This window comes from Hyperolius riggenbachi, chromosome 2, assembly GCF_040937935.1.
Source record: "Hyperolius riggenbachi isolate aHypRig1 chromosome 2, aHypRig1.pri, whole genome shotgun sequence".
Classification (NCBI taxonomy): domain Eukaryota; kingdom Metazoa; phylum Chordata; class Amphibia; order Anura; family Hyperoliidae; genus Hyperolius; species Hyperolius riggenbachi.
The window spans coordinates 274,755,823-274,978,733 of record NC_090647.1 but is presented as its reverse complement, the minus strand read 5'-3'; the positions used below and the strand labels follow the sequence as shown (position 1 = coordinate 274,978,733).

At 44.6% G+C, this 222,911-nt stretch overlaps 1 protein-coding gene across 1 annotated transcript; it reads right to left on the bottom strand.

Moving 5' to 3' along the window:
• Positions 1 to 14,503: 14,503 nt before the first annotated feature.
• CA4 (carbonic anhydrase 4) lies at positions 14,504 to 156,337 on the bottom strand. Its single transcript, XM_068268722.1, has 8 exons — positions 156,209 to 156,337; positions 89,615 to 89,662; positions 85,018 to 85,179; positions 78,292 to 78,443; positions 56,991 to 57,083; positions 43,407 to 43,473; positions 24,436 to 24,596; positions 14,504 to 19,680 (listed from the first exon to the last, which is right to left on the bottom strand). Exons 1-8 carry the CDS (start codon positions 156,270 to 156,272, stop codon positions 19,501 to 19,503), a joined length of 927 nt encoding a protein of 308 aa, XP_068124823.1. The 5' UTR covers positions 156,273 to 156,337; the 3' UTR covers positions 14,504 to 19,500.
• Between the last annotated feature and the right edge of the window lie 66,574 nt (positions 156,338 to 222,911).

The following is a 222,911-nucleotide window of genomic DNA, read 5'->3' as shown; positions in this document are numbered from 1 at the left end:
GATAGGGGTCTAATCTGATGGGTAGCAGTGACAGGGGTGATTGATGGGTAATTAGTGGGTGTTTGGAGGAGAGAACAGATGTAAACACTGCACTTGGGAGGTGATCTGATGTCGGATCTGCGGGCGATCTATTGGTGTGGGTGGGTGATCAGATTGCCCGCAAGGGGCAGGTTAGGGGCTGATTGATGGGTGGCAGTGACAGGGCGTGATTGATGGGTGGCAGTGACAGGGGGTGATTGATGGGTGATCAGTGGTTTATTACAGGGAAGGACAGATGTAAATAATGCCCTGGCGAATTGATAAGGGGGGGTCTGAGGGCAATCTGAGCGTGTAGGCGGGTGATTGGGTGCCCGTAAAGGGGCAGATTAGGGTCTGATCTGATGGGTAACAGTGACAGGTGGTGATAGGGGGTGATTGATGGGTAATTAGTGGGTGTTTAGAGGAGACAATAGATGTAAACACTGCGCTTGGGTGGTGATCTGATGTCGGATCTGCGGGCAATCTATTGGTTTGGGTGGGTGATAAGATTGCCCGCAAGGGGCAGGTTAGAGGCTGATTGATGGGTGGCAGTGACAGGGGGTGATTGATGGGTGGCAGTGACAGGGGGTGATTGATGGGTGATTGACAGGTGATTGACAGGTGATCAGTGGGTTATTACAGGGAAGCACAGATGTAAATATTGCACTGGCGAATTGATAAGGGGGGGGGGGGGGGGTCTGAGGGCAATCTGAGCATGTAGGCGGGTGATTGGGTGGCCACAAGGGGCAGATTAGGGTCTGATCTGATGGGTAACAGTGACAGGTGGTGATAGGGGGTGATTGATGGGTGATTGATGGGTAATTAGTGGGTGTTTAGAGGAGAGAATAGATGTAAACACTGCGCTTGGGTGGTGATCTGATGTCGGATCTGCGGGCGATCTATCGGTGTGGGTGGGTGATCAGATTGCACGCAAGGGGCAGGTTAGGGGCTGATTGATGGGTGGCAGTGACAGGGGGTGATTGATGGGTGATTGACAGGTGATTGACAGGTGATCAGGGGGGGATAGATGCATACAGTACACAGGGGGGGGGGGTCTGGGGAGAATCTGAGGGGTGGGGGGGGGTGATCAGGAGGGGGCAGGAAGCAGGGGGGGTAAAAAAAAAAAGATAGTGACACGGAGTGATTGATGGGTGATTAGGGGGGTGATTGGGTGCAAACAGGGGTCTGGGGGGTGGGCAGGTGGGGGGTCTGAGGGGTGCTGTGGGCGATCTGGGGCAGGGGGGGGGAGAAATCAGTGTGCTTGGTGCAGACTAGGGTGGCTGAAGCCTGCCCTGGTGGTCCCTCGGACACTGGGACCACCAGGGCAGGAGGCAGCCTGTATAATACACTTTGTAAACATTACAAAGTGTATTATACACTTTGTATGCGGCGATCGTCGGGTTAACATCCCGCCGGCGCTTCCGTATGGCCGGCGGGATGCTGCGGCGGGTGAGCGGAGACAGGCGCCGGCGGAGGATCGCGTCACGGATGACGCGATCGCTCCGCCCATGCCCCTACAAGGACCGCCGCCATTTGTCTATACGGCGGTCCTTGCGGGGTCCACTTCCCGGCCGCCATTTGTCAATACGGCGGTCGGGAAGTGGTTAAGCAATACCAGTTACCTGGCTATCCTGCTGATCCTCTGCCTCTAATACTTTTAGCCATAGCCCCTGAACAAGCATGCAGCAGATCAGGTGTTTCTGGCATTATTGTCAGATCTGACAAGTTTAGCTGCATGCTTGTTTCTGGTGTGATTCAGACACTCCTTCAGCCAAACAGATCAGCAGGGAAACCCAATGACAAGTGAATCTCTTGGAGATTAGAGATGGCCCAAACAGTTCGCCGGCGAACTTGTTCACGTGAATTTCACGTGTTTGCGTTCACGGCGAAATGCAAACTTTTAGCGAGTTTGACCCGCCCCCTATACCACATCATTGGGCTAAACTTTGACCCTCTACATCACAGTCAGCAGACACATGGCAGCCAATCAGGCTGCACTCCCTCCTGAAGCCTTATAAAAGGCAGCAGGGTCAGCCATGTTCTCACTCTGTGTGCTGCTGTTTTAGTGAGAGAAGGGAGAGGTTGCTGCAGAGAGACAGGGAAAGCTTAGTTAGGCCTTATTAGCTTGCTCCTTGCTGATATTTGTTGCTGAAAGTGAAAAGCACCACCAAAACAAGTCTTTTGAGAGCTAATGTTCTTGTGATGTATTTTTTTTGTGTGGCCCACCGACACTGCATTATACAGGCCTGTTTGTCGCAGCTGACCCTTGCTAATTGCTATACTGTGCCAGGCCCAGCACATTCAGTGCATACCTTTTCACTGCACCTGTGTGACTGCACATTGTATCATACCACCAGCAGTCAATGCATACCTTTTCACTGCACCTGTGTGACTGCACATTGTATAATAGCAGCAGTCACTGCATACCTTTTCACTGCACCTGTGTGACTGCACATTGTATTATAGCAGCAGTCACTGCATACCTTTTCACTGCACCTGTGTGACTGCACATTGTATTATAGCAGCAGTCACTGCATACCTTTTCACTGCACCTGTGTGACTGCACATTGTATTATACCTTTGCAGTCACTGCATACCTTTTTACTGCAACTCTGTGACTGCACATTGTATTATACCACCAGCAGTCACGGCATACCTTTTCACTGCACCTGTGTGACTGCACATTGTATTATACCAGCAGTCAATGTATACTTTTCACTGCATCTGTGTGCCTGCACATTGTATTATACCAGCAGTCAGTACCTTTTACTGCATCTCTGTGACTGCACATTGTATTAGTCAAGTCAGTGCATACCTTTCACTTCATCCCCCACGATATGGACAAAGCAACAGGCAGAGGCAGGCCACCTGGCAGGTCTGTTCGATGTCGTGCTGACGTGATTTTGTGGTGCTTTGGACCAAAGCACAGTGTTCAGAAGGCACGTGCCATCAACTCCCAAGATTGTCAGGACATAGTTGACTATTTAACACAGAACACCTCATCTTCTTCAGCTTCCGCACGGAACCGTGACATATCTTCCTCCTCCTGCTCTGATTCTGGCACCCCACTTAACTCTCAGCTGCGGCCGCTAACAAAAAGAATAATTTTTCTGGTGCGTGTACATGCCTAATTTTTCTGGCTGCACTACGGCTGCAACAACAAAACAAAACATGTACAGGTCCTTCTCAAAAAATTAGCATATTGTGATAAAGATCTTTATTTTCTGTAATGTACTGATAAACATTAGACTTTCATATATTTTAGATTCATTACACAGAACTGAAGTAGTTCAAGCCTTTTATTGTTTTATTATTGATGATTTTGGCATACAGCTCATGAAAACCCAAAATTCCTATCTCAAAAAAATTAGCATATTTCATCCGACCAATAAGAGAAAAGTGTTTTTAAAACAAAAAAAGTCAACCTTCAAATAATTATGTTCAGTTATGCACTCAATACTTGGTCAGGAATCCTTTTGCAGAAATGACTGCTTCAATGCGACATGGCATGGAGGCAATCAGCCTGTGGCACTGCTCAGGTGTTATGGAGGCCCAGGATGCTTCGATAGCGGCCTTAAGCTCATCCAGAGTGTTGGGTCTTGCATCTCTCAACTTTCTCTTCACAATATCCCACAGATTCTCCATGGGGTTCAGGTCAGGAGAGTTGGCAGGCCAATTGAGCACAATAATACCATGGTCAGTAAACCATTTACCAGTGGTTTTGGCACTGTGAGCAGGTGCCAGGTCATGCTGAAAAATGAAATCTTCATCTCCATAAAGCTTTTCAGCAGATGGAAGCATGAAGTGCTCCAAAATCTCAGATAGCTAGCTGCATTGACCCTGCCCTTGATAAAACACAGTGGACCAACACCAGTAGCTGACATGACACCCCAGACCATCACTGACTGTGGGTACTTGACACTGGACTTCAGGCATTTTGACATTTCCCTCTCCCCAGTCTTCCTCCAGACTCCTCCAGAGTCTTCCTCCAGACTCTGCACCTTGATTTCCGAATGACATGCAAAAGTTGCTTTCATCCGAAAAAAGTACTTTGGACTACTGAGCAACAGTCCAGTGCTGCTTCTCTGTAGCCCAGGTTAGGCGCTTCTGCCGCTGTTTCTGGTTCAAAAGTAGCTTGACCTGGGGAATGCGGCACCTGTAGCCCATTTCCTGTACACGCCTGTACACAATGGCTCTGGATGTTTCTACTCCAGACTCAGTCCACTGCTTCCGCAGGTCCCACAAGGTCTGGAATTGGTCCTTCTCCCCAATCTTTCTCAGGGTCTGGTCACCTCTTCTCATTGTGCAGCGTTTTCTGCTACACGTTTTCCTTCCCACAGACTTCCCACTGAGGTGCCTTGATACAGCACTCTGGGAACAGCCTATTCGTTCAGAAATTTCTTTCTGTGTCTTACCCTCTTGCATGAGGGTGTCAATGATGGCCTTCTGGACAGCAGTCAGGTCCGCAGTCTTACCCATGATTGCGGTTTTCAGTAATGAACCAGGCTGGGAGTTTTTAAAAGCCTCAGGAATCTTTTGCAGGTGTTTAGAGTTAATTAGTTAATTCAGATGATTAGGTTAATAGCCCGTTTAGAGAACGTTTTCATGATATGCTAATTTTTTGAGATAGGAATTTTGTGTTTTCCTGAGCTGTATGCCAAAATCATCAATATTAAAACAATAAAAGGCTTGAACTACTTCAGTTCTGTGTAATGAATCTAAAATATATGAAAGTCTAATGTTTATCAGTACATTACAGAAAATAATGAACTTTATCACAATATGTTATTTTTTTGAGAAGGACCTGTACATGTTTCAATCCCCTTCGTGATCGTTACCTTTCTGCGGTGAAGGGGCTTGCGTATCACAGTGAAGCAATGACCTATATGAGTGTGCTGAGTGGCACACCCAAGAAAATAAGGTCGTTGCTTCATTGTGAACAGACCAAATTCAATCAGCTGGACAGTCACTGTTGTTCTGTCATTGAGCTACCTCAGCCCGACCATATGGGCTGGAAAGCCGCCATCACCTGCACTCTCGCCAACCTGCGCACCAGCACGGCCATCTGTTTGCAGTGCGTTACACAGTGAGTTTGGTCTGTCAGTGTGAAGCAGTACACTACTTACACTACCTGATCCACGTAGACACACGCAAGATGTTTTCAAGCACTTTAGACCTCTTTCAATTTAGGAAAGCAATGTGATTTCTGCCTTTTAGGGATTATAACCCTGCTGTACATCAAATCCGTAATCCCCAGGACATTTGGTGTGTATCCCACTCCGCCATGCCCCCCTCCAGGTGTTAGACCCCTTGAAACATCTTTTCCATTTCCTTTGTGGCCAGAAACAGTGTTTGTAATTTTTCAAGTACGCCTGCCCATTGAAGTCTATTGCGGTTCGCGATGTTCACCGGTTCGCAAACTTTTTGTGAGTTCGCAGTTCGCGAACCGAAAATCGCTGGTTTGCGCCATCTCTATTGGAGATGGGCTCTAAGTCTTGTGGGCAGTAGCAGAAGCAGTAGCACCATCTCCTAAACAGCAAAGGTGGTATTGAGACTGAAACATAACAGGATGAATAGGGCAATATTTGTTTGTTCTTTTTTCATGGATTAAGATCTAATGGGGCTCTAGGCAAGGTAGTAGATTTGGGGCCCCCTTGTGGTCCTTTTGGGCAATAGGTCAAAGATCAAAAAAGGTGGCAGGTGGGCCCCTTGACACCCAATAGGCCCCAAGCACCTGCCTAGGTTGCCTGGTGGATGATCCTGCTCTGCTTAGAACAATGGCACCCAATGAAAAGTACTCACTACCACCACTCCCTCTGGGAAAAGTGCAATTCTAACCAAAACAGGTGAATTTGGTGTTATCTATCAGTGCTGAGCCCACAAAGATATCAGCTGCAGGTATAAGGTCTGAGCATTATAATGGCTTGGTGGTGCTGTTAGCGCAGAAGCTGGGACTTCACTTTAACCTCCTTGGCGTTATAAAAAATTAGGCAAGGAGGCAGCGCTGCACTTTTTTTTTATTTATTTATTTTTTAAATCATGTAGCGAGCCCTACATGATAGCCGCTGAGCGGCGGCATCCCCCCACCCACTCCGATCGCCTTCGGCGATCAGAGTATGCAGGAAATCCCGTTGAGAACGGGATTTCCTGCAGGGCTTCCCCGGTCGCCATGGCGACCGGGCGGGATGACGTCACCGACGTCATGGACGTCGTGACGTTAGAGGGAATCCCGATCCGCCCCATAGCGCTGCCTGGCACCGATTGGCCAGGCTGCGCAGGGGTCTGGGGCGGGGGGGGGGGGGGGGCGGCTCGGCGCGGCGGGTAGCGGCGAATCGGCGGCGAGTGGCGGCGATCGCATACTACACGCAGCTAGCAAAGTGCTAGCTGCGTGTAGGAAAAAAAAAATTATGCAAATCGGCCCAGCGGGGCCTGAGAAATCCTCCTGCGCAGGTTACCCCGAACTGTGTTCGGGATAACCGGCAAGGAGGTTAAAAGAAAGTGAGAATTAAAGTAGGGTTAATGCCAGAATATAGTGGGCATGTCTGGCCAGGTAGGTGGGCAATATTTTTGTTTTAACTTGTGCAAAATAAAGCTGATATAAAGGCAAAATACCAGTAATATAATAGATGGGGTAAGTTTTATGTAATATACTCGTGGTAAAATAAGCCAGAGTTATTAGTTTGCCCCTGCGAGGATGGTCGATTTTACCACTCAGCTTGCAAAAATTGTGTAATTTATTTTAGAAGTTAAAGGGAACCAGTGCCACTTCTTTTTCCTGATTTCTAATAGCTATAGGAGCTGCCATGTCCCCCGCCCCTCTCCTTCTAGCTGCCCATTAGTTATCCAGGGGAAGATGTGAAGATAGCATCTGTGCTATCTTCATTGCTCCTATTGCTTCTCTAAACTCTTTTAAGCATAGTGTCCTATCTACCCAGCTCATGAAAGCTTTTGTTTTCTGTATACTAATGTGTGCAATAAAATAATTACATCAGTCCTTATCTTCCTGAAACTTATTAGGTTGGGCAGGCCTCGGAGGTAGGGTAATAAAACCTCTGCGAAAAATCTAAATGTAAAAAGACGAGGTACATTTTTTTGTATTGATGAGCCACATTGTTGGCATACATATTTAATGCGCTATTGAGCTGCCATGGGTGCTAATAATAGTGCTTGGTTCACATTAAAGCTTCATATTGCTGTGATAGCTTCCCCTTCGACATTTTGTGATATGGCAAGTAGTGAAGCTTTTGTAAAAAGAAAACTCATGGGGAAGCATGTGATCAGTTTGATCAGGTGATAGATTTGTAAACCTTTGATTTGCTGCTAATGATTACGTGCTAAGCCAGGAAGAGATTACAGCAAATCAGAGCTTTCCAGACCTATTAGTTGTCCAAACTGTTAACATGTTTCTCATTGCACTTTCATAGACACTAGCATGCCTAGTAGCAAGGTCTAGTCCATCTCCGATGAAAGAGTTCCACAGTGGCCACAAATACGGTGAGACATTTCCCTTCTGGACCCAAAACTCAAACACAAAACAGCATAATATATATTTATTTTAAATATTATTTGACACCATATTTTTAAAAATTTAATTTCCTGTGAATATGTGTGGGTAACAGTATTTCAAGATAAATGTATTGTAACAACTGTTTAATAAAATAACACTAGGTTTTCTAATTATGAATTATATTATTATATTATACTAGTCGTCACCACCGCGCAGGCGCACCGTCCAACCCAATCCCCCCCCCCCCCCCCCCCCGCTGTCCTGCTCCGTCCGAAGGGTGTCCCTGCAGCACATGCGCAGTAGAGCAATTGCTGGGACACACACACATGGACACACATGGACGCAGAGACAAAGGGGTTTTATTATGTAGGATAATATTATTACATATATTATATATATATATATATATATATATATATATTATTGTAATTAAACAAAACATATTTTCAGAGTTCTATATTTGAATTTTGGTTTGTTAGCTGTTCTCTCCCTGTTCTTTTCATCCAAGTCTTACCTGCTTGCCTTCATTTGGCAATAAGGAACATTCACAAAGTCAGTATAAATGCCATGGTAAGAGGATGACCTTTTCAGCAGTACAATAAACACTACTCCCTGACTTTAAGAAGTGTATCAGTGGCTTCCTATAGTCGCAGTAGAACGGCAGATCCTTTTACATATAAATGCCAGAGATCTCTTCTTCCAGGCCCTTCTAGTGATCCACATGCACATTACTGGCGTGTCTTAAACTAGATAGATAGATAGATAGATAGATAGATAGATAGATAGATAGATAGATAGATCTGTGTAAAAGTCTTCCTCTCTGTACTCAGGCTTCATACACAGATTGAATAAGGGCCCGTTCTCACCTGAGCGGGAATCGCGCGATTCCTGCTCACGGCAAACCGCTAGTGGTTCTGCAAGAACCGCTACACAATGTAGCGAGTGGCAGTGTTCTCACTGCCGCGGTTGCGGTTAGCGATAACCGCAACCGCGCTGCATGCAGCGGTTTGCCGGCGACGAGCGTTCCGCGATTTGCGATCGTGATTAGCGCAATCGCTCCAAAACCGCCGCCGTGTCCAGTGATTTTTCCGCGCTAATCGAGGGAAAATCACTCCCGCAAAACGCCGGCGGTAATCGCTGGCGTTCTGCGATTTTAAGTGTGAACGGGCCCTAAACATAGTAATAAAACAGCTGTTTTGCAAAGAAGAATGGGCAAGGATTTCATTCTCTAGATGTGCAAAGCTGGTAGAGACATACCCTAAAAGACTGGCAGCTGTAATTGCAGCAAAAGGTGGTTCTACAAAGTATTGACTCAGGTGGCTGAATAATTACACACACTCCACTTGGCCATTATTTATTTGTAAAAAATGTTTGGAATCATGTATGATTTTCGATCCACTTCTCACGTGTACAGCACTTTGTGTTGGTCTTTCACGTGGAATTCCAATAAAATTGATTCATGTTTGTGGCAGTAATATGACAAAATGGGGAAAACTTCTAGGGGGCAGAATACTTTTGCAAGCCACTGTATGTCAGCATTCATGTCTGTCTCAGTGCAGGTGTGCTTTAAGTGTGGTTAAAATGACTAAAATGGGGCTCTGATAATTAATTACTGTGAGCCGAGCCAGCGCGGCTGTTTCCACGCAGCAACGCATGTTTGGGTCGGCTGGGATCTCTAGTGCACCTGGATGGAGAGCTACGCACACGCGCGCCAGAAGACAGGACCTTTATGCCAGCAGGAGATGTGTCAGCTGATCAGGACAATCAGCTGATTCCTGCTAAGACTTCTGATTGGCTGAGTGGCTCGGGCGGGGCGGCAGAGTCTTGCAACTATATATACAGCTTGCTTGTCAGTTGCTGGTTGTCTGCCGTTGCGAACACTATGTGGAAGCACTCAGACCTTAGTCAGATCCAACAGTGTGTTTGAACCAGGAGGACCTGGGAATTCACACTGAGCCAGTTAACTTGTATTATTGCTCTGTTATATGTTAGACTAGTTCCAGGGTGTAGAGACCACGGACCTCACACCCAGACTAGGGAACTTGTGTTATCATTCTGTTATACATCAGACTAGTTCCAGGGTGTAGAGACCACGGACCTCACACCCAGACTAGGGAACTTGTGTTATCATTCTGTTATACATCAGACTAGTTCCAGGGTGTAGAGACCACGGACCTCACACCCAGACTAGGGAACTTGTGTTATCATTCTGTTATACATCAGACTAGTTACAGGGTGGAGAGACCACGGACCTCCCACCCAGATTAGGGAACTTGTTATACATCAGACTAGTTCCAAGGTGTAGAGACCATGGACCTCACACCCAGACTAGGCATTGTTTGATATCTGTTATGACTTATTGCTTTCCTGATTATTCCTCTGATCACTGATTCGGTACCTTGCATATCTGATATTCCGTTGCCAAACCCTGCTTGCCTTGGATACCGAATCAGCTTTCTGTCTTTGTACTTTGTCTGTCCGTGTGTTGCCGACCTGGCTTGCCCGACCTCGAGAGCTATCTCTCCCTTTAAGAGATAGTCTCCAGATCAGATAGTGACATCCACCTTCTGGTGTCACTCACCCTCAGGTCCTTCCTACCTCCAGCCTGACTCCACCCCTTGGAGAGTCTCAGGCTGCTGGAAGGTTCCTGTACTCTCTAAAGTAGTATTTCCTATACTGCCTAAGATCACCTGCTCATCAGGTGTGTTTCTCAAAGTATTACTGTTACACCAAACACTCTTATATACATAGGTGTCCAGAGGTTAGTAATATATCAATAATCAGGTATATATCTGTATTCTTGGTGATACTGCAGATCACCAATAATCAGATTCTCCCTGCGTGCTGACACCGATCGTTACAATTACATTACTGATTTTAACATTGTTTTAAGAAATTAGCAAGTCAATGTCATTGTTTACAGTGAAGGAAGGAAGTAATGGGAATTTTCTATGCAAGAACAGAGAAGATTTGAATTCCTGCAGAGTCCCCAGTATCCTACACCGGTGGGGATCGCCTGATGCCGGATGCACGTGCTTGCCGGTTGCTTAAGCAACTGGCCAAAAAAGCACAAACCTCCCCCCTAAATACTTACAGACACTCCAGCAACGTCTGGCAACCTGAGGGCCCATACCCACTGGGGCGATTAGCGGGATTTTACCACGTATCGCTGAATCACCGGCATTCGCTAGCGCTTTTAAAAGCACTAGCGTAATTAATATTATGGCACTGCCGCAATCACTAGCAATTCGTGGTAAACACAAACACGGTGTAAGCAGTATTTTTTCTGTGATTATTAGTGTGATTGTGATTGCAATGTTAAAAAAGTGAATCACGATCACTCGAAAATTGTGAAAATGTACAATGAAAAATACGTGCAAATCATGAAAAAAACGCTGCCGCATTGCGTCAGGTGGCAAACTGAATTCCATAATGGACGCCGAAAGCCGCTAGGACCCCTCTAAGAGGTACTCACACTTTTCGTACGTTGGGAACTCCCTGCATTTGGACTATAAGATGCAGTGACTTTTTTACCCACTTTTGGGGTAAAAAAAGTGAGTCTTATAGTCCAAAAAATACAGTAAGTTTAAAGATTGTAAGTTCATTTTGGAATGTTAATAAAGCCTAATATGGAAAATTTGGGGTTGGTACTAGGTGAGGCTTTTCATGGGACCACTTTCATTGTAAGTCACAGAACTAACAGCATCGAACATAACTTTCAGGAAGATAGTCTAAACTGTTGGTATGTATGAGCTAGCATCCATATATATCTTAGCTTGCTACACATGTATCTCAGTGGTGCATTACTTAGAGAAATAGAGGGTTTGCACATGCACTCTGAATCCATCTATAATTTCATATTTTAAAGATTGTCAAGGAGAATCCCCTCAGTGAGAGGAACCTGGTTGCTGCCATCTTCATTCCCTAATAAACAATGCCAGTTATCTGGCTGTCATGCTGAACTTTTGGTTTTAGATATTTTTGAGTCACACACTTGCAACAAGCATGCAGCCAGTAGAGTCAGTCAAAGCATCTGATCTGCATGCTTATTCTGGGCCAGTGACTTAAAGTATTAAAGGCAGTCATCAGTACAGAAGTCAGACAACTGTTTATTTGAAAATAAAAATGGCAGCCTTCATATTCCTCTCACTTCAGGTTAACTGTAATAACACAAGCGACTGCCGTACTTTTCGAACTATAAGATGCAAAAGGTGGGAAGAAAAAGTCACTGCATCTTATTGTCCATATACAGGGAGTTCCCGAATTATGAACACCCGGCAATACAAACAAGCAGCCCGCTGCAATGTCAGGTCTCCCTTGTATTGTCCCCTTATTATTCTCTGTACCCCCATGTACTCCTTTGTCTCCCGTATTCTCCCTGCTCCCACCCACACTGAGTGAACAGAGCAGTGAAAGCCCCTAGTTCCCCTAATGCCAACTTCTGCTGATCATGTCATAACACACGACCGGCACTAGAGGAACAGTGAGAGAAAGGAGAAGCCACTAATCGCCACGGATGCCTTCATGTCAGATGAGAGACGAGATTGGCTTCCGTTGCACTGTACACTCTTCAACGAGCAGAGGAGGACACAGGAGACGAAGGAGAACACGGGGGCATGGAGGAGGACATGGGGACAAACAGGACACAAAGGGGAAGAAGGAGGACACAACACAAAGGGGAAAAAGGAGGACATGTGACAAATTGGACACAAAGGGGAATAAAGGAGGACATGAGGGGTACAAAAAGGGATGAAGGAGGATACAGAGGACAAACAAGGACATAGGGGAACACAAAGGGGGATAAAGGAGAACACAGAAAACAAATGAGGACAAAGGGAGACACAAAGGTGCACAGTAGAGGACACAAGGGGGAAAATAGAGGACAAAAGGGCATGGAAAAAAGGGGAACAATAGAGGACACAAAAGGGTACCGAGGAAGACACAAGGGGGATAAAGGAGGACACAAGGGGGCAGAGTAGGATGCAAGGGGGACACAGGCAGACACATGGGGGACACGGGAGGACACAAGGGGGACAGAGGAGGACACAGCGGGACACAAGAGGTACAAGGTGGACACAGTAATTGGGGGAGAACATCCACAAGATGCCCCTGCACCATGGACCAGATTTAGTTTACATTTTTCCCACTGGTTTTTGTTCTCTAAACCTAGGTGCATCTTCTAGTCAGGATCGTCTTATAGTCCAAAAAATAAAGTATATCTGTACCATTGAACCAAGCTGGACATGACCTGCTAAGTGTAATATGAGAACTGACATAAGAAAGTCTTTTGTCATTTGGGGACTGATTTATAGAAACTCAAACAAACAATAAGCCAAAGTTCGGCAGTTTTCCATATTTTCTCTCACTCGTTATGTAAAAAGAACAGGGAATCTGTTGTCTGCAATGTGCAATGGGAACAGGTGCAGCATGCACATTAGTTCCAGTTTTCTGGCTTCATTCACAAAGCAGCACCTCAGTGTGATTTCATGCTCTTTTAATTATTATAACTGATCAAGACAACAGCATTTTTATACCCATAGAGCCAAACCATGTTGTGCCTTTAGATTATTTAAAGGCATAGGTGATTAATAACAAATGTTTTTCAGAATATTGGGGGTAAAAATAATGGTTGCCATTGGATTTCTGATTTTATCTCATCCAGTAAGGTGGTTGGGGAACAATTACAAACGGAAGTGGATTAAACAGAAAAAAAAGCTCATTCTGTGTATTTTATTCTTAAAGAGTAGTGCAGATAATAATAGTATGCTTTCATAATCAAAATACCTGCAGCTGAATAAATCCTCTTTAAATGACAGATGATTCACTCAGCTGCTGTTAGGTGTTATGTATGTACCCAATTGGCACAGTTAGTTTGCATGTCTTTACTGAGAAATCTTCAGATTCTGTTCCTGGAGCCCCATCCATGGCTGGAGATTTGACCCACCACTGCACTGCTATTATAGGCATCCAAACCACTACTATATTGTGGAAAATGACACTGAAGCCGATGGCTGGCACTTCAACTACTGTGTTGAATTCATCTAATCCTTAGGTGTTCTATTTTGATAGCCATCTAACGAAATATTTTGGACTAGCCCATCTCCTCATGGGGGGATTCTCAGGGTTTTTGTTATTTTCAAAAGCATTAGTGAATAGCAGTTGCTCAGTCCTACTGCCCAAAAGAATGTACAGCTAGCAGGGAGGCTGGCCAGGATCTTTGTAGAAATCCCTTTCAGGTAGTGACTTTATAAAGAATAAAGACCATGCTGGGAATACCCCATGAAGAGATGGACCAGCCCAAAACCTGTCGGTTCTGTACGATTTCTCCTACCTACTGTAAGGGACAGCAAGATAGGAGAAAAGTAATTTATGGCTCATTTTACTCTGGAAGAAACATACTTCTTATTTGTATGTGTTTACATGCATTTTACATTTTAAATTGTTCACGATAGTGGTCTCATTCTTAAACCATTTTCATGCTACACACACACACACACACACACACACACACACACACACACACACACACACACACACACACACACACACACACACACACACACACACACACACACACACACACACACACACACACACACACACACACACACACACACACACACACACACACACACACACACACACACACACACACACACACACACACACACACACACACACACACACACACCTTGCTCCAGGGGTGTGATGTGACATGATTGAAACCACAAAAAAATTTTAGACATTAGAAAAATATGTACGAATTGCAAGAGGACAAATTGATTACACTGTTTTAATGTTTCAAGTATTTTTAATTTGTTAATTAATATGATATGACAGTAAGTATACAGTATATCATCAGACAATTAGTCATGTGACAGAATTATGTACAACATAAAGTTACGGAAACTTAAAGTATAAAAAATATATTACTGTTAATATAGTTAAAATGATAATATAATTACAGAATTTTGTTGATTTTATATTCTACCTGAATCTACAACCATTGTTTGTAGATTGAAAAATAACTTACAGTAGCTGTGACATATTATACATAAACATATATTTATAGCTGTCTGTGAGTTTTGCTATTATACTACTTACAGAAATGCACTTCTATATGGTCTGATTATTGCTTTAAAAGAGAGAATCTCTATATATTGTAATTTCATTCGACCCCTGAGATAATTTTTCTTAAACAAAAGCTGATCTTCAGGCAAAATTATTATTTTTGCTATTCAAGTGTGGCTGTCATCCATACTATCTCACCTCCAGAATTGTAGCATGTTGTAAAATAAAGTTGGAATGTTCTGTCAGCTGTATTTTTGTGTGTCTCCAGACTGCTGTTGTTTGCAGGGCTGTTGTGCCCCACAAGTCAGCGCTCAGATGTCTGTGTTTTATACTGACACTAGTCCTCTGTCATTAACTTCTGCTATCCTGGTAATGGCCTATCCTGACTCTCCTTCACTACCCCTATCCCCTCTGTATACCCTAGCACTGACCTTTCCCAAACCATAACCTTCCTTTTGTCTAATACCTAACACTAACCTAACTCCCTTAGTAACAGTAGCCCAAAACGTTTACCTAGCCTTTACCCTTATCCTAATAATAAAATCCTAACACTAACCTTGGCCTTTGGCTTCAGCTTAGCTCTAATTTCTTTTTGTGAAATCATTTGTAATTAGAATATATCGAACAAATTATAATTGCTTCTAACTTAAACTGTGAATTTAATCTAACCCTAACTGAAAACCCTGGACTCCTCCTAACTGTCATAGCGTCTCTCACACTGATCTCCCCTAACAATCCCTAACCTGCCGAACACCTAAGCTAACAATACTTATCAGAATGGAGTGTTCCAATGGCACAGGACTGAAATCATCAGGTGCCTAAACCAACTAGTTCATTTTGAACTATCATTTGTAGGCCTGAGGAAGTGAACAAAGTGTGATGATTGTGATGATGTCACCATAGCACCTCCCTCAATGACCTATTGAAGCAGCACTCTCATTCAGTTACACTGCATCATGGAAGACTCACTTTTACAACATTTTGGAAGCAGTGGAATTATGTCCCTATATTTTATACAGATGATATCTAAATGGGAATGGACGTGTAGCATCATCCTTTAACCAGTATACTTGCTTTAATATGTGAAGCAACCCATGTTACTCTCAATTAATATTTTTCAAATGCTCTGTATAGTGGAAAGCATTTTGTAGAACAGCAGAGCGGTTATTATAAAAAGAGGTAGTTGTTTATTATATCACTTTGTAGTTTGTTTCCTTTTTCTGTTTGCTCCACTGCAGCTTAAAGGATCAAAGCAAAAACTGACTTACTCATTAAAACAAGTGGCAATATGCACAGTGCAACAGCCCAGATAAGGGAAGCAGGACTATTTGGGGAAAATGTTGTATTGCCTAATAGTTTGATATTTGTATTTTTAATAACAGTTTGGCCTTGATTTAGGACATCTCCAGTTAGGGCTATAAATAAATGATTAAGCAAACCTGGGCTGGATTAATTAACAGTTGTCTTTTATTATGTGGTTAGCATTTCCCACCCTCACATAGGTAATATCAGATCATTGTCGAGAGTTGTTGAGAAGTGTGTCTGTAAGTGGTTGTGTAATTCCAGTTGCATGTGCAAGCCATTGCACAAGTTGTTTCTTGTTTATTTAAGGACCACCTGAGTTTATTAAACAAAACATTCTCACTGTGGGTGGCTGCCTGAGACTGCAATCACACAGCTGCTAACGTCCTTACCTCTCAGCAATTCCAACGCCCATTCCCGATATCAATGGTAAGAGCTGCAATCTTTTACTACATGATAGCAGACATTTTATCCAGACCAGGTTTAGGGATGGTCAATGGGATGCATATAATTCATCATAATCTAATGCAGGATTATGCAAATGTATGCAGCTTGAGAATGGACCAATCAAATTCAGCCAAGGTGGAGTTTGATTGGTCCATTTTCAATTTGCATAAATTAGCATAATCCTGCATCATCTCGGAATTATTTGCATCTCATTAACTATCCCTTTGTATCACTTATGATCTCTCCTCTGGAAATGCTTGAAGTTCTCTGGATGTACCTTATTAAATCAGTCTCATTGTGCAAAAATCTCTAGTTATGCTTAGAGTGGCAATCTTATTTTACAGGGAATCATTTAAAATAAAGTTGATAAAAAATACAAAATACTTGCATTATTTACTTCACACACTTTTTTTTAGACAAGGCTCGTCAGCACAATACGTACAATATGAATGTATACACTGTGCTTATACTCATAGTGAGCATACTTAATGCCTTGTACACACAATGCAATTGTGTGTACAAAGATTGACGGTCAAATCAATAATTTCTGATAGGTCCAATCTGATCTCTTGTCGTTATGTGATCGATTTTCCAAACACTTCTATACAAAATTGATCAGAAAAATGATCGGAAATCAGATCGGACCTGTCGGAAATTATTTGATTGTACCGTCATTCTGATGGGAAATTGCATGGTGTGTACTGCTGTAATGCTGGGAATACACAATGAGATTTTCCGATTGTTTTTCTTATCAATTTCCATTCGCTTTTATGAGAAATCAATCAGAAAAAAAGATTGAAAATAAGATCGGACCGGTCGGAATTTATTTAGCGACCCATAAATATCTCATGGTGTATTCCCAGCATAAAGGCTCCATACACACGCTCACGTTTTGATAGGCTAACCAGATTGCTGTGGGTCTGCAGTGTGTATGGCTGGATGCGTGGGCTGGCCACGTATGTTTTTAATGTATTGACAGATCTGTCAAACTTTTAATATGGATCACAGTCTTAGTATGCACTAACATATTTTTTAATACATAATAAAGAGATAATACAGTGGGTTTTTTTTGGACATACACGCGTTGTCGTCCTCAATCCTTGATTCCTTATTGTGTCATACACACGCTCAACAAAATCTTTTAAATGCACGATTACCAAACAACTTGAAGAAGTTGGAAGTTTTTTGTCAAATAAAAGACATGCAGACGACAAGGCGTTATCACTGATAAGAGGCGTCCAACGACTGATAAGATGCAGCTCAAGTCAATCCAACTGTTATGCTGGATACACACCATGAGTTTCCGCGTCGAATGCGTCCGTCGATATGCGTCAATTCGATTATTTCCGGGCATTTCTGAACGAATTTCGATGATTTTTAGGTTGATTGCCATGTAAAGTATGGCAAATCGACCTAACGATCCATCGAAGCTTGAATCGGACATGTCGGAAATAATCGAATCGACGCTTATCGACGGCCGCATCGAACGCGGAAACGCATGGTGTGTATCCAGCATTAGATTGACAAATGACTGAGAAAAGTTGTGCCCAACATGGCAATGTGTACAGAAGTCTGCTACAACTACTTCCATTACTAACTATAACATATTAGTCGTTTGCCAGTTGAGTAAGGAGAAGTAAATTTGTAGTTGTTCGTCAAGTCATCCGTCAAGTTGTTCTATGTGTATAATAGTCATTTGCATGCTAAGATGTATCTTTCCAACTTTTTTAATCGTAGTTGTTTGTAAAGTTGTTAATAGTTAAAATACTTTTGTTGAGCGTGTGTATGTGGCTTAAGGTGGCTTAAGTCAGTACTGTTCTCATTTTGAGAAATCTGTCTCAGTCGTTCCCCATTGCCTCTACAGGATGGAACTGCCTCTGTACACAAATAGCTATCACTACTGAAGTGCTGATGCCAGTGGCGTAGCTAAAGAGCTGTGGGCCCCGGTGCAAGTTTTACATGGGGCCCCCCCCAAGCACTCTATACATAACAATTGATACGGCACACCAAAACCTGACAAGGACAACCCCAGTGTCAGAGGTGCAAGAAGGGGTTGGGGAACAGTGTGTTAAGGATTACTACTATTCAAAGCATCTATAGAAGTGATTATTACCAGCACAGGACCAATAGAGAGCTAATACTGTGATAGAGGGTGGACCCTTCGGGGCCCCTCTGGACCAAGGGCCCCGATGCGGTCGCTACCTCTGCACCCCCTATTGCTACACCCCTGGCTGATGCCATCTGTAAACACTGAGAATGGACTTGATAATGAGTTATTTCTGCAAGGTCATCAGAAATAGGAGATTATGTGTGTGTTGGAGTACAAGCAAAATCAGGAGTAGAAGTATATTGAATAATTGATCACTTTATATTATTGTGAGCACACTCTGTTATAAGTACATTACACTTAATCTCCGAGCAATACATAGTGGAGAAAATGTGATTGGACTAAACCCCCACTAATTACCCTGTTGACAAAATAACCTGCAACTGAACTCCAGTCCACATAGTGGGTAACTTGACTGTTCATTGAGCTATTCATGATAGCTCAGTTGTTGGGTTCAGACATAGGGCCCTCCTCCATAAACTGTACTAGCTTTGGTAATGATCACCTGTATACAGTATGTACACAGAAAAGTGGTAATCATCATTTACAATGTATTCACCACCCCTGTTTCTGCCTCTCTGACACTGCGGCTGTCATTGACTATTTTTTTGTGTTCCATATCGATTGTACTGTATAGATCGACTAAAGGGGTCCCATGTAAATATCTCACTGGGGCCCACAGCTCCCTAGCTACATCTCAGCATATAAGCATTTAATCTAATGAGAATCTGTTTAAAGCAAGGACATTCCTTATCAATACTTGTTAATAATATTAATCAAAGTTGGCAGGAGTAAGGGGGTTGGGTTAGGGGGCACAGGCTGCAGCAGTATGTGAACAACATTCCTATATCATTTCTAATATCTAATGGTGCAAATTGGTAGAACAGGTAATGGATTGATACCAGGAAGCTATGGATCATTTACCTGATCTACTATCAGCTTGATGTATTGTCAGGCTTTAAACACAGGTTCATTTTAATATACAAATTGATGTTTATCGTTTCTAAACCAGTTTCATTTAAGGACCTGAACATCCATTATGTTTTCATTAAGGTGCAGATACGAAATAAGCAACAACTAATGAGAAAAATACAAAAGTGCTGTGAGACAATATTGCTTCTACACCAGATCTATAGACTGTCCTGCTTCCAATCTCCTGTACTGGCCTGAAGTTATCAGTCATTATGGCATCACTTGAGTAATAGACCCTTGTATAGAATTCTTTTAACTGTAGATCAAAACAGAAATAAATTATTAATACAGATGTGAGAAATGCATAGGACTGCTAGTTTAATTGAAACTGAGAATTGCAACAATAAGTTTTTTCAATAAAGCCTAGCTAACGACAAAAAAACCACAACCAAAACAAACAAAAACAAGATAACGGCTAGTATTGACTAGTTCAACACATCTTACCTACTATTTTCCATAGTGTAGGATATCTGCATTTCCTCTTTTCCAGGATGACATCTTACATGTTAGAGCTAGCACTACAGCTGTTCCTTTGCTTCTGCTGGTCCTAGCTTCTCATGGATTAACTCTAGGTGGTCTATGTGATGTCCATTTGTGCTTATGCCATCTGGCACTAGTTAATGTAAGCTAGGAAGCAGATTGAGGAAAAAGAAGAGCTGCAGTCTTATTTATGATGTAAAACAGAGATGCCTTGGTGGGAAGAAGCTCTCAGGGACCTTACACCACAGAAGAAAGGGTAGAAAGGTTTGCAGGGCAGTGCTAAAATAGAAAGTACTACTCCTGTTATCTATGGCAGTTTGCACCTGCCTGCCCTAGCTTTCTAGGCCACTTGTAACTGTCCACAACTGCCTCTATGCCACCCTCACCTTCTCACAGCCTGTAGCAGCCTTTGAGACACCTATAGCAGCCCTACTTGTCCTATATCTCACTGCCTATAATTGAAACTAGTTTAGACAGGTATACTATGTAAAGTTTAAGTTACTCTTGGGTCCTTCCGAATTTGCCATATATAGGACACTATCTCATAGCATATACTGTTATTATATTCAGTACTTATCCGTTAGCCGGGCGCATCCGGCAGGTGGCGCTGTTGTAGCTAATTTCATTCATACTAAGTTAATGTAGTACTGTGTGAATGGAAGCGCCGCAGGTGGTGCTAATTACATTGATACGGCACGCAACAATACAGTGTTAATGGGAACTAATACATTGTATTTCAAGTGGCCGGAACTGTCACTTAATGGAATTAAAATGAAGGCGGTGGCAATGTAACAGATGAAGCCGCCGCCTTCGTCTGTTGTTCTTCTTCTTATCCCCCTTTGCCCTCCTCTCGCTTCTATACAATGCTGGCAGCCTGCGGGGACATGCGTGTCCCCCCAGAGTCGTTCGTCAGGGCAGGGAATCCTGCTTGTTTTCTTGCGACGAACGACTGTGGGGGGACACGCGTGTCCCCCCCAGCTGCCAGCATTGTATAGAAGCGAGAGGAGGGCAAAGGGGGAGGAGAAGAAGAAGAACAGACGAAGGCGGCGGCTTCATCTGTTACATTGCCGCCACCTTCATTTTAATTGCATTAAGTGACGGTTCCGGCCACTTGAAATACATATTAGTTCCCATTAACACTGTTATTGTTACGTGCCGTATCAATGTAATTAGCGCCACCTGCGGCGCTTCCATTCACACAGTACCACGTTAACTAAGTATGAATGAAATTCGCTACAACCACGCATCGAAATTAGCTACAACAGCGCCACCTGCCGGATGCGCCCGGCTAACGGATAAGTACCTTATATTCTGTTTACGCACATGAGGAGGCTACCCTATATGATGTAACTTTTTATATGTTATGCATTGTGCAACACAGCACTATTTTAATGTAAACTGTTGGTACCTCATACAACATTAAGCCTCTTTATGGCAAATTGATGATAATTTTTGTTATGTCACTTTGCTTTTTATGTTTTTATATTTTATATTATATTTTGTATAATGTTTTATTAACCCTATTAAATATTAACTGATCCTGAGCGCCATTGTTTATTTGGTTTTAACAACAACAACAACAACAACAAATAACATTTGTAAAGCGCTTTTCTCCCGTGGGACTCAAAGCGCATAAGCATGGCTCCGACCATCGTGGTACAGGGGAAGAATTTTATAAATCTGGAAATGCCAGGCTAAACAGGTGGCTTTTCAGTCTGGATTTGAATAGCTCCAGGGATGGTGCTGTCTTTACTGGGTGTGGTAGGGAGTTCCAAAGAGTAGGGGCAGCATGACAGAAGGCTCTGTCTCCAGATTTTTTGAGGTGCACTCTGGGAGTGACCAAGATTATAGAACTTGCTGATCTGAGGTTGTGAGAGGTGTGGTGCAGTCCTTCATGTATCCAGGGCCCAGATTGTGCAGGGATTTGAATGTCAGCAGTCCAATCTTGAAGAGTATTCTCCATTCTACTGGTAGCCAGTGCAGTGAGCGAAGGATCGGTGTAATGTGACAGTGGCGAGGCTGGTTTGTTAGCAATCTGGCAGCAGCATTCTGCACTAATTGCAGGCGACGCAGGTCTTTTTTGGGGAGACCAGCATAAAGGGCATTGCAGTAGTCCAGCCGTGATGTGATGAAGGCGTGGACTAGGGTTTGAAGATCCTCTGGGGGAATCAGATGTTTAATCTTTGCAATGTTCTTCAGATGAAAGAAGGAAGATTTAACTACAGATGAAATTTGGTTTCTGAAACTCAATTCCCCATCGATTAGTACGCCAAGGCTGCGCACAAGGTTGGAGCTGTTTATGTCTGAATTCCCAATCCTGATTGGTGTTGCTTTAGGATAGAGCTGTTTTGATGGCGAGCACTGGCTTTGGACAAACAGGACCTCAGTTTTGTCAGCATTCAGTTTCAACCAGTTATCATTCATCCATGCCTGAAGCTCAGCTAAGCAAGAGTTTATTTTTGGGGTAGGGTCTGTTCCACCAGGTTTGAAAGACAGGTATAGCTGTGTGTCATCGGCGTAGCAGTGGTACGTCAGGCCATGTCGTTGGATAAGTGTGCCGAGTGGCAACATGTAGATTGCAAACAGCAGAGGGGATAGGATTGATCCTTGTGGCACTCCGAATTGTAGAGGTGCAGGTTTGGACATTATAGGTCGTAGGGATACTCTCTGTGTTCTGTCAGTCAGGAATGATCTGAACCACTGGAGGACTGATCCACTGATGCCACAGTACTCCTGCAGTCTGTTAAGCAGGATTTCATGGTCAACTGTATCAAAAGCAGCTGAGAGATCCAACAGGATTAGGATGGAGCATTCCCCTCTGTCCCTTGCCATGAGCAGATCGTTGCAGACTTGGATGAGGGCTGTTTCACAGCTGTGGTGTTTCTTAAAGCCAGATTGTAGAGGGTCCAGGATGTTGTTTACTGACAGCCTGGTTTCAAGTTGCAGATAGACAGCCTTTTCAATAACTTTACCTAAGAAGGGGAGGTTGGAGACAGGTCTGTAGCTGCTCATAGCATCTGGATCCATGGAAGGTTTTTTAAGAAGGGGCTTGATGATTCCTTCTTTTAGAGAGGTAGGAAACCTCCCTGCTTGCAGAGAACAATTTACTATTTTGTGAAATGCTGGACCAAGCAGATCAGGGCATTTCAGCATATGTTTAGTTGGTCCAGGGTCCAGGTCGCAGGTTGTCTGGCGGAGACGACAGAGGATGTCTGAGATCTCTTCCTCACTAATAGTTTTGAAATCAGTCCAGGGTGTTAGGTTGTTTTTGCAGCTATTTCCATTAGTTGCATGAGTCTTGGGTGCTGTGGACTGAATGAGAGACCGAATAGAAGATACTTTGTCAGCAAAGTAGCAGGCAAATTTCTCACATAGCTCCTTTGAGGGAGTTATAGTGGGTTTTAGACAGGATGGATTACATAGTCTATCAACTGTGCGGAATAGTTGGGCTGGTCTGTTGGCGGCCTTTGCGATCTCCTGTGATAGGTAGGAGGATTTTTTCTTGGTGATCGCATTTTGGTAGCTTTCCCGGTGAGAGACAAGGGTGTGTTTATCTTTTGAATTCTGAGATTTTCGCCACTTCCTTTCTAGTCTGCGCACTTCTTTCTTTAGGTCCTTTAGTAAGCTGTCAAACCACCGTGCATGGTGAAGTGGTGTAGATCGTTTGATGCGAACTGGAGCGAGGGCGTCATAGGCAGATGACACTGCATGGTTGTATATCAGGACCATGGAGTCTGGGTCTGCGCAATGATTGGTTAATGCGTCGAAGTTGAGGATATTCTGAACGTGCTGGGGTGAGACATCTTTCAGTGAACGGTATTTTATGAGTTCTTTCCCTCTGTGTTTTATCGCTGGTGCTGTCAGAGAGAAGTGGATGGTGTGGTGGTCTGACCATACCACTGGGTTTATATCCATGTGTGATATTAAAAGTCCGGAATGAAATATAAGATCCAGGGTGTGCCCTTTCGTATGGGTGGGGAGGTTGATAGCCTGAGAGAAACCCGTTTTAAGGCATGCTAATTGACCTGAGGAAGCGGCTTTTGTCGTGAAACCCATTGTTCTATGTGCTGCATAACAGTCTATACCTTTTTATCATAATTTTTTCCAGAGCCTCCTTATTAAGGTAGGAGCAGTCCTTTTTTATGCACTTTTATGATTTATTACTTCACACTTCCACACTGAGCTTTGCAGTACTTTCCATTTTGGGGCGCCCGCGGCTAGTCTATCCAGTTTTCTCCCGTTGTCATCTGTTTTTCTTTTAATTGGGCCTCAAAATTTCTAAAGCATTATACAAACATTTAGTTGGCACAATCTTGGCCAAGAATCTAGCAAGTGTATAGCTGCCCTCAATATTGCTGTTTTTATTTATGTTTTATTTATTTTTTTCATTCAAAGCTCTACTGTAAATATTGTTTAGCCATTGTTTATAATTAGTGTTTTACCTAAGATGTTTCAAGCAGTCAGTTATTTGTGGAGAAGAACATAAAATATTTAGATAGATAGATAGATAGATAGATAGATAGATAGATACCTGAGATTCCCCTATCTTTATTGGGTCAGGAAACACAGTCCAGGTAACAACTTCACTGCAGGGCGGTGTAGTGAGAGACCCTTCGTATCTGTAGTAATTATCTGTTTTCACATCTTTAATCAAGTTCTGTAGTATGATGTCATTTAGAGTTACAGTGCTGTCTAATATTAAAAACAAAAAAAGAACATTTCATTACATGATCTAAGAAAGGATTTTCATTTCCATAGAATAAGTAAGTTAGTTAATTGTCTTTTCTAAACAACTTAAATTGTATACTGTAGATAGTTTCATGATTATTTGCACTTCTGCTTGGTTATCATCATTATCTACGGTCTTAAAGCAACCAGAGCTGTCCGGTCCACAAAAGGTTAAGGACTAAGGAGTGTTTTTTTTTCTTGCAACCTTCCAACAGACATGCCACATGTGCTGAATCCTGTATGTATTGTCACATGCACATGACTCCAAGTTCTTCCTCACTCTTCCATCCAGTTTGGATGGACGATCTGATTTGGGAAGTGCCTTAATAGCAGCCAGCAAACACTCATAAGGCCCATACACACGTCGGATTTTTGCGAACGACCCGTCGTTTGAACGTTCCGTCGTTCAGTCGTTTGCACGTCAAATCCGACGTGTGTACAGACTATCGTTCGGGTGATAAGACTGGTTGATCGCTGGAAACCAGTCTTATCACGCGAACGATAGTCCGTACAGACGTCTGATTCCGCGTGCGAACGACTGAACGACGGGACGTTAAAACGACCCGTCGTTCAGAAAAATCCGACGTGTGTATGGGCCTTTAGCCATACACTTTACATTTTCCTAAGTATTATGAGATTATTAGAATCTAAAAAAAAAATTGTTGTTATCCTCCTGATTTGTTCCTATTTATAACTTTATTCCTGAGATCATTAGACAATTCCTTGCCCCCATAGTTGATTGTTTTTTCAGTTTTTTTAGTCTGAACTAATCAAGATTATTACAGATGGTTAGTGTTGGAAGTCAATTAGCTTGGTGGTCAATGGAAGAGATTAGTTGTTTGATGTTGTTTTTAGGGAATGGGTAGTCTTTTTATCCATCTTAAAGATTCTGTTCTTTTTTTTCCTAAATTGATTCTATTGTATCTTTTACTTGGCCATTTTAAGCTGTATTGAATTAATGCAGTCAGACAATTGTTTCTGGGTGTGTCTCTATTTCAGACTGTAAAAAATAAAATGTGAAGGGGGGACATTTTTTTCAATACTTACAGCAAGCCTTTTGTTTTTAATTGTATGTTTCTATTGTTTTTTTTTTTTTTTTTTTACAATTTGTGATGAGTAAAGTTGATTCATGATCATTTTTTATCCTCTGCAATATCTATGAGATTAGTTATCTATGGAAATATTATTGACTCTTTTAAATACCATTTCACAGAAATTGTGCTAGGTCTCAACTTTTCTGTTACCTCCACTTTGTGTTGCTACTTATTTCTGCAGATGTGAATTAAACCTTGAATATCATCTTCGGTTATGAGTGTCTAAGTTAGGTTTGACTTTTGGAAATTATACTTCCTTCCCAGTGTTCTAAATCCCCTGCTATATGTGTAATTTGTGTATTTATTGATATTGCAATATATTTGAAATGAAAAAGGGCTGTGCAGAAACCATAAAGTACTTCTTTCTTATCAGGAACTCTAACCTGGGAAAACCGTTCACTTCACCATTGATGAAATAAGAGTGTGAAGTGTTTATTCTGGAGCATTTGTACCTTGTCAGTATCCCTTGGCAACTTACTGAATGGTGCGGTAACAAAGTGAGAGCCAAACTTTTACCTTGAGGGCATTTTTTTGCCTTCTTGTTTAGCTATAGTAGAATCCCTTTATACAGCAGAGTCCCCAGTATCTGGCACCAGTGGGGAACTCCTGATTCTGGATACATGTTCCTGCCGGTTGCTTAAGCAACTGGCTTAAAAAAGCACAACCCTCCCCCCCCCCCCCCCCCAGATACTCACTGAGCCTCCAATAATGCCTAGCAGCCTTCCTGAGCACCTAGCGGGCTACTAGCGGCTTTCTATCCCCCCCTCATGCATGCAAGCTGGCGTGTGACTTGCTTGCATGGTTGCCGGAAGCTGCTAGGAGCCTACTAGGTGCTGCAGGAAGGCTGCTAAACGTACCTGAAGGCTCAGTAAGTATTTTAAAAACCTCAAAACCCACCAAAAACAATGCCCACATTATCACTGAGGCATTGAAGTTGAGACTTCTGGTTGTCTGAGTTCTGGATAATGGGGACTGTGCTGTAGTAAATTCCCAGGGACCGGGTGTAACATTCCTAGAAGAGGCAGCGGCAGGCAGTCAGGGTGACTACGCAGCTGCCTCGGTTTCCTTGGCAGGTCTTTCACCCGTTCCTCTGGCGTCTAACACGCCGAGGACGGGATTATCAGTGGCTCATAGGGTTGCTGTAGCGCGCGGGCACGCGCTCAGACAGGACCTTTATACTGGGAGGAGGCGCGTCAGCTGACCTGCTGCCAGTTGGCTGACATCATGGGAGACTCGCGGCGCTTCTGATTTGTTGATGGGAGTGGGCGCGGCTGTAGGGTCTCCTCTGCTTCTTAAGCCCTTGGTGTTCACTTGCAAACTGTCTGCTGTCGTGAATACTTTGTGTTAGCGCTTAGACCTTAGTCAGTAATCCGGTGTGATTTGATCCGGGAGGAAACCGGGCATTTCACACAAGACTAGGATTGTTATATATTGTTATTACTTGATATTCTGTGTATGACTCTGGCTTACTTTTGACTTTGCTCTTGCTTATCGGTTCTGTACTTCTGCCCATCTGATTCTGTTGCTGACTCTGCCTGAATTATCTCTACCCTCTTGCCTGCCGTATTTGTACCTTACCTGCCTGTCTGTTACCGAACCTAGCCTGTCTGACCATTCCACTCACCAGTGAGCCCTTGTCACTGGTGAGGTTCTCACAGGGCCGATTTTCAGAATTTTAAGAATCGGTGCCTTTCATACTTTGACTTATGTCCTACCTCATCGGGGACTGAGAGTCAGAAGGTCATTTTGATAAAAACTTTATTATCTGGTGAATCGCAGTCTTGGGCCTACAGTCTCCCTGATACTCACGAGGCGCTGGCATCTGTTCAGGAATTTTTTAAAGCGATGGCAGTTATATATGATGATCCTGATTTAGCTATGACATCAGAGAGGAAACTCAAAACCCTCAGACAGGGGCATAACACTGTAGAAACTTACGCAGCTGAGTTTAGAAGGTGGGCAGGGTCATCCAGATGGGGCAGTATGCTCTATCAGATTGTTTTTTTTCAGGATTATCCGATTCTGTTGCTAATTTGATGCTGGGTCATCCAGAACCCAAGTCTTTGGATAAGGCAATCTCTCTTGCTGTCAAGTTTGATTGCCAATGCCAACTCCGATATCAAAGGCAGACTAGGGAGGTTGAGGGAAACAGGAGATATTCGGAGAGACTCTGTCTGTTTTGCACAGAGACAGGGCATATGGTCCAGAATTGCCCCAGTGTTCTCCCCAGGGCCATTTACCAGGGCGCGCCGCCCGGCTGATCTCCTCCGAGCGCCCGGCTGATCTCCTCTGAGCGCCGGGGTGAAATTGTCCCGTTCTGTGTCGCTCATTAGTGAGCAGCGGCGGCTGTATCATTGCAGCCAGCCGCTGTCACTCAGGGACGCTGCCTCCGCCCTCCTCCTCAGCTCCCGGCAGTTGTATGGAGGGGCGGGGAATGCAGCGACGTCACACGCAGCTTAGCTGAGCAGGAGATCGGAGAGGAAGCGCGGCTCAGTACTCTGTGGAATGTTTAGCCAGACGCTCTCCTCCTCCTCTCGCTGTATTCATCCTTCTGCCAGCCGCTGTGTGTTGTGTTAGTGAGTTTCACTATCTAATGCAGACCCTCCCGCCAGCTAGAACTTCAAGATGCTTAACCCTTTCACCCCCTGATTATCCTGTCCTGTGACTGTGTCCCCTGGTCTCTGATTCTTGCCAGACTAGACTGGTCTGAGGGGGGAGAGTGAGACGCTGTACTGACAGCCACGGACAAAGGCAGGCAGACACAAAGTGATTAGTGAGGCACCCTGGCCCCTTGACAGCCACATAGCCAGCAATATCCCTTGTAACTGAGACTTGTTACAACCAGCAACCAGGTTTGAAAATGAAACTACTACGATTTTTTTCCCATGTTTCCTATATACATGGGTGGTATAAGAGGGGATATCTGGTGCCATAGCATGCTATGGATAAGCTGCCTGCTTATCAACATCATGCTATGGCCCAGAAATCCTCTTTCCTATACTGGGACCACCCATGTATATAGGAAAAGCTGCTAGTTGCATTGTCAAATCAGCAGAAGGGTAGTTAGAACTTTAAAGACACTTTACCTGTTAAAAGAAAATGACCAGCTACTTACCTGGGGCTTCTTCCAGCCTCTTAAATTGTTCTAATGCCTTGCAGTCATTCGCGCTGCTGCTTTGTACCTCTGTGATTCCCCTTTGAATGCTGCATGCATGGCCACCACGTGTCATTCGCCTCCTCCATCATCACATTCCCGTGACCGGCAGCGTTCTGCACTTCGGGGTAACGAAAAATTGCTACTGTGCATAGGCAAAGTGCTCCTGGCCACGGCAGCATGATCGCGTTGGTGCGAGACTAAGGAAGAGAGGAGCGTGGAATAGCGATGAGGGCAGCAGGAGGACTTTAAGGGGCTAGAAGAAGCCCCAGGTAAATAACTAGCCTAATTTTTCTTCAATTAAGTATCCCTTTAAGAGATTCCAGTACAGAACCTAGCCTGTCAATTTTATGGGGGGGGGGGGGGGGGGGCGCGTTGTCAATAACCCACCTAGTGGCAATCAGCATGACCATCCCCACCCGGCTGATTTTTCATGCCACCCGGCTGGAAAAAAATTCTGGGGAGAACACTGTTGCCCCAAGAAGGCTGAAAAGCTGGTACTTGGTGGTACTATTCTAGGCGATCCTATCTTGCCTTTAAAGAATAATCGTGTACTCCTCCCGTGTTCTATTACCTGGGAGGATAAGGTACAGGCTACCCAGGGCTTTATGGACTCGGGCTCCACAGCCAATTTCATGGATTATGATTTTGCTGTTTGGTTTTCCCTTCCGTTCTTTGGAACGTCAGCTTGTTGTTACTGCCGTGGATGATTCTCCACTGCAGGGAAAACAATCTCTCTTTCAGACTCCTGTATTGTAATGTCAGGTGGGGGCTCTACATAAAGTACAAATACAATTTCTTGTTCTCAAAATGGCTACCTCCACTGTGATTCTTGGTATGCCGTGGCTTCAATAACACTCCCCTCAGATTGACTGGAGTACTGGACAATTGTTGAGCTGGTCCTCCTATTGCCATCATCACTGTATGGAGAAGGTCACGGTATGTGCCACCAAGGTCCAAGTGGAGGGGTTGCCTACTCAGTATTCTGACTTTGCGGATGTTTTCTGTCCCCGGGCCGCAGACAAACTTCCACCCCATCGAAATTTTGACTGTCCCATTGAGTTGAGATCAGGTTGTATGCCCCCTAGGGGCCATTTGTATAATCTTTCTGGGCCTGAGAAACTTGCCATGCAGGAGTATATCAAAAAAAATTTGGCCAAAGGGTTCATCCGTCCATCTAGGTCCCCGGCCAGGGCAGGCTTCTTTTTTTGTACAGAAAAAGGACGGAGGCGTTTGGCCATGTATCGATTACAGAGGGTTGAACAAGATTACTGTAAAAAATCGTTATTCTCTCCCTCTGATTGATGATCTATTCTCTCAGATTACACATGCAAGTGTCTTCACTAAAGTTGATCTCAGAGGGGCATACAACCTGATTCGCATAAGAGAAGGTGACGAGTGGAAGATGGCGTTCAACATGTCCGACGGGCACTACGAGTACCTTGTTATGCCCTTCGGGTTGTGCAACGCACCCGCCGTCTTCCAAGAGTTAATTAATGAGGTTTTTAGAGAAGTCCTGGGGCGATTCATACTCGTCTATTTAGATGACATACTCATTTTTTCATCCAATTTAGCTGAACACAGGGAACACGTGAAGTATGTTTTAGGGAAACTTCGGCAGAATTCCCTGTATGCTAAAATTGAGAAGTAAAGTGTAGAGAAACCGAGAGCCCAATATAGTGTAGTATGTTAAGCATAAATTAGGTAAAGGTTATCGTGAGAAAATTATACTCACAAACGTGGGTTACCACAGAGGCAACCACTGTATAGGCAGGTGAGGAGATTAGACCTGTCCTCACTCAGGGATAAGAAGTCGCTCTCTGTAGATGCGAAAGGGGGTAGATCACCCCTCCACCATTTCAGCAATAGCAAGTGTCACTGAGACGCTACACTTGCTATTGCTGAAATTCTGTCTTGTCCCCATGTTTATTGCCTGATGAAGCGGGCTGGGCCTGCAAAACGCGTTGCACTGTTTTGGGGTACTAATTAATAAATGTGACTACTATTCAGACAGTCTTTCGTGTCTGCTTTATGGAGGTAAGTCCACTGCTTCCTCCCAGCAAATTTTAAAGTTTTTATCCACTTTTATCCTGCTGGCGCCTCTGTTCTCCTACTGCTAAAATTGTGAAGTGTCTTTTTGAAGTTCCTGAGGTTCCCTTTTTGGGGTACGTAATCTCTACTGCAGGATTGTCAATGGACCCCAGGAAGGTATCTGCTGTCCTGGAGTGGCCGCAACCCTTGGGGTTGAAGGCACTCCAGCGATTCCTTGGCTTTGCCAACTACTACAGGAGGTTCATAAAGGGATTTTCTTCTGTGGTATCACCTCTTACTGAGCTTACCAAGAAGGGGCAGATACCTACAAATGGTCATCAGAAGCTCAGTCTGCCTTTTAATCACTTAAACATTTGTTTTGCTCCGCTCCCATTTTGAGACATGGGAACGTTGCTCTCCCTTTCATTGTTGAGGTGGATGCTTCTGAAATCGGGGTTGGGGCTGTGCTGTCTCAACACTCCAGTCTACAGGGCAGGTTGCACCCCTGTGCATATTTCACTCTGAAGTTTTCTCCCGCTGAGAGAAATTATGATATTGGGAATCGCGAGCTATTAGCTATCAAGCTTGCTTTTGAGGAATGGCGACATTGGCTTGAGGGAGCTGAACATACCATAACGGTCTATACCGATCACAAGAATTTAGAGTATATTGAAGGGGCTAAACGCCTCAGTCCCAGGCAGACTCGTTGGTCCCTGTTTTTTTGCAAGATTCAGGTTCATTATTACCTACAGACCAGGTAGTAAAAACATAAAGGCAGACGCCTTGTCTAGATGTTTGGAGCCCGAGACAGTGCAGCCCTCTACCCCGGTAGACATCCTTCCCGAGAAAGTGGTTCTTGCTGCTACTGGAATTTGGGAGGATGCGGCTTCTACTTTGGACTCGTTTCAACAGGCGGATGAGAGACGGTCTGAGGAGTGGGAGTTTGCACCAGGTGACATAGTGTGGGCACTGCCTTCCAGAATAAGGGGGGTTAGATCTTCCCATGTGTCCCTGTTAAATCCTGCTATTCAGGTAGATTCCTCTCCCTCCCTCCCTTTGGTGATTGATGCGGAGGAACTTAGGGAAGAGGTTCAGGTGAGACCAGGTGGACCGTGTCCGGAGTCCAGGCCTCAAGGGGGGGGGGGGGGGGTACTGTAACATTCCTAGAAGAGGCAGCGGTGGGCAGTCAGGCTGAATACGCAGCTGCCTCCGTTTCCTTGGCGGGTCTTTCACCCGTTCCTCTGGCATCTAACACGCTGAGGACGGGATTATCAGTGGCTCATAGGGTTGCTGTAGCGTGCGGGCGCACGCTCAGACAGGACCTTTATACTGTGAGGAGGCGCATCAGCTGACCTGCCGTTCGGCTGACGTCAGGGGAGACTCGCGGCGCTTCTGATTGGTTGATGGGAGTGGGCGCGGCTGTAGGGTCTCCTCTGCTTCTTAAGCCCTCGGTGTTCACTTGCAAACTGTCTGCTTTCGTGAATACTTTGTGTTAGCGCTCAGACCTTAGTCAGTATCCGGTGTGCTTTGATCCGTGAGGAAACCGGGGATTTCACACAAGACTAGGATTGTCATATATTGTTATTACTTAATATTCTGTGTATGACTCTGGCTCACTTCTGACTTTGCTCTTGCTTATCGATTCTGTACTTCTGCCCAGGGGCGCCTTAACCTACTGACCACCCAGGCAGTGGCTTGGAGCGGCTTTGATGGGGAAGGCGCAATAAATTACTGTCAGTCCAAGGGGAAATAAAAATTCCTGTCCTGAAAGACCGTTGTAAGGGACTGGAGAGAAATAGATTTCCTTCTGTTTTAAGAAGGCAAATTACACCAAGCTTTGCTTTTTTAGTAGGAGGGCATTTTGGTTCCTTTTATCCCCCTATACATTCCTAGTAGCTTGGGTCACCCTGAGCTGCTTGGTTACTCTGCTCTTTTCACAAATAGCCTTCTGCTAAGTCACTGATAAAGAATCATTCAGAGTTCAGATTTATAGATACTCCCTAAGAAGAAGGTGTCTGGTTTATAGCTGTTCTCTGCCCCTCCATGAGTCCACCCTGAGCCTGACTGACTGACTGACATTTAAGAGTATGTAGTGAAAGTTTTCTACTCTCACAAGTGTTTTTAGGAATGCATCTAATAAGGATTCATAGAAAGATTTGAGACAGTCCCTCACTATTCAGTGTACAGAGGTGACAGCGCCCTACCGCCAAATGTTACTGAGTCTGCAGAGCGAGTGAGACAAACAAACAAACAAACAGTAAACTCTGCAGACAACACTGTGCTCTGCTAGAATGTCTGCCATGTCTAGATGTCAGGACGATCGCCATGACTAGCTATGGAGCGGTAGGATCATCTGATCCTCTCCCCTCTGGGACACACAGCCTGCACTTCTCCCTGAATTCACCAGGACAGTGTTTGACGTGTGTAATGGACACAGTGGGGGTTGCAGGTTTTGTTTTTCATTGTGAGCGAGTGAATAGGAGGGCAGCATCTAAAGCTCAAACAATGATAATGGACATGTAAGCAATGTGTGTAATTACATCCATCACTACTTATAATTGAAGCTGGCATAATAATGTATTTCCATTAATGCTGTCTGTTTGCCCTCTCTCTAATGCTGTGTACCACCTCACGATTTTTCCAACGATTTTCCCGATGTCCATCAATTTTTTTTTTTTGAGCGACAAGTAGTCATTTACACGATGTCGTGACATCGCTTAGCGTTGTGTGGTGAAAAATGACCGTCACTGAGGATCGGATCTTTAAGATCCTTGACGACACCCCGTAAAGTACTGCGGTCTCTTGACTTCTCGTTCGCGCCCGTCCTGTAATGTCACGTGACATCTTGCATACCCGCTGGCAGGAAGATGAATCGCTGGACGCTTGTCATAAGGGACACCTCGCTGGATCCATCTTCCTGTGTTGTTGCAGTCACTGTGGTGAGTGTGGAGCTTAACTTTGCTCGCCCACACCCTCTGCTCATGCTCCCTCTCCCACTGTCTCTCTGACCACTGCTACTTGGGGAACAATGTGCACAACTATGTACACTAGTCTGAGCACTCTTCAGGGGAGCCAGTAGCATTTGGAACTATTATTGTGTATTTATGTAGCACTGTCATCTTCAGCACTTTACAGAGTACATAGTCATGTCACTGACTGCTCACTGACTCATCCCTACCATAGTCAAACTGTAATGTCCGACCATATTATTATCATATATTTATATAGCACTGACATCTTCTGCAGTACTTTACAGAGTACATAGTCATGTGTCACTGACTGTCCCCAGAGGAGCTCACAATCTAATCCAACCATAGTCATAGTCCAATGTCCTACCATATTATTATTATTATGCATTCATATAGCACCGACATATTCTGCAGCACTTTACAGAGTACATAGTCATGTCACTGACTGTCCTCAGGGGAGCTCACAATCTAACCCTACCGTAGTTATAGTATAATGTCCTACCATATTATTATTATGTATTTATATAGCACTGACATCTCCTGCAGCACTTTACAGAGTACGTAATCATGTCACTGACTGTCCTCAGAGGAGCTCACAATCTAACCCTACCATAGTCATAGTATAATGTCCTACCATATTATTATTATTTATTTATATAGCACTGAAATCTCCTGAAGCACTTTACAGAGTACATAGTCATGTCACTGACTGTCCTCAGAGGAGCTCACAATCTAATCCCTACCACAGTTATAGTCTAATATTTTCAATATAGGATTGTTTTGGGGTAAACCAGTTGACTTATTAGTATGTTTTTTAGGATGCAGGAAATGTCTGAAGTGTCTGAAGACAGAAACTCCATGCAGATTTTGCCCTGGCCAATGTTCAAGCCTAGGAGCACTAAAATGCAGTAGTGCTACCCACTGAGCCTCTATTCTACTCATAGATATCTGCTCATCCATGTCATCAATTTTGACCCTCTACTACCCTTCCTCCCTCCATTCTACTTCTCTTCTCTTGTATCACTTACACTACAAACACACTGTGCTTATCTCCAGAATGGATTATGAATCAAACTATTAGGCCCAGTGCACACCAAAACCGCTAGCAGATCCTCAAAACGCTAGCGGTTTTTGGAGCAGATTTCAGAGCGATTCTAGGCATGTTTAGAGACATTTTTTAAACATGCCGAGCGTTTTTGTGAAGCAGATTACAAATACTGTTACAGTAAAAGCTGTTACTGAACAGCTTCTGTAACAAAAACGCCTGGAAAACCGCTCTGATTTAGCGTTTTTCAGAGCGGTTTGCATTTTTCCTATACTTTATATTGAGGCAGAATCGCTTCTGCAAACCGCAAATGTGCAGCAGGAGGCACGCTTGCAGTTTGCTAAAAACCTCAAACCGCTGGTATGCACCATCCCATTGCAATACATTAGCCAAGCGTTTTCACAGACAGATGCGGTTGGCGGATCGCTGCTAAAACCGCTCGGTGTGCACTGGGCCTTAAACCACCTTACCATATCAGTCCTTCAATGTCATGATATACCCACTCTAGTCCTACCCTAACAGGTGGTAACATATTTGCATATCTCATAATGTTTGTGAAAAATTATTTTGAAAGTAAGAATGTCTTGCTTGATAATCCAATCTTGCAATGTGACTGCCATTGGAACTTGTAGTGTGGATGCTGTATTTATTTGAGGTGCATACTGGCAGCATGTGCTGTATGGCATACAATGCTGATCATCCACAAAGCAAACTTAGGCAGCTGCCTAGGGTCTAGAGAGAGTTTAGGGGCCTGGTGGTTGCTAGCCCCCACCAAATCTAACTAAATAAGCCAGGTGACCATCAGTGGAGGGCAAAGTGTTATCTTGCCTAGGGCCCCATTTCATAGTTATCCCTCTCTGATGGCTTATATCATGTGAAGTGTTCTATAATGTATATGATTTTTGTTTTACTTTTTATGGGGGGGAGGGGGGCGCCACAGGATTCCTTGCCTGGAGTGACAAGAAGGCTAGAGGCGCCCCTGCTTCTGCCCATCTGACTCTGTTGCTGACTCTGCCTGAATTATCTCTACCCTCTTGCCTGCCGTGTTTGTACCTTACCTGCCTGTCTGTTACCGAACCTAGCCTGTCTGACCACTCCACTCACCAGTGAGCCCTTGTCACTGGTGAGGTTCTACTGATAGTACCCACCAGCTCCTCTGGTGAGGTCTAGCTAAACTAATCAGTTACATAGTTGCACCAAGCACTATACACTTCAGTTACCTGTTAGCTATACTTGTATTATTGGTGATTCTGCAGATCACCACATAATCAGGTATAGTGTCTGGATTATTGGTGATACTGCAGATCACACAATAACCAGACGTCTGTATTGCTACACCAATCGTTACACCGGGCAAAGAAGCTTGCTATATCAGAAATTGTCATTCTCGAACACATAAAGTATACTGTAGTACTCTATCTTAATTCAGTCAATAATTGAGCATCATTTTCTTTTCAATGCTTCAGCAAGGGAGCACAGACAGTGTTTAACCACTTGAGGACCACAGTGCTAAACCCCCCTAAAGAGCAGGCCATTTGGCGTTGGGTGGTCCTGGGGCTGCCGCCAATGGTTGTCACGACCATTGGTGTGACCGCGGTCGTTAGGTAGTTAAGCTAGATCAAACCGAACAGTGCTCAATATGCATGGATTTGCATGCAATAATCAAGCAGCAGTTCACACAGGAAGCATCAATCTCATCAGTTAATGCAGGCGCAATACTGATAGTGGTCTAGTGGTCTCCTCTGTCTACATTGCTGTGCAGCCTGGATGATACTGCAATGTTGCAGCCATGCACAAGCAAGTCACAGATGACAGGCAAATCTCTCAGTAATCAGGCAGCAGCTTACACAGAAAGCATACCGTATTTTCCGCTGTATAAAACGCACCGGAATATAAGACGCACCTAGGTTTAGAGGGCAAAAACAAGAGGAAAAAAAAACTAAACCTGGTGTGTCCATATTCCAGGAGCGCCTTGTACATGTTATTCCTCAAATTGTATCCTCCTGTGTCCCCCATGTGTCCTCATGTCTCTCCATGTCTCCCCCATGTCCCCATGTCTCCCCCATATGTCCTCCTGTATCCCCCATGTCTGCCTCACGTGTCCTCCTGTGTCCCCATGTTGCCCCATGTGTCCTCCTGTGTCTGCATGTCGCCCCATGTTCCCTGTATCCCCCATGTATTCTCCTGTCTCCCTCAGTGTCCTCCTGTCTTCCTCATGCATCCTCCTGTCACTCCCACCATATCTCCTCATGTCTATTCGGGATCCTCCATGGTCCTCCTGTCACCCCCATGCATCCTCCTGTCTCCCAAACCATGTCTCCTCCTGTCTCTTCTGTCTCCCCCATGGTCCTCCTGTTTCCCCCACCATGTCTCCTCCTGTCACTTCTGTCCCCCCATGGACCTCCTGTCACCCCCATGTCTCCACCTATCTCCCCATGGTCCTCCTGTCGCCCCCATGTCTCCCCCATGGTCCTCCTGCCACCCCCTCCATGTCTCCTCCTGTCTCTTTTGTCTCCCCAATGATACTCCTGTCTCCCGCATGTGTCCGCGGCTTCCCCCGTCCCCTCCCCTTGTGTTGTCTGCCCCCCCAAGTGATTAGTGGCAGCTGCTTACCTCATCCGTCATGCCCGCGGGGACTGCAGACCTCCATCTTCTGTGTGCAGCTTCCTCTAGTTCCGGGCTTCTAATGATGCATCATCAATGATGTGTCATTAAAAGCCGGCACTAGAGGAAGCCGCACACAGAAGACGGAGGTCTGCAGTCCCTGCCGGCATGACGGATGAGGTACACAGCTGCTGCTAAACACCCGGGGGGTTGCCAGACAACACAAGGATGGGGGCGGAAGACACATGCGTTAGACAGGAGGACCATGGGGGGGGGGGGGGGGCAGAAGAGACAGGAGTAGGCACACAGGCAGGGAATCCCCTACGTGGCAGCCGATTGTATCGGCAGGCATTCAGAAGTCGGGTATTTCCTGCCTTTGCCGTGTAAAACGCAGGGACCTTTTCTCCCCATTTTTTGGAGAGAAAAAGTGCGTCTTATACTGTGGAAAGTACGGTAGGTCTCACCAGTCAATGCAGGTACAGTACTTTTAGTGTGCTCCTCTGTCCACATTTCTGTGCAGCCTGGATGATACTGTAGCATTACAACCATGCACAAGTAAGTCACAGATGACAGGCAATTCCCTCAGTAATCAGGCAGCAGCTTACACAGTAAGCATAGGTCTCACCAGCTGGTACTCTTGAGGTGACCAACGCAGACCCAGTGTAGTGTGCAGATAGCAAGAAGGCTACAATTTTCTGCACACCAACCATGGCCTGTGGGTCTCTGACTATTGTCTACCGCATGCGGCCACCCAATTTCCACTATAGCTGGATACAGAACACAGCAGGAGCCAAAAGCAGACGTTCTATTATATCAGAGTTCACTATGAAGTTTCATTGTAACACAATTTTTTATGGCACTGTAAACCTGGGAGTTGTTTGTTGTGTTTCCATGACTATGGAAAGGACATTTAAACAGAAATATATTGCTTCACCTCTATATCAAATAAAAAAAAATTTGTTTAGGGATATAGATGGCCCGAACTGATCGCCTACAGTTTCCGGGCAAACGTCGGCTGTTCGCGAACATATGGTGTGTTTGAGTCGCCCCCTATACATTATAATGGAGCCAAAAATTGAACCCTCACCCCAGCAGACACATGGCAGCAGACACATGGCAGCCAATCAGCTAGCCCTCCCACCTGGACTGCAACCTGCAGAAAGCCAGCACAGCAGCCATTTTGCAGTCTGTGTTTGGCTTCTGTGCTAGGCAGATCAGGGAGAATGTGCTTCTGACAGTGATAGTGTTAGTTAGGCCTGTGTTCTGTGTCCTCAGTGCCGATTCTTGATGCTGCCACAGTGCCCTGAACAGATAATAGCCCTTAGGGTTTGTACATTGTTTTTATTGCTATTGCATTTCTGTTCTGTGTGTCCAGTGCACAAGTTAGCTGTTGGAGACAGGTCTGTTGGTCCTAGAAGTGCACTGACTAGATAACCCAATAATCCTTCACCACCACTACTGGCAACTTATAGCCACTACTTCCCTGCATAAGGCCTCACTGGCAGGACCTACAGTATATTTTGAGGTACCGTATTTCGCGCCGTATAAGACGCTCCGGAATATAAGACGCACCTAGGTTTAGAGGGCAAAAACCAGGGGGAAAAATATAAACTTAACCTGGTGCGTCCATATTTCAGGAGCGTCTTGTACATGACCTCCCCCAAATGGTGCTCTCCTGTGTCCCCATGTCTCCCCCAAGTGTCCTCCTGTCACCCCCAGGTGTCAGTGCTGTACCCCCAGGTGTCCTGCTTTCTCCCCATGTGTCCTTCTGTCATGTCCATGTGTCCTCCTATCCCCCTGTGACCCCCAGGTGTCCTGCTTTCTCCCCATGTGTCATCTTTTCATATCCATGTGTCCTCCTGTCCCCCTCTAAGTGTCCTCCTTTCCCCCTCTAAGTGTCCCCCTGTCACCCCCAGGTGTCCTGCTTTCTCCCCATGTGTCATCCTGTCATGTCCATGTGTCCTCCAGTCCCCCTCTAAGTGTCCTCTTGTCCCCCCCAAGTGTCCCCCTCTCAGCCCTATGTGTCCTCCTCTTCCTCCAAGTGCCTCCTCTGTGTCCCACTGTGAGTCCCCCCCAACACCCCCCGCGCTTGTATGTACCCCCTAACCCGCCCCGCTTGTCTGTGCGTCATCAATTAAGCGTCATTAGAAGCCAGCACTAGAGGAAGCCGCCCACAGGAGCCGGATGTCTTCAATCGCCGCGGGCAAGATGGAGGTAAGTTGCTGCCCACTGCCGCTTCGTACACGGGGGGGGGGGACCTGGCGACACAGGAGGGGGGTACAGACAAGCGCGGGGGGTGTTGGGGGGGACTCACAGCGCTGCCCGCTGCCGCTTATTACATGGGGGGGACCCGGCGACACAGGAGGGAGGGGGGTACAGACAAGCGGGGGCAAGGGGGAACGCAGCCACAGAGGAACACAGGCAAGGCAGGGAATCCCCGATGACGGCGGGTCGGCGGTTCGTAGCGGCGGGCGTCCGTAAGTCGGGGATTCCCTGCCTTTGCCGTATAAGACGCAGGGACTTTTTGTCCCCATTTTTTGGGGGAGAAAAACTGCGTCTTATACGGCGAAAAGTACGGTAATTGTTGCACATACCATAAACCTGTCACCTGATTTATGTGAAGTGATAATGATAATCAGCTCCTCCCTGGCAGAGTTGCACATAGCATAAACCTGTCACCTGACTTACGTGAACCAAGATTGCGCCGTAACAGGACGCCGCGGCCACAGGGCTCCGGTCCTTTTCTCCTTTCTCCCCCTCAATCCCTCACCTGCTCTCTCTCCCCCTCTGGGGAAGATGCGGGGGAAGATGCGGGAATAGCGGAGGTCACGGGTGTGAGCCGGTGGGCCGCAGAGTTTGAGCAGGCCGAGGGATGCCAGCTGATCGGCCACGTTTTGCGGGGACTCTGCCATCCTCAGCAGTCCAGCCAGCAACCCGAAACGCCACCACACAGCCTGGGGAACCTACCGCTGATCGGGCGCTCGGCGGATCGCGCCCACGCCCTGGGATTGCCACATGTGTTGGCTGCGGGCAGCGCTGGCTTCTCCGACACCACTGGCCCTGGCCCACTGCTGGCTGCCGCTGGATCAGCTGACCGGGATGCGCCCGGCAGTCAGCTGATCATCGCTGTGCCATGTGCTCCGAGCTGGGAAGGGAGCCTGCCAGCCACAACGCTGCTGCCACAGCATGAAGGGGAGAAGCGGGCTCTTCTGCTCCTCAGTGCAGGGCTGCCGCTGCTGGATACACCAGCACGCCACTGCCGGATCCATCCATCTGCCCTCTGCAGCTGCACCGGCCCACCGCTGCTGTTGCTGGATCCACCAGACCACCCACGGACACACCATCGTCTCTCAAGGTCTGTGCTGCTGACCTCCTGGCCACCAACATCCTACCTGCACTAGGCCACAAGCCGGGGGCTAAATTTCCCACTTGCTGCCAGGTCCACTACCTTTGCCTACTGCCCCATCGCATCCACAGAGGAGGTGATGCTGCCCCCCTCCCAGTGGAGCTTGCTGCTGCATCTGATGTCCTGCCACCACCAAGGTAAACCCCCCTGGCCTGTCCACCACTGCTGCCCCCGGCCCCACGTCCACCACCACTGCGGCCCAGCAAAGGTGACTCCTGGCCCCACAGGGCTCCCACTGCATCTGCACCCTCATTACCAACTGTGCAGACATGACATTAGGAGTGCTACCCCTTGGGCAACCTGGTCCGAGTGAACTCTGCTGTCCGCCTCCATCATGATGCCCCTCAGTTTTCTCAGCCTTCTCTCTACTTTCGTGGACAATCGGTAGAACATGTCTTGTTGGGAGTGTGTCACTGTGTAGCGTCCAGTGCCGAAAATGGCAGCGCTCATATCAGCTCTCAGGCTGCTCCTCCAGTCCCACTCTTTTCTGTTCCTGCTATCAGTGTATGTTTTGCTATGTTTGTATTATGTTAACTGTCTGTGTATGCTGTAATGCTCTCTGTTTTGCTTTTTGTTTTTGCTTTTTATTGTTTATATGTATGTACCATGCTTAACTGTATGCAATGCTGTACTCTGCTTAATTGTACGCACAAGCTGTAATGTTGTCCTATGTATGCTTGTCCCCTGTCTATGTATGTACCATGCTTGTATGTATGCTGTTTCTTGTCTTTTTCATCGACGACCCTGTTTGCGCCAAAACCAAATCCGGGTACAACCCACCGTTGTACTTGGCGATAATAAATTCTGATTCTGATTCTGATTCTGAAGTGACAATCAGCACCTCTTGTCAGAGTTGCACATAGCATAAACCTGTCACCTGTCCTGCGTGAACTGACAATCAGTTCCTCCTTGACAAAGTTTTTTCCTTTTTTTTTGATATTGTAATATTGCTTACAAATTCAATTTGCTTACAAATTTATCTATGTGCATAATTAGGTGAAAAATGAATAAAAAGATCTTGGTACTTTAAAGAGAAACTTTTGCGAAAAGGGGAAATAATCATTACAATGTAAAGTGAAACGTTAAACAATAGAAGAGAGATCAAGAAATGATTGATATTCGCCATGTAATTTGTTCACATTGTTTGATCCACAATTAGCCTGCACGTAATCATCTTTACTACTGGCAGACATGAAAAAAACAGACAGTACCCACTGCTATTATTTCTAACCACACCCCCTAATAATGCAACAGGCTAAAAGGTTATTTATTTATAGATAGACATATGCACAAGGAGATACTAATCACTTGGCAGTTGGAAACAACCATTGTCTCCCACAATGCAACAAGGCTCCCACAGTGTGATGTCAGGACCTAGGTCCTGACATCACACTGTGGGAGGGGTTTCACCAAAATATTAGCCATACAGATGTCCCTGAAGAAAATGTAATGATGTTTCCTTCAAGAAAATGTAAAGATTTCTCATGGGCAAAGGGGTATCCGCTAATGACTGGGACGAAGCTCAATCCCTGTTCACAGTTCCTCTTTAAGGCTCCATTTACTCTATGTCAATTGTGTAATCACATTGAAAGGAAATGCAATTATATTTTAATGTGGTGTGACACTTTCCTTGAACGTTACCAGATGATGCTGTGCAAGCATATTTTAAAGCAACGTGAAAACATATTAGACCTGACAGCCCACTTTAATTAACTACTTTAGGACCATGTCACACCATTGGGTGTGACCGAGGCAGCGGCCCCAGGACCTCCTAACGCCAATCGGCGTAAAGTCCTAGGGCTGGCTTTTGCAGGAGATCACGCACACGCTGCACGCGCATCTACTCTTGGTAGGTGGAGCTCAGCTCCACCTCCAGTCTCCCAGCTGTTAGATGGCGAAACCGCCATCTAATTACCCTGTACAGCGTTGCGGTCCAAGGCAGCACTGTACTGGGGACAGCCGTGTGACACGGCTGTCCCCTCTGTTGCTGCGGAAGTGATCCGCTGTCATAGGCTGAAGCCTATGACAGCCATTCACGCTGATTGGCTGGAGGGGGAAGGGAGAGAGAGTTATAAAATTATAAAAAAAAATAGGGAAAAATATTAACAAAATAAAGAAATAAATATGTATTTAAAAAAACAAAAACCTGGGGTGTGATCAGACCCCACCAACAGAGAGCTCTGTTGGTGGGGAAAAAAAGGAAGGGGGAATTACATGTGTGCTTAGTTGTGCGGCCCTGCAGCGAGCCCTTAAAGCTGCAGTGGCCATTTTTGTGAAAAATGGCCTGGTCGTAAAGCCTGTCGTCCTGAAGTGGTTAAGGTGCTTGTTTTTTGAGGCCACATGCATTTTAATCACACAGTTTTAACCACAGTTATGTGTAGGTACACAAATTATATAACCACATGATAAAGTATAGTCAGCAAAAATCTAAAAATATATGATAAATGAATCAACCCATAGTCATACAATACCTTTTGCCTGGATCTTAGGTAGCTCCTTAATTATGGGATCAAAGTTGATATTGTTATTGGTTTGCACCTGTGAAGAAAATGTATCATAATTATAAAGTGTTTCTTAGTACAAAAAAAGAGTGTGTTTTTAGCATATGTAGATAAATATATGTAAAGTTCAACTAGCATTGAAAAAAAGCATTGTTCTGCACTCCAAAAATCTTAATTGAGCTATAAGAAGGCCTGTTTTCATATGGTGCTAGGATGCATCTGAATACCTGAATAGGGATTTGCATGCATGATGCAGAAATCTGCATGATTTGCATTTTTTCCCCACATGCGATTCAGACGGCAGCCTATTGATTTCAATAGGCTGGGTTTCCCCTTCTGAATTTGCAGCAATGGAAACGGTCCCTAAGGGTGATCTACTATAGCATTGTAATGATACACAGTATCTGGGGATGTGCTTTAAACATAATTATCTGGGAAAATATTTAAAATACATCCCCACAATGGTTAATTTTCCTGGCTATACTAAACCACTTGGGGCAATCAGCAAAAAGGGAGATGCTTGATTCTTTACAAATTACCCTTTAGGGGTGGCTCGTCGCCCAGTTGCTAGAGGATGAGATGTTAACCCACATTAATAACAAAGGTCCTAAATAAAAATACAATTATTAGATTTATTATCTAACTAATTGCTGTGCAAATAAAGCAGAGAAAGTTTTATCCCTTCTCCCCCTTCCCAAACACAGCAGGAACTTTTTGGCACTGTTTACTGAATTCACTACACTTCAACATAATCTGATAATTTTTGCATTTTTGAAGCTTTGCATTCCTTGGTCATACCAGCTTGTGGGGGGGGGGGGGGGGGGGTATGGGGTTAAAGAAGCTTAAGGGGGTCTGCATATTTAATATATATATATATATATATATATATATATATATATATATATATATATATATATATATATATATATATATATATGCAGTGGGATGCGAAAGTTTGGGCAACTTTGTTAATCATCATGATCTTCCTGTATAACTCATTGGTTGTTACGATAAAAAATGTCAGTTAAATATATCATACGTGAGAAACACACAGTGATATTTGAGAAGTGAAATGAAGGTTATTGGATTTACAAAAAGTGTGCAATAATTGTTTAAATAAAATTAGGCAGGTGCATACATTTTGGCACTGTTGTCATTTTATTGATTCCAAAACCTTTATAACTAATTATTGGAACTCAAATTGGCTTGATAAGCTCAGTGACCCCTGACCTACATACACATGTGAATCCAATTATGAGAAAGAGTATTTAAGGGGACCAATTGTAAGTTTCCCTCTTCTGTTAAATTTCTCTGAAGAGTAGCAACATGGGGGTCTCAAAACAACTCTCAAATGACCTGAAGAAAAAGATTGTTCACCATCATGGTTTAGGGGAAGGATACAGAAAGCTGTCTCAGAGATTTCAGCTGTCTGTTTCCACAGTTAGGAACATATTGAGGAAATGGAAGATCACAGGCTCAGTTCAAGTTAAGGCTCGAAGTGGAAGACCAAGAAAAATCTCGGATAAACAAAAGCAATGAATGGTGAGAACAGTCAGTCAACCCACAGTCCAGCACCAAAGACCTACAACATCATCTTGCTGCAGATGGAGTCACTGTGCATCGTTTAACCATTCGGCACACTTTACACAAGGAGATGCTGTATGCAGAGGAAGCCTTTTCTCCGCCCACAGCATAAACAGAGCCGCTTGAGGTATGCTAAAGCACATTTGGACAAGCCAGCTTCACTTTGGAATAAGGTGCTGTGGACTGCTGAAACTAAAATTTAGTTATTTGGGCATAGCAAGGGACATAATGCATGGAGGAAAAACAACACAGCATTCCAAGAAAAACACCTGCTACCTACAGTAAAATAAGGTGGTGGTTCCATCATGCTGTGGGGGGCTGTGTGGCCAGTGCAGGGACTGGGAATCTTGTCAAAGTTGAGGGATGCATGGATTCCACTCAGTATCAGCAGTATTAGCAGATTCCAGGAATCAGTGACAAAGCTGAAACTGTGCCGGGGCTGGATCTTTCAATAAGACAACGACCCTAAACACTGCTCAAAATCCACTAAGGCATTCACGCAGAGTAACAAGTACAATATTCAGGAATGGCCATCTCAGTCCCCAGGCTCGAATATAATTTAATTTCTGTGGCGTGAGTTAAAGAGAGCTGTCAGAGCTCGGAAGCCTTCAAACCTGAATGAACTAGAGATATTCTGTAAAGAGGAATGGTCCAAAATACCTTCAACCAGAATCCAGACTCTCATTGGAACTTACAGAAAGCGCTTAGAGGCTGTAATTGTTGCAAAAGGTGGATCTACTAAATATTGATTTCATTTATTTTTTGTGGTGCCCAACTTTATGCACCTGCCTAATTTTGTTTAAACAATTATTGCGCACTTTCTGTAAAGCCAATAAACTTCATTTCACTTCTCAAATATCACTGTGTGTGTCTCCTATATGATATGTTTAACTGACATTTCTTATCGTAACAACCAATGATTTATACAGGAAAATCATGACGATTAACAACGTTGCCCAAACTTTCGCATCCTACTGTATATACAGTGGCTTGCAAAAGTATTCGGCCTCCTTGGCTTGCAAAAGTATTTGGCCCCCCTCAAACATGAATCAATTTTATTGGAATTCCACACAGTGCTGCTCAAATACCCCTTTTTAAAATTCGAGTTTGGTCGAATTCGAATAGTAAATTATTCGAGGTCAGTCGAATATTCGAGTCGAATAAATTTTACTATTCGATTCGACCTCGGACTTCGAGCTCACTATTCGAGTCGGTATTCGAGCTCATTATTCGAGCTGACTATTCGAATTGGCCTTAAATAGCTTCCCAACACTTGTTTTGAGGGTTAATGATGCAAGAAACATATTTTTTTCCAAGTGACAACAGCAAGTGATTATGTGGGGATGTTCCTTTAAAAAAAAAAAAAGGTGAAAAGAGAAGTTGTGTCCAGAATTTTGTTCAGTACTGTATATACTTCTTCTTCTTCTTCTTTATCTTCTATATCTTCTTCTTCTTCTTCTATATCTTCTTCTTCTTCTTCATCTTCTTCTTCTTCTTCTTCATCTTCTTCATCTTCATCTTCTTCATCTTTATCTTCTTCATCTTCTTCATCTTCATCTTCTTCATCTTCTTCTTCATCTTCTTCATCTTCTTCATCTTCATCTTCTTCATCTTCTTCTTCATCTTCTTCATCTTCATCTTCTTCATCTTCTTCTTCTTCTTCTTCTTCTTCTTCTTCATCTTCTTCTTCATCTTCTTCATCTTCTTCTTCATCTTCTTCATCTTCATCTTCTTCATCTTCTTCTTCATCTTCTTCTTCTTCTTATTCATCTTCTTCATCTTCTTCTTCTTCTTCTTCATCTTCTTCATCTTCATCTTCTTCTATATCGTCTTCTTCGTCCCTTCTTTCTCTTTTCATTTTTTTTTTTTTTAAAGAAATGCAGCTATTTTTGAGCGTAACAACAAATAGCTGGTGGCGCACGCATGTTGGAAGTGCCATTGTATGTGCTCCCTGGCAGTGGAAACACACAGACAGCAGGAGGTAAATTTAGCAGCAGGAGGAGGAGGATGAGTGTGTGGCAGCATGCAGTCAATGAGGCAGGCAGCGTGACATAATAGCCCTGGTACCTAGCGGTGATACCATGGCTGTAAATAAACACAACAGGAGGTCCCAGACAGCGGTCGTGCAGCCCACATTGTGTCCAATACACAACTGGGACAACACAGTTTTCAACCCGGGCACCTCAGAAAAATTAAACCTTTTTTTGTAATGGTTTTGTAGTTTTGGTTTTACAACCAATTACACAGATATATAGCTATTTTTTGACGTAATAGCTGGTGGCAGAGTGGCAGCAGAAGGTAAATCTGTGTACCCTGGCGGTGGGAAACACAGACAGACAGCAGCAGCAGCAGGAGGAGGAATGGAGGAGAGTAATTATGTGAGCAGCTATTGTTTGACGTAATAGCTGGTGGCAGTGTGGCAGCAGAAGGTAATTCTGTGTACCCTGGCAGTGGGAAACACAGACAGACAGCAGCAGCAGGAGGAATGGAGGAGTAGTGTGAGTGTGGCAGCAGGTAGGCAGCGTGACATAATAGCCCTGGTACCTAGCGGTGATACCAGGGCCGTAAATAAACACAACAGGAGGTCCCAGACAGCGGTCGTGCAGCCCACATTGTGTCCAATACACAACTGGGACAACACAGTTTTCAACCCGGGCACCTCAGAAAAATTAAACCTTTTTTTTTTTTAATGGTTTTTTGGTTTTTGGTTTTACAACCAATTTAGCTATTTTTGGACGTAATAGCTGGTGGCAGAGTGGCAGCAGAAGAAGGTAATTCTGTGTACCCTGGCAGTGGGAAACACAGACAGACAGCAGCAGCAGGAGGAGGAATGGAGGAGTAGGCGAGCAGCTATTGTTTGACGTAATAGCTGGTGGCAGAGTGGCAGCAGAAGGTAAATCATCTGTGTACCCTGGCAGTGGGAAACACAGACAGACAGCAGCAGCAGCAGCAGGAGGAGGTATGGAGGAGCAGTGTGAGTGTGGCAGCAGGTAGGCAGCGTGACATAATAGCCCTGGTACCTAGCGGTGATACCAGGGCCGTAAATAAACACAACAGGAGGTCCCAGACAGCGGTCGTGCAGCCCACATTGTGTCCAATACACAACTGGAACAACACAGTTTTCAACCCGGGCACCTCAGAAAAATTAAACCTTTTTTTTTTTTAATGGTTTGTTTGGTTTCGGTTTTGCAACCAATATAGCTATTGTTTGACGTAATAGCTGGTGGCAGAGTGGCAGCAGAAGAAGGTCATTCTGTGTACCCTGGCAGTGGGAAACACAGACAGACAGCAGAAGGGCAGTACACAGCAGCCCACTGTAGGTGTAAAATGTGTGGCTGCAGGCGACGTAATAGTCAAAGTGAACCAGGCTGGCTTAGTGAGCAGGAGCCAGGAGGTGGTAAAGGGTGGTAAGGCACATTAACGATGGTTCCGGCAGCCAGTTCATGTCCCCCTCTCGCCGACAACAGGGGCCAGGAACTCGCCTTCCACCCACGCCTGGTTCATCTTGAGAAACGTCAGTCTGTCCACAGACTTGTGAGACAGACGTGAGCGTTTCTCGGTGACCACGCCACCAGCTGCACTGAAGCAGCGCTCGGACAGCACGCTGGAAGGGGGGCAGGACAGCACTTCCAGGGCGTACTGCGCTAGCTCGCTCCAGATCTCCATGCGCTTGACCCAATACTCCATGGGATCAACAGGGGCATCGCTGTCAAGCCCGCTGTACGACCCCATGTAGTCAGCCACCATGCGGGTCAGGCGCTGGCTGTGACCGGAGGAGGATGCTGCTGCATGCATCTCCTCTCTAGTCACTGCTGCCGGAGCCTCTACAGTCCTGTAGAGCTCGTGGCTGAGAGACAGCAGGTCTGTGGGGCGCTTGCTGCTGCTGGATGCAGGCACCTGCTGCTGCCTCTGTGCTGGCTGCTGGACAGTGGGGGTGGAAGGCTGGGGGAAGGCTTCCTCCAAGCGCTCAACAAGGGCCTGCTGCAAGCTCCTTATTTGTTGCGCTGGGTCTCCTCCTGCAGGCGGCAGGAACTGGCTCAACTTCCCCTTGAGGCGTGGGTCCAACATCATGCTGATCCAGATGTCCTCCCTCTGCTTCATCTGGATCACCCTGGGGTCCCTGCGCAGGCACGCCAGCATGTGCGCTGCCATTGGGAAGAGGCGGGCCACGTCTGCTGGCACATCGACGTCAGTGCTGTCCTCATCCTCCTCCTCTGCCGCCTCATCCTCTCTCCACCCCCGCACCAACTCAGCTGCGCTGTGCTGATCCCCCTCATCAGCAGCCAGGTCAGGGACCTCCACCAAGTCCTCCTCCTCCTCCCCCTCAGAGGTGGACTGCGCAGCTGGTTGCCGCTCCTGCTGGTCCAAGGCTGCCGCTCCCTGTTCCAGCAAACCATCGAGGGCCCTGTTCAGCAGAGAAACCAGGGGCACCCACTCGCAGACCATAGCATGGTCCCTGCTCACCATGTTTGTGGCCTGCAGGAAGGGAGCCAGCACAAAGCACACCTGCTGCATGTGCCTCCAGTCATCATCGGGGACGATGGACGGGATGTTGCTGGTCTTGTCCCTTCTCCGAGCTGCGGAAACAGTGGCCAGGGCAAGGTACTGGTTGACAGCGTGCCTCTGTTCAACCAGACGCTCCAACATCGCCAGGGTGGAGTTCCAGCGAGTCGGAACGTCAATGATCAGCCGATGGCGTGGCAGATCCAGCTCCTTTTGCACGTCTTCCAGGCTCGCACAGGCTGCAGCCGAGCGCCGGAAGTGACGCACAACATTCCTTGCCGTTTCCAGCAGTTCGCCCATCCCCTGGTAGGTGCGCAGGAACTTCTGCACCACCAGGTTCAGCACGTGGGCAAGACAGGGGATGTGGGTCAGGTTTCCCCTGTCTATGGCAGCAACCAGATTGGCCCCATTGTCGGACACCACCTCTCCGACTCTGAGGCCTCTGGGGGTCAGCCAAATCCTCTCCTGCTCCTGGAGTTTGGCCAACACGTGGGCTGCCGTCAGCTTGGTCTTGCCAAGGCTGACCAAGTGCAGCAGCGCTTGGCAGTGGCGGGCCTTCACGCTGCTGCTGAGGCGGGGGGTTTGGCCAGGTGTGGCGGAGGATGGCAGAGGATCGGAGGAACCCGCTGCAGTTCCCCTGACCCTGCGGGGTGGCACCACCCACTGTGTTGCTGCTGCTGCTGCTGCTGTGCCCGCTGCTGCTCTCCCATCCTCACCCCCTTCCACCAAGCTGACCCAGTGGACAGTGAAGGACAGGTAGCGGCCTGTCCCGAAGCGGCTGCTCCAGGAGTCCATGGTGACGTGGACCCTTTCACCAACCGCGTGCTCCAGCCCTCGCTCCACATTGGCCATCACAAAGCGGTGCAGTGCTGGAATGGCCTTGCGGGAGAAAAAGTGTCTGCTGGGGAGCTGCCAGTCTGGGGCTGCACAAGCAAGCAGCGCCCGCATGTCGCTCCCCTCCTGCACGAGCGTGTACGGCAGGAGTTGGGAGCACATGGCCCGTGCCAGCAAGCCGTTCAGCTGCCGCACGCGACGGCTGCTGGGAGGCAGAGCCCTAACCACCCCCTGGAAGGACTCGCTCAAAAGGCTCTGGCGTGGCCTTTTGCTGACACGGGAATCACCAGACACAGCGGAGGAGGCCACTGAGGACTGGCTGCCAGAACAGGCCTCAGTGTCGGCGGCAGGAGTTGCAGAGGGGGGAGGAGCAGTGCGTTTCCGCACTCCTGCTGGTGCTGCTGGAGGAGCAGGAGGGCGGGTGGCTGCTGTTGCTGCTGCTGAAGGCTGTGCAGTGATGGGTGTGGTGCCACTGCCAGCACCAGATGCCTTCAGCCTCTGGAACTCCTCATGCTGGTGGAAATGTTTAGCCGCAAGGTGGTTGATCAGCGAGCTGGTGCTGAACTTTAAGGGGTCTGCACCTCTGCTCAACTTCCGCTGACAGTGGTTGCAAGTGGCGTACTTGCTGTACACAGTGGGCATGGTGAAAAAGCGCCAGATTGGTGACAGAAACATCCCCCTACGGCATGGAAGCGCTGCTGCCTGTCTCCCTGTGGTGGTTGGGGGGGGGGGCTTGGGTGCGGCTGGTGGTGGTACTGGCTGATGCTGCTGCTGCTGCTGCTGAGCCTGAGACACCAGCAGGCTGTGGGTCGCTGCCAATGCTTGCAATGATGCGCCTCCTTGCAAGGCCCACAAGCGCATCCTCCTCCTCCTCCGAGCTGCTGAGGACGACATCCCCTGGAGGTGGTGGCACCCAGTCTCTGTCTGTCACCGGGTCATCAACATCATCCTCCCCCTCCTCAAACATGTCCTGCTGGGATGATGACCCCCCAAACTCCTCTCCTGATGCATGGATGGGCTGCTTGACTGTCGCCACAGTCTTGCTGTCCAATCCCTCATCCCCCAAAGTGCCCATCAGCATCTCCTCCTCAAAATCGCCAACAACAGCAGACAATTGACTCATCATGCCTGGGGTCAAAAGAGTGCTGAATGAGAGGTCGGCGACTGACGGTGAACTGGCCTCCTCCCCAGACCCTGCTGGGCGGCTGCTGCGAACAGGGGTGGTGGTGGTGGTGGTGGTGAGGGTGGAGGCCTCGGATGCAGAGCTGATGGCGGGCTGCTCATCCTCCGTCATGAGTTGCACCACAGTGTCTGCATCCTTTTCCTCAATGGGACGTTTCCGACCCGGCTGGAGGAAAATCGGAGCAGGTGCTACACGCTGCTGCTGCTGTGTCTCTGCAGCGTGAGTTGCAGATGCTCCTGCTGGGCGGCGCCCAAGGCGTCCACGGCCAGTGGCTATGGGAGGAATGTTAGCCACTGACGCTGCTGCTGCTGCTGCGGAACTGTGCATGGTGGCGCGCCCGCGGCCGCGGCTTGCCACAATGCTGCTCCCTCTCCTCCTGATTCCCTTGCTGCCCTTCCCCTTGCCCAAACCGCGCTGGCTGCCACTTCCAGACATCTTCAATGTTTTGGGCGTATAGACAAAAGTTTTTTAAAAGGGCGGGTGAAAAGTGGGGTACTTTAATGGAGTGGGTTGGTTGGTGAGGTGACTGAGTGAGTGTCCCCTAGTACAGTAAGTAAGTAGTAACAGTCAGGAAGTACAACTAGCAGTTACAATAATCAGTAGTAATCACAAGTAAATTTAGTGTGTGTACACTCAGACAGTGAGTGCACGCAGGCAGGAGCTAGTAGCCTATGAACACAGTGACTGAGTGTCCTAGACTCCTAGTACAGTAAGAGTAAGTAGTAGCAGTAAGAAGAACTAACTAATTACAATAATCAATCAGCGATCAGAAGGAAATGGAGTGTGGGTGTGTGTACACTCAGACACTGAGTGCACGCACGCAGGAGCTAGTAGCCTATGAACACAGTGACTGAGTGTCCTAGACTCCTAGTACAGTAAGAGTAAGTAATAACAGTAAGTAGAACTAACTAATTACAATAATCAATCAGCGATCAGAAGGAAATGGAGTGTGGGTGTGTGTACACTCAGACAGTGAGTGCACGCACGCAGGAGCTAGTAGCCTATGAACACAGTGACTGAGTGTCCTAGACTCCTAGTACAGTAAGAGTAAGTAATAACAGTAAGTAGAACTAACTAATTAAAATAATCAATCAGCGATCAGAAGGAAATGGAGTGTGGGTGTGTGTACACTCAGACAGTGAGTGCACGCACGCAGGAGCTAGTAGCCTATGAACACAGTGACTGAGTGTCCTAGACTCCTAGTACAGTAAGAGTAAGCAATAACAGTAAGTAGAACTAAATAATTACAATAATCAATCAGCGATCAGAAGGAAATGGAGTGTGGGTGTGTGTACACTCAGACAGTGAGTGCACGCACGCAGGAGCTAGTAGCCTATGAACACAGTGACTGAGTGTCCTAGACTCCTAGTACAGTAAGAGTAAGTAGTAACAGTAAGAAGAACTAACTAATTACAATAATCAATTAGCGATCAGAAGGAAATGGAGTGTGGGTGTGTGTACACTCAGACAGTGAGTGCACGCACGCAGCAGCTAGTAGCCTATGAACACAGTGACTGAGTGTCCTAGACTCCTAGTACAGTAAGAGTAAGTAATAACAGTAAGTAGAACTAACTAATTACAATAATCAATCAGCGATCAGAAGGAAATGGAGTGTGGGTGTGTGTACACTCAGACAGTGAGTGCACGCACGCAGGAGCTAGTAGCCTATGAACACAGTGACTGAGTGTCCTAGACTCCTAGTACAGTAAGAGTAAGTAGTAACAGTAAGAAGAACTAACTAATTACAATAATCAATCAGCGATCACAAGGAAATGGAGTGTGGGTGTGTGAACACTCAGACAGTGAGTGCACGCAGGCAGGAGCTAGTAGCCTATGAACACAGTGACTGAGTGTCCTAGACTCCTAGTACAGTAAGAGTAAGTAGTAACACCAGTAAGTAGAACTAACTAATTACAATAATCAATCAGCGATCAGAAGGAAATGGAGTGTGGGTGTGTGTACACTCAGACAGTGAGTGCACGCAGGCAGGAGCTAGTAGCCTATGAACACAGTGACTCAGTGTCCTAGACTCCTAGTACAGTAAGAGTGAGTAAGTACAAGTAGTAACAGTAAGTAGAACTAACTAATTACAATAATCAATCAGCGATCAGAAGGAAATAGAGTGTGTGTTGTGTGTGTACACTCAGACAGTGAGTGCGCACACGCAGGAGGTAGTAGTAGCCTATATGAACAGTGACAGTGAGTGTCCCTACGGGTACAGTAAGAGTAAGTAGTAAGTAAGTACAACTAACAATAATCAAACAGTAATGAGAAGGAAATAGAGTGTGTGTACACACAGACAGTGAGTGAGTGCACACACGCAGGAGCTAGCTAGTAGCCTATAAACAGTGACAGTCAGTGAGTGTCCTACTCCTAGTACAGTATAACTACAATACTATTAGTAAAGGACAGCAGAAATACTGGTATAGAATATGAGAGAAATAAACAGAGGACAGCTGCCCACAGAGGCAAGGCCCCCCTGAGGCCTAAACCTGTAAGCTTGCAGCAGCTGCCTGCAGTTCTCTAATGTAACACACAAGCTACTAACTAAAATACAATGTCTATCTAACTAACAACAATATAGGTGTATATGGCAGGTGTAGGTGAGCAAAAACGCTAGGTAAATGACCACAATAGAGCACTTGCTAAGCCAAAGCACAAAGGAGCAACTCTCTCTCTGTACAAGTCTCAGGCAAGCATGGAAAAACCGAACATGGCGGCCGCTATTTATAGGGTAGGGGCTGGCCAGGGTCCCCCTCTGTGATTGGCTGCCGTCAGAGGGCCTGGGAGCCCTCTGATTGGCTCTAAGGACATCAATCTGGGCTATGACGCTATTCGAGCTCGGTACCGAGCTCGAATAGCGCCGGGTGGCTCGAATAGCTCGAATAGTGAATGGGCTATTCGAGTGTACTCGGATAGCCCATTCGAATAGCTCCAGCTATTCGGAGCTCGAATACCGAGCTCGAATAGCTGAAAAAGAGCTCGAATATTCGAACTACTCGAATATTCGAGCTCTGCTGAGCACCACTGATTCCACATGAAAGACCAATACAAAGTGGTGTACATGTGTGAAGTGGAACGAAAATCATACAATATTCCAAACATTTTTTACAAATAAATAACTGCAAAGTGGGGTGTGCGTAATTATTCAGCCCCCTGAGTCAATACTTTGTAGAACCACCTTTGGCTGCAATTACATCTGCCAGTCTTTTAGGGTATGTCTCTACCAGCTTTGCACATCTAGAGACTGAAATCCTTGCCCATTCTTCTTTGCAAAACAGCTCCAGCTCATTCAGATTAGATAGACAGCGTTTGTGAACAGCAGTTTTCAGATCTTGCCACAGATTCTCGATTGGATTTAGATCTGGACTTTGACTGGGCCATTCTAACACATGGATATGTTTTGTTGTAAACCATTCCATTGTTTAGGGTCGTTGTCCTGCAGGAAGGTGAACCTCCGCCCCAGTCTCAGGTCTTTTGCAGACTTCAAGAGGTTTTCTTCCAAGATTGTCCTGTATTTGGCTCCATCCTTCTCCCCATCAACTCTGAACAGCTTCCTTGTCCCTGCTGAAGAGAAGAACCCCCAGAGAATTATGCTGCCACCACCATATTTGGCACTGGGCATGGTGTGTTTAGAGTAATGTGCAGTGTTAGTTTTCCGCCACACATAGCGTTTTGCATTTTGGCCAAAAAGTTCTATTTTGGTCTCATCTGACCAGAGCACCTTCTTCTACATGTTTGCTGTGTCCCCCACATGGCTTGTGGTAAACTGCAAATGGGACTTCTTATGCTTTTCTGTTAACAATGCACAAAGTTGGCCTTGATGGAAGAGTGGCAAGAGGAAAGCTCCTCTTGCCACTCTTCCATAAAGGCCAACTTTGTGCAGTGCACAACTAATAGTTGTCCCATGGACAGATTTCCCCACCTGAGCTGTAGATTTCTGCAGCTCGTCCAGAGTCACCATGGGCCTCTTGACTGCATTTCTGATCAGTGCTCTCCTTGTTCGGCCTGTGAGTTTAGGTGGACGGCCTTGTCTTGGTAGGTTTACAGTTGTGCCATACTCCTTCCATTTCTGAATGAACGCTTGAACAGTGCTCCGTGGGATGTTCAAGGCTTTGGAAATCTTTTTGTAGCCTAAGCCTGCTTTAAATTTCTCAATAACTTTATCCCTGACCTGTCTGGTGTGTTCTTTGGACTTCATGGTGTTGTTGCTCCCAATATTCTCTTACACAACCTCTGAGGCTGTCACAGAGCAGCTGTATTTGTACTGACATTAGATTACACACAGGTGTATTCTATTTAGTCATTAGCACTCATCAGGCAATGTCTATGGGAAACTGACTGCATTCAGACCAAAGGGGGCTGAATAATTATGCACACCCCACTTTGTAGTTATTTATTTGTAAAAAATGTTTGGAATCACGTATGATTTTCGTTCCACTTCTCACGTGTACACCACTTTGTATTGGTCTTTCATGTGGAATTCCAATAAAATTGATTCATGTTTGTGGCAGTAATATGACAAAATGTGGAAAACGTCAAGGGGGCCGAATACTTTTGCAAGCCACTGTATAATAATAACTAGTAATTAAGCCTGTTCCATTAATGGGCGCTAGGTGGCCTCCTGCGGTCCCACACATAGGCACTACCCTAGGCCACACACGCAAGTGGACGCAGACACCTGCGATTTTAATTGGTAAGATAAACATGTAACAAATCCCTTTTATTAATAATAAAAAAAAATAATTAAAAAAATCATACTTTTCTAACATGGCAATTGTTTTCATTTACACTTAAATATACTCATAAACAAATGCATATGCAAATCTGGGCCCACAGCAATATGTAAATATCTCTTCTATGCACAGTAGTGGCTCTCACATTTTTCATACATTGGTGGGGATGGTCAATGAGATCCTAGTAGTTTGAAGTCGATAAACTTTTTCCTTTATCTATGCAAATGTATTCAATTTGGAATTGAGGAAATGAAATGCAGCATTTCTCTCTTTCATGTATTGATCCTTTTTTCAGGAGATCTCACAGGATGCAGAGGGACATGTTCATAGCATGTAGCTGCTGGATCGACTGAGGCACATCCTGTTTGAGTGGCTGGTGGTGATCTCCGCTCTTTCCTTCAAACTGAGGGACATGTTCACAGGCAGCGAATGAATGATGATTGAAACCCTCTCTGAAAATGTATAATACCACTGGCCCAGGTAGGGAAATAAATCCAGCCAATCAGAGGATCTAAATTCTAACTGACTAGCTGTATAGAGAAAAAATTGTTTTCTCACCACTCACGATCACCCTGTGGAGCTTGCTATAACCCATAGGGAAAGTCGTAAACGTGTAGTCTAAATGCATTGTAACCCCCACCTTTTTTATTTGAATAAACATATTTGGAATATTTTGTAAAACATTTACATAAAAAATGTATTCATTAAACTTACTTCAAAGAAGAATCCAAGCACAGCAATGCTTCCCGCTTCACCAGAGCTTCCGGCAGCTGACCGTCCAGTTGGTTTTTTGTGAACTATATGAAGCTAAACCACACGAGCAACACTGTTAGAGCAATCTTCAAGCAGCACTATATAATCCTTACTTAAACAGTGTATTTAGCTTTTGTACGGTATGTGAGTGCACATTACTGAATGCTGGAAGTGATTCACTGATCTTCATAGCACTTGTACTTTTAATGAGTCACCCACATAGTTTGTGAGATTCTGATTGGCTGGTCATGTAGTTAGGTCTCACTTTTACTTTGTATAGGCTGCTTGTGAACAACCAATTAGAAAAGTGAAAGTCAATCATGCACTTCATCATGAATTCTCTTTGCAGCAGAAATTCTACAAAGAGAATTAGTCATCTCTAGTCACGAGTTGTCCCAAAAACACAGAGGCCTCACTCCATTAATCATTGTTGACGGAACACATGGGGCAGTAATACCGCTGGTCCGAAGGTCTGAGGAATGCAACATAGGGTTGGCTTCCCCCTAAACTTGCCCAAGACTATGATACACATACTACATACCGTAATACATACTTAGACATATGAGTATGGTAGGGATTAGATTGTGTGCCCTTCTTAGGGACAGTTAAGTGACAAGACAATGTACACTCTACAGTGCTGCGTAAGATGTCGGTGCTATATAAATACTAAATAATATTAATATGCACTACAGACTATAAGCACATTCCAAAAGGACAATCATAGTATTTCCAGGATTACAAATATACTACAAGAGGGAGCTGTAGGGATGGTAACACTACACCACCACGGATATTAGCAATAGACAACCAGGAACATGACTACTAGGAACATCTCCACAGATTTTGTCAATATACCACCGATTAAATTTCTAGCTACAATAAACTACCAGGCACTTTTATAGGGGCAGTAACTCCAGACTCCTATAGAAATTAGCACAATGGGCCTTCCGGTCCCGGCGCCCAGGAGAGAGGACAAACGAGCGGTCTTCTTCCCCTCCAAAGAGCCTGACACAAACCCCCCGCCTCAAGTTCGGGCTGGCGGCACTCAGGAGAGACACCAAACGGACCAGGACAAAGCGGATGGATCGCTACGTTACCCGTTCGGTAACAAAAGGTGACGGCCACATGGCAGCGGCAGGCCCAAAGATGGCAGAGACAGAAAGAGGGGAGGAGAGCGGAGGATCGGAGATGGATTGGCCCGCAAGTACCCTTGATACAGCACCCTCCGGGCAGGTAGACTATGATAAGCTGGCAAAAGCTGTTGTACCCATGCTTTCTCCGGATCTGTGAGCCATAATAGAGAGATCTATACGCTGCACAATAGGAGGCATTACAGCTGAATTAACATCCTGTGTACGCAGGGTGACTGCTGCTGAGAAAAGAATATCTGACTGTGAGGATTAGTTGAATAAAACAAATGCTACACTAAATGAACTCCTCAGACAGAATACTGACTATGCTATAAAGTTAGATGACCTGGAGAATAGGTCCAGAAGAAATAATCTGCGAATAATGGGAGTACCAGAATCAGTAACTGCGGGACCGCTGAAGGATTTCTGTGAAACTACCATACCTCAGCTTTTGGGCTTGCCCAACATATGCAAGGTTGAAAGAGCTCATAAAATTGGCCCTTTGCAGCAGAATAAATCTGATTCCAGACCCAGAGTGGTTATCATAAAATATTTAGATTATAGTGAAAAAGCTGTCATTTTAGGAGCCTACATAACCAAATGGGACAGTGTGGTTTACAATGACAAGCAATTACTTATTTTTCAGGACTTTTCCGCAGAAGTAACTAAGCAAAGGAAATTTTTTTAGTGCTTTCTGCAGTGAACTGTATGACCGTGATATAAGATTTGCATTATTATATCCAGCGATTTTGAAAATAACGGATGAAAAGGGCAAAATACACTTATGTAAATCGTCAGTGGAAGCAAGAGCTTATTGGAAGAAGCTAAAAACAGCAGAGGCTTCGATTAGGGAGGATTCCCCTATTGGTAACCAGCAATCCCCAACTCAAAGAGACCAACAAGATGGCGCTGAAACAAGCACTGCCCAGGACAGTGAGCCAGACGAGTGATGCACTTTTAAATTCAGCACATGTAGATGGGGGGTCTATACAGTGCTATCTGATATAACTCTTTTACAAGAAGGCTAGGGGGGGAGGAGGGTGTGCATGGAGTGGAGGTGGTCCTACTGGGATAAAAGAGAAGTCTGCAGCTAGAAAAGAGAGAAGAAGACTTCTAAAGGGAATGAACAATAAGTTTATATTATTCTTCCTGAATTGTAGTTCGAGTCCTGTTGACCCAGGTTATGTGGAGACGGCAGTAACGGGGATAAGAATGTTTTTTTTTTTTGTAATAACAATGATGGGCATAGAACAATTAAGTAAATATATATATTGTTATTATCACCTCACTGATCAGTTATGGTACATATAGTAACGTGGAATGTGAAGGGACTGAGATCCCCAGGTAAACGTTCAAGGGTATTGAAACACTTAAAACGACTTAAAGCAGACATTGCATTAATTCAAGAATCTCACCTGACAGAGAAACAATTTATATATATGCAGAAAAATTGGGTTAAATGGTGCGTGGCTTCAGCGGCTGCAGGACGTAAAGCAGGGGTATTGACCTTGATTAGTAAAGGGTTAGACTGTGAAAAGGTGTCACACAGTAATGATGAGGAGGGAAGGTTGTCAATTTTGCATCTAAAAGTGGGCGTGGAAAATATTACAATAGTAAATGTGTACGGTCCCAATCAAGACAATACTCTCTTCTATCTATCAGTGGATACTCAGTTATTGAAGGGGGTTCATTCTAATTTAATTGTGGGAGGCGATTTCAATTGCGTAGCTAATGTACTTGAGGACAGAAAAACGAAAGTAGCCTTTATGCAGAGGCCCAGGAAGAGAGATAGGGTAATAGAGAATATGATGAATGCACACCAACTCTCAGATATTTGGAGGTATCTGCACCCTGACGACAGGGAATTTACACACCACTCTTTAGTACATTTAACCATGTCTAGAATTGACTATTTATTGGTTAGCAATTCAATGTTAATGAAAGTAGTGGCGTCCGAAATACATGATCAGGTCCTATCAGATCATAGCCCGGTTAGTGTGGACCTCACTGACTCGATACCACGAGGATCAGATTATATTTGGAGGTATCCCTCTTATTTATATGAGGACAAATCTTTTGCAGCTTTGTTAAAAAGCTGGTGGTTTGATTATACCAAACAAAATGCTCGTTATGTGACAGATATGTCCTTATTCTGGGAAGCGGGTAAGGCTGTAATGAGGGGACATATTATGGCACATGTAAATAAACAAAAATGGATTATCTTTGAAAAACATGCAGAAGCTATGGAAAAAGTTAGGGAGACTTATAATGTTTATAAGGCTTCCTTAACAGGGCAAGATAGGAAGATTTGGCAGGAGCACAAAAAAAATTATGATTTTTGGTTAAAACGCAACGAAATGTTTATTAGGGATAGTCTACAAGCTAAATGTTATCAGTTTGGAAATAAATCAGGGAAGATGTTAGCTAATTTAGTTAGAATGCATTCACATAATAAAATGCCAACACTTCAAGATCATATCAATATCCTACGTTCACATCCCAAATAGAGATGGCCCGAATGGTTCGCCAGCAAACTGTTCCCGGCAACTTCCGGGGTTCGCGATTGCGGAGAACCGCAAACTTTTCCGGAAGTTCGACCTTCCCCCATAGTGCACCATTAGGCTGCTTTCACAGTGGGACGTTACAGGCGCACGTTAGAGCAGCCTGTAACGCAGCCCAACTCGCAGCAATGAAAAATCAATGGGCTGTTCACAGTGCCCACGTTGCGTTGGAGTATAACGCTGCACGTTCAATGAAAGTGCAGCGTGCTGAGCATTATACTCGTATTTTGCTGTGTTCGGATGTTTGCACATGCGCAGTACTGTTTTTTTTTTTTTTTTGCCGCATGCGCCGTTTTCGTTCGATAGTATGCGTCAAAAAGTACGCATCACAGACGCATCAAGAGACGCATAACGCGGCAATACTAACATGCGTTGCATTAGGGGCACGTTATGCGACCTTAACGTCGCATGAAATGCAACGTCTTAGTGTAAAAGAGCCCTTATGGTCAATTTTGACCCTCTACATCACAGTCAGCAGGCACATTGTAGCCAATCAGGCTACACTCCCTCCTGGAGCCACTCCCCCCCCCCTTATAAAAGGCAGGCATCGCCGGCCATTTTCCTCACTCGTTTGCCTGCAGTAAATAGAGAAGGGACAGCTGTTGCAGACTCTCATAGGGAAAGATTAGTTAGGCTCTTGTAGGCTTCTTAGCTTGCTCCTTGCTGATTCTTATTGCTAAAATGGCACCCCACAACAGCTCTTTTGAGAGCTAATCTTGTTCTTGTGATCTATTTTTTTTCTGTGTGTCCCACTGACACTTGTGTTGCATAGACAGCCTTGATAATTCATACTGTGTGTGTGCCACTGCCAGACCCAGCACATTCAGTGACTACCTGTGTGTGTGACAGGTGCACATTGTAATACCCAGTACTGCATATACCTACCTACCTGTTGTTCAAAGTGCACCCACCTACCTACCTACATGAGCTGAGCGCATGCAGTGTCACTGTGTCTGTCCGCAACCTGTCTGTGTGTGACAGGTGCACATTGTAATACCCATTACTGCATATACTTACCTACATGTTGTTCACAGTGCACCCACCTACCTATGTGAGTTGAGAGCAGGCAGTGTCACTGTGCCTGTCCGCTACCTGTCTGTTTGTGACAGGTGCACATTGTAATACCCATCACTGCATATACCTACCTACCTGTTGTTCACAGTGCACCCACCTACCTACGTGAGTTGAGCGCACGCAGTGTCACTGTGCCTGTCGGCTACCTGTCTGTGTGTGACAGGTGCACATAGTAATACCCATCACTGCATATACCTACCTGTTGTGTTCAGTGCACCCACCTACCTACGTGAGTGCACGCAGTGTGATATACCACTCCGTGCATACCTGTTAACTGCACCTGTGTGACTGCACATTGTATTAGTCAAGTCAGTGCATACCTTTCACTTCATCCCACCCGATATGGACACAACGGACAAAACAGGTAGAGGCAGAGCCAGAGGCAGACCCAGAGGCAGCCCAGCCGGAAGGTCTGTGCGAGGTCGTGTTGATGTGACTTTGTGTGGCCCTGTTCCAAAGTACAGTGCTCAGAAGAAGGCACGTCCCATCAGCTCCCAAGATTGTCAGGGCGTGTTTGACTATTTAACACAGAACACCTCATCTTCCGCAGCCACCAGCGCTACTACAAGCACCACATCCACTGCATTTGACACTCCGCATGAGTTAATTGGTGGGGAATTAACTGATTCACTGCCATTATTGTTACAACCAGATGAAGGCGCTAAGCAAGTTACATCACCTCATATGTCTGAGTTTCACAGTGGGGTTGCACGGTAGAGGATCTCTTATTTGATGATGTAGTATAGTGACACATTAGGATATATTGAATTTGGTCATGGTCTATGTGGTATAACGGGTTTGCAGATTGGGGTGGGTAGGTTGGGGTGGTGTGGGATGAGTTGCACTAATTTGCACGGACTAGCTAAGTGAGACTAGACCATAGGTACTGGATGAGCGGATGTGCAATAAGTGATTATATATGAGAGGGGAGAGATATACAGATGTATTCCGCTTTTTATGTATTCCTCTTTCGCTATTATTGTTTTTATTGTTTTAATGTCCATGAGGCTGTTGTTAATGTTTGTAAAGTGCGTCCACACGATTGCCTAGCAACGAGGAGGGCGGGGTTTTGGGGATACGTGACACGCACGGCGGTATTTCAGAGGCTGGATGTCAGTGCGTAACCAGCCCCTGAATGAGTCGCTGAGATGAAACGCGTAGGGCGGAGCTAGGGAGCGAGCTGACGTCACCAGGAAGTATCGGCAGAATCGTGGAGATGCACTACCCTGTGTACCGTGGCCGAGGAGAGGTCTGTCACCTACTGCCTTTTAATTCGTTTTTAATAAAGCCTGGAACTTAGTTTTATCTGGAATACCGCCTGGACAGCAAAAGTTTTCTACATGATATGCTTGGTGCAAGTTTGGAGCTGGTGAGTGAATTCACGAGGGGGGGCCTACCCGTTGTCTTTCCCAGGTGGTGGCACATCCCCCAGGAGTGCAGCACGAGGTTTAAGAGTCTGTGTAATTAGCAGTACTGGGCACTATGTGCACATTTCCATTTTCTTCATAGGGAGGTCTTCATGCTGTATGCAATAAGCAAGATTGACGTGCAACTTATCTTTGGATTTGTATATGTCTGAGTTAGGCGGAGACACTATGGACATAACGTGTGAGGAGGATGATAAAGTACCTGCTGTTGGTGCATTTTTGGAGGTGTCTGAGGCAAGCGAGGCTGAGCAGGATGATTATGATGTTTATGATGATACGGATCCCACATGGGTTCCTAAGAAACAAGATGACCAAGGGGACAGTTCAGAGGGGGAGTCAGAGAGGAGTAGGAGGAGACGAGTTCCTGAAAGAACCAGGGGGAGCTCGTCGTCAGAAACAGCTGGTGGCAGTGTCCGGCGCTATGTATCACCACCTATGGACAGCCAGCCAACATGCCTTTCAACGTCATCTGCTGATGCCACCATAGTGCCATCACCCCAGGGGGGCTCAGCGGTTTGGACATTTTTTAATGTGTCTGCCTCAGATCGGAGCAATGCCATCTGTTCTCTCTGCCTCCAAAAATTAAGCCGTGGAAAGGCACATGGAGAAAAGGCCCAAACTGCAATGGGAAGAGCACCTGAGCAAAAGCAGCACACAAAAGAAAAGCCACCCTCCTTCTCCTCTTCCTCCTTCAGGTGCAGCATCTTCAGCTACTTTCTCCCTTGCACCTTCACAGCCACCCTCCTCCACTCCGCCTCTGCCCTTGAGCGGTTCCTGCCCCTCTGCCCACAGCAGCCAGGTCAGTGGCGGACATACGGCCGTGCAGGCCGTGCCGCCGCTAGAGGGCCCCTGAAGTTCCGTTTTCTTCAGGGGCCCATTAAGTTTTTTTTGTTTTTTTAAATATATATATTTTTTTATTATTTTTTCCCCCGGGGGGCCCCGACTCCTATCCTCCCTCCCTCCCTCACCTTGGGTGCCCCCCTCCTGGTATGCGCAGCGGGAGAGCGGCAAATCCGGGTCTCCAGGCATGCGCTAGAGGGCTCAGCCGCTTGGTCTCCAATATGTCGAAAGAGTTGGAGACATATTGGAGACCAAGTGGCGGAGCCCTCTAGCTTCTGCCTGGAGAGCCGAAGACTTCCTGTATTTGCCGCTCGCTCTCCCGCCGCGCATATCGGGAGGGGGGCCCTCCGAGGTGAGGAAAGAAGGGAGGGAGGGAGGATAGGAGTCGGGCCCCCCACCCGGATAGCTACTAAAAGGGCTACCTGCCTACCCACCCGGCTACCTAACCACCTACCCACCCGGCTACCTACCCACCCACCAGGCTTCCTACCTACCTACCCACCCGGCTACCTACCTAACCACCCACCTGGCTACCTACCTACCCACCCACCCGGCTACCTACCTAACCACCCACCCGGCTACCTACCGGGCTAGTTACCAACCCACCCACCAGGCTACCTACCCACCCACCCGGCTACCCACCCACCAGGCTACCTACCTACCTACCCACCCACCCACCAGGCTACCTACCTAACCACCCACCCGGCTACCTACCGGGCTAGTTACCAACCCACCCACCAGGCTACCCACCCACCAGGCTACCTACCTACCCACCCACCCACCAGGCTACCTACCTACCCACCCACCAGGCTACCTACCTACCTACCGGGCTAGTTACCAACCCACCCACCAGGCTACCTACCCACCAGGCTACCTACCCACCCACCCACCAGGCTACCAACCCACTCACCCACCCACTCACCTACCCACCAGGCTACCTATCCACCCAACCACCCATGGGAGCTGCGCGCCGGATGGAGGCTGGGACAGGAGGTCTGCTGCTGCAGGTGAGTAAATGTTTTTGTTTTTTTATTCATATTAGCAGGTGTATGTTCTGGGCAGGTCTGCCACATGATTGCATGTATTTTCTGCGCAAATCTGCCGACATGATTGCACGTATTTTCTGGGCATATCTGCTGACATGATTGCACGTATTTTCTGGGCATATCTGCCGACTTGATTGCATGTATTTTCTGGGCATATCTGCCGACTTGATTGCACGTATTTTCTGGGCATATCTGCCGACATGATTGCACGTATTTTCTGGGCATATCTGCCGACATGATGTGTATTTTCTTGAGAAAACCAGCACGATTATGTGAATTTTCTGGGGAAAGGGTCACCAAAACTTGGGCCCACTGTCTTTGCGTTGCACTTTTCAAGGGAACCTGAGGTGAGAATAATCTTGAGACTGCCATATTTCTCTCCTTTTAAGCAATACCAGTTGCCTGGCTGCCGTGCTGGTCCTCTGCCTCTTATTCTTTCAACCATAGACCCTGAACAAGCATGCAGCAGGTCAGGGGTTTCTGACAATATTGTCAGAACTGAGAAGATTAGCTGCATGCTTGTTGCTGGTGTAATTCAGTTTATTACTGCAGCCAAATAGATCAGCAGGGCCGCCAGGCAACTAGTATTGTTTAAAAGGAAATAAACCCTCACCCCGGGTTCGCTTTAAGTTACAGTTAGCTCCGCCCTCATCCGGTCATTGCCACGCCCATTTTTTCATTCCACGCCTGTTTGCGCCGCAGGTTGTAGCCACGCCCCTATTTTGACGCGGCACGCTGCGTGCCGCAGGTCGTAGGGGGCCCACAATTACAATTTTGCACAGGGGCCCACTGCTGGCTGTGTCCGCCACTGAGCCAAGTGTCCGTGAAGGAAATCTTTGAGCGGAAGAAGCCAATTTCTGCCAGTCACCCCCTTGCCCGCGTCTGACAGCTGGCGTGGTGGAACTGTTAGCTCGCCAGCTGTTACCGTACAAGCTGGTGGACTCCGTAAATTTGTGGTCATTGGGACACCGCAGTGGAAGATACCAGGCTGCAATTATTTCTCTAAAAAGGTGATACCTAAACTGTACCGTGAAGTTGAGAGGCAAGTGGTGTCATCTCTGGCACACAGCGTTGGGTCAAGGGTCCACCTGACCTTGGATGCCTGGTCTGCCAAGCATGGTCAGGGCTGCTACATTACTTACACAGCCCATTGGGTCAACCTGGTGACTGATGGCAAGCAGGGAGTATGTGGCTGTGCAGCGGACCAACTTGTGACACCTCCACAGCTTGCTGGCAGGCCTCCTGCCACCTCCTCTCCTCCTACTACATCTTCTTTGCTGTCATCCTCCTCCTTGGCTGAGTGGCAGTTCAACTCTACTGGTGCTGTGATCTCCTCTCCAGCTACTCAGCCCCATCTCCCCAGGGCCTATGCTTCATGCCAGGTACGACGGTGTCACGCCATCTTAGACATGTCTTGCCTCAAAGCTGAGAGTCACACTGGACCAGCTCTCCTGGCTGCTCTTAACAAACAAGTGGATCAGTGGCTGACCCCGCACCAGCTGGAGATTGGCAACGTGGTGTGTGACAACGGCAGCAATCTCCTTTTCGCATTGAATTTGGGAAAGCAGACACATGTACCCTGCATCACACATGTGCTCAATCTAGTCATTCAAAGATTTCTGTCACCAGTACCCAGGCTTAGAGGACCTCTTGAAGCAGGCCAGGAAGTTGTGTGGGCATTTCAGGTGGTCTTACACGGCCATGGCACGCTTTGCAGACAGCAAACTTTTTCAGCAGACCTTTTCAGTGGAGAAACAACTTGCCGGTGAGACGCTTGATATGTGATAGCCCGACTCGCTGGAATTCGACCCTGGTCATGTTCTCTCGCCTGCTAGAACAGGAGAAAGCCGTCACCCAGTACCTGTAAAATTACAGTAAAAGGACACAATCTGGGGAGATGGGGATGTTCTGGCCCAACAACTGGACACTGATGCGAAATGCATGCATGCTCATGCGGCTGTTTGAGGAGGCAACCAACCTGGTGAGTTACAGTGAAGGCAACATCAGCGACTTGATCCCGTACGCTTAATTTCTGAAGCGTGCCGTGCGTAGAGTGGTGGATCAAGCTGAGGAGGAGCGTGAACAGGAACAGTTATGGCAGGAACAGTTGTGGGAGCAATTTTCATCAGAATCAGATGTTTCCTCAACATCTGCGGCAGCACAGAGGGGGGAGGAGGAGGAAGAGTCGTATGGGGAAGAGGAGTCAGACTTGGATGATGAGGAAGGTGTTTCTTTGGAGGAGGAGGATGAGGAGGCAGCGGCAGAAGAACAACCACAGCAGGCGCCACAGGGGGCTTGTGCTGCTCGACGTTCCCGTGGTATTGTTCTTGGCTGGGGGGAGGAGGAGGACCTACCTGACGTCACTGAGGAAGAGCAAGAGAAGATGGATAGTACATCTGGATCCAACTGTATGCAAATGGCGTCTTTCATGCTGTCCAGCCTGTTGAGGGACCCCCCGTATCAAAAAACTCAAGGGGAATGAGCTGTACTGGGTGGCCACGATACTAGACTCTCGGTATAGGCACAAACTGACGGACATGTTACCAACTCACCAGAAGGCAGAAAGGATGCAGCACATGCAGAACAAGCTGGCAACTATGCATTACAATGTGTGATGTCACAGCACAACGCAATAAAGGTACCACTGCCAGTAATCCTTCTCCCATGTCCACGCAGGCAAGGACAGGATGCTCCAGTGATCTCATAGTGATGTCGGACGTGCGGACATTCTTTAGTCCAACACCTCGCCTTAGCCCTTCCGGATCTTCCCTCCACCAACGCCTGGACCGGCAGGTAGCCGACTACCTGGCCTTAAGTGTGGCTGTAGACACTGTGAGCAGCAATGAACCCTTGGACTACTGGGTACGCAGGGTTGACCTGTGGCCAGAGCTGTCCAAATTTGCCATCCAAGTTTTGTCTTGCCCTTGCCTCAAGCGTTCTGTCAGAAAGGACCTTCAGCGCAGCTGGAGGCATTGTTACTGAGAAGAGAAGTCGCCTAAGTCACAAAAGCGTTCAGTATCTCACCTTTATCAAAATGAATGAGGCATGGATCCCGGAGGGCTACTGCCCGCCCGAAGACTAAGTCAGTCTCCACACATAGCATCTCTGTCTGCACGCCGTGTGACTGGCTGCCTGCCCCAAGACTAAGTCGCTCCCCACACAGCATCTCTGCCCGCAGGCCGCTTGACTGCCTTCTCCGCCATCACCAACAGGGTCCAGGACTCCAGGCGAATTCCTGAATTTTTAAGGCCGCTGCTAGCAGCGGCTGCTATAATAGTTTTTCTGGTGCGTGTACATGCCTGCCTAATTTTTCTGGCTGCACTGCAGCTGCAACAACAAAACAAAAGGCATGTACATGTGCCCATTCCCCTTCATGATCATTACCTTGCCATGGTGAAGGGGCTTGCGTATCACAATGAAGCAATGACCGCCGGGTATATGAGTGTCTCGGGGGGTGGCACACCAAAGATAATAAGGTCGTTGCTTCATTGTGGACAGACCAAATTTGATCAGCTGGACAGTCACTGTTGTTCCATCACTTTTCTGGCCAGCATAAATTTTTCTAGTTTTCAAAGTTTGCCTCCCCATTAAAGTCTATTGCAGTTCACGCGAACCGAACTTTCGCTGAAGTTCGCGAACCCGCTTCGCGAACTGAAAATCGGAGGTTCGGGCCATCTCTAATCCTAAAGAAGTAATAGATATTTTAAAAATGTTGTATAAATCATTATTTGACAAGCAGGGATACAATGAACAAACAGCAAAAGAACTATTAGATCAATTACCCTTACAGCAACTATCCACAGAAGACCTATTTAAATGCTCAGATTACAACACCTGAAATTTTGAATGTAATTAAAGGCCTAGCTAGTAACAAGGCTCCATGCCCAGATGGCTTCTCGCCAGAATATTATAAGTTATTGCAACAGGAACTCCCTGACACTCTTACTAAACTTTATAATTCTATTCTACAGGGAAATACCCGTTTAAAATATTTGGATTTGGCCTATATTAAATTAATACCTAAAGAAGGAAGGGATTTTACTGATCCAGGTTCATATAGGCCTATTTCCCTGATTAATCAGAATATTAAGATCCTCTCGAAGTTGATGGCAGACAGGCTAGTTACTTTAATGCCAACTCTTATTTCTTCAAATGAAGTAGGATTTATAAAGGAAGGGTCATCGGTGATGAACATAAGTGATGCTTGTGATGGAACAGGTGAGAGCATATCCTGAAAAGTATAAAGAGTGTGCCATCTTCAATGTCGATATGGAGAAAGCTTTCGACAATGTTAATAGAAAATGGTTACATGCAGTTTTGAGAAATATGGGTTTTTTGAAGGGCAATTTATGACGCTCTTACAAACGATTTATGAACATTCAGCAGCCTGGTTATCTATCAGCAGCGTTTCCTCTACACTCAGGTACAAGGCAAGGATGTCCACTCTTGCCTCTTCTATTTGACATTGCAATGGAGCCAATCTCAAGGTTTTTGGAAAATAAGGTCAGGGGGGTATCTTTGGAATCGCATAGAGTCACACATGCATTATTTGCTGACGATCTTTTAATATTTATAGAAAAACCTAAGGAGCAGTTAGGGGAAATCTTGAAATTTTGGGGGGGAATAAGAGAGTTCACAGGGTTTAGAATAAACAATAGTAAATCTGAGCTTTTTTTTTGACTAAGCATGCAGGAAGGGAATGGGTGAAGGACTTCAGAGTACTAATAGCCTCACGGAAAATAAAATATTTGGGTATTTGGATAACAAGGGATCCTTCCAGTCTATATGAAGAAAATTTTGTTAAATTGCTGTACCTGTTAACTTAATAGGACGAGCATTTTTAGTAAAAATGATCTCGTTTGGAAAACTATTATATCCAATGCAGAATATACCCATGTTACTAGCACATAAGGTGGTCAAGATGTTGCAGAAAGCCTTCACCGATTTTCTATGGAAAGGGAAAAAACATCGGGTAGCCTTGAAAAAATTGGAGTTGTCCAAAGAATGGGGGGGTCTAGGCATACCAAACATAAGGTTATATAACCTAGCTTGTCTTCTGTGCCATGTCAAGGATTGGATAGATAATACGAGTAGATTCTCAAACTATGACCTGGAAGCTGCAGTCGCTGAACCTTGGACACTAAAAGGTCTGCTACATACTAAACAACAAGATTTACCTGTACGCATCAAATATAACTTAATTATGAGGGACACAATATTAACGTGGAGAGAGGTTAGAAAGTTGTCAGGCCTACCCTATAGAATACAATACAGCATGGAGGTTTTTTAAAATGGGAAGATAAGGGGATTATGATGCTTGGCCATTTATGTAATCTTAGAGAAAAAAGGTTAATGACGTTTACAGAATTGAGATCTAAATATGGCATCCATATACAGTAACAATAAAAAGTATGAGAATCTTTTGGAATTATATGGATTTCTGCACAAATTGGTCATAAAATGTGATCTGATCTTCATCTAAGTCACAACAATAGACAACCACAGTCTGCTTAAACCACAAAAAAATTAAATGTTTCCATGTTTTTATTGAGCACACCATGTAAACATTCACAGTGCAGGTGGAAAAAGTATGTGAACCCCTAGACTAATGACATCTCCAAGAGCTAATTGGAGTGAGGTGTCAGCCAGCTGGAGTCCAATCAATGAAATGAGATTGGAGGTGTTGGTTACAGATGCCCTGCCCTATAAAAACACTTTTCCCGTAAAGTATTGCCTGATGTGAATGATGTATCACACAAAAGAGCCCTCAGAAGACATACGATTAAGAATTGTTGACTTGCATAAAGCTGGAAAGGGTTATAAAAGTATCTCCAAAAGCCTTGCTGTTCATCAGTCCACATTAAGACAAATTGTCTACAAATGGAGAAAGTTTAGCACTGCCGCTACTCTCCCTAGGACAGAACTGTTTCATTTCAGCAATATTCTTGGGATGTCTGGTGTAAATAGCTTTCTTGAGGTCATGCCACAGCATCTCAATCAGGTTGAGGTCAGGACTCTGACTGGGTCACTCCAGAAGGCGTATTTTCTTCTGTTCAAGGGCCTGTTTCCACTACACGCGGATTCTGGATGCAGAAAAACTGACTCCAATGAGACATTCATATGGGCCTGTTTCCACTAAACGCAATTTTCCTCATGCAGATTTCCCGTAGGTATTCATTGGAGTCAGTTTTCTGCATCCAGAATCCGCGTGAAGTGGAAATAGGCCCTAAGCCATTCTGTTGTTAATTTACTTTTATGCTTTGGGTCATTGTTATGTTGCAACACCCATCTTCTGCTGAGCTTCAACTAGTAGACAGATGGCCTTAAAGGGGAACTGAAGAGAGAGGTATATGGAGGCTGTCATGTTTATTTCCTTTTAATCAATACCAGTTGCCTGGCAGCCCTGCTGGTCTATTTCTCTGCAGTAGTATCTGATTAAAACCAGAAACAAGCATGCAGCTAGTCTTGTCAGATCAGACTTATAAGTCTGAACCACTGAAACACCTGATTTGCTGCATGCTTGTTCAGGGGCTATGGCTAATAGTATTAGAGGCAGAGGATCAGCAGGGCTGCCAGGCAACTGGTATTGTCTAAAAGGAAATAAACATGACAGCCTCCATATACCTCTCTCTTCAGTTCCCCTTTAAGTTCTCCTACAAAATGTCTTGATAAACTTGGGAATTCATTTTTCCTTCAATCATAGCAATCCGTCCAGGCCTTGACGCAGCAAAGCAGCCCCAAACCACACCACCATACTTCACAGTTCGGATGAGGTTTTGATGTTGGTGTGCTGTGCCTTGTTTTCTCTACACATATACCTCAATTCACTAAGCTTATCTCCTGTCTTTAATAACATTTCTAGAGTTATCACCATGGTGATAAGGCATGTAGTAATCAGGAAACATTTTACCTCAGGCAAACCTAAAGTTATACTGGTAGGTGATCAGAGGCGCCAGTGTAACGATTGTGGAACTTTCTCCATGATCAGCGCACAACGCGTGCGCTGATACGGTGGAAATCGTCCACAATAATTGCAGGCACCCAGCAAAAGGTGCTACGCACCTGTAGAGGGAAATTCCTGTCGGCAGATGGCGCTGGGGAGTGCAGAGGAACCAATCCTCTGTACCTCCACAAATGCCAGACAGGAATTGTACGAAGCGCAGAACGCAATCGCAAGAGAGGCGATTGCGAATGAGAACGAGCAAAGGGACAGGTTGTATGTGTGTGCGCCAACCTAGTCGCCACCCCGCGACAGTGCACACACAACAGCAGATATGAAATAGGAACGCGATCGCGAGAGGTGCGATCGCCAGACGTGACACAAGGCAGATCAGAACAGAATACGAGGTTAGCAAAGGCACAGCAAATAATACAATGAGAATAACAAGGAAAATAACAAACGCTAACTGAACGCGAACACCGCACTCATTCGCAACAGTGCACGCGTTCGTGCGTGGTCTCCACATGATAAGCACAATAGAGACAAGCACGCCTAACTAACCAAGACAAGACAAACAAGTAACAGAGGACGCGAGCGCTTGCTTAACGGTTACCTCACCGAGCCTCCAGCAAGCGTTCGTAGCAGACAAGACAGACACACGAAAACGGGGACAAGCGAGAGATAGGATCCACAGCACTAGCGAAAGTGGCTAGCGCGATCCAGGTACAGAGTAGCAGAACAGAAGGATCCACAGCACTAGCGGAAAGTGGCTAGCGCGATCCCAGGAGACAGAACAGAAGGATCCACAGCGCTAGCGAAAAGTGGCTAGCGCGATCCCAGGAGACAGAACAGAAGGATCCACAGTGCTAGCGAAAAGTGGCTAGCGCGATCCAAGGAGACAGAACAGAAGAGATAGCTGGTAGCAACCACTGCACCAGCTATACTCCAAGAACAGAGATCAGAACCATTTCCTGTCGACCAACGCTGGGACAGGACAATAGCAACAGAACAAACAAACAGATAAGCAATCCTAACTGCACTAAGGAAACCTGCCTAGTGCAGTTTTCCAGGAATTACTCTAAGCTGATCTTCAAACAAAGAGCATGGCTGACACTCTCCAGAGTGTTTCACAGGAAGACTCCTTATGAACAGCGCAGCATTGTGGGAAACACATAGTACTTATAGTACACGCCTCCAATGAATGTGGCCAGGCAATTTGCATGACAACGTATGCAAATTCCTCAGCCAGCACAAGCTGCAAAACTGACAGAAGCTCTTCTTTCCAGAGTCCTGCAGCATGCAAACCCAAACAATGGCCAAAAAACTGCCTGTCTGCACAGGCAGCCGAGCAGATCATCACAGCCAGCAGAATAAAATTAATGTAAAATTGTTAAAAATTGCCGGGAGGGAAAGTGGTGAACTTCCCCTCAATAATTAGACACCAAGGTCTGTCATCAAATCAAACGAATACATTTATTCAATAGTACCCCAAAATCTGCAATGCGTTTCGTGGGAACAGACCCACTTCTTCAGGCAATAAAACGGGGACAACAAACACAGCAATCAATGTGCAGTGAATTTAGCACCTCTGTCCTGTGGAACATCCCGGTGCTCTTTTGCAAACTTTAAACGTGCTACAATGTTTTTTTAGACAGCAGTGGCTTTCTCTGTGGTATGCTCAGATGAACTTTATTCTTGTTCAGTGTTTTATGTATCATAGATGCACTAACAGGAATGTTAGCATATGCCAGAGACTTTTGTAAGTCTTGAACTGACACTCTAGGATCCTTCTTAACCTCATTGAGCATTCTGTGCTGTGCTCTTGCAGTCATCTTTACAGGACGGCCACTTCTGTAAAGAGGAATGGTCAAGAATTACTCCTGACCATTGTGCACGTCTGATCTGCAACTACAGGAAACATTTGGTTGAAGTTATTGCTGCCAAAGGATGTTCAACCAGTTATTAAATCCAAGGGTCCACATACCTTTTCCACCTCCACTGTGAATGTTTACATGGTGTGTTCAATAAAAAAAAATGGTAACATTTAATTATTTGTGTGGTCTTAGTTTAAGCAGACTGTGATTGTCTTTTGTTATGACTTAGATGAGGATCAGATCACATTTTATGGACAATTTGTGCAGAAATCCATATACTGTATAGTGAGATGCAAAGGTTTGTTACTTGTCATGATCTTGGTTGTTACGATAAAAAAATGTCAGTTAAGCATATCATATAGGAGACACACACAGTGATATTTGAGAAGAGAAATGAAGTTTAATGGATTTGCAGAAAGTGCGCAATAATTGTTCAAATAAAATTAGGCAGATGCATACATTTGGGCACTGTTGTCATTTTATTGATTCCAAAGCCTTTAGAACTAATTATTGGAACTCATATTGGCTTGGTAAGCTCAGTCACCCCTGACCTTTTTGGACCATAAGACGCACTTTTTCTCCCCCAAAAGTGGGGAGAAAAAGTCCCTGCGTCTTATGGTCCAAAGGGAGCAAAAAATAGTAGTAAAATGCATTACACATACTGCAAAAACTGTTATTACTGTTGCACTCTGTCGGTCTCTGTGCCTGCTGCACATCAATCATCCTCCTCGGTCTGCCAGCTCCATGCCGCCAATCATCTGCCGATTCTGCCCCCATGCCCGCTCTTCAAGTCGCCGCCAATTACCCGCCTCCATGCCGCCCGCAATAAGCCTCCGCCCGCTCTCCACACCATAATAATCTGCCTCCACCCGCTCTCCATACCACAATAATGTACCTCCGCCCGCTCTCCATGCCACCTCCAATCCACCCTCTGTGCAGTTCGGTGTTCAGCGGCCAGTCGGGATGTACGGTAGTCCGCCCACGTGTCCACCTCGTGTGCTTGCGTGATTGCCGCCGAAACTCCGCCCACCGCTGAATGTATCGCTAGATGGCTGGACAAAACTACGTTGGATCTCCGCCCAGCACTCCGCCCTCTGCTGGGATGTACGGTAGTCCGCCCACGTGTCCACCTCGTGTGCTCGTGTGATTGCCGCCGAAACTCCGCCCACCGCTGGATGTATTGCTAGATGGCTGGCCAAAAGTACGTTGGATCTCCACCCAGCACTCCGCCCTCTGCTGGATGCCGCTTGGTGGTTGGGCGTAAGTACTGAAGATCTCCGCCCAGCACTTTGCCCTGCATGATTGATGGATAAAAGACTGCACACCCCATTGTCACACATCGCTTCTGTTAGTTAGCAGCAGCTTGTCATTGAGGTATGGTATGAGCGGCTAATATTATTGTAATGCTTGCTTGTAAAAATGTACTACCGTTACTGTAAATTGTATGCAGTACTGTAAGCCTCACAAACGTTGTATACTGTTGTATACTGTAATCACTGCCACCCAAAGCCATTAAATATTTCAGAGCTGCTCTATCGTATATATTTGCCCATCATGCAGAGAATTTATGTTATTCAGCAAATAGGTTGTATTGTCGTGCAGTGTAAAACACTCCAGCCTCTTCTCTCACCAGGCTAAAAGCTGTCAGCAAAGTTCAGTGTTGCATATGATGTGTGGATAACCATAAATCATGCAGAGATACTCTCTCTGCATGATGGGTATCCACACACCTTTATGCAACACTGAACTTTGCTGACAGCTTTTAGCCTGGTGAGAGAAGAGGCTGGAGTGTTTTACACTGCACGACAATACAACCTATTTGCTGAATAACATAAAGTCTCTACATGATGGGCAAATATATATGATAGAGCAGCTCTGAAATCTTTAATGGCTTTGGGTGGCAGTGATTACAGTATGTTTTGTACCTTAGATTGCTAGATAGCAGAGAGAGTCTCTGCATGACTAATGGGTACTGTTTTTGGGACACTGTCCTATGAGAGCACCTGATGGAATATAGGGGGATAATGAGAGCACCTGATGGAATATGTCGGGAGTAATGAGAGCACCTGATGGGCTTTGGGGGTATGAGAGAACCTGAGTGAATATAGGTGTTATTGTGGTTCTATGCTGCATAAAATATTTTAGGACACTATTTGGCACAGAATCTTTTTTTTCTTCATTTTCCTCCCAAAAAACTAGGTGCGTCTTATGGTCCGGTGCGTCTTATGGTCCGAAAAATACGGTACATACACAGGTGTATCCAATTATGAGAAAGAGTATTTAAGGGGGTCAATTGTAAGTTTCCCCCTCTTTTAATTTTCTCTGAAGAGTATCAACATGGGGGTCTCAAAACAACTCTCAATTGACCTGAAGACAAAGATTGTTCACCATCATGGTTTAGGGGACGGATACAGAAAGCTGTCTCAGAGATTTCAGCTGTCTGTTTCCACAGTTAGGAACATATTGAGGAAATGTAAGGACATGCTGTATGCGAGAGTGATGCAGAGGAAGCCTTTTCTCCGCCCACAGCACAAACAGAGCCGCTTGAGGTATGCTAAAGCACATTTGAACAAGCCAGCTTCATTTTGGAATAAGGTGCTGTGAACTAATGAATCTAAAATTGGGTTATTTGGGCATAACAAGGGGCGTTATGCATGGAGGAAAAACAACCCAGCATTCCAAGAAAAACACCTGCTACCTACAGTAAAATAAGGTGGTGGTTCCATCATGCTGTGGGGCTGTGTGGCCAGCCCAGGGACTAAGAATCTTGTCAAAGTTGAGGGGCTCATGGATTCCACTCAGTATCAGCAGATTCTGGAGACCAATGTCCAGGAATCGGTGACAAAGCTGAAGCTGTGCCAGGGCTGGATCTTTCAACAAGACAACCACCCTAAACACTGCTCAAAATCCACTAAGGCATTCATGCAGAGGAACAAGTACAACGTTCTGGAATGGCCATCTCAGTCCCCAGACCTAAATATAATTGAAAATCTGTGGTGTGAGTTAAAGAGCGCTGTCCATGCTTGGAAGCCATCAAATCTGAATGTACTAGAGTTGTTTTGTAAAGAGGAATGGTCCAAAATATCTTCAACCAGAATCCAGACTCTCATTGGAACCTACAGGAAGCGTTTAGAGGCTGTAATATCTGCAAAAGGAGGATCTATTAAATATTGATTTAGTTTCTTTTTTGTGGTACCCAAATTTATGCACCTGCCTAACTTTGTTTAAACAATTATTGCACACTTTCTGTAAATCCAATAAACTTCATTTCACTTCTCAAATATCACTGTGTGTGTCTCATATATGATATATTTAACTGACATTTTTTATCGTAATAACCAACGATTTATACAGGAAAATTATGACGATTAACACAGTTGCCCAAATTCATCCATCCATTGGTTCAAATCAGACAGACAATCAGTGCAGAGATGAAGGAGGTGGCAGTACCCCTTAAATAAGTGAAAGCTCTGGAGAGGGAGAGCCAGGCAGAAGCAGGGATACTTTTTTTTCTGATTTTTATTTGTGTATTCTGCCCATTTACAGCTTTTTTTTGTGCTGCCCCCTCATACTCTATGTTCAGGAGCTCCCTTTTGTTGTATTCACCATGCCTCTTTCATGCTCAGCATAACTCTTTTATGCTCAGATCCATACCAGATCATGCAGCATGCATGCTCTCATCTCCTGGCTCCTGGAGTTTTGCTCCCTTTCTGATCTCCTTGTACAGGGGTAGAACTGTTTAATGCAACCACACGTCACATACTTCTCCATGTCTGGCTGCTACAGTCAATCCCAAGGCAGTGGGGACAGTGAGTGGTGACAGGCAGCGTGACTGAGTTCCAGCAGCTGTGGGAGCATTAGGGGCTATTTAGAGCACACATTTTATACTGTCTGTGCTCCTGTACAGGTCTGGCTACCTGTGCCTAGAAATAGCTCTGTTGTGAGGAACAGTTAATAAAAGTGTGGCCAAAAATGGGCATAATTGTTATGTATCGTAATATTGAAAGCCGTTGTGCTATTTAGCAGGCAGCTGCGATTAAATTGTTACTTTTCGTATTATTGTTAATGGGGATCGAGGTTCTTAATGTTAGACACCACAAAGGGGTTCTTAGGGTTAGGCACCACCAGGGTAAACAAATTGTTATTTTTCCATTATTGTTATTTAATGTCGTGCCTAAATTAGCGCACAACTTTTTCACATGCATGCCTTTTGTGTGTAACCATGCTAAAAAGAAATTATTATCCAGGAACAAAAAAAGTGTTAAAAGCTCTACACAAAAACATAAAGTTTTGTGCTATAAGCTTTCTGATCCGATTCCAAAGTCTTAGCATAACATGATGAGGAAAAAAATATTTGTAGGAATTCTTACCTCCATTGGATATCTTTCTCCATCTATGGAATGCTCAGATCCAAAAGTGCTTGTGCTACCCCAGTGGAAGTGAAGCTGTGCAGCTAGGTAGGTACCTCCAAGTCCTCCCTCTGAAATTGTAATATCATTTGGCCCAGTCAGAGTTAACTGAACTAGAAAAAAAATATCAACAAATCAAAATCTAAAAACATGCAATGCAAAGGAGTGTAGCAAATAATAAATATGCAGCTTACTCTGCACTCTGCACAATGTATTTTCCTTCTAACTGAAATTTACAGAGGATGGACAAAATAATGAAAACATCACAGTAATAAGATTTGTTTATATAAAACAATTACAGGGCGCTCAACAATATAATCTCTCACAGTGGGGTGCAGTTTACAGTGTTCACACTTTACACATAAATTGTCCCTCCATTTTTGCATGGGCCTTCCAATGCCCACAGTTCACATAAGTAGGCTCTAAGTGTCCTTAAATGTATTGATGGTAATACTTCAAAGCTTCCAAACATTAATAGTACAAGTATACGCTCAACATTTTTTTAGCTGACCGATTAAGGTTTAGCAAACTGCTCCTCTGGCCCTGCCAGTTCACAAATTTATTGCATTTATTCCTCTCTGAATCTTCAAGGTTCCAAACATGCAAAATAAAATAACTTCTCTGGGATAGGAAGCTGCTGGCCGCAGGATACACCAATTTACCACACCAAGACCTACTGCTATACAGCAGCAGATCTGTGCTGTGTCTCTGGGAAAGGAAGCTGCAGGACTCACAAATTTACCACGCCAAGACCTACTTCTATGCAGGACTGTTGCTGCTGGTAAAGGAAGCTGGTGCTGCCTGTTGAGCGATATTTGCTGGTCTGTGCCAGGTCAGCCATAGCATTTGGTGAGAGGCTCTATTGACTGCTCGGTGGTGGTGCACTGGGTGCCAGTAAACAAATCGGGGAGCACTGGTGCATTTTAGACGGCTATACTATACAGTAATATTACACTATTGCAGTGTTATTTTATTTTGCATGTTTGGATTAATTTCTGGAAGCTTTGAAGTATTACCATCAATACATTTAAGGACACTTAGAGCCTGCTTATGTGAACTGTATGCATTGGAAGGCACATGCAAAATTGGAGGGACAATTTATGAGCAAAGTGTGAACAAAGTAAACTGTACCCCACTGTGAGAGATTATATTGTTGAGCGCCCTGTAATTGTTTTATATAAGTTTTGTTTTAAAGTGGTACACACACTTATAACTAAGACAGGTGCGATCCAAGCTGATAGGAACAACCGAGTAACTGTAATATTTGTATTGGAGATATTTGGAGGTGCACACATTGTGGGTTTATTGATTTTAATAAGATTTGTTTGCTGAAAGAAAAATATCTAATGGAAAGCAACCACAGTCAACTGGTAGTGCTGATATAGTAAGTGGAGCTGAAGGACTGTGATTATTCAGCTTAACACCCTAAAGTGGTATAAAACTCAGCACATCCTCTAAAAGATTACCGTATTTACAGCATCAAATCTACTAACACAAAAAAATTGTAGCAGAACAGCATTCAAAGAGTTAAACATTCCACTTTGTTTTTTAGTGGAAAGCTCCTTGCTTCAGCGGGCAGCTTCTGGCCAAATTCAGAGTTATAACATTGTCTTTTGTTTATATTTTTTTTGTCAAATACTTTTAGTAAACATTAGCAAACTGCCGATACTGAGCTGTACTGAGTTGAGAAGCAGAAAGAGCTGAGAAGTGATCACTAGATAGATTTTAATGTATGAATACAGTAGCTATGTAATAAAATGCAATGGCAGTTTTCAGATCAGATAAACTGTACTTGGGAATTTGTAAACAGACAATATTACTTCGAGGAGAACGCCAGCGCATACCACTAAGGCTGCATCTGAAATGACCACCAGCTCAGTGTGCAGCACCTAAATAGACTTTCTGCACCCTTCGCATTCAATTCAGATGCAAATCATATGCAAATCTGCTACTACTTATCATGCAAACAGGAAACTCAGGAGGAGGGGCTGGGAGCAGCTAACCTGATAGTTATATAGTTACAGAGTAAAGAAAAGGTGGGGGGAAAGGCTGCGCATCCCTAAACACATGCTGCAATTGAATGGTTAATCGCACAGGCATACAACGCCTCTGCTAGACTGAAAAATGCATGCCCTGCATCCAAGACAAGTGCTAACATTTATTAAACTAGGAGGAACTTTAGCTTCCAATATGGTTTGCATGCAAAGTATAATGTACTAGACACTTGCGCCACGGTGAGGCAAACCTCCGGGCAAGTGACCTAACCTAAATTTAAAACCTTGGGAGCAGCTAAGCAAAAAAAAGTGTAACTTACATTTTGTTGAACAGCGAGGAGAACGCCAGCGCATACCACTAAGGCTGCATCTGAAATGACCACCAGCTCAGTGTGCAGCGCCTAAAAAGACTTTCTGCACACTTCGCATTCAATTCAAATGCAAATCATATGCAAATCTGCTACTACTTATCATGCAAACAGGAAACTCAGGAGGAGGGGCTGGGAGCAGCAAACCTGATAGTTATATAGTTACAGAGTAAGAGAAAATGTAGGGGGAAAGGCTGCGCATCCCTAAACACATGCTGCAATTGAATGTTTAATCGCACAGGCATACACCACCTCTGCTAGACTGAAAAATGCATGCCCTGCATCCAAGACAAGTGCTAACATTTATTAAACTAGGAGGAACTTTAGCTTCCAATATGGTTTGCATGCAAAGTATAATGTACTAGACACTTGCGCCACGGTGAGGCAAACCTCCAGGCAAGTGACCTAACCGAATTTAAAACCTTGGGAGCAGCTAAGCAAAAAAAATGTGTAACTTACATTTTGTTGAACAGTGAGGAGAACACCAGCGCATACCAATAAGGCTGCATCTGAAATGACCACCAGCTCAGTGTGCAGCACCTAAATAGACTTTCTGTCTATTTAGGTGCTGCACACTGAGCTGGTGGTCACTTGCCCGGAGGTTTGCCTCACCGTGGCGCAAGTGTCTAGTACATTATACTTTGCATGCAAACCATATTGGAAGCTAAAGTTCCTCCTAGTTTAATAAATGTTAGCACTTGTTTTGGATGCAGGGCATGCATTTTTCAGTCTAGCAGAGGCGGTGTATGCCTGTGCGATTAACTATTCAATTGCAGCATCTGTTTAGGGATGCGCAGCCTTTCCCCCCACCTTTTCTAAACTCTGTAACTATATAACTATAAGGTTAGCTGCTCCCAGCCCCTCCTCCTGAGTTTCCTGTTTGCATGATAAGTAGTAGCATATTTGCATATGATTTGCATCTGAATTAAATGCGAAGTGTGCAGAAAGTCTATTTAGGTGCTGCACACTGAGCTGGTGGTCATTTCAGATGCAGCCTTAGTGGTATGCGCTGGCATTCTCCTCGTTGTTCAACAAAATGTAAGTTACACATTTTTTTGCTTAGCTGCTCCCAAGGTTTTAAATTTAGGTTAGGTCACTTGCCCGGAGGTTTGCCTCACCGTGGCGCAAGTGTCTAGTACATTATACTTTGCATGCAAACCATATTGGAAGCTAAAGTTCCTTCTAGTTTAATAAATGTTACCACTTGTCTTGGATGCAGGGCATACATTTTTCAGTCTAGCAGAGGCGGTGTATGCCTATGCGATTAACCATTCAATTGCAGCATGTGTTTAGGGATGCGCAGCCTTTCCCCTTACGTTTTCTTAACTCTGTAACTATATAACTATCAGGTTAGCTGCTCCCAGCCCCTCCTCCTGAGTTTCCTGTTTGCATGATAAGTAGTAGCAGATTTGCATATGATTTGCATCTGAATTTAATGCGAAGTGTGCAGAAAGTCTATTTAGGTGCTGCACACTGAGCTGGTGGTCATTTCAGATGCAGCCTTAGTGGTATGCGCTGGCGTTCTCCTCGTTGTTTAACAAAATGTAAGTTACACATTTTTTTTGCTTAGCTGCTCCCAAGGTTTTAAATTTAGGTTAGGTCACTTGCCCGGAGGTTTGCCTCACCATGGCGCAAGTGTCTAGAACATTATACTTTGCATGCAAACCATATTGGAAGCTAAAGTTCCTCCTAGTTTAATAAATGTTAGCACTTGTCTTGGATGCAGGGCATGCATTTTTCAGTCTAGCAGAGGTGGTGTATGCCTGTGCGATTAACTATTCAATTGGAGCATGTGTTTAGGGATGCACAGCCTTTCCCCCCACCTTTTCTTAAGATAATATTACTTGTGCACAAAAGCAAATATGATAACTATATGGGTAATACAAAGTAGGAAAACACATTTTTATTGAATGTTATGTCAGAGTTTTATCCCACTTTAAGACATACAGTGAATCCATGGTCCCCAATGTCATCCTGATGTGGTGATAATAAACACAGATAGTTGGACAAGCACCATCTCTATGACAATTCAATGAGCAACTGACAAAAATATTAATGATAGACTCTGATGATAGTGCAGAAAGGCCTTAAACTAAAATGCACCAAAACGCAGAAAAGAAGACCAAAAAATACAGCACTAAGCATCAGATACATTCATACATAATTTTATTCACCCATGATAATAAAAACTTATGATGATAACAAAACATTTAGAACTATGTGGTGGGGTACAATATTACCAGGGGTAATGTGCCATAATAGTAAAACACGGGACATGCTGCCGTAATGTACCAACAATAAATCAATGTAGTACAAAGATTATGATATAATAGTACAGTAGACTACCCAGAAAGGTAAAGCACTGAGTGCAAATACAATTGCAATAAGGTGTAAAGAAGATTTCAGATCCAAGTAAGATGCACTGCAGGTAATTAGGGGACTTTCTCCCCTGGGGGAAAAGATAGCAGTAGCAAAATGAGAAAGGCTCTAGTCTGTCAGTACTCTATAAGTCCTACAATAAAATAACATTTTTTGTTTGATGTTACAGAGCACCTTCACCAAGATCAATAATGAGACCACCACCTAAGTTTCCTTGCCTGGCTGAAATGCTGTTCTTTTGGCTTTTGTGTTTTCAGAGCTCCGCATCTGCATAAACATACAAGGAATTGATCCATGCTACACTGTCAGGGCACCTGATCTGTATACTTGATCTGGGTCAGTGAATCAAAAGGTATTAGAGTCAGAGGACCAGTACAAATGCCAGGTAACCAGCATTTTCGAATGATCAGCAGAGCTTATCCCATATTCCCCCAAGTTAAAGAGGAACTGTAAACAATTATAAAACTTAATTCCAATCAGTAGCTGATACCCCCTTTCCCACAATAAATCTTTACCTTTTCTTGTATAGACCATCAGGAAGGTCTGTATGGATGACATTTTGGTGAAGCCCCTCCCACAGTGTGATGTCAGGACCATTATCCTGACAGTTTGCTGTCTGTGAACCTTGTTGCATTGTGTGAAATAACACTTTTTCCAACTGCCAAGCAACCTGTATCTTCCTCTTTGCATAGAACTTTCAGTAACAAACATTCTGTACTGATCACCTGGCAGAACTATAAGATGTCACCACCAGTGATACATTTGATACAGATGCCACCAGTGATACATTGCAGAATGTAAATCAGAGAGATCAAAAACACTGACTAAATAATTTATAATTGATTATTGTAAAAAATAAGCTATTTTATTCATTGTGGTGTTTTTTCACTACAACTCCTCTTTAACCTATTTTGGTTCCTGGACGTAGTTTCTACGTCCAGGAACCATGCGCGCTACCGCGTGCCCCCGCGGCCGATCATGCGCGTGCACGCGCACTCCCGGCCGCGGATTCGGTAGCCAAGGAATCAATGTATCGGGCTATGGAACCCGATCACTGATTCCTCTCCCCCGCTGAAAAAGCGACAGCTTCTCTCGGAAGCTGAGCTTTTTCTGGCCGTCTCCTTCCCGATGCGTCACTCTAAGCGCGTGCTACGCTTAGAGTGACGTCATGTAAACAAACTCATGGCCACCATCTTGTGGCCAAAAAGTAATACTACACCTGAAAAAACAAAACAAAAAGAATTAACACACATTTACACTATAAATCTATTGTTTACCTCCCACCCTCCCAAAAGTACCCAAATAAAATGTTTAGTATAAAAAAAAACCATTACAATAAAAAAAAAAACATGTAAATATTTACCTAAGGGTCTAAACTTTTTAAATATCAATGTAAAGATGAAATATTTCTATATTTTTTTTATTTTAAACTTGTAAATAGTGATAGATGCAAAATGGAAAAAATGCACCTTTATTTCCAAATAAAATATTGTCGCCATACATTGTGATAGGGACATAATTTTAACGGTGTAATAACCGGGACATATGGACAAATACAATACGCGAGTTTTAATTATGGAGGCATGTATTATTTTAAAACTATAATGGCTGAGAACTGAGAAATAATGAATTTTTCAATTTTTTTCTTATTCTTCCTGTTAAAACGCATTTACAGTAAAGTGGCTCTTAGCAAAATGTACCCCCCAAAGAAAGCCTAATTGGTGGCGGAAAAAACAAGATATAGATCAGTGCATTGTGATAAGTAGTGATAAAGTTATAGGCTAATGAATGGGAGGTGAACATTTCTCACGTGAAAACGACGGAACCTGAATGGGTTAAGATTTTGTTACATTTTCCATACATTTCCCATGACCCCTTGCAACTAGTCTGAGGGTGGCTTTCAGAAGGTCTAAAAAGTATCTGCATGTACATTGTAATAAAGGTACCTGAATGGCCAGTGTTATTCAAAGCATAGCTATGTCCTTTGTCATATCCATGAAAAACAATGTGATTTAGTTTTTCATCCAGTACAGTTTTTCTAGTGACAATGTTTATTGGAGACTGTTTATTGCCACCACATTCTTCTATTGATTTCCATGCCTGTGTTCCTGTGTGACAAAAAACACAGAAAGTAAGACAGAATTACTGTGTGTTTAGCACTCAGTGACAAATACATGAATGACACACTTTGTTTACATTAAATATAGACATTTAATGCTTTCAGTAACATAAATGCAAGTAGTCATGTCTGAGACGAATGCTGTGAATCAATCTACCTAAATCTTATGATGAAACACTTGACTTTGCTTTGTGTATGAGCGGTATTTCTAGAAGTCCCTTACAGATTGAAGTCATTTATAGGACCCATCAAAATGTAACACCTTTATAAATGATTTTGGTTTCCATGTATCAGCACTAAAATTACCTAAACCTGCATTTTAACACCATCTATAACCTATTGAGGAGATTATGTTCTGACCATTAGAGAACAAAGTTTATTTACAGTCAATATTAGCTTGATCATTTTGGTTGCCTAATTTAGTTTTGCCATTTCGAATGTGATAACATTAACCACTTACTGCTCACTGTAATTGAAATCTTTGCCCTGTTTGTGGCTGATTACTCCTACCAGAGCGCAGATTTCAATTACCACGCCACACCGACCCACCATTTCTGCCAATCTCTCCTTCACCGCAGGCTGGTCAGGATCACATTGGTTCACATTGATGTCAGGGTCAGGAACCAATGAAATCCACTCCTGACCAGCTTACAGAGCTCTGCCGTCATAGCAACAGCAGGCCGAGGGGCATGCGGCGATGGGTTAGCGACGTGACTGGCGACAGTGTCGGGTACACATGGTGATTTGAAGGTAAGCCCCGTTTTATGGTATGGGGCCAGAGACTGCTGATACGCAAGTGGTTAATTTAACATAACATCATTTTATTTTTTGTATGCACTAAATGCAGCAATACATTTGTCGATGTTCCCAGCGGATTCAATAACTGTGGTCAAATCTGCTGGAAATCAAAGCCCCAGCAGGCCTGTCTGATCATAGTTTTGATTGAATTCAGCTACTGATTGATCAAACGGGACATTTTAATTGCTCAGGGCAGGGCAGTAGCAGCAGTAGATTGACAACCTGTAGCTGGAGTTCAATAGATAATCAATAGATTTCATGCTGAAATCTATTATTATTATTATTATTATTATTTATATAGTGCCAACATCTTCCACAGTGCTTTACAGAGTATATTGTCTTATCACTTAACTGTCACTCGGAGGAGCTCATAAACTTATCCCTACCATAGTCATATGTCTATGTATCATGTAATGTATGTATCATAGTCTAGGGCCGATTTTTAGGGGGAAGCAAATTATCTTATTTATATTTTTTAGGCTGTGAGAGGAGACCTGAGTGCCCGGAGGAAACACACACAGAAACATGGAGAACATACAAACTCCATGCAGATAGTGCTCTGGCTGGAATTCAAATTGGGGACCCAGCGCTGCAAGGGGAGGGTGCTAACCACTATGCCATTGTGCTATTGAATATGTGTGTACAGTGTGTGGAAGGAATAGATCCCTCTCTGCTAAGATTCCCATCAGAGAGAGATGTATCTTTTGGGCTCATTGGATGGCCATCTACGACTGTAAGGCCACTTTAAAGCTTACAGTTTACACGGCCAATTTTAAAATTCATGGAAGAGCATATACAGCACTATACAATATACATGGAATTACAAAGTAGATTGAGTGTTTTATTTTGTCTGATAAATGGCAGTTTACTAAGTGCCCCAGAGTACAAACACATGAACTATTGACCTGTTTCTATTTCTGCTCTGCCCTCAGAAGTTGTATTCTGCCAGGAAAACTTATGGCTGTAATTTGCTTATCAGTGATGTTTACTTTATTCCTAACAAGGTACTGACAAGACAGAAGCTGTCACTTCCATGCCTAAAAATTAACTCTTTCAGGCAGCAAAACAAAACAAATAAAACAACCTGCTTATTAATGTTTTGTACTGTACATACACATGTTTATCTCATCTTGTCACATGTTGCCTTGGGTACACTTTAAAACAGTGTACATTTAATAGAGGCATTAATAGAGTTAATTGGGCACCAGAATAGCTAATAATTGATTTATATTGCAAAGTGTGAGGACTAGTGCTTGACTCAGCCTCCTTAGCGGTACACAGTGTCGGGCATACCACTCTCTGTCCTCAGGAGTCCCCCATAGTTAAATACTTTGCTCACATGGTTTTAAAACCTTTAGCTAGCACTAGGCTAGCTAGTAAAGGTGTCCGGCACCCCCTGATCGCCTGGGATCTCCCCCGATACCCCCGTTTATACATTACCCAGCCTGGATCCAGCGATCGCGCAGCCTCTATGCACAGCTCTGGTCTCTCTATGGGAGGATCGGGTTTACGCATGACATCATGACGTCAGCGACGTCATGTGCGATCCTCCCCATAGTGAAGACCGAAGCTGTACGGGGAGGCTGCGCCGACCTCTGGATCCAGGCTGGGTAATGTATAAACTTGGTGGATCGGGGGATCGGGGGGTGCCGGACAAGTTTACTAGCTAGCCCAGTGCTAGCTAAAGGTTTTACAACCATGTGAGCAAAGTATATAATGTTGGGTGCAAAAACTAACAAAACCTCCTGAGCGGCGTAACGCTCAGGAGGTTAAACAGAAACCATAACCAAGAATTGAACTTCATCCCAATTAGTAGCAGATACCCCCTTTTACATGAGAAATCTATTCCTTTTCACAAATGGATAATCAGGGGGCTCTGTATGGCTGATATTGTGGTGAAACCCCTCCCACAGGAAACTGTGAGGACCATGGTCGCCACAGGTTTCCTGTCTGTGAACCTCATTGCATTGTGGGAAATAGCTGTTTACAGCTGTTTCCAACTGCCAAAAAAGCAAGCAGCAGCTACTTCCACTGACATCACCTGCCAGCAGTAAAAATGTCACCATGTGATAAATGTCAGAATATAAATCAGGGAGAGGAAAGATTTTACCATGGGCAAACACTGACTAAATCATTTATGCATAATTTGTAAAAATGAAGCATTTTTTTACTACATTTTCACTGGAGTTCCTCTTTAACTTCATTGACAGTGGTTGTAATATACAGTAATAGTTTATCAGTATCATATGAGTTCAGTTGAAATGCACAATCTATGTGCCGTTATATGCCATTATAACCAACAAAAAAGAGCCATAATTCCCTTCCCCCATGTACCCCTTGCAGCCACAATTTAGCCTGGTAAATCATTTGGTGACCTACTGCCACCCCACCCCACTCCTCTACTTGATTGGTACAGAAGAACATCTTCCATCCTCTATAGCCTATAGACTGTGACATATAGTCCAAGGAGTGAAGCTTCTAATGCTTTCACTGAAAAATGCAGATGAAGCAAGATGTCAAGGTAAAGTTCCTATGACTTTCTTCAACATCTGACATCCTCTTTTTGTATATAAAGGGTAATGAGTTTTATTTATTTATTTATTTAACAAATCTAAAAAGGATCTTTCTGAGTTCTGTTTGGAGTGATGAACACAACTAATGCTGGCCATGTACCATGGTGATTATGTCATCATGCTACTAAATGTGAAAGCGCAGTAACTAGAATAATGTGCATAAAGTCTTACACCTGACGATTAGGCTGTAATGCATTGCACTGCATATACTGCATTCTGCTATACTCATCTTGCAATAAGGATTAATGTGTGTTATTCTGCTTAACATAGTTTCGTGCATATACCCCTATGAGTAAAATCATGTGGCAGCTGTGTCTGTGAGCACACTTGCACCATTTTTCTCTTCCCCCCTTCCCCTCTTCCCCTTCGAGATTAGCCAGCCTGAAGGCCTGGCTGTTTTCTCCTTTTTTCCCATAAAGAGGCACATTTGGGGGAGTGCTGTGAAAACAGTGCAGGAGATTTGGGTGCAGCCGGCGCCACCATAAACCGTAATAGCAATTTTGGCTATAGTAGTGCTCAGTGAGTGATTTGGGTGCCGTCAGAAGATGGGACACAAATCACTGCAAAAACACTGTAATTCGGTCACCAGCAATAGCTAAAAGCCCAATTAAGTCTTTCCCCACTATCCATGGCAGCCTGGAGGAAGAATAGTAATTAACGCCGCCGGGACTTGTGTAAGAGAAGGGTACACTGTTTTATCGGCTTTCCCCTGTGCCCAAATCTCCAGGCAGCTATGTGATAGGTTCGCCATTTGGGACTCCTTGGTTAATTCATAAATGTAAGACTCCTGAGAAAAAATCGTCTCAAGATGTGACCACATGGTGAGTTTGTGCGGGACCATTCTTAAAGTTCTATGTGCACACTAAGTGATTATGCAACAGAAAGATTGGACAGACATTAATTAATTGTTAGAAGCCTCAAAGCTTCAAAGCACATTCTAGCCATCCTAGCCATCAATCCATGGAGCTTATCTTTGTGCGTCCACATTAGTTATACGGTAGTTGACTTTACTAATTTAGCATTCTATAAACACACAATTGATAAGATTTTTACCTCCGCAGGAATGAGCGTCACATGTATTTAGAATATCATAACACCAATCTGCAAGACAAAAAAGAAAAAAAGTGAATAAACAAACATATACTGTAGTAACAGCTTACAAAATATGTGCCCTCACAGAAAAGCTATACCAGTTACATGTATTATTAGAGGCAGCAGCCAGTAAGGATACTCTACCTTTTATTTCCTAGGAAGAGTACTGCAGAGTGGCAGGGGTGCATGATATAGCACAAATAGGGGTGCAGACCAGCTCTTTGGAGATCTGAGGATTCTTTACTGAAGTGCATAAACCAGTTCATAAAATATCAGGACTGTGAAACTGGTATATTCAACAACCTAGCATCATAACCTTTTTGGTTGCTCAGAGCTGGTCTATACATACCGTTTACTTGTACTTATTAGCATGTAAGCAATGAATTTATAGACAAATTCTGTGAAACCTAGGGAAAAATAGCATGCTTTATTTAAAAAGTAATTTATTGGCTCTAGCCTTTAGCCCACATCCAGGGGTGTGGAAATGGTTATCCTGAAGTGCTGCACTGACCCAGTCCACTCTCACCATGTGACTGACTACTCTTTCAGTCTATCCAGGCTTTTGAAGTGTGCTGTATTAACAGAGAAAACTCCACCTTGGTTATGTAGTAGCCCTAGCCAAATTACGTATTGTCTTTAACCTCCTTGCCGGTTATCCCGAACACAGTTCGGGGTAACCTGCGCAGGAGGATTTCTCAGGCCCCGCTGGACCGATTTGCATAATTTTTTTTATCCTACACGCAGCTAGCACTTTGCTAGCTGCGTGTAGTACGCGATCGCCGCCGCTCGCCGCCGATTCGCCGCTACCCGCCGCGCCGAGCCGCCCCCCCCCCCGCCCCGGACCCCTGCGCAGCCTGGCCAATCAGTGCCAGGCAGCGCTAAGGGGCGGATCGAGATTCCCTCTGACGTCACGACGTCCATGACGTCGGTGACGTCATCCCGCCCGGTCGCCATGGCCATGGCGACCGGGGAAGCCCTGCAGGAAATCCCATTCTCAACGGGATTCCCTGCATACTCTGATGGGGGGGATGCCGCCGCCCAGCGGCTATCATGTAGCGAGCCCTGGGCTCGCTACATGATTTAAAAAAAAAAAAATTAAAAAAAAGTGCAGCGCTGCCTCCTTGCCGGATTTTTTAGAACGGCAAGGAGGTTAAAGGACAGATGATGCTTTCATTTGATGCCAAATATTAACACATATTTTATCTTTTCAGAAATAGGAAGGAAATTACTGAAATTATGAAAGATGCATTTGCTTGTCTACATCTGTAAAATGCAATTTTTCATCTGTCATGATTATTTTGGTACTAAATCTATTTTGAATGAGGTTTTGATGGATATTTAAATGCCTAGAATCAATGGTAGCTATTCTGGACAGACCTGCACAAACAGAGCTTCTTCAGTGGGATAGAATTTGTGGGCTATAATTAAATAAAAAAGGCTCTGCAACCTAAAATCCCAAACCCCTAAACTCCATTGTTTCAAATAAATCAAGAAAAAAAACGTAAAGGGAATCTGAAATGAAAATAAACGTATAATATAATGAATTGTATGTGTAGTCAGTGGCGTAGCAATAGGGTGTGCAGAGGTTGCGACCACACTGGGGCCCTTGGCCTGAGGGGCCCTCCCTTCACCGCAGTATTAGCTCTTTATTGGTCCTGTGCTGGTAATAATCACTTCTAAAGATGCTTTGAATAGTAGTAATCATTAACAAACTGTTCCCCATTCCCTTCTTGCACCTTTGACACTGTGGTTGTCCTCGGCAGGTTATGGTGCGCAGTATCGTTATATATAGAGTGTAAGATCTATTGAGAAAACTGTGTCTGTCAGGAGAGTGAGTGTTCACTAGCTAGTGATCAGCTTTCACACTTCAGCACAAAGTTGATCACTTTACTTTGCCCACACTCCCCTCTGCAACACTGAGATTAACTATTTGTAGCCAGTACTGCAGCTTGGCAGTCTTATCATCATCCTGCTTGGGAACAGTGAGGAAAAGATAAATGCTAACTTCCTCATAAGGGTGATCAGGGGAGGGGTCTGACTGGAAGATAGAATGCTGTTCTACCAGGCAAGCAGCACAGTAAAAGACCAGTTGGTTTTCCCTACTAGTTCCTCCTCAACTGCCTCATGTTGGTAATAGTGGGATAAGGAGGATCATTTTGCCAGTTTGTTATTTATAGTCATTTTATCTATCCAAATTTTATGTTTGTCTGTTCATGTTCCACTTTTTCTAAAATTCCCATTTCATTAAGCACATTTTAAACATTTGCATTTAGGACCAGTTCAGATGGACAGGTCTCGGCAGCTAGTTTTTTTTCTCAGCCAAGCACTTTTCTGCTACCACAAAAAAACAAACATTTGATATACTTTGCCATCACATCATGATTAGAGCCCTAGGGGGATAGAATGTAACCGCAAATGCCACTGACAACAGAAGCAGCGTGTAGCATCCGTGAAAACTTGATTGCCGCGCCACTTGCACAATCAACTGCAAACGATGGTAAACAACTCGTGATGCATGCGCCCATACATCTCAATTACAATGCGGTGTATCACCAGCGGTAAACAATAGTGACAATCACTGGCAACCGTCCTTCTGAACAAGATAAGGTCATTAGCAAAACCAACTAAAAAATTACAGAACCAACCTATTAACCAAAATAATACTTCTTCCATTTCTCCCAGTCACTCCTTCTGGCCACTAGAGGGCACAGACTGTGTGTAGGAATTGTGACTCACTATTACGGTGAATGGAAAGCTCATTTCCCTACGCAAAACTGCCCCTTAAAAAGACACTGAAGCGTAAAAAAAATTATGATATTATGATTTGTATGTGTAGTACAGCTAAGAAACAAAACATTAAGATCAGATACATCAGTCTAATTGTTTCCAGTACAGGAAGATTTAAGAAACTCCAGTTGTTATCTCTATACAAAAAATCCATTAAGCTCTACGACTTTCAAAGTCGTGGAGAGGGCTGTTTTCTGACTTTTATTATCTCAACTGTTAGTTAATTTTTTACTTTTCCTCTGCCAGAGGAGAGGTCATTAGTTCACAGACTGCTCTGTAAGAATCATTTTGAATGCTGAGTGTTGTGTAATCTGCACATATTAGAGAATGATGCAATGTTAGAAAAAAACACTATATACCTGAAAATAAAAATATGAGAATATTTTCTTTGCTGCTAATCTTCTAGTAATTATTCATAGTACACAACCAATTCATTATATCATATATTTTTTTTCGCTTCAGTGTCTCTTTAATGGATGATAGGAGCTGCTCTGAATGTATGATGCCAAAGTTTCTGTAGCTTCTAGGAACATACGCTTATTTGTACTGTATAGAACTGTAATCACAGTTTTATTTAAAGCTGTATAATTCATTTTATGCTTTTTCCATGTATTAAAACATGCTTCCCAACTTTCGGAAATTAAAAAGTGGGACTCCAACTAGCACAAAAATATTTGGACAAAAGACATGCCCTGTGCACCTTCATCTGTGCAAGCCATGCAGAATTCATGCATGAAAGACATAGTTTAGTTTCTTATTCAGATGACACTGGTCTTAGTACTATTCTTTTATATTACCATTTAAAAAAAATAACAAAGAACTAAATCAGGTTGGATGTAAAGTTTAGCTTAATATAACATTTTTAAATAGATGAATACAATTTATACATTTATGTATTTATTTATTATTATAAAATTAAATGCATTTTATTTATTATAGTCCAATGACATTTCAATACAGACGTGGTTGCTGTCTTAATGCCATTGTGTATTTTATTTCATTTTCATTTGCCCATACAGATGATCTTATCTTTTGGTTACGATGATAAAATATAACACATGAACAAAGACATTGAGATTTGAATTTCCTTTTAAAAATGTTATAATGATGTCAGGTTAATTACTCATTAATCCATTGTAAATTCTTTGATGTACCAGAGAAAATGTTACATCTTTTTAACCAGTTTATTAACTAGTTTAACAGCCAAGGTCACATAAGGCATGTGACTACATTCAAGGTAAGACAAAAATGTGAGCATGCAATATTGAGAGGGGCGTTTTTACAGTAAACCGGAAAAATAAACTTTAGCCTATGCATTAAAACCACTGACAGGTAAGTCAATAACATTACTCATCAACTGCCAATGGCATCAGCCATAGGGCGGCTTAGGGCTGTCTTTAGATTACATTACGCCCAGTCCAAGTTGTACATCCCAATGCATAGTCAATAAATATTAGGTGAGATGAGTGAAATAGGAATTGTGTTGGGGGATATTAGACAATGTTCATGTTAGGAAAGGTGTTAGTTGTCAGGAAATGCTCACAGATTAGAAGATTAAGGGATAGAACTCATTGGGGATGATAGGACAGGAAAGAGAGGTGAGTACCACACAGAGGGAATGGTAGGACAGGTGACCAGGATCATCAAATCAAATGAAACAAGGAAAGCAATCTTGCTTGTGTGTTATAGTGTACAGTATATGGTATAATGCCAAGCAAGAGTACTTCTTTTGTTTTATTTGATTTGATCGCAAACTTGTGGAGTGGTGGACCACAGGAGGTAAGCACCAGCAGCCAAGTGATACGATCCCTGGCAGGAGGTTGGACAGAGACAGAGACGCTTATTGCATTTGTGACCAGGAGCAACAAGAACACACAGCAGGAAATACAGGACCAACAGGATGTTTATAAGCACATGGCACTACAGCAGGGGACACAGGGTGGAGGGATTTTTTCTTGGTGTGTGAGATAAACACACATTTGTATGGATGAAATTAAACTGGCGGTGGTGGTGGTGGTGGTGTGTGTGTGTGTGTGTGTGTGGGGGGGGGGGGGGGGGGGGTTCAAAACATGGTAAACATTAATAATAAGAAGAATAAAAGCTATTTTGCTATGGTACTGCTTTTTTCAACCTTGATTCAGCTTTACCTTGCATGTCTAATGTGGGTTTTTGCTCAATGAGTCCTATGTCCTTCAAAACAGTAGATGGCACCTCTGCTGGGGTGCCTTCCTCATCCCTTAATTCTATGTATGGTTGCAAGTTCCAAATGTGTTATAAAGCAAATCAGTGCTTTAGGCAGGGAATCTGCTCTGGGTCCTTAAACCACACATACCCACAATTGTTGCTAACTCTGAAAGCATGTAGTGGCAAGATCTGACCAGATTTCCACCAATAACATCAGTATATCTATCGAGTGAAGGGCAGCAGGTGATAAAAGAATCAGGCTGCAGGTGTCTGCCAATAACATGATTAAGCAGCGTCTCCCAGTACCATAATTATGCACCAGATATCCCCCAATAACATAATTAAGCTGCAGGTGTCTCTTAATAACCTAATTAAGCAGTATCTGTCCCGCAGTAATATAATTAAGCAGGTTGTGTTTCTAACACAAATAGTCTGCAAGTGTTCATCCCAATAATGTCACTGTGTGTGTGCTGCTACTTGACACCTGATTTCTCCTCCTGGCTATGGCTGCCTGCTTGCTTTCCAAGACTTCCTACTTGCTTCTACTTACACGCACTGCGTGCAGGCAACATATTAAACCATTCAGGATGACAGCAATTTTCACATATCAGTGCTGTTCCCATTCATTCGCCAATAACTTTATTACTACTTATCACAGCTAAATGATCTATGTATTGTCTTGGTTTTGGTACAGAATATACAAAATATTGTATTGCTTTTGATTCAGTTTGTTACTAAAAAGAATACACAAGACATGGGCCTCAACCCTAAAACACACTAATATCTATTCTACTACTTATCATGGTTAAAATGTTACCCCATATGTCTTGTGTAGTTTTACTAATAATTTCCCAAGTTTGATTATAATTTAGAAAATTAATTTTTATGTTAGATTGAGTTTGTTCGTACCTATTTCTTATGTGATGTGGGTCCAAGCTTTAAAACACACCAAAATGTATTCTACAACCTGGTTAAAATGACACCACATGTGCCTCATTTAGTAACAAACTGGTGGTGCACCCTCCACAACTACACTGGACGTGTACACACATCCAGTTATGCTTGTTCATATTTAACCACTTCAGCCTATGTCCACCCCCCATGGCGCCTGTCACTATGCTGAGAATAAGGACTGTGTCACCTCTGCCTAATTCTGGCTGATCCTAGCTTCCATAGACCTAGATCAGATCTAGGTGGCATATGTTCATGCCACACACTCCAGTACTGATCTGAATTATGTTTCCTTTTAGATCTTGTTGATATTACTTTTATATGAATTGGACTGCTGCTGAGCATGTACATTTTATATTGCATGTATAAACTATAGGATGTAGAATTGCATATTTTCCCAGTTTTGATTGGATTGGCATACAAATCACACTGCTCTTTCATTCAGAAAAGCATTTCTAAAATCATATCATATATGCTCACATTTGAAGCTGCCATTGAATGATGGATGAGGTGTGGTTCCCAGGGATATCTCCCACATCACTGCTAATTTCAGCCACATGAAACAATGCAACGTAAGCACAACTTTACATCTATGCCACCTATACATGTCTCACTAACTGTGCCATTTTTTGCATTCTAAAGGTGGCCACTAATGATCCAATTTCTAGCGAAAAATCGTTCGAGCGATCAGAAATTCTGATCGGAAGTGAAATATTGTAATACATCGTTCACTACACCATCAACGTACCAATCTTTGCTTCCTATCTATCACAACCAATAAGAAAATCCAAATTTTGGTTCGATGAAAATTAATTCGGACGACATTTTTTCACTCGTTCATAATCGATTGTGTCCATCACCGGAGGTTCTTTACAACCAATCCGATCAGAATTTCTGATCGCTCTAACAATTTTTTGCTAGAAATTGGACAGTTAGTGGCCACCTTTAGTCTCTGTCTGTCCAAAGTCTTCTCCATGTTACTGTGGTTTGGTGCCTTGTGAATACAAATCATATGGCAGGATTCAGGGTAGTTGTGGTGGGAGAACTTTGAGAATCCATTATGTTCCATGGGAGGGATTGTTCAATTATATATTATATATTTAGCATGCAAAAGTTCACTTCAGACCCACAGTTCAGTATGAGATCAGACTGATCACCCAAAGTTAGCCATCAATTACCAGTTGGCCTTTTCATGTTCACTGCCATTTAGCAACTTCAACATTCAAGCCTCAGTCTATACCATGAATGCCTTCATTGCATACGCCATCTTTGTGTATAACCATGCCATATAGCATGGACTCGGTGCTTACTCTGAGCTAACCTGCGTACCACCTGGGACTGGGAGACCCTCAGGCTGACGGCTCAGAATATAGTGGATTCTTCAGCAGGCTTGGTCAAAGACATGGGTGGACATAAGTGCACTACAGTACAGCAGTCACATTATGCATTTCGATCTGTTGGGGTTTCTTCAGATGTATTGTTAGATAAACCGTGTAAACCTTTTCTCACTAGTGATGCATTTTTGGAGAAAAGGCATTTACTTCTCATTCAATCAAATTAAAAGGAGAAACTATAAGCTGCTAAATCTACAAAGCAAATGCATACAAGAAGTAATTTTGTTCCTCCTATGTGCTCTGTTTGTTCAGAACGGATGCAGTTTGAACCAGCCCAAAAATGAGATCAATGCTTACACACATATTCTGCAATTTCCTTTTTTATTTTTATTTTTTTTTACTGAATATTGCTTTATGTATGAGTGGATCTGTCCCAGCTTCTAAAATGAAAACTTTAGTGTCCAGCCATGGACAAGCCGCAGAAGAGAATCTAAGTGGTGGACTTAGTGTTTAGTGGCCCTGTTTCTTATTTGTAAAGTAGCATTTAAAAGGCTGGTGAATTTGAAATTTTTGATTTAGGTGCTTTAGGATGACAAGATGGAGACATACTGTATTGGGTGTTTGAAGGATTGGGAGATCACTCCACCTTGTAGCAGAATGTAATGTAACAGGAACTCCCTGGGTGTAATATGATGATATCATTAATACAGTGATGCAAATCTGTAGTGCAAACGGCTATGATCAGCCCTGATAACAAGAACAAATCACTCCTTTATAGTAATTTGGAACTGTGCTAGCATAAAGTTCACATTATGTGTTCAATTAACGTAAGAGTAGTGCAGCTGCATCAGCCTGTTCCAGATCTCTCTGATCCTCTATCAAACTCTACTGATGAATATGGCACAGGAGAATTCAGCTGCAAAATCCAAAGTCGTGTCAAGCAATGTCTTTTTTTTTTGTTTTTTAATATCAACATCCCTCCTAAACACCAGGAATCCGAAAAAAAGGCAGTTTTATCGTTTGGAAGAGGATCTGATGAAAGATCAAAATGTGGCAGAAGTGCTTAAAGACTGACACTGCAATCAGTAAGTAATTTAATGTTAGTGTACTGTAGCGTTTTGTTAATTAATTATTAAGTATCCAATGAAGATGCAGACCAGCAAGTATAGACAAAGCTTGGTGATTTAGTTGTATAAAATCGGGCTTTTCTTTTTTTTTCATCTCTCCTTGTTATCGAAGCAGTTAGTTTTGGCACACGGAGCTTAACGCTGGGCGCCTCATAACAGCAATGTTATGCTGTGCTGGGCCGAAACACTAATTTGAGGTTCCAGCACAGCGATCGCCGGACCCTGAATTACATCTCCCTCTGAGTTGCGACGACTCGGAGGAGGAATAGTATTTAATGCCACCGGGTACTTTAGCAGCAGCAGGGAGAGCCGTTATTCAGCTCTCCCTGCACCCAACTCACTGACGGAATAGTAACTGTATGTGGGGCTACTTTTAAGGTTTTACATAGTAACAAATTGCTTGTGGTTATTGTTCAAAGCCTAGTTCAAGCACATGCATTTGCACTACTAAATCTCCATTTGAAAACATATTGCTAAAACATTTAGCGTTTGCAATATAAAGATGTAAAGTTTTGGATGACATCTGTCAGCAGTCCTCTAGACTGCATTGTACATGGCCTACAGTCTCTTTCCCTCCTCCCCTTTCCTCCCCGCTTCCCATAGAAACATAGCCAACTGCAGTATGAGGTGTGACCTCATGAGGCATGGCAATTTTTGGTCCCAAAGCTTAATTTCCCTAATGAAAAACAGCCATTAGAGAGGCTGTCAATCACTAGGTGGGCATACTATGGGCAGAGATCACATTGGCACTTTATAGTGTTGCAGGTCACAGTCTGAAACAGGAAAGTAAACTTACTCCAGATATCCAGGAGAGGAGGGAGCAGTGTGTAGGAGCAGGACATGTTTTAGTAATGTAATCTTTAAAGCATTTTTGGTCATTGCATTTCTATGATAATGCAGTTATTAAAGAAAGTCCCCAAAACTATGATTTTAAGTAAAAGAATACAATTTTTGTAAAGTGTAAAGGCTCATATACACATACAACTTTTGGACACTAGTTGGGCATGTGAACATGTGACAAAGGAGCTAGACTGTGGTTTGCCTGATCCAAAAAGTGGATCGACTCACGACAGTTGGGCAGATATTGTGCAGTTGGTTGTGTGTGTGTACAAGTTGTTTGAATGACATGTACTTGTTTTGAATGCGGCCATATTGTGCAGTCCATTGTTTTGCAGTATGCAAATGAGTTGATCATTCAGTTGGCTGGTGCATGGCAAATACAAGTCATGCAATAACTTGATCATGTGGTCGGTCATGTCATCGGGTTGCTTGTGCGGAAAATTTACACATGTGTACCAGCCTTAACTCATTCCTCACTATGTGTCTGTATTCAAAAAAATGCCAGCTTCTTTCATGTTCTGTACATAAAGGAGTTAATCTGTCTTCTGTTTACCTATATTAAACATGGTCTGTTCCAATGCCATTGCCGCAAGTAGTGAGTGGTGAGCTGATAAGAGACAGGAATCCATCTCTCTGACTGGAAGGCTGTCCTCTGACTGAAATGCTGCTTTTCTTATAATAATGCCATCATACCATTAACCTTATCTTCAAATAGTGGTCCTTTAAATCAGATCCGAGATGAAAAACTAACTATAACAGGTAACTTGTCTATATATGTTATCCAAAGTTTAGATGGTTTACACAGTAAATCTAGCTGCAAATAGCTTCAACGGTATATGATTATTTCTTCCTGTGATACAATGAGAGCAGCCATATTCTGCTTGTCATCATTACACAGGCAAGCTGCTCTGCATCTCCACCCCTCAGCTTGTGAAAACTCCACTCCTCTCTCCCCCTCTCTCTTCCCCTTGCCTTTGAAATCTCGTGCATGCTTCAGCAAAAGCGTCCTCCTCCCCAGGCTGCGCTCCCATGAGCACTTGCAGCAGAAGGAACTGGGGGCGTGGATACATTAATTTACCTGCAATTAGGTAGTACATAAAATAAAGCATTTTGGGGGGAAGAATGCCCAATGAACTATATGTATGGGGCAGAAAAAGGAAGGCAGCCAAAGTTTGTCTTGAGCGAACCTGAACTCAGAAGTCCTCTCTGCTCTAAAAGCTTCACAACAGCATAATAACCTTTAAGCAAAAAAACATTTTTTTTGTTACAGCTGATACAAATCCTAAAATAAATCTGCACTGTTTCTACTTCCTGATTCATGAAAGCTGACATATTGTTTACAGCCTGTGCTTTCAAATGGGCTTATCTGCCATCTCTGCCATAGGAAATCATGTGACACAGGAAAGATCAGATTACAATTTGTGGTTATACACAAATGAGGGGCAATTAGACAGGCTAAACTCTCCAGATGCATACAGGCTGCATTTCTCTCTGCTTTCCTTCTGTCATGTACAAGAGTTCTGGTTCACTTTAAGGTGATCTGAGGGACTAATGGAAAACTGTTCTGAACAAAGGCAAATTAAGCAACCCACCAGGGACCCACCAGCTTGCTTTTCATTACTTTCCTTCTCCAAAAACAAATAGGATGATTTCAACAAAATCAGTTTTTGACAGACTGCTGACATGAGGTTGCAAAATGCAGAAGTCCTTGGCTTTCACTCTGTCTTTGCGTAGAGCGTAGATGTTTCTGGAATAAGCTTACAGTAAATCAGCAGGAAAGTGCTTATCTCTCCCCAGCTACTTACATGCTGAAGCAGACTAGTATTTACAAACTAGTTGAGCTTGAAACACTATATCCTGGCAACAACCCGGTTGTTTTGTTACAGGAGAGGAACTGCCTTTATTTCTTCAAAAAGCAGGACAATCCTTATCATGAAAACAGACACTGTTCAAAAGCTTAATTCATCCTGTATTATTGGTGTTAGTGTACTGTTACAAACTACATGCACAGAGATGGTAAGAAAGAAGCATCTATGCTAAACACCACCACTAAAGGACTCAGTAACAAATGGAAAATCCCAGTTTAAACACTGGTGTTTCAGAAATTAGAATTCATTAATCACCTGTAATTGCTTGCAAATGTCTTCAAGAAACATTTACTAGAAGGATTAGAAACATTTACTAGAAGGATTAGCAAACATTTTCTACAATGATCTGGGGCAGCTGCAACACATGCAAAATAAGTTCACGGAGAACTCTTGGTGGATGCCAGGGCTTATTATCTCTTATTATATGATTATAAACATTATAATAATAATAATTCATCTCAATAATGAGGGGTGTTTCAGAAAGAGAAACTCTTCCATCTACCTTTTAATAGTAGCAAAACAGTGGTCAGAACTCAGGTTTCAAAACTGGGCCAGAACCGGCATCAGGGATCAGAATGTATGATCTGTATATAGCTCACAATTAAAAGACAAATGAATTTTTTTTAAGGCACCCCTCAGCAAAAATAACTAATGAATTGCTGTTATGAACCTTATTCAGCAGCACCTCCTAAAGGATGTGGATGAACGCCGAGGCACCCCTGGCAAGTGCTCAAGGCGCAGCAGTTTGAGAACCCCTGCCCTAGGAGATTAAGCTGAATTCCAGATTCATACTGCTAAATGCAAAGATGAAAGATATATATGAACTGTATTCTCTGCTCTCTGGATTGAAAGGTTTGTTCCACCAGTCTTGAGAATATGAAAGCAATAGTAAAATCAGCATCTTGAGCTTACACCTTACTTTTCTACACTGAAGTTCTTATGTAGCAGAGTTAGATCACTAACAAGGCACCAGATCGCTTGCGGGATAGTGAATTAATATCCACGTTGCCATCAAAAGCCAGAGAACCATTATCAGCCATGGCAGTATTTTAAACCAGAGGATAAACACTGAGTGAAGCAGGAAAAGACAAAATTCAGAGGCAGGAAATCAGGACAAGCCAGAGCCAGGTACCAGGAGAGAAGTTAGGGACAGCAGGGACAGGAACAGAACAGGAAGGCTAGGTCATAATCAAGGCAAGGAGCAATGCAGAAGAGACAGAAAAAGTTCCAAGTTGCCATCAAAGCCAGAGAACCAATCTCAGCCATGGCAGTATTTGAAACCAAGGATAAACACTGAGTGAAGCCAGATAACTCCAAATTTAGATGGAGGAAATCAGGACAAGCCAGAGCCAGAAACCAGGAGAGAAGTTAGGGACAGGAACAGGAAGACTAGGTCATAATCAAGGCATGGAGCAATGCAGAAGGGACAGAGAAAGCCATTTAGCACCTGCAGTTGTTTGCTTGATTAGGTTTTCATTGCACAGTGCATGCCTACCTTTAGGCTCACATTACTGAACAGGGCGCTAGAGCTTTCACAGTACTTATACTCGCCTGTAAGCGCAAACCAAATTCCCTGAGGCTCATAAGGCTGTGTGAATCAATAATTGTGAATGTACTTTCCAAATGCTGCTTTTCCTGCTTTACCAGAATTAATATTTGACTTGAATATTGATTTTCTTAATAGTTTACTATTTACATTGTATTTGAAGTTATTGCTTATAGCAGTAATAGCATTGATATAACATATGTATATATAGTTTTTGATACTGACTTGTGCACAACAGCTGAATGAATATCCTCCAGAGGCGCTTGGCATAGTACCAAACCTGTTTTTGTATATGCTCCATCTTATTGCCTGAGGAAGCGGGTCACTCCAGTGAAACGCGTTGTATTTTACTGGAGTATGTAAATAAATTGTTTTGCTGAAAATTGATTGGCATTTTCGTGTGTCTGCCAGGAGGAGGTAAGTCCACCACTACCTCCTCACTTTTAGATGTTTTAGATCTTTTTATCCTTCTGGCACCTCTGTATTCATACTACATCCTCCTGAAGCAGCCAATGCCAGTTTTATAGACAGCAGATAAGCATTCTCATTTTGCATCCCAATCCTATAGCATCCCAACTTAAAATCCATGCCTTATGCGTGGAATATTCATGTTCTTCTTTTTGTCTGCATGGGTTATCTCTGGACAATGACTTCCTCCCACAACCCAATAACATATTTGATTGTTAATTTACTCTCACTGATGAGACTGATGATGTTACAGCAATTGTTCGGTGCACTCCAAAGTGCTTTGAAAAAGGTCCAGGTTAGTGATACAGAGAAATAGAAAAAGTGTCTCTAAACAACTACAAACAGGGTTTGTGTAGTGTGAAACGGATGCTTATTACAAGGTTACATAGATTAGTTGAAAATATACATCCATCTATCAAGTTCAGCCAGAAACTTTGATACAACAAGGCTCTGTCTCTTAACTACCTAAAGACCGCCTCATGCAGCCCCAGGACCGCCTAATGCCAATTGGCGTTGTCAGGAACCGGCCCGCGGCACGCCTGCGTATACGGTTCCCGACTGCGGGTTTGACCAGATTAAGCGGGGAACAGCCTTATTTAAGCTACAAACAAGGCTGGAACCCCTCAAAACACCTCTCACTGCCACCACTAGCGTTGCTAGACACTTCCACTCTGCTGTCGAGTCCTCAGCGCGCACTCCGCGTTTTCGTATTTGGGTCAGCTTTGCGCTTAGGCCAAATACGGGAACGCCACGCACCCACACACACACACAGTTGCAATCTTACACTGTCGTGAAGCAAAGACCCACTAACAGTCGTTCCGAACGATACTGTTAGCTACTCGCACTGGCGTTGTTCGTACGTTGGGTCAGCTGCGCGCTTAGGCCAACGTATGACAAACGCCCCCACACACAATGCAATTACAATTTTCTACGGTAGTGTTGCTCAAGCGTACAATTAGGCATGAACTTATACACGGTTACACTTCAGTCTCTTCTAGGCTATGAGGGTTAGTTTAGTACGGCAGAAGTCAAACTTATTAAATAATAATTTAATATTCTAGAAAAACATAGAACAGTGCAAAACTGAAGATATACAAAGAGATTACAAAAAAAACAAGTAAAAATAGTTACAAGATAAAATGTACAAAGATAACACACAAAGCGATTTTGCTTACCAAAATAAAGGGATCCCGATAGAAGAATCGTGGACTTTGGTGTGGACGGACACAGTCTGGCTAGACCAGGAGTTCACTAGCTTGGGCCAGGAGACCGGCTGCCACTACCGTCAGAAGAGAACTAATTTGAGGTAGCTGTCCCCTGGTTTTTATAATGAAATATTCGCCTCGAGGCTGTAAGCCTGTGTGGACGGGGGGGAAGCTGGATTTAATTACATCCTCAGTCATAATTGGATTTCCAGAGATCCAACATCCACTATAGTCCACACACCCAACAAAAGACTTCCTTAGCCCAATTTCCCCAGGTTACAATGTCTTTACATCAAGAGATTGTTAAATGAGGCTTTTCAACTCCACCAATAATTCAATTTCCACAGGTAGAAAATGGTATCAAAAGGACTTCACCTCTTCAATAATTTCCAGTAGGCTGTCAAATACATTTCAAACATTCAGGTGTCAGCTTCCCCCTGCCCCCAAGACTCTAGCAGGCTTGCCTTGTCCCAATGGCTGACACCAGACTCAAAAGCCATGCCGACCAGCCTATTCTTCCTCAATTGGCAGGTAATTAGCAGTAGACACAGTTTCCCCTGCTGGACAATGGGGCAGAGGTAATGGACATCTACATACAGAATTACATTAGACAGACTTCAGTTTACTCTGGCCAGGTGACCAATTACTCCCAAGCCCAATACACATCTGAGGCATTATTCAGACAACATGGTCTGACCACCTGTATAGGCTTCACAGCAACTGTCTAATTAAGGGTTTCCTCATTAGAAGCAGACAATGATAGGTAATTTACACTTTATACGGAATTCCAGGAAGACTGGCTAACAGACAATCCCATATGTTACAGTCAAAAAATGAAGGAAATATGTTCCTGTTATCCTTAATATCATCAGCACCTCAATATATCTCCACACCTCCGCCGTTAACTTGGTGCAAGGCAGATGATCTTCCCAGATCATCCTGCCTGCACCTACACTGTTGGTTCTGCTTGACGGGACAGCCCATCAGCATTCCCATGATTGCTCCCCTTCCCGATAGCGCTGGCAGGTGATTCTAACGAATCATCCTGCCAAAGCCTACATTGACGGCCTGGCCGGGTGGGGAAACCCTTTAGCATCCTCAGGAGGGTTCCCCACCTGTCAGTTAGCTCCAAGCTACACGACTGGAAAGCCAGGTCAGGTTGCTGCAATGTGTCGTTGCCCTTGGCAACCTGACGTAACCAACCAGGGGAATGCGTGTCAGTGACGACCGTGAATTTGTGACCATAAAGACAGTGCTGCATCTGGGGAAGGGTCCCCACAGTCGCTACACGCACTCTCTCTATAGTGGCAGGACCTATCTCTCGGTCCCTTTGGGGAACGATTATCTGCCGGTCTGTCTCCTCCACTTCAGACAGCTCAGAGGGAATAACTTCCCAGGACCCTCTCAGCCCGCCCCTCCCAGCTGGTGACCTGCTGGCTAGCCCCCTGAGCTCTTCCAGGCTGCTGTCAAATCGAACCGCCCCAGAGAGCTCAGTGCTGCCTGTCACACATTCCAGGAAGGCTGCAAACGGAGAGGCTCCTGGGCCCTCCGGGCCAGGTTCCGAATTGGATGTGGCTGACCCAGCAACATTTGCCACTTCGGTGGACAGTCCCTCTGCTGTAGACCCGCTAGCACTGCGGGTTACCACTGCAGCTGAGGGAGTGCCCACATTATACACATCATGAATCACATCACATTTGGTCTTAAAAACATCTGAAGGGGAAAGATCTGGCCTGGTGCCGTCTGCCCCTTCAGTGGGCAATCCATCTGCTGCAGCCCAGCGAGCCCGGCTGGTTACTCCTGCAGCCGACGGAGTGTCCACCTGACACACAGCATTATGTAGCACAACACATATGACATCAGCATTATCCATCTTACACATATTGACATTTAGAACATTACATTCCACATCAACATTATCTGCTGCATTATACCCAGTGCTACCCAGCACTTCACAAGTAGCATCACTAGTTCTTGCATCGATCGCCTCGATAGTCCATGCGTCATAAAGGACATCATCAGTTTCTGCATTCTCCGGATCAACATGTCCCACTCCAGGCCTGGGCACTGGAGACTCACTAGGGCTGGCTCCTAGTACACAGTCCGTAGCCCCTGGGGCCTCACCAGCACTCCCCGCTTGCACAGCATTATCACACAGTACCTTGCAAGAGTCCTGAACTTCTGCTGGGGGTGCAGGCCCCATGGGGTGTGGAGTAGGCTCATACCGGGCCACTAACCGTCCCAGGTCAGTACCCAACAAAACGTTCGTGGGGATGGCATCCGTTACCCCCACTTCTTTCATTCCGCTGCCGGCCCCCCAATCCAGGTGGACCAAGGCGGTGGGTATGGCGGGGGTGACACCCCCAACTCCTTTGACAGCCATAGTCTTGCCAGGAATGTACTCCTCAGGGTTCACAAGCTGGGGGTGCACTAGAGTCACCTCTGCTCCAGTGTCTCTTAGACCGGTGGTAACCGTATCCCCAACCGTGACAGGTTGCAGATTCTCTGCATAGCTACCTGCATTCCTGGTGGCACACAACGCATTCCGGGCCCCGCCAGAGTTTGGGGCTTCCTTCTTCTTTTCTGGGCACGTCGTGCTGATATGACCCACCCTGTCACATACAAAGCATTTCCGAGTGTCAGTGGTTGGTTGCCTGACTCCAGGAGACAGCGGTGCTTGCCTCCTCTGGGTGCTGGGTGACACCGGTTTAGCCATCTGTTCTCCTCTCCAGCTGGGTGTAGTAGACCTCCGGGACTCAGGTGCTCTATGGGCGGTGTAGGCATCGGCCATTCCCGCAGCCTCATCCACTGTCTTTGGTTCTCGATCCAGCACAAACAGCCGGACCTCAACAGGACAGGTGTGTAGGAACTGGTCTTTTATCATCAGCTCCTTCAGGGCATCCAAGGTTTCAACTGACAGTCCTTTTAGCCACTGCTGGAAGGCAGTGCGCAGGTTGCACGCGTGATCCAGGTAACTGTCATTAGGACCTCGCTGCACTGTCCTGAAACGTTTTCGATACACCTCTGGCGTGAGGTGGTATCGTGCAATGATGGCTTTCTTAATTGCCTCAAAGTCTGTTTCTTCCTCCTGGGGGAGACTCACAAACGCCTCCAGGGCCTTGCCTCTCAGCCCTGGTGTAAGGTATCTTGCCCACTGCTCACGGGGCACCCCATACTGCCGACAAGTCCTTTCAAACCCCTGTAGGAAAGTGTCTATGTCAGAGTCCTTGTCCATAGCGGGGAACTTATCCAGGGGGATTCTGTGGACTCGCTCACCTTCGCGTTCTGCGGGTCCAGCAGACCGGTTCTGCTGCTGAAGTTTAGCCAGCTCCAGCTGGTGTTGCCGTTCAGCACTTTCCCTCTCGGCCTGGTGTCGCTGTGCAGCTTGTTCCCTCTCGGCCTGGAGTCGCTGTGCCGCTTGTTCCTTCTCTGCCTGTCGGTGCAGTAGGATCAGCTTTAGGCGCAGTTCAGGATCAGCCGAGTTCAGTAGCTGTAGATCAGCTTCCAGAGATGTCATCTCCGTGTTCGGTGGATCATCCAGGACATCGTCTCCACTCGCATCCTGTAGCGGGAGCGATTCCTCCTCTGGCATGTCGTGAGCTGCATCCGCTGACGTTGAAGCACGGGCTTGCTCTGCCTCATCATGCTCCTCGAGGGCACGAACCAACTGCTCCTTAGTCTGGCCGCTCACCGTCTCGATGCCTTTGTGCTCACACAGGTGGAGTAGCATCTCTTTATTTTGCCTTGCATAGCTGGATGCTTTCTGAGCCATCGTGTTGCAAAAAATAAAAAGAAAAAAAAAGGGGGGGGGGAGGGAAAGCAAACACCAAGTGTGTATCTTTGAACAAAAAAAAAAAAAGTATATAGATTCTGCACTGAGTAGACTTCTGTAGGCTAGTTACTTCTAGCAAGCTTCCAGCCTTTAGTACTCAGAATAGCGAGCTAAACTGCGTACTAATGTACTAAACGATCCCACCACTGCCAGCCAATTATGTCAGGAACCGGCCCGCGGCACGCCTGCGTATACGGTTCCCGACTGCGGGTTTGACCAGATTAAGCGGGGAACAGCCTTATTTAAGCTACAAACAAGGCTGGAACCCCTCAAAACACCTCTCACTGCCACCACTAGCGTTGCTAGACACTTCCACTCTGCTGTCGAGTCCTCAGCGCGCACTCCGCGTTTTCGTATTTGGGTCAGCTTTGCGCTTAGGCCAAATACGGGAACGCCACGCACCCACACACACACACAGTTGCAATCTTACACTGTCGTGAAGCAAAGACCCACTAACAGTCGTTCCGAACGATACTGTTAGCTACTCGCACTGGCGTTGTTCGTACGTTGGGTCAGCTGCGCGCTTAGGCCAACGTATGACAAACGCCCCCACACACAATGCAATTACAATTTTCTACGGTAGTGTTGCTCAAGCGTACAATTAGGCATGAACTTATACACGGTTACACTTCAGTCTCTTCTAGGCTATGAGGGTTAGTTTAGTACGGCAGAAGTCAAACTTATTAAATAATAATTTAATATTCTAGAAAAACATAGAACAGTGCAAAACTGAAGATATACAAAGAGATTACAAAAAAAACAAGTAAAAATAGTTACAAGATAAAATGTACAAAGATAACACACAAAGCGATTTTGCTTACCAAAATAAAGGGATCCCGATAGAAGAATCGTGGACTTTGGTGTGGACGGACACAGTCTGGCTAGACCAGGAGTTCACTAGCTTGGGCCAGGAGACCGGCTGCCACTACCGTCAGAAGAGAACTAATTTGAGGTAGCTGTCCCCTGGTTTTTATAATGAAATATTCGCCTCGAGGCTGTAAGCCTGTGTGGACGGGGGGGAAGCTGGATTTAATTACATCCTCAGTCATAATTGGATTTCCAGAGATCCAACATCCACTATAGTCCACACACCCAACAAAAGACTTCCTTAGCCCAATTTCCCCAGGTTACAATGTCTTTACATCAAGAGATTGTTAAATGAGGCTTTTCAACTCCACCAATAATTCAATTTCCACAGGTAGAAAATGGTATCAAAAGGACTTCACCTCTTCAATAATTTCCAGTAGGCTGTCAAATACATTTCAAACATTCAGGTGTCAGCTTCCCCCTGCCCCCAAGACTCTAGCAGGCTTGCCTTGTCCCAATGGCTGACACCAGACTCAAAAGCCATGCCGACCAGCCTATTCTTCCTCAATTGGCAGGTAATTAGCAGTAGACACAGTTTCCCCTGCTGGACAATGGGGCAGAGGTAATGGACATCTACATACAGAATTACATTAGACAGACTTCAGTTTACTCTGGCCAGGTGACCAATTACTCCCAAGCCCAATACACATCTGAGGCATTATTCAGACAACATGGTCTGACCACCTGTATAGGCTTCACAGCAACTGTCTAATTAAGGGTTTCCTCATTAGAAGCAGACAATGATAGGTAATTTACACTTTATACGGAATTCCAGGAAGACTGGCTAACAGACAATCCCATATGTTACAGTCAAAAAATGAAGGAAATATGTTCCTGTTATCCTTAATATCATCAGCACCTCAATATATCTCCACAGGCGTCAAGTCCTAGGGCCGGCTACTGCAGGAGATCACTCATCTCCTGCTTGCAATCGCCGCTCGGGAGACTGTTAGATGGCGAATCTGCTGTCTTTTTACTAAGTACAACGCTGCGATCTGCAGCAGCGCTGTACTGGGGACAGCCGTCCCCCTAAGGCACAAGAGAGTGATCAGCAGTGAGGGGGAGGGAGGGATGGTGGGGGGAAAAACGTTTATTTATTTTAAAAAAAGACAATAAATATTTGTAAAAAAAAATAAACAACTGGGGGGCGATCAGACCCCACCAACAGAGAGCTCTGTTGGTGGGGAGAAAAGGGGGACTCACTTGTGTGGTGTGTTGTGCGGCCCTGCAGCTTGGTCTTAAAGCTGCAGTGTCCCATTTCAGTAAAAATGGACTGGTCTTTAGGGGGATTTAGCAATGTGGTCCTCAAGAGGTTAAACAACCGTGCAACAACAACACCGTGAAGTCCAAAGAACACACAAGACAGGTGAAGTCCAAAGTACACACAAGACAGGTCCAAGACAGGTCAGGGATCAAGTTATTGAGAAATTTAAAGCAGGCTTAGGCTACAAAAAGGTTTCCAAAGCCTTGAACATCCCACGGAGCACTGTTCAAGCGATCATTCAGAAATGGAAGGAGTATGGCACAACTGTAAACCTACCAAGACAAGGCCATCCACCTAAACTCACAGGCCGAACAAGGAGAGCACTGATCAGAAATGCAGTCAAGAGGCCCATGGTGACTCTGGACGAGCTGCAGAGATCTACAGCTCAGGTGGGAGACTCTGTCCATAGGACAACTATTAGTCATGCACTGTACAAAGTTGGCCTTTATGGAAGAGTGGCAAGAAGAAAGGCATTGTTAACAGAAAGCATAAGAAGTCCAGTTTTCAGTTTGCCACAAGCCATGTGGGGGACACAGCAACCATGTGGAAGAAGGTGCTCTGGTCAGATGAGACCAAAGAGGAACTTTTTGGCCAAAATGCAAAACGCTATGTGTGGCAGAAAACTAACACTGCATATCACTTTGAACACACCATCCCCACTGTCAAATATGGTGGTGGCAGCATCATGCATCTCTTCAGCAGGAACAGGGAAGCTGGTCAGAGTTGATGGGAAGATGGATGGAGCCAAATAGAGGGCAAACTTGAAAGAAAACCTCTTGGAGACTGCAAAAGACTTGAGACTGGGGCGGAGGTTCACCTTCCAGCAGGACAATGACCCTAAACATAAAGCCAGGGCAACAATGGAATGGTTTAAAACAAAACATATCTATGTGTTAGAATGGCCCTGTCAAAGTCCAGATCTAAATCCAATCGAGAATCTGTGGCAAGATCTGAAAACTGCTGTTCACAAACGCTGTCCATCTAATCTGACTGAGCTGTAGCTGTTTTGCAAAGAAGAATGGGCAAGGATTTCAGTCTCTAGATGTGCAAAGCTGGTAGAGACATACCCTAAAAGACTGGCAGCTGTAATTGCAGCAAAAGGTGGTCTTACAAAGTATTGACTCAGGGGGCCGAATAATTACGCACACCACACTTTGCAGTTATTTATTTGTAAAAAAATGTTTGGAATGATGTATGATTTTCGATCCACTTCTCACATGTACACCTATTTCACGTGGAATTCCAATAAAATTGATGCATGTTTGTGGTAGTAATGTGACAAAATGTGGAAAACTTCAAGGGGGCTGAATACTTTTGCAACCCACTGTATGTGTATATATATATATATATATATATATATATATATATATATATATATATATATATATATATATATATATATATATATATAAAACATAGGGCTATTAAATCATGTAATGATTGAATAATTATAGTACACCAAAGTGAAAGTAGATAAAAATGATTAAGATCAAAATGCAAAAAAACAACAAAAATATTACTAAAAGATGTCAAAGGAGCTATACGTGTTTCAAAAATGTACATTTTATTAATTCCAAGTGTCTGCATTTCATAATTTCCACATAGATTGATAATCTGTTATAAAAACAATCAGTAAAGTTAAATTGTTACAACCCTGCATAAATAGTATCACAACACAGCATTTGGGATCCCTTGAAATTTAAACCTGTATCCACTGGCACTGCCATTTCTTCTAAAGATATTGTTGCAGTGCAGCTTCATTCCCTGCTACAGCGCTAAGTCAAGTTAAGAATAACACAATGTACTCATTTAAGTTTTCTTTTAGATTTTTGTTCTACTTATTTTTTTATTTTTTTTTTACATTTTCTTTATTTATCTTTCTTCTGCATATGATCATTTAGTCAAGAAAAATAATAGCCATGTATTTGGTATTGTAAATACCATTATTTGAATTAAAAAAAATCATCATTTTTGATTAAAAAATAATTTGTGGCATTTAACCACTTCCCAACTGAGGGGTTTTACCCCCTAACCACCAGAGCAATTTTCACCTTTCATCGCTCCTTCCATTCATTCGTCTATAATTTTATCATTACTTATCGGAATGAAATGAACTATATCTTGTTTTTTTCGCCACCAATTAGGCTTTCTTTAGGTGGGACATTGTGCCAAGAATAATTTTATTCTAAATGTGTTTTAATGGGAAAATAGGAAAAAATGTGGGAAAAATTTATTATTTTTCAGTTTTCAGCCTTTATAGTTTTTAAATAATGCATGCTACTGTAATTAACCACTTGCCGACCGCGCACTCATACCGCGCGTCGGCAAAGTGGCAGCTGCAGGACCAGCGACGCAGTATTGCGTCGCCAGCTGCAGGCTGATTAATCAGGAAGCAGCCGCTCGCGTGAGCGGCTGCTTCCTGTCAATTCACGACGGGGGGCTCCGTGAATAGCCTGCGGGTCGCCGATGGCGGCTCGCAGGCTAAATGTAAACACAAGCGGAAATAATCCGCTTTGTTTACATTGTACGGCGCTGCTGCGCAGCAGCGCCGTAAGGCAGATCGGCGATCCCCGGCCAATCAGCGGCCGGGGATCGCCGCCATGTGACAGGGGACGTCCTGTCACTGGCTGCACAGGACGGATAGCGTCCTGTGCAGCCCGGAACACCAGGGGGGCCAGGTAGGAGAGGGAGGGGGGGGGGATTTCGCCGCGGAGGGGGGCTTTGAGGTGCCCCCCCCCCGCAACACCGGCAGGCAGGAGCGATCAGACCCCCCCAGCACATCATCCCCATAGTGGGGGAAAAAGGGGGGCGATCTGATCGCTCTGGATGCACCCTGATCTGTGCTGGGGGCTGTAGAGCCCACCCAGCACAGATCACAAATAACAGCGCTGGTCCTTAAGGGGGGGTAAAGGGTGGGTCCTCAAGTGGTTAAAACCCATTAAATGTATATGCCTATTTATCCCGGTTATAAAACCGTTTAAATTATGTCCTTATCACAATGTTTGCCGCCAATATTTTAATTGGAAATAAAGGTGCATTTTTTTCAGTTTTGCGTCCATCCTTAATTACAAGCCCATAGTTTATAAAGAAACAGTGTTATACCCTCTTGACATAAATATTTAAAAAGTTTAGTCCCTAAGGTAACTATTTATGTATTTTTTTTAAATTGTAAATTTTTTTTTTTTTTAATTACAATAAAAAAAATTGGGGAGTGTGTAAATTTTTTTTTTTAATTACAAAAAAAAAAATTGGGGAGTGTGGGAGGTAAGGAGTTAATTTTTTGTGTAAAACTAGTTTATTTGTGTGTAAAAAATGGTTAGGGTGTAGTTTTACTATTTGGCCACAAGATGGCAACAGTAACTTTTTGTTTCATGCGACCTTCCGGACGCTTGCAGGAAGTAGAAAGAGGCTGGGACTTTGTTATTGCTCACAATGATCGCGCTGCTCAGCCGAGCGGCAGCGGATCATTGCGGGGCTTAGGTCAACGAACGGGAATGGATTTTCCCGTTCGTTGATCTCTGGGCGAGCGGGCGGCGGCATTTTTACTAGCGGCGGGCGGCGTGTTTACGAGCGGGAGCGCTGGCAGCGGCGGGAGTGCGCAAAGTATGGATTTCTCCGTCCCTGGGGGTTCAAGGATGGAAAAAGGGACGGAGAAATCCGTACGGGCGGGGGTAAAGTGGTTAAGAGACAGTTAATATCAAAAGTCTGCCCATTTAGGTGCAGGTGGAATATGAACAATGGGCTTATAGGTAGTAACAGCTGAATACCTAAAAGGGGCACTATGGCGAAAAATTTTAAAATTTAAAATATGTGCAAACATAGACAAATAAGAAGTACATTTTTTCCAGAGTAAAATGAGCCATAAATTACTTTTCTCCTATGTTGCTGTCACTTACAGTAGGTAGTAGAAATCTGACAGGAGCGACAGGATTTGAACTAGTCCATAGGGGATTCTTAGCAAAGCTTTTATTCTTTATAAAGATATTCCCTAAAAAGGATTTAAACAATGATGCTGGCCAGTTTCCCTGCTCACTGCACAGTTTTTTGGCAGTTGGACAGAGCAACTGCCATTCACTAAGTGCTTTTGAAAATAAATAAATCCCTGAGAATCCCTCCTTGAATAGATGAACTAGTCCAAAACCCGTCGCTTCTGTCAGATTTCTACTACCTAATGTAAGTGACAGCAACATAGGAGAAAAGTAATTTATGGCTCATTTTACTCTGGAAAAAAACATACTTCTTATTTGTATATGTTTGCACATATTTTACATTTTAAAATTTTTCGCCATAGTGCCCCTCTAAGGGAATACATTTAAAATTGTCTGCTGCTCTTGTAATGAATTGTTAGGTGCAGGAGGGTAAGCTTCCAAAATAAAAAACACAGATGGAAAATGAGAGTGCCAATATAGTGTAGTAGGCATGGTGCAGAAACAAGATCATATTAGAAAGAGAGATACTCACAAACCCAGTTTGCTAACCTAGCAACAATGGTATGTGTGCAGGCAGAAAACTTGTCTCCACTAGGAGTTGTGGTATCTTCTAAGATCAAGATGGTCGCTCTCCAAAAAAACAAGAAACCTGGATATGCATGGGGGACATTCAAGGGAAACCCTTGGGAGGGGAACATAACAGCAAACAGGAGGGGTGGACCAAATATATGAAAGCAATTTATGAAGGACAATAATACATGAAAATAAGCGGGATACACCTGTGAAACGCACTGTTTTAAGTGTACAATAATTTTTTTTCCTGTGTTATTGTCCTTCATTGAAGTAAGCCATATAATATTTTAAACTGCTTTTAGCTTTTTTTTTTTTTCAGAATTTTGGGGCACTGCCTCTCTTTTTCTACTTGTACCGAATTGATTGTGGGTTTATTGTTGTCAGTGAGTTGCCATTATACATTTTTGGTCCTGTTGCACAGAATTTTCATAAAGGTTTGTAAAAAATACTTTTTTAACTTGTGAATGCTTTTCAGCATACCAAGTAACTTTCAAAATAATTTAAACAGGTACCACTTACTTGTGTTCTCCTTTTTTAACCTTATAAAAAGTATTTTATAGATAAGGTGAAAAAAAAAGATAAGAATGAATAATTCATGTTAAGAAATTCAGGGCCTTTGTGTGTCAGTTAAAGAGTGAGAGTTATTTGATGCAGTAGGACTGAAAGGTTATGTAAATATAAGGATGTTAAGAAATCATTCACTGCCAGCCTGTTATCAACTCAGTGGGCATCCTCTATTAAATACCCACAGGAAAAAACAATGTAATCAGATTCTCTCTCCCTTGTAACCAAATTGATTTTTGTAGTGGTGCAGTGCTGTTGACATATTACAGGGCTGGTGCACACCAAAGCGGTTCTGGAGTGTTTTTTAAAACGCTTGCAGGAGGAAAACTGCTTGGCTAATGAAAGTGAATGGGCTGGTGCACACCAGAGCGGCTCGTTTTTTTCACAAACGCAATCAGATTTCTGAGACGTTTCTACCTCAATGTTAAAGTATAGCAAAGTGGAAAACCGCTCTGAAAAACGCTAGATCAGAGCGGTTTTCCAGGTGTTTTTGTTACAGAAGCTGTTCAGTAACAGCTTTTAATGTAACAATATTTGTAATCTGCTACACAAAAACGCTCAAATAAAAACGCTAGGCATGTTTAGAAAACATGCCCAGAATCGCTTTGAAATCTGCTTCAAAAACCTCTAGTGCTTTGCAGATCCGCTAGAGGTTTTTGGTGTGCACTGTGCCTAGTGTTGGGCGAACAGTGTTCGCCACTGTTCGGGTTCTGCAGAACATCACCCTGTTCGGGTGATGTTCGAGTTCGGCCGAACACCTGATGGTGTTCGGCCAAACCGTTCGGCCAAATGGCCGAACTAAGAGCGCATGGCCGAACGTTCCCCGAACGTTCGGCTAGCGCTGTGATTGGCCGAACGGGTCACGTGGTTCGGACCCGAACGCGCTCTGATTGGCCGAACTGTCACGTGGTTCGGGTAAATAAATACCCGAACCACGTCATATCTCCGCCATTTGTCTGTGGGTTTAGCTTTGGGTAGGCAGGCAGGGTAGTTCACGCTCCAGCCACGCTAGCCAGGGTCCCCCCAGTCATTGTGTCGCTGCTGGGAATAGTAGTACACCACTCGCTCAGCCACACTATATAGCATTCTGTTTACTGCCACTCTGTGTACCTCGCTCAGCCACACTATATAGCATTCTGTTTACTGCCACTCTGTGTCTGCTGGGAATAGTAGTACACCGCTCGCTCAGCCACACTATATAGCATTCTGTTTACTGCCACTCTGTGTACCTCGCTCAGCCACACTGTATAGCATTCTGTTTACTGTTCTGTGTCTGCTGGGAATAGTAGTACACTGCTCGCTCAGCCACACTATATAGCATTGTGTTTACTGCCACTCTGTGTACCTCGCTCAGCCACACAATATAGCATTCTGTTTACTGCCACTCTGTGTCTGCTGGGAATAGTAGTACACCGCTCGCTCAGCCACACTATATAGCATTCTGTTTACTGCCACTCTGTGTACCTCGCTCAGCCACACTATATAGCATTCTGTTTACTGCCACTCTGTGTACCTCGCTCAGCCACACTATATAGCATTGTGTTTACTGCCACTCTGTGTCTGCTGGGAACAGTAGTACACTGACGCTCACTCAGTCACCCATTACTATATAGCATTGCTGGGATCTGTAGTACTCTGCTCACCCACCCATACCATTGTACTGCCAGTCACTGTGTATATTGCTGGGATCTGTAGTACTTCACTCACCGTCAACCACTATATAGCATTGCGTACTCTGCCAGTCAGTGTGTATATTGCTGGGATCAGTAATACTCCACTCAACGTCAACCACTATATGAGCTCACCATGAGTTCCTCAGAGACCTCCGCTGTGAGCAGCACTCCCAACAACAGCAACAGCCAACGCCCCACGCAAGCTATAACATCCACCCCAGCAGCCAGTGGTCAGCAGCAGCCCTGCCCGGAGGAGAACGTTGTGTCCATCGGTCCGGCGCCAGAGCGATTATTGAGGGCTGCCATTGAGGAGATGATGGGGCCTGATGTGGAGGAGGAGGTCGGGCTCAGGCCAGCATCCCAAGTTAATGTTGAGGACGATGAGGGGTCTGTGTCTGGGGATGTTGGGGTGGCAGAGGTAGTGGGTGGGTCAGACTCAGGAGAAGAGTTGTATGATGAGGATGATGATCGGGACCATCTGTATGTGCCTCAGAGTCCGACCCCGGAAAACATGTTGTATCGTGTGTTTAGGTACTAAAATCTGCGTTCCCACTTCCCAGTACTGCCCGGGTCCACGGATCCATATAACTTTTTGGGCAGCACTATCAAACTGTGGTACTATGAGTGAGTTGCCATGGTCCTTCTGTGCTGTCACACTCACCGTCTGTCTGCAGATGGATTGTTCAACACAGCTACGCCATCTGACATGTAGTCCTTGACCATCTTCTCCAGGCGATTGGTGTTGGAGGACGCGGAACTGCCCGATTGCTGTTCTGTGGGCTGCTGCATGGGTGTCAGAAAATGTTCCCACTCCAAGGACACTGCCAATACCATTCCCTTTTGGGCACTAGCAGCAGCTTGTGTTCTTTGCTGCCCTCCTGGTCCTCCTGGGTTTGCTGAAGTCAGTCTGTCGGCGTACAACTGGCTAGAGAAGGAGGAGGATGTCAATCTCCTCTCTAAAGTCTCCATCCTCAAGGGCCTGCTGGAATTGTTCCATTTTTGACCTGTCTGACACTTTCTTCAATCAGTTTTTTAACATTGTGTTTGTATAAACTGGGTATAAACCCAGTAATTGGTGTTGTCCAGAATAATGAATAATAATGAATAGTGAATAATGCGCGGGCCGCGTTCAATGCAGTCTAGCATGAATTGAGCCATGTGTGCCAGAGAATCCTGCCAGACTCCTCTGTCTTCATGTTCTTGTGAGCGTTGTGATTGTTGTGATGCACCATATTCGTCACCAGCATCACTTTCTTCCTCTTCTGCTGTCCATTCCCGCTAAATTGTGGAAGTCCAACGTGCACCGCTTTGTCCCTCGGCAGTGGGGGCATCCAATTCCTGCTCCAACTCCAGCTGTTCCTCGTCCTGTTCTTTGTCATAGCTGGGACCAGCGTTTCCTGAGGCAGGTTGCCTGATGTTGGTATCATCACGCTGATCGTTTTCATCTTCAGATTCCCCCACTTGCATCAGCGGTTTCCATCTTCAACATTGATTTCTTCAGTAAACACAGCAGTGGTATTGTAATGCTGACTGTAGAGTTGTCACTGCTCAGTCACAAGCAACGTGGATTGCTCAAAATTTTGGAGGACTTGGCAGAGATCCAACACGGTGGCCCAATCAGATCCACAGAAGCTTGGTAGCTAGCTGCTGGAATGCGCCTCGGCACTGCGCAAAAGCGTGCTAGCATGTGCAGCGTATAATTCCAGCGCGTAGGGAGGGACATCACCCAGCGAGCGATGGTGCGCTAGATTGAAGCGCTCCTGCATCTCTTGGTGAGTCCTTCAGAAGCGGTACTGGACTTTTAAAAATGTTTTTTTTTTCCTTCAACAGAAGATCTGCCACGTTGGAGTGAGGACTGAGGAGGACGCCGCCGACCCCAACACCAAGCTGAACCCCGGCGAACTCCAAGCAGAGGATCTTCAGGAACCCTCAAGGCTTTGAGCAAGCTGAGGAGGATCAGCAGTCCCGACGAGACCTCTCCTCATATGTGACTGTGTGCAGTGGAGTAGAGCTCCCCAGAACAACCTCTTACTTGTCACTTTGTCACTGGTCACTTTGTCACTTTGTCACTTTGTCACTTTGTCATTTTGTCACTTTGTCAGTCACTTTGTCACTTTGTCACTGGTCACTTTGTCACTTTTCACTTTGTCACTTGTCACTTGGTCACTTGTCACTTGGTCACTTGTCCAGATGATCTCGGTACACCTCCTGCGATTCAAATTCCTGCACACATTGCTCTGGGATTTGGGTGTGATGAATGATGCATCTAACTGGCCACCGGAGGCAATTAAGGCCTTCAAAACATTGAAAGCAGCTTTCTGTTCCGCCCCCATTTTGCGTCATGTTGAGTTGTTGACGTCATGTTCATCCTCAAATCTCTGCTGTGGTGAAATCATCCTATTTTCACCTGAAGAACATTGCAAAAATCAAGCACCTCATACCCCCAGAAGATCTGCCAACCTTAGTCCACGCCTTCATCACATCTCGACTGGACTACTGCAATGCTCTCTACACTGGCCTTCCAAAAAAGGTCTTGTACCGACTACAGCTGATACAGAATACTGCTGCCAGACTGCTAACCAACCAACCCCGTCACTGCCACATAACGCCAGTCCTGCACTCCCTTCACTGGCTACCTATAGAATGGAGGGTCCTATTCAAGATCGGCCTACTGACATTTAAATCCCTGAATAATTTAGGCCCTGGATACATGAAAGATATGTTGCAGCTGCGTAGCAATCCCCGCATTCTCAGATCAACAGGTTCTAATAATCTAGTCATACCCAGAGTCCACTTGGAAACTTTTGGTCCCAGAGCCTTCTGTCATGCTGCCCCTACGTTTTGGAACTCCTTACCTCAACAGATCAGGACAGCTCCATCCCTGGATGTGTTTAAATCCAGACTGAAAACCCACCTGTTCAGTTTGGCATTTGCAGAAATATAACTATTGTTGTGTGAATACTTCATCCTACTAATTACTGAATCTGAGAGAGCCTAAGCGCTTTGAGTCCTATGGGAGAAAAGCGCTATAGAAATGTTATTGTATTGTATTGTATTATTGTATCCTCGGCCTCGCCTTGCATTTCAGTGCGAGGTGCATTTTCCACAGAAAAAGGTTGTGAATCCGGGCACAACATTTGTGGCTGTTCCATTGACCTTTCACAGGTAGAAGATTGTGGGGGTGTTAATAGCTCCTCCGAATAGCCCATTGTGTCCTGAAAACTACTCATTGCATTGCTTTGCGCCCGCATTTTTTTGTCCTCATGCAAGGCCTGAGTTGCGCCTGAAAGCGTGGCCTTCTCCTCCTGCACCTCCTCCTGTTCCATCACGTCTGCTGCTGCTGGGTTAGCGTTGCCGCCCGGTCCCTGTTTATTGAACCTCTTATCTTTATTACATTTATGACTGCATGGCGGTACAAAGCATGCTATCCGCACGCTTCTTGTCCTCATGCAAGGCCTGAGTTGCGCCTGAAAGCGTGGCCTTCTCCTCCTGCGCCTCCTCCTGTTCCATCACGTGTGCTGCTGCTGCTGCTGGGTTAGCGTTGCCGGTCCCTGTTTATTGAACCTCTCATCTTTATTACATTTATGACTGCATGGCGGCAAAAAGCATTGCTATATCCACACGCTATTTGTCCTCATGCAAGGCCTGGGATGTTGTGTCTCAAAAAGCGTGGCCTTCTCCTCCTGCGCCTCCTCCTATTCCATCACGTGTTATGCTGCTTGTGCTGGGTTAGCGTTACCGGTCCCTTTTCCTGGAACCTCTTCTCTGTATTACATTTATGACTACATGGCGACAAAAAGCATGTTACCTGTGCAAAGAAACATGACATTTTCCACATTTAAAAGACAGTTTTTCCTTTGAAACTTTACAATCAATTTTCTCAAAAACTATAAGCTCTTTTTCAAATATTTTTTTTCCTCTTGTACCCACTCCCAAGGTGCACATACCCTGCAAATTTGGGGTATGTAGCATGTAAGGAAGCTTTACAAAGCACGAAAGTTCGGGTCCCCATTGACTTCCATTATGTTCGGAGTTCGGCGCGAACACCCGAACATCGCGGCGATGTTCGGCGAACGTTCGCGAACTCGAACATCTAGGTGTTCGCCCAACACTAACTGTGCCACACATTTGAAATTGCTATTTCATGGAACTGAGTCCTGTGCTTTTAATGGCATTTCAAAACTAGAATTGTTGCTGCCGTTGGGAGGGATCTGGAGTCTTTGTCTGTGTTTGTTTGCTTGATTTTGGTGCCTGTTCTGTGTGTCGCTCTCAGTCTGGTTCATAAACATGTCCCAGAATCAAGGCTAGATTTATACTTTTGTTACCCCTCGGACAACTTTCTTGTGGCTCCTCTTCCATGCAGCCTCTTCCACAAGCAGCCCACTCTTCAATTTAAAACATCCTTTGAGCAGCAGCTCCCCTCATTTTTATATGACTCCACATTTACAGCCTCCACTTCTGTATGCAGCAACTACTCTTCTATGCCAAGCCCGCCCCTTGGGCAGCTACCCAAGACCCTGATCTCTTTGGCCAAACCATCCCTGCCAAGAATTATCAGTGCTTGCAATAGCTTCTGCATCATGCTAACACATCACGTGTTTGCTCTGTGTACATCCATATTGTACACGGCATCTCTATTAAGTCAATGTCTACATTCAGAACCTTTCTTGTTTTGAATGTAAATTAACTTTAATAACCCATGATAATAGAGAGATCTAAAAGTACCTTGATATGCATAATACTATGGAAATTCTGATGAAACACTAAAAAGAAACGGTATGCTTTGTAAGAGTGATCTGTCAGGTTTACAGTGCAGCAATCAGGAAAACAGGTGTGTCACTATGGCAGAACAATGAGAGCCAGACTTATTCACTTAACGAAAACGGTGTGCCAAAGAGTGATAAGAAAGCAATGCTCTATATAAAGTTTTAATTGGCATAATTTTATGGATATTAGTTATAGGTCTATTGGCAAACACAACGATGCATTCAGTAAGTGGAGATTGTTTTCTGTTGCTTCTGCACTTTGTCCAGTTTGCAACCTTTAGTTGTAATACACCAGTGTAACCTTGTACTGTTGTTATTAATAGTGATTTGATAGCTAGAGATAGCTAGAGATTAGATGTGACAGGTTGACTCCAGATAAGCCTATTTTACTTACTATACTATACTATACTTACTGTACTATATTGTACTTGGTGAAATGTGAAAAACAAAGCAAACATTGTTATTTTCAAGAGAAAAATAAAATGATAGTAAATGAATTTGCAGCCATCAGTGGTATACAAAACAGTTCTATGCATGCTTATAGTTTTCTAGCAATGTAGCAAGAAGTCATATTTTGAACCACTCTAGTGCCTGCCATTTCAGATGAAAGTTGGCTGAGATATATTGGTATCATTTTAAAAAAGTAATTTTAAGTAAACGTGAGTTTTCATTGACTTTCCATAGCTGTTGGGGGCTTTCAAACTATGCAATGCATTACCGCATGTGTCTGCCCCCATACAATTGTATCATCTATTGTATCATCTTTGCATTTTAATGGATTGTGTTATCCAACACACTCCAATAGTTCTGGATGATGTGTGAAAACATGCACGCACCGTAGCAATTAATCATGCTATGTATATTTAATTTTTATATGCCTAGTATCAGAGACGTTATGTGTGTTACAACACACATGTTATCCAATGCACATTGTGTAAACGTACCAACAGGGACCCTGGACCCATCTTCCCAAGGTTCTTTCAGACCGAACAGCACTGTGGTAACATTATGTGTTCTAGTTAACTGGTCCCAGATGTGTTTTTAGGGCTAGGTTGACAGTGGCAGAAGTCAGATTTCTGCTTTTTGTGGTATATGACGGAGTGATGATGATCAGCAGGAATAGGATTGGGTTAGGGATGGGTAAGGTTTGGTGTTTTTTGATTTGGGTTTAGGTTAGGATTCACAATAGTATAATATTATATAATTGTGTTTCATACTTTGGTCCATTAATTGTTTTTGCTATTTATGGGAGAAAAAAACTTTTGTGCATTCCACAAACATGCAAACATAATTGCATGTAACTTTTTTATGCAAAAAAAAAACAAACCTTGAGTTTTCTATGCAAAAAGAGCTGTCAAACTCAGTGTGGTTTCCTAAAAGAGAATAGAAGCGAAAAGGCTAATATCTGTATTTTGGATCAGGGACATAATAAGGTTTCACTACAGGAAAGTTCAAAGGGTCATTAATTCTGTATCTTTTTCATGTTAAAAGGCAGAGTGTGGATTCTAAACTACAGCAGTGACAGTCTGATGCAATCTTAAAATAGAGCAAAATAACTGAAAATGAAAATATGAGACTCTTTTCTATACTGCTAATGTTCTATTTATCATCCATACTACACATTCAATTCATTATATCATAACTTTATTTTCACTTCAGGTTCACTTTAACCACTTCGGTCTATCTGGATGGATATATCCATCCAGATAGACTGCACAGCTGCTGCGGGGCGGCTCGCGCTCCTGCCGCCTTTCGCTGCCCCGAGATCAATGAATGGGAATACAGATCCCATTCATTGATCTGTGTTCCCCTAAGAAAAAACGACGGCTTTCTTTGGAAAGCCGTGATTTTTCTATGTCCCACGACACCCCTTCTGTTCCTGTAAGCGAGATCTCTTGCTTGCAGGACGGAAAATCAAAAACTCACTGTGGCCAAATAGTAAAACTACATCTACATATTTTTTTTTTTAAATAAAGTATATACAATAAATTTCATTTTTTAATTTATTGTATATACTTTATTTAAAAAAAAATGTAGATGTATTTACAAGCTCATAAATGATAAGCTTGTAAGTAGTGATGGACGCAAATTGAAAAATTGACGCAAATTGTAAAAATGCACCTTTATTTCCAAATAAAATATTGGCGCCATACATTGTGATAGTGACATAATTTAAATGGTGTAATAACCGGGACAAATGGGCAAATAAAATACGTGGGTTTTAATTAGGGCAGCATGTAGTATTTTAAAGCTATAATGGCTGAAAACTGAGAAATAATGATTTCTTTCCATGTTTTTCTTAATATTCTGGTTAAAATGCCTTTAGAAAAAAATAATTCTTAGCAAAATGTACCACCCAAAGAAAGTCTAATTGGTGGCAGAAAAAACAAGACATAGATCAATTAATTGTGATAAGTAGTGATAAAGTTATTAACGAATGAATGGGAGGTGAACGTTGCTCGGATGCATAAGGTGAAACGACACTGTAGGCTGAAGTGGTTAAAGAAGCATGGGGGGGAATCCCACCTCATTTTTATTTATTTATTTTTAATTCAGATATTAGGTATATTTGCCAGAGATCCTTACACAGCAGTACAGTAGTTGTACAGAGATCCCAGGGAAAAGCATTGCAATTTTCCCCAGGGTTTCCTGGTGGTAATTAGCTATGCTATTGACCGCTAAAGTCAGCACGATTGACTTAAATGCAATTTGCAAAAGAGTTTTGGTGAAGAATTCACGGTCTGCAATACAGTGGCCCAGTGGTCAAGGTGCGATGTAATCTTTCAGCACCGTTGCAGTGTGACTGAAAAATTATCTCACTACAATGGATTCGGCACAGTGTATAAGGAGCCTTAGGCCCCGTTCACACTTGCGGTTTTGTAAAAACCGGAACGGATGTCCGGACCGCACCGGATCCGGACCGGACCTAATCCGTACGGTTCCTATCCGGATCAGGTCCGGATCCGGTCCGTTTGCATCCGTTTTCCGTGCGGTATGAACACGGTTGCGGTCCGGATCCGTTTGAGATAGCAAGCTGTATAATAATACCTGGGGTCTGGGAGGTCGGCAGAAGCTCTGGGGTCGTTGTAGGGCCTCACCTCCTCGTTATCAGATGTATCGGACATGTTGCTGCCGGGGAGCTCCAGCGTGAGGTCGCTGCTGCTCCACTCTGTGGGCGCTGGGCCCATGTGTCCCCGTCCAGGATGGCCGCTGTAGCATGGAGGAAGCATGGGAGGTGGGGTGGAGCGTCCGTTTTTTACAGCCAGTGTGTTGTGCGCTCTCCGGTTCTCATTGGTTTGTGATGCAACAGTCCGGCTCCGCTCCGGATACGTCTGCTGGAGGAGCCGGACCAAAAAATAGCGCATTTTGGATCTTACGCCAGAGTCCGGATCCGGTCCGGCCCGGACGGAACGGACGCATGTGAACGGACGCATAGACTTTCATTGCTGTGCCGTGCGTCTGTTCCGTCCGTTCCGCATGCGGTCCGACTCCGGCACGGCGATTCCGGACGGCGACCGCCAATGTGAACCGGGCCTAAACGGCACAGTGTATAAGGAGCCTTAAAATCCCCTTTTTTGCACAGACTGGATTTCTCGTAACTGCAAGTGAACACAAATAAAACAAAAGTTAGGGCTTGTTCACAATTAGGGCTTTTTCGCCATATTTTAAGCTCCGACGATTTTCAAAATCGCACTAAAAGCGCTTGTGCAATGATTCCCTATGAGAGTGTTTACATCTGAGCGGTTTGTTTCCGATTTGCTCAGCAAAGCGCTGCCAGTACCATTTTTGAGGCGATTTGCCTCAATGGAAGGTATAAGGAAATTGCAAAGTGCTTGAAAAAATGCTTGTATAGCGATTTTACCAGCGTGTTTAGGATGATCAGCGCCGCTACCCGCTGATGCGCCGCTACCCACTGATGCGCCGCTACCCACCGCGTTACAGGCCCCCCGAGACCCCGTGTGCAGCCTGGCCATTCAGTGCCAGGCAGCACTGAGGGGTGGTTCGGGACTCCCGATGACGTCACAACGTCGATGACGTCAACACGATCGTCGCCATGGCGACAGGGGAAGCCCTAAAGGAAATCCTGTTCAGAACGGGATTTCCTTATGGGCATACGCGCCGGCCGGGATCGGAGGGGTGGGAGGGATGCTGCAGTGAGGGGGGAATCATGTAGCTAGCGCTAGGCTAGCTACATGATTTAATAAAAAAAAAAAAATACTGCTGCGCCACCGCCATTTAATAGAACGAACAAAAACCCATGGACCACCACTCACTTGCTATATATTACTTTATTATATCAAAAATGTGTAAAATCAGCAGCTAATACCCCTCTAAACCCCCACCCATTAAAGAGACACTGAAGCGAAAAAAAATTATGATATAATGATTTGTATGTGTAGTGCTAAGAAATAAAACATTAAGATCAGATATATCAGTCTAATTGTTTCCAGTACAGGAAGAGTTAAGAAACTCCAGTTGTTATCTCTATGCAAACAAGCCATTAAGCTCTACGACTTTCAAAGTCGTGGAGAGGGCTGTTTTCTGACTTTTATTATCTCAACTGTTATTGAAATATTTACTTTTTCTCTGCCAGAGGAGAGGTCATTAGTTCACAGACTGCTCTGAAAGAATCATTTTGAATGCTGAGTATTGTGTAATCTACACATATTATAGAATGATGCAATGTTAGAAAAAACACTATATACCTGAAAATAAAAATATGAGAATATTTTCTTTGCTGCTAATCTTCTAGTAATTATACATAGTACACAACCAATTCACTATATCATATATTTTTTTTTCGCTTCAGTGTCTCTTTAAAATCCCAATCCCGCACTGGACACACATAGGAGCGCTCCTAGAACCGACCTTTAAAGTGCACCCTTCATGAAGAGGTGTACTAGAGACTGCCTTGTGGAACTTTCTGTGAAGTGCATTTGCCTCAATCTTGTTACATGAAGATAGGATTGGCCAATCCATTGGAGATGATTGTGGTATGAATGTGTATGGTCGGTTCTAGGAGCGTTAGAATAAAGTTAGAATAAAGTAATATATAGCAAGTGAGTGGCGGTCCATGGGTTTTTGTTCGGTCTGCAATTGGTAGTTGGGCCTGCCTTCCTTCACAATTGTGGGGTTTTTGCTAATATATCAGACAATGATTTGTGCACTGGAGAAGAAATTGTTGTAAGCATTTAATAGAACGCCAGGGTAGTTAAGGAAAGATACGGTATATTGTGAGTTAATAAGTAAGGGGAGATAACAGAAAAGCTTTGTGAATCAGGCTCACTGTATTTATTCATTTCCGGTACAAGAGTTCACTTCCTGACTTATGTCAGGAAGTGAAAAAACAGAATCGCTCTGCAATAGCGCTTACAAAAGCGCTTTATACAAAATCACCGTGCCTAGATAAGCGCCGGGAAGGGGAAGGGACACACACAAAAATTAAAATCGCTGCTGTCAGCGATTTCGATTTCAGATATGAACAAAGCCTAAGACCCTGGATTGTCTGTTAGTATCCTAGTGCGTACAAGAGAACTCGCCGCCCGGAGACTTGGGCGCAGGATACAGCCGGTATGGCTTATCCTGCTGCTGCACAAGTTCCTGGAAACGTTAAATATTATTCCCTCTCTAGGTCGACGTGGATAGTGGGGAATGAAATAATTTGGCTTCCAGAAATTCCATTTTCTAAAGGTGCTGAAGTTACTCAGTGAGCGCCGCTATAGCTGTAATTCCTATTACGGTCTATGGTGGTGCCGGCTGCGCCCAAGTCTCCTGCGCTGGATTGCCAGTGGTCGATCCCAGTAATGTGCAGAACTAACCTGTACAAACATTTTTTTTTCTCATCAAAGGTTGTGGTTAACGTTAATTGTATTAAGTAACAGTTCATTTATCAAAAGTGTGAAACATTTTAATGTTTTCTAAATCGTTATGTGTCCAGCTCAGCATAATTACTGAACTTGCCATTAGTGCACTCAGTGACCCTGCCAGAGACAGGAAAAAATATTATAATGCAGGAACTATAGCACAGGAGATATCAATTGTGTATGGTAGGAATAATACTTTACCAATACTATAGGAAAAGTCTGAATGGCTTTATTTCAGGAACAGCAGACAACTTGTAGATTGCACTAAAAAAAATAAGTACTGAAATTTTAAAGCCACATTTCTGAAACAGAAAAGGTACTTATATGTGCATTTCAAAATATATTACTACCGGTATTTTAAGTAATTTGCACATAAAGAACAGTGTTGAAGTTGTATTAAAGGACAATTGAAGTGAGAGGGATACAGAGACTGCCATATTTATTTCCTTTTAAGCAATACCAGTTTCCTGGCTATCCTGCTAATTCTCTGCCTGTAATACTTTTAGCCATAGACCCTGAATAAGCATGCAGCAGATCAGGTGTTTCTGACAGTATTGTCAGATATGACAAGATTTGCTGCATGCTTGTTTCTGGTGTTATTCAGACTCTACTACAGCAAAATAGATCAGCATGGCTGCCAGGAAACTGGTATTGTTTAACCACTTCGGGACCACAGTCTTTTCGCCCCTTAAGGACCAGAGCCTTTTTCTCCATTCAGACCACTGCAGCTTTCACGGTTTATTGCTCGGTCATAAAACCTACCACCTAAATGAATTTTACCTCCTTTTCTTGTCACTAATACAGCTTTCTTTTGATGCTATTTGATTGCTGCTGCGAGTTTTACTTTTTATTATATTCATCAAAAAAGACATGAATTTTGTCAAAAAAATGACTTTTTTAACTTTCTGTGCTGACATTTTTCAAATAAAGTAAAATTTCCTATACATTTGAGCGCGAAAGTTATTCTGCTACATGTCTTTGATAAAAAAAAAAACATTCAGTGTATATTTATTGGATTGGGTAAAAGTTATAGCGTTTACAAACTATGGTGCCAAAAGTGAATTTTCCCATTTTCAAGCATCTCTGACTTTTCTGCGCACCTGTCATGTTTCATGAGGGGCTAAAATTCCAGGATAGTACAAATACCCCCCAAATGACCCCATTTTGGAAAGAAGACATCCCAAAGTATTCAGTGAGAGGCATGGTGAGTTCATAGAAGATTTTATTTTTTGTCACAAGTTAGCGGAAAATGACAGTTTGTGACAAAAAAAAAAAAAAAAAAAAGTTTCCATTTCTTCTAACTTGCGACAAAAAAAAATGAAATCTGCCACGGACTCACTATGCTCCTCTCTGAATACCTTGAAGTGTCTACTTTCCAGAATGGGGTCATTTGTGGGGTGTGTTTACTGTCCTGGCATTTGGGGGGTGCCTAATTGTAAGCACCCCTGTAAAGCCTAAAGATGCTCATTGGACTTTGGGCCCCTTAGCGCAGTTAGGCCGCAAAAAAGTGCCACACATGTGGTATTGCCGTACTCAGGAAAAGTAGTATAATGTGTTTTGGGGTGTATTTTTACACATACACATGCTGGGTGGGAGAAATATCTCCGTAAATGACAATTTTTTTATTTTTTTTACACACAATTGTCTATTTATAGAGATATTTCTCCCACTCAGCATGGGTATGTGGAAAAATACACCCCAAAACACATTATACTACTTCTCCTGAGTACGGCGATACCACATGTGTGGCACTTTTTTGCACCCTAACTGCGCTAAGGGGCCCAAAGTCCAATGAGTACCTTTAGGATTTCACAGGTCATTTTGAGAAATTTCGTTTCAAGACTACTCCTCACGGTTTAGGGCCCCTAAAATGCCAGGACAGTATAGGAACCCCACAAATTACCCCATTTTAGAAAGAAGACACCCCAAGGTATTCCGTTAGATGTATGGTGAGTTCATAGAAGATTTTTTTTTTTTGTCACAAGTTAGCGGAAATTGATTGTAATTGTTTTTTTTCACAAAGTGTCATTTTCCGCTAACTTGTGACAAAAAATAAAATCTTCTATGAACTCGCCATTCTCCTAACGGAATACCTTGGGGTGTCTTCTTTCTAAAATGGAGTCATTTGTGGGGTTCCTATACTGCCCTGGCATTTTAGGGGCCCTAAACCGTGAGGAGTAGTCTTGAAACCAAATGTGGCAAAATGACCTGTGAAATCCTAAAGGTACTCATTGGACTTTGGGCCCCTTAGCGCACTTAGGGTGCAAAAAAGTGCCACACATGTGGTACCGCCGTACTCAGGAGAAGTAGTATAATGTGTTTTGGGGTGTATTTTTACACATACCCATGCTGGGTGGGAGAAATATCTCTGTAAATGACAATTATTTGATTTTTTTTACACACAATTGTCCATTTACAGAGAGATTTCTCCCACCCAGCATGGGTATGTATAAAAATACACCCCAAAACACATTATACTACTTCTTCTGAGTACGGCGATACCACATGTGTGACACTTTTTTGCAACCTAGGTGCGCTAAGGGGCCTAACGTCCTATTCACAGGTCATTTTGAGGCATTTGGATTCTAGACTACTCCTCACGGTTTAGGGCCCCTAAAATGCCAGGGCAGTATAGGAACCCCACAAGTGACCCCATTTTAGAAAGAAGACACCCCAAGGTATTCTGTTAGGAGTATGGTGAGTTCATAGAAGATTTTTTTTTTGTCACAAGTTAGCGGAAAATGACACTTTGTGAAAAAAAAAACAATACATATCAATTTCCGCTAACTTGTGACAAAAAATAAAATCTTCTATGAACTCATCATACACCTAAAAGAATACCTTGGGGTGTCTTCTTTCTAAAATGGGGTCACTTGTGGGGTTCCTATACTGCCCTGGCATTTTAGGGGCCCTAAACCGTGAGGAGTAGTCTTGAACCCAAATGTCTCAAAATGACCTGTGAAATCCTAAAGGTACTCATTGGACTTTGGGCCCCTTAGCACAGTTAGGCTGCAAAAAAGTGTCACACATGTGGTATCGCCGTACTCAGAAGAAGTAGTATAATGTGTTTTGTGGTGTATTTTTACATATAACCATGCTGGGTGGGAGAAATATCTCTGTAAATGACACATTTTTGATTTTTTTTACACACAATTGTCCATTTACAGAGAGATTTCTCCCACCCAGCATGGGTATGTGTAAAAATACACCACAAAACACATTATACTACTTCTCCTGAGTATGGCGATACCGCATGTGTGACACTTTTTTGCAGCCTAGGTGCGCTAAGGGGCCCAACGTCCTATTCACAGGTCATTTTGAGGCATTTGTTTTCTAGACTACTCCTCACGGTTTAGGGCCCCTAAAATGCCAGGGCAGTATAGGAACCCCACAAGTGACCCCATTTTAGAAAGAAGACACCCCAAGGTATTCCGTTAGGGGTATGGTGAGTTCATAGAAGATTTTATTTTTTCTCACAAGTTAGTGAAAAATGACACTTTGTGAAAAAAACAATAACAATCCAATTTCCGCTAACTTTTGACAAAAAATAAAATATTCTATGAACTCATCATACACCTAACAGAATACCTTGGGGTGTCTTCTTTCTAAAATGGGGTCACTTGTGGGGTTCCTATACTGCCCTGGCATTTTACGGGCCCAAAACTGTGAGTAGTCTGGAAACCAAATTTCTCAAAATGACTGTTCAGGGGTATAAGCATCTGCAAATTTTGATGACAGGTGGTCTATGAGGGGGCAAATTTTGTGGAATCGGTCATAAGCAGGGTGGCCTCTTAGATGACAGGATGTATTGGGCCTGATCTGATGGATAGGAGTGCTAGGGGGGTGACAGGAGGTGATTGATGGGTGTCTCAGGGGGCGGTTAGAGGGGAAAATAGATGCAATCAATGCACTGGGGAGGTGATCGGAAGGGGGTCTGAGGGGGATCTGAGGGTTTGGCCGAGTGATCAGGAGCCCACACGGGGCAAATTAGGGCCTGATCTGATGGGTAGGTGTGCTAGGGGGTGACAGGAGGTGATTGATGGGTGTCTCAAGGTGTGATTAGAGGGGGGAAATAGATGCAAGCAATGCACTGGCGAGGTGATCAGGGCTGGGGTCTGAGGGCGTTCTGAGGTGTGGGCGGGTGATTGGGTGCCCGCAAGGGGCAGATTAGGGTCTAATCTGATGGGTAACAGTGACAGGTGGTGATAGGGGGTGATTGATGGGTAATTAGTGGGTGTTTAGAGGAGAGAATAGATGTAAACAATGGATTTGGGAGGTGATCTGATGTCGGATCTGCGGGCGATCTATTGGTGTGGGTGGGTGATCAGATTGCCCGCAAGGGGCAGGTTAGGGGCTGATTGATGGGTGGCAGTGACAGGGGGTGATTGATGGGTGGCAGTGACAGGGGGTGATTGATGGGTGATTGACAGGTAATCAGTGGGTTATTACAGGGGAGAACAGATGTAAATATTGCACGGGCGAATTGATAAGGGGGGGGTCTGAGGGCAATCTGAGCGTGTGGGCAGGTGATTGGGTGCCCGCAAGGGGCAGATTAGGGTCTAATCTGATGGGTAACAGTGACAGGTGGTGATAGGGGGTGATTGATGGGTAATTAGTGGGTGTTTAGAGGAGAGAATAGATGTAAACAATGGATTTGGGAGGTGATCTGATGTCGGATCTGCGGGCGATCTATTGGTGTGGGTGGGTGATCAGATTGCCCGCAAGGGGCAGGTTAGGGGCTGATTGATGGGTGGCAGTGACAGGGGGTGATTGATGGGTGGCAGTGACAGGGGGTGATTGATGGGTGATTGACAGGTAATCAGTGGGTTATTACAGGGGAGAACAGATGTAAATATTGCACGGGCGAATTGATAAGGGGGGGGTCTGAGGGCAATCTGAGCGTGTGGGCAGGTGATTGGGTGCCCGCAAGGGGCAGATTAGGGTCTAATCTGATGGGTAACAGTGACAGGTGGTGATAGGGGGTGATTGATGGGTAATTAGTGGGTGTTTAGAGGAGAGAATAGATGTAAACAATGGATTTGGGAGGTGATCTGATGTCGGATCTGCGGGCGATCTATTGGTGTGGGGGGGTGATCAGATTGCCCGCAAGGGGCAGATCAGGGGCTGATTGATGGGTGGCAGTGACAGGGGGTGATTGACGGGTGATTGACAGGTGATTGACAGGTGATTGACAGGTGATTGACAGGTGATCAGGGGGGATAGATGCATACAGTACACGGGGGGGGGGGGGGGTCTGGGGGGGGTCTGGGGAGAATCTGAGGGGTGGGGGGGTGATCAGGAGGGAGTAGGGGGCAGATTAGGGACTTAAAAAAAAAATAGCGTTGACAGATAGTGACAGGGAGTGATTGATGGGTGATTAGGAGGGTGACTGGGTGCAAACAGTGGTCTGGGGGGTGGGCAGGGGGGGGTCTGAGGGGTGCTGTGGGCGATCAGGGGGCAGGGGGGGGGGGAATCAGTGTGCTTGGGTGCAGACTAGGGTGGCTGCAGCCTGCCCTGGTGGTCCCTCGGACACTGGGACCACCAGGGCAGGAGGCAGCCAGTATAATAGGCTTTGTATACATTACAAAGCCTATTATACACTGTTGCAGCGGCGATCCGGATGCCAGTAACCCGCCGGCGCTTCCGAACGGCCGGCGGGTTACGGCGAACGGGGGGCGGAGCCAGTCCCCGGCGGCTGATCGCGTCACGAATGACGCGATCGCCGCATAGCCACTCCCGCAGCCGCCCCCGCCGATGGGCGTATTGCGGTCGTTTGGGCCCAGACTTTGCCGCCGCCCATCGGCTGGGGGCGGTCGTTATGTGGTTAACAGCAAATGAATATGGCAGCCTCCATATACTTCTCACTTAATTTGTCCTTAATTTTAATTTTAAAAAAGAAAATAGCCTTTTATAATTCTCAGCAACCTCTAGCTGCTCCACAAACTCCATTGCCTCCAAATAAGACTGAAGCTATTCCTCCCTTTTACTCCTCCCTTTTACAAAACATCAATCAACAGGGAGGCGGGGCTTCAGCTGACAGAAAATTCCCTATCTCCCTTGCATGGATACATGTGTTTCAAACTGACTGGGATTAGGCAGGCAGCTGTAGGTTTCTGAGGAGGGTATGAGGATCTATAAATTTGTGCAAGTTGGTCCAGCAGGTATTTTATCTTCCAAAAAGTCAAAGATGTTATGCTTATATGATTTGAAAATATTGTTTAATAGTAAAAAGTTTATGAAAACTGTGCTTTAAAATAAACTGGAAAGGTTTCTTAAAAAAATATATCTGAAGTTTTTATTTCTGCAAATGGTGTGAAGAAATGAAGAAAAAATGGAGGTGTGGCCAAAAAAGTAAAATTGGCCGCAGCTATTAATGTTTTTTTGTTTTTTTATATTCAATATGTTCTACCTGTACCTTTTCTCATTCTGTTTCACAGTATTACCATGAGCCAGTCATGACAAATGGAAATTAGCAACAAAACAAAAAAAAAGCAAAGCAGTTCATTTTGGCGCCCAGTACCGACCACTAAAGTTGGGCGCCGACACAGCAGCAGTGCTATGCGACAACTTGGAGGGGGAATAGTATTTAATGCCGCCAGTGAGTTTAGCGGCAGCAGGGAAAGCCGTCATTTGGCTCGCCCTGCACCGAACTCCCCAGCACCGTATTGACATGCCCCCCCCCCCCCCCCCAAAAAAAAGAGTTACATCACTTAATTTTAAACTCACAAGAACAGGGCTCTCTGCCTCTCTCACTCTTTTAAGTATTAGAAGTTGCTATACGTTTTGTTCATTTTGTTACATATGTCACTGTAATTACTCTGATGTCTTCAGATTCTGTATTATGTATGAACATCTACATATTTGGTGTATACCATTCTCTGTATTATTATGTACACCATGTTTGCTTCTTACTCTATAGTTATACAGCACCACAGAATATGTTGGTGCTTCATAAATCAATAATAATAATAACAAATAAATATGGTCGAAAACGTAGCAATTATGTTGACTTGCATGTAAATGTAAGGCAGAGTCTGTTTAGCGTGGAATTAGGCTAATCGAATGTACTTTCTGTCGCTTTTGATTGTTTCAAGCACACCACTGGGTTTTTCACCTGAAAACAGGCAAAGTAATTTCCTTCTCTCTTTGTGGCATCAAGGCCCATGGGCCTAAATTACTAAACATATCTAGGACAAAAACCTTTAGAGACCATTGGGAAACATATACAATCCTGAAAACCCTCACCATTTAATTGCAGGTGTTTTTTTTTCTTCTTTAAATCCAGGCCATTCTTTTACATCCAGGTTTGTGTGATCTTCAGCAATGAGCTGCCTTAGTATATTAGTCTCAGCATCTGATTGCACTGTGTGTCAAACCACTTATATATCTATGATCCCCACTATCGTCTGTTTTGTACTCTGTACAGCGCTACAGAAGATGTTAGCACTTTAGAGATAATAATAATAATAGTGTCAGTAAAGATACACAGCCCACCAGTTTTCACTGCTAAAACCACCACCACACATAGCAATTGATTAACTTTTCCAGCAGTTCATTTGTGCTAAAAACAATGCTTGGTTCACCTCAATCTCCCAATGTTAGTATTATGGTGGCCACTAATGATCCAATATTTTTTAATCAATTTTGCCAAATGTAGGTAGTATAAGGGTAGATTGAGTGAATATAGTGATTGGATAATTTAGGCAGTCCCTTTATATGACATAGAAATGGTAAGATTGGATAAAAACGACTGGATCATTAGTGGCCACCATAAGCTGCCCTGTTTTTAATTGGTAAATGTGTGCATTACACAAAATATCTAGTAGAGACTTTTACATTCTTAGGAAAAAAAAAAAACGCTTCCCAGAAGGTGTGATGATAATGCTCTCATTTTAATAACGTGAACAAGCTTTGTCATCTATTACTTATTTCCAAATACTGTATGCCATTGGCATTATTAAGCATTTGATTCCTTATGTGTATATGACAGTTGCCAGTATATTAGCTAACATCTGAATGCTTGCTTTCCTTTGTGCACCAAGAACATTATTTTTCCTCTCGCTGTGTTCAGTGTTTTCCCATTCTACACAAAATAATTATGAAATAATCTGCTCTGTAGGGGAAAAATAACAGTACCAGAAGCAAACAAGACTGCCGTTTTCTATTTTTAGCTGGCCTTGTGCTTTGTTTAGAAATTTCTGGCGTTTGATCTAATTTGACTTATTCTGTTTGGTTGGTCACTGTTCTGTCAAAGGATTTTTTTTTTTCTTACTATAACTACTCAACTGTCCTACATTTAGTTAAAGGCATCTGTGTATATTAAACTTACCATAATCGATTGAAGCAAAGCATAAATATTTTTTGTAAGTAATTGTATGTCCAGTTTATGTATGTGTGGTTGAAGGACCACTATGATGAGCAGCTGTTCATTTTAAAATACATATGTACACATACATATAGGATATACGGTTGTCCCAAAGTGAAATGCACTGTAAATGAATGATTTGCTATGTAGCTGTTACTTGCTGTTGGTATTAGTAATCTGATGGCTCTGAACCGCTTTCTGACAGGTTTTGGATTGATACATTTTTAGATGATTCTTTGCGACAAATGTACATCTTATCTCTATCTAGAGAAAATATGTTATACACAGGTTGGTAACTAGAGGGGATCAGCCCCTGCGACCGCAGAGAGGGCCACAGCTGTAAGAGGGTCCCACCTAGTACGTCACTACCTCTGATCAAGGGTTCCATCCTTCAGATCAGCTGTTTTGGGGGCAATACTTGTTATGGATGTGAAGCTTACGATGTCCACACTTGTTTTAGGACCCTTGAAAGATGAGCCCCCAGGCTGTGAGGGTCCCCGGGGGTAGGTAAGGGAAAGGGTGTCAATATTGGAGGGTCCCATCAAAGTTTTGCTGGGGGCCCCATGAGTTGTAGTTATGCCCCTAGTTATACATTATGCCACCCACTGCTGACTAACAATGTTCAGTGCCTTTCAGTAAGGCAGAATATATGCCTGGCACTACTGAAGGGAGCATTCTATGGCTGACACTACTGGGTTATCTCAATGTGATTAGTATTATCTGCCTGTAATTGGTAACATATGTATGTTATTGATGCCTGCTTTTTTTGTATTATCTGTCTTTTGTTGACATTATGTGCACCATTGGAATTTACTTCTTTTTAGTATTTTATTCTCATTGATATATGCCTTATTTAATGTGCTGGAGGAATTATGGGATCCGTGGCTACAAACAGGACCGGATTTACCTCACAGGAGCCTGTAGGTACAGAAGTCCTGGCACCCTAGACATCACCCTCCATGAACCTACAAGCTCCCATCAAACTGCACCGCACGTGTGTTGGCTGTCCCAGCTGTCACTTCTTCCTTACTTGCATTGCCCGGTAGCTACAGGTGACCCTTAGTATTAAGTAGCCAGAAGTACCCTCAATATTAAGTAGTTAGAGGTGTCCCCAAGTATTTGGTAGCTAGAGGGACCGCAGTATTAAGTAGCTAGAGGTGCCCCCTGACTGAAGAGGGACTCGTCAATGGAATGCCGAGAGCTGGGTGAGTTAGCTCTCATTTATGCTCTCATCAGAACTCTGCATAGGGAAGGAGGGAGGGAGGCACTCGGGGAGGGGAGGGGATCTATGATGTGAGCGGTTAGCGGTTTTCTGGTTCCATTATAAGTTTTATTTTATAGGTCCTGGAACACAAAGCAACTAAAACACAAAGCAGCGGTAAAATTGCCATGTGCAGGCAGCACACTGGAATTTTACTGGTACTAACAGCAGCAGAGCAGTGCACGTTACCCTATTTGTGCAATGTACGTTACCGGGTGTAATATACACATTGCTATGGTAATGTATGTTGCCATAGTAGCACACGCACATCCCTAGTAATGCGTATTTCAATGATAGGGTAATGCGCGCTGCCCCGTGTCATTAGAGTCAGTAACATTGCTGTACGCTGCTAGTGCATGGCCATTTTACCATTGCTCCATGCATCAGGCCCATAGTGCTATATTTTTATTGTAATAGTAGCAACAGATTTACTACTGTGAATTTTCTCATGCAGGGTACATGAAATTATAACATAAAACTAGTACCATAACTATTACTTTATTACTGATACACTTTGTAAGGGAGACCAGTTAGCTTGTATTACCATTTATAATTTCATATTATCTTTAATTCCCTATAAAGTGAAATCTGGTTCCTCCCTATGAATTACCTCCTTTTGCAGAGATTTACATTGTGCTACAAATGTACTCTCTATCCTGTTCACACATATTTGTAAGCCTAGTTGGGATATTACAGCATTATATCTCTTGCTACTTAGATTTATGGAAACAAAATATGAAGAAGTTGACCAATCAGCTGTGAACACATGTTGCTTTGCTTGACACTGTTCCAAGTCTGCCATTCATAAAAAAGTCATGACGTGACCTTCTGCAAAATGCATATGAGCAGCACTAACATTGTGCTCCTCCTCTCCTGTTGGCTTGCAAACATCACATACAGTACCTGCTGCTGCACACACTGATATGTGATGCTTCTAAGCTGAGGCATCAACCCACCAAGTACCACAGCACCATAATGTGAAAGTGATTATGAAGGGCACATGCATGTGTTTACAGCTTGCATGTACTGAATGGTGTGCAAGATCCAAATCTCAGCTCTCAGCAAAGCACATCAGCTTGGTCAGAATAATTCATGATTAGATGCAGTGAAATGTTCATCCTGTGTGCACTACACAGCATATTTGCCTTCCAAATGCCTGCACATAGTTAAGAAAAAAGACCTAGAGACCGTTTTTAAACGGGCTTGGGTCTACTAGTTATACTATAATCCTCAATAGAGATGGTCAATGAGATGATAAATATTCTGGCTTTCATGCAGTCATGCAATGGAATACAAATTTTATGCAGCTTGGAACTGGGGCAATAAAAAGTGCATTTGATTGGCCCACTTCCAAGCTGCATACAGTTGGCATTAAATTTTCATGCATTCTAGAATTATTAGCGCTAGTATGGTTGAGGCGAGCCAGTGAGAAAGTCCATGGGGAAATTCCACTAGCATGATTGGGTGGACAGCACGTTCTTGAACTGCTAGGTTTCAGACAGGCCCGTTCCTAGGGCCATGCAGACCGTGCGACCGCCCTGAGTGCCGGGCAGAGTGGGGTGGGGATTGTGCTGTAGCGGGGTAGAGCAGGCATAGCGCTACAACTCACCTTTTGCTATGCAAGCTTCCTAAATCTCCTTCCTCCCAGCCGTCTGTTGCGTTGGTAACAATGCCCCCTGTGATTACGTAACTGAAAGTCATCAGAGGGGGCGCTGTTACCAACGTTGCGACGGACGCCTGGGAGAAAGGAGATTGAGGAAGCATGCATCACGGAAGGTGAGTTGTAGCACTATGCCCGCTTTCCCTGCGCCGCTGTCTAGCAACCTATATTGGGAGCACATGCCTGGCTATACAGTACTGGGAGCACCTATGCCTGACTATACTGGGAGCTCCTATGCCTGACTATACTGGGAGCTCCTATGCCTGGCTATACAGTAAGCACATGCCTGGCTATACTGGGAGCATCTATGCCTGGCTATTCTAGGAGCTCCTATGCCTGGCTATACTGGGAACACCTGCTTGGCTATACTGGGAGAACATGCCCGGCTATACTGGGAGCACATGCGTGGCTATACTGGGAGGCCCTATGCCTGGCTATACTGGGAGCTCCTATGCCTGACTATACTGGGAGCTCCTATGCCTGGCTATACAGTAAGCACATGCCTGGCTATACTGGGAGCATCTATGCCTGGCTATTCTAGGAGCTCCTATGCCTGGCTATACTGGGAGCACATGCTTGGCTATACTGGGAGCACATGCCCGGCTATACTGGGAGCACATGCCTGGCTATACTGGGAGCTCCTATGCCTGGCTATACTGGGAGCTCCTATGCCTGGCTATACTGGGAGCACATGCCTGGCTATACTGGGAGCACATGCCTGGCTATACTGAGAGCTCCTATGCCTACCTATACTGGGAGCACATGCATGGCTATACTGGGAGCACTTATGCCTGACTATACTGGGAACACCTATGCCTAACTACCTACTGTATACTGGGAGCACCTATTCCTTGCTACCTATACTGGGGGGACCTATACCTGGCTAACTTATACTGCAGGTGCCTATACCTGGGGGGGCAATTTTTACACCCTCACCCTGGGTGCAAATTAGGCTAGTAACTGTCCTGGTTTCAGATAGGTTGTGAGGTTGTAGTAATGCTACGCCCACGCTATTTGGCCAATTAGAATGCTTCAAGTTGTAAGACATTACTGTGAATTGAGAACTGTTTCCAATAGATTTTCACAATGGCTCACCTCAACCATACTAGCTCAAAATTATTAGCAGGTCACAGACCACCTCTAATGGTTACATGTGCACCCACAGAGCCTCTTAACCTCAGATTCATATAGAATAGAGAGCATCGCTTCTCTGACTTGGAGCTCTGCCCTTTCCCATCCTATTGTCCACAAAAATGAAACCGTCTGTCAAAAAACGTTTTCTGACTGGTTTCTGGACAGCAGGAAAGGTAGGGCTGAGTTCAAAGTCAGATAAGTCAAAGCATCTATTCATTATCAACCTTAGACTGGGGATTTCCATATCTGCAGGAAAAAAAATAGAATTTTAGAGATGCTCAAAGTTACTTTTACAGTACCTACACTTAAGCAACAGTGTCAGTTTACAGATGTTACAAACAACTCAGATTACAGGTATGTTGCTACAATATGCAGTGTATTTCAGGAATGATTATGCACAAAGGGCTTGATTCACAAAGCGGTGCTAACCTACTTAGCACGTCTAAAGTCTTTAGACGTGCTAACCAGGGTGCTAAGTAGGTTAGCACCGGATTTCTCAATTGAGAAAACCGGTGCTAACCTACTTAGCACCCTGGTTAGCGCGCCTTAAGACTTTAGACTTGCTAAGTAGGTTAGCACCGCTTTGTGAATCAAGCCCAAAAGCTTTTATTGTCTTTAGTTTCTTTAGTTCATTTTTTTTCTACTTATTATAAATGTAGAGACTAGTCTCTAACAGCATACCTTGTAAATGACTTCCAGTATATTTGTCACACCTAGGTAAAGGTTACATATACAAGCCAGATCACTGGGTTTACTTCTGCCTGGTAAACTTGAGGCCGGCTACACACTGCAGATTGGCGGAGTCATAAACAGGCCTTCGGGGATTAACGCTTTAGTATGCACTAATCCCGTCTGGCATCCAGCCAAGCAGGAGGTGACACTCACTTCCTGTTGGCAATCAGTGACAAGCGGGAAGCATATTGTTAAAATACGCTTCCGCACATGCGCGACACTGTAAAATGCTGCAGGTTTTTTAAATATACGCGCGTTACCATAGACTTACATGACTTCCTGTCTGCAACAGATCACCACAGGAGCCGCACAATTATGTAGGTATGGACACGCGTTAGGGCACTTTCGCCGCAGGGTTCCGCAACGTGGGGAGTGTGAACTCCCTTATAGAGGGAGCCTTTCATTAGGCTACGGTGGAGTGCGGTAAATTTACATAGTGTTTGTGTTAGAATCAGGGTTTCCTAATTTGAAACCCGAATTATGCTGCACACCACACTTCAGTACCTCAGCTAGTAGACAGAGTCACGGGGTTGTAGTTCCCACTGCGCTTCCAAGCTTTAAGACTGAAGCATCAAAGTCTCATGAAGCGCAGCATGACATCCTCATGACCCTCTCCACTAGCTAAGGTACTGAGGTCTGGTGAGCAGCGTAATGCAGGTTTACAAATAAAAAATACTGATTTGAACACCAAAACTATTTATGTAGCTGTTCTGGAATTTATGTGGCTGTGGAAATCAAAGCTGTACTGTACTATGAAATCTCCAGTAGAATCATTCACTGTCCACCTTACCTGTTGGAAAAATTTAAATCTGCCACAAGAACTGATCACTTAGATAGGTTAAAGTGAACTGAATAGCTTCAGTATTCTAGGACAGTTCAGCAAGCTCAATAAGCTAATTCAGAATGCACTGATCCACTAACAAGCAGCTGGGGGAAAAGGATGGTCAATGAGATGCACAGAATTCCAAACCAATGCAGGATTGTGCAAATTTTGTATGTATATTTATGCAGCTTTAAAGAGAACCAGAGTATTTTCTGGTCAGGTCTGCTACATGATTGAAGTGTTTTCAGGCCAGGTCTGCCACATGATTGCATGTATTTTCTGGTAAAATCTTCCACATGATTACATGTATTTTCTGGTCAAATCTTCCACATGATTGCATGTATTTTCTGGGCAAATCTGCCAACATGATTGCATGTATTTTCTGGGCAATCTGCCGACATGATTGCATGTATTTTCTGGGCAAATTTGCCGACATGATTGCATGTATTTTCTGGGCAAATCTGCCGACATGATTGCATGTATTTTCTGGGCAAATCTGCCGACATGATTAAACTATTTTCTGGTCAAATCTGCCACATGATTGCACGTATTTTGTAGTCAACTCTGCCGACATAGTTACATAGTTATTTTGGTTGAAAAAAGACATACGTCCATCGAGTTCAACCAGAGAACAAAGTACAACACCAGCCTGCTCTCTGAAATATCCCTGTTGATCCAGAGGAAGGCAAAAAAACCCTTACAAGGCATGGTCCAATTAGCCCTAAAAGGGAAAAAATTCCTTCCCGACTCCAGATGGCAATCAGATAAAATCCCTGGATCAACATCATTAGGCATCACCTAGCAATTGTAGCCATGGATGTCTTTCAACGCAAGGAAAGCATCTAAGCCCCCTTTAAATGCAGGTATAGAGTTTGCCATAACGACTTCCTGTGGCAATGCATTCCACATCTTAATCACTCTTACTGTAAAGAACCCTTTCCTAAATAAATGGCTAAAACGTTTTTCCTCCATGCACAGATCGTGTCCTCTAGTCCTTTGAGAAGGCCTAGGGACAAAAAGCTCAGCCGCCAAGCTATTATATTGCCCTCTGATGTATTTATACATGTTAATTAGATCCCCTCTAAGGCGTCTTTTCTCTAGACTAAATAAACCCAGTTTATCTAACCTTTCTTGGTAAGTGAGACCTTCCATCCCACGTATCAATTTTGTTGCTCGTCTCTGCACCTGCTCTAAAACTGCAATATCTTTCCTATAATGTGGTGCCCAGAACTAAATTCCATATTCCAGATGTGGCCTTACTGGAGAGTTAAACAGGGGCAATATGATGCTAGCATCTCGAGTTTTTATTTCCCTTTTAATGCATCCCAAAATTGTGTTAGCTTTAGCTGCAGCGGCTTGGCATTGAGTATGATTATTTAACTTGTTGTCGATGAGTACTCCTAAGTCCTTCTCCAAGTTTGATGTCCCCAGCTGTATCCCATTTATTTTGTATGGTGCTAGACCATTGGTACGTCCAAAATGCATGACTTTACATTTACAAAAATGCATGACTTTACATTTTTTCTGGTCAAATCTGCCGACATGATTGAACGTATTTTCTGGGCAAATCCGCTCACATTACGTGTAAGTATTTTCTTGAGAAAACCTGCACAATTATGTGAATTTTCTGGGGAAAGGGTTAATAATTTGGGCCTACTGTCTTTAGGTTGCACTTTTAAAGGGAACTTGAGGTGAGAATAATATTGAGGCTGACATATTTATCTCCTTTAAAGCAATACCAATTGCCTGGCCAGAACTGACAAGATTAGCTGCATGCTTGTTTCTGGTGTAATTCAGTTCACTACTGCAGCCAAATAGATCAGCAGGGCTGCCAGGCAACAAGTATTGTTTAAAAGGAAATAAATATGGCAGCCACAGTTCACTTTAAATTACAGTTAGCGCTACTCTCATCAGTCATGGCCACGTCCATTTTTTGCCTTGGCACGATGTAGATTATAGCCACACCAATTTTTGCCATTTTTGCCCACCGCGGGTCATCAGCTACCCCAGAAAATGGTCCAGCATAGCACCCCCCTCCCCCCAAAAAAATTCCTGGAGCCACCACTGCCCAGAGGCAGAGGCCAGACACACAGTTTACAATCCCACTGCATTTGTATCACACCCAGGAGACCTTATACCTGAACTACAATAAAAAGGAAGTTCAAGGGTCGTGTATCAACAAGTGTATTTGTTAATAGCTGTAATTAGAATGCACCTACATTGTATTACGTATTGCTCACCCACTATGTTAGTGTAGGCTAGTCTTTGGCATTTCTTCCAAAGAAAAATCTCCTCTGATGGAAGCTCTAAGGAATAGTTTCACTAATGAACCCTACTGATTATCAGCAAAAGAATATTGTTAGCATAAACCTATATGTGAAAGCATTTTAATTTACAGACTCGGACAACTAGTTGTTCACACAAATATACAGTGGCTGTAGAACCAGTCTTTGAGGGTTATTTGTAACCCATTGTCTTCCTCTGAGATACTGTGAGTGCCACAGCGGAACAAAAACAGCAACAAATAATCAGAGAGCAGACTTGCTCAGTTAAACAGTAGCAGTGATGGGTGACAGCACATAGCATGGCTGGAATGTGCTTGTGTGTTGCACCCAGTAAAGGCATCTGAAAGCTGGTGACTGGCTTAACAAATCTCACTCATTTTTACAAATATATGCAAGCGATTCTGCTTTTTTTTTTTACTTACAAATAGAGGTAGTTGCTGTTTTATACTGTTCTTTTATTTAGTTTCCTCGCATGAGTGCAATTCTTCCTCACACTGGGCTTGATTCACTAAGACAAATAGCATGCCTTATCAGAGATAACACGCCTTATCAGAGTAGCATAGCAAACTTATGCCTGCTAATTGGCAATGACAAGAGCTCCACTCGTCCTGCCCTGAGCCCCTGTGGGTTCGTAGCTACTCTGATAGGACGTGTTAACTTTGATAAGGCATGTTATTTGTTTTAGTGAATCAAGCCCATTGCGTGCTATTCTTATGCTAGAAACAAACTGACCTGAGCTACATGCCACTTTTATCTATAAACCTGCAGCACAACAAAATATTTCTCCATGGCTTTTGCTGGCACAATATTTCTATGTAATTTTGATGCTGCAATCCATGGTCCAGTACTAATCCTTTTTTCTTGTCACCTCATCGGACTGCAGGGTAGTTTCCTATGAAAAACAAGGGTCATCCACAAACGTTTTATCAAGGAGTAGTAAGATCCTGTAAGCCACAGAACTAAGGAAAACTAGGAGAAAACAAGAGTACTGTTTTTTTTGTTTGTTTATGTTAACAAACTCGATGGACGTATGTATGGTTGAACTCGATGGACGTATGTCTTTTTTCAACCAAAATAACTATGTAACTATGTAACTATGTAACCCCCCTTGGCATTATGGGTAGCATATCTATGCTGCACTTGTGGCTGCTTAATCCTGGCATGGTGTAGATGTAACTACACTGGCTCCCTTGCTCTCCACACAGTCGCTTGCAACCGCGGCTGATAAACTCAGCTGTCTAATGACATCTCAGTTCCATGCACTGTTCTGGAACCAATTTTATTGGTGCTTGGACCTGTGATCACTTGTGAGCCAATCACAGGGATCACAGAGGGAAATTTAAAAAAAGGCTCTGGTCCTTAAGGGGCCAGAGCAAGTTGGCCTCAGATGAGCTAAAATAAAATAGCATTTTAAAGGGAACCGGAAGTGAGAGGGATATGAAGGCAGCCAGTTGCAGTTGCCTGGCAGTCCTGCTGATCTCTTTGGCTGCAGTAGTGTCTGAATCACACACCTGAAACCAGGGGCGTTGCTAGACCCAAAGATCAGTGGCACATGCCCTGGATCTATTCTGCGGTGCCCCGGATGTCCCCAGGCAGAGTAAAGCCAAAACAGCACTCATCATGGCTCCACACAGTACACAGCATGCCCCACAGAGGCACCCCAACACCCAGCATGGCATGACAGCATCCAGCAAGCCCCATAAAGGCACCATAGCACCCAGCTTGGCATAACAGCACACAGCAATGGGAGGTATGCTAGGTGCTATGGTCAAGGTCCTCCAGCACCCAAGGCTGAGACACCAAAGTGCGCCCCTCTATCCCTCCCACACCAGCTGTCACACACTGATTGCTATTAGACTAAGAGGCACCCCAGGGCCCCCAACACCTTAATCTCTTGTTATCAGGCTTACAGTCACTGCTATGTATATCCTTTTCTTATTTTTCTCTTCTTCAAACACAATAGGGGAATGATAGCCGAGTGAATTGTGCGCCCCTCCTACACTACGCCCTGAGGCTAGAGCCGCTCTCGCCTCTGCCTCAGCCCAGCCCTGGCTATGGTGCTTCTATATGGGCATATTGGGTGCTGTGATGCCATGCTAGATGATGTGATGCCTTAATGGGGGTATGCAGGGAGCCGTGGTTCTCCTATGGGAGCATGCTGTAGTTGTGGTGCCTCAATGGGAGGCCGTGGGAGCATGGTAGAAGGTCCAATAGAAGGTCAGGGAATGCTATGGGTGGTCTGGCAGCAGGCCAGCTCACTCAGCAGAAAGCCAGACCAGCCAGCAAAGAAGCCAAATAACTGTATTTATGTGATATGCTGCATTTGTGTTTTGTATTAATGGAGAAGTGAGGGTTCAGCCAACATTTTGCTTGGCAGGCCTACTTAGACCACTGTTAAGTTCATGTAAATTTGGCTCCACCCATGACCACACCCACATTCCAGTGCATGGCCACACCCATATTTTGGCTGGAGTGCCCAAAAGTGCCCCGGATTTCTTAAGATCCTAGGAACGCCCCTGCCTGAAACAAGCATGTGGCTCATCTAGTCATATGTCAGTCACAGCATGTGATCCGCATGCTTGTTCAGAGTCTATGGTTAAAAGTATTAGAGGCAGAGAATCATCAGGACTACCATGCAACTGGGATTATTATTTAAAATTAGTAGATCAACATGCCAGCCTCCACATCCCTGTCCCTTCAGGTTATTTTTTGTTTCAGTTAGATATTTGACTAACTCTCCTCTCAGTATATAGCAGTCTGTCCTCCACCTTGTCTTCCACTGCTGAAATTATAGGTTCCATCCGTACTATAATATAATACAATACAATAACATTTGTAAGATGCATGGTACTATCAGTGCCATGCATCCACAGAGCCATCTCAGGGCGTTTACAAAATATTTACAGTATCTTACATTGAAACATTATGCCTGCTATGAGCATAGGGGCTAGGACATTATTTGATGCTTGTTGTAGAAACTCATTGTTGAAACTATTCAGAATGAAACACATTATAGAACTGTGCAAACTCTTTATTGGATGTGGCTATACATGGGAATGCTGTTACTCTTTCATTTGTTCTTTGTTTACAGTATTATGAATTTTCATATGGCAAATCTGAACCAACAAATGTATGTGGCTGTGACCCTTATTCAAGTCACTTTTTCTCCTAAGTTTTCTCCTAGGTGATATTTTCACCTCTTGTCATTAAAATGCCTTTTTCCCCAGCAAGAAAGAAAATACTCAAAATAATGTTGACAGTACCTTTTCACCTACTTTTTGATACCTTTTCAATTACAAAGTGTTGAAAGTGAAGATGAAAAAAAATCTCTCCTAGGAGAAAACTCAGGAGAAAAACTTAAATGTGTATGGGCCCATGTGTGTAAAGGCCTAACATATATCTCAATGACAGATTCATGGTTTTCTTAATAGGCTGGGTCCTGGATCCAGGTGTTTAAAGTCACATAGAAGAATTCATCTCAGCAGACTTACACATTAAAGGTTAAACTGCAGCTGCTGCTTTCACAATACTTTCTATAAGTGGTTCCCACACCTACTGTAAATGGCTATAATTGAAAGCCAGGCAATATGTGACCATGGCATTAGTGCACACAAGTAAGGCTGCTAAACCACAGCCGCAGCTATCACTATCAGGGGAGGACTGGGACCATTTGGCCTGGGGGGAAAACACAACCTAGAGGCCCGGTCATGGAATCCCCAGCCCAAATACATTTGCACGCAATAAAGATATGTTTCAATGGTAGTTTAAAGCAACAATACATTTTGCATTTATGTTAAGAAAGCATGCATCCATCTTGCCTCCTGTCAGCATTTCAGGCTGGGGGTGTAATTGTGTGGGGGACATTTTCTTGTTGCACTTTGGGCCTTTGAGGGTACTATCTGCATTAGGTTTGTAGGTTTTCCCTTTGTCTATGTGGGTTTCCTCTGGGCACTTTAGTTTCCTCCCACATTAAAAAAATACAGATAAGTTAAAAGGCTTACCCCTAAATTGGCTCTAGACTACAATAGACATATGACTATGGTAGGGATTAGCTTGTGAGCTCCTTTGAGGACAGTCAGTGACATGACTATATACTCTACAATGCTGCAGATGTCAGTGCTATATAAAATATACTATTAATATGGTAGGACATAAGACTATGGTAGGATTAAGGTAGCCATACACTGGTCGATGTGCCATTAGATCGACCAGCTGACAGATCCCTATCTGATCGAATCTGATCAGAGAGGGATCGTATGGCTGCCTTTACTGCAAACAGATTGTGAATCGATTTCAGCCTGAAACCGATTCACCATCTGCTGAGCTGCTCCTGCCGCCTGTCCCCCCCCTTGTATACATTACCTGACGCTGGCTCCCGGGCATCTTCTCCGCATTGCACGGCTCTGTTCCGGATCCATTACGGCGCTTCCTGTGTTACTCCGTGACCAGGAAGTTCAAATAGAGCGCCCTCTATTAGAACTTCCTGGTCACTGCAGTGACACAGGAAGCGCCGGGATGGATGGAGCCGGAACAGAGCCGTGCAGCACGGAGAAGATGCCCGGGAGCCAGCCTCAGGTAATGTATACCTGATCGGATCGGCTGCCGCTAGCGACGCGCACTTTACCCGCGGGCGATCGAGGGTAATTTCCCGCACGGCGCGATCGACGGACCGATCCGATTCCGGGAGGGAATCGGATCGGCGGCTGCGTTTACCGCGAACGATTGGCAGCAGATTCGATCCCAGGATCGAATCTGCTGTCGAAACGGCCGGGAATCGAGCCAGTGTATGGCTACCTTTAGAGTGTGAGCTCCTCTGAGGACAGTCAGTGACATGACTCTGTACTCTGTAATGTGCTGCAGAAGATGTCAGTGCTATATAATACATAATAATATGGGAGGACATTAGACTATGACTATGGTGGGATTAGAGTGTGAGCTCCTCTGAGGACAGTCAGTGACATGACTATGCACTCTGCAATGTGCTGCAGAATATGTCAGTGCTATATAAATACATAATAATAATAATCTGGTAGGACATTAGACTATGCCTATGGTAGGATTAGATTGTGAGCTCCTCTGCGGACAGTCAGTAACATGACTATGTACTCTGTAGAACGCTGCAAAAGACGTTTTATAAATACTAAAAAATCTCCCTCGAGGTATTCCCTGGTGGTCTTATGGTCCCTTGATCTCCATATAACTTTCCCCAGTGGCGTAGCTAAGGAGCTGTGGGCCCTGATGCAAGTTGTTTTACAATGGGGCCCCCCTAGTGCTCTATACATAACAATTGATCCGGCACACCAAAACCTGCCAATGGCAACTACAGTGTCAGAGGTGCAAGAAGTTGATGGGGAACAGTTTGTTAATGATTACCACTATTCAAAGAATGTATAGAAGTGATTATTATGAGCACAGGACCAATAGAGAGCTAATACTGTAGTTGAGGGAGGGCCCTCTGGGGCCCCTCTGGCCCAAGGGCCCCGATGCGGTCACTACCTCTGCACCCCCTATTGCTACGCCCCTGACTTTCCCTAATGATCTTGTGGTCCCCTCTCCCCTTTACAGTAAGCCCTGGTTTGGTTGTTTAGTGGTCCCCTATCCTCATTTAGCTCCCCTAGTGGTCACCCTCCCACTCTTCTCCTATATAAACAGAGTAGTGGTGCAGCGGTGGTGCGTGACAGTCTTACCTCCTCCAGCAATGTGTCCGTCCTCCACAGCTAGTGGCTGTCTGCTCTCTGTCTATCTCCATCTCCTGCACATTGTGTGTAATCAGGCGATGTTCAGGATAACAAAGTCGTAGTGAGCAGGTGGCCGCTACAGAGGACAGACATCTAGCTGGATGAGCTGAGACTGCTGTGCTGCTACTCTGCATACAGGGGAGCACAGTAGTATAGCAGTGAGTGTCTCCTCCTCTGCTCAGTGCAGTGTTGGGTGCAGCCAGAGTCCCCTCAGTCATGGGCCTAATGCAGCCACCACCACCCCCTAAGTCATTGGTGCCCAGTGTCCCTAAATGAAGCAGGTGCCCCAGCTTCATAATGCCTAGTACACACAATGCTATTTTCCGTCAGATTGATGGGTCAAATCAATAATTTCTGGCATGTCTGATCTGTTCCTGATCAAGAATGGGATCGATTTTCAGATTAGTACTACAAAAACAAAAAACAAAAAAACCCAAAAAAACGATCCCGTTCTCGATAGGGAGCAGATCATACATGCCGGACATTATCAATTCGACCCGTGGATCTGATGGAATATAGCATTGTGTGTACCAGCCTTAAAGCTACACTGCCTGTCCCCTCCCTTCAGTATTTCACAATTCCCCATCTAACGGCCATGACTGTACAGGGAAATGGTCACATAGGTTCCTTCAGTGCAGAAGCTTGACCGTGGGAAAGCATGTCCATACTGGGCATGTGCAAACGAGGCCCACACATGCCCAGGAGAACTAAGGCACTTGTGCATGGCTCTTTTCATTCATGTAAAAGCACTCCATTTGACTGGGCATGTGTGGATGTTACTTGCGCATGCGGAGTACAGATACAGCTCCCAGCATACCTCTCCCACTCCATAGAGGCACTACAGCTCCCATCATGCTCCTCCCCTTCCAAAGCGGCACCACAGCTCCCAGCATGCCTCTCCTCCTCCATATAGAATTAGATAGCCCCCAGGGCTCCCCAGGCTTTTTTCAATGTGAATAATGTTCCCCTGGTGCCCCTGTAGAGTATTTACAGTGGTGCACACTCACCTGTCCAGCCAGCGGGCTCCCTCCATCTGTGTGCTTCATCCTCACAGGCACCTCATCTCCATGACCTGGTGACATGTACACACCTATGTGCTGCTGGGTCACTGAGATAAGGTGCCTGTGAGGATGGAGACGTTAGCACACAGTGGAGCGCGCTCCGCTGTGAATACTCTGCAGAGGCTCCGGGGATCCACTATTCAATTTGGGGAGACCAAGGGGGGCCCAGCAACCAGCTGTGGGGCCCTGGGGAACAACCCAACAATATATGGAGTAGGGGTATGCTGGGACCTGTGGTGCCTCTAGGGAAGGCAAGGAGCATGACGGGAGCCGTGGTGCCTATAGGGAGGAGCTTGCTGGGGGCTGTGGTAACTCTTTTGAGGGTAAGAGACCTGCTGGAAACAGTAGTGCCTCTATAGGGGGAAGACTTGATGGGGCTATGGTGCTTCCATGGGGGGGGGGGGGCATGCTGGTAGCTGTAGTGCCTCTATAAGGGAGGGGGATACTTCCTGGGAGACTTGGTGCCTCTATTGAGGGAAAGGGACATGCTGGGACTTGTGGTACCTCTATGGAGGGGAGGGACATGCTGGGAACAGTAGTGCCTCTATGGGGGGAACCTGCTGGGAGCTATGGTACCTCTCTAGAGGGGGAGGGGAAAAACGGGCTACCTAATGCTGTGGAGTGGGGGAGGGGGGTCAGAAACTTACAGGCATGCAGAGTCACAGCAGCAGAAGAAATTCCCAGCCATGCAGATCTGATTCTCTCCCAGTGCAGTGTGGTGTCTCTTCTCTGGGGCCCTGGCTGCTTCTCCCCATGAATGCACATCACACAGCAGCCTGGCAAGTGTGTCTCAGCGTGGTCTCCACAGGCCGGGGGGCGGAGCCTACACACATACACACAGTGCACCACGCAGTCTGTTGGTGCACAATGAGAGAGAGGATGCCGGGAGAAGCAGCAGCTTTCAGCCAATGCCCTGCTCCCTGGCCCTACTGAGTAGGCCTATCAGAACAGCAGTGGGCTGCTGGGGGCGGGGCTGAATCGAGTGGCTGCGGAGCTGCTCTAAACTTTTTTTACCACCGCACCGGCCCTGATCGATTGAGGTGGCGGCGGCCCGGGGGGAGAATGCCACCTGTCCCCCCGGGCCAGTCCGCCCCTGATCACTATACTATATAGTACTGGATCTCCAGCCCACCGTGAACAGATATGATTGAAAACCTGGCTATATGTTACCAAGAGGTTGGTAAGGTTGCTATAACCAGCACATTAGTTACCACTGGTTATCACTTTGTACTGAATCTTTCATTCAGGGTTTATTTTATATGAAAATCTGCAATTTATTATTATAAGTCAGCACCTCTGCTTATCTCATGTGGCTCAGTTACAGCAGAGTGGAAGCCTTCCAAAGTGCTAAACACGTTCAGCACTGAGGAAAGAAGAATATGAAACAGCTTAGAGGTTCCCTATGAGGTTTACTAGCATCCGAGTCACTGGATCTGGTAATGAGCAGAAAAAAAACATGGGGGTTCCCTTATCTCTAGTTAATAGCTCACTATGCTACACTTAATAAGTGTAATCTACATGTAGTAAAAGGCTAACTTCATGATAGTGTGCTCCATGAAGAATGACCTAAAGTGAATCTGACTAGATTAAAATACAATAAAACTCTCCTAAACATGTAGGCAACCTGAGGCACCTGGAGCTGGATTATTAGTTAACATTACCCCCACTCCCAGTGGCCCCCTGTCCACCAGGATGGCTCAGGGATACCATTAGCTTCCACTACCATCAACTATTGTGAGTATATAGTGCACAGAATACAGCAGGGAGGAGTTGTGCGTATATGTTTGGAAACATTAGCATCGTTTCAGTTATGTCGATTTCAGATACATGTTAAAAGACATCTCGATCCCCCCCTTTACATGGGTGCATCCAGTTCTACCTCGATGCTGCAGCTACATAGCGTAATAATACTGTCATTGCAATAGCTGGGTGCACAAACTAAGAAGGGGCAAACTCACTATTAAAGTTTCTCAGTAAAGTAATACAGTGGCTGCTGGGTCAAATCCATAGGTAGCAAACTAAGACTGTAATGATACACTTACTGTAGATGTAAAAATAAAATGAAGCTGAAAACAGTCTTCTACCCCTGCCAGCTTATTTGTACCATTCCATAAATCCTGTTTGAGATTATGGTGCATATACTGAGAAATAGAATAATTATGGTGTTGTTATTCCATCTCATTTCATAGTTTTCCATTTGGGCATTTTCATTTGCATATTAGCACCAATAAATACATGGTTGTTGGATACTAAATGCTTTATTCTGGCATGAAAATTGACACTTTTATGGCCATATTTGGTTTCTCTTCAACCTGGGATACCCTGCCCCAACCAATTCACCGTTTTTCCACATACGGTACTCTTTTGGATATAACACAGCACCAATTTTTAAGCAAACTTTAATGTTAGTATTGTCAATAACTGTTTCTATAGTTATACTTCCACTTAAAGTTGATTTTTAAAGTGGACCTGAAAACTTAAAGTGGAACACCAGCCAAAAAGTTTTAGTGTTGGATAGAGTGGGAGATAATTACAACTTCTCCTAGATTTTTAACGCTGCCTGGGTTCTGGTTGGGGAGGCATCTCTTAAATTAATTTCTTACTTGCAAAGAAATTGAGTACACATTTTGCCATAAACAAAATAGTTGTTAGTAGTCCTGTGAAAGGATTAAAACATTTCTGAGTTTTTTTTTCCCTTATAAACTAGAGCAGTTTTGACATTTTTGCTATGTCCCTTTTTAATAAGCAACAACTTAATCACTATTTATTACATTTTAGTGATGTATACGGTACATTTTTTTTTTTTTTTGTTTTCAGAACAAACTAGACTTTCTTTGGGTGATTTTTTTCCCCCCAAGAAATGTGTGTCAGCCCTACAGACTAACATTCACGTCCTTCTGCAAGACTGGCAGCAAAAACGATTTAAATACTTAAGTGCTGGCAACAAGTTGTTAATTGAGGTCTGTGTCCCTTTTGATCAGATGACCCTTATTTTGAGTCCATATGAAAAGGAAACTGAGATTGTGGGGATGTCTACTTAACAGGAACATAGACAACAGTAAAAGATTCTAAGTCTAGTCACTCCATTCAAAAGGAAAAACAAAGTTGAGGCTGGGGCTATATTTTAAAATAAATGTCTCCAAGATACGTAGACACGGTAGCCTCCTTTTCCAGAAAGCTTCTTGTTCCCATTATATTATTATTATTATTATTATTATTTGTATTATTATTATTGATTTATATAGCGCAGCATCTTTCGTGGTGCTGATTCGATTAGATGAGAGAATGATATATGTTTTCCTAACGGACTTCCAGTCTTGAGCTAAAGGAAGAGCATTGAAGAGAGTAGAGGCAGGATCTAAAGCAGTGAGAGCCAGGCAACTGTCAGGATGGAGCTCTTCCAAAGACACAGGCATAAGGTGCTTGCATCTCAGGGGTACATTTAAGTTAGTGGTTCAACTCTTTTCAGCCAGGCATCTTTTATGTTCTGAAATCTTTCTGATGGGGACAGTTTGATTTATGGAATAAATGTTTCATTGATAATCAAGATGATGGTGATTAGTCTCTGAGCACTGTGTGGCTGTCAAAGCTGTGTGCTATAGCTTGTGGGATCGTACAGGGACACAGCATGGCTCAATAAATGATCATTTTTAAATTATTTCACAACCGTGTTATAGGCTAAAACTATTACCATTACATTTTGTTACACCCATAATGGGCTCTATTCACAAAACTTCTCATAAATGACTTATCACCTAATTGATAAAAATAACCTTTCAGCACATTTACAAGCAAAATAATCACTCAAAGTTAGTTGTTCCTGATTCATTTCATTACAATATTACCTTTCTTACCTTAATTATATTATATTTTTGCTCTTTGGGAGCTTAAAAATGTAACATAGATAAGGTGAAAACAGAGGAAAACAGGTGAAAAAGCTTTGTGAACCATGCCCAATGAGTCCTGTATAACAGCAACGTTAAATACTAACTATACTCTGTTTAGTATGTATTGCTCAGTATGAGACATTTTTAACACCTGGCTGCAGAGTGGCGTTGGTGTAATGATGTGTCTATCACTATTCTGTTTACTTGTCTAAAGTGAACTGCAGACTGCAGATGATTTTCCATGATTATCATTGTATTACTAAGCTATTCTCATGTCTCTATGTCTCATTCCTACTGGATACAATCGCTTCAGCATCATCAAACTCCACTTCATCTTGGCCAGTTACCCCATTTTTGCTCTTTACCTGCTCTCCCACCCAGGTTCCACAAGTCAGACTGGGATGGAATGCCAATGTGCATACAACCAAGAAGAAGGTAAGCTCAACCAGACAAAAAATACACTACCTCCCTGCCTCATATTAACCTCCACCCTTGCTAAGCATTTAATTTTTCAATACAGTTTCTCATAGCCTATTGCTATACAGGTGTTATCACACTGTTCAAAGTGTCTATCAGTTTCTGAATGAGTGAAATGAATGGTTTGTGCTTGGAGGAGGGAAAACCAAGGGAAGGTGAACTACACATTTGATAAGCATTTAGGAGGCAGCTAAGTATGGTACCCACCTAGGAAAAACTGCATATGGTGTTTTTTAAACACCCGGTTGCCATAACACTGAATAAATACAGGGAACAACCCCTGGCCTGCAGTATTGGGAACATTCCTATATGCTGAACTGTAAGTGTGTCAAAAAAAACATCCAGCAGGAAATTGGGTTGCAGAAAGTCTATGAGACTTCCTCCTTCTGGCTCCATGAAGAAGTTGGAGACTGCAGCAGCAGTCAGAGAGAAGAAGTGAGAGTACAAACATGTTTGAGAAGTCGTTGATGATTTGGTGCTCTATGGCGACAGTTGTGTGGTGGGGGTTTCATTTGATTCCAGGCTCCCTTCAAAGATCCTTAATGACCTTTTTTTTGTTAACTCACTTCCACAACTTGATGAGTGATAATTGCATGATCTCTGTAAAAATCACCCACTGGAACATGAACTGCAGGATGAATCAGAAGTGGTGGGAGTTCTTTAACGAAACAATATTTTCAATGCTATGCTGTAATAACTTGTGATCTGTTACCTAATATGTGGTTAAATGTTGCAGAAATTGCTAATTAATGATGGCATTTATTAAGCACAGCATCCTGAAAGAATATGTATTTTTGTAACACATACCTATAAATGATACACATAAATACAAATAAATTTAAGTTTTATTCAATACTGCTAAGCAGCCTTGTCATATAAAGGTTAAGGCAAGTCAATGTGAACATTTGACTTAATCTAGATGCATTTGAGCTGAACACAAATCTGCTGGCCTGGCATAAGCTATATGCACTGGTAAACTACACTTATAATGATACATTTGATATACCAGGACCTTAGAAAATTACAAGCAAGTACATCACTGAAAACTTTTTTGATTAACCTTTATTTATCAATGCAGTACATGAAGTGGCAATAAATGGATTGGCGCCTAGCAGAATGTTTATGCAGCTTTGTTTTGATAGGATACAGGTATGACTAAAGAAAAAAAAGTGATTAATCACTTTTTAACTGTAAGTGATTACTTTTATTACAGTCATAACATCTGATTGTAAGAGGCTGCTTTAAAGGACATGTGAGAAGAGATAATCTCATTCTCGTAAGAAATGTTATTCAGAATCAGAATTAGAATGTTATTCACAGCGTTCTTTGCAATGCAGCTAGAAAATAGAATAGAATTTGTAAGCATTTTGTGAGCCCTGCTATGTGTGTGAGTTTGTCCTCTCACTGTCCTCAGTGGTACTCAGAGAGCAGAGAGAACACACAGCATTTTGTAAAGGACACTGCTGTAAGCAGATAAAGACCCATCTTACCTTCTGATGATCTCACTCTGATAACATGCAGGCTGAGGAACAAGCACAAGTAGGCGAATGTCATTGTTGCAGGTCTACCACCAAGCGATGCTGTAAGCCAGGATCAATCAGGATCTTTATTCTGAGCTCACATCTCAGCTGAGAGTTTTTATACAGGAGAGGGTACATAGCCCAGAAGGTGAACTCCTCCTTCTCATACCTCCCCTTGCTGCTGAATATTTACTACTTCTACCAATAAATGTCACAGCTTATCTTTGTAAACTTGCTGCAGTGACTGACAGTACATTCATCCCTAATAGGCAGAAGGAAGTAGATACAGTTTAAAGAAACACTAAAAGTGAGACAGCCAAGTCATTCAAAGAAGAGAGGTAGGCTGACTTGCTTACACAACACTTTACTGATCTGCTGATAGATTTACAAACATGCATACAAGTTTTTATTTGCTTCTCACATTTGCTTCATCCTGAATCAAAACGTCTTGCTTTTACTGTCAGCTGAAAATGTACAAATTAGAAGGTGCAGCCCCTCTGCCATATGAATGTTAAATATTCCACTAAAAATCACTACCTTTAAAGAGCTTGTACTGATATCAGTTTCTTGCTGAGGATATGACCCAAGATGCTCTGTTTCAGTTTTACAAAGTGAAAGAGAGCCAGGACTAATATGAAGGAAAGAGATGGCATTTCACCCATCAAGCAAAAAAAAGGGGGGGTTCAGAACAACTCGTTTTGTAAATTACATAACAACAACAGTGTATGTAAAGCTTTGTACATGTATTAGATGACTGTTGCCCAGCAACAGCTGTCCATGCTGCTTCAGGTGACAGTTTAGTCTTCCCAGGCTTTTTGTGCATTTTCTTGATAAATTCCTGTTTCCTATTCATCCCCAAAACATTTTTAATAAATTAATTAGGATTAAATTGTGACAGTGGGAGCTACATTGCGTTTCCTGTAACAGGAACACAATGTAATGGAACGGAAAAAAAAAGATTGGGCTATATGTTATGCAATGTGACGCATACAGTGAAGCGTACAGTCAATGAAAACTATGCCATTGATAATGCATGCACTGTGTTTGTATACGGTAGTGCATTGGATGGCACCAGATGCAACCTGAATGATGCATAATGATGTCCAATAGCAGAGGTAGAGTCTCACACCAGGCCAAGCTCGGAAGTGCTGGACCAATATGTAAGTCAATTGAAAAATCCAGGAGGTCACTCATGCTACTTAGCCCCCGTTCAAAATACAGTAACCAGCAACCGTTTGGGGGCCTACAGTAGCTACCTTGACAAAGGGGACCCGCTGTGACCCCGAAATGGTTGTTGGTTATGTAAATGGACATCTGGCATATATGTGAATAGACACCGCTTCTATTCCTATGGGTCTCCTGGATTTTTCCTGAACGGCAGATAGGCTTACTATTGCAATTACAGTGCGATTTTCTGCATCAATATGCCTCGGTATAGTCGTAATTGTGAACAGGGCCTAAGTAGCATGAACTGTACAATTAACTAATGCTGCAGAGAATGGGGGGGGGGAGAGGGGGGGGAGCAGTTAAACTAACCCTAATAAATGAAGTTTAAATGGGCCTGGATGCAATCAATTCAGTAAAGCTAGTGAACTAAAAGTATGCTCACTTTATTAGTGTATCTTTTAAAAACATTGCACAGTGGAATTCACCAAAACCGATGGAGGTGAAAATAATTCCAGGTTGCATGCAAATTGCATAAAGCATGGAACTGATTCATCAGATCCAGGATCAGATTATCAGATTCACTTCCTGTTGAATTTAATTGGTCAAATTCCATGCTGTATATAATCTGCTTTAAGTCTGCATTCATCAGTGAGCAAACACTCTGGATGGGTAATGCCTATATATGTTAATGTTGTACTACATGCCACTTCAGGTACACTTTTATATTATACCTTCATGCTGGTGACATGACACATGGAATAAGGCAGAACTAGGCAGCATAAAAAAAACTTGAAATGCAGGACAGGGTGGTACACTTTTAAAAAGGGTGCCAGAGAAAGCTGCTTGTGGAATATTGGTAAAGTTACCGATGTTCTATTATTGGCATTATTGGCAGTGGCCGAGAGTAAAATATTGTTAATTTTACCAGTATATTGGTAATTTTTACCGGTATATTACTGACAGCTAACCCTTTTTTCATACAAGCCTTCCCTCTGACAATGCCTAACCCTAACCCCCTATGTTATATGTATATGTTGTGTGCCTTTTAACCATTCTGACAAAAACAAAAATGAATTTTTAAGACTATTTTTATCTGTGAGGATGAATAACCTGTCTCCCAGGAAGTCCCAGTATGAAACCTAAACATCTTGTTTTTTATTTATGTCCAGGAATGCTGAGGACTTTTGTAACCTATAAATTAATTTTACTCTTAATACATACCAATTGTCAAACCCTACATATATAATATATAGATCCATGTGATTGCAATTACTGTATTTTATTTTAGCTTATTTTCATATAAATGAGTGTATAAGCAGAGCCGCAGACACAACTGGTGGCATAGCTAGGAATCATGGGGCCCCATAGCAAAACTTTCAGGGGGCCCTCAGATGTAGCAATGCCACCTGCCCCTACCCTCTGGATAAGAGGTAACTGGGCAGTTTACATTCCCATGCAATCAACACTACACATAGTTAATGGGCACTGAGAAAGAGTGTGAAGAAACACAACAAAATTTATGGTGAATACATTAAGTACCACCTGGGCCCCCTATGCGTCAGGGCCCCATAGCAGCGGCTATGGCTGCTATGCCTATTGCTAAGCCCCTGGACACAACAGCTTCATTTTAAAGCATTATTTGACCTGATGCAAATGAAGTCTTTGCAAACGGATGTACAGACAGGGCATGATGCACCAACACCAATCTCTTAAAATAAGAGATTTATTACCCAGAGTAGTGTTGATGTATTCTACCGCTTAAAACATGTTAAGAAACAAAGTGATTCAGATGTAGAGGGTCTATAGCCACAGTAGCAGGCGTAGTACCTATATTTTTTAAGTATTATTCTATAAAATAAAATGGCATCAAATGAATAGTTTACAAAAGCATATATGATAGATAATGCAGTGGGCATGACACTCACCTAAGGTGGAGTAAAGTAGACTTACAGAAGTAAGGAAGAAACATTATAAACAGAACACCGCTAATCCCTCATATTAGTGCTGGGTGCCTGGAACTGCTTGTCTATCCATGCATAGTTAATGTATGGAAAAAAATAAAATGAGCAAGTCCACACTTTTAGTGGCAACACAGTTGGAGCAACGTGCAGCAAACACAGAATGTGAAATCTTCCTCATGCTCCCTGTTTTATGCCAGAGTTTTTTAATACCTCATGTAGTATAAAGCACGTCACTTTTCCGGTATCCTCCATAATGTGCTGCAGCTTTGCATTTCCCACCAAAGCGTGCTCCAGCTATCCAGGGTCTTCTACTTCCACCTCCTCAGTGTGGCCCATTTCCAGCACTCTCCATATTGCATTGCAGCTGAACAGTGCCCAAAAAATATGCGCCAGCATTTCAGAAGTTTCATAGTATGTTTACAATTTGTTGGGCCCCTATACTGTCCTCTTCTTATAGTGTTTTTATAAACAGATTAGAAAAAAACCAACGACTACAGACAAAGAATTGGAAAGCCACAGTCTGACAGGGATGGGGGGGGGGGGGGGGTGTGTGCTAGTACCTGTTAGTAACAATAGAGAAGACGAGCACTGCTACACATTGGGACCTGCATAACTGGAAATAGGCAAGCCCCTCCGCCAAACTCTGCCAGCCAGACCCCCCCCCCACACACACACACACACACACACACACACTACAAAATCCTCTCTACACCACCCTCTCCTTCCCACCCCCTCCCCCCGCAGTGCAATAGTATTTCTTCTCATGACCCCCGTCCCAAACTGTAGAGCAGAGCTCTTTCTTCCAATGAGCAGAGGAACAGGTCCTCACTCTTCTCTTCACCATAGCCTCTGTACAGCCTATTTCCTTGCAGCTCCTGTCACTGCATGTTCCATCTTCCACTCCACTCAGCACCTCAACACAAGACCGAGCCCCCTTAGCCTACAGGCCCCCAATGATGGTGGGTGTGGGAGGGCTATTATTACTCCAGGGGCTGCTTCTGACTGCTCACAGAAACTGGTGTGGCAGTGTGAACTGTCACTGGCAGATAAAGGGGTCCTGTGATTTATGGTAGGTTTGGGCGGCTCCTGGCAGGCTGAGTAGACTGTCTGACAAAGGAAAGGGCTGTGGCTGTTTGTGACTGTTGGAAGATTGTGGGGCGTGACTACGTATGACCCTCCCTCTGTGCCCATACCCTTCCCCCCACTTCTGTGCTGGGATCAGTTGCATTTGCTAACCTTGCCTCACACTCCTCTTCTTACCCAATAGAAATAACTAAATATTTGTGCCAATAAAAAATCATTACATTTTTAGAATAAAGGGGTGTAGAAATCTTTCTGAAATATTAGTGAAATTATCAGTAATAATACTATTAGTACCACTACTGCTAGCGGTATTAATACCAACAGTCTTCATTGTAGCTACAATTATTAGCATGCCATTTACCATAATGATGGTCATGATAATTTTTAAAGCGGGATTGTCACCATAAAAATCAAAATTTCAACAGTAACTGGGCTGATTGTATTAAGTGATAAAGATGCTAATCCTGCATTCAAAACTTTCAAAACTTTTTCTGCTGTTATGGTTTGGCATTATCACATACCTTAGGAACACTGGCCCTTTAATAGCCATTGCCATTCAGTTGCATGCTGGGGGTTATTTTTATCTATAATATATTCCTCCTCTTCTCTTTATTTCCCTGCCTAGCTGCCTAGCTGAAACATGATCCTCATCTCACTTGTGTTTATAAGCAAGGCTGGGGTGACTCAGCGACTGAAGGAGAAAAAAAAAGTTAAGGGAAGAAATGACATAAGTATTTAGTCTCAAACTGTGGGCAAAAGACATGGTTCCCACCAGGAACAGAATTCTCTTCATTTACTATATAAAATTCACTGACCCAAAACATGGACAGTACAATACATGTGTTATGTAAGTAAATCAAGTATTTATCTACTTATATATGTGTTTTTTCCCTGGCATAGTATGGCTAATCCTCCTGCTTTAACATGACAATTGTCAACAAAATGCGAGTACTAATCATAATCTTATCACAAACATGATAATGCCAAAAACATAGTACTGATGAAAACCCCAAATACATTTAAAGCATCCCTAAATCCTGAGCACTTCCTTCTGAAAACCAGTAGCTAATTTAAATCCTGCATAAATGATAAGGGGTCAATAAGGTATGTGTGTGTGTGTGTGTGTGTGTGTGTGTGTGTGTGTGTGCGTGCGTGCGTGCGTGCGTGCGTGCGTGCGTGCGTGCGTGTGTGCGTGTGTGTGTGTGTGCTTTTTTTATACTTGCTTCAACATAAAATAAAATATTTACCGGTGTATAATGCTAGCTACAGCTTGCAGGTACGTATGTTCTATAAGCATTTTCCCTGATAAAAAATGTAAATCATCCCTACATGTTTACATATGTCCCCACAGCAGCATCACCGGTTATTTAGCTAGCTATTACCAGTTCCTGCAGTATAGCAATCAATTATAGATGATTGTAATTCCCTAGAGTTCTTTATTTTTACAAAATGTTGTCAGTATGATCCATTTTCTGCCAGAAATCTGACTTAGATTGGATGGCCAACATTTTGCATTGACTATGGGGCGGCCTCTTGGAATCCTTGAAAAAAATAACAGGTTTTCCATACACACATTCTTAAATGCAGCAATAGTAGAACAACAGCATTATTTAGGTCATTGGTTTCACTGGGGAACATTTATCTAGAGTGTCTGAGACAAAATATTGGTAGGATTTTAGAAATCCATGCAGAACTGTCTCAGACATCTTAGAGAGGAATACCAGCGAAAATAATGTAATAAAAAAGTGCTTTATTTTTACAATAATTATGTATAAATGATTTAGTCAGTGTTTGCCCATTGTAAAATATTTTAAATCCCTGATTTATATTCTGACATTTATTACATGGTGACATTTTTACTGCTGGTAAAAGATGTAGCTGCTGCATGCTTTTTTGGCAGTTGGAGACAGCTGTAAACAGCTATTTCCCACAATGCAGCAAGGTTCACAGACAGGAAACTGCCAGAAGTACCTCGGTACTCAGAGCTTCTTGTGGGAGGGGTTTCACCACAATATCAGTCATACAGCGCCCCCTGATGGTCTGTTTGTGAAAAGGAATAGATTTCTCATGTAAAAGGGGGTATCAGCTACTGATTGGGATAAAGTTCAATTCTTGGTCGGAGTTTCTCTTTAAGAAATCACCAAATAGTGCAGTTTCCTTCTTAAATCGGAGGAGTTAGGAGGGTTTCTCAGACAATGCAGTTTGTGAGGGAAATTGCTGTTGCTGAGGTAACCAATACATCTGCTGTATTGCATCAATGCCCAGCACTGGAAGGGGTTAAGCACAGAACAGCTTCACAGGACACCTGGCAGTAGGGGGGAGGAGCCCCTCACAAATCATGCTTAGACTGCACTGCACAAGCTGCACAAGCTACACTTTGGAAACTTGTAATTTGTAGACAGACAATATTACTTGTGCACAAAAGCAAACTTGATAACTGTATGAGTAATAAAAAGTAGGAAAACACATTTTTATTGAATGTTATGTCAGAGTTTCAGACCACTTTAAGCACTTCTTAATCTGTGGCAGTTTAGGGATGAATTTGCACTTTTCTTAACTGTAGTGCAGTTCTAGAAATTCATGCTAAAATGCTGCTATTAAAGCGGATCTGAGATGAAAAACTAACTACCGGTATACCCAGAGCCGGATTAAGACAAGACTGGGCCCCAAGCAGAGCAATGGCCTTGGGCCCCCTGGTACATTGACTGAAAAAGTGATCAGGCATATGGAAAATCTTAGGCCTCTTTCACATTAATAACACGTGCAGGAGGCGTTCTCCTGCACGCGTTGAATAGGCTGTGGCGCGTTGTCGGGAATTTGCGGTGTGACACGGAGTAGCGACGGTAGTAATTAATTAACCCGACGGGGAAACGCCGATTCCAGGCGATAAAATGCTCCCGGGTGCGTCGTACCGCAACGCATCGAAACGCAGCGTCGGGTGTGAAAGGTAAAATGAAAGTCTATGGACTTTCATTTTACCTTGGTCAACGCAAGGTTTTGACTTTGCGTTGAAACGCTGAAAAAGGGCTGTAGTGTGAAAGAGCCCTAAGTCAAGCAGGTGACAGAAGACTTCAGGGAATTATACTACCACACAGTGTCCCCAAGTGCTTCTGAAGATGGGCTGCTCCATACTGCGCATGCGTGTGCGCTTAGGAGTGCATGCACAGTATGGAGCCGCTCGTTTTTAGAAGCACTTGGAAGACATGCATGCTTCAGAGTCTTCTGATTGCCCCTGAAGATGACAAATTTGATTGGAGGACAGCGCTGGAATAAGGAGACCAAGAAAGGGGAGGGAAGGCTCTATAACATCCTGAGCTGTCCCTCTCCATAGGCGAGTATGTAATTTTTTAAACAATACCAGATGCAAACTAAGTAGGAAATATGTGTGTGTGTGTGTGTGGGGGGGGGGGGGGAGGGAGTAGGCATGTACTGGCAGCTGTTCCCCCATTCTCCTCTCTGCCCATACAATCCTACCTATATGCCCCCTGGCAGTCTCCGCCAGTTCACCGGAGTTGGTCATTAGTGTGCAGACAATGGCCCGCCTGTGCACGTCTTACAGTGCACGGCTGGGAGCGATCTGCGCATGACATAGTTGTGACGTTGTGCGCTCCTGGCCGCAGGCGTGTACTGTAGAACGCACGCAGCCAGGCCAGTTCCTGCGCACTAATTCCCGACTCCAGTGAACCGGAGGAGACTGCTGGGGGGGCATTTAGGTAGTAAAGGAGGGGCAGAGAGGAGAAAGGGGGAAACTATGGGCATCAGGACAGCTGCCAGTATATGCCTGCACCCACCTCCCCCCCCCCCCCCCATTTTTACTATTTAGTTTGCATCTGGTATTCTTAACTTTAAGTGGCTACAGACCTGCATTAAAAAGGCATATGCCACAAAGCTATTATACCATGATGATATCTGTGCGTGGCAACTGTCTATCATGGCAACTCCACAGAAAAAAAAAATACAACCTCTCCCCTACCACACTGTTCACCATGCCTTCAGTCTGACTGCTTCACTTTCCTGGGAACTTTTGGGCAGGATATTGCTGGGATCATCCTGTCCTGAGCAGTCAGCTGGAGAATGGAGATGATGTTTCACTTGACTTGAGTCTGCACATGGCACTGTCCCTGCAAATGTCCGTGTTCCTCCTCCTTTGAAGTCGGGAGAGGGGAGATAACATTAGCGTCAGCTGCTCATGGGGTCAGCAGTTCAGAGACACAGGAGACTGCAATACAGTTCAGCAGTCTGTGTGTCCTCTGTGTGTGAGTACGCCATAGGTAGCAGTCTTCCGCGGGGCCCCTGTACAGAGAGAGCAGAGTAAGTTGCAGGAAGGAAGCCCCCACGGAAGTCCTGTGAATATGCTAATGAGCTTTCACAGCAGTGCGGGCTGGCTGTGTTCAGCGTGCAGGCACACACAGACAGCTACTACTGTTTCTCTCCCATTGGATTTAAAGGCTGGCAGCTGGGACCCTTAAATGATGTACAGTATGTCCCACCAGGGCCCCAAGCGGCTGCCTAGTCTGCCTGGTGGGTAATCCGGCCCTGGGTATAACAAGTAACTTATCTAAAGTTTAGAGAGTTTACACAGTATATCTAGCTGCGAACAGCTTCAAAAGTTTATGATTCCTGTGATACAATGAGCACAACCAAGTTCTGTTTATTACATTGTCACAGGCTGAGGGCTGGAGATGCTATCAGCTTGCCTGTGTGTAATTCAGCACCCTCTCCTCCTCCCCTCTGCCTCTGAAATCAATAGCTAGTAACCTCCTTCTCCTCCTGCCCAGACTGAGCTCTCATGAGCCCTTGCGGAACACAATTATGCAATTAGTAAAAGTTTGTCTCGGATCCACTTTAAAGAGGAACTCCAGTGAAAATAATGTAATAAAAAAAAGTGCTTTATTTTTACAATAATTATGTATACATGATTTAGTCAGTGTTTGCTCATTGTAAAATCTTTCCTCTCCCAGATTCACATTCTGACATGTATTACATGGTGACATTTTTACTGTGGGCAGGTTATGTAGCTGTTTCTAGCTGTTCTGGCTTTAACAGACAGCTGTAAACAGCCATTTCCTGTCTGTGAACATTGTTACATTGTGGCAGTTTGTCCAGAGTACCGCGGTACCAGAGCCTCTTTTGGGAGGGGTTTCAGCACAAAATCAGTCATACAGCGCCCCCTGATGGTCTGTTTGTGAAATGCAATAGATTTGTCATGTAAAAGGGGGTATTAGCTACTGATTGGGATAAAGTTAAATTCTTGGTCAGAGTTTCTCTTTAAGTAGGATTTAAAAATGCTTTTATTATCTTGCAGATCTGGTCCCCCTAGAACTTTTTAGGAAGAGAAATCTGTCAGTAATGCTTTGATAAATCTGGCCCACTGTGCTCTAATCTAAAATTATTCTATGTCATTGTAACGATCGGTAAATCACAGAGAGGATCTGATTACCGGTGATCTGCAGTATCACTGGGAATACAGATATATACCAGATTATAAGTGATCTGCAGTATCACCGATAATCCGATATACCAGCTAACCTCTGTTCACCTGAGTAGAGTGTAGTGTTAGGTGCAACAATAACACTTAGAGGACTAGGCCTCAGCGCAGAAAGGAGTACTGCACGGATTCCTTCCGAAGACCTGAACTCTCCAAGGCGGGAGGAGTCAGGTCGAGAGTAGGAAGGATTGTCTGAAAGTGAAGTGTCATTAACAGAACGGGGAACCGCCTCCAATAGTAAGGTCGGTTCTCGAGGTCGGACAAGCCAGGTCGTAAACACACGGACAGATAAAGTACAGATTCAGAAGACAGAGGCGGAGTCTAGGTACAGGCAGTGTTCGGCAACAGGGTATCAGAAATATCGAGGTACAAGATCAGGAGGCAGGAGCAGAGTCTAAGGACGAGCCGGGGTTCGGCAACAGAGTATCAGAATGGCAAGGTACAAAATCAGAGTTCAGGAGGATAGTCAGGCAGGCAAAAAGTCATAACAGATAATCACAATCAAACTAGTACTTTAGCTATCAACAGAATCTAGCTAAGTGTAGGATTACAGCTGCAGCTGGTCCTGGCACACTTAAGGATCTGACTACAGGTCTGAGTGCTGCCATGTATGTGTTCGCAACGCCAGACAACCAGCAACTGAACAGCCGGCAGTATATATACACAGAGAGCTTCTCCACACCTCCCTAAGTGCTGGACCAATGAGGGAAGGCAGAGTTGTCAGCTGACCAGCCTGGTCAGCTGACCCCTTTCTGGCCACCACATAAGCCCTGCCTCTCCGCGCGCACGCGCGTCATCCTGAACCTGGAGGGACTATGAGTCCCAGCTACACCAGTACCGCTCTGCGGTGCAACGGGGCCATGCGCGCTAACCGCCGCGTCAGACGCGGTGGTTTCTCCGCGCTCCGCCATGCCCTGCACGGGGACAGCCGCCTCAGACTGAGTGGAGGCGGCTGCCTCCCCGTGCTCTGCCCCGCCGTGCGCGGAAAGAGCCGCCTGCCGCTGACTCATGGCGGCGGCTCTTCCGCGCTTCTTCACAGTAACCCCCCCCCCCCCAGGAGTGGACTCCGGACAACTCCTACCAGGTTTCTCGGGATGTAAGGCGTGAAACTCCTTCCTTAATTCGTCCGCATGCATGCGGTTCCCAGGTACCCATTGCCTTTCTTCAATGCCATACCCTTTCCAATGCACCAGATATTGTACCGAGTTCTGTACTATGCGTGAGTCCAAAATTTCCTCTACTTTGAACTCAGCTTGACTATCCACTATGACAGGAGGAGGAGGAGTAGGACCCACATGGACTGCTGGTTTAAGCAGGGATACATGAAAGGACCTTACCCCACGCATGCTGGCGGGAAGGTCAACGGTATAAGTGACGTTGTTGATCTTTTTCGCTACCGGGAACGGACCAACAAACCTGGGGCCCAATTTGTCTGAAGGTTGTTTTAGAGTCAAGTGACGTGTGGATACCCAAACTAAGTCTCCTGGTTGAAATTTCCACTCCAAAGAGCGTCTCTTGTCAGCTTGACCCTTCTGACTTCAGAACGCCTTTTCCAAGGCATCTCTCACCCTCCATTAACTGTCTTTAAAAGACCTTTGCCAGGCCTCCAGAGCTGGAAACGGAGTGGCGGCTACTGGCAATGGTGAGAATTTGGGCATTCTTCCAGACACTACCTGGAACGGAGAGAACCCAGTGGAAGAACTCTTTTTATTTTGTGCAAATTCTGCGAAAGGCAGAAATTTGACCCAGTTACTCTGTGCTTCTGCAACGTAGCACCTCAAAAATTGCTCCAAAGACTGATTGATTCTCTCCGTTTGACCATTGGTCTGTGGGTGGTAGCCCGATGAAAACGACAGCTTTATGCCCATTTGTTGGCATAATGCCCCCCAGAATCTAGAAACGAATTGGACTCCCCGATCCGACACTATGTTTTCCGGAATGCCGTGCAGCCGGAACACATGTGTGATAAACAATCGGCCAATTCCTGGGCCGAGGGGAGTCCTTTCAAGGGCACAAAATGGGCCATTTTACTGAAGCGGTCGACTACCACCCAGATGACCGACATACCCTGGGAAGCTCACCCACAAAATCCATGGACAAATGAGTCCATGGCTCACTCGGGGTGGGTAAAGGCTGCAAGGTACCCACAGGTGCCAGCCGGGAGGGTTTACTTTTTGCGCATACTGCACACTCCCTAACGAACTCCTTGCAGTCTGCTGCTAAAGAAGGCCACCAAGCACACCTGGATACCAGATCCTGCGTTCTAGACGCCCCAGGGTGTCCCGCATTCTTGAAAGACGAAAGGGTAAAGGCACAAACATAACCCCTTCAGGTTTCCCTTCGGGGACATCCTGCTGAAAGGGACTCAGGTTCTCTGTCCAGTCCTCCCAAGTCTCAGTTGCCGCAAGCACTAGCCTCTGTGGGATAATGGACTCTGGGGCAGAGGGCTGAGCTGTCTCCGGCTCAAAACATCTGGACAGGGCATCTGCCTTAATGTTCTTGCTGCCTGGGGTGTATGTAATAATGAACCTGAACCTTGAAAAGAACAATGACCATCGAGCCTGTCGGGGACTTAACCTCCTAGACCCCTCGATGTATTCTAGGTTTTTGTGATCAGTGTACACTGTAATCGTATGCTCTGCTCCTTCCAGCCAGTGACGCCATTCTTCAAAGGCAAGTTTAATGGCAAGGAGCTCTCTGTTGCCGATATCGTAGTTTCTCTCCGCCAGAGAGAACCTACGAGAGAAATAGGCACAGGGATGTAATCTTCCCTGCAACCCTGACCGCTGAGACAGCACAGCCCCTTCCTCGACCTCCGAGGCGTCCACCTCGACAATAAAGGGGTAAGAAGTGTCAACGTGCCTCAGGATGGGTGCTGAACAAAACAAGTCTTTCAGAGTAGAGAATGCTTGTAGGGCTTCTGGGGTCCAGTGGTTAGTATCTGCCCCTTTTTTCGTGAGACTAGTGAGGGGTGAGATAACAGTGGAGTACCCCTTTATGAACCTTCGATAATAGTTCGCAAAGCCCAGGAATCTCTGCAAAGATTTTAACCCCACGGGTTGGGGCCACTCTAACACAGCAGAGACCTTGGCAGGATCCATTGACAGGCCCGAGGTGGAAATGATGTACCCCAAAAAAGCAACAGATGTCACCTCGAAAATACATTTCTCTAATTTTGCATATAGCATGTTCTGCCTCAGTTTGTACAGTACAATCCGGACATGTGTTCTGTGCTCAGAGAGGTTGTTGGAAAAGATAAGTATATCGTCCAGGTATACTAACACGGACCTGCCCAACACCTCTCTGAATACCTCATTAATCAATTCCTGGAAGACGGCCGGAGCGTTACACAGCCCGAAGGGCATCACCAAGTACTCATAGTGCCCGTCGGGCATGTTAGATGTAAGATCAGAGTTCAGGAGGATAGTCAGGCAGGCAAAAAGTCATAACAGATAATCACAATCAAACTAGTACTTTAGCTATCAACAGAATCTAGCTAAGTGTAGGATTACAGCTCCAGCTGGTCCCGGCACACTTAAGGATCTGACTACAGGTCTGAGTGCTCCCACGTATGTGTTCGCAATGCCAGACAACCAGCAACTGAACAGCCGGCAGTATATATACACAGAGAGCTTCTCCACACCTCCCTAAGTGCTGGACCAATGAGGGAAGGCAGAGTTGTCAGCTGACCAGCCTGGTCAGCTGACCCCTTTCTGGCCACCACATAAGCCCTGCCTCTCCGCGCGCACGGGCGTCATCCTGAACCTGGAGGGACTATGAATCCCAGCTACACCAGCACCGCTCTGCGGTGCAACGGGACCATGCGCGCTGTTTTCTCCGCGCTCCGCCATGCCCTGCACGGGGACAGCCACCTCAGACTGAGTGGAGGCGGCTGCCTCCACGTGCTCTGCCCCGCCGTGCGCGGAAAGAGCCGCCTGCCGCTGACTCATGACGGCGGCTCTTCCGCGCTTCTTCACAGTCATGTATAGAGATGGCCCGAACGGTTCGCCGGTGAACTTGTTTGCGGGAACCCCCATTCGCGGCAAACCGCGAACACATAGCGAGTTCGATCCGCCCCCTATTGGGCTAAACTTTAGTTTTGGGCAAAAGCGTTAGTTAGGTCTTGTTAGCTTGCTCCTTGCTGATATTTGTTGCTGAATAGCACCACAAAAAAAGCTCTTTTGAGAGCTAATGTTCTTGTGATGTGTTTTTTGTGTGTGTGTGTGTGCCACTGACACTGCATATACAGCCCTGTCTGTCGCAGCTGGCCCTTGCTATACTGTGCCAGGCCCAGCACAGTTAGTGCATACCTTTCACTGCATCTGTGTGACTGCACATTGTATTATACCAGTCACTGCATACCTTTCACTGCATCTGTGTGACTGCACATTGTATTATACCAGTCACTGCATAACTTTCACTGCATCTATGACTGCACATTGTATTATACCAGTCACTGCATACATTTCACTGCATCTGTGTGACTGCACACTGTTTTATATACCAGTTAGTGCATATCTTTCACTGCATCTGTGACTGCACATTGTATTATACGAGTCACTGCATACATTTCACTGCATCTGTGTGCCTGCACACTGTTTTATATACCAGTCAGTGCATATCTTTCACTGCATCTGTTACTGCACATTGTATTATACGAGTCACTGCATACCTTTCACTGCATCTGTGTGACTGAACACTGTATTATATACCAGTCAGTACATACCTTTCACTGCATCTGTGACTGCACATTGTATTATACCAGTCACTGCATACCTTTCACTGCATCTGTGCGACTGCACATTGTATTATACGAGTCACTGCATACCTTTCACTGCATCTGTGACTGCACAATGTATTATACCAGTCACTGCATACCTTTAACTGCATCTGTGTTGGTGCACATTGTATTATACCAGTCACTGCATACCTTTCACTGCATCTGTGTGACTGCACACTGTTTTATATACCAGTCAGTGCATACCTTTCACTGCATCTGTGACTGCACATTGTATTATACCAGTCACTGCATACCTTTCACTGCATCTGTGCGACTGCACATTGTATTATACCAGTCACTGCATACCTTTCACTGCATCTGTGTGACTGCACACTGTTTTATATACCAGTCAGTGCATACCTTTCACTGCTTCTCTGTGACAGCACTTTGTATTATACCAGTCAGTGCATACCTTTCACTGCGTCTGTGTGACTGCACATTGTATTATACCAGTCACTGCATACCTTTCACTGCATCTGTGTGACTGCACATTGTATTATACCAGTCACTGCATACATTTTACTGCATCTGTGTGACTGCACACTGTTTTATATACCAGTCAGTGCATACCTTTCACTGCATCTGTGTGACTGCACACTGTTTTATATACCAGTAAGTGCATACCTTTCACTGCATCTGTGTGACTGCACACTGTATTATACCAGCGGTTCCTGCTCCTCTGCCCACAGCAGCCAGGTGTCCATTAAGGAAATCTTTGAGCTGAAGAAGCCAATGTCTGCCAGTCACCCCCTTGCCCGGCATCTGACAACTGGCTTAGAGGAACTGTTAACTCGCCAGCTGTTACCATACCAGCTGGTGGACTCTGAGGCCTTCCGAAAATTTGTGGAGATTGGGACACCACATTGGAAGATACCAGGCCACAATTATTTTTCCAAAAAAGGCGATACCCATACTGTATCGTGATGTTGAAAGGCAAATGGTGTAATCTCTGGCACACAGCGTTGGGTCAAGGGTCCATCTGACCATAGAACCTGGTCTGCAAAGCATGGTCAGGGCAGGTACATTATTTATACTATATATATTGGGTCCTTCCTTGGATGTGTGGTGGTAGCTGTTTCTCAGGCTCCCACTCTGGACCCCTGGACTACTGGGTGCGCAGGCTTGGCCTGTGGCCAGAGCTGTCACAATTTGCCATCCAACTTTTGGCTTGCCCTGCCTCAAGCGTCCTGTCAGAAAGGACCTTCAGCACAGCTGGAGGCATTGTTATTGAGAAGAGAAGTCGCCTAGGTCAAAAAAGTGTTCAGTACCTCACCTTTATCAAGCAGCGGCCGCTAACAGAAAGAATAATAATTTTTCTCGTGCGTGTACATGCCTGTCTAATTTTTCTGCTTGCACTGTGGCTGCAACAACAAAACAAAAGGCATGTACAAGCGTCAATTCACCTATGTGATAGTTACCTTGCCTCGGTGAAGGGGCTTGCGTATCACAATGAAGCAATGACCTATATGAGTGTGTTGGGGGGCACACCCAAAATAATAAGGTAGTTGCTTCATTGTGGACAGACCAAATTCGATCAGCTGGACAGTTACTGTTGTTCTGTCATTGAGCTACCTCAGCTCGACAATTATAAATGGCTCGAACCTCCGATTTTCGGTTCACGAACCGCGTTCGTGAACTTCCGCAAATGTTTGCGAACATGTGAACTTTTGCGAACCGCAATAGACTTCAATGGGGAGGCGAACTTTGAAAACTAGAAACATTTATGCTGGCCACAAAAGTTATGGAAAATATGTTTCAAGGGGTCTAACATCTGAGGTTTTGCATGGATGAGTGGGATACACGCCAAAAGTCCCAGGGAAAAATCTGGATTTGACGCAAAGCAGCGTTTTAAGGGTAGAAATCACATTGCATGTTAAATTGGAGGCCTAAAGTGCTTTAAAACATCTTGCATGTGTATATGTTACGGCCAGAACCCGTAGTGTGGCCACTTCTAGTTCTGGCCGGCCACTTCGGGTTCTGGCCGGCCAATGTGCGAAGTGGCCGCAGCGCAGCGGCCAATGTTAGAAATGGAATGTTACGCCGTCTCGCTGCGGCCAAATTGATGACAAGTTGCTTAATTTAATTAAATATAGCCGGCGGCAATGTAATAGATAAAGCCGCCGGCTTTCGCACTGCCTCTCTCTCTCCTCTCCCCACCTCTCTCCTCTCCCCGCCTCCCATACAATATACGTAGCAGCCGGGGACATGCAGCCGGAGAGTCGTTCGTCGCAGCAGGGGCAGCAGAGCGGGGAGGCTGCAGACATTGCTTCTGCCAGCACCCGCTCTGCAGGAACGGCAGGATTCCCCTGCCACGACGAACGACTCTCGGGACACGCGTGTCCCCGCCGGCTGCTACTTATTGTATAGGAGGCGGGGGGGGGGGATCGGGGAGAGGAGAGAGGCAGTGCAAAAGCCGGCGGCTTCATCTATTACATTGCCGCCGGCTATATTTCATTAAATTAAGCAACTTGTCATCAATTTGGCCGCAGCGAGACGGCGTAACATTCCATTTCCAACATTGGCCGCTGCGCTGCGGCCACTTTGCACATTGGCCGGCCAGAACCCGAAGTGGCCGGCCAGAACTAGAAGTGGCCACACTTCGGGTTCTGGCCGTAACATATACATCAATCAGGTAGTGTAATAAGTGTACTGCTTCACACTGACAGACCAAACTCACTGTGTAATGCACCGCAAACAGCTGCTTGTGTAATGACAGCCGTGCTGGACTGGTGCGCACCATGGCCAGAGTGCAGGCCATGGCGGTTTTCAAGCCCATATGGTCGCCGGGCTGAGGTAGCTCAATGACAGAACAGTGACTGTCCAGCTGATCGAATTTGGTCTGTCCACAATGAAGCAACAACCTTATTATCTTGGGTGGGCCCCCCCTGGCCCCCCTGGGTGGGCCCCCCTCCCCCCCGAGATAGCCGTCGGTCATTGCTTCATTGTGATATGCAAGCCCCTTCACCGTGGCAAGGTAACTTGGTTTACGTATGTTATATATAAGTTTATTATGCTCCTAAGGGCTATCCTTCTGGGATAGCACCTGTTTAATTTTACGCCTTATTGCTTCATTGGGCCTTATTTAAGTTACCGGTAGTTGGAATATGCAATGCCTCTTCTTATTTACTTTTAACCTGCAAGCGAAGTAGCTTTCTTGCTGAGGTATAAAGGCTTTCAAGTTCTAAGTAATAGGCCAACCTAATATTTGTTTGTTGTATAATTGTATATTGGTTCATGCCCAAGAGAATGAAAGGATTGTACACTCTGTATTGTCCATAATCATAGGCTGAATAGCCTGTCCTCTATTTCAAATTTTATAGCTGAAAAAGCTTTTTTGTGATTCTATTATTTAATCATTCTGTTATATTATACTGTATAAAGTTATGAAAAATTAAAACGGATACTTCAATTTTCAATTTCAAGCTCTTTATTGTCATTGTGTAACAACGAAATAACTTTTCATGACAGCCCCACAGTGCATATAGGGAACATAGTGATAGGAACAAAGGTCGAAATAGAGGAATTATACAAGTATGCCAGGTATTTCAAATATTTAAACAATTTTGTACACAGTTTTAATTATTTCAGGGAGGATTCAGAGTGTATCAAGTGTATGGTGGATGGGAAAAAGCTAGTTTTCAGTCTGCTTGTTTGTATGCGGAATGCGCAGTGGCGTCCCTACTATAGAGCGGAGGGGGGTGGGGCGCACCGGGTGTCAGACACCCAGGGGGGTGTCGCCACGACCCCCCACAGCAGCACAGCAGGAGGGAGAAGCAGGGCTAGAAGGAGGGGCTGTGGAGGCAGCGGTGGGGAGGGGGGACATATCCCCCCCCCTCCCTCACCTGGGACCCCTCCTTCTGCCTCTCTCTCCCCCTCAAGAATAGCGGCGACAAGTGCGGGGCGGCCGGAGGAGTATCGACAATTACTCACCTGATTTCCGCGTTCCAAGCGGAGACATGTAACGTCATGACGCTGCGCTCCGCAGCGTCATGACGTTACAGGTCTCCGTCTTCAATGCCGCCCACTGTGCTTCCTGATTAGCGAAAGCACAGTGGACGGCATTGGAGGCGGAGACATGTAACGTCATGACGCTTGGATCGCGGAGATTAGGTGAGTAATTCTCTGTACGCCTCTGGCCGCCCCGCACTTGTCGCCGTTATTCTCCCCCAGGTGAGGGACCCCTCCACAGCCCCTCCATCTAGCCCTGCTTCCCACTCCTGGGGCACCTACACTGGGGGCAACTATACTAGCTTACTGGGGGCAACTATACTAGCTTACTGGGGGCACCTATACTAGCTTACTGGGGGCAACTATACTAGCTCACTGGGGGCACCTATACTAGCTTACTGGGGGCAACTATACTAGCTTACTGGGGGCAACTATACTAGCCATATTGGTGGCAACTATACTAGCCATACTGGGGGCAACTATACTAGCTTACTGGGGGCAACTATACTAGCCATACTGGGGGCAACTATACTATCCATACTGGGGGCAACTATACTAGCCATACTGGGGCAACTATACTAGCTTACTGGGGGCAACTATACTAGCTTACTGGGGGCAACTATACTAGCTTACTGGGGACAACTATACTAGCCATACTGGGGGCAACTATACTAGCTTACTGGGGCAACTATGCTAGCTATACTGGGGACAACTATACTTACTGGGGGCAACTATATTAGCTATACTGGGGGCAACTAAACTATACTAGCTATACTGGGGGCAACTATACTGCTGGGGCAACTATACTAGCTATACTGGCTGGGGCAACTATACTAGCTATACTGGGGGCAACTATACTAGCTGTACTGGCTGGGGGCAACTATACTAGCCATACTGTCTGGGGGCAACTATACTGGCTGGGGGCGACCATACTAGCTATACTGGGGCAACTATACTAACTTCATTGGCGTCAACTATACTAGCTATACTGGGGGCAACTGTACTAGCTATACTGGGGGCAACTATATTACCTACACTAAGGGCAACTATACTAGCTATATTCGCGTGCCGCGGGTTATAGCCACACCTATTTTTTTCTGGGGGGGGGGTCTTTTAATACCCAGCACCGAGTATCAAATGCCCTAGGTACGCCACTGGGAATGCGGTTTGATCTAAAATGTTTACCTGATGGAAGGAGCTGAAACAAGGCGTTTCCAGGGTGAGTGTTGTCCTTGATAATGTTTTTGGCCTTTCTCATACAGCAAGTCTTATCCAACAGTTCCTGTGATGGTAGTTCAGTGCCGATAATGGCTTCTGCTGTTTTAACAACTCACTGAAGGGCTTCTCTGGCAGCCTTGGTGCATCTGTTGTACCAGGCCGTCATGGTCAAAACACTAGTGCTTCTGTGGGAGGTTAGTGCTCCTTAGTTTCCTCAAAAAGTAGAGGCGTTGTTGTGCTTTGCCAGTTAGAGCTATAGCATTGTCAGCCCAGGACAGGTTCTCTGCGATGGTGACTCCCAAAAACTTGAAGCAGGAAACTCTCCACAGCTCCTGCATTGATCGTTATTGGTATGTGAGTGGTCTTTTTGGTGGTCCTAAAGTCCAGAATAACTTATTTGGTTTTTTTTGTATTTAGAAACAGGTTGTTAATGTCACACCATGCAGAGAGGTTCCTAACTTCTTCTCTATATCTAGCTTCCTCATTGTCTGTTATAGGCCCAATGACAGTCATATCAATAAAGGGAGAGGGGTTATTCACTCCCCCACCTTCTACAATTATGGACTGTGTGGGCTGGTGTGACCCATGGTACAAAGCCTTACACTTGTGGCCTTTAAATTCCCTGAAAAACTCCAGCCTTCATGAAGATGAAATAGTTCAAATGCTTGGGATTGAGAATCACACACTATCCCTAAATAATTGCTGTCATTTTATGTTGTTGGAAAAAAATCAGTTGTATATTGAAGCATGTAGATGCCATTGATGCCAATGATGCTAATGCTAATAGAATAGAAATGCTGCATTTAAATAATCCGGCTAAAAATGTAATTTCCATTTACAAATCACTGCACAGAGAATTAAATGTGTGCATTAAACACCAAGTGAACACCTGACATAACTGGCTGAGCAAATTTGGCCTGATTGGCTATTCATGAGGCAATGCTCATGCAAATATGCATTTGCTTTCGCATGCCAACTAATGCAGGGTCCATTGAACCAATGCCGCAAAGCGGTTGCCCTGCGGGAATTAGTTCATGCTGCTTTCTGCTTGCGTTCTGCTGCTGAGCATAGCTTGGGTGCTACACATTTGAAAAGGAAAGGAATGAGGCATGGGTTGCACCGAGCTTTGGAGCTCAGGGCTGGCTCACACACTGCACTCCAAGGGGGGTGGAGGACAGGCACTGACAGCCCACTCCAGGGCTCACACTACCTAGAATGAGCCATCCGCCACCCGCCTCCAAGGGAAAGACATTCACAAATCACTGCACAGAGAATTAAATGTGTGCATTAAAGCTCGGTGCGACCCATGCCTCATTCCTTTCCTTTTCAAATGTGTAGCACCCAAGCTATGCTCAGCAGCAGAACGCAATGGCGTTAAGGTAAGTGCCTGTTTTTAAATATTGGGAGGTGAAAGGTGCGGATGGCTCTCCCGGCGCTGGCCACGCTTGGGGGGGGGGCGCCGCCCAGCCTCCCCCTCCGGGGTGCTGCTGTGGTTCCCAGGCAGTGAGAGCGCCTGGGACCCCGCGGTCCCCCGGTTGTATGGGGGCATTGGGAAGCCTCCTCGTGGCGCTCCTGGATAGTGCTATTGAAGCATGAACTAATTCCCGCAGGGCAACCGCTTTGCGGCATTGGTTCAATGGACCCTGCATTAGTTGGCATGCGAAAGCAAATGCATATTTGCATGAGCATTGCCTCATGAATAGCCAATCAGGCCAAATTTGCTCAGCCAGTTATGTCAGGTGTTCACTTGGTGTTTAACCTGCTGGGCGGTCTGGACGAGCTCAGCTCGTCCAGTACCGCCGGAGCCTGCCGCTCAGGCCCTGCTGGGCCGATTTGGCTCAAATAAAAAGCAGCACACGCAGCCGGCACTTTGCCAGCCGCGTGTGCTGCTTGATCGCCGCCGCTCTGCGGCGATCCGCCGCGAGCAGCGGCGAAAGAGGGCCCCCCTAGCCGCCTGAGCCCAGCGTAGCCGGAACAAAAAGTTCCGGCCAGCGCTAAGGGCTGGATCGGAGGCGGCTGACGTCAGGACGTCGGCTGACGTCGATGACGTCACTCCGCTCGTCGCTATGGCGACGATGTAAGCAAAACAAGGAAGGCCGCTCATTGCGGCCTTCCTTGTTTATTCTGGGCGCCGGAGGCGATCGGAAGATCGCCTCCGGAGCGCCCTCTAGTGGGCTTTCATGCAGCCAACTTTCAGTTGGCTGCATGAAATAGTTTTTTTTTTATTAAAAAAAAACCCTCCCGCAGCCTGCCTGGCGATCTTAATAGAACGCCAGGCAGGTTAATGCACACATTTAATTCTCTGTGCAGTAATTTCCATTTAGCTTTAGTAAACCTCTTTAAATTATTTAACTCGAGACATGTTCTCAACCTCCATAGCCATGGGTGATAGCAACATGTTTGGGAGCTTTGCATTTAACTCAAAAAAAATAAAAATGGCACCATAGACTTCAATGCAATGAAACAAATGGCCAGGAATTATACTGTGAATTTCCAATCTACCAGCATTACTACAATCACTGTTTTACACAATTATGGATTTACAGCTATTTCATAAATCAGTTCCTGAGTGCTTTCCTGATCCATTCATAAATCCTGTGTTACTATTTACATCTATTCTGCCCATAAAACAGTTGTATATATGTTACAGTCAGAACCCAAAGTTTGGCCACTTCTAGTTCTGGCCGGCCACTTCGGGTTCTGGCAGAGAAAAAGCCGGCGGCTTGATCTATTACATTGCCGCCGGCTTAATTGCATTAAATTAACTAAGTTGTGATACATTTGCCCGCTGCGCTGCGGCAAGAAGATACATTAATGTTACAGGAATCATTCCATTTCTCACATTGGCCTCAGCGCAGAAGCCACTTCGCACATTGGCCGGCCAGAACCCGAAGTGGCCGGCCAGAACTAGAAGTGGCCAAACTTCGGGTTCTGGCCGTAACATATACACTGTTGGTGGTCTCTTCATGCTGGTTAAAGTATTACATATCAGACCATCAGTATATTACCCAATAAGTAAATAAATAAAAGTAGGCAAAAAAAACCTGGTGTGATCGAAAGGTTAATTATTTTTTTAGCCACAGTGAGATCAATGCTGTTTTATTTTACATCACCTGGTGAATGATGATCAATTCAATTCTGAAGATATTTACTCTGTATCAGAAAACAGTGGAAATCTGTACTTCAAAATGCTTAATTATGTTTTCATTAACACTGTATTTAGATTCTAGTGTATGTGCTCCATCTAACTATTCTCCTTTCTTTCTTGTACAGATATAGCATGATGACATATTTTAAATAAAACAAATGTATGATTGATTCAAGAAGAAGGACCCAATCTCTGCAAAGTCAACCCTTATTTGAAGAGTTTGAAACAAAACATTCATCCATAGTGTTGTGAAGGTCAGCACAAAACCATTGGTAGACCACTAGCCTAGTTATTGAAAGGGATAGCGAAAATAGCAAATAAAACACACCAAAACTAAAAATACACTTAAAGTCATATCCGTGTCAGTGAGAGGCTTAAAGCACTGCAGAATTTGTTGGTGCTGCGTAAACAAATTAAATATGTAAATCCCGTTGAAACAACCATACAAGGAGAACACCTTGGTGATTTTGAAAAAAAAACCATAGATATCTCTATAATGAAAGATAAATGCATTAATACTATTTTACCATTCCTGCTAATTAAAGCAATGGGGGTGTAATTGATAGATGTTAAAAGAAAACTCTTAAGCAAATAGACTTGACCCGGATTTATACCCTATTCAAAGTGCCAAGCATCAGTGTTTTTGCTTTCCCCTTCCACTCTCAATGTGTTTCAAAGGGTGTGCAGTGCAAAACTTTGTGGTGACATATGGGAGATAGGGAAGTGATGGGAATGAGTTGTGGAACTATACTGTCTGTTCCAAAAAAGGGATGAAAAAAGGAAAGAGAACACATATTGCATATAACTAATGAAATGATGGTCGTAGATAATTAATAAAATTACAGTAAAATATTAGAGAATTGAATTGTGAAAATTGTAAGACCAAGCTAAAAATACAGGGCATTTACATGAGTGCAAAAATAAAGCATAAAATGTTCAGCCAATGTAAAAAAAATCGTGCTTAGGAAAAAAATATAAAGCATTGTTATCATAACAGTAAAAATAACTCAAATTTTACATTCATGACTATTTATAATCTTTATAGAGATAAAAACTAACTGGATCTGAGGGTCTCATTATATGAACATTGAGAGGCCGTGGAGGTTTACACATATATGCAAATGTATATGAATCCTGTGAGAGCACTCATCCCTTGTATTGTTTTTGTTTGTGTTTGTTAAGCAACTGCCAAGACAAATTCCTTGTAGGTGCAAACTTACTTGGCGAAAATAAATTGATTCTGATTCTGATTCTGATTCTGATACAACCCACTTGGTGTAAGACTGTTAACTGAACAAGCTGAGTTTGCTCAGTTAAACCTTCTGGATGTGGAATCCTAAGCTAGAAACCCCAGAATGACATCCTAGCCTGTGATCATTTCACGTTAGAATATGGGTGATCCTGAATGTGTTCATTTAATTGCAAGGCAGCTCCTCCGTCTGCAATCTGAATTCATGTGATTCTGTAAAGTTTCTATATGCACTAGGGTTTTTAAAACTCGTACATTTATAATGTAATGAATTGAGTAATAAATCTTTTAATTTATATCAATGAGTATTCACACATATATGTATTATTTTTGCATTGAATTATTGATTTTAGGTACTTTAAGCTGCCCCAAAAAATTAAATTAGGGCAATACACTAAAGTTTTCTCTGTTGATGTGCTCCCAGGAGCTTTTCCATGAGGTAAGTGGTACTTTTTTTTCAACTACTTTTATTAATAATTTAATAATATAACAAGAACATATACATTTCCAAAAATGAGTCAGTGCATATCATACAGTCTTAAATGGGTTATACCATACTGACCATTCATGTAGATGGGCGGCACGGCTGCTTGAGCTATACAACTTGTATTATGTTTAAAGAGAGTCTGAAGCGAGAATAGATCTCGCTTCAGACCTCATAGCTAGCAGGGGCATGCGTGCCCCTGCTAAAACGCCGCTATAGCGCGGCTTAACGGGGGTCCCTGTCCCCCCAAACCCCCTCCGTGCAGCGGGGGAGCGCTTCCTGGTTGGGGCAGGGCTAACCGCCGCAGCCCTGCCCCATGCGCGTCTGTCAGACGCGTATCTCCGCCTCTCCCCCGCCCCTCTCAGTCTTCCTTCACTGAGAGGGGCGGGGGAGAGGCGGCGATGCGCGTCTCATAGACGCGCTGGGAGGCAGGGCTGCAGCTGTTAGCCCTGCCTCCAGGAAGAGTTTTCCCTACGACCATTTTACGACCAACTTTTGCGGGGGGTGGGTTGGGGGTGAAGGGACCCCCGTTAAGCCGCGGGATAGCGGCGTTTTAGCAGGGGCACACGTGCCCCTGCTATATATAAGACCTGAAGCGAGATTTAGTCTCGCTTCAGTGTCTCTTTAAGTGGTACTTTTTTATGTTGTACTTATTATCTTGGGGTTCCACCCATTCCATAGTTGTATGTTTTAAAAGATTCCATCTTTTATGTTTTCTTATATATGTCCATATTTTATTTAAACATTTTTGTTGGGGAGGAATACAGTCCCATATTCGATATTTGAAGACCACTGACCTATATATATAGGACAGAACAAGACTTGTGCCTTAAAGAGACACTGAAGCGAAAAAAAAATGATATAATGAATTGGTTGTGTAGTTCGGATGTTTACTAAAACTTTAGAAGCAAAGAAAATATTCTCATATTTTTTATTTTCAGTTATATAGTGTTTTTTATAACATTGCATCATTCTCTAATATTTGCAGTTTACACACTACTCATCATTCTAAATGATTTTGTAGAGCATGCAAGTAAACCTTTGACCTGTCCTCTGGGGAAGAAAAATACAATACAATGACTGACAGTTGAGATAACAAGCTTCAGAGAACAGAACTCTCTACGACTTTGAAAGTCATAGAGCTCAATGGCTTTTTTGCATAGATAACAACTGGAGTTTCTTAACTCTTTCTGTACTATAATGTATATTAGACTCATATATATGCTGCTAATGTTTTATTTCTTAGCTGTACCACACATACCAATCATTATATCATTTTTTTTTCCGCTTCAGTGTCTCTTTAACCACTGCCTGAAACTATCACTAACTATTATTTTGGGTGACAATTATTTAAAGTCTTTGGGCTCAATTCTGGTAGCGTTTAGTAAATAATTACCTCATGAAATTGGGTTTACCTCATGAGGGAAATCAACTTTTGAATTCTGGTAGTTTAAGTAAAGTTTTACCTCATGTAATTTCATGAGGTAATTCATGTGGTAATTTTCTACTATAAATGTGTGGTATTTAGTAGTAAAATACCTCACAATTGAATTCTGAAGTAAAATAAGGTGCGTGTTTGCATGTCTTTTACCTCACATAATTAGACCTACCTCTACCACATGATAAATGCAGTGCTGTGACAGAATTGTGATATCTGTCACATAACATGCAGCCTTTTCAGCTTGTTTTTTGTTCCAACGCCCCCCCCCCCAATTCCCGACCCCAGCCTCTAAAAGTGCTCCGACCTACCACCCCCCACGACCCCCATTTTCTAAAACAGTGCTGTCCAACTTTTGCGGGCTCGGAGGGCCAGTTTTTTTCCAGACCACATGGTGGAGGGCCGGCCGGCCGCCCCCACCCCCACAAAAAAATTTTTTTGCAGCAGTTTCACCACAAAATGCAATTAGAGTGATAGCAGATTCTCCAAAAAATTAAATCAGATTGGCAACAAATATCCCCACAAATGCAACGAGATTGGCAGCAGATTTCCCCACAAATGCAACGAGATTGGCAGCAGATTTCCCCACAAATGTAACGAGATTGGCAGATTTACCCACAAATGTAACGAGATTGGAAAATTTCCCCACAAATGCAACGAGATTGGCAGATTTCCCCACAAATGCAATCTTATGATTTCCCCACCAATGCGACAAGATTGGCAGCAGATTTCCCCACAAATGTAACGAGATTGGCAGATTTCCCCACAAATGTAACGAGATTGGCAGATTTCCCCACAAATGTAATGAGATTGGCAGCAGATTTCCCCACAAATGCAACGAGATTGGCAGCAGATTTCCCCACAAATGCAACGAGATTGGCAGCAGATTTCCCCACAAATGTAACGAGATTGGAAGATTTCACCACAAATGCAACGAGACTGGCAGCAGATTTCCCCACAAATGCAACGAGATTGGCAGCAGATTTCCCCACAAATGCAACGAGATTGGCAGCAGATTTCCCCACATATGTAACGAGATTGGCAGCAGATTTCCCCACAAATGCAACAAGATTGGCAGCAGATTTCCCCACAAATGCAACGAGAATGGCAGATTTACCCACAAATGTAACGAGATTGGCAGATTTCCCCACAAATGCAACGAGATTGGCAGATTTCCCCACAAATGCAATCTTATGATTTCCCCACAACTGCGACAAGATTGGCAGCAGATTTCCCCACATATGTAACGAGACTGGCAGATTTCCCCACAAATGTAACGAGATTGGCAGATTTCCCCACAAATGTAACGAGATTGGCAGCAGATTTCCCCACAAATGCAACGAGATTGGCAGCAGATTTCCCCACAAATGTAACGAGATTGGCAGATTTCCCCACAAATGCAACGAGATTGGCAGCAGATTTCCCCACAAATGCAACGAGATTGGCAGCAGATTTCCCCACAAATGTAACGAGATTGGCAGCAGATTTCCCCACAAATGCAACGAGATTGGCAGCAAATTTCCCCACAAATGCAACGAGATTGGCAGCAGATTTCCCCACAAATGTAACGAGATTGGCAGCAGATTTCCCCACAAATGTAACGAGATTGGCAGATTTCCCCACAAATGCAACGATATTGGCAGCAGATTTCCCCACAAATGTAACGAGATTGGCATATTTCCCCACAAATGTAACGAGATTGGCAGCAGATTTCCCCACAAATGTAACATGATTGGCAGCAGATTTCCCCACAACTGTAACGAGATTGGCAGCAGATTTCCCCACAAATGTAACGAGATTGGCAGATTTCCCCACAAATGTAATGAGATTGGCAGCAGATATCCCCAGTTAGTGGGGGTCCCAGAGCTGAGGAGGGGGGCACAGCACAGGAAGGGGGGAAATTGTGCAGAGCAGCGGGGAGGGGGGGGGGAGCCTCCCCCCCTCCCTCACCTTAGGGGCCCCCCCTTCCGCGCTCCCCCCTCCCTCCACAAGTGCAGCCAGCCAGTGTCAGCATCGAGGAATCACTTACCGGCAGGATCATAGCAATAGCGCTGCGTGCCGCTGGGCTGGTCTCCGTCTCCTCCACAGACCTATCACGCTCTCTCAGGAAGTACTGCGAGAGCATGATAGGTCAGTGGAGGAGACGGAGACCAGCCAAGCGGCACGCAGCGCTTTTGCTATGATCCTGCCGGTAAGTGATTCCTCGCTGAGTCGCTGCTGCTGCTGGCTGCACTTTTGGAGGGAGGGGGGAGCGCGGAAGGGGGGGCCCCTAAGGTGAGGGAGAGGGGAAGGCTTCCCCCCCTCCCCGTTGCTCTGCACAATTTCCCCCCTTCCTGCGCTGTACCCCCCTCCTCAGCTCTGGGATCCTCAGGAGGCGGGCTGGCCGGGGCTTCTTCCAGCAGTCGGGAAAATACCTCACTGTTTTCCCCCTGCATGTTGGTAATTTAGCTACCATAAGCAGCAGGCGGGAAAATGTACCAGAATTAAACTAAGAAAAAAAAATAACGTGTGAGGTATTTTCCCGACTGCTGATTACTTCGCTTCGCACAGCTACCAGAATTGAGCCCTTTATGTAGCTTTAGTTTGGATAATGACATTTATTGGGGTGGCTGTAATCGAAGCAAACTGATCAGCACCGACATTTCATCAATGTAAATTTGGTATATATTCATGGTCAAGTCTCAATATTGATTTTATTTGTGTGAATTAGAGCTATTCTTTCTTACTGTTCCAAAATATTTAGGTAAGTAAGCTATTAAACTTAAAATACTACTATCGTCAAATAAGAAAGTTATTTACATATTTCAATAAAAATGCCTGGACATTTCTTTGCCACTTCTCTGGGCTGCTTTATCAATGTGGCCGCAAACAGGTCCTCTCTGCTCCATTAGCCTGCCCAGGGCTTTGGCAAATGTTGGTACTGTAGAGAGTTGAGTGGTTTCCGTTGGCAACATTATGTGCGTGCTGTCCTGTCATTACTATGCATTTTGGCGTGTACCATGCCTTCATCAGGTGATGCCAACGGCTGCTGGCAGTGTTAAATAGTCTCTGACAAGATACTTGATTAGGAAGTAGGGGTGGGGATTAATCCAGAAGTGAACTAAGGTGAAGTTAGAACCATTGGAAACTTCAATAAATATAATGTGTACCTGATGGCCACCCCATCTGGTCAACTCATGGTTACACACACATGTGGTTCCTTAAACCACCGGCTTGCTCCTGCTGTGTAGCTTTGCCCATAACTGTGACGCTGACATGCCACCTCTCACAGGTGAGCATAAGAAACACACTTATGGACATTGCATAACTTTGCAATTTACATCTCAGGCTCACAATAGAGCAGGGCCTGATTCCCCCAAACACAATTATTTCCAGTTTATTGAAGTGTATTATGGATCTAACCTCACCTTGGTTTACTTATGTGTTAAACCCCAGCTCTCTACTTATTTTCTTGGCAAACAGACTATAATAAGGGAAACGTTTTGGGGCTGGGCAAATATATTTATAATAATAATTCCAATATTTGTACAGTGCTTTTGTCCTGTCAGACTCAAAACGTTTGCGAGGCAGCCACTAGAGCGCACTCAGTAGCAGTGTTAGGGAGTCTTGCCAAAAAAAACCACCCAGGTCCTCGTGAGTCAGAGGCAGAACCCTTAACCAGTACACTTTATAGCCACTACCAGTATTTAGTGGTATTTGGGGTTGCATAAAATCACATTTGTTCCATATATTTCATATTTTTACAAAGAGCATACATTTCAGAATATGGTATTAAGTCATTTTATTTGGGGTTTGCTAGTTTTTCAACTTACATGGAAGGTTGTTTGTAAAATATTAAATTTTTAATATAGTATTACAACTGATAGAAAATTGTCAGGAAATACAACCATCTCAAATTTATATGGATATCCTAATTTATATATATATATATATATATATATATATATATATATATATATATATATATATATATATATATATATATATATATATATATATATATATATATACAGTGGCTTGCAAAAGTATTTGGCCCCCTTGAAGTTTTCCACATTTTGTCACATTACTACCACAAACATGATTCAATTTTATTGGAACTCCACGTGAACGACCAATACAAAGTGGTGTACATGTGATATATATACTGTATATATATATATATATATATATATATATATATATATATATATATTACAACTACCAGTTACATTGGCTTAGCAGTTAGCACTGGAATTTTAACCTTGCCTGATCCTCAAGGGCTCAAGGGATTAATTAAGGTGTTATCATCACAGAATCTGGTTTAAATTACAGTCTAGACACTACTTATAGTAATGTGTCACAAAATAATTTAAATAGTTTAAATAAGAACGATTTACATTTATTTACTTATTTTTAGAACATCTAAGAGACAATCGTGGAACAGTATTATCTGGTTAAATCTATTGTTAACTATTTGAATACCAGCAGTGTCTTGCCCCTTAAGGTCCAGAGACGGCTGGTACCAAAAACGGGGCTTACTGTCGTCTCACTACACGGAATCACCACTGTCGCCATTCACACTGCTCTTCTGTCACAAAGGCCACTTGTTCTTCTGTTGCTATTACAGCAGAGCTCTGTGAGCCAATCAGGAGCCAATTTAATTGGCCCCGACCCTGTGACCAATGTGAGCCAATCAATGTGAGCCAATGAGATTGACTCACAGTGATCATGGGATCAGGAGCTAATTAAATCGACCCATGATCGGCTCACGAAGCTCTGCTGTCATACAGACAGCTGGACAAGTGGGCTTTATCAACAGTCAAGCCTGGCAAGGATAACAGGTCTCAAACAGGGCGTAGATTTCAATTAGCACTGTCTGGAAGTGGTTAAAAAATGTTTAAATGCATACAAAAATATTATGAACACCTGAGGTTCTAATTTCTTTCTCCTGTGATCCCTTCCCTTCTTTTCCTTTTCTCCTATATATATTCTATCCATTTCATCTCAGGGAGAAGACTGGACTTAACCTTTTTTACAAATCACAGTTTATTAATATTTTCTTAGGTCAGAAAAAAGAAATTTATTCAGAATACATATACATACATCATCCATTCAGATAATTACAATACATATAACCCACTATAATAGCGGCATCAGTAATTCTCCATATATCCTCTATTTAAGTGTATGTCTATTCTCCATATCAAGTAATGTTCCCCCAACTGCATACCTGTACTCTTAAATACAATTCTCCAATAACCCCAGCTCCAAGTCAAGAAAGACACACAGAGCTGTCGGTAAAATAAAACAAAAACAAAAAAAAAGGAAAAAAAGAAGAAAGAGGAAAAAAAATAAAAAAACTGTAACGATTGGTGCTAGCAAGATCAGAGTTCTGATTATCAGGTGATCTGCAGTATCACCTATAATGCAGATATATACCTGATTATATGGTGATCTGCAGAATCACCAATAATACAGATATACGAAACAGATGCTAAGTGTACAAGTAAGTAGCCCTATTTTATTGCACTGCGTGTAGTGATTGGTGCAACAGTATGTACTAACAGTTTTGCCAATACCTCACCAGAGGAGCTGGTGGGCACTGTAGTAAAGCACCTCTCACCAGAGACAAGGGCTCCCTGGTGAGAGTAGAGTGGTCAGACAGAACGGTTCGGCAACAGACAGACAGATTACAGTACAGAACCGACAGGCAAAAGCAGAACGGTATCCAGGCAGAGTTTGGCAGTTAGATCAGATGGGCAAAGGTATAGAATCAGGAGACAGAGTGTTAAACAGGCTTAGTTGGCAACAGGATCAGATAGGCTAAAGTACAGAATCACTAAGAGTAAGGTTGGTCAGAGCTAGCCAGAGTCATACACAGATAATACACAATTAGTACAAATTAAGCTATCAAACAGATCCTAAGCTTAGTGTGAATTCCCAGCTCCTGCCGGTTCTAACACACTAGGAAACTGACTAAGGTCTGAGCGCTAACACAAAGTATTCACAACAGCAGACAAATTGCAAGTGAAGCCGAGAGGCTTAAGAAGCGGAGGAGACCCTCCAAACACGCCCATCAGTCTCAGCCAATCAGGAGAGGCTAACGTGCTCCCTGACGTCAGCCGACCAGCTGGTCAGCTGACGCACCTCCTCCTGGCATAAAGGTCCTGACGGCGAGCGCGCGCACGCACTAATGTGCCCCTGAGGACAGTAGAGACATGTGTTCCTGGCGTACTAGACACCTGAGATGCGGAAAACCTGGCAGGCAGGGACCCAGCAATGCCCGCGGTGGCCCCACCATCCCCCGCAGCCGACAGGCGGCAACCACCCACGCCCATCCTCGGCGTGCTAGACGCCCGAGGCACAGGGAGACTGGCAGACAGGGTACCAGAAGCAGCTGCGGTGGTACTGTTATCCACCGCAGCTGATAATTCACTATTCATTACAAAAACACAAGAAAAAAAAAACAACCAACCCCTCCTCTTACTTATACCTATGCGCACATAAATATGCACTCATACGTGTTCAGATCCAAACCCAGTCGAACAGCTAGAGCATTGAGTAAAGTACAGTGTCATTTGTCTCGGGTTCCTCATTCTAAATAACCATATGCACCCCCGGAGATCTGTTACAGGTCCCCCATCTTACCCACAGTCTCTATCTATATTCAAGCCAGGATGACCATTGTCCGAAAAATGTGTCTCCCTTATTTTGTCCTAATAGTACCAATTCCTCTATTCTCATAATATTATTCATTGCATCTGCCAACTTCACCTCCCCCAAGTTTATATTTTCTTTCCATTTTCTAGCGATTACATACCTAACTGACCCCATAATAAGGCCAAGGTTTGATTTCTTTGCACTACTAATTTTACCAGGAAACATGGATCGTAACGCTATTTCCGGAGAATGGTCAATCCGGCACTGATTCATTTCCTCATACCACCCAAAAGCTATATCCCATAATCTCTGGACGTTACTACAGTGCCACCACATGTGCAAATAGTCACCTCCCCGTTGACCACATCTCCAACATTCATCCGTCTGTCCCTCCTGCCATCTACACATCTGTGCCGGGGTGCGGAACCAATGCGTAAGTATTCTATAATTCCTCTCTTGGACTGAACTTGATATAGATGACTTATGGGTCAAGGTCAATGATTTTTTCCATTCATATTCTGAAAATGACTTTCCCAGGTCAGCTTCCCAAATAGACATAGTATTTTCGAAGGGATTAACTGCTATCTCCCCAAGAGATTGGTATCATTTTGACAGAATACGTTCAGGTCTGGAGTCGCCCACACACCAAGACTCAAACTTTGAGCAGTCCCTCCAATTCCCACAGGGCAGCTCAAGGGACCTAATATAGCTATATAGCTGATAGTATTGAAGCCATCCTGGTGATCCATGGGACGCCATAGGACGTAGTATTCCATCTATCACGACCCTCCTCAACTGAGGCCATTCTCCCCTAGAAAGGCCCAAGAAGGTATCAATTCCCACTGCTGGGGGGAAAGCCAAGTTGTTAAAAATTGGGGTCATTGGTCCTGGTAGGGGCGATACTAACTGATTATTGAGCACTACATTATCCCATACCATAAGTACATTCCTAACCCATAAAGTCAGATTATTCATGGTCTCCTGAGCTTCTTAGGGGTCCAGTGCAAGGCTCTTATGTCCAGTTCTATGATCTGCTCCTCTAGAGTCACCCATTGTTTAGTTTCTCTGTTTTGGTACTAATCTACTATGTAAGACAAGGCGATAGCCTTGTGGTATAATTCCATGTTTGGAACACCTAGTCCCCCCTCCATTTTTGACTTGCATAGCAGGGAATAACAAAGTCGAGGGACCCTCTTATGGCTCCAAATGTACTTGGTGAGCATTGACCTTATTGATCTGAAGACTATTCTAGGAATAAACAGCGTAAGCGTCTGCATTACATGTAAGAATTTTGGTAAGATGTCCATCTTAAGAACATTTATTCTTCCTATCCATGACGGTTTGCCATACGTGGAAGATGCCAAGTCCCTTGATATCGCATGTAATAAAGGTATTTAATTTAATGTGTATAATTTGGAAAGATCTGAGGGAACCTGTATTCCCAGGTATTTTATATGCTGAGATTGCCATTTAAAAGCAAAGGCGGCTTGTAATTTTCTTAGCATCTGCCCAGAAAGACTGGACTTAATCTGATATATTTCTGGTTATAATGTCTAGTTTGGTGTGGGTGATATCTCAAATATGGTGTACCCTCCTTTTAGACAGTAGGCATGCCTTATCGGTGGTGTAGCAGTTAGCAATACGGATCTAGCTACCAGTAGGTCATTAAAGTGAACCTCCGGACTAAAAATCTACTCAGCAGAACTGAAAAGGCTTGGTGTTTCTTTATCAGTTTCACAGCATCAGAAGTTTGTTTTTCTTACCAAAGCCTCATTTTTAGCTGCATTTTTAGCTAAGCTCCACCCATCAAAGAAAACTGCCCAGGCTTTTTTTCCACTGATGCTGTGCAAAGCATGATGGGATTTCCTATGTTGTTATTCACGTTGCCTAGCAACTGGGAGGGGTGATCAGCACACAGGACAGTTGGAACTGTGTCTCATGCTCCCTGTCACCTCATTTCAACCAAAAAGATGGCTGCCCTCATGAAATCAAACATTTGCCTGTTCTTTTAAAACAGGGTGGGTAAGAGATGATATTGCCTATATATTTTAATTAACATAACTAATGTAACTTAATGACAGTATGTTTGTTTAGGCTGAAGTTCCTCTTTAACTGCTTGCCGGCTGCGTCGCGCTGGCGGGCGTGGCCGCGGCGGAAGCCCCAGGACCGCCTAACGCCGATCGGCATAAATTCCTGGGGCAGCAGTTTGCAGGAGATCGCCCGCAGGCTGCGCGCGCATCTCCTGCTTGGTGGGTGGAGCGGAGCTCCGCCTTCAGTCTGTTCAGTTCAGTCTGTTCAGTCTGTTACACGGCAAAACGCCGTGTATTTACATGTACAGCGCTGCGATCAGCAGCAGCGCTGTACTGGGGACAGCCGTGTGACACGGCTGTCCCCCTGGGGGACAAGAGAGCGATCGGCTCTCATAGGCAGAAGCCTATGACAGCCGATCACCGTGATTGGCCGGCTGGGGGGAGGGAGGGGTTGTAAAAAAAAGAATACAAAAATAGTAATAAATATAAAAAAACAACAAATAAATATTTATTTAAAAAAAAACACAGAGGAGGTGATCAGACCCCACCAATAGAGAGCTCTGTTGGTGAGGGGAAAAGGGGGGGGGAGGGAATCACTTGTGTGCTGTGTTGTGCAGCCCTGCAGCTTGGCCTTAAAGATGCAGTGGCCAATTAAGTAGAAAATAGCCTGGTCACTAGGGGGTTTAACACCATGGTCCTCAAAAGGTTAATGTAAGATGAAACATAAATGCATTTGGAACAACTTACGTTTTGAAAGCTGAAAAGTTATTTTGTTGATGGAATGAGAAAACATCTACCATGAGAAAATACATGAGTGCTATATACTGAATCAAGGCCATTGATTCTAGACCATAATTTGAAAGAAATTAATTAATTTGTGGCCTGATTCACTAAGCCAAAGGGCCTGATTCACAAAGCGGTGCTAACAGTTAGCACGCTAGTGAAAAGCCCTTTATCACGTCTGGTGCACTCTGCATAGAGTTTAATGGCGCTGCTTTGCGTGCGGGACTTTGTGCGTGAATCGAGCCCAAAGGATTCCAATTTGCAACATTTCAGCTTAGCATGATGCTACGGCTGAGATAGCCACACAGGATGTTATTGCTTCCTTCCCAGTGATGTATCCATGAATAGCAGAGAACAGTAGACTACCACATGAACAGTCCAATTATCTCCTTTATCCACTTCCAGATCCCTGCTATGTATATCTATGCACCCGTATACTTCACTTGCGGATCAGGGGCGTAGATATATACGTAAGTGTTTCTTACTGCTGCCATTCACGATCGCTGCACCATTCCCTTTGCCTTCATCACAATCCCGCTGTACCATGATCTGTGATTGGGAAACAGCTGTTCCCAAACCTAATCACTGAGCCTGTTATGAATAAAAGCTGGCGTCATCAATACATCTGCTTTTTTTCACAAAGTGAAAGTAAACAGTTACACTTACTAGTTCCCATGTACTGTTTACAGTACTTGGGACCTAAGTGTGGTTCCATCTTGTGGCCAAAAAGTAAAAATACACCCCAATACACTATTATATAGAATAATAAAAACATTTTTATTGCTGTCACCCATGTCACCCCTACCCCGTAGTTACCAAAATAAAACACGTGTAAAAATAAAAAAAATACACATATTTTCACCTTAGGGACTTTTTTAATATGTACGTCATGAGGGTATATTACTGTTATTTTTGTAAATAAAGGCTTGTAATTATTAATTAAAGGAATACTGTAAGGGGGTCAGGGGAAAATGAGTCAAACTTACCCGGGGCTTCTAATGGTCCTCCGCAGACATCCTGTGCTGGCGCAGCCACTCACCAATGCTCTGGCCCCGCCTTCGAGTCACTTCTGGAATTTCAGACTTTAAATTCTGAAAACCACTGCGCCTGCGTTGCCGTGTCCATGCTCCCACTGACGTCACCAGAAGTGTATAGCACAAGCCCAGTATGGTCTGTGCCTGCGCAGTACGCTCCTGGTGACATCAGCGGGAGCGAGGACATGACAATGCAGGCACAGCTGGAATTTCAGACTTTAAAGTCTGAAATTCCAGAAGTGACTCGAAGGCGGGGCCGGAGCATCGGTGAGTGGCTGCGTGGGTGCAGGATGTCTGCGGGGGACCACTAGAAGCCACGGGTAAGTTCAACTCATTTTCCCCCGACCCCCTACAGTATCCCTTTAAGTATAAAAAATATTAAATGGAAAAAATACACCTTTATTTCCAAATAAAATATTAAAATATTATTGCCATACATTGTACTAGGGAAATAATTTAAATGTTGTTATAACCGGGACAAACGGGCAAATAAAATGTGTGGGTTTTTTTCTATAATAGCTCATTTTATTTTCAAACTATAATGGCTGAAACAATACATTTTTTTTCTTCTACTTCCCTGTGCATTGCATATAAAATAAAATAATTCTTAGCAAAACATACTGCCCAAAGAAAGCCTAGTTTGTCCCATAAAAAATAATATATAGATCACTTCAGTGTGTTATGTAGCGATAAAGTTATTGATGAATGAAGAGGAAGAGCGTGATGTGAAAACTGCTGTGGTTTTTAAGGGGGAAATAACCTGTGGTTTGGAAGTGGTTAAAATAAAATGGGATGAGTGCACTTGTGCATGGATGTTTATTTATCACTGGGTATCACAAAACTTCTGCTCTGCTGCAATGTGTTTAGAGATGGTCAATGATATGCTAATAATTTTGGCTTACTTACTTACTCTTTGGGACTGCAGCCCATTAACGACCTCTTGATTAATTCCTTCTCTGGCTTCTCTATTGACTCTCCTCCATCTTTTAACCCTCATCTTCTTCAAAACCTCCACAACATCATCAAGCTACCTTATCTTCAGACGACTCCTTATTTTTCTCAGAATCTTTCTTATGCCTACTAGTACACATAATGCAATTTTTCATCAGATTGATGGTCGAAATGATTATTACAGCCAGGCCCGATCTGATTTCCGATCATTTTTCTGATTGATTTTCTGATCACTTGTATTCAAAATTGATCAGAAAAACAATTGGAAATCAGATCGGACCTGTCGGAAATAATAGATTCAACCGTCAATCTGGCACAAAATTTCATTGTGTGTACTAGACAGAAACAGCCCTATCTGCTGTCCAAACCACTTTAGTCCATTGTTTTTTATCTCAGGCACACTGTCTGTCATTTCATACATTTAGATCAATATTAATCCATTGTCTATGACGGGAAACTTTATGGAATGTATACATACAGTGATGGAGATCCCCAATCTCCATGTGAAAGCTATATAAATACAAAGGGCTACAGCACACAACATAAAAAAAATAGCATCAGGGGCTTTTGGTCACTCTTTACAGCATAAGTACAAGCGCTTAAGCTCACTGACTACGCCAAAGTGTCCCTGATACGGCAAGTCCCATTCTAACTATGAAAAAATGCTAGTTCTTTCTACAGCTGTCTAATGGGAACAATGCCAAAGGCCCAAGAGTCAACCAAATGGGAGTAAAAGTGAAATTAAAAACGCCTCACCATCTCACGTTGTAAGGTGAGATTTTTAATTTCATTTTCATGGAAGGTGAGGAGTTTTAAATATTATTTTCACTCCCATTTAGTTGACTCTTGGGCTTTTGGCATTGTTCCCATTAGAAAGCCTTAGAAAGAACTAGCATTTTTGCAGGGTTAGAGTAGGACTCACCATATCGGGGACACTTTGTCATGGTCAGTGAGCTTAAGTACTTGTAGAGAAACAGACAGAAAGAGAAACATAGAGATGGGAAACTAATAATTCAGGTTCCCATGAAAATTAAACACAAATTATATTCAACTTGTAATTAAGTCAGTCAAAAATACTTTCTGTCTATTCTGATTTTCCCATTTCTAAGATGCATACAATTTGCAATAAATGTACATGCAGCAAGCAAACCATAAATATTATCATCTCATTGGCTATCTCAGTACAGTGCCTGGTAGATATTTATTTTTAAACACTATGCACATACAAGCATGTGCACATGGGGGAAAAGTGATATAATGATCCGCTCAGCTGGCTGCACAGGCAGACAGCTGTTTGACCATTCCTCAAGTCTGTGGGCTGCAGGTCTCTGGAAGAGAGACCTGTCTTCACTTTGCAAGTTTCAGACCTGCTCTGCTGCTGAGGAATTTGCATACATTTGTCATGCAAATTGCCTAGCCGCCTCCTTTGAAGGCTTGCAGCATAAATACCATGTGATCCCACAATCCTTTGCTGGTCATGATGGTTTGTTAAAACACTCCTTGAGTGTCAGCCTTGCTATTGTTTGCTAAAGATTATCTTAGAGTAATTCATGGGGACTGCACTAGGCAGTCCTTCTAGTGCAGTCAGGTTGTATTATCTGTATTGCCTGTCTTGTCTTGTCCTTGCGATTGCACTCGCTCTGGCGGAAAGAGCAGTGGATCCTGCTAGGTCTATTCCTGTACTCGGATCACACTTGCTCTGGTGGAAAAGAGCAGTGGATCCTGCTAACTCTGTTTCTGTACTTGGATCACACTTGCTCTGGTGGAAAAGAGCAGTGGATCCTGCTAACTCTGTTTCTATACCTGGATCACACTTGCTCTGGTGGAAAAGAGCAGTGGATCCTGCTAGCTCAGTTTCTGTACTTGGATCACTCTTGCTGTGGTGGAAAAGAGCAGTGGATTCTGCTAGCTCTGTTTCTGTACTTGGATCACACTTGCTCTGGTGAAAAAGAGCAGTGGATCCTGCTCGCTTTGTTTCTCTACTTGGTTCACACTCGCTCTGGCTGAAAGAGCAGTGGATCCTTCCTGTCCTATCCCTGAACCCGGATCGCACTCGCTCTGGTGGAAGAGCGGTGGATCTTATCTGACCTATTCCTGTTTTCCGTTCGTCTGTCTGTCTAGAGCAAACACTTGCGGTTGTCTGCGGTAAGGCAGCCGTTTAGCAAGCGCTCCTGTTATTTGTTCATTGGTGTTCATTCGTTAGTCAGGGTGGCATGCTTGTCTCTGTTGCGCTTAACGTGCGGAGAGCGCGCCGTTAACGCGCTTGTCGCTGTTGCGCCTAATGCGCGGTGACCGCGTTTAGGTATTGCGTTTGTTATTTTCGTTGTTATTCTCATTGTATGATATGCTGTGCCTTTCTCTCTGCTCCTGTGTTTAACCTTTACTCTGTCTTGTGTCACTATTGGCAATCGCCACTCTTGCGATTGCGTTCCTACTTTGTTTCTGCTGTTGTGTGTTCACCGTCGCTGGTTGGCGGCTGGATTGGTGCACACACATACATTCTGTCCCTGTGCACATTCTCATTGGCAATCGCATCTCTTGCGATTGCGTTCTCACTTGGTTTCCACTGTTGTGTGTTCACCGTCGCTGGTTGGCGACTAGATTGGTGGACATACATACATTTCTTCTCTGTGCTTATTCAGTCTTGTGTCGCTGTTAGCAGTCGCCATCTCTTGCGATTGCTTTCCCACCTGGTCTTCACGGTTGTGTGTTCATCGTCGCTCTGGCGACTAGATTGGTGGACACACATACACCCTGTTTCTGTGCTTTCTCTCTTTAAGGGCTATCTTGCCTTGCATCGCTTCCCCTCGTACAATTCCAATCTGGCATCTGTGGCTGTGCAGAGGATCTATTCCTCTGCACTCCACAGCTCCATCTGCCGGCAGGAATTCCCCTCTACAGGTGCATAGCACCATTGCTGGGTTCTCTCACATTATACGCTTGTGGAGGATTTCCGCAGTGTCAGCACGCATTCTGTGCGCTGACCACAGGAATAATTCCACAATCGTTACAGTCAAACCGAAATTCCCAGTGTAGAGGGAATTTCCGATTTGTACGTTTTTGTCGAATTTGGTTCTTATTGGCGTAGTGGTTAGCTCTCTCGCCTTGCAGCGCTGGGTCTCTGGTTCGAATCCCAGCCAGGTCACTATCTGCAAAGAGTTTGTATGTTCTCTCCGTGTCTGTGTGGGTTTCCTCCGGGCACTCCGGTTTCCTCCCACATTCCAAAAACATACAGATAAGTTAATTGGCTCCCTCTAAAATTGGCCCTAGACTACAGTACTTACACTACATAATATAGACATATGGCAATGGTAGGGATTAGATTGTGAGCTCCTTTGAGGGACAGTTAGTGACAAGATATATATATATATATATATACGGTATACACTGTACAGCACTGCGTAATATGTCGGCGCTATATAAATACTAAATAATAATAATAATTATATCTTTAAGAGCTTCAAAAGACTAGACGCTGAAACCAAGGAAGACTTCCTTGCTGAATGTGTAAGATTTTTGCTGAATCCTACCTTTCAACTTATAGACCCGTCCACGTCAGCTCTCCAATTCGCTTATACGCTATTGCAAGGAGATCCGTTTGTGTGGGCTTATGAGGTATTGAAAAGCAATTCTTACATTCAGGACATAGTCACACTCTGGGACACTCTAGGATATGCTCTCAGATGCCCACGGTTGCTGGCAGGACGGATCTTTCCCTGGCACTTTCCGACACATATATGGATTGGAACTGACAGGACACCAACAATCTGGTACTGTATGCTTTATCCTCTTGGAGGACCTGCTGTGTCTACGCTTTGCACCGCACACTGTTAGCTTGCAGTGTCTGTCGCCTTGCTTATGTGTCGATGAACTCTGCTTTGCATGTTTTCAGTCCTGCAGTTTTTTACCTGTGCCCTTGTGAACTTTTTGCTTTACATGAGCGCTGAAACCTGTGCCGCTTGGAGCATTTATTCCTCATCGTATATGTGATTTGCGGATTGCGTGGCTATTGGGGGCAACGGGACACCTCACTGCCACTGCAGTCTAGCGGAATTCTGACCTTGGAACTGTCATCCAGCCTCAAACATATTGGGCTTGCCCATGTACGAGTCCTTATGGTTAAATTATCAGCAATAACATCTATGGGGTTAAGTGTGTATGGTGGTCTGCGTGTGTGGCATGAATGAGCGGTATGTTGACAGTTATCAGACTGTTCTATGCTTTTATGTGTGAAACTATTTTTTATGCATCTTTTCTTCTTTGATAATCAATAAAGTATATTTTGATATTTTTTCATTACATTTGTCTCTATTGCTTGGAGTATATGCCCCGCATTAGTACCTCCTTAATTGTTTTTTGGCTACTTGGTTTGCGAGGCAATACTCCAACTAATTTCTTATTATTGTGACCAGATCGACGCCCATAGGAGGCAATACCCTATTTGTGTGGGTTAATTGGGATTTACTCCCGGGGCCTCGGTCTGGGGTTCACAAAACCTTTTATGGTGAACCTATTTAGTGTTGGGGATGCTGCGCTGGGATGCATTGGTGTCGCAGGTGGAGAGGGATTGTTCACAGTCGTGCGGCGACAGAGAGGCTCAACAGTTGATAAACGGAGGCTTTAGGAAGCTCACTAAGTTGTATGAGAGGAAATCCAGACTTCACTGGAATCTTAAATACAACAAAAGATATTTGGATGATCATTTTGCACCTATGTGGCTGCGCTTTCAAGTGTTTCCCCATAGGAGCAATATTTCACAGGAGTTCAAGAATAAATGGGAATCGAATTTTGAAACATGTGCCCAGGTGTGTCTTACCCTAATGAGTGAACTTGATGGGGGTGATCTTGAATTGGTGGAAAAGGAGATTGACGCAGTGTGTGGATCACTGGAGGCATTTCAGGAGGACCCTTTGTACAAAAAGCGTAATGAAGAGCTAGAGAACCACATCAAAAAATTTAATAAGGGGCTAATTATTCAGCGTGATCAAAAACTAGTGAGAGATAGAACCTCCTATAGGATTGGGACTGCGTATAGGTGGGGAGTGAGAAAACAAGGCCCAAAACCAAAGGGTGGGAGGCCGGGTGCCCGGCCGGTTGAGACCCCTGATCAACCCCCTCAGCCAGCCACTGACGTGGAGGAGTCTGACTCTTCAGTTAGTAGCGCAAGCTCAGTCAGTGTAGCAAGTTTGGGCTCTAAGAAAAATACCAATAAAGACCATTACACACGTTCCAGGGCTGATAAAGAAAAAAGTCAGCAGAAAAAGGTTGACAAAATAGTCAAAAAGGGCCAAGGATGTGGTGGCGGAAAAGCAAAAGGGGAAATAGGCGAGCCGCGGGGATCACCTGCAGCAGTTGGGGGCGAGACGCTATCCTCTGCGTCATCATCCTCCTCTTTAACCTTCCCAGCGTTCAATTTTCCCAGGATTTCTGTGCAATAAGTGATAAAATTTATTTTTAAAACTTTATTTTTTCCTGTAACTTGGCAAAATGTGTCAAGAAAGGGTCTAGTATACAGTGCAGGAGAGTATTGATGTGTATGCATGTTTATACTGTTCACAGCAAGTTTTTATGGATGGACATTTCTGTCCATACCGCTAGGGAGGTTAAACTTGTAGGCCCCACCGTGGGTGGGGGTGACTGTTCAGCTCAGGATGACACTGCACTGGTGAATCCTGACCATGCCTCCGGTGCTCCACAGATAGTCAATCTCACTGGAGAAAAATTATCTGATACTATAACAAGAATTTTAAGCAAGGGCTTGGGGTTCTGCCCCACGAATAATATTGATGTTTTCAGAACGGTTGTTGATTTGCACCTGTTCGGCAGACGCGTCTTGATGCAACTGCTGAGACAGAACCCTAAAGGAAAGGTAGCCCCTGATCCGGTTTCTCGTGAATGGTCAGACAATGACCTTGTGGCACTTCGAAATCTTTTTGATCTACAGGGTGAGTCGGACATGGGTGGCGAGGAGACATGGATATGCCCTCCTCCACCCGGTGGCTATCACCCCCGTTTACAGGATTTTGGACTCTTTAATAGGTCGAGGAGGTTCCCTCCGTTCACGCTCTGCCCTAACTTAAGAACATTCATATCGGTTGTGGAGAAGGATCTGAGGGGCTTGGATGGAGGGATTCTGAGGCACAGTAACTTGAGTGATGAGGAGTTGGCTACACTTACTGAGTTGTCAACTCAGAATCGGTGGACCATCAAACCTGCCGAAAAAGGCGGTAATGTGGTGGTCATGACCACCGCAGCATATAGGGAGATGTGTATGGACGTCCTCAATGAGCGTGATTGCTATGTTGTGGTCTCCTCCTCGAGGGCCACTCGTTGCCAGAATGAACTTTTTTCTATTATTGATGAGGCTGTGGCACGTGATGTCATTGACAGTGATGTGGGTACTTTTCTCAAGGTTGCAGATCCGATCACTCCAACTTTCTATGCACTTCCCAAAGTGCACAAAAACCCCACTAAACCACCGGGGCGTCCTATCGTCTCGGGTAGGGGCTCGTTAACAGAGAAAGTGAGTGTATATATTGATCGCCATCTGCAGCCTCATGTTAAGTCTCTTCCCTCATACATTTGGGACACCTTGCACCTCCTCCAAATTTTGGACGGGATGCAGGTGCCAGAAGGCACGCTGCTTGTGGCTCTCGACGTGGAGGCCTTATACTCGAGCATCCCGCATAGGTTGGGTATTGACGCCATTGATCTTTTTCTGAGCGAATTAGGGATACAACATGTGCCTCACAGTCTTTTCCTCTCGTCCCTCCTATGCTTTCTGTTACACAACAATATTTTTGTTTTTGAGGAGTCCCACTACCTCCAGGTGCGGGGTGCGGCGATGGGCACTACGTGCGCCCCGTCGTACGCTAACCTGTACCTGGGGGCGTGGGAACGTATTATCTTTTCGGATGATGGGCTCTCGATGTACCTGTGCCACGTTTTGACGTGGCACAGGTACATTGACGACATCTTCCTTTTATGGACAGGAGGCGTGGATCTTTTGCAGAAGTTTGTGTCTCGTTTGAACGCAAACGAGCGCAATCTTAGATTCACGCTACAATGGGATGCATTCAGCATCCCGTTTTTGGATATTAGGGTAGGCATTGATGAGCGGGGATACCTTTTCACCCAACTTTTCCGTAAGGATACTTCAACCAATTCGTTGCTACGGGCCGATAGTTTCCACCCTGACCATACGATCAGGGGGATCCCTATGGGCCAGTACCTCCGCTTAAGGCGAAACTGTTCACAGACTGTGGACTTTGAGAGAGAGGCTGATGACCTCCGCGCACGGTTTCGTGCGCGGGGCTATCATGATAAACATCTTAAACGCGCTTACAAACGTGCTCACATGAGCAGCAGGGACACTTTGCTCGGATCGTCCGAGGGTGCGAAACGCGAATCGGCGGTGTTAAGATTTTGCACGCAATTTTGTGCACAGTCCCCAATAATCCAACGTATAATGGACCGTCACTGGCATATCCTCACCAATGATCCCAAACTTGTCAAAATTGTGCCTGAGAAACCGCAGATAGTTTTTCGTAGGGCACCATCATTGAGGGATAAATTGGTGGGGAGCCATTTTCAGGGTAGTGGGAATGCACGCCAACATTGCAGAATCTTTGGCACGTACACATGTGGCGGTTGTACGATGTGCCGCTACATTCAAGTTGGTAAAACAGTAACACTCCCCAATGGTAGACCGTGGAATCTTTCACATTTTGTTAATTGTGAGACGATCCTGGTAGTGTATCTATTGATATGCCCCTGTGGGGCGTTTTATGTCGGCAAGACAAAACGTGATTTAAAATCCCGTATGTCGGAGCACATCACCAGTATTGTGAGTAAAAACACCTCGGTCGTTCCCACTCCCGTTGCCCGGCACTTCAAATCAGTGCACGGTGGTAGTCCGTCGGGTGTTCGTTTTATAGGTCTAGATCGCATCCACCGCACGATTCGTGGTGGCAACAGTGATCGCCTGCTGCTCCAGAGAGAGTCCAGGTGGATCTTTGACCTTCGGGCCACGGATCCACCTGGGCTCAATGAAAACAATAGCTATTCCTCTTTTTTGCCTCTTTAGTAGGGTCTTTCTCTGTATTGCCTGATCGGGTGGGCTCTCCCTCTCTGCCTGTGATTTGCCGGTGGGTGTCGGTGCAGCATCCCCACACGTGAAGTTAAGCAGTACTCCACACTTTTATTGTGGGAGTATTCAAAAATATATTTAAGGAATAGTAATTCCTCATTGTTTGTTTGTGTAGGGACCACTCTATATTTAGTGGTATCTCTCATATATACACCTTACTGCTATTTCATTGTTCACCATTTAACAATTTATTTATTATATATATTTTTCTATTCTTTCTTGTTTTTGTTCATCTTTTCTGGATTATCCAGTATAATATTTACAGGGCCTCTTGGTATGGACGCTCTTTCCTGCTCCCCTTTGTAGGTCTGCTGGGCTTCTTAGTCCCACACCCTCCACTTCACACTCTCGCCCCCCTCCTTTGGGTGGGTGTGGCTGGGTGAGCTGGTGGGCGTCTATGTATGGCTGGTATGCGTGCCTGGCTGCGTCTTTCGGTGGTTGCTGCGCCCGCCCCCCTCGGCTCATGAGTGGTTGAGGCTTTCTGCCTCTTTCCCTCCTCCCTTCGGGGACTGGGCTGGTTGGGGCGGGCGCTGCGATCGCTGATTGGTGAGCTGGGATATTTGAGTCTCACGCAGGCATGTTTGCTACATTTCTGCTATGCCCCCCCTTTGAGAAAGCCGGAAGTCCGGTGAAACATGTCAGGACAGCGTGGTATAGCGTCCTGATGCTGTCCGCATCGGCTCCTGTGCCATCGCACACCTACCTGCCACCCTTTCCGCTGGCTGAAATTTGTTCACCCTTGCATGCTCTGCCTCCATCCTTGGACTCTGGTTTCTGTAATTGCAGGCTGGATGTTGCCGTTTCCTGCATGTTCTGCTCCTGGCCAATGCTCTCTATCCAGGACATAGTCACACTCTGGGACACTCTAGGATATGCTCTCAGATGCCCACGGTTGCTGGCAGGACGGATCTTTCCCTGGCACTTTCCGACACATATATGGATTGGAACTGACAGGACACCAACAATCTGGTACTGTATGCTTTATCCTCTTGGAGGACCTGCTGTGTCTACGCTTTGCACCGCACACTGTTAGCTTGCAGTGTCTGTCGCCTTGCTTATGTGTCGATGAACTCTGCTTTGCATGTTTTCAGTCCTGCAGTTTTTTACCTGTGCCCTTGTGAACTTTTTGCTTTACATGAGCGCTGAAACCTGTGCCGCTTGGAGCATTTATTCCTCATCGTATATGTGATTTGCGGATTGCGTGGCTATTGGGGGCAACGGGACACCTCACTGCCACTGCAGTCTAGCGGAATTCTGACCTTGGAACTGTCATCCAGCCTCAAACATATTGGGCTTGCCCATGTACGAGTCCTTATGGTTAAATTATCAGCAATAACATCTATGGGGTTAAGTGTGTATGGTGGTCTGCGTGTGTGGCATGAATGAGCGGTATGTTGACAGTTATCAGACTGTTCTATGCTTTTATGTGTGAAACTATTTTTTATGCATCTTTTCTTCTTTGATAATCAATAAAGTATATTTTGATATTTTTTCATTACATTTGTCTCTATTGCTTGGAGTATATGCCCCGCATTAGTACCTCCTTAATTGTTTTTTGGCAATTCTTACATTGATTTTTTCCCACTGGTTTAAGCTGCCTTGCTTACCACCCATGCTTGAGGATTATGTATCTGCTAATCAGTCAGCTGTTCTATCCCTTTCATGCAAAACCATTCAGTTAGATAATCAATGCAGTAACAGCTCCCTGGTATCTAGACAGCAGCCACTTGTAGCGGCTGAAACAAAGAAAAGAAAATCTAGGAAAACTTCCAAGCGGAAAGATCCGTTGTCTATAACAACTACAAATAAAGAGATTATTTCTGTAAAGTCTGAAATATGTAAAACACTTGAATGTGACAAACTCAGAGAGACTTCTCAGTCTCAGGTTTTGTTGCCTCAGGCTAAAGCCTATGTGGAGCCTATGATAGGCCGAGTTATTTGGTATATTAAAGGTGTAAGAAAATGTATGCTCGTTTTTGATCCCAAACCCTGTGAGTGTTTCTTGTATACAGAATTGTTGGAACCACCATTCGCTCGGTGGGAGGTTGGGGCTTTGGTTGAGGAGCTTGAGTTTGATTGGAAGGCCTTTTGCGATTTTTACATCGCAAAAAGCGAGGTGCCTCTTAATGCTTGTGTTGAGTCGGTGTATGCTTTGATTGGATCTGATGTGTGACGAATGTTTTGTGGATCCGCTGATTTGCGTGTGGCAGACGATTTTGGATGAATTGCACACACACCAACCAATTGACTCCAATAAAGCGACACCGTTGTCTGATGATTGTTCCTGTCTTTCTGGGGTAAAGCAAGTGAGTTTAGAGACTGTGCGATCTGAAATGAATGGGTGTACTATAGATGTGAATTCTGAAAGGTTCTCTCCTGTTTCTGCAGATTGTGATCAACATAAATGTGTCAGTTTTGTCAAAGATATGTGGGACCCCTTGTCAATTAAAGACAGATCTTTAAGACCTTCCATCTATGATCCTGCTATGGGGAAAATTCCTAAACTATGCAGCATCAAAAGTAAAATTAATATGTCTAATAAAGTTTCTCCTGTTGTTGTCGCAACTTCTTCTGCATATGAATCTATGTCCCACTCTGTTCACACCTGTAAAGGCCCGTTGCCTAATGACAGTTGCTCCAGTGTTTCTGTCCTGAACACCTGGCAGTCTGGTCCACAGACTGCGGACGTTTGCGCTAAAGAAGCGTCAGTTTCACAACCTAAAGCGATCTTGGATTCGCAAATTTTGCGTTCTGACTCCTCGGATTCGACGTTGTTAGCCGAGTCTAAGGGTGAGACAGCGCTTTGGTTTTGCGAATCTGATACTGGGGAATCTTTGCCTTGTCCAGAGAAGATCTCTGGGAGCCTGCCCTGTACCGTGAATAAAACCATGATGTCCACTCGCACTGACATTTGTGAGTCTCTTTCTTGCTCAGAGGCTGGTGTTAACTCTCCACCCTGTACTCTGGATGAGTCAATATTGCCTTGCATAAAATCTCCAGCAGTGACCCTAGAGGCTCGTCTAGGTATTGCTACCATTCTCACCTGTTTTTCTGCTATTTTGGAATTGCAGTCTAGTTTAACTGCTATGCAGAATTCTGTGTGCAGTGAGATTAGAGTTAGGGAGTCAGTGTGTGTTCCAGTAAATATTCCTGTTCATGAAGTTAAAATTCAGTCTCAACCGATTGTAGAACCATCCCTGGGACATTTGCTCTGTCCACAAAATGTATCTGATGTTTTGCCCTGTAACATGGATAGTTCAGAATCCTTGATTTCTTTGTCAGAGAACTTGGGAAACGATGCTCCTGAGCTTTTGTCTGTTGTTCTGGAGGTCTCCGACTTGCTCCCAAAGGGTGCAGAACTTTTAGGAGGTGCCTCCTGTCCCGCAGGGCCACCTGAGGTGTTGCCCACTTCAGTAGGCATCGCTGCTATATTGACTACTTTTGCAGCTCTTGGGGAGCTTCAGTCATGAGTAGTCAATGATGTGTGTTGGTTGGATACCAGTACAGTCACGGAAATTTCTAAGTCTGAGTCCAAGACTTCTTTTGTAAGTCCAGTGCTTGTGACCACTACTCGTGATGATTCTTTGTCCGGTTTTGGTGTTGATCTTGTTGTGACAGACTCTGAGGTTGGCAGTTCCTCGACATGTCCTGAGGTTTCTCTTGTGCTAATGTACCCCGATGTGCTCTGTGACCCAGAAAGCCCAAGTGTGTCTCGGTTGCCAGCATGCTCGAATGCTTCCTCAGTGGAGACATGTTCTGATATTGCCTGCCTGCTTGCATGCCCAGAAGTGGTCCCTGAAAGCCCTGATCTTGATACTTGTAAATCATTATAAATCAATAATAATAATAATAATAATACTTGTCCTGGTAATCCTGAATCCGGAATTGTCATTGGTTCCATAGGGATTCTTGGTAGTTCTCCGTGTGAGCCTGGTGATCGTTCTGCCCTCTTGGGATCTCTGTGGAGCTTCAAAGTGTTCTGGGAGATTCTGGGAGAAATATTTACTGGTACCCTGAGTGAGATCAACAGTGGCTTCTCTGTGGAAAGAGACACTTCAGATAGGTAATGTGGCAGGTTTGGTATTTTTGGACGATCCCTGGAAGGTGTTGGGCATGGCTCGGAGGGTGTCAATAGCGTCTTCTCGGGCATTCACAGTTCTGAGTCTTGTAGTACTGATGGGTATGTTTCGGTGGCTTCTGCTTCCGAGGAGGTCGGTTTCGGGAGGAAGTGGGCCTAGTCGGGCTGTCCCGACCTTCATGAGTCTTCAGTCAGAGTTTTTTGCTAATATCAGTTTTGAGAGACGTCTGGAAGCCGTCTCTAGAGGGGGGGAGAGGGGGGGGTACTGTAATGATCCGCTCAGCTGGCTGCACAGGCAGACAGCTGTTTGACCATTCCTCAAGTCTGTGGGCTGCAGGTCTCTGGAAGAGAGACCTGTCTTCACTTTGCAAGTTTCAGACCTGCTCTGCTGCTGAGGAATTTGCATACATTTGTCATGCAAATTGCCTAGCCGCCTCCTTTGAAGGCTTGCAACATAAATACCATGTGATCCCACAATCCTTTGCTGGTCATGATGGTTTGTTAAAACACTCCTTGAGTGTCAGCCTTGCTATTGTTTGCTAAAGATTATCTTAGAGTAATTCATGGGGACTGCACTAGGCAGTCCTTCTAGTGCAGTCAGGTTGTATTATCTGTATTGCCTGTCTTGTCTTGTCCTTGCGATTGCACTCGCTCTGGCGGAAAGAGCAGTGGATCCTGCTAGGTCTATTCCTGTACTCGGTTCACACTTGCTCTGGTGGAAAAGAGCAGTGGATCCTGCTAACTCTGTTTCTGTACTTGGATCACACTTGCTCTGGTGGAAAAGAGCAGTGGATCCTGCTAACTCTGTTTCTATACTTGGATCACACTTGCTCTGGTGGAAAAGAGCAGTGGATCCTGCTCGCTTTGTTTCTCTACTTGGTTCACACTCGCTCTGGCGGAAAGAACAGTGGATCCTTCCTGTCCTATCCCTGAACCCAGATCGCACTCGCTCTGCCGGAAGAGTGGTGGATCTTATCTGACCTATTCCTGTTTTCCGTTCGTCTGTCTGGAGCAAACGCTTGCAGTTGTCTGCGGTAAGGCAGCCATTTAGCAAGCGTTCCTGTTATTTGTTCATTGATGTTCATTCATTAGTCAGGGTGGCGTGCCTGTCTCTGTTGTGCTTAACGTGCGGAGACTGCGCCGTTAACGCGCTTGTCACTGTTGCGCCTAACGCGCGGTGACCGCGTTTAGGTATTGCGTTTGTTATTTTAGTTGTCATTCTCATTGTATGATATGCTGTGCCTTTCTCTCTGCTCCTGTGTTTAACCTTTACTCTGTCTTGTGTCACTATTGGCAATCACCACTCTTGCGATTGCGTTCCTACATTGTTTCTGCTGTTGTGTGTTCACTGTCGCTGGTTGGCGGCTGGATTGGTGCACACACATACATTCTGTCCCTGTGCTCATTCTCATTGGCAATCGCATCTCTTGCGATTGCGTTCTCATTTGGTTTCCACTGTTGTGTGTTCGCTGTCGCTGGTTGGCGACTAGATTGGTGGACATACATACATTCCTTCTCTGTGCTTATTCAGTCTTGTGTCGCTGTTAGCAGTCGCCATCTCTTGCGATTGCTTTCCCACCTGGTCTTCACGGTTGTGTGTTCATCGTCGCTCTGGCGACTAGATTGGTGGACACACATACACCCTGTCTCTGTGCTCTCTCTCTTTAAGGGATATCTTGCCTTGCATCGCTTCCCCTCGTACAATTCCTATCTGACATCTGTGGCTGTGCAGAGGATCTGTTCCTCTGCACTCCACAGCTCCATCTGCCGGCAGGAATTCCCCTCTACAGGTGCATAGCACCATTGCTGGGTTCTCTCAGATTATACAATTGTGGAGGATTTCCGCAGTGTCAGCGCGCATCCTGTGCGCTGACCACGGGAATAATTCCACAATCATTACAAGTGAGAGTCAAAATAAACAATGACCTTTGTATTTTCATTGAAAAAAAATCCACAGAGTAGCCCCTCTCAAGCCTTAATCCCCCGTGGAGGATAGATTGGCACGGGGCAAGCTCCAGTGAGTGTGGGAATCCACCATTTAATACTTATTCACAGGGCTTTTAACATTGAGCACTCACTGGTAGTAATGAGCACTCACTGGTTGTAGGTAGCACTCACTGGTAGTGGGGAGCACTCACTGGTTGTAGAGAGCACTCACTGGTTGTAGGTGAGAACTCACTGGTAGTGGGGAGCACTCACTGGTAGTGGGGAGCACTCACTGATTGTAGGTAGCACCCACTGGTTCTAGGTAGCACTCACTGGTTGTAGGTAGCACTCACTGGAGGTAGCACTCACTGGTTGTAGGTGAGAACTCACTGGTTGTAGGTAGCACTCACTGGTAGTGGGGAACAGAGCACTCACTGGTTGTAGGGAGCACTCACTGGTTTTAGGGAACACTCACTGGTTCTAAGCAGCACTCACTGGTTGTAGGAAGCACTCACTGGTTCTAGGTAGCACTCACTGGTTCTAGGTAGCACCTAATGGTTGTAGCACCCAATGTACGTAGCTGGTTGTAAGTAGCATCTACTGGAAGTAGGAAGCACTCACTGGTTGTAGGGGGCACTCACTGGTTGTAGGTAGCACTCGCTGGTTGTAGGTAGCACTCGCTGTTTGTAGGTAGCACTCACTGGTTTTAGTGAGCACTCGCTGGTTGTAGGTAGCACTCACTGATTCTACATAGCACTCACTGGTTGTAGGAAGCACTCACTGGTTGTAGGGGGCACTCACTGGTTATAGGGAGCATGCACTGGTTGTAGGTAGCACTCACTGGTTTTTGGGAGAAATCAATGGTTGTAGGTAGCACTCACTGGGTGTAGGGAGCACTCGCTGCTTATAGGTAGCACTCACTGGTTGTAGGAAGTATTCACTGGTTGTAGGTAGCACTCAGTGGTTGTAGGTAGCACTCAGTGGCTGTAGGTAGCACTCACTGGTTGTGGGGAGCACTTACTGGTTGTAGGAAGCACTCACTGGTTGTAGGTAGCACTGACTGGTTGTAGGACGCAATCACTGGTTCTAGGCAGCACTCACTGATTGTATGGAGCACTCACTGGTTCTAGGTAGCACTCAATAGTTGTAGGAAGCACTCAATAGTTGTAGGAAGCACTCACTAATTGTAGGAAGCACTCACAGGTTCTAGGTAGCACTCGCTGGTTGTAGGGAGCACTCACTGATTGTAGGTAGCCCTCACTGGTTGTAGGAAGCACTCACTGGTTCTAGGTAGGACTTGCTGGTTGTAGGAAGAACTCACTGGTTGTAGGTAGCACTCACTGGTTGTTGGTAGCACTCACTGGTAGTAGGAAGCACTCACTGGTTGTAGGGGGCTAGGGGGCACTCACTGGTTGCAGGCAGCACTCGCTGGTTGTAGGTAGCACTCACTGGTTGTAGGATGCACTCACTGGGTGTAGGGAGCACTTGCTGGTTGTAGGTAGCACGCACTGATTCTACATAGCACTCACTGGTTGTAGGAAACACTCACTGGTTGTAGGAAACACTCACTGGTTGTAGGTAGCACTCACTGGTTGTATGAAGCACTCACTGGTTGTAGGTAGCACTCACTGGTTGTAGGTAGCACTCACTGATCGTAGGTAGCCCTCACTGGTTAAAGAAAGCATTCACTGGTTGTAGGAAGAACTCACTGGTTTGTAGGTAGCACTCACTGGATGTAGGTAGCACTCACTGGTTGTAGGTAGCACTCATTGGTTGTAGGGAGCACTCGCTGATCATAGGTAGCCCTCACTGGTTGAAGGAAGCACTCAGTGGTTGTAGGATGAACTCACTGGTTGTAGGTAGCACTCACTGGTTGTAGGTAGCACTCACTGGTTGTAGGGGGCACTCACTGGTTTTAGGGAGCACTTGCTGGTTGTAGGTAGCACTCACTGGTTTTAGGGAGCACTCACTGGTTATAGGAAGTACTCACTGGTTGTAGGAAGCACTCACTGGTTGTAGGAAGAACTCACTGGTTGTAGGAAGAACTCACTGGTTGTAGGTAGCAGTCACTGGTTGTAGGTGGCACTCACTGGTTTTAGGGAGCACTCATTGGTTGTAGGTAGCACTCAGTGAGTGTAGGAAGCACTCACTGGGTGTAGGGAACACTTGCTGATTGTAGGTGAGAAATCATTGATTCGACATAGCATTCACTGGCTGTAGGTAGCACTCACTGGTTGTAGGTAGCACTCACTGGAAGTAGGAAGCACTCACTGTAAGTAGGAAGTAGGGAGCCCCTACAACCGAGTGCTTCCTACAACCAGTGAGTGATACCTACAACCAGTGAGTGCTCCATAAAACCAGTGAGTGCTCCCTACAACCAGTGAGTGCTCCCTACAACCAGTGAGTGCTCCCTACAACCAGTGAGTGCTTCCTACAACCAGTGAGTGCTACCTACAACCAGTGAGTTCTTCCTACAATCAGTGAGTGCTACCTAGAACCAGCAGGAAGAACTCAGTGGTTGTAGGTAGCACTCACTGGTTCTAGGAAGCACTCACTGGTTGTAGGTAGCACTCACTGGAAGTTGGAAGCACTCACTGGTTCTAGGAAGAACTCACTGGTTGTAGGTAGCACTCACTGGTTCTAGGAGGCACTCACTGGTTGTAGGTAGCACTCACTGGTTCTAGGAAGCACTCACTGGTTGTAGGGAGCACTCACTGGTTTTATGGAGCACTCGCTGGTGGTAGGTAGCACGCGCTGGTTTTAGGGAGCACTCACTGGTTGTAGGAAGCACTCACTTGTTGTAGGGAGCACTCACTGGTTGTAGGAAACACTCACTGGTTCTAGGAAGTCTCACTGGTTGTAAGAAGTACTCACTGGTTGTAGGAAGCTCTTACTGGTTGTAGAAAGTACTCACTGGTTATAGGCAGTGGTGTCGCTAGGGCCTTTAATCTGGGGGCACCTCCCAGAACCTGTTGCCATGGTGCCCCGGATCGATTGAGCGGCAGGAGGGGGCACTGGGTGGAGCGGCGGGGGGAGCGGGCAGTTCAAAACTCACCTTCCGTTCGGATCGACGCAGGCACAGCTTCCATGTGCTTCAGACTTCCTCCCACCAGCGTCCTTCACCTTGGTTACAGCGCCCCCTGTGATGTTACCAATGCGAGCTACGCCGGAGGAGGAAGTCAGAAGGAGCTGGAGGCTGTGTCTGAGGCGATCGGAGGTGTGTTTGTAACTGCCCGTTTAAAACCCCCCGCCGCCACGCCCAGTGCCCCCTCCTCCTTACTCCCGCCTCCCTGGGGAAAGCTACCTATCTAATCTATACTGGGGTAAGCTGCCTATCGAATCTATACTGGGGGAAGCTGCCTATCTATTCTATACTGGGGACAGCTGCCTATCTAATCTATACTGGGGACAGCTGCCTATCTAATCTATACTGGATGAAGCTACCTATCTAACCTATACTGGAGACAGCTGCCTATCTAATCTATACTGGGGGAAGCTACATATCTAATCTTTACTGGGGACAGCTACATATCTAATCTTTACTGGGGACAGCTGCTGCCTATCTAATCTATACTGGGGAAGCTGCCTATCTTGCCTATACCGGGGGAAGCTACCTACCTATCTAATCTATACTGGGGACAGCTACCTATCTAATCTATACTGGGGGAAGCTGCCTATCTAATCTATACTGGGGGAAGCTGCCTATCTAACCTAAACTGGGGGAAGCTACCTATCTAACCTAAACTGGGGAAGCTACCTATCTAATCTACACCGGGGGAAGCTACCTATCTAATCTATACTGGGGACAGCTACCTATCTAATCTATACTGGGATAAGATGCCTATCTAACCTATACTGGGGGAAGCTGCCTATCTAACCTAAACTGGGGGAAGCTACCTATCTAACCTAAACTGGGGGAAGCTACCTATCTAATCTACAATGGGGGAAGCTACCTATCTAACCTACGTTGGGGGCAGCTACCTATCTAACCTAAACTGGGGGAAGCTACCTATCTAACCTACACAGGGGGCAGCTACCTATCTAACCTAAGCTGTGGGAAGCTACATATCTAACCTATACCAGCCAGCCGAAGACAAGACAGAAGCCAGGTGAGGGGCTTATATATGTGAAATGCTGCCCATTGAATTTGTTTAAGTTACGCCACTGCTATGTTCATGCACTTTTGGTCCCATCTTTGACCACCCCACTTTACGCAGCATAAGCACGCCCATTTTCGCCGCACACTCATTACCTCTTGGTGCCCAGGGGTGCCCCGGATCTCACAGGAACCTAGAAATGCCCCTGGTTATAGGAAACACTCACTGGTTATAGGAATCACTTACTGATTAGGTAGCACTCACTGGTTGTAGGGAGAACTCACTGATTGTAGGGAGAACTCACTGATTGTAGGGAGCACTACATTAAACACTCTGTGATCCTACAGAAAAATAAAAGAATAAAATTATTAAAAGTGGGCAGGGTCTGAAGAAGGACAAAAGATGAGGAATATTACCGTATATGAATCAGGTGAAGAATATGCAGCAAATGTGTGATAGGCAGAAAATCTTGTAAATGTGAATCTACAGTATATGCTTTTCCACACTGGGAAGAAGTTTGCCCCCAGGAGCACCATGTAAGGCTATAGCAGCAAATGTCATTGTGGAAAACCTCAGCTATAGTATATGAGTATATCAGTAAATACAGTGACTCTGCTCAAGAGCCCATCCTATCTACACAAGAACTTTATTTTATGCAGTTTGAAACTGCTTATGGTTCATGTGTAATCAAAGAGATTTACAGGATTGACATTCATGAGAAACATACAAAATAGGGGAAGTAAAATAAATGAAAATATCTTATGACTGTCACATGAAGCAGTAAAACAAGTACGACTTGCAATGATGCAAGAAATAAACAAGCGAATGACCTGCCATAATATGAAAAATTGATATGGGTGCTATGTAGCAAAGTAAACAAAATCAATGAATTAACAAGTCTTTTTTAAGGAGTGACGTCCAATTACTTTGCAAGTTTGACTGTCATACACATTTCACACATACACATTTCAAACTGCTCTGTAACCACACTGCATTCTTCAGATCTCTCCAGCCACTCCTCATACATCATTTGTCCAAAATAGTTCAAAAAGTTTTACAAGACAAACTACACTAAGCAACTAGGCTGGATTTACTGGCAACTGAGAACAAATACGTTTTTAAAGGGACGTTGATCAGGACCCAAAAATGCCATAATGAACATTTCTGATTCTTCCTCCAGCCCCCCCCCCCCTCCCCCTCCTTAGGCCGTGAGTTCCCTCTGCATCCTCTGGGCTCCCTCCATTCTTCAGCTGGCGGCTCCGTTAGCCGCGCAACTTCACCAGGAGTCTCGCTCACGTCTCACTCATGCCCTGTCGCCATGAGTGTTCTGTACATGTGTGGTTCTGAAAAGAATGGGGGGGGCCCACATGCGATGTGGTGCATGACTCTTGGCGCAGTTGCGCGACTATCGAAGCGGCCAGCGGAAGAACAGAGTGGGCCCAGAGAATGCAGAGGGACCTCACTGACTATGGGGTGCTGGAGAGGAAGCCCCAGGTAAGTTCATGATGCTATTTTTGGTCCTGCTCAGGTTCCCTTTAATTGATCAGTTGTTTTGCACCTTCTCTTTCAGTTGATGTGCATCTTAATCCACTTTAGCATGTATTGCGTCCACAAAGGACAAAAAAATGCATGCAGCAATGCGTTGTTATAAAGCTTTCTGTTAGAAAGCACAGATGTAAACTGAACCATTTTCTCTGTAAGAGAATCCTCACAGTAAAAGGTAGGATGTACTGTGGCAGCTTGAACACAGCAAAAAAAAAAACAACTCACAATAGTATCTTAAAGGGGAAACAGCAGCAATCAGAGCACTTCTTAGGGTAGGATAGACTGAATTATGTCAGTAAGTCCAGATACTCCTGCTTTCATTAAAAAATATATATATCTCACAGTATAGTTGCTTTCTGGGCTTTACAAGGAAGATATTTGACTGACAACTGTTAGAGACATCTTTAATTCAGTCATGTGGGGAATAAAACAACACCTACAGCACAAGCTGACAGTTCATCCCTCAGTGTGGCAGCTTTGCAGGGGTAATGGGTTTTAGAAGTGGTATCAACCACTTAATGGGCCACATTTATCAATACTGTTTGAAAGAAAAATCTTAGATGGTTTCTAGAAATTATGCATAACCGTCTCAGGCTTTTTAGAAAGTGCAATTTCTGTGAGAAAACGCGGAAAAGCCACCGTGTGTGCTCAGAACGAGGCGGCTGATTCCGCGTCCAACGCGGCGGTTGGCACGCGTAGGCCTACATATAGTAGTATAGCCGAACGCGGAGAAACTGCCGCATGCCTTGACAGCGGTGCGGCGGATTCCGCGTCCAGCGCGGCTGGTGCTTTACATCACATGTCTGGTGTGGCTGGGACTGATAGTCCACACAGGTTCAGAAGGACGCGCGCGCTGAGAGGCAGAACATATATGACAGCCAGAAGGGAGTCAGCTGACCAAGCCGGTCAGCTGACGGTAGCACCACTTCCCATTGGTCCAGCACTTAGGGGAGGCGCTGGAGGGCGCTTTGCTATATATACTGGGTGCTGGTCATTCTCTGGTTGTCTGCCATTGCGATCACTACGTGGTAGCACTCAGACCTTTTTGTCGGTATCTGTGTGATTATTCAGACTAGTTCCAGGGTGTTGATGACTACGTAGCTCACACCCAAGACTAGGAATTCTGTGTATTATCTGTGTTATTATTCAGACTAGTTCCAGGGTGTTGATGATTAAGGACCTCACACCCAAGATTAGGAATTAGCTTTACCATCCTGTTATTCTTCAGACTAGTTCCAGGGTGTTGATGATCAAGGAGCTCACACCTATAGACTAGACATTGTTGATTATTTGTTATGACCTTCTGCTTTCCTGACCTCTCTTCTGATCTCTGAATTTGTACTTTGCTATATCTGATACTCCGTTGCCAAACCTTGCTTGCCTTAGGACTCTGTTTCAGTCTCTTCCACTGTATCTTAACTGTCTGTCTGTCTGTTGCCGACCTGGCTTGTCCGACCTTGAGAACTATCTCCTCTGTTTAGAGATAGTTCACAGATCTGTCAGTGACACTCCACCATTGGTGTCACTCACACTCTGGTCCTTCCCACTCTCAGCCTGACTCCTCCCCTTGGGGAGCCTCAGGCCATTGGAAGGAGCTTGTTCTTGGGCAGTATCTCTTACTGCCTTGCACCCTCGATACGGGTGCTCTCCTCAAAGTATTACTGTTGCACTAAACACTCATCTTACTCAGGTGTCCAGAGGTTAGAGATATATCTGATTATCGGTGATACTGCAGATCATCAATAATCGGGTATATATCTGTATTCTCAGTGATACTGCAGATCACCGATGATCAGATCCTCTCTGTGTTACACCGATCGTTACAGAATGGCAGACCAAACCCAAATGGACGCACTGTATAACCATGTTGAAGTCCTGACCACTGCAGTAAACCAACTTTCCGCGGCAGTTTTGAACCAACAGACTCAGATATGGCAGATATTTGGGGCTATTCAGGAACTTCAATCAGTGCAATCTCCTCTTAGCACAGACATACGTATGCCTGTTTCTGAAAAATTTTCCGGTCACAGATCTGACTTCCGAAATTTTAGGAGTAGAGTGTTGTCATACTTTGAGTTGAGACCTAGTTCTTCAGGAACTGTGGCCCAAAGGGTTACATTTATTAAAACTTTGTTATCAGGTGATTCTCAGACCTGGGCGTACAGTCTGCCTGACGGAGACTTGGCCCTAACCTCGGTAGAGGAATTTTTTAAAGCCACGGCTATAATTTACGATGATCCAGACATTGCCTCGACTTCTGAGCGGAAGCTCAAACGGTTACGTCAAGGCAAGAGTCCGGTGGAAGATTATGCTGCTGAATTTAGGAATTGGTCAGTATCAGCCAGGTGGGACACCTTTGCCCTTTTAGATTGTTTCTTATCAGGGTTGTCAGACGAGGTTTCCGATCTTATGTTAAGTCAGCCTGAACCTAGGTCCATCGATGAGGCCATTTCATCGGCCATCAGGATAGATCGCCGGCTGCGCTATCAGAGGCAGACCCGGGGTAGTAGCCATGTGAGAATGGTATCCCACGCTGCGCCCCCTGTGACTCCACCTCCTCCCGTCTCGCCTCCACCTGAGCCAATGCAGACTGGTCGGTCAGAGTTGTCTCAGGTGGAGCGGAAACGCAGGATATCAGAGCAGCTTTGTCTTTATTGTGCAGAGGGGGGTCATGGAATACAGAATTGCCCTAAGAAATCGGGAAACACTGCTGCCTTAGGTGTAGTTGGGGGTAGTACCCTAGGCGTGCAATTTTTACCCCTAGATGATAAACGTTTGCTTCTTCCTTGTACTATTTCATGGGAGAATAAGTCTGAGGTCACTGAGGCCTTCATTAACTCAGGCGCAGCAGCTAATTTTATGGATTATGAATTTGCAAAAAAATTGGGTATTCCGCTCACCCCGGTAAAACCACCGATTCAAGTTACGGCAGTGGATGATCCTCCTCTGCAGGGTAACAGTCCTCTGTCACAGACTCCAGAGGTGGGAGTCACTATAGGGGTGCTGCATAGGGAGAATTTGCATTTTTTTGTGTTACACATGACAACCTCCACGATCATTCTTGGCATGCCTTGGTTACAACTTCACTCCCATCCGATTAATTGGGCCACTGGTCAGCTAATGAGCTGGTTGTCCAATTGCTTTCATCATTGTTTAGCGAAGGTAACCTTGGGCCAGACCAAGATTCAAATGGAGGGAGTGCCGGATCAGTATTCTGATTTTTCTGACGTGTTTTGTCCTAAATCAGCCGATAAACTTCCTCCACATCGCCCTTTCGATTGTCCCATCGATCTCCGGTCTGGTTGTATGCCCCCTAGAGGTCATCTCTACAATTTGACTGGGCCGGAAAAGTTGGCCAAGCAGGAGACAATCCGTGAAAATTTAGCTAAAGGGTTCATTCGCCCTTCCCGGTCACCTGCTGGAGCAGGTTTCTTTTTTGTGAAGAAAAAAGACGGAGGCCTACGGCCATGCATTGATTATCGGGGTCTGAATAAAATCACAGTAAAGAATCGCTATCCTTTACCTTTGATAGACGATTTATTTACTCAGATCACCAATGCTAAGATTTTCTCAAAATTGGATTTGCGGGGTGCATACAACCTGGTGCGGATCAGAGAGGGCGATGAGTGGAAGACGGCCTTTAACACACCCGATGGGCATTACGAGTACCTGGTGATGCCCTTCGGGTTGTGTAACGCTCCGGCCGTCTTTCAGGAACTCATCAATGAGGTGTTCAGGGAGGTTTTGGGCAAATTTGTCCTGGTATATCTGGATGATATACTAATCTTCTCAGATAACCTCTTAGAGCACAGGGCTCATGTCAGATTTGTGCTGCACAAGCTAATACAGAACATGAAAAGTTCACAGAGATGTTGCGCTCCACCCACTTCCACAAATCTTCACCTAATTGCTACCGGTTCGCCACACCAAATAAAGTCACGAATATATAAGTCCAGAGGTGTAAGCGCCTCCACGGTATCCCGGGGTGATGTTTCACACTACTCTCTCCCCTCAGTGATATTCCACAGGTTCTGGAGTGTGCGTGCAGCCCTCAGGTTAAGTTGCATCCAAGTAGAAACATAAACATAGGAGAAAAAAAAACAAAAAACATTATATAGGGTAATAAAGTCAGGTAATATTGTGGCCTTTACCAGACCCACATCACACTGGTGTAACACACAAAAAATTGATTCCAAGTTGCGCTCACCAGATGACGTGGCTGTTCAGTCACAAACAGCAATATGCGCCTGCCACTTATAGCCAATCGATCAAATCACTCCTTTATTCCAGCTGTAGTCGTCTCCAATTCTGCTACCACCTCTGCTCTGACAAATGTCAAGAAAAGAGACACAACATAGTGCAGTATTTTTGTCACTTCTTTTTAGCACCCCCACCTCAGCACCCCATTCAGAAATGCGCTCACCATTAGCTCCTGATGAGTCTGAGGACGAAACGCGTTGGGCGGGGCTAGTGGTCGGCATATGAAGGAGAGCATGCTGTTTTACATCCAGGACGCTGGATTTTAATCTGTATACGCTTTTTATCTTTGTGGAACATGTGAGTTGTGGAACATATTACCTGACGTTATTACCCTATATAGTGTTTTTTTTTTGTTTTTCTCCTATGTTTACGTTTCTACTTGGATGCAACTTAACCTGAGGGCTGCACGCACACTCCAGAACCTGTGGAATATCACTGAGGGGAGAGAGTAGTGTGAAACATCACCCCGGGATACCGTGGAGGCGCTTACACCTCTGGACTTATATAATACAGAACATGCTTTATGCTAAATTGGAGAAATGCATTTTTGAGGTAACATCTGTCACCTTTCTAGGGTACATAATTTCTACCTCGGGTCTTTTTATGGACCCTGCCAAAGTCTCTGCTGTCCTGGAGTGGCCTCAGTCAGTGGGACTGAAGGCTCTCCAGAGGTTCTTAGGGTTCGCAAATTACTATAGAAGGTTCATAAAGGGGTACTCCACAGTCATTGCACCCCTCACCAGTCTCACAAAGAAAGGGGCAGATACCAACCACTGGTCCCCTGAAGCTTTGGCTGCTTTCTACACTCAGAAAGAACTGTTTTGTTCTGCACCCATTTTGAGACACGTTGACACATCCTATCCCTTTATCGTAGAGGTGGATGCCTCAGAAGTTGGGGTGGGGGCTGTGCTGTCTCAGCGTTCTGGGTTGCAGGGAAGATTACACCCATGTGCCTATTTTTCTCGTAGGTTTTCACCAGCAGAGAAAAACTATGATATAGGCAACAGGGAGCTCCTAGCCATTAAATTGGCCTTTGAAGAATGGCATCATTGGCTAGAAGGAGCAGAACATACGATTACAGTTTACACTGATCACAAAAATTTGGAATACATTGAGGGGGCTAAGAGATTGAGTCCCCGTCAGGCTCGGTGGTCACTGTTTTTCTCGAGATTCAGATTTGTAATTACGTATACTCCGGGTAGTAAAAACATTAAAGCAGATGCTTTATCCAGATGCTTTGAGCCAGAGACAGCACAGCCCTCAGACCCAGAGACTATTATCCCACAGAAAGTGGTATTGGCAACCAGAGAGACCTGGAAGAACTGGATAGAGACTTTAAGTCCCTTCCAGCAGGATGTTCCTGAGGGAAAGCCTGAAGGGGTCATGTTTGTACCATTGTCGTTTCGTCTCCAGATATTGCAGATGTTCCACTCCTACAAAAATGCTGGACATCCTGGGGCCGCCAGAACACAGGACCTTGTTGCTAGGTGTGCTTGGTGGCCTTCATTGGCAACTGACTGCAAGGAGTATGTGAGAGAATGTGCAGTGTGTGCAAAAAGCAAACCCTCCCGTCTGACACCTGTGGGAACATTGCAGCCTTTGCCCACCCCGAGTGAACCATGGACCCACTTGTCCATGGATTTTGTGGGTGAGCTCCCGAGGTCTGAAGGCATGTCGGTCATTTGGGTGGTAGTCGACAGATTCAGTAAAATGGCCCATTTCGTGCCCCTGAAAGGACTCCCCTCGGCCCAGGAGTTGGACGATCTTTTCATCGTGCACATTTTCCGGCTACATGGCATCCCGGAAAATATAGTGTCAGATCGGGGAGTCCAATTTGTTTCTAAATTTTGGAGGGCATTTTGTCATCAATTGGGCATGGAACTGTCATTTTCGTCGGGCTACCACCCACAGACCAATGGTCAGACCGAAAGAATTAATCAGTCACTGGAACAGTTTCTAAGGTGTTATGTCGCGGATGCGCAAAATGATTGGGTCAAGTTCTTGCCGTTTGCAGAATTTGCACACAATAATTTAAAGAGCTCTTCCTCTGGATTCTCTCCATTTCAGGTGGTAACTGGAAAGTTGCCTAAGTTCTCCCCACTGCCAGTAGCTTCCACTCCATTTCCAGCTTTGGAGGCTTGGCAAAAGTCATTTAAGAACATTTGGGGGATCGTGAAAAAGAATCTAGAGAAGGCCTTTCAGAGTCAGAAAGGTCAAGCTGACAAGAAACGTTCCATAGAGTGGAAGTTCCGGCCAGGAGACTTGGTCTGGGTGTCCACTCGTCATTTGACTTTAAAACAGGCTTCGCCCAAGTTAGGACCCAGATTTGTGGGCCCTTTCCCAGTAACCAGGAAAATCAACAATGTTACTTATGCCATTGATCTGCCTGCCAGCATGCGCGGGGTAAGATCGTTCCATGTATCCCTGCTTAAGCCAGCAGTACATGTAGGTTCCACTCCTCCTCTTCCTGTGATGGTGGATGACCAACCTGAGTATGAAGTGGAAAAGATTTTAGACTCACGTATAGTACAGAACTCGGTACAGTATTTGGTTCACTGGAAGGGATATGACATAGAGGAAAGAACATGGGTACCTGATTGCCGCATGCATGCGGATGAATTAAAGAAGGAATTCCACACTCTACATCCTGAGAAACCGGGTAGGAGCTGTCTGGAGTCCACTCCTCAGGGGGGGGGTACTGTGAGAAAACGCGGAAAAGCCACCGTGTGTACTGAGAACGAGGCGGCTGATTCCGCGTCCAACGCGGCGGTTGGCACGCGTAGGCCTACATATAGTAGTATAGCCGAACGCGGAGAAACTGCCGCATGCCTTGACAGCGGTGCGGCGGATTCCGCGTCCAGCGCGGCTGGTGCTTTACATCACATGTCTGGTGTGGCTGGGACTGATAGTCCACACAGGTTCAGAAGGACGCGCGCGCGCGCTGAGAGGCAGAACTTATATGACAGCCAGAAGGGAGTCAGCTGACCAAGCCGGTCAGCTGACGGTAGCACCACTTCCCATTGGTCCAGCACTTAGGGGAGGCGCTGGAGGGCGCTTTGCTATATATACTGGGTGCTGGTCATTCTCTGGTTGTCTGCCGTTGCGATCACTACGTGGTAGCGCTCAGACCTTTTTGTCAGTATCTGTGTGATTATTCAGACTAGTTCCAGGGTGTTGATGACTACGTAGCTCACACCCAAGACTAGGAATTCTGTGTATTATCTGTGTTATTATTCAGACTAGTTCCAGGGTGTTGATGATCAAGGACCTCACACCCAAGATTAGGAATTGGCTTTACCATCCTGTTATTCTTCAGACTAGTTCCAGGGTGTTGATGATCAAGGAGCTCACACCTATAGACTAGACATTGTTGATTATTTGTTATGACCTTCTGCTTTCCTGACCTCTCTTCTGATCACTGATTTGGTACTTCGCTATATCTGATACTCCGTTGCCAAACCTTGCTTGCCTTAGGACTCTGTTTCAGTCTCTTCCACTGTATCTTAACTGTCTGTCTGTTGCCGACCTGGCTTGTCCGAACTCGAGAACTATCTCCTCTGTTTAGAGATAGTTCACAGATCTGTCAGTGACACTCCACCATTGGTGTCACTCACACTCTGGTCCTTCCCACTCTCAGCCTGACTCCTCCCCTTGGGGAGCCTCAGGCCATTGGAAGGAGCTTGTTCTTGGGCAGTATCTCTTACTGCCTTGCACCCTCGATACGGGTGCTCTCCTCAAAGTATTACTGTTGCACCAAACACTCATCTTACTCAGGTGTCCAGAGGTTAGAGATATATCTGATTATCGGTGATACTGCAGATCATCAATAATCGGGTATATATATGTATTCTCGGTGATACTGCAGATCACCGATGATCAGATCCTCTCTGTGTTACACCGATCATTACAATTTCCTTCTAAAACAGGAAGAGATAGGAAGAATTCTCAGAATTAGTGCAGTCTGAGTGAAGAAAGATGTACTGTGGCCAGAGCCAGACTACACAAGGCCTCAAGCAGAGCAATACATTTAGGGCCCTCTCAGCCACCCTGTTGAAAGGATGTCCCCACAGTATAGGTGGCCAAATGTCCCTGCAGTATAGGTAGTTGGATGTCCCCCTACTACAGGTAGTAGCCAAATCCCCCCCCCCCCCAAAATAGATAGCAAGACAATCCCCAATAAAGGTAGTCAGATGTTCCCCCAGTATAGGTAGCCAAGTAACCCCCCACACTATAGGTAGCCAGGTGACCCCCCAGTGTATCAGGCCAGTTGTCACCACCCAGTATAGGTAGCCAGATGTCCCCCAGGCATCCCACTATTTTCACAGTCTAGGTAGCCAGATACCCTCTCAGTATGGATAGCCAGACGACCCCGCCCCATCAGAGGTAACCAGGTCCAAATTTCTCCCAGCCAGTGTCTCACAGGTGGGTCACATGATAAGAAACCATAGCTGTCGCCATGGAGAACAGACACTAAGAAGCACTGAGGAGAACCTGCACCGAAGATGCGGCACAGGACTTTACTCCTTTCTGCTCATACTCTGTGAATTGTATCCTTTTTGCTGCTGGGTAATGCCACAGTGTGTCAAACTATAACAAAATTCACATCTGAGCATGGCTGTGGCCACGTTCAGGTATAACTCGGGTGATAAAACTAAGGCAAATTAGCTCAGCAATGACAGGAATCAATGGTAAATAAAATATCACAAACAGAACTCTAGACTAGGAGCACACTTGTCTGTGTTTTCTGCCCAGGAAAACTGAGAACCAATGTAAATCAATGGTGGGCCAGTGCACACTTCAAGATGTTTTTCCTATCCAGAAAAAAAAACTAACAGCAGTGAAGCAATGTGTGGATTTTCTATATCAATTAAAGTAGCTTCTGTGAAAAAAAATGCCTGTGTTTTTCCCACATACAGACACACATGCTGTGTAAAAACCGCATGCAGAAAAGCGCACACAGAAAACTGACAGACAAGTGTTATCCTATCTTAGCAGAGCAGTTTGTCTAAAATGATGATGCTATCATGGAAGAAAAACTAACTGCAGATGTCCCTGAAGCAGCTTCTGCTGTTTGAACACTGGACAGAGATCACACAAATAACATTAGTCTTTCCAGCCCCCAGCCTGTGTCTGACAGCTAAACTAAGGAGGGGAGGGGGGAAGGATCCAGGAGGGAGAGAAACACTGTCTGAATGTGTCTTATCTATGTTACAGAGA

Excerpts from the sequence above, each read along its gene's own strand:
- CA4 (XM_068268722.1), bottom strand. The coding sequence starts at position 156,272 with ATGACATTCGCCTACTTGTGCTTGTTCCTCAGCCTGCATGTTATCAGA. Across the intron at positions 78,444-85,017 it reads GAATAACACTGGCCATTCAG|TTCAGTTAACTCTGACTGGG; the intron begins GTACCTTTATTA and ends TTTTTTTTCTAG. Across the intron at positions 24,597-43,406 it reads ACCTAAGATCCAGGCAAAAG|ACAGCACTGTAACTCTAAAT; the intron begins GTATTGTATGAC and ends TTTTAATATTAG.